General features: G+C 41.6%; 1 protein-coding gene across 1 annotated transcript; it reads left to right on the forward strand.

Moving 5' to 3' along the window:
• Nucleotides 1-1,683: 1,683 nt before the first annotated feature.
• LOC126258560 (presenilin homolog) lies at nucleotides 1,684-131,093 on the forward strand. The gene is made up of 11 exons (XM_049955651.1): nucleotides 1,684-1,915; nucleotides 2,031-2,239; nucleotides 28,046-28,187; nucleotides 28,901-28,968; nucleotides 46,526-46,746; nucleotides 52,154-52,252; nucleotides 78,578-78,724; nucleotides 80,390-80,557; nucleotides 115,181-115,293; nucleotides 124,628-124,790; nucleotides 128,208-131,093. The coding sequence occupies exons 1-10, from the start codon at nucleotides 1,769-1,771 to the stop codon at nucleotides 124,781-124,783; spliced, it is 1,470 nt and encodes a 489-aa protein (XP_049811608.1). The 5' UTR covers nucleotides 1,684-1,768; the 3' UTR covers nucleotides 124,784-124,790; nucleotides 128,208-131,093.
• The last annotated feature ends 78,420 nt before the right edge of the window (nucleotides 131,094-209,513 follow it).

The following is a 209,513-nucleotide window of genomic DNA, read 5'->3' on the forward strand; positions in this document are numbered from 1 at the left end:
ATGGCGAACACAGAAGAATGGTCACCTCTAAGGCAGTGTGCTTGCTTCAGCACTGTATAATATCTACACAAATGATCAACCAGTACCGGCAAGTACTAGGCTCTTCATCTATGCAGATGACACAGCTGTAGCTGTTCAGGGTCCAACCTTCAAAGAAGTAGAGAGAAAACTGTCTCTAGCAATGGCTGAACTCTCCAAGTACTATGATGCCAACCACCTGAAGCTCAATCCCAGTAAAACTCAAGTGAGCGCCTTCCACTTACGAAACACGGAAGCTCAGCAAAAGCTGGAAATCACATGACGAGGAGAGCAACTGAAACACTGCCCAACACCAGTCTACCTAGGTGTCACACTGGACAGGGCTCTAACGTACAGGCAGCAATGTCTAAACGTGAAACAGAAAGTCATTGCTCGCAATGACATACTTAAGAGGCTGATTGGCAGCAGCTGTGGAGCCAACCCACACCTCCTAAGGATTTCTGGACTTGCACTTTGTGTATCAGCCGCTGAGTATGCTGCTCCTGTGTGGAACGCTTCAGCTCATGCTAAGCAAGTCGATTTTGCGGTCAACGATACTGCAAGGATCATCTCGGGATAACTGAAGCCAACACCAGTGCAGAAATTGTATCCGATACTTTGAATAGCCCCACCCAATATCTGAAAGGCCACTGCTGCAGACAATGAGAGAACAAAGCAGGAGTATGACTGCCGACTTCCTCTGTATGGTCATCAGGCAGCAAGATCCCGCCTTAAATCTCGCAAGACTTTCCTTGCTAGGTCTGTGCCACTTGAGGGAGCACCAAAGGCAATTCGTCTTGCAGCAGGGAAGAGCTCACTGCCCTTAGATGTATCACCAAAAGAAGAACTAGCTCCTCGCACAAACCTACTATACCCTGTATGAAGGTCCCTCAGCGGCCTACGACTGGGCGTCCCGCGATGCAAGACCAACCTGAAGAAATGGGGAATCCCTCCAGCGAGCGCAGACACCTCTTGCGACTGTGGGGCTGAAGAAGATCCAAGCCAGCTACTTGTATGCCCCCTCTTGGACACCCGTGCACAATACAAGATGTTTATGAAGGAAATGACAAAGCTATCACAGCTATTTTTTGAAAATGCTGACCGCACACAGAAATGAATGAATGTCTTTAGTAGACATGCTCCCACAGATAAATACCCATTATGTGAAGCAATCTACTCTGCGTTTTAAATGTAACCGTCAAATACCATCATATCACCTACTCTGATTTGTACGATATTATGATCTTCTTTCAGTACGAAGTATGACCTAAATGTCCAATAAAAGCACAATACAAAAAAATTTCATAAAGTAACAAAGTTATTTATGAAAGTGCTGAGGAGCACATAACTAAAACACTAAAACTAATCAAACTTATTTAATACTGAGAACCAGTCTGAAAGTAATAGCCCATTTATCAGTTAGTCGATGTGATACAATAAACTGTCAGATACCATAAAGCACGTATGGGAAATTCTGCTAGGAGCGTAGAGTCGTCCAGGTCAGGGCACAGCATGGCGCAGAAGAAAAATAGCATACAAACCAGAATTTGAATGAAATAGATTGTCTTATCGTAGATACGGTATCTATCACTGCTTATCATTCATCGATCGCTTACCCAAAGTTGTAACTACAAATTTAAACGACCATCTTTGACGGTAGGACACCGTTAGTTAATCATATGTTTTGACTTTTCGTGTGTGTTTGTAAATACGTTCATGTTCTTTAACTGTACTGTGAATTTTCTTTTGAATGTCTGATAGCGAATTTGATTCAGCCACAGAAACCACCGGTTTAATGGATGCACATGTTGGTCAGAGCAGAAGCGAGATTTCTGGTGAAAGACCTGGCAGACGACAAAAGAGAAGACGGAGCACAGAACGTCGGACTGCAAACGAAGTAAGGAATTGCCGGTTTCCGTTTCAAACCCAATTGAAGTGATATTTACACATCAATGAGTAGCTCACTAAGTCGTCATAATATATTCTATTTCACCAGAATTTTTTTGTTGCAGGACGAGAATGGTGCAATTCCCGAAGTCGTCATAGCTTCTAGTTCAGCAGGGAGTCCGTCTAATGGCGAATGGCCTAGCGAAGAAGAAGAAGAGCTAAAATATGGGGCAAAACATGTCATTAAGTTATTTGTCCCGGTTTCACTATGCATGTTGGTTGTCGTTGCTACCATCAGTTTTGTCAACTTCTACACAATCAAGGATTTATACTTGTAAGATATACTGTTATGATGTTGATTTCGTTTAAATAGGTTTTCATATTGCCCAAGAGTAATTTAACATCCCACTGGACCATAGCAAAGGACGTGGCGATACCCTTACATTGTAAGAGCAACAACTGACACTGATAAGTGACAAGTAAAGATGCAGTGAGGGGGGTGTGGTTATTTTCTTCCTTTATATATATATAATCTGCTGTGCTGTACTGTTCCCATCCTAACGATTATTGTGAACATAATCCAACAGTTTAAGCCCGCATTTGGTCTAAACATGGTTTCCCTTCCAAACTTGGCATTCATATCCCCTAGAATATCTTTCACATCATTTTCCACTATAGCATCATATGTGCCTTCCAGCTGTTCTTAAAAGGAGTCTTTAGCTTCATCATTCATGTACTCTGCTGGAACATGGGTGCCAATCAATGTCACATTGAAGATTTTAATTCTCAGTCCAAATAGCCTACTGTATATTGACTCAAAAGTTGATATTGCCAACCTGTGTGCACTGAGTACTAGGAAACCGGTTCCAAGATTAGCTGTACCACCAATGCTGCAAAATATTGTGTAGTGCTTTGGGCATTTGTCATGTTTCTGAGTTCCCCTGCTCTATAAAGAGTCAATAGTACTTTCCAAGTAGCATTCTTCCCCGAGTCTGTCATCATTGTAGAGGCTGTCTGATTTCCATATGTGCTCAACATTTTCATGATTACATACTTTTTTATGTAGCTGGGAAGTCACCCCTGTGCACTGCCAGCAGGGAGGCTGCCCCTTCTCAACTCATTGGGTGGCTGCCTTTTCTGCCATTGTGGGTCCCTCCTCTTCCTACAAAGTGGCAGGTTCCTACTGTTAGCCTCAGTAGGCAAGTGTCCCTTCAACTTGCTCCGCCATATGAATACGCTTTATCTCCACCTTCACTGTCATTGTGAAAATATGCTTATAATACTATGAATCCAGTTTTGCTTTAACATGTCACATTCAGTTTGCAAGTCTGTGATAGCTGTTCTTGCTTGTTAATGTGTAACTTCATTTATTACGCATCCCTGAGACTCTCCTTCACGATATAATTTATAAATCATGGTATATGAATAAATAAATAAATTAAGATGGGTCTCCTGGTGTAAGAGATAGACATTAATGGTCATACACTAAATGAAACATAGTGTCTAAAATTCTTTGGAGTCTAGCTGAATAAGAAGGAAGGTGAAGTCCACAGACTGAAAAATTAATGTAGAGGCTCCGAGTTCATTTTGTTATGTTTTACAGTTAGAAATATCTTTAAGTTGTCCTGAAAACAATGATTTTGTATTATTTTGCAATTTTTCATCTTACAGAATTCTCATGTTGGGCAGTACACCTAAAATAGGTAGATTATTAAGCAAAAGTAAGCAGTAGAAATACTATGTTAAATAGATAACCAACACTTGCAGAGACCTATGTAAAGATTATTAGTGATATTTGTTTTATGGGCATTAGGCCGTGGTCCAAGGTGTAAGTCTCTGCTTAATGTTCTGTCTTCTGATGCTGGAGACATCATCAGAGGCTTTAATGGCTCAGAAAGCAGTTACAGTCTCAAACAAGCTGAGCAGGCTGAACTGTTTATACGTATCTATGCGACAGTCAGTTCGTGGTGTCGTCAGACCACTGCCTAAGATTGCAGAGGCACACTGATTTTTGTTACATAGGTTATAGTGGAGAAGATTCTAAGTTGTTTGTATTATTTAGTACTAAGGTCCACAACTTGTCCAATTTAAGTGAACTTTATTCATTTCTGTTAAAGTTGTCTTTGTTCTTTATAATTTCTATGGTGTCTCCCTGGTCCCAATGCATGATCTTCTACTGCTGATTTATCCGTATTGCACAGGCAACAGTTGCTCTTGTGTTCCTTGAAGGCAGATGTTAATGCTTCTTGTAATTCATATGTACACTTGACTGAAAATGCAAGGGATATTATATACTCCTGTTATGGCAAGCAGTGTGAATAGATTCTTTGGCAGGCAAGGTATTGGGCAAAGGTGCAGGATTGCAAGCTGCTTACACAGAGGAATCCTGACACAGCACGCTGACTTGATGGTGATGGTGCAGACACCATGTGTGTCCTGGCTTCGGTGTGGAGCAAGGCAGCGACATCTTACATTTAGCTATAGGACGTAGCGTCCCAGTGACGCGTCAATAGCGCTGCCCTGTATGGAAGTCTGGACCGACGGCTGACAAGCAGTGGTGGGCAGGTGGCACAGTGTTGGCCTTCTGGGCTGGGCAGACAAGCATAAGTTCATGGGCTGTGGCCCGATAGTGGCAGAGTTTATAGTGAAGACTCCAGGGCTGCATCAGACAATTGTAGCTACAACTGACATGTGGCAAGTGCCGTGGATGGCTTTGACGCGCCATATGTCATGTACTCATCTGGGGCAGATGTAAATGCTAGTTCTTAGTAATTAGTCTGTGTAAGGGGCCACCATGAATCATCTGAAACATGCCAAGAGCCAGGCCCTGGCGTAATCAGCATTGTGCATTGACTGTGTGAATTTGACAGCTGGCCCCAGGACACCAACACCCAGAATGGTGTCATGGAAGTCTGTCTCTAATAAAGCCAACCAGTTCCCTTGAACAGTGCAAGTAGATCCTTTACCAGTGCTTTGCTAGACACAATTTCTTCAGTTCAGGTTGATCCGAATATTCTGTGTCTTTTAATCACCAATGCCTCACATTTGAAGATAGAATGTGATGCGGTTTCCTCGCCTCCAACACATATCCTACATTTGGGGTCTTCTATTATCCCCATTGTATGTAGGTGTTTTCTGAAATTACTGTGGCCTGTCAATAGTCCAACCATGAGCTTCATTTCTCTCCTGTTCAAATCCAGGATTGAGAGAATTCTTGGCTTTGGCATTAATACCTTGCCATGTTTTTGCTTTTGGACCTTAGCCCAATATTCTACATGCTTTCTCCTTGTCCAGTCTTGAAGTTTTATTTTGATCATCGCCTTGGAGATTGTCAGGACAGGTTCTGATCCAATAAATGGTGTCATCGCCCCTATCCTGGCCAACCTATCAGTTTGCTCATTACCACTAATCCCTGAGTGACCAGGGACCCACAATATGTTTACCCTATTGCTTTCCCCTAGCTCCACAGAGACTTTGTGGCATTCTGCCACAATCTTTGATCTTGTTGCAGAGGCTGCCAGTGCTTTCAGGGCTGCTTGGCAGTCTGAATAAATGAATATGCTACGACCTCTGTAGTACCTTCGCAAATTCTCCTCCATGCTTACCCAGATAGCAGATATTTCTGCTTGAAACACAGTGGCCATGTTCCCTAGAGAGATGATGCCCTCCAGCCTTGGCTGCACCCCTTATACCCCGGCCCCAACATCTTGGTCTGTTTTCGAACCGTCATTGAACCAGACTATGTCCTCAGTATGATGTCAAAATTTGTTCTCCCAGAGAACATTGAAAGACTTGTTGAAGCAGTTGGGAGTTGTTATATAGTTGGCTGGCATTTCCTCAACCATACCTATGGTTACCTCACTCAGTATTTTAGTGTGAGATCCTGGTTACCCCAGTGAGTTTGAGTTTTTGCCAGTCTTTAACCTGTGTGCTACAGCTGCTGCCTCCATCTTTACCCACAGGTGTAATGGGGTCATGTACAGCGTGGTTTTCATCCCAACGGTGGGTGTGCTGCTAATTCCTCCTGTAATGGCTACGCAGGCCAATCTCTTTACCTTCGCAAGCTCCTTAGTAGCTATCTGCTGCTCTAACTTTTTCCATCACACTGTAGCCCCATAAGTGATCATAGGTCTTCCTACCAAGGTGTATATCCAGTACATACTCTTGGGGCTTAAGCCTCAGTTTTTACCACAACCACTCCTGGTACTTGAAAATTTGCCAAGTATTACTATGACAAGATCGTCTGCATATCCCTGGCATAAGTACTGTCTAGAGTTTAATTCTATAATGAGTTCATTCACTACAAGGTTCCACAGTAGAGGGGACAGGACCCCTCCTTGTGGACAGCCTCTGGTGGTGTTGATTACCATTTTTTCTTCCATCATGGTGGCTTATACCTTTCTAGCACTAAGCATGGCTCTAATCCACCTGCCAATGGTGGTCTCCAAGCCATGCACCTCTGCTACCTTAACCATGGATTCAAAGGTCAGTGTTGGTAAAAGCCCCTTCGATGTCCAAGAAGATGCGGAGGGCTATTTCCTGAAACAAGTTGGTGGAGTGCAGTTTCACATGATTTTTCTGGTTGGTGTGCATGTTGGTTTATGTGTAGAGGGACCCTAGTTAACCTCCTCTCCCTGACATGCACGTTGACCAGTTTTTCTAATGTTTTAAGAAGAAAGGAGCACAGACTGATTGGTCTCATATCCTTGACCTTGGTATGATGATTTCTCCCTGGTTTTGGAATAAAGACAACCTTCACTGCCCTCCAGATGTTAGGAATGATTCCTGCTGCTAGACTAACCCTACATAACCTGCATAGGAATCAATAAATTAAGTTCACTCCTGCTTGTTGCAGGAGTGCTGGAAAAATTCCATCTGGGCCAGGTGACTTGAACAGTTGGAATGTTCCCACTATCTATTGGATTTTACTGTGGCCAACACATTCTCTGGCAGATTCCCAGTTATCCCTCCGAATACCTGAAAACCAATATCTCACAGGGATTCATCCTGGTCTATGTTGTCCGTCAGAGTACATTGAGAAAGATGAGTCTTGAGGAGTAGTTCCAGCATTTCATATGCTGTCCTTGTATACTCTCCATCCTCCATCATCTTTCCTTAAAGTTCTTCCTGGATTAGTTGGTATCCTAGTGAGGATTTTGTGAAGTCTGGCCTGAACAGCCATACCCTCTATCTCCTCACAGAATACCTTCTAGGACGCCTGCTTTGCTTGCTTTGTTCCAAGATTGTATTTGACAAGGGCGTTCCAATATTCGGCCCATTGTCCTTTCTTTCTGGTGGTCAAACTCCAGCAGTCTCTAAGCAGTGCTAAGAAATATGACCCCAAATCATTCCCCTCCTTGGCCACACCATGGGAGGAACGCCAGGCTAAGGATGGCAGCAAAGCTTATCCATCCCGGTACCTTGTATGTATGAGAGTTGATGGGGAATATATCTTGCCAATGAAACCTCAGTTTTTTGTGAAACCTTTAGAGGACAATTGTGGGGAGGTGGAGGGCTTGTCCAAAATGCGGTCAGGGTTGCTCTTGATTAAAACAGCATCCTTGGCTCAGTCACAGGCACTATTTGCCTGTGACAAGCTGGAGGATGTTCCTATTTCCATCAAGCCCATAAGAGCTTAAATACGGTCCAGGTTATCATATTTCACAGGGACCTTCTTTTGCAGTCTGAAGATGAGGTGCGCACCAATTTAGAGCGGCGAGGTGTCCATTTCGTCCAATGCATCCACTAGGGTCCAAGGGATAATCAGGTTGCCACTGGTGCCTTCATCTTGGCCTTTGAGGGTAAAACATTACCCGAGAAGGTCAAGGTGATTGTCTACCACTGTGACATAAAGCCATATAATCCTTCCCCAATGCGGTGCTTGAAGTTCGGCCATATGTCTTCCCGCTGTACTTCCAGCATCACCTATTGGGTTTGTGGACGTCCTTCACATCCTAATACTCCCTGTGCCCCGCCTCCCATCAGTGTCAACTGCAGAGAGCACCATTCACCTTGCTCATCAGACTGCAGGATTCTCCAGAAAGAAAGAAAAATAATGTAATACAAGACCTTGGACTGACTGACCTACACTGAGGAATTCCTCCAGTGGAATTGCGGCCGTTTTTTCCACCACCTGGCTGAGCTACTGCAACTGTTAAGCTTTACACCTACTTTCTGCATTGCCCTCCAGGAAACCTGGTTCCCGGCAATGCAGACCCCTGCCTTCCGCGGCTGTAAGGGAAATTACAGGAACTGTAGCGACTGTAATAGTGTGTCAGGTGGAGTTTGCGTCTATGTCCTGAACTCAGTATCTATTGAACCTATGCCCCTTCAAACCCTTCTTGAAGCTGTGGCTGTCAGGATGAGGATGACAGAAAATAACTGTCTGCAATGTATATCTTTCTCCAGATGGTGCAGTACCCCTGAACATATTGGCTGCACTGATTGATCAACTCCCTAAACCTTTCCTAGTTTTGGGAGATTTTAACGTGCATAGACCCTTGTGGGATGGCATCATGCTTACTGGCTAAGGTAAGGAGGTCGAAAATTTACTGTCACAACTCGACCTCTGCCTCTTAAATACAGATGTCCCTCCCCAAATTTCAGTGTGCCACATACCACATATTCGGCTATTGATCTCTTGGTTTGCAGCCCTGGCCTTCTCCCATCTACCCTCTGGATAGAACATGTTGACCTGTGCGGTAGTGACCACTTCCCCATCTTCCTGTCACTCCCACGGCGTCATGCTCACGGACGTCTACCGAGATGGGCTTTAAACAAGGCAGGCTGGGAAGCCTTTACCTCTGCTGGCACTATTCAAACTGCCCCACATGGTGCCATTGATGTTGTCGTTGAACAGGTCACAACAACGATTGTTTCTGCGGCGGAACACACAATCCCTCATTCTTTAGGGTGCCCTCGGTGAAAGACAGTCCCTTGGTGGTTGCCAGAAGTCGCTGAGGCAATTAAAGAGCATCGGCGTGCTCTACAGCGACATAAGCGCCACCCTTCCCTATAGCACCTTCCAGCCTTTAAGCGGTTCCGTGCCTGCGTTTGCCAGGTTATAAAACAACGGAAACAGGAGTGTTGGAAGAGATACGTTTCGACCATTGGGTGCCATACGTCACCTTCCCAAAGTCTGGACGAAGATCAGACGTCTTTTTGGGTTCCAGACAACAGCGGGTGTCCCTGACATTAACATCAATGGCGTGTTATCTACTGATGCAAACACGATTGCTGAGCACTTTGCTCGAGCCTTTGCGTCAGAGAATTACCCCCCAGCCTTTTGCACCCTCAAACGGCATATGGAAAGGAAAGTCCTCTCGTTCACTACATGCCACAGTGAACAGTATAACACCCCATTTACACAGTGGGAGCTCCTCAGCCCCCTTGCACATTGCTCCGACACAGCTCCTGGGCTGGATCAGATCCAGTCAGATGAGTAAACATCTCTCGTCTGATTACAAGCGACATCTCCTCATCATCTTCAACCGAATGTGGTGTGATGGTGCCTTTCCGTCATAATTACGGGAGAGCACTATCATTCCAGTGCTCTAACCCGGTCAAAACCCACTTGATGTGGATAGCTACTGGCCCATCAGCCTCACCAACTTTCTTTGTAAGCTGCTGAAATGTATGGTGTGTCGGCGGTTGGGTTGGGTCCTGGAGTCTCGTGGCCTACTGGCTCCATGTCAGGGCGGCTTCAGCCAGGCTTGCTCTACCGCTGATTATCTTGTGTACCTTGAGTCTACCATCTGAGCAGCCTTTTCCGCCCCCAGGGGCTCAGCATTCATTTGCTGGGTACGGGCTTGGCGACCCCGGGGTGCCTGAGCTGGGGACTGGTAAGCGCCGCCAGTCCCCCGTCACCGTAACCTCTGAGCATACTTCAGCGACCACCGTGCGGCGCGGCGGTAGAACGTTGTGTGTCTCAGGGAATGGGGATCTTGGCTTGACCGCCCGGATCGCGAGGATGGAATAAACCTCTATCAAAAACCCCTCAATCTCAAGGTGTGCTGCGCGCCGATGAGATGCATGGCTGTTGACATGGAACAGTCGATAGCGGGCAACCTCTGGGGAACCACCCCCTGCGGGTTCGGGGGTTAGAATAGGCCCGCGGTATTCCTGCCTGTCGTAAGAGGCGACTAAAAGGAGTCTCAACTGTTTCGGCCTTATGTGCAGGTCCCCTCTCAGGTTTGACCTCCATCTTTCTAAATTATTCTGAAGAGCGAGCCAATTGGGGAAGGGCGCCTTACATGGTGCACTGTATCCGTCATGCAATTAGACCTTTAGCCGGCTTTCTCGTCGTTGCAATGGTGTCCCGCTCGTTTTCGATCTCTTGGGCGATTACCACGCTGCACTCTGCAGTGTTTCTTTTAACTGCGACGACGACCTTGGACAGTTTTGCACCTAAGATCCAGCACGGTAGCCAGCCCGTTGTGGTGGGGCCGCCATGTACCCTCTTGGTTGTAGCCCCCTGACAACACAGGGATCGCTCTACTGATGCCTGCGCCGTTAACTCCCCACGTATGCCAAGGAGTAGATGCCCATCTCCTTGGGGCATCAGGACTCCCGGCAATGGCCGTCCTGCCAGGTGGCTATTGCTGCGGCTGGGTGGCGCCCGTGGGGAGGGCCCTTGGTCGGAGTAGGTGGCATCAGGGCGGATGACCCGCAATGAAGCGTGGTACATCATCTCTCGCTGGCGGCCAGCAGTCTCTAAGCGTTCTCGGGCTCAATTTAATGCTCAGAAGTACGACCCAAAAACGTTCCCCTCCCTGGCCACGCCGTGGGAAGAGCGTAAGTCTCAGGCTGGAGGTAACAGTTATTCGCCCCGATTCTTAGTTTGCACGAGAGCTGATGGGGAGTCTTTTCTCTCCACAAAGCCTCAGTTCTTCGTCGAGCATTTAGAGGACAAGTTTGGGGAGGTGGAGGGCTTGTCTAAAATGCGCTCTGGGTCAGTACTGATACAAACGGCATCCTCCGCCCAGTCACGCAGATTACTTGCTTGTGACAAGTTGGGGGATGTTAACGTTACTATTACACCACATAAGAGTTTGAATATGGTCCAGGGTGTTATTTTCCATAGGGACCTCCTTTTGCAGTCTGATGACGAGCTGCGTGCCAACTTAGAACGTAGAGGTGTTCATTTCGTCCGGCGCGTTCATCGGGGTCCGAGGGACAATCAGGTTGCTACCGGTGCCTTCATCTTGGCCTTCGAGGGTGATACGTTACCGGAAAAGGTCAAGGTGATGGTCTACTGATGTGACGTCAAGCCCTATATCCCTCCCCCGATGCGGTGCTTCAAGTGCTGGAAGTTCGGCCATATGTCTTCCCGCTGCACTTCCGGCCTCACATGTCGAGATTGCGGACGCCCATCTCATCCCGATACTCCATGTGCCCCGCCTCCCATCTGCGTCAACTGTGGGGAGCACCATTCACCTTGCTCGCCAGACTGCAGAATATACCAGAAAGAGCGCAAAATCATGGAATATAAGACCCTGGACAGACTGACTTATACTGAGGCCAAAAGGAAATACGACCGATTACATCCAGTGAGAATGTCATCTTCCTATGCCGCTGCTACAACACCTGTGGTCGCCCCATCAGTTTCGCGACTTCCGGCCAGATCGCTGAGTGGTACAACTCCTCCTGCCCCCTTGCCAGTGGGGGGCTCTACCCACCGGGTTGCTCCTGCGCCACCTACATCAGGGGCAACACCATCCCCCCCATCAGGGACGTCCGTCCGTGCTTCTAAGCCGGAGAAGTGTCCCACTTCTTCGGCTTCTCACGCTCGCAAGGGGTCCCTTGGGTCCCTCCCTTCCCAGGTTTCCACCAGCGGGAAGGCTGACGACCGACAGTGGCGTAAGTGCCCACAATCAGCTGGTCGAAGGGCTTCACGATCCTCCTCAGTCCCAGAGACTGAATCAGTGAAGCCCTCCCAGCCAGTTAAACCCAAGGAGCAGCGTGAGAAACCAAAGAAGAAGAGCTCTAAGCCCAAGGAACTCGCGGTGGCAGCCACCCCACCGCAACCTTCCAGCTCTGCGTCTGAGGACGAGGTGGAGATTCTGGCGTCCGCTGAGGACATGGATCTCGCCGGTCCCTCAGACGCCATGAATAGCACTAGCGCGGGTGCTCAATCGGAGGCAGCAGGTGACCCGGCGGCGTAATCTGCCTTCCCAGTCCCGTCACGCCTTTCCCAGCCATGGCCAATACCATCCTCCAGTGGAACTGCAGCGGTTTCTTCCACCATCTAGCTGAGCTCCGCCAACTTATCAGCCTTCACCCTTTCTTCTGCATTCCTCTCCAGGAAACTTGGTTTCCAGCAATGCGAACCCCCGCCCTCCGTGGCTATCGGGGTTATTATAAGAACCGAGCAGCTTATGAAAGGGTGTCTGGTGGCGTCTGCATATATGTCCTTCACACTCTGCACAGCGAGTCTGTCCCTCTCCAGACGCCTTTAGAGGCTGTCGCTGTACGGGTGTGGACGCCACAGGCTGTTACCGTCTGCAGTCTTTACCTTCCACCGGATGGTGATGTCTCGCAGCATGTCCTGGCTGCACTGGTCGCCCAATTGCCGCCACCTTTCTTGCTATTGGGCGACTTCAACGCCCATAACCCTCTGTGGGGTGGGTCAGTGGCAACAGGTCGAGGCGCCATCGTTGAGAATTTATTGTCGCAGCTCGATCTCTCGCTGTTGAATGATGGTGCCTTCACACACTTCAGTGTGGCGCATGGCACCTACTCCGCCATTGACCTTTCAATCTGTAGCCATAGCCTCTTACCGTCTGTCCAATGGAGTGTGCATGATGACCTGTGTGGTAGTGACCACTTTCCGATCCTTTTGTCACTACCACAGCGCCACTCTTCTGGGCGCCCTAGCAGATGGGCTATGAAGAAGGCTGACTGGGACTTGTTCTCCTCCACTGCCGCTTTTGAGCCTCTCTCTACTGATGACATTGATGCGGTGGTTCAATCGGTCACCACCGGCATCGTTACTGGCGCCGAATCTGCCATTCCCCGTTCTTGTGGGTCCCCTCGGCGGAAGGCTGTGCCTTGGTGGTCGCCTGAGATCGCTGAAGCGATTAAAGATCGCCGGCGGGCGCTCCAGCGTCATAAGCGACATCCCTCCATAGACCACCTTATCGCCTTCAAACGGCTGCATGCGCGGGCCCGCCTCCTTATCTGCCAAGGCAAGAAGGAGTGCTGGGAGCGGTATGTGTCCACAATTGGCCTCCATGTCACTCCATCGCAGGTCTGGGCCAAGATTCGACGCGTCTACGGCTATCGGCCACCTGTCAGCGTCCCTGCGCTCTCACTGAATGGAGCAGTTTGTACTGACTCCGACGTCATTGCAAATCGCTTAGCAGAGCATTTTGCTATGAGTTCCGCTTCTGCGAATTACCCCCAGGCCTTCCGCTCCATTAAAGAGCGGATGGAACATCGGAGCCTTTCGTTTCGCACCAACCACCCAGAATCTTACAATGCTCCATTCAGTGAGTGGGAATTTCGCAGTGCCCTAGCTGCTTGCCCTGATACCGCTCCTGGGCCAGATGGCATCCACTGTCAGATGCTGAAACACCTTTCAGTGGACTGCCAGCGGCGTCTTCTCAATCTTTACAACCGTCTTTGGGTCGAGGGGGAGTTTCCGTCGCAATGGCGGGAAGGCATTGTCATCCCCGTTTTGAAACCTGGAACGAACCCTCTGGAGGTGGACAGCTACCGCCCCATTAGCCTCACCAACGTTCTTTGCAAGTTGCTTGAACGGATGGTGAGCCGGCGCTTGAATTGGGTACTGGAGTCTCGGGGCCTTCTGGCTCCGTCCCAGGGTGGGTTCCGTAAAGGCCGCTCCGCCACCGACAATCTGGTGAGCCTGGAGTCGGCCATCCGTACTGCCTTTGCCCGCCGTCAGCACCTGGTCGCTGTCTTTTTCGACATGCGGAAGGTGTACGATACGACATGGCGTCATCACATCCTTTCTACGCTTCATGGATGGGGTCTTCGGGGCCCTCTGCCGATTTTTATCCACAATTTTCTGTCATGTCGTACCTTCCGCGTGCAAGTCGCGGCCTCGTATAGTTCCTCCCACGTCCAGGAGAACGGTGTGCCACAGGGTTCTGTTTTAAGTGTCTGTCTGTTTTTAATAGCCATTAACGGGCTTGCTGCGGCCGTGGGAAATTCTGTCTCCGCTTCCCTGTATGCTGACGACTTTTGCCTTTACTACAGCTCTACTGGCATTGCAGCTGTTGAACGTCAGCTACAGGGCGCTATCCGTAAGGCGCAGTCTTGGGCTGTAGCGCATGGGTTTCAGTTTTCGGAAGCCAAGACCCGCGTAATGCATTTCTGCCGGCGCCGAACAGTCCATCCTGAGCCGCGGCTTTATCTTGCCGATGAACTGCTTGCTGTGGTGGAGACCCACAGGTTTTTGGGGGTGGTTTTCGATGCCCGGTTGACTTGGCTGCCTCATATCCGGCAGCTCAAACAGGCGTGTTGGCGGCATCTCAATGCTCTGCGATGTTTGAGCCACACCCGCTGGGGCGCCGACCGCTCCACCCTGTTGCGGCTCTACCAGGCGTTAATCCAGTCCCGTCTGGATTATGGGAGCCAGGCTTATGGCTCAGCATCCCCATCTGCATTGCGGGTGCTGGACCCCATTCTCCACAGCGGGATACGCCTTGCCACTGGTGCTTTCCGCACCAGCCCTGTGGACAGCGTCCTAGTGGAGGCAGGTGTCCTTCCACTGCGGTTCCGACGCCAACAATTACTGGCTGCTTATGCTGCCCATGTTTTTAGCTGGCCCGGGCATCCAAATTACCGTGTCCTGTTCCCGCAGTCAGCCGTCCATCTGCCAGAGCGTCGGCCCCGGTCGGGTTGTCCGATCGCCGTACGCGTTAAGGAGCTTCTCTCCGGGCTTGGATTTTTCCCTGTTCCACCTCCTTTCCGGGCCACTTTGCGTACACTCCCATGGTGTTGTCCTCGCCCTTACCTTTGGCTCGACTTGGCACAGGGCCCGAAGGACTCAGTCCCTCCAGAGGCCTTCCGCCGCCTCTTTTCTTCCATCATGGCCACGTATCAGGGATCTTGAATTGTTTAGACTGACGGTTCGATGCTGGCTGGTCGTGTCGGATATGCGCTCACTCTAGGGGACCAGTCCGAACAACATTCCTTGGCGGCTGGCTGCAGCGTTTACACTGCTGAGCTGGTCGCCATCTTTCGAGCCCTAGAGTATATCCGCTCCTGCTCGGGTGAGTCCTTTGTTATCTGTAGCGACTCCCTGAGCAGTTTACGAGCTCTCGACCAGTGTTTCCCTCGTTCCCGTCTAGTGATGGCTATCCAGGAGTCCCTGTCTACTCTTGACCGTTGCGGCCGCTCTGTGGTCTTTGTTTGGACCCCAGGCCATGTTGGGATCCCCGGGAATGAGAATGTTGACCGCCTGGCGAAAGAGGCCACCAGTCAACCACCTCTGGAGATTGGCCTCCCGGCGACTGATTTGCGGGCACTATTACGCCGCAAAATTTTCGCTTTCTGGGACGCTGAATGGCGCAACCTGCCCGTACCGAACAAACTCCGTTGTATCAAGGCGTCGACGACTGTGTGGCGGTTGTCCATTCGGGTCTCCCGCCAGGAGTCTGTTGCCCTCTGCCGGCTGCGCATTGGGCACACTCGGCTGACACACGGCCACTTATTGCGCCCGTGAGGACCCACCTCTGTGTCGCTGCGGCTCCGTTTTATCTGTGGTGCACATTTTATTGGAGTGTCCGCTTTTAGCTGTGCTCAGGCAGACGTTCGCACTGCCTGACACGCTCCCTGCCCTTTTACTAGATGACTCTGCCATGGTGGACTTAGTTTTGCGTTTTATTCGGGCAGGGGGTTTTTATAGTTTAATCTGAGTGTTTGTTTTTTAGCGTTGATTCTGGCTTTTAGCCTCTGATTTTAAACTGAGTTTTTAATGTGTTCTTGGTGGTTGGCTTCTCCTCTTTTTTTCTCTATGGTCGGCCAACCACCGTCACACTCTGTGTGTTTTACTTTGTTTTGTCTGATCTCTGTCGGCGTCTTTTTCGTACTGTGTCGTCTGACGTCTTTCCTGCTGTTTGTTTTTTATTCTCTTTGGGCGGTTTTAATTTTTTTTGGAAAAAGGGACCGATGACCATTGCAGTCTGGTCCCTTTAATCCCACAAACCAACCAGCCTTTTCCAGATGCCAACATGTGGTTGCCGTCTTTTTTGACTTACGTAAAGCATATAACATGACCTGGCGACATCATATCCCTACCACATTGTATAAGTGGGGTCTCCGAGACCCGCTCCTGATTTTTATCCAAAACTTTTTGTCACTCCGTACTTTCCATGTCCAAGTCGATGCCTCCCATACTTTTAGAGTGTCCAGTGACCACTGTTCTGTTGGAGGCCGGAGTCCCTCGATTGAAGGTTAGGCGTGCACAGCTGCTGGCCAGTTACATTGCACATGTTCGTAGTTCTCCTGTGCATCCGAATTACCGTCTTCTTTTCCCAACCATGGCGGTTCATCTCCCGCATCAGTGGCCCAGGTCAGGGCTTACAATTGCAGTTCGTATCCAATCCCTTCTGTCTGAACTGGAGTCCTTCCCGTTACCAACTCTCCTCAAGGTCCATTCACGTACACCTCCAAGGTGTACACCTAGGCCACAGATTCTTCTGGACCTTTCGCATGGGACTAAGGACTCTGTTAACTCTACGGCTCTCCGCTATCACTTCCTCTTGATTCTCGACGTGTACCAGGGCCATGAAGTGGTTTACTCTGACGGCTCGATGGCTTATGGTCACATAGGCTTTGCGTATTTTCATGGAGAACATATTGAACAGCACTCCTTGCTATAGGCTGCAGTGTTTTCACTGCAGAGCTGGCGGCCCTAGCTCTTGCTCTTGAGCACATCTGATCATACCCTGGTGAGTCATTTCTCCTGTGTACTTACTTCTTGAGCAGCCTAGAAGCTATCAACCAGTGCTACCCTTACCATCCTTTGGTAGCATCCATCCAGGAGTCCATTTCTGCCCTGCAATGGCCCCGTCGTTCAGTGGTGTTTGTGTGGACCCCAGGACATGTCGGAATCCCAGGCAATGAAGTTGCCAACAGGCTAGCCGAACAGGCTACGTGGAAACCACTTCTGGAGATGGGCATCTCCAAAACTGACCTGCATTCTGTCTTACGCTGCAGGTTCTTTCGGCTTGGGAGATGGAATGGCATAACAGTATGCACAACAAACTGCATGTCATTAAGGAGAATACGAATGTGTGGAGGTCTTCCGTGCGGTCCTCTCGTAGGGAATCAGTTGTCCTCTGCCGGTTCCGCATTGGCCATACGTGGCTAACGCATGGTTGCCTTCTCTGTCACAAGGACCCACCTCAGTGTCGCTGTGGCTCACAAATGACGGTTGCCTGCTTCTTGTTGGACTGCCCACTTTAAGCCTCTCTGCGGCAGACTTTTAACTTTTCCAGCACCCTACCTTCGGTGTTGGGCGGCAGTGCTTCAACAGCAGCTTTAGTTTTATGTTTTATCATTTGATCTAAGTTTTAGCGCATGTCCTTTGTCCCTCTTGTGTCCTCCTCGCTAGTGCTTTTAGGGTGGAGGTTTTAATGTGTTGCAGAGTAGCTGGCTTCTCCTTTTTATTCTGATGGTCAGCCAGCCTTGGTAATCTGCTCTCTTGTTTTGACCTCTTCTACATGTTTATTACATCTCTCTGTGGTTTTCTTGTCCGATTTTGTCAATTTTAGTGTTTGTTGCCCTTCTGTCATTCTTGCGGTGTTCTCCTTTCTTCCAGCTGTGTTTTGTGTGTCTTGATTATTGTACTCCCATCCTCACGGAATTATTTTAATCAGAACAAGGGGCCGATGACCTAGCAGTTTGGTCCCTCCCCCCTCTTTTAAACCAACCAACCAACATTATTAGATGCATGTGCTTGTTACATCACTGAAAGTCACATAGACCTGATGATGGCAGCATAGATCTGCTGAAACTGGTCGTAGTAATAAAAAGAATTGCTAGTGATTTTGGTAGACTTGATTCTTCAAGAATAACGTAATAAGAGACGCAAAAATAACTTTGTTTCCTTACCTTGGGTTCACAGCGGACTAACATTCCGTACTGCAAATAAGTGCAACAAGCTCCCACATAACAATATTATGAAAAGGATAGTTGCTACTCATCATATAGCGGAGATGCTGAGTTGCAGATACAGGCAACACACAGTAAGCTTTTGACCAACAAGGCCTTTGTCAAAAATAGAGGACACACACACACACACACACACACACACACACACACACACACACACAGAGTAATCTGACTTGAGTTGCCAGAGGCTGGTGTGTGTGTGTGTGTGTGTGTGTGTGTGTGTGTGTGTGTGTGTGTGTGTGTGTGTGTTTATTTATTTTTTATGGGGGCCTTGTTGGCTGAAAGCTCATTTTCTGACATTCTTGTGGTCGTGCCCATCTGCAACTCAGCATCTCCGCTATATGGTGAGTAACAACTACTCTTTTCATAATATTGTTAAATTCCATCCTGGATTTTCCATTATTTGAAGCTCCCACCTAACACATTTCCATACTCTGCAGACTGCTGTATAGTGTATGGTAAAGAGTAATTTGTACCACTGCTAGCCATTCCCTTCCTTGTTCCTCTCACAAATGGTGCAAGAGAAGATATGATCATTTGTATGTCCCAAAACAACCTCTATTTTCATTCATTTTGTTGTTGTTATTCTGGTCTTCAATCCAAAGGCTGGTTTGATGCAGCTTCGCATGTCACTCTTTACTGTGCATGCTCTTCATGCCTGCACAGCTACTGCAAACTATATCCATTTGAAACTTCTTATTGTATTCATGCCTGGGTCCTCGTGTATAAATCTTAACCCCCCTCTCCCCCCCCCCCCCACACACACACACACAACCTCCACAGACTCTCTTCCTCCCCCTCCCCCCCCCCCCCCCCCATTTACAAACTGACTATTCTGATGCCCCAGGATGTGTACTATCAACCCATACCTTCTTTTTGTTAACTTATGCCACAGATTTCTTTTTTCCCCTGTTCAATGCAGTACGTTTTCATTAGCTATGTGATTTCCCTATCTTACCTACAGCATTCTTCTGCAGCATCACATTTCAAAAACTTCTATTCTCTTCTTGTCTGAATTGCTGATCATCTGCTTTTCACTTCCATACGAGGCTGCACACCAGAAAAAGGTGGAACCCAGCAGTCATCAGGAACACCTCAAGATAGCCTAAATATTGCATCTTCTGGATAACACCACCTGGCTCAATACCCGAGGGGTTTAGCAAGCGTGAAACTTTGTTATATTAAACACACAAGCATCTAGTAACACTTTTTCCTATCCACCTCTCTCTTAAATTATTCCCTTAAATGAGGTGGTGTTTTGCAAGAACAGAGAAAATAGGAAACCAGTAACAGAAACATATTTCTGGAGAGACATACACAGTAAAGATAGGACACTTGTTATTTGGTGATAAAAGTACTCAACAATTAACAGAGGCCTAGTATTTTTATAAGCCAATGTATTATTGCTCTTGAGTCACTTTTCCATGTTGTATGTAACTTGTTTGGTTCACATTAAGAATCAAGCTGTTGATATTGAGCCATGAACACAGGAACTGATAAGTTGTTGTGGAGTGAAATTCCTTGACATTCCTCACTGTAACACTAGTGTCATCTGAAAACTATATGTCTTAGCAGCAGTGCCTGAAGGGTGTGAGTCATTTTTATAAATGAAGGATGGAAGGGGGACTAACACACTACCTTTCTTTCCACCAAATTTTGACTGACATTATGATTATAATGAGATGATGTGTGTTACACAGTCTGTGTCCTATTTTGCAGATTATTTTCTTCTCTTCTCATTCCTATTGCTTTCACCTTATGTAAAAGTATTTCATGAATTAAGTATCAAAAGCTCTAGAAAGATCTGAGCTAATTCCAACAACATTATTTTGTTTTCTAGGTTTTTAATTACTTCATCTGTGTAATCCAATCTACCTGTTCAAATGCCATTTGGTTACTATACAGTAGCTTGTGGTGTTTCAGTATTTGATGATTTATTATTTCATTAATCTGTGGAATACTTTAGAGACTGTTGAGATGAGTGAAACAGGCCCATTATTTTCAACTTCATAGCTGTTACGCTTTTGAATAATGGTATCACTTCCAAAATCTTAACAGCTGTTACTGCTTTTGAATAATTGTACCACTTGTAATCTCTTTGGTAACAGTCACTCAATAAATGATAGATTATCTATTTGTGAAGAAGTTTGGATTTTCTCTGATTTGCCTAAATCACATAAGGTGAATGCTGGGATGGATCCTTTGAAAGAGCACAGCCAATTCCATCCCCATTCTTCCTTAAGGGGAGATGGTGGCAGTCTTGCACTGATATTTTTGTAAATCCATATCTTTGCCATTTTTTGTTCAATCTCATTGAAATTTTGCATACTTATGTGTAGAGATCTAATATGATTTTAAAAAAATCAGAATTTTTTATAACAATCTAATGCAGTGAGATAATTATGAATTTTTTATTTCATTATTATTTTAAGGTACACTTTTTCATAATTTTGAGGCAAATTTGGCAAATTTTTTTAATGGTAAAATAATCTACACTAATAGGTGTACAATTAAGTGCAGTAACTTTTTGGCAAATTAATGCTATTATTTTCTGTGATATTTTGGATTCGAACATTTTTTACAAGCAAACTTTTCAATATATTATCAACCACAAAACTGTGTATAATATGTCGATTAAAATTTTGATCCTCTTAAAAGTAAAAGAATAGGTGTGCCAAATTTAATTGCAATCCTTCCAGTACTTTCTGATATATGTGTTCCTGAAAGCAGAAAACCGTAAGTTGCAGAAAAATCATTTTTAAGTTTGTAAAAAAAAAAAAAAGAAAAGAAAAGAAAATCCATATTCCATTTCTTCCTCATCATCCTCTACAGCTCTTTTAGTTTCTCTACTCCTTTGCCTGGCAATTTTTGGCATGTTCTGGACTGAAGTCTCCGCCTTCGTGATTCTTTGCTTATCGATGATCTGCAGTATCTGCTCAGTGAAGACACCAGGTGTAAAGTCCAACTTGCTGAGGATGTGAAGTCTTGCCACATTCCCATCATTAAACACTGCTGCAGCTTCCAAAGCAGAAATATTCACCACCAAATTGGAAACAAACACAGTCTTTGGACACCTTTTCCAAATAAGAGCATTGAAACTTTCATTTGGGTTCTGTGCTTTTCCATGCAGACATTTTTCTAGCAGTTCTGGTGAAGCCAGTGCTCTAAAACTTGGTTTAATGGCCATTGAAACCTCATAAGGAAGGTTATTTTTATGGGTATAAGCTTCACCACTTTCCTTACTTTTCAAAAATTTGCACCATTCATTAGAACAGAGGCCATGTTGAGGTGTAGTGTCTGTTGACAAGTAATGAAACCAAATGGCCCATACTGCTTTTCTCATACTGTCCAAGCTTGTGAGGTTACTTCTAATTGCAGCACCTTAATAGACTTCTAGGCTGTCAATTCTCTTCTTTGTTAGACTGTTTTTACCTCCCAGTGGCTTCCCATCCTCTAGTAGCACGTATCTTACTTCATACTTTTGCAAAGATCCATGGAAAATTAATTTCATACCTGCAGCTTCCATCCCAACTCTGGAGCCTGCATAATTCCTGCTACAAACAGCTTTATGGGCTTCTTGCCATTCTGTTTCTTTACCTGCATCAATATATTTCTTGTGAAAGGAACATGCAGAACAATATTTAGACATCACCTCTAAGTCTAATACTTTTCCAGTGTCGACACTAATGATTGTTGAAACTACATGCAGTGAAGTATGCCCCCTCTTCATCCAGGAACTGTCACAGGAAACTGCTATATCGTTGCTATTAGTTGCTTCACAATTTTCTTGAATTGCCCTCAGGACTGCCATTTTCATGCTATCTTCACTTACTTCTGCAACTGCATTGAGGAGAGCGGTATTCATTGCAGAAAATTTTAGGGGAGGACCAGACATGTTCATAATACCACATAAAAGGTTTCCACCATCTCTTCCAATCCCTTTACATCTTAGTCCATAAGCAAATCTCATACTGGCTTCCTAGATTCTATTACTAGCCTTTGATGTCTTGAATGGTCTGTCAGCATCACAGTTTTGACACAAAATGCGCAATGTGCAAACCAAACCTTCTCTCTTTCCATCATCAACCAAATCCACATTTCCTCCACAAACAGAGCACTTGCAGGATTTTCTAAGTGCTTCTGCCACCATTTCCAGATCCACAATTCTGAAACCTGTATTTCTGTCATGATTTGTTTCTTCTGACACAATCCCTGTCCCAAGTTTTATTTTAGATGCACTTGGAGACAAGCTAATGTTTGCATCTGCAGTCCCAACCCTAACCTCATTGTCAGTTTTTCACTTTGGAAATATGGGACTTACTATATTTTTTAAATACTTTACCAGGCCTAGGCATTGTAAAGAGGGATCAACAGATTCAACCTTGCACAAAGAATGGCACAATAAATCAAGTGTCACTCGAATTCCACTGAACAGCACAAAACTTCTTTACAACACTCCACAGCCTTTTACACCACACTGATTGAACCAGAAAATGGCTCCACAGTCTTCTTTACAACACTGCTGTTATGAATACAAAAAATCACAGCCTTCTAAAGCTATATTTTCTAGGTTCACAGGCCAAATTCTGCAATAAAATTTTTCCTCCATTTGGTACATTGAAGCCGGCCGAAGTGGCCGTGCGGTTAAAGGCGCTGCAGTCTGGAACCGCAAGACCGCTACGGTCGTAGGTTCGAATCCTGCCTCGGGCATGGATGTTTGTGATGTCTTAGGTTAGTTAGGTTTAACTAGTTCTAAGTTCTAGGGGACTAATGACCTCAGCAGTTGAGTCCCATGGTGCTCAGAGCCATTTTGGTACATTGAAAAGCGGGCTTAGCGCATTACACTGCTTAGCATTTTAATTTTTTTATGCCGTAGTTCGAATTTCAAGGAAAAAATTTGGGATAATAATCTCAATTATCCTCTTTGGAATTCTTCCCTCATCCATTCTCTTCATGTGTCCATACCACTGCAGTCTTGATTTTTCTATCCTGTCCTGTACTGGTTCCTCCTTTAGTCTTTCCCTCACATACACATTTCGCAATCTGTCTCGTCTTGTTACACTCAACCTGCTCCTCTGGAACTTCATTTCACTAGCCTGTATTCTACTTGATCTGCAACTGGAGGGGAAGAGGCCCAGAGGAAGACCAAGAGATAGATGGGTGAAGGGAGTGAAGGAATGTGTGACGAGAAGAGGAGAGAACTGGACGAAGGTGGAAGAGGGGGAATGGTGGAAAGATAGAACACGATGGAGAGGCTTGTGTTCCCGACAGACCCAGCCAGTGGCTGGAAACTGTCCAAGATGATGATGAATCTCAATTATATTTACTATCAAATAAGCAAATAAAAATAATTTGTAAATTTTTCATTATTTCTGCCACCGTCTCCCCTTAATCCAGGCGTGTGCTATGTCTCGGATGACCTCAGTGTCGACAGGACATTAAACACTAATCTTCCTTCCTTGAAGCAGTTTGCGTTATAAGTGACACTGGTACTTCATCTACATCTACTGATATAGTTAGATACATTTAATCACCTTTACTCCTTCATGTTCACTAATTGGAAGTAGTTTCATGCTTTCAAGCATTTATAAAGTAATCATTAATATAATTCAGCAGGTCATTAGTGCCAATACTAATGTTACCAGTGTTTCCAAGTGTGGTTTCCTGTTTCTCATGCCTGTTCTTTGTTTTACTTTTTACAGTTTACCACAGATTTTTATTTATTAGTAGTAATTCTTACTAGCTACCATTTCTCAGCAGTTCTACTTTTACTATTACCTTTCATTATATTTTCTTGTAGCTCTTTACATATTCCATACACTGTGGATCAGCAGATATTTTCATTTCAGAACTGAGCTTTTTAGGGTGCTAATTGTAAACCAATTACAGCTGAAGGAAAATTTGGAAAATATTTTGAGTAGAATTCCCCACCATGTTATAGTTCTGGGTGGAGATTTTAATTTGCCGGATATAGACTGGGAGACTCAAATGTTCATAATGGGTGGCAGGGACAAAGAATCCAGTGAATTTTTTTTTAAGTGCTGTATCTGAAAACTACCTTCAGCAGTTAAACAGAGAACCGACTCGTGGCGATAACACATTAGACCTTCTGGTGACAAACAGACCCGAACTATTTGAAACAGTTAACGCAGAACAGGGAATCAGCGATCATAAAGCGGTTACTGCATTGACGATTTCACCCATAAATAGAAATATTAAAAAAGGTAGGAAGATTTTTCTTTTTAGCAAAAGTGACAAAAAGCAGTTTTCAGAGTACCTGACGGCTCAACACAAAAGTTTTGTTGCAAGTACAGATAGTGTTGAGGATCAGTGGACAAAGTTCAAAACCATCGTACAATATGCATTAGATGAGTATGTGCCAAACATGATCGTAAGAGATGGAAAAGTCACTGTGGTACAACAACCGAGTTAGAAAACAGCTGCGGAAGCAAAGGGAACTTCACAGCAAACATAAACATAGCCAAAGCCTTGCAGACAAACAAAAATTACACAAAGCAAAATGTTGTGTGAGGAGGGCTATGCGAGAGGCGTTCAGTGAATTCGAAAGTAAAGTTCTATGTACTGACTTGGCAGAAAATCCTAAGAAATTTTGGTCTTATGTCAAAGTGGTAGGTGGATCAAAACAAAATGTCCAGACACTCTGTGACCAAAATGGTACTGAAACAGGGGATGACAGACTAAAGGCCGAAATACTAAATGTCTTTTTCCAAAGCTGTTTCACAGAGGAAGACTGCACTGTAGTTTCTTCTCTAGATTGTCGCACAGATGACAAAATGGTAGATATCGAAATAGACGACAGAGGGATAGAGAAACAATTAAAATCGCTCAAAAGAGGAAAGGCCGCTGGACCTGATGGGATACCAGTTCGATTTTACGCAGAGTACGCGAAGGAACTTGCCCCCCTTCTTGCAGCGGTGTACCGTAGGTCTCTAGAAGAGTGTAGCGTTCCAAAGGATTGGAAAAGGGCGCAGGTCATCCCCGTTTTCAAGAAGGGATGTCGAACAGATGTGCAGAACTATAGACCTGTATCTCTAACGTCAATCAGTTGTAGAATTTTGGAACATGTATTATGTTCGAGTATAATGACTTTTCTGGAGATTAGAAATCTACTCTGTAGGAATCAGCATGGGTTTCAAAAAAGACGATCGTGTGAAACCCAGCTCACGCTGTTCGTCCATGAGACTCAGATACCCATAGACACGGGTTCCCAGGTAGATGCCGTGTTTCTTGACTTCTGCAAGGCATTCGATACAGTTCCCCACAGTCGTTTAATGAACAAAGTAAGAGCGTATGGACTATCAGACCAATTGTGTGATTGGATTGAAGAGTTCCTAGATAGCAGAATGCAGCATGTCTCACTTCCGAAATAAGAGTGATTTCAGGTGTGCCGCAGGGGAGTGTCATAGGACCATTGCTATTCACAATATACATAAATGACCTTTTGGATGACATCGGAAGTTCACTGAGGCTTTCTGCGGATGATGCTGTGGTATGTCGAGAGGTAGTAACAATGGAAAATTGTACTGAAATGCAGGAGGATCTGCAGCAAATTGACGCATGGTGCAGGAAATGGCAATTGAATCTCAATGTAGACAAGTGTAATGTGCTGCAAATACATAGAAAGAAAGATCCCTTATCATTTAGCTACAATACAGAAGGTCAGCAACTGGAAGCAGTTAATTCCATAAATTATCTGGGAGTACGCATTAGGAGTGATTTAAAATGGAATGATCATATAAAGTTGATCATCGTTAAAGCAGATGCCAGACTGAGATTCATTGGAAGAATCATAAGGAAATGCAATCTGAAAACAAAGGAAGTAGGTTACAGTACGCTTGTTTGCCCACTGCTTGAATACTGCTCAGCAGTGTGGGATCCGTACCAGATGTGTGTTGATAGAAAAGAGAGAGAGAAGATCCTTCAAAGGGTGTATACATCGTGTGTCTGAGGCAGAGCATGGGAACCGGCATTGTATTTACCTAGGTGGATGTGGAAAACTGCCTAAAAGCGACATCTAGACTCGATAGCTCACCAACTTCTATTATTAATCCATAAGGCTGATTTGATCCAGGGTGGCACACATTCCCATGTTCTGGAAGAATGTACTTTAACACACTAGGCTATCCGGGCAAGTGCTGTGCGCCCTATCTGTCAGAAAGTAAATATACATGTAGAACAGGAGTGGTCGTATCACATTTCACTGGGAAATATTGAGGTTGGCTTTGTCTCCGATGAATATTTGCCATACGGAAAATGTACTGACCTGTGTTATGCTAAAAAATATGGCTGGTTTCTGTGAAACTTAACTTGTATTATTATTTCTAATTTGCTTGCTCAGCTCCTTCACTTCCTCTGCAATCAAACTGATCATTTTCTGTTACCTCTTCAATGTTTGTTTGTTTTTAAACATTCTTTTGTTTGTCCTATCAAATTTTTTAGAGTTTTAGATGTCAACTTCACAGAGTTAGTGTTTCATTGAAATAGAATAATGAATACACAAGGTGGTTGGGGAGAGCTACCAATTAACCTATCTTAAATGCCTGGTAACAAGAAATATTTGTTTGTTGAAGCATATGCTAAGCTGAAAGTTCATACATTTTCCATATTTACAAGATTTCAGAGCTTCTTATATATTACTTCAGTCAAATATTTATTGAAAATATTCCTGTTAGTTCTACTCTAGCATTTCGTTGTTCTTTGCAGCACTCATAAAATCATATCTAAACTTGTAATTTTTTTCTCTCTATAATTTTATGAGGGAGACACACCTGCCATTGAAATTTCATAAATTGTCCTACATTAAGACAAAATCATTATGATTACAGCGAGGACTTCATAACAATCCACAGTAGTTTTATAAGGGATTAATAAAAAATGGCAGGCTGAAAGATGTGAAAAGTAGAGCTGTCTGCAAAAAAATATTTTGTTCATTAAATATTTAAAAGTCTACATCATGGCCAGTGGTGTACTTATGTGTTTCATACAGCAGTGTTATTGCCACAAGCTATAAGGTATGATGAGTGGGAAAAAGGATGCATCAGCTGCTAGGTCTACACAGTCAATGAGAGAGCAACAGGCAGATGACATGTTTCAAAGAAATATTGTCACATACTAACATTAGTTCATCACAACCTCCAAAGTGCTAACAAATGTGGAAGGAAAAGGCAAATGTTTTGACAATGAAGATTATGAATTTAATGTATGTTGTGCTATTAGGTCTCAATGTAACCACAACCTCATAATTCTTGATGCATTTGGAAGAAACAAACATATGACAACAAAGATTATTAATTTAATATTTGTGAATAAATCTGTCATACTCAAATCTAACCAAGGCCTTGGGCTAAGCTGCCGGTATTTTAACTTTCACATTGATTGGCTTTGGCATCTCACAACCAAACTCTCACATTCCAACCTAACCTAAACATCGGACTAAGCTACAGATCAATCTTTCTCCACAATCAGTTTATTTTTTTGTTTTCACTTTTGTTGGCTTCACCAACTCAAAGCGAACTATCATATTCCAGCCTAACTACAGTGTCGTAATTCATGACACTTGGAAAAAGGTCAGATGTTTGTGACAACAGAGATTATAAATGTAATTACTGTTCATTTCACTCACAGCAATTTAAGCTGTTCTATCAGTTCCAAACCTAACACTAACCTTGTATTTTATAACACATTCACAAAAAAATAGTAAAATATTTGTGACAACAATGAAGAAGAGAATGGTTTCTATTTTGGCACCAGATATCTATTGTTTTTGTCTCGCCTCTCATTGGTTACGTGGAAGTGTCATCCCATTGGCTATGCGAAATTGACAATTTGACAACCCATGAGCAGTAGAGAAATACTGCCACGACTTACGCTATCCCTGATCTTTACTTTAGTGCATTAATTTAATTATGTCTGGTAATAACAAGTAGTGATATAAAATTAATGGTACTGACTAATGTATCTATAATTTTCTTTTCAGGCTTTATACCCCATTTCATGAAGATAGTCCCCATGCGAGTACCAAAGCATGGAATGCTGTTGCAAACTCTTTAATATTGATGGCTGTTATTGTGGTGATGACAGTTCTTCTGATTGTTCTATACAAGAATCGTTGTTACAAGGTGAGGATTTATATTGTTGTCCCCACTCCACACTGTCATGCAATAAATAACTTTAAAAATTCTATTCATAAGTGTAGAGAGGTATTTCAGAACTACATGGCTGTGTTATTTCCTCCCTTTTGTTGGACACTAATGTGTTGCACCATTGCTTGTAATGGGAAAAAGTAATGTGATTACAATAATTTTTTGTAATCTTCTCTACCTTGTTTAACTGGTTAGATATAAAATCTATTTGCCAACTGGCATCAGGAGAACACACAGTATAAATGTTACGGAATTTTGGAGCCAGTGGCTCCTTCTTCTTGCAGAACAATTGAAGAGGAACGAAAAGGGATGAAGAGAAAGGACTGACGAGATTCAGGATATGGGGAGAGTTGGGAAAATCGAGCAGAACCCTGGGTCAGGGGAGACTTAACAGATGAGATGGAAATGGTCTTTCCTTCTCATCTCGTCTCATAAGTCTCCCCTGACCTGGGGTTATGGGCAACTTTTCCTAATTTCCCCCATTTCCTAAACCTCACCAGTCCTTTTTCTTCATACCTCTTCCTTCCCGTCCAGTTTTTCTTCCAGAAGAAAGAGCTATTTGTGTGTTATTGTTTTGCAGCGACTTGGTGAGTAGACTTTTTTATCTATCCATTTGCATTATATTTTCAAAAACTGATTATTTTTGTTGATGTATAAGCTCTACACTTGGTTCTTAATTCCGCTTGCAGGTCATACATGGATGGTTGATAGTGTCTTCATTAATGCTGCTGTTCATTTTTTCATACATTTATCTTGAGTAAGTATAGGCAAAAGGTATTAATTTTCATGTGTAACATTGATTTCAAATAGTATAGTTTTGTCTGACTATTACATTTTAAATTGGAATCAGATACCATAAAAAATTCTTCTACTTATCTGGTGGCAGTAGAATTACATACAAATTAACATGACTTTTTGCTAGCTTTCACAAATTGAAGAATTTTCTTAATTTGGAGAAGGAAATTGGCCTTTTCCTTTCCAAATATACTATCAGAATATCCAATCAAATCCATTTTTGGAAGAGGATAGCCACAGCATCATGTAAAATAAAGACAATATGAAACATAGGAAAAAAGAAAACTAGTAGCCCCATAAATAAGAACTAGTAGATGCCTTTGAGGGTTAAATTACACACTGGAATCAGATGTGTGTAGCGTGGCAAAACTTTTTAACAAGCATTTAGAGTCACAACATTTTGATGAGTATTCTGTTTATCATCTTCAGACGAAGTGTCAGGTTCATGAAAAGTTTGTTCCTTTATAGTTACTGGACTGCGGACTTCTCCATTGAGAACCCAAAATGTGGGCCAATCATATGCCTTTGGAAGAGATGTTGTGGTCGATTAGGGACCTCTCCCAAAAAGGTGGAGAGGGGTCCAGGTATCGAGTTGTGGTGCTGCCTGTCGATTCTGCCAATTGCCTCTGTCACTTTCATGTCAGTCAGAGCATTCTCGATGTATTTTAGCTAATGTCACATCCCATGTGGAGCTCACAAGGAGAGGTCCATCTATATGGTGCCGTAGGTGAGAGTCCCACGTATCACGCCCTGGTCACCCCTTGTCAGCAACTAATTGCTGGGGGAAAAAATCATAGTTTCACATGATATTAGATAGCCTTAAAAATGTTAATAGTACACAGAGGTGTGTTGTAGGGGTATGGTATGTTCCTTACATGCAAAAGATGTGGGTTCATATCTTATTATTTGCTTCAAAAGTTTTCATTTTCAAATCCTTGTCAAAATGACTTTGATCATTATTTTTATTCAATTCATTGGTTTAAATGTAATTTTTTTCAATTTCAAGTCCTTTGTTACAATATTTTAATCATCATATTAAATATTTCATTTTCTCTGATTTTGTCTTGAAAAAGAAAGGTATGAATCATTGTGCCATGTGATATTAATTGTGTTTAACTATCTATCACAATATTTAATCATTTGAAAATACCATTCTAATGTTTAGAAAACAAAAGACAAAGTAATACATGTATGTTGGCTTTGCAATGGTGTCAAAAATGTATTTTTAATACAAGATGTACACCTTTTGGATGGTAATAGTTATACAAACCTTTAAAATACAAATTCTTATTGCATCATGGATAAAATAGTGCAAATGAAGATTTAAAAAAAAGAAACTATAATAAATAAAACAGAAATTCAAGCAGCGTGAGAAATAGAAATAACGAATGCAATAACATGGATCAAAATATAAAGTGATAACACGGTAGAAATTAATACACAAAAATACATAAAATCTCGCGAACAGAGATTCCAAATGAAAAACAAGAATGACTTGAAGACAGAATAAGAGTAGTTGAAATAGTTAACATGATGATTAAAATGACGTGACACAGGATTAGAAATTTAAAAAAAAAATTACATTTAATCCAATTGAATAAACATAAAGACCAAAGTCATCTTGATGTTGTGTTGTTGTGGTCTTCAGTCCAGAGACTGGTTTGATGCAGCTCTCCATGCTACTCTATCCTGTGCAAGCTTCTTCATCTCCCAGTACCTACTGCAACCTACATCCTTCTGAATCTGTTTAGTGTATTCCTCTCTTGCTCTCCCTCTACGATTTTTACCCTCCACGCTGCCCTCCAATACTAAATTGGTGATCTCTCGATGCCTCAGAATATGGCCTACCAACCGATCCCTTCTTCTAGTCAAGTTGGGCCTCAAACTCCTCTTCTCCCCAATTCTATTCAATACCTCCTCATTAGTTATATGATCTACCTTTCTGATCTTCAGCATTCTTCTGTAGCACCACATTTCGAAAGCTTCTATTCTCTTCTTGTCCAGACTATTTATCGTCCACGTTTCACTTCCATACAGGGCTACACTCCATACAAATAATTTCAGAAAAGACTTCCTGACACTTAAATCAATACTCGATGTTAACAAACTTCTCTTCTTCAGAAACACTTTCCTTACCATTGCCAGACTGCATTTTATATCCTCTCTACTTCAACCATCATCAGTTATTTTGAATAGCAAAACTCATTTACTACTTTAAGTGTATCATTTCCTAATCTAATTCCCTCAGCATCACCTGATTTAATTCGACTACATTCCATTATCCTCGTTTTGCTTTTGTTGATGTTCATCTTATGTCCTCCTTTCAAGACAATGTCCATTCTGTTCAGCTGCTCTTCCAGGTCCTTTGCTGTCTCTGACAGAATTACAATGTCATGGGCGAACCTCAAAGTTTTTATTTTTTCTCCATGTATTTTAATTCCTATTCTGAATTTTTCTTTTGTTCCCTTTACTGCTTGCTCAATATGCAGATTGAATAACATCGGGGAGAGGCTACAACCCTGTCTCGCTCCCTTCCCAACCACTGCTTCCCTTTCATGCCCCTCGACTCTTATAACTGCCATCTGGTTTCTGCACAAATTGTAAATAGCCTTACGCTCCCTGTATTTTACTCCTGACACCTTCAGAATTTGAAAGAGAGTATTCCAGTCAACATTGTCAAAAGCTTTCTCTAAGTCTACAAATGCTAGAAACATAGGTTTACCTTTCCTTAATCTTTCTTCTAAGATAAATCGTAGGGTCAGTATTGCCTCACGTATTCCAACATTTCTACAGAATCCAAACTGATCTTCCCAGAGGTCGGCTTTTACCAGTTTTTCCATTTGTCTGTAAAGAATTCGTGTTAGTATTTAGCAGCCATGGCTTATTAAACTGTTAGTTCGGTAACTTTCACATCTGTCAACACCTGCTTTCTTTGGGATTAGAATTATTATATTCTTCTTGAAGTCTGAGGGTATTTAGCCTGTCTCATACATCTTTCTCACTGGATTGTAGAGTTTTGTTAGGCTTGCCTCTCCCAAGGCTGTCAGTCATTCTAATGGAATGTTGTCTACTCCTGCAGCCTTGTTTCGACTCAGTGCTCTGTCAAACTCTTCAGGTAGTATCATATCTCCTATTTCATCTTCATCTACAGTCTCTGCCATTTCTATAATATTGTCCTCAAGAACATCGATCTTGTATAGACCCTCTATATACTCCTTCCACCTTTCTGCTTTCCCTTCTTTGCTTAGAACTGGGTTTCCATCTGAGCTCTTGATATTCATACAAGTGGTTCTCTTTTCTCCAAAGGTCTCTTTAATTTTCCTTTAGGCAGTATCTATCTTACCACTAGTGATATGTGCCTCTACATCCTTCAGTTTGTCCTCTAACCATCCCTGCTTAGATGTTTTGCACTTCCTGTTGATCTCATTTTTGAGACGTTTGTATTCCTGAAACTTCCTGGCAGATTAAAACTGTGTGCCAGACCGAGACTCGAACTCGGAACCTCTGCCTTTCGCGGGCAAGTGCTCTACCAACTGCAGCACACACTCCACTGCAGAGTGAAAATCTCATTCTGTAAACATCCCCCAGGCCATGTCTCCGCAATATCCTTTCTTTCAGGACTGCTAGTTCTGCAAGGTTCGCAGGAGAGCTTCTGTAATGTTTGGAAAGTAGGAGACGAGGTACTGGCAGAAGTAAAGCTGTGAGTATGGGCCGTGAGTCGTGCTTGGGTAGTTCATTTGGTAGAGCACTTGCCTGCGAAAGGCAAAGGTCCCGAGTTCGAGTATCGGTCTGGCACACAGTTTTAATCTGCCAGGAAGTTTCATATCAGTGCACACTCCGCTGCAGAGTGAAAATCTCATTCTGGTTTGTATTCCTTTTTGCCTGCTTCATTTAGTGCATTTTTATATTTTCTCCTTTCATCAATTAAATTCAATATTTCTTCTGTTACCCAAGGATTTCTATTAGCCCTCGCCTTTTTACCTACTTGATCGTCTGCTGCCTTCACTACTTCATCCCTCAGAGCTACCCATTCTTCTTCTACTGTACTTCTTTCCCCCATTCCTGTCAATTGTTCCTTTATGCTCTCCCTGAAACTCTGTACAACCTCTGGTTCTTTCAGTTTATCCAGATCCCATTTCCTCAAATTCCCACCTTTTTGCAGTTTCTTCAGTTTTAATCTACAGTTCATAACCAATAGATTGTGGTCAGAGTCCACATCTGCCCCTGGAAATGTCTTACAATTTAAAACCTGGTTCCTGAATCTCTGTCTTACCGTTATATAATCTATCTGATACCTTCTAGTATCTCCAGGGTTCGTCCATGTATACAACCTTCTTTCATGATTCTTGAACCAAGTGTTAGCTATGATGAAGTTATGCTCTTTGCAAAATTCTACCAGGCGGCTTCCTCTTTCATTTCTTCCCCCAAATCCATATTCACCTACTACGTTTCCTTCTCTCCCTTTTCCTACTATCGAATTCCAGTCACCAATGACTTAAATTTTCGCCTCCCTTCACTATCCGAGTAATTTCTTTAATTTCTTTTATCTCATCAAACATTTCATCAATATCTTCATCATCTGCAGAGCTAGTTGGCATATAAACTTGTACTACTGTGGTAGGCGTTGGCTTTGTATCTGTCTTGGCCACAATAATGCGTTCACTATGCTGTTTGTAGTAGCTTAACCGCATTCCTATTTTCTTATTAATTATTAAAGCTACTCCTGCATTACCTCTATTTGATTTTGTATTTATAACCCTGTATTCACATGACCAGAAGTCTTGTTCCTCCTGCCACCGAACTTCACTAATTCCCACTATATCTAACTTTAATCTATCCATTTCCCTTTTTAAATTTTCTAACCTACCTACCCGATTAAGAGATCCGACATTCCACGCTCTGATCCGTAGAATCCCAGTTTTCTTTCTCCTGATAACAACACCCTCCTGAGTAGTCCCCTCCCGGAGATCCGAATGGGGGACTATTTTACCTCCGGAATATTTTACCCAAGGGGACGCCATCGTCATTTAACCATACAGTAAAGCTGCATGCCCTCGGGAAAAATTACAGCTGTAGTTTCCCCTTGCTTTCAGCCGTTCGCAGTACCAGCACAGCAAGGCTGTTTTGGTTGGTGTTACAAGGCCAGATGAGTCAATCAGCCAGACTGTTGCACCTGCAACTACTGAAAAAGCTGCCCCTCTTCAGGAACCACACATTTGTCTGGCCTCTCAACAGATATCCCTCCGTTGTGGTTGCACCTACGGTACGGCTATCTGTATCGCTGAGGCATGCAAGCCTCCCCACCAATGGCAAGATCCATGGTTCATGTGGGGGGAGTCATCTTGATAAACATTTGAAAATAAAATGTTTCAGAGCACCTGAGGAGACCTTAACCTACATCACCATAGATGGTTTCAAAATGTGTATCCCACCCCTGAGGACCTTTCCTTGTCTGTTTTTAACCAACTCTTAGAGACTGTGAAATTAAGATTTAATGACAATCTTCTCAACTCGACAGCGGATTCCAGCTGAGCTGTGCATGGGTTGTTTGCAAAAATACACCAGGAACATTCTGATGTGAAAGTGACAGAGGCAGTGGGCAGAACAGACCAGCAGCACCAGGGCTCAAAGCGAGGACCTTCTCATTCCCCTCCACCCCTCCAGGTTCCCTCCCCCCACCACTGTCTGCGACATCTCTGATGGAGGCAATCCATTGAGCACTCAACAGAGAAGTCTACGGTCCAGCAACTATAAAGGAACGAACTGGACACGAATGCAACACTTAATCTGAAGGTTATGCACAGAAAACTTGTCGAAATGTTGTGATAATGTGACACCACACTCAGCTGATAATTTGAGATTATTTCTTCAGTGAAATTCACTGAGAAAGATTATATTTCCATTTAATATTTGTTACTGATAAGTTGGCGTCATCATGCTCAGTAAGTGCAACCTTGGAATAACTGAGATCAGCCTTTCCAAGTAACTCCAGTCATGTCCATATGAGGTGCTATCCAAAATTTTTGGGATTGGTGCTGCCATCTGTTGAAAACCTTACCTTTGGACTAATGGTCACCATCACCCACTAAGTAGTTCCCATCTACACATACACACTGGTCCCAGCACTTCTGCCACTGGTCAAACATTTTCTGGAAGTCCTGTTCTTCCGCCAGTGATGCTTCTTGAATCCTCTCTAGTGTGTCGAACTGATGGCCTTTCAACCTGAGTGTCAGTTTTGGGAATAGCGCAAAGTCACAAGGTGCCAGATCTGGCGAGTATGGTGGGTGGGCTACAACCGCCATGTTGTTTTTTTCCAAAAAGATCCTGGTGAGCAAGGATGTGCAACAGGGCACATTGTTATGATGCAGCAGCCTTGATGCCAAAGTTCGGGCCGTCGTCACCACACGTATTCATCGAGCCATCGCAAAACATCACAGTAGTATGCGGAATTCACTGTTTGGTTGGCTGGGACGAATTCTTTATGCACAGGTTTCTTGGTATCAAAGAAAACAACAATCATGCCCTTCACTTTGCTCTTCACCTGTCTTGCTTTTTTGGGTCATGGAGAGCCCAGGCTCTTCCACTCAAACACACACGTACGGCTCATTCCCTGTCCCCCAAACACTTGTTGAATCATTGCAAGGGTCTCCGTAGCACTTTTCCCGAGATCCGCACAGAATTTGATACACATGCGCTGTTCTGTTGGCCGATCCATCGTAAAATCGCCACACACTAAACACAGAGTATTGCGGAAATCACTGTGGATACGCAACACATCCTCCCAGCTGAATGCCACTCTGCACACTGACTCATCGGATATGCAGCTCTCGCCACCTAGCGGTGCAAAGATCTACTACTTCTACTTTCCAGATGGCAGCACCAGTCCCAAAAATTTTGGATTCCACCTCTTATATACTTCACTAAACCAAACGACGTAATGTCCATCATAAAATTTTTAGACTGAAAATAACCTACACTTATGCAGAAAATAAAAATTTCCATATAAGTGTTTCTCTAGTTCACCAATTTTAAGTTGTTTATATAATCTGTAATTTATCACTGGAACATTTATAGGCATCCCATTGTCATTAAAGAGTGGAAAACTCATATGCAGCTCAGAAACTACAAGAGGCACATGCATAAAATATGAGGCTCTGCAGATGGAAACAGTTAACAGTGTTAATTTCATTATATTGTGACTTGATGATAAATTCAGTTGAGGCAAGCATACCACAAAACTGTTAAAATCACTAAACAAATCTTTATGTGCAATTTGAATGTTGTGAGGCATGAGTGATAAAAGATAATAAATCTGACCTCCTTCAGTTTCTCTCATTTCGTAATATCCTATAGTGTAATAGTTTGGGGTGAGTAACATGTTAAGTCAGGCTAATTTTTAGGAGTCCAGAGTGGTGTAATATGAATTAGTGTGCTATGGACTTGTGTTGATTCCTGTTCAGGGAACTGTTTTAAACTACTACCACTCCTTATAAGGGAAGTACTCCAACTCAGATGGCTAAAACTGAATAAAAATTATTTTAAAATACAAAAAGTCTGTTCTACCGCTCATTAAGGTCATTCATCCGTAAAACTTCACATTTCTGTACAATCAATGTTTGACGGTTAACAAATAAGACTACAGAAGGGCAAATAGCTCAAGACACAGTACCGTGTTACAAGCAGTTATGACCAGCAGTTTCACAAGATTCTTAATTCCTGACATTGGCAGTTGTGTGAGCCACAGCAGCGTATATTATTTATTATAAATTTCGATGGTCTTGATCGCAGTATAATGTAATATCAACTAGATGCTAACTGGTTTCAGTTGATAAACAACCATCCTCTGATCATGCTCACACAGTCATTGGTAGCCATATACAGTTTTAATTAGAAAAGTATGATGATCACTGACAAGTACATGCAATGATTAGTCTCCTACTTGTTTCATATGATAACAGTAATTCTCTGACGTGCCTTGGGATACTGGCAAGTGCTGTGGCTGTCCACTGCGTACATTGTAGTGCCTACTGCATCGACATCCCACTTCACGTCCAACCAACTTGGGATACCTGTATCACAGAGCATATATTCACCAGGAAAACCTAAGTCATCTGTGTTGTCAACACAAATATTTACCGGTGGCCGCAACACAACACAGCTCCCGGTCTCCACCAAAGGCTACCACTGCCGGCCGCGGTGGCCTTGCGGTTCTAGGCGCTCAGTCCGGAACCGCGCGACTGCTACGGTCGCAGGTTCAAATCCTGCCTCGGGCATGGATGTGTGTGATGTCCTTAGGTTAGTTAGGTTTAAGTAGGTCTAAGTTCTAGGGGACTGATGACCACAGATGTTAAGTCCCAAAGTGCTCAGAGCCATTTGAATCATTTTGAAAGGCTACCACTACCTGTTCGCAGAGCCTGCAGAACAGCTTCACCAGAAGTCGCAGCTAGCCCAGGAACTACTTTGATATGCCAAGCACATGATTGTAAATAGTTCCGGCAGATACATCTGCCAAATGCGCTTTATAGGGCGGCACACTGCCGGCAAAGGGCAGTTTGATGCACCGCTTGGAAGTATATAGAGCTGCCACGCTGGCAGCCATGGCCAGATGTCTGTTTTAGCTTGCCAATCTCTTCCAGATGGATTTGGTATAGTCGACGAACATCTTGACATTGTAGAACTGTTTTATTGTGATCTCTCCCCATGAAGAGTCAGGTCTTTTCTATTATTATTGATATTTCATATTTGTGACGACCCGCAGTTGGGATCGAGTCTATTGTTATTTTGGAGATTGCATTACTGTTTCGTTTTGGTGAGTCCAATAAACTGTTTTTGGACTTGGGTTTTCCGCATTTCTGTTCTGCTAGCGCAGATATTTCAGCAAGTTGCACTTGTTAGTAATGATGCTGTGGTGGTTAATACTGTATATAGTTGCCAGTTACAGTGTAAGCATGATCCGAGGATGGCTCCTAATCAAGCAAAACCGGTTATGGTCTAGTTGATATTATATTGTATTGTGATTGAAGCCATTAAAACCTACAGCAGATTCACAAGAGTCATAAATGATGTTTTATTTGGCAAAAACCTAACCATTTGCTGGTGACAGTATATGTTGTTACGTAGCACTACCATATTTGCAGGTGATATTTCCCAAAATAGAAGTTTCGTTACTCATGTATGTTCCCTTATTTGTCAACAGAGTGTAAAAGTGGAGTTTGAGTGAAATGATTTAAACACAGTGGAGTGGAGTAGTTCGTGGCAAAGATCTGAATAATGTGATTGCTGTGACTTTTGGTGTTGGACTACTTCAATGGGAATATACCCGAAATGATGTAGCATGTCCACGTGTTGCCCTTTTTAAGTATACATTCTGTTCAGTTCTGCTGTTTGCCAAATAATACCTCATTTATGACTTCAACATTTTGAACATGGCTGCACTTCAGCTGTGGTTAGAGATCAGTAAATGAATCCAAAGCAGCCAACCAGTTGAGTTGGCGCACAGCTCATAATATGGCTTGACATTTTATTTGATTGGTTTTATTTCTAGATTTTTAACTATTCTTACTTGACAAGCCCTGATTATAGGGGCCAGCATATTTAATAATTTATATAATGATGTGTGCCGACAGCATATTTTCATTGGACAAATGTCAGAGTGCTTCATTATTTAGTGTTTTTCCAATGTGAAATTTTTGTTACATGTATTTCTCAAGAAGTTAGTTTTACATCTTTTGAAACCATGGTCAGGTTGAATAAAATCACCTTTTGTTGCAACTGGTTGGCTGCTTTGGATTCAGTTAACTCATTTATAACTGTTCTGAATCTGCTCTACCACTCATCAAGGTCATTTATCTGTAACATTGAATTTGTGTACAGCTGTTAATGAATGTAAATACAACAGAAGCACAAGCCCCTGAGGAAACAATACTGTGTAACACACAATTATGAGTAGCAGATTCATAAGTCATAAATGAATCCAAAGCAACCAACCAGCTGAAACTAAACATGGTTTTGTTCAGCTCTTGTCCATGGTTCCAACAAATGTAAACCCATTGTTTCCCCAAATACATGTAATTAAATTTTCACATTGGAAAAACACTAAATAATGAAAGTATATGATGACAGAAGAAAAACATTCTAGTGACATGGGTCCATAAATGATATCTTCTGTGAGATAATCGCAAATCTGTGGTTACAAGCCATCACTGACTTCAGTGTGAAATATTGTCCTAGTTTATAAAAGTGTAATTGAAATATAACCTTTTCGATTAGCTCCCCATCTAATTGAGCTCAAATTTTGCTTATGGTTGAGGAATGCCATATGTGCGTAATGGGCCACCAGCTCATTTTCCTACTAATGTAAAACATCTTACGTGCCAATAAAATCTGAGATAAGTAGATCGAATACTGCTTATACCTTGGATTTTGAGATCGCCTGACCTCAGTCCTATGGATTTTTGTGTCTAGGGTTGTGTCAGAAGTGAAATTTACTGCACTCCCACTGATACAGTAGAAGGACTGCAATAGCGAATCTTATCAAGATTGACGAGATGATCTGCTGGTGGTTGAAAGAATTTGTAACTCACTGCAGAAATGGGTGCAGTATTGCATTTAAAAGCCATCTCAACATGTGGAACACCTTTAACAGGTTTTGAGATTGAAGTAAATTTTAAGATGCTAAATTACTATTGTATTTATTGTAAATTATAGATTGCAGCAATCAGTTGTCCTTTTTAAATTTTATTATGCAGATCTAAATTTCGGCTAGAAGCTAGCCATTCTCAATGCTAAGAATACAAGAAGTGCATAGTCAGATAATGTCATAAAAAGTTACAAGTAATGGCTTAACACGTATGGTTTGTATATTACATACCACTATTATTTTCACTCAAACCATTTAAGTCCCTGGTGATCGGGCTTCACCCACAGTTCATTGAATACTACTGTTTGCGGAAGGCAGGCTGTATGGATAACATATCTGTTGGTTACTTGGCGCCTTCTACATGAACTACATATATAAAATTAAAGGTAAGTAAACCACTTCAAATTTACATGAGAATTACATAAAATGAAACATAAGTAAAATTCTTTACATTGTAGTCCGACTTATTTCACAGTTGCCGGCAAGTAATAAAATTTCCATGTTCACTCCTTGTGAGTCTGTTATTATTATTAAAACATCTAAATTATGTCAGATGGGTGAAACTTTTTAAATTTTTTAAAAAAATTATGATACAAGAAGTGACGTGCTGTATACACCTATTAGTTGATATGGCTTAAATATTTTTATCTTTATATTATATCTCCCTTTATTAAAACATAATAAGTATATTGTTCATCAAATTTACTAAATAGTTCATAGATGGCGCCAAATGTCAGTCAGATGCATGGGTGGTGCAGTTTGGCTATTCTGCTATAGATATAGAGGGTACCAACCTCATTATCCCTTAAAACCGATTTTCCTTGTAAACGCAGAACAACCAATATACTGAATTGCTGTTAATAATACTGTATATGCATCTGAGCTAACATATCATGGAAGGAGTTCTGTTGGTTCAGAATTATAATCATCGTAACAACCTGATCAATAATCAGGTTGCTGTCGGTATTTTTGTCATGGCAGAAGATGTCGAGCTCTTGTAGGAGGTCAAGGAACCTGCCCTTCTCACACTTATGGAGTGACCTCACATTGGATGTCGAAGTCAGCACCGTATGTTTTGTTGTAAGTAAATGTGCAGCCATACTTGATTTCTCCATGTTATCTTTTCTTCACAATGCGACGTGTTCCTCAAACCTGATTTCCAGCCTCCTTCCTGTTTGGCCAATGTAACAGGCCCTACAGTCTGGGCAATCAATTTTATAAACTCCAGATGCATGAAATATCTTTTTTATGTCTACAGAGTGTTGCCAAATACATCCTAAGTAATTTTTAGTACCAAAAGACACTATCATATTGTACTTTCTAAGGATAGTTGCAATCCTAGTGCTCATTTTTCCGTGGTAAGGTAAGCTGACAAACTTAGTATGTTCTTTAGAAGCCGTATTATTATTGTAAAGCATTATCCTATTTTTGTATTTATTAGCTATGTTATTATATGTAGTATCTACAAAGTCACATGGATAGTTATTTACTTTTGCAATTTGCCTTATTGTTGCCATTTCCTCATCATGTTCGTCTTTTGACTGCGGAATTTTAAACAACCGATTGACAGCAAAATTGAAAAATACCTTTTTTTTCTGAGACTGAAATAAATAAATCTGTTACTTTTCTAGATCTATCAACTCGAAATGAAAATGGCTGGCACACATCTGGTATATTTCGTAAAGAGACTTGTACCAGTGGCATTGTGGATTTTGCTTCAGACCACCCAGTTCAACATAAAAAGGTGTATGCCCAATCCAGTTCCATTTTATTTCTTTGATTTGTATATTGATTGGTTGCTGATTTGTCTCCCTCCAAAGATCTTCGTTTGTCATTATATCTGGCCATCTCACATTTAAAATACGCCGGACACAGCAGTTGATAAAAACTTGGAGATGGTTTTGTATGTGGTTATTCACCTTCCAAGTTTCGCAACCATACAACAGAACAGCCTTCACATTGCTATTGAAAAGCAAAAGTTTGGTCTTCTTTGAGATGTGCCTACTTCTCCAGACAGGGTACAGTAGTACAAATGCACCATTTGCTTTGCGAATGCAACTACGGACGTCCTGCTCAGCGCCTCCTGTAGTCGTGACTCTACTTCTGAGATAGAGGAAAGATTGGACCTGTTCTACGTCCTCTCCATTAATGGCCAGCCTATTTGTGATGGTCGAATTTATCCGCATTTTCTTTGGTGTTGCGAACATTTATATCTTGAGGCCTACAACTTCTACCTCTCTCTGTAGCCTGGCCAGTTTCTCTTCAATGTCTCGATATCGTTGTGCCATTAAACAAATGTCGTATGCGAAATCTAGATCTTCGAGCCTATCCTGCATCCCCCATTGTACACCTCTCTTCTGTCCCCCCATCACTCTCTTCATCACATGGTCCAACACCAAAAGAATTAGTGTTGGCAAAAGAATACACCCTTGTCGCCCAAATTAACTTAGAAAGACTCTGTTAGTTCTCCATTATGTAGTACTTGGCATTCATAGTCTTCATACATTTCCTTTATTATGATGATGATGATGATGATGATGATGATCTTTGTTGGAATGCCATATTGGTATCCCATGACTCTTCGATTGACTTTTCAAAGTCAATGAAGGTAAGGTAGAGGGTGTGATGCCACTCCGCACTTTGTTCCAGAATAATTCTGAGAGTATTGATAAGGTCCACACAGCTTCGACGTTTTCTAAAACCCGCCTGTTCTCTCCTCAGTTGTGCTTCCACAGAATCCTTAATGCGATTTAAAATGATTCTTATTCGCTACTGACAATAGGGTAATGCCCTGCCAGTTGTTGCAGTTAGTAACATCTCCTTTTTTGGGTATTTTCACGATAATACCTTGTTTCCAATCTGTTGGCAGTTTCTCTTCTCTCCATATCCCCTCTAAGAGGGTGTACAATAACTCGACAGTGGTGTCCAAGTCTGTCTGCAGCATCTCAGATGTTATATTACCTGGTCCTGGTGCCTTCCCATTCTTGATCTGCTTCAGTGCTATCCGAATTTCTGCTTTTGTCAGTGCATTTACACCAATGCTGGGATGAGGATCATTGTATTCTGTTTGTTCTTGTTCTTCTGCCTCCCCAGTGAGGTCTCTATTTACAACTTCTTTAAAGTGTTCTTTCCACCTAAGTGATTGTTCTTCATGTGTAGTTAGTATCTCTCCTTTCTTTTTCCTTACTGGTCGGTTCCTCTGGAAGCTTTTCTTGGAGAGCAATTTAGTGATATCATATAGTTCTTTCATATCCCCCCTCCGTGCTGCCTGTTCTGCTCTATCAGCCTGTTCATCTATCCATCTTCTGTGGTCTCTTCTCACACTCCTTTTCACTTCCTTATCTGCTGCTCCATAATCACCTTGTGCCTGTGCTTTTTGTTGCCTGGTCCTGCTCTGATTTACTCTTCCCTTAGCCTTGTTTCTGTGTGTGATTTTCCTCCAGGTATGTCCGTACATCCAATCTCTCAACAGGCAAATTTTAAAGCCAAGTTGTCTCTCACTCACTTGCACAAAAGTATTCTTAACTTCTGTGTCCACATTTCCTCTATGTCCTTATCCTTAGCCATCTCCAGTTCCAGCACCTGGAATCTATTCCAGAGTTCTAGCTGGAACCCCTCAGCTATCTGTTGATCTTTCAGTTTACCTACATCAAATCTTCTATTCTTTGGCTTGAATTTCTTTCTGGAAGCCACAATCTTCATTCGGAAACAGGCAGTAATAAGAAGGTGGCCACTACTTTCGTCTGCTTCTCTTCTATTAGCACATCTTCCAGGCTCATCTTGAACTTCCTGGACACTGCGATGTGGTCAATTTGATTTTCTGTAATATGATCTGGTGATACCCATGTTATCTTATGACATCTCCAACGAGGAAAGAAGGTCCCTCCTATTACAAGGTCACGGCTTGCGCAGAAGTCACTAAATCTTTCCCCATTGTCATTCATTTCACCCAAGCCATGTACCCCCTTTATCTGTTCCAAACCTTCATTGTTATCTCCCACCTTCACATTTATGTCTCCCATAACAATGAGGATATCTTTTTTGCTCACTTTCCTTACAGTCTCTCGTAGCAGGTAATAGAACTCCTCCTTCTTCTCAGTCTCTGATGTCTCTGTGGAGGCATAACATTGGATAAGAGTCACGTTTCAGACCTTCATCTTAAATCTGGCATTCATGATCCTACTAGACACAGGTATCTATTCTAGAATTCTCTTCTCCAACTCTATCCCGCTCTTCCTCTTCCTCTTCACATCCTGAATATAAAAAGGTAATTCCATCTGATGTCTGCATTTCAACAAACTCTGGCCACCTCACTTCACTCAATCCCAGGATATCAAGCTTATAGTTATTCATTTCCCTTGTCACTTGTTTCAGCTTGCTATAAGAACATAGCTAATAAATACAAAAATAGGATGGCGCTTTACAATAAAAATACGGCTTCTAAAGAACATGCTAAGTTTGTCAGCATACCTTACTACTGAAAAATGAGCACTAGGATTGCAACTATCCTTAGAAAGTACAATATGATAGTGTCTTTTGGTACTAATAATAACTTGGGATGTATTTTGCAACACTCTGTAGATGTAAAAAAGATATTTCATGCTTCTGGAGTTTATAAAATTGATTGCCCAGATTGTAGGGCCTGTTACGTTGGCCAAGCAGGAAGGAGGCTGGAAATCAGGTTTGGGGAACATGTCGCATTGGGAAGAAAAGATACCATGGAGAAATTGGGTATGGCTGCACATTTACTTACAACAAAACATAAGGTGCTGACTTCGACATCCAATGTGAGGTCGCTCCATAAGTGCGAGAAGAGCAGTTTCCTTGACCTAGAAGAGCTCGACATCTTCTGCCATGACAAAAATACCGACAGCAACCTGATTAATGATCAGGTTGTTATGAAAAATGCACGATTCTGGGAATTATTCGAAGATTTGTTGCTGGGAAACAGTGTAGGGTTTGACCTAGGGTAAACAAGGTAACACCTGCCATCTTGCCAATATGTAGCAGTCATTTTCATAATACTGTACGAGTATGATGATGATAATTCTGAACCAACAGAACTTCTTCCATGATATGTTAGCTCAGATGCATATACAGTGTTATTAACAGCAAATTCAGTATATTGGTTATTTTGCATTTACAAGGAAAATTGGTTTTAAGGGATAATGAGGTTAGTACCCTCTATATCTATAGCGGAATGGCCAAATTGCACCAACCATGCATGTGACTGACATTTGACGCCATCTATGAACTATTTAGTAAATTTGATGAACAATATACTTATTATGTTTTAATAAAGGGAGATGTAATATAAAGATAAAAATATTTAAGCCATATCAACTAATAGGCATGTCTCTTCTTGTGTATTACAATTTTTTTAAAAAAAACCTTAAAAAGTTTTACCCATCTGACATAATTTAAATGTTTTAATAATAATAACAGACTCACAAGGAGTGAACGTGGAAATTTGATTACTTGCCGGCAACTATGAAATAAGTCAGACTACAATGTAAAGAATTTTACTTATGTTTCATTTTATGTAATTCTCATGTAAATTTGAAGTGGTTTACTTCCCTTGAATTTTATATACGTAGTTCATGTAGATGGTGCCATGTAACTAATGGATGTGTTCTCCATACAGCCTGCCTTCCACAAACAGTAGTATTCAATGAACTGTGGGTGAAGCCTGATCAACAGGGACTTAAATACTTCGAGTGAAAATAATAGTGGTATGTAACATACAAACCATATGCGTTAAGCCATTTCTTGTAACTTTTTATGACATCATCTGACTATGTACTTCTTGTATTCTTAGCACTGAGAATGGCTAGCTTCTAGCCGAAATCTAGATCTGCTTAATAAAATTTAAAAAGGACAACTGATTGCTGCAATCTACAATTTACAAGTTAATATAACAGTCGCTGAGTGCAACTGCTTTCCAAATGGATGGTAACCTGATGACCGTATTTCTTGTTGACCATGGGCTTCGGGTGAAATTTGAGATATCTTAGTTGGCTTCTATATCCAGAAACATGCATTTCATATTTATTTTACTAAGTAGGCAACATTTCACGGTGAAATCAGTTGTGGCTCGTAACCAAACATTAGCAACTATCTTGCAGACAGCTCATAAGCAGACCCATATTTACTGGAACATTTTTGTCTGTTATACTTTCACCTGTATCAGTTTTTGCTATTATGATACACCCTGTTAATCTCTTTCAGAGATAAATACTAGGAGAAAGAATAATCTATATAAAGGCTTAAAAATCACTTTATTTTGAAAAAGCATTTGTTATTCAGGAATATGCATTTTCAGTAACTTGCTGGTAACTGTAAAATTTTTAGCTACTAATGAAGTAAAAATTATGTAGAACATAAACATTTTCTTAGTTTCCATCTCGTCCTACTTCATTAATGAATTTCTTAGCAGAGCCAGTTTACTTATATACTGTCAATATAAGTTGTGTTCTGCGTAATATAATAAGATAAGTATTGTTTCAATTTGTAAATCAGAACATTTTTTGCCATGACCTTCAGGACCATTTCACTTAGGATCATTGGAATAAATAGCATATTGGTTATTTTTTTGGGTGTGCGTGTTTTTGTTTTTGTTTAGTTTCAAATCCTTGAGGATCTCATTACCATGGGCCTGCAAAATGAGCAGTGTATCTAATCTTATCGAAACTAATGAAAGACAGCCTCTTTAAATGTACTATAAACTCATTGTCATGTTGAAAACTCCAATGAAAAAATGAATATTTGGTAGGCTTTCAGCTACCTTTTTTCTGTATTTTTCATGAACTATATGAGTAACATTATTTTAAAGTTTTGTTTGTATGCTTGGGTTTTTGATTAGTATTAAATATGATTTCAGGGAAGTTCTTAGAGCTTTCAATGTGCCAATGGATTACATTACTCTTGTTTTCCTTATGTGGAACTTTGGTGTTGTTGGGATGATATGCATCCACTGGCGAGGTCCTCTGCGTCTTCAGCAAGCATATCTCATATTTGTTGCTGCTCTTATGGCACTGGTGTTCATCAAATACCTACCGGAATGGACAACTTGGGTTGTATTGGCAGTAATTTCAATCTGGGGTAGGTACAGACTTCATATAATTCTTAGCGTTTCTTACTTATATTTTCATAGCATTGTAAGTATTTACACCTACATCTACAACTGTGAGGTGCATGGCAGAGGGTACACCCCACTGTACCATTTATTAGGGTTTCTTCCTGTTCCATTCAGATATGGAGTGCAGTAAGAATGATTGAATGTCTCTGTGCGGGCAGTAATTAGTGTGATCTTATTGTCACAATCCCTATGTGAGCGATACAGAGGATATTGTAGTACATTCCTAGAGTCATCATTTAAAGATGGTTTTTGAAAGTCTGCTAGTAGACTTTCTCGGGATAGTTTACATCTATCTTCAAGAGTCTGCCAGTTCAGTTCCTTCAGTATCTCTGTGACACTCTCCCATGAATTAAACAAACCTTCCATTTATACTGTCCTCCTCTGTATATGTTCAATATCTCCCATTAATCATATCTGGTATGGGTCCCACACACTTGAGCAATATTCTAGAACCAGTCACTCAAGTGATTTTTAAGCAATCTCCTTTGTAGATTGATTGCACATCTTTAGTATTCTACCAATAAACTGATGTCTACCACCTGCTTTATCAATGACTGGACATAAGTGGTCATTCCATTTCTTATGGCAACAGCAGAAACTTCGGTTGTAAGATGTTTTATTGAAAAAAATTAAAAATAACCTTGTTTCAAGCATACAAGGACATTTTCAAGTGATACCTGCTACACCATTCTCCCAGTCAAACATATACTTGATATCAGCTGAAAAAAGCTTTATACACTCCTGGAAATGGAAAAAAGAACACATTGACACCGGTGTGTCAGACCCACCATACTTGCTCCGGACACTGCGAGAGGGCTGTACAAGCAATGATCACACGCACGGCACAGCGGACACACCAGGAACCGCGGTGTTGGCCGTCGAATGGCGCTAGCTCCGCAGCATTTGTGCACCGCCGCCGTCAGTGTCAGCCAGTTTGCCGTGGCATATGGAGCTCCATCGCAGTCTTTAACACTGGTAGCATGCCGCGACAGCGTGGACGTGAACCGTATGTGCAGTTGACGGACTTTGAGCGAGGGCGTATAGTGGGCATGCGGGAGGCCGGGTGGACGTACCGCCGAATTGCTCAACACGTGGGGCGTGAGGTCTCCACAGTACATCGATGTTGTCGCCAGTGGTCGGTGGAAGGTGCACGTGCCCGTCGACCTGGGACCAGACCGCAGCGACGCACAGATGCACGCCAAGACCGTAGGATCCTACGCAGTGCCGTAGGGGACCGCACCGCCACTTCCCAGCAAATTAGGGACACTGTTGCTCCTGGGGTATCGGCGAGGACCATTCGCAACCGTCTCCATGAAGCTGGGCTACGGTCCCGCACACCGTTAGGCCGTCTTCCGCTCACGCCCCAACATCGTGCAGCCCACCTCCAGTGGTGTCGCGACAGGCGTGAATGGAGGGACGAATGGAGACGTGTCGTCTTCAGCGATGAGAGTCGCTTCTGCCTTGGTGCCAATGATGGTCGTATGCGTGTTTGGCGCCATGCAGGTGAGCGCCACAATCAGGACTGCATACGACCGAGGCACACAGGGCCAACACCCGGCATCATGGTGTGGGGAGCGATCTCCTACACTGGCCGTACACCACTGGTGATCGTCGAGGGGACACTGAATAGTGCACGGTACATCCAAACCGTCATCGAACCCATCGTTCTACCATTCCTAGACCGGCAAGGGAACTTGCTGTTCCAACAGGACAATGCACGTCCGCATGTATCCCATGCCACCCAACGTGCTCTAGAAGGTGTAAGTCAACTACCCTGGCCAGCAAGATCTCCGGATCTGTCCCCCATTGAGCATGTTTGGGACTGGATGAAGCGTCGTCTCATGCGGTCTGCACGTCCAGCACAAACGCTGGTCCAACTGAGGTGCCAGGTGGAAATGGCATGGCAAGCCGTTCCACAGGACTACATCCAGCATCTCTACGATCGTCTCCATGGGAGAATAGCAGCCTGCATTGCTGCGAAAGGTGGATATACACTGTACTAGTGCCGACATTGTGCATGCTCTGTTGCCTGTGTCTATGTGCCTGTGGTTCTGTCAGTGTGATCATGTGATGTATCTGACCCCAGGAATGTGTCAATAAAGTTTCCCCTTCCTGGGACAATGAATTCACGGTGTTCTTATTTCAATTTCCAGGAGTGTACAAGACCAAAGATAGTTAACCTTTAGTGATTAAGAATAAGGTTAGTTTACCACAAATTGTCTATATTTGTATCGACAGTTGCGAATAATACTTTTATCATATTTTTCTATTTATTTGTTAAATTACTCTCATATTTTGGTTAAAGTCATCACATAAGATCCAAACTTAGTTCAGTGTCGGTCACTTATGAAACAAATATCAAAGTGGAACATTCATAATTATCTGCCCATCTCTTTCTCCTTATATATGAATTGTGAAATGTTTCTAATAACATTGGAGAGTTTAAACTTGTAACTGTAACTACCCATGAACAAGAATAACACTCTCAGGAGCTACTAGTTGGATCAGTGAATCAGTGAAAAGATAATATCTGAAGAAAGCCTAGTGCTGTATAAGAGATCTGTTCAAAGACTTCCAGAACTTTGTCTACAGAATTTTTTTGTGCTTATGTTTTACTCATTGTGCATGCTCTCCTTCAAAATACTCTCCTCCACAATTGATGCACTGCCCCCAACACCATCTCCACTTCCGGAAGCAGTCTTGGTATGCCTCTTATTGGATCATGCGAAGCGCTGTCTGCGAATTTTCTTTTACTTGGCTATTGTTGCAAATCTTTGCCCTTTCCACAGGATTTTAATCTTTCAGTAATGCATGAGGCACACAGTGATTTTGTTTCTTGATCAGTACTAACACACCAACAGGGATGAATGTGCTGGTGCATTATTGTGGTGCAACAGGCATGAATTGTCTCACCACATTTCAGGCTGTTCCCTTCTCATATTTTCTTGTAGGCATCGCAACATCCCCCAATAGTACCATCAATTAACAGTTTATCCAGTGGCATGATGGACTAATCCTTCAGAGTCAAAGAAAACTATCATCATGGCTTTGACATTTGACTTGACTTGACGAGATTTTTTTATCTCGGAGAACCTTTCTCAACCCTTTGTGAAGATTGAACCTTGGTCTCAACATCATAACCATAGACCCACGTCTCATCACCAGTTATGATTCTCTTAAGGAACATCTCATTCTCATGTGTACTATCCAAAAGTTCTTCACAGGCTGCAAGGTGAAGGACTTTCTGGTCTTGACTCATGAGCCATGGGACGAACTTGGCGGCAGCATGATGCGTTCCAAGATGCCGTCAGGATTTTATGATGTAATCCAACTGAAATATTACATTCTTCTTCAATCTCTCGGACAGTCAGTCTTCGATTGGCATGCACAGTTTTGTTGACATTCCTGACATGAGCGTCGTCAGTAGTTGTCAAAAGGCATCTTGAATGAGGGTCATCTTCAACTTTCGTCCAGCCATTTTTAAACCATGTGAACCATTCGTAAGACCGTATACAGCTTAAGCACTCATCACGATACGCTTCCTGCATAATTTGGTGTGTGTCTAAAGGTTTCCTTGAGTTTCACACAAATTTTAATGCAGACACATGGCTCCTCTAACTCTGCCATCTCGAAATTCGCAAACTGTGTGATACAATGCTCTACTCAATGCAGCACTGAACAATAATTAACAGACATATAACAATGAAACTTCCAGCAGTTACACATTATACACAGGCATGTGCAGGGATGCCAATCACATTTCGCTCCAGCACACCATTGATGCAAAATTATGAATGTTCCAGAATTTTTTGAACAGACCTAGTATGTCCTACATTGTTTATAGCTTTTTGCTGCAGTCTGTCCATGTTACTTTGTTAGACAGTGAAGAGGGTGGTTATACAGCAGTTCGAAATTGGTGTTACACAGTTGCCAATGTCATTTTTTCGCTATCATGTTAATGATTAACTAGAAAAATCTAGTGTCTCTGTACATAAGAAAACACTATGAGAAGGACAACTTAGTTAATAGGTAAGTGTGTTGGCACACAGACTTCGGTCTATGTTGTAGGAAAGTTCTTGTTGATTGTAAATACTTTAGGGTTAAAGGAGACCACTCACCGTCAAGCAGAAGTGTTTAGTTGTTGATAGGAACAAGTAAAAGACAGAAAACCAGCTAGCTTTTGGATTTATCCTTTGGTGAGCTAGAGTACACACACACACACACACACACACACACACACACGACGTGAAGTGGGAGGGGATGACAGGACGGCGGAAGGGGAAACTCTTTGGTGGAGCAGGTAATCGGCTGTCCCCACACCCTACACCCAACAGTTTCCCCTTCCTGTGTCCTGTGTGTCCTGTCACCCCTCCCAGCTCATGACCTCACGTCGCCTTCAGCATGTGCTGCTTCCCACGGGACACTACAGTCTTGTCAGCCCATATACCTGCCACCCCTCCCGCCCGCATTCCTAGCCAGCAAACCAGCTGCCTCTCCCTGAGTTGCTATGTACCCATTCCCAGTCCCAGTCCCTCTCCCTGACTCCCTCTCCCCACCCAACTTGACACTACCCCCATCACAACCAGTCCATCTGCCACAAAATAGCATTGGCACTATCTGTCACCATATTGGGGGCACAGGTGTGTGTGTGCGTGCGTGCGTGCGTGCGCGCGTGTGATTGTGTGTTTTTTTTTTTTTTTATTCTGCCTTGTCAAAGGATAAATTCAAAAGCTAGCAAGTTTGAATGGTCTCCCTTAGACCTAAACAGTTCAATCATTGTGAAAGAGTGCGGTCATCCAATTGTTTTTTTTTTCAATGCTATCCTGGACTATTTTGTAATTTTTCAAGCCACTGTCCACTTCCCATTTCAACACACAGCTCAGCACTTAGCAAAAGGAAACATACAGTTGGTAAAATTTTCATTGAGCTCTTGGCTTTCAATTACTGAATCAGAGAGAGATCTTGGTGCTCTATCAGCACTGTGTGCATAACACAGTAATAACCGTTTTTGACAGTCATGTTTCACTTTGTTTTGTATCTGGGCTTTTCATACTAGAACAAGTGATGAAGCAGTTTATGATATCCCTTTCTTGGGTAAGAGAAGTCAGTATCCACAGTGTGGGTAAATGTTAGGCACGAAGTGTGTAGCATAAATATTGTGGCAGCATTGAGTGAGAGAGGTGGAGCTTATGGGCATGTAGCCCTTGTACTGCTCCTACTTTTGCAAAGCGAAGCATTTATTTGGGAATACAACTTTTATCTTTGAAAACATACAAGTTCATATTACAGAATGATATTGACTTATTTTATTGATGTGTTAAATTTTGTATACTGTTCTCAATTATTCTTCTTGATGTTATTACTTAACAGATCTGATAGCAGTTTTGAGCCCAAAAGGACCACTCCGCATACTGGTTGAAACAGCACAAGAGAGAAATGAGCAAATTTTTCCTGCACTGATTTACTCTTGTAAGTATATTTTACCATGTGAAATACATTTGGTGTATGTGTACATTATGGTGATAGCTGTATGCTCACATGTCATTATGAAATTAGATGGTCTAGGTGACTTATCGTGAACAGAAATTTATCCAAAGTTGATGAAGGTTTGTAAGGAGTCTGCTTCTCCCTTTTCAACAGTTAAAGAATTGATGACCAAATTGATACATGACCATACTTCTTTTGAAAATCTGCATGAAAGATGTCCTAAACCTCCAACAACCAAGTGAAAATACCAAAAATTGATGACTGAAAATGAGCAATCAAAGGTGTCTGAAGTAATTGATTTCATAAGCATGTTATAAAAAAGGATGTGGTATACAGTGTGTTCAGGAATTCCCGTTAAGACTTCTAGGACTTTTAGAGTAAAGTGAGCAGATAATATTTTGATTTGGATCCCCTGTCTGGTAATATACAGTTTCCATGCTACAACTATTTGAAAACACGTTGGTAACATGACCACTTTTACAAGTAATTAAGTGTGACCCAGTATGTCATTTGTTTTACAATTCCACTCATTAATATTAAAGGAATTGATAGTGTACTGAGTTCTCTTCAACATGATGCAGTATGACTTCTTCCAGTTAGGGTGTGTGGCATCTGCTTGGAGGACCAGAGTCATGCCTGCTGATAGTGAAGGTATCCTATCTCTAAGCCATTTCTTAATTGTGGCATAAAGAGTATGCAATGGAGTCAGACAGCGTGGAGAACAACCGTGAGCTTCGCCTTTCAGAAGGATCATATCAGTGTATTCTGCAAATGTGTACTCGGCGATGTTGCTCTAACACTCACAGACCTGTAAATGAGGCTCAAACCTGGTCAGAGAGGTAGGATAGACGTCAGATGACATCAGCCAATCCACTGTAACCCCCCACCTGCCACCCCACCATGACTACCCTGTTGCATTCCTAACTAGCAAACCTGTTTTCAAATGTCTGTAGCATGGAAACAAAGTTTCCAGACATGGGTTCCTATTCAAAACATTGTCTACCCACTCCCCTCTACATGCCCTAGAAGTTTGTAACAGGAATTTCCAAACACCCTGTATTTTATGTGAAGAAAAGCTTTGTATGGTAATTATGCTGCATTTGTTGAAAGCTTACAGAAATCAGATGTTTGACCTCTGTAAATATAATAGAACAATTTTTAATGCTGATTTTATGCTGTGGATAAGATGTAGGTCTACATTAGAAATCAAGGAACAGTCAAGGCAGTGGGTGGAAATCAGTGGACCTGCACTAAAAATGTGAAGTTGATTCCAACCACTTGAAGGCTCAAGGGCAGTGTTTTCTGGGTGGCAAAAATGAATTATTCTGATGGCTTACAAGAAGTAAAACAGTAACTGGTGAATATTCGGCAAGTCTTCAAGACCCACTGGATGAAAAATTTCATTTGAAGAGGCCTGGATAGTAAAAGAAAAAATAATACCTTTTTCAGGACAATGGACCTGCCCACAATGGTACTGAATGAGGTGACAAAGTGGTTAGCACATTAGACTCACATGCAGGAGGACTGGTTTTCAGATTTCCTTGTCATCATCAATATTTTAGGTTTCCTTGGTTTTTCCTAAATTAATTAAAATGAGTGCCAGAATGGTTCCTTTCAAAAGTACATGGCCCAAATGATATGTTATCCTTGCTCTAACCAAACTTCCACTTTGTCTCCAATAGCATTGTTGTTGTTGGTGGTGTTGTTGTTGTGGTCTTCAGTCCTGAGACTGGTTTGATGCAGCTCTCCATGCTACTCTATCCTGTGCAATCTTCTTCATCTCCCAGTACCTACTGCAGCCTACATCCTTCTGAATCTGCTTAGTGTATTCATCTCTTGGTCTCCCTCTACGATTTTTACCCTCCACGCTGCCCTCCAATGCTAAATTTGTGATCCCTTGATGCCTCAAAACATGTCCTACCAACCGATCCCTTCTTCTAGTCAAGTTGTGCCACAAACTTCTCTTCTCCCCAATCCTATTCAATACCTCCTCATTAGTTACGTGATCTACCCACCTTATCTTCAACATTCTTCTGTAGCACCACATTTCATAAGCTTCTATTCTCTTCTTGTCCAAACTATTTACCGTCCATGTTTCACTTCCATACATGGCTACACTCCATACAAATACTGTCAGAAACGACTTCCTGACACTTAAATCTATACTCGATGTTAACAAATTTCTCTTCTGCAGAAACAATTTCCTTGCCATTGCCAGTCTACATTTTATATCCTCTCTACTTCGACCATCATCAGTTATTTTACTCCCTAAATAGCAAAACTCCTTTACTACTTTAAGTGTCTCATTTCCTAATCTAATTCCTTCAGCATCACCCGATTTAATTTGACTACATTCCATTATCCTCGTTTTGCTTTTGTTGATGTTCATCTTATATCCTCCTTTCAAGACACTGTCCATTCCGTTCAACTGCTCTTCCAAGTCCTTTGCTGTCTCTGACAGAATTACAATGTCATCGGCGAACCTCAAAGTTTTTACTTCTTCTCCATGAATTTTAATACCTACTCCGAATTTTTCTTTTGTTTCCTTTGCTGCTTGCTCAATATACAGATTGAATAACATCGGGGAGAGGCTACAACCCTGTCTCACTCCCTTCCCAACAACTGCTTCCCTTTCGTGTCCCTCGACTCTTATAACTGCCATCTGGTTTCTGAACAAATTGTAAATAGCCTTTCGCTCCCTGTATTTTACCCCTGCCACCTTCAGAATTTGAAAGAGAGTATTCCAGTTAACATTGTCAAAAGCTTTCTCTAAGTCTACAAATGCTAGAAACGTAGATTTGCCTTTCCTTAATCTTTCTTCTAAGATAAGTCGTAAGGTTAGTATTGCCTCACGAGATCCAACATTTCTACGGAATCCAAACTGATCTTCCCCGAGGTCCGCTTCTACCAGTTTTTCCATTTGTCTGTAAAGAATTCGCGTTAGTATTTTGCAGCTGTGACTTATTAAACTGATAGTTCAGTAATTTTCACATCTGTCAACACCTGCTTTCTTTGGGATTGGAATTATTATATTCTTCTTGAAGTCTGAGGGTATTTCGCCTGTCTCATACATCTTGCTCACCAGATGGTAAAGTTTTGTCATGACTGGCTCTCCCAAGGCCATCAGTAGTTCTAATGGAATGTTGTCTACTCCCGGGGCCTTGTTTCGACTCAGGTCTTTCAGTGCTCTGTCAACCTCTTCACGCAGTATCTTATCTCCCATTTCGTCTTCGTCTACATCCTCTTCCATTTCCATAATATTGTCCTCAAGTACATCGCCCTTGTATAAACCTGCTATATACTCCTTCCACCTTTCTGCCTTCCCTTCTTTGCTTAGAACTGGGTTGCCATCTGAGCTCTTGATATTCATACAAGTGGTTCTCTTCTCTCCAATCTTTAATTTTCCTGTAGGCAGTATCTATCTTACCCCTAGTGAGACAAGCCTCTATATCCTTACATTTGTCCTCTAGCCATCCCTGCTTAGCCATTTTGCACTTCCTGTCGATCTCATTTTTGAGACGTTTGTATTCCTTTTTGCCTGCTTCATTCACTGCATTTTTATATTTTCTCCTTTCATCAATGAAATTCAATATTTCTTCTGTTACCCAAGGATTTCTATTAGCCCTCGCCTTTTTACCTACTTGATCGTCTGCTGCCTTCACTACTTCATCCCTCAGAGCTACCCATTCTTCTTCTACTGTATTTCTTTCCACCATTCCTGTCAATTGTTCCCTTATGCTCTCCCTGAAACTCTGTACAACCTCTGGTTCTTTCAGTTTATCCTGGTCCCATCTCCTTAAATTCCCAACTTTTTGCAGTTTCTTCAGTTTCAATCTGCAGTTCATAACCAATAGATTGCGATCAGAATCCACATCTGCCCCTGGAAATGTCTTACAATTTAACACCTGGTTCCTAAATCTCTGTCTTACCATTATAAAATCTATCTGATACCTTTTAGTATCTCCAGGATTCTTCCAGGTATACAACCATCTTTTATGATTCTTGAACCAAGTGTTAGCTATGACTGAGTTATGCTCTGTGCAAAATTCTACAAGGTGGCTTCCTCTTTCATTTATTCCCCCCAATCCATATTCACCTACTATGTTTCCTTCTCTCCCTTTTCCTACTGACGAATTCCAGTCACCCATGACTATTAAATTTTCATCTCCCTTCACTACCTGAATAATTTCTTTTATCTCATCATACATTTCTTCAATTTCTTCATCATCTGCAGAGCTAGTTGGCATATAAACTTGTACTACAGTAGTAGGCATGGGCTTTGTGTCTATCTTGGCCACAATAATGCGTTCACTATGCTGCTTGTAGTAGCTAACCCGCACTCCTATTTTTTTATTCATTATGAAACCTACTCCTGCATTACCCCTATTTGATTTGTATTTATAACCCTGTAAACACCTGACTAAAAGCCTTGTTCCTCCTGCCACCGAACTTCACTAATTCCCACTATATCTAACTTTAACCTATCCATTTCCCTTTTTAAATTTTCTAACCTACCTGCCCGATTAAGGGATCAGACATTCCACGCTCCGATCCGTAGAATCCCTGTTTTCTTTCTCCTGATAACGTCCTCCTGAGTAGTCCCCTCCCGGAGATCCGAATGGGGGACTATTTTACCTCCAGAATATTTTACCCAAGAGGACACCATCATCATTTAATCATACAGTAAAGCTGCATGTCCTCGGGAAAAATTACGGCTGTAGTTTCCCCTTTCTTTCAGCCGTTCGCAGTACCAGCACAGCAAGGCCGTTTTGGTTAATGTTACAAGGCCAGATAAGTCAATCATCCAGACTGTTGCCCCTGCAACTACTGAAAAGGCTGCTGCCCCTCTTCAGGAACCACATGTTTGTCTGGCCTCTCAACAGATTGTTGGTGGGACATTAAACCCAAATTTTCCTGTTTTTGTCTTTGAATGAAATAGTGCTTTGGTGTTGTGATTTGAGTACTAACTGTTAGAATATCCATCTTACTCCCCAGACTTTGTATCCTCTGGCATTCACCTGTGCCCACAAACAAAGAAATTTTTGGCTTGAAAATGTTTGAATCTGATGACCATGTGAAGTATATGTGGGTGTTTTGCAGACCTTTTAGGATCACACCTCAGGAAAGGAATCTACCTGGAAAAATATTGGACAAAAATAGTTATATGTTTTCTATTTGTTCAAGTGTGTGGAACATTGTGAAACCTTGAAAAAACATTAGCGGAAGTACATCAAGATATATTCACAAAGAGCTGTAGTAGCTATATTATCAGTTGTAATTCACAGATACAGATACAAATACAAATATGGTGTAATTTTTTTCGTAGCATTTTAGTGGTAGTTGATTATTAATGCAGTCTACAGAATTTGTTGACGTTACTGGAAGAATGCAAGGTTGGCTTCACTTCTTTATTCATCTGCCGGCCACATAGCTGGCATAACAGCATGGGAAGGGCTGCTGCAATGCGGGTGGCGTGATAGTGGTGTGGTGTCAGCCAGCTAGAAACTCACCAGCTGTTGGATTACTGAAAACTGAGACTCAGTAGCAGATATCAGAGCCTGTGACACAGTGGAAGCAACCTTGGCATAGTGGGATGGCACCCAGCATGGCGTTGTAGCTAGTTGAGTCTGACCTGGAGATGCTCTTTCATCTCTACTGGCAGATGCTACAAGAGATACGATGTGCCACACTGAGTGGTTTATTCTTAAAATTACAAGAGTGTACATTCATAGAAAATTCAACCAATTATTGCTTCCTCCTAAATATTGTGTATCTCACAAAATGTCCACCAAGGTAAAATTAGAAAGATTCAAATTGGCATGAACTCTTATCAACAATTATTCTCCCTATCCATGCCATTCACAACTGGAGACATGGTGCGGGGACAGAGGGACCAAGCACACAGGCAGAATGAAGATTGCCGGCAATTAGCAGGAAAAGGGCTGGCAAACTGGTGTGGAATTCATCACATGGCAGTGGTAGTATGCAGGAATAATGGACAATGAAAATCGTCAGTATCAGTGCTAACATGATACATGGAAGTTGCACAGTGCTTACAGTGAAAAGCAATAGCTTTAGGCTTTGAAACAATTATCCGAAAGCTTATCAGAGTAACTGCTTTATCATCAGAGATGTGTAACCTAATAATGGTTGGTTGCTATTCTTATCCTCTGTGGATCATACTACTACTTCCACTTGGTCATAGCATAGTTGTCTGCCTATTGACATCCCATTTGGAACTCAGAGTATGTATAAACTATTGAAAACGTGGGAAATAGAAGACTTGCAAACTTTGACTGTTACGAAATCCCAACCCCCTTCAAACACCATCCCTTGTTGGTTGAGTAGTGCCAGACAAGGTCAACTATTTGTAATGGCAGATAATGCTTAAAGGTTTTGGGGTGGTAAAGTCATGCATCTTGACATCTAGGAGTTGCAATGCAAGAGGCTCCAAGTGTTCATAGTAAGAACCGCCCAATTTATTTCTGGCAGAAACACAGACAGAAAGTTGTTTCATATACAGAAGACGAGCTAGAGTCTGTCGTCAGTGGGACAGGCTGCATCTTACCATATAAACTAAAATGTCACTATTTCACTTGAATTTGGTGTCAGATGACCATGTCTGATGACGCGTAGGTGTGCACCTTTAAACACTGTGTCTTTGAATAGTGATTCCCAGTGTCCATTTTCATTGGATTTTGAAGATGTGAGTTACCGCCTTCCTAGGATGGAACTCAGGCTAATGCTGAATTACCTGTCAATGATCCCAAGCATAGAATAGTTGTTGTAGTGTTCACTGTTGATGGTCACGTAAAATTTCAACCTGTCTCTTGCTATTAATTGGAATTGTCCACTATACGCTTAGAAAAAATGTTAATGCATCATCCTTTTTCTTTATCAGGACAGTCATGTACCTGAAAAATCTGAACCGACATCATACTTCCTCATTTGTCTGTGAATGTTTTGGGGGGCATACTCAGATTTGTAATCTAGTTTCTGGCAGATAATTCCTGATAAATCACCAATGTTAATCAAAAGAGAGTCTGTCATCTGTGACTATTATATGTGCGTGTTGGTCTTTGGTGAGAACTATTCTTAGAACTCACAGAAAGTTATCCATAATAATGAGTATCATATGTGGAAAATTCAAAAAATAGATCTATGTTGATGATCCTCCAGAATTGTAGAAAGAAGCAGCAAAAACAACATACATTCACACTTGGGGCTCTGTTGGTGTCGGCCAGGGGCTGAAGTCTGTTTTGGGTACCACCAAATGCTTAACACAGATTTTACAAACCTGTTGAGGTGCTTGATGTCCTCATTGTTGCAGCGGCAATAACAATATCGATCATCCATGTTATGCCACAGTGATGGCAGTGTAATATGCAAAGGGCCTTTCCAGTTATGTCTGTAGGTGTATGAAGGAGAATAACACCGTGTTGTGCCCCTAGAGAATGTTGCACATGATAATATTTTCTGATGGCTGCATCAACCATCTGCCACTTTGAAGGCAACCATCCACTAGGTATGAACACTTGAACATTCCATGAGATTGGGTTGTGTTCTGCTTTTTGAGCGATGTAGAAGTCATTCACGAGAAAATCTGGTGTCCTGTTAGAGTTGGTTGTGTCCAAGGCAAAATACCCATCTTCCTTAATACAAAATATGCAACAGGTTACTAGAATAGACAGAACAAGGCATCAGCATTTACATGTTTTGTAGGGGGGTGGGGGCATATTTAATAATTGTAAATTGCCAGGGTGCACACCCGTTGTTACAGATGCAGAGCTGTATGATCTAAGCTGCGTCATGTGTGATTAAAAATGTCAGGCAGTGGCATATGGTCCTTAATTAGATGGAATATCATACTGCATAGGTATTACTGAAATTTCATTAACATGAACAATATGACAAAATAGTTCGCATGTGAATGGCTGGATGTCAGTGTCTAAAGGGAACAATATTTCGCCAGGTGATCATGTTGTTGGATCTGCGGTGACTGCTTCTTATTGGTGGTAATGAGAGTGGAATTTATTGGGTGGAATTTATCCGCAATATTATTATTTTGTCTGCCAGCTGATCCATTCCTAACATTGCAGTGTCACTTAAGGTGAAACAAATGGGCTTTGTACAGTAATATGTCAGTTTTATATCTGCCTTCAGGGAAATATGAATCTGAAAATGGCTTGTGCAGCTCAGGTCATATGGAAGAAGAGCTAGCCATAAGCTTACTAAATCTCATAATGTGTGATCTATGGTACCAAATGTACTTAGTCATGTAACAGAAATCTAAAAGATGCTTAATGTTCGGTGTATGACAATATGACTTACGACTCCCGTATTTGCTAAAAAGTCCCAATTGTTTTCTGAAAGTAGAGGGGTCATGTGAATGCATCTAGCTTCAAACTGAATAACAATCACTTTCATTGGTTTGATGTTACACAAGTGAAACAGTCTGCACTGTTCTCTAGGCAGATGGATTCCAAATGCCCCCATTTGTCACAAAGTGTCCAAGTAGTCTGGCAGCTGTGCACTGAATAGCAATTTCGGCATAATTTAATTCCATTTCTGAATATAAACACCATGTAAACATCTGTAGGGTGACTTGGACTCTCCTGAGCCATGTGCTTGAAGAAACCTGTCATTGCTTTGGTTTTTTTTCTCCTGCCTGGATCCGTTGTATTTCAACATCAACCTGCAGAATGGTTTTGAATGTGTTTGGTGTAGTCAACACTTCCTTCAGCGGTGGTTTCAAAGTTTGATGCTTTCATATAGGGAACTTCATGTGGAACATGATGAATCAATATGTGTCTTATCAAGATATTTACATATGAAGTACCACTGTCTGCTTTTTTACATTTGAGCTGGTACCATTTGATGAGACCACACAGTGACATGCTGTTTATGTTACCACTTTGGCAGTTATGTGGTCTGAGAAGGAAAACTAAATGAGACAATACAGTATTAAATTATTAAATTTCTTGGAAAAATACTGAACACATGTTCAGTCTCAGTGCACCCAATCTCAATGCCCTACATACAGGCTTCAGATAATGGTCAGCGGAATTCATCTCAGTTTGTTTTCTTCTGTGGAACTGGACAACATTCGCACACACAAAATGTGGAGTGTGAGAAATTTTTAAGTTTAATACAAGAAAGGAGGAGTTAGTAGCATCGTGAAGGCAAGATATACAGCAACAGTGATATATCTCAGAATCTATGGTCTAAAATTGCTACTCTATTGGAAACTAAAGGTTTTGAACAACTTAAGAATTTTATAATAATTAAGTATATTGCATTATACATGTTGTGTGGCTGTCTAGTCATTCCTATCTCATGTTTGTACTTAAAATACAGCATCTCATGCAGACAAAATCTGCATTGGAAACTCTAGACCTTGATTGTTGTTGTTCTGATCTTCAGTCCTGAGACTGGTTTGATGCAGCTCTCCATGCTACCCTATCCTGTGCAAGCTTCTTCATCTCCCAGTACTTACTGCAACCTACATCCTTCTGAATCTGCTTAGTGTATTCATCTCTTGATCTCCCTCTACGATTTTTACCCTCCACGCTGCACTCCATTGCTAAATTTGTGATCCCTTGGTGCCTCAGAACATGTCCTACTAACCGGTCCCTTCTTTTAGTCAAGTTGTGCCACAAACTCCACTTCTCCCCAATTCTATTCAATACTTCATCATTAGTTATGTGATCTACCCATCTAATCTTCAGCATTCTTCTGTAGCACCACATTTCGAAAGCTTCTATTCTCTTCTTGTCCAAACTATTTATCATCCATTTTCACTTCCATACATGGCTACACTCCATACAAATACTTTCAGAAACGACTTCCTAACACTTAAATCAATACTCGATGTTAACAAATTCCTCTTCTTCAGAAACGGTTTCCTTGCCATTGCCAGTCTACATTTTATATCCTCTCTACTTCGACCATCATCAGTTATTTTGCTCCCCAAATAGCAGAACTCCTTTACTACTTTAAGTGTCTCATTACCTAATCTAATTCCCTCAGCATCACCCGACTTAATTCGACTACATTCCATTATCCTCGTTTTGCTTTTGTTGATATTGATCTTATATCCTCCTTTCAAGACACTGTCCATTCCGTTCAACTGCTCTTCCAAGTCCTTTGCTGTCTCTGACAGAATTACAATGTCATGGGCGAACCTCAAAGTTTTTACTTCTTCTCCATGGATTTTAATACCTACTCCAAACTTTTCTTTTGTTTCCTTTACTGCTTGCTCAATATACAGATTGAATAACATCGGGGAGAGCCTACAACCCTGTCTCACTCCCTTCCCAACAACTGCTTCCCTTTCATGCCCCTCGACTCTTATAACTGCCATCTGGTTTCTGTACAAATTGTAAGTAGCCTTTCGCTCCCTGTATTTTACCCCTGCCACCTTTAAAATTTGAAAGAGAGTATTCCAGTCAACATTGTCAAAAGCTTTCTCTAAGTCTACAAATGCTAGAAATGTAGGTTTGCCTTTCCTTAATCTTTCTTCTAAGATAAGTCGCAAGGTCAGTATTGCCTCACGTGTTCCAATATTTCTACGGAATCCAAACTGATCTTCCACGAAATCCGCTTCTACCTGTTTTTCCATTCGTCTATAAAGAATTCGTGTTAGTATTTTGCAGCTGTGACTTATTAGACTAATAGTTTGGTAATTTTCACATCTGTCAACACCTGCTTTCTTTGGGATTGGAATTATTATATTCTTCTTGAAGTCTGAGGATATTTCACTTGTCTCAAACATCTTGCTCACCAGATGGTAGAGTTTTGTCAGGACTGGCTCTCCCAAGGCTGTCAGTAGTTCTAATGGAATGTTGTCTACTCCCGGGGCCTTGTTTCGACTCAAGTCTTTCAGTGCTCTGTCAAACTCTTCACGCAGTATCGTATCTCCCATTTCATCTTCATCTACACCCTCTTCCATTTCCATAAAATTGTCCTCAAGTACATCGCCCTTGTATAGACCCTCTATATACTCCTTCCACCTTTCTGCTTTCCCTTCTTTGCTTAGAACTGGGTTTCCATCTGAGCTCTTGATATTCATGCAAGTGGCTCTCTTTTCTCCAAAGGTCTCTTTAATTTTCCTGTAAGCAGTATCTATCTTACCCCTAGTGAGATAAGCCTCTACATCCTTACATTTGTCCTCTAGCCATCCCTGCTTAGCCATTATGCACTTCCTGTCGATCTCATTTTTGAGGCGTTTGTATTCCTTTTTGCCTGCTTCATTTACTGCATTTTTATATTTTCTCCTTTCATCAATGAAATTCAATATTTCTTCTGTTACCCAAGGATTTCTACTAACCCTCGTCTTTTTACCTACTGGATCGTCTGCTGCCTTCACTACTTCATCCCTCAGAGCTACCCATTCTTCTTCTACTGTATTTCTTTCCGCCATTCCTGTCAATTGTTCCCTTATGCTCTCCCTGAAACTCTCTACAACCTCTGGTTCTTTCAGTTTATCCAGGTCCCATCTCCTTAAATTCCCACCTTTTTGCAGTTACTTCAGTTTTAATCTATAGTTCATAACCAATAGATTGTGGTCAGAGTCCACATCTGCCCCGGAAATGTCTTACAATTTAAAACCTGGTTCCTAAATCTCTGTCTTACCATTATATAATCTATCTGATACCTTTTAGTATCTCCAGGATTCTTCCATGTATACAACCTTCTTTCGTGATTCTTGAACCAAGTGTTAGCTATGATTAAGTTATGCTCTTTGCAAAATTCTACCAGGTGGCTTCCTCTTTCATTTCTTAGCTCCAATCCATATTCACCTACTGTTTCCTTCTCCCCCTTTTCCTACTCTCGAATTCCAGTCACCCATGACTATTAAATTTTCGTCCCCCTCACTACCTGAATAATTTCTTTTATCTCATCATACATTTCATCAATTTCTTCATCATCTGCAGAGCTAGTTGGCATATAAACTTGTACTACTGTAGTAGGCATGGACTTTGTGTCTATCTTGGCCACAATAATGCGTTCACTATGCTGTTTGTAGTAGCTTACCCGCACTCCTATTTTTTTTATTCATTATTAAAGCTACTCCTGCATTAGCCCTATTTGATTTTGTATTTATAACCCTGTATTCACCTGACCAAAAGTCTTGTTCCTCCTGCCACCGAACTTTAACCTATCCATTTCCCTTTTTAAATTTTCTAACCTACCTGCCCGATTAAGGGATCTGACATTCCAAGCTCCGATCAGTAGAATGCCAGTTTCCTTTTTCCTGATAATGACGTCCTCTTGAGTAGTCCCCGCCCGGAGATCCGAATGGGGGACTTTTTTACCTCCGGAATATTTTACCCAAGAGGATGCCATCATCATTTAACCATACAGTAAAGCTGCATGCCCTCGGGAAAAATTAAGGCCGTAGTTGCCCCTTGCTTTCAGCCGTTCGCAGTACCAGCACAGCAAGGCCGTTTTGGTTAGTGTTACAAGGCCAGGTCAGTCAATCATCCAGACTGTTGCCCCTGCCAATACTGAATAGGCTACTGCCCCTCTTCAGGAACCACAGGAGCTACAAGTTTGTCTGGCCTCTCAACAGATACCCCTCCGTTGTGGGTGCACCTACGGTACCGCCATCTGTATCGCTGAGGCACGCAAGCCTCCCCACCAACGGCAAGATCCATGGTTCATGAGAGGGAGACCTTGATTATAATCTCAGAAATTATCTGTGCAAGTGAGAAAGGTGATTTATGTTAATTTTTATGCTTAATGTTACTGTAGTGGATATTTTTTGGATTGCAGTAGCTGGACAGAGGCTGTCTACAGATTATCTTTACAGCTTACCAATGTATTTATGCAAGTAGGATAGTGATTCTTTAACATGAGATCATTTCCAAAAGTGGCGTATGTGTTCCTCCTTTTCAGTGCTTTAAGTGTTCAGAGTATCTTATTCCAAAATTTGTATTCGTCTTTCACTCACATGCTAAATGATAGTCATTGAAGATTAATATATTTCTGTTTTGATGAATTTATTTGAAGTTGTCCAGAATGTTTGTATCTTGCTTTTCAGTGACACCACAAATCATTTCAAGTATTTAAAAGAACAGTTTTCTCACCATCTCACATATTCATAAAAGTTGTCTGGTTATTCCAATAACTGAGTTAAAAGTGTACAGTACTCAACATGTTAGAATAGGTTCTATCTAGTCTCCTCAGTGAAGTAGTCTAACCTCCATGATCCCACCAAAAACTGCCAGAGGAGCATACTGTGACAAAGCTGTTGGCCAAAGTTGTCGGACAACCTCTAGTGACATTTCTGGTCTTGCCTTTGGCAGAGACAAGTAACACTGCTAATGCTAGTCTCATGCCTTGTGCACTGGTAAAAGTTGGATCATAATGCTGCTGCTTGCACTGTAGGATCTGATGCATTCTGACAGCTTAGACACAGTTAAATCCATATTGTCTAACTGAGCCCTGTAACACCTGAACTCCTAACACAACTTGTCACAAATATACTTTTTTATTGTTCCTGTTGATACGAGAATAATGTGTGGCTAAATTAATCTATTTATTGTTTCACTATTCATTGGGCATGTAAATAACACTGGAAAGGTTTCTGCTAAGCAAATGGCTTTATATATATTTTTATGAAAAAATATTTATTTATTCATCAATAGTCATGGTGTCCCCTTCATAGTAATCCCCCTCAGATACAATATACTTGTGCCAACACTTCTTCCAATCCTCGAAGCACTTCTCGTAAGCACTTTTTGGTGCAGCCTTGAGTACTTCCAGCGATGCAGTTTTTATTTCCTCAGTCGTTGAAAATCTTCGTCCTTTCATAAGTCTCTTCACTTTTGGGAACAAGAAAACATCGCAGGGATCCAAATCCAATAAATATGGTGGCTGAGGCATGATTGTCGTGTTGTTTTTGGCCAAAAAATCTCTTACAAGCAATGATGAATGAGCATGTGCATCGTCGTGATACAAAAGCCATGAATTGTTTTTCCACAATTCCAGATGTTTTTTGTGTATTGCTTCTCACAAATGGTGCATAATGTCAAGGTGATACTCCTTATTGACCGTATGACCATGAGGCAAAAATTCATGATGCACTATGTCACAGTAATTGAAAAAAATAGTGAGCAACTTGATGTGCTTTTCTCGGTCTTGGCTCTCCAGGATGCTTCCATTGGGACTATCGGGCTTTGGTTTCGACGTCAGAACTGTAAACTCATGTTTCATTGTCAATTATGACCCTTTTGAGTAAATCAGTATCATCATTGACGTCATTCAAGAGCTCCTGAGTTATGCTCTCGCGATGGTTCTTCTGATCAAAATTGAGAAGTTTTGGAACAACCTTAGGTGACACACGTCTTGTGCCCAAAACATCAGAAAAAATTGCATGACACGAGCCAACCGATATGCCAATGTCCTCAGCAACTTTTCTTATGGTAATTTGATGATTTTCCAAAATAATTTTCTTCACAGCTTCAACTTTATCATCTGTTGTTGGTGTGCTGGGGCGTCCAGAGCGAGGTTCATCATTGGCATCTTCTTGGCCATCTTGGAAGAGCTTGTACCACCTGTAAACATTTATTTTACGTAGAGCGGACTCACTATATGCCAATGTCAACATTTCCATTTTTCATACAAAATGTGATGCAAATTCTTTGCTCCATTTTTTATAATAATCGAAATTTACCAAGCACATTAAAATGCGTCTAACCTTTCTATCTGTCAAAAACAAACAAAGTATGCTGTACACTTGAAACTGTGAACAATGTTCAGGACATGTGTACCAACATAAGAAAAATCGAATGTACATTGCCCCTCGTAATTTGAAAAGTCACCTTACTTTTTGAACAGCCCTCATAGATGTGGTGTGGCCTGACAAACTTGGGAACTGGTGCATTCTCGAGCAGTGAGGCCTGGTGGTAGATATGTAATGTGGTTCCCAAAATTAAGTGACCTTAGTGCTGTGACAAAAGACATATAATACTGTTGACAATCCTAGTGGACCAGGTTTGAGCACAATATGATGTTGTGGCACAAGAACCAAGTTTACAGGCATTTCAGTGACTGCTGCAATCAGGAAGATGCCCGGTGAGACGCCATGGAAAGTGGCGCATAGTGGTGGTTTTACTCACGGCTAGTGGATGAAGTAAGTGGGAGATGTCTAGCTCTCATGTAGTACAGAAAATATCGTGCGATGTTTGTGGTGAACAGCACTGTCTTTCAGCTGCGAAGTGTTAACCCAGAAAGCTTGTTGTTTAGTGAACTGGCATGTTATTTTTCATGTTGGGTGACTGACTGATTATTATGGACTCTGTGATGGCACTGTTCCTTCCAGTCAGATGTGGCATTACCCTCTGTCTGGTAACACACCATTTGGAACTAAGAATTGATGGTAGCTTTTGAAGCAGATGTGGTGCTATATGCTGTGGATAATGCCAGAGAATTACACTGTCCAGTCACATTGACGTGATCACCTGTCAAATGCCTGTGAGATATGCAGGAAGATTGTCAGTGAGGTTCTGGAAGATACCGACTGGGATGTGGAGCCATGCCGACTCCAGTGCCGTAGCCAGTTGTGCTAGATTTCTCACTTGGGGTCCACGGCATGAACAGCTTGATCAAGATGGTCCCACAAATTGTCAATATGGCTTAAATCAGTGAAGTTTGCTGGCCAGGAAAGTACAGTAAACTCTTCCTGGTGCTTTTGAACCATGCATGTACACAAAAGCTGTGCGATATGTAGCACTGTCCTGCTAGTAGAGGCCATCGTACCAAGGAAAAACAGACTGTGTAGAGGGGTGGACATGGTCTGCAAGGATAGATGGATACTTTCGTTGATCTATTGTCTCTTCCAGAATAACGAGATCACCAGGGATGCCATGAAAAAACTCCTCGGACCATAATGCTTCCAACATTCCTCAGACCATAATACTTCCTTCTCTGCCCTGGACCATTCTGACAGTTGTTGCAGGGTGTTTCCTTTCGGTCTGATGGAGTGTAAAAGTTGATTCATCTGAAAAGGTCATATGCCACCATTCAGTAAATGTCCAGTGGCAGTATTGGTGTTCAAATTGCAGCCGTCATTCCTGATGAACAGCTGTCAATTTGAGTGCATGAACCAGGTAGCTGCTGCGGAACCCCATACTGAAGTATCCAGGACTTGGAATACTTCCGTAAGATACACACAGGCATTTAGTTCATCCTCGGTGTTTAAGAACACAATTAATTCAACCCATATGGCCTTTGTAGACCATCATAAACAAGTAACAAACTTCCCTAACAGGAAAATAAGTTCACAGCTAAATGTAAGTACTTGGAATACAAGTCGTAGTTGAGAAAACAACACAATGAAATCTTCTACAGTCGGCATTCGTCCTCCACTACGTTGACTACCAAATGTTTAAGTCCTTGCTCTACGTGAGCAAAAAACATTGGAACAGACTAATACATAACTTACATTCTGTATGACTTCACAGTTTCTATGGTCTTGCCAAATGAGTCTGATAGAATACCGAAAGGCCCGTGAGCATGTTGCCGAGCTCCCTTCGTGGCAAAGGCAGAGTGCGGTCGAGGCAGTGCTGAATCCAGAGTAGACTTCTTCTCTTGTCTGGCTGTGTTGTAACTGCTGTGATCAGCATGGGCACCGTCCTAAATACCAGCATGGCAGAGATACACATCCACCTGATTGGCTGTATGTAAAATTGGCGGGTGCAGCAGAAGCTTCGTGAGGGGAGCGACCTATCTTGCTGATCTACACCCCCTCGTTGGCTCCAGATCTCTTTTGCGACCTGCCATTTCTCTCAAAGTGACAGAGGCAAGGTTACTCGTGTCCTGCTGGCTCACTCTGGGAGGTGAATGAGGGTGGAGTGGGATCGATTTCCATTGGGTTGTCGGGCTGTGTCATCGGACATCACCTGTCCCATTGGAGACACGCGCCAAGGTTGGCACTCCCAGGAAGCCCATCGTCATGCTGGGTGTCTGGAACAGAAAATTGAGGTAAATTTTCTGTCAGTGGAATAAAGCTATGCTGTGGTCAGACCTGATTGATGTGTTTGTGACCACAGGAGCCGTCTTGTAGGATAACTTCGAGCATTGCACAGGCAAGGATGCGGGACACTGTAGCAGGGAGCCAGTGGTATTGACCTCAGGCACAGTTCGTTGCCCACACTGGGTCATGCAAGGAGAAATGGTGCTGTCTGGAATGGGGTGGGTGGCCCTGCTGTTCCTTGGGGTGAAGTGTGGAAAGAGAGGAGCGATTTGGTTGACTGTGTAAGCATCCCACTGGGGAGATCCCCCCCTGCATATTGACCCGGCATGATGCCAAAAAGCGAATGAGTGCATCATCCAAGGAGTGATGATGACACAGTTTTGCCATTTGGGTCTTGTTGTGTGGACAAACTGGTCATTGATGCCACTGGATGCCAGATGGACTGGTGTCGTATGAATGAGAGAGATTCGATTCCCGGCATAAAAGGAAGAGAATTCAGTGGAGGTGAACTGAGGTCCATTTCAGGGAGACGTTCTAAGACAAAAATGTGTGCGAGGGCTTTGATCGTCTTTGTTGCAGAGGTAGATGTCATCTTAATTGCAAATGGAAACACCGTGCCAGCACAGCATCAGTAATGATAAGCTAGGATGCTCCAAGGAATGGACCCACAAAATCAAGACGGATGTGGGACAAAGGTGGTGTTGTAGTGGGCCAGGGGAGTATCGTCGAGCTGGTGCAGCTTGCTTGCTTTGACACTTCGAGCAGGCAGCGACCATGTTGGTTATTGCAGTGTCCATGGCCCTCCAGTAGATGTGTGGCTGTGCCAGCCACTTGGTGAGGAGCCTCTCAAAATGACAAATGGCAGCCAATTTTATTGAAACAAGCAAAAAGGCATGTTGATCATAAACACTTCCCGAGAAGCTGCATCCAGCGGCAGCTGTAGTAGGCCTCCTGTAGCTCAGTCTTGGCAAGCACTTTATCATCATCAAGTTTAGTTAGGATGTCATCCAATTTGGGGATTGGGTATGAGTCTATCACTGCTCTGGAATTAACTGTTGCACTAAAGTTGTGAAAGACCATTTGGTTTTTCCACAATTATTGTGAGAGTAGGCGATCTGCTGTTGGAAACTGGCATTAAAATTCCCTCATCTTGAAGCCATTGCAATTCCTGGGGAACCTGTCTTGTAGAGTAAACAGTATGGAACTGGCTATTAGAACTTCAGAACCACCAACACCAAAAAGGTGATGTGTGCTTCTAAATTGTTTACTCCAGAGGGAGGTCCTGAGAAGGCCGATAGATATTTGTCAAAAAGCTCCTCTGTAAGGGCCACCATCCACAGCATTAATGTTGGGTATAGGGTTGCAGGACTGTAAGACCAAGGCACGAAAGAGGTCCAAGCCCAAGAGGTTGTAAGCGCCAGGGTGGGCTACGACCAATATACAAGCCATGAGTGTCTTGGATTCATACTGGATCTGGGCTGAAAACATTCCCATAACAGAGACAAGGTCATTACTGAAACTACGGAAGGGGTATCAAAAATTTTACAAGGGGGGGGGGGGGGGGGGGGGATGCTCCCAGCTTCCGATATGTAGCCCAGTCGATAATTGTGGTAGAGGAGCTGGTGTCTATCTGCAGGTCCTCTTGTACTCTCTCAATTAGGGCAGAAATAGACATCAGCTTCTTGAAGGGCGTAATAATGAACTGTACCAAAGAGATGTCAATGGGGTTAGCAGCATCTTCTGTCCACCCCAAGTCGAGTGTCTCAACCTGCATCCAGTCCACCTGCATCGCCTTGGAGGATTGCCAGACATCCACTTTGTGGCCTGATTTACCACAAGCGGCTCATTTTTTGCCCGTCTGTAGTGACATTGCTGGTACTTGTGACTGACGAGCAGTGTTCTACCTTACGATCAAATTCCCGGAAAGGTGGTGGAAGTAGCTAGCTGTTGCAGATGGAGAAGTCCAGTTGTGCTGTGCTAAGGAGACACATGAGCATGTAGTTCACCCTTTATATTTAAGAACACAATTAATTCAACACAAATGGTCTTTGTTGACCATCATAAACAAGTAACAAACTTTGTAACTAGTTCCTAACAGGAAAATATGTTCATGATTAAATTCAAGTACTTGGAATGCGAATCGTGGTGGAGGAAACAATGCAATGAAAGCTTCTACAGTGAGTGTTTTGTTCTCCGTTGGTTTGATTACCAGTTGTTTAAGTCCTCATTCTCCTTGAGTCTAACACATTGGAACAGACTAACACATAACTTACAATCTGTATGAGTTTACAGTTTCTACAGTCTTGCCATATGAGTCTGACAGAATACCAACAGGCCTGTGGGCATGTTGCTGAGGTGCCTTGGCAGTGAATGGGGTGTGTAGTCGAGGCAGCACTGGATCCGGGCAGGCTTCTTCTCTTGTCTGGCTGTGTCGTAACTGCCACGATCGGCATAGGCTTGGTCCTAAATACCTACACAGCAGAGATACACGTCCACCTGATGGGCTGTATGTGACACTGGCTGGTGCAGCAAAAATTTGTGGCAGGAGCGACATATCTTGCTGATTTACGCTCCCTCTGTGCTTTGGTCCAGTGTTCACAAAGGACCTCTTCAGGTTGCATTGCAAATGGCGGAGCTGAAATGTTGGGTAGTCGCAGGGGCTGAGCTGGCAGTCAACACGACAGTGGTGTGTTGCTGTGTGGCATCGGCACCTAATGGCTTTTGCAACATGCCACATACGATGCCATGTTTGCTGAATGGTCATTGAGGAGACACTGTTGGTTGCCCCTAGGTTCATCTTGGCTCTCAGTTACTCAACAGTTGCATGACCATTTGCCTGTACACATCTCCAAAGCTGTTGTTCACTGCTGTCATCTATGGACCATGATGCACTACAGTTGTCTCTGCACCTTTTTTGGATAGCACTATTTTGCCATGCACTGTGTACTTTAACCATGGTGTCACATGAACAGTTTGCAAACTTAGCCATTTCAGAAATGCCAAAGATCATGCCCTTTTGGATGTCAGATAAATCTTTCTGTTTCCACAGCACAACTTTTGCACAGTTTCCCTTGTTCCCCTGACACACTTTATATACCTCCCACTGCTAGTGCTGTCACCAACCATCTGTTAGTGGTTATTGCACGCCGATATCCAACATAGGTGGTTGCCACATTAATGTGACTGGACTGTGTAGTTTCAAACAGCTGTTTATTGATGTTCATATGTATGTTTACTCATTCCGTATCTCTGAAGCTTCCCATTTATGGAGGAATCTCAAGAAGATGATGAGTAGTCAAAATAATAATGAGTACAAGAAAATGAGTGTGGAGCTAAATCCTTCAAAATCTTAGATTGTCCCCATAAGATGAAATGGCTTATGTAAATCAAGTCCTTAACCAGTTTAATTCTTTCATTGCAGTAGCTGCAGAACTTAACTGAATATGTCACATTGTGAAGTAAATTGGTTTAAAAATTAAAAGAAAATAACTATTGTTGTGGAAGTCAAGTTCTTTATACATGTGTAGCCAACTATGAGTAATGAATGATACGGAGATTGGCATTTTGTGCTTTCTGTTATTCACTTTATTCTAATTGTGGGAAGCAAGTGTAGTCTTTCCTACTTCACATGCTAATATAGTAAGGTGCTGTCTAACTGGTCCTTGCCACTGAGTGGTTTTCATGATTCTGAAAAAAATCAAGCCCTCATGACATCCTCGCCCAGCACTCTTTTACGACATCACATCCATTGCTTAATCATTCAAAAGTAATAATGATTGCTTATATACTAACTTTACTATCACTATGTTATAGTATACACAGTATATATATCCAAAAAGAAAGATGATGAGACCCACCAAACAAAAGCGCTGGCAGGTCGATAGACACACAAACAACCACAAATATACACACAAAATTCAAGCTTTCGCAACAAACTGTTGCCTCATCAGGAAAGAGGGAAGGAGAGGGAAAGACGAAAGGATGTGGGTTTTAAGGGAGAGGGTAAGGAGTCATTCCAATCCCGGGAGCGGAAAGGCTTACCTTAGGGGGAAAAAAGGACAGGTATACACTCGCACACACACACATATCCATCCACACATACAGGCACAAGCAGACATATTTAAATATGTCTGCTTGTGCCTGTATGTGTGGATGGATATGTGTGTGTGTGCGAGTGTATACCTGTCCTTTTTTCCCCCTAAGGTAAGCCTTTCCGCTCCCGGGATTGGAATGACTCCTTACCCTCTCCCTTAAAACCCACATCCTTTCGTCTTTCCCTCTCCTTCCCTCTTTCCTGATGAGGCAACAGTTTGTTGCGAAAGCTTGAATTTTGTGTGTATATTTGTGGTTGTTTGTGTGTCTATCGACCTGCCAGCGCTTTTGTTTGGTGGGTCTCATCATCTTTCTTTTTGGATATATTTTTTCCACGTGGAATGTTTCCCTCTGTTATATTTATACACAGTATATGAAAGAGATAACATTAAGCAAATTTGGGAGAAGGTAAGGTTAATATTTCTACAATGTTGCATGTTTTTCAATAGTTTTAGGAGTGGTTGGAAAGAGAGTTAGAAAGTCCATATTTGGAAGACACTTGCTATTTTACATGCAGTGCACATTTATTGGGTCAGTTTTTCTGTATTTACAGGATTGAATGAATAATTTTGGTAAAAACTAACAATGCTCAAAATTTAGTAGGCTGTGTAAATTATCTACATCTTGGTTTGTCACTTAAAGTTCTAAAATTCTAGTATGTTGAAAATTTAGCATTTAATGGTGTGATGTGGCTTTTGCATATTGTACTTGAAATATTTTAGCCACAATCCATATTTGACTAATCCTTTTTGGGTGCACAGCAATTTGCTATTGTGTTTAAAAATGTTGTTTATTTTATTTTGCAAGGTAAGGTGGTACTTTTTACTGGATTTCACTTAGGAAAAGATCCTTTATGGCATAAAATTATTATGTAACTTCAACATCTCAAATGGGAAGGCAATGATCAATTTTAATAATCAGAACAGGTATGGTTACTTAAGGCAGCTGTGGGCACTAGCTGTTGTGATCGAGGTGTTCCATAGACAGGCCACGTCCATGACTGAAATCTTTCCTTTTGGACTGCTAGAGGAGGAGTTAGGTCTTCAGGTTGATCCTCTCTACACTCTGCCTTGTATATGTTAAACTCTGTAAAATTTTTGTTATGAGAAGTATTGAATGATTCCTGAACAATTTTATAACAGTTAAGTGAGGTAGTTTGAATTGCTGTTAGCTGTTCCTCATAATGCCATCTGTCTTCAATGTCACATGGCAAAGAACTGATTTAGTTTGTAATGGCAGTAATGACCGAAATTTGTGGGTGGAAATTTTTCCAAGTTACTTGTTCTGTGACATTAGTGAGTCCTGAAAGACAAGCACCAGGAAGAATTTTTGTATTATATCAGTTTTAAACCAGTTATTGTATTTGTAAAGACTGGTCATTGTGAATGTGACTGAATCATATTAAGAATATAACCCATCTAAGTTAAGGAGTGTGTTAGAATATTTGGAAGAACAATTAAAACAATCTTTTTTGACAATATAATGTAATTGTATATCTAAAAACAAAGATGATGTGACTTACCATACGAAAGCGCTGGCAGGTCGATAGACACACAAACAAACACAATCATACACACAAAATTCTAGCTTTCGCAACCAACGGTTGCTTCATCAGGAAAGAGGGAAGGAGAGGGAAAGACGAAAGGATGTGGGTTTTAAGGGAGAGGGTAAGGAGTCATTCCAATCACGGGAGCGGAAAGACTTACCTTAGGGGGAAAAAAGGACAGGTATACACTCGCACACACACCCATATCCAACCACACATACACAGTGTATACCTGTCCTTTTTTCCTCCTAAGGTAAGTCTTTCCGCTCCCGGGATTGGAATGACTCCTTACCCTCTCCCTTAAAACCCACATCCTTTCGTCTTTCCCTCTTCTTCCCTCTTTCCTGATGAAGCAACCGTTGGTTGCGAAAGCTAGAATTTTGTGTGTATGATTGTGTTCGTTTGTGTGTCTATCGACCTGCCAGTGCTTTCGTATTGTAAGTCACATCATCTTTGTTTTTAGATATATTTTTCCTGCGTGGAATGTTTCCCTCTATTATATTCATATAATGTAATTGGATAGATAAAAAAATCTACTCACAGAGAGGTGGCAGAACACACATATAAAAGAAGCTTATAATTAGGTAAGCTTTCAGAGCCAGTGGCTCTTTCTTCATATAGAAGGGTAGAGGGGGTAGGAAGAGGGGTGAAGGAAAAGGACTGGGGACGTCTAGGGAAAGGAGTAGATTTCAGAAAAGTCACACACAACCAAGGCTCAGAGGAGCCTTATCGGACAGGATGAGGAGGAACATCTTAATGATGTGTCCAGAAGCCTCCCCTGACCCATGTTTCTGGATGACTTTTCCAAAATCTACCCCTTTTCCTAGGCCTCTCCAATCCTTTTCCTTCACCCCTCTTCTGACCCCTGAACCCTTCTACCTGAAGAAAGAGCCACTGGCTCCAAAAGCTTGCCTAATTATAACCTCCTTTTATGTCTGTGTTCTGCCACCAGTTGTTAAGTAGATTTTTTATCTATCTAATCACTTTATATTGGTAGAACAACTGGCAGACATTTAATTTTCCTTCCTTTAAGGATTTACATTATAAAACTACTGTGTTGGAAAAGTTGCAGTTTTTAGACAAGGCAACTGAAAGGAGCCTACAGTAGGTTATTATAGGGGACAATGTCTTTTTCCAGTATTTTTCATGTGTCATTTCCAACTGTGTGTGCTTCTACTGTAGAATGGGAAGCATAAGTGATTCAGTAGCTGGACACTTAGTGAGCATACTAGTTTCAGACAAAAGAACGGTTGTAAACATCACTAAATCAGAGAACTGGATAAAAACAGTTAACATTTTCTCCAATAAAACACCAAGCCACCCACAATTTTAATGCTTCCCTACAAAATGCCATTACATTCCTTTGCATCAGCCTTGTTACACAACATTCCCTGTGGCAGTAATATACAGTCATTATTCTCTCTCCACTGCCATTTTATTAATGTCTCACTAAGTCACTATGCTTCCACTCTTCATTCCACCTCGCTTCCTCTTGGTAAGATGAGGATGAAACACATAGCAGGAAAACAAAATCGGAAATGGAAAATCCTGCAGTCAAACATTTCTTCTCTAAGAAAAAAGTGAGAAAACTTCATTTTCATTCAGTTTCTGTACCACTGTAGAGACGAATGTACTGACCCAATGATAACGGTAATGTATAAAATTTGAATTTGCTTAAACTCAACAATACTCTGGCAGCTAATGAAACTCTTTTTGGGTTGTATGTTGGATTCCTAAGAAAGTTTTCTTCATGCTCAGCCATTGCTTCCTTCTGGCCCCTTGAGCAGAAAACTGTTCCAAGTTATGGTAAGGGAGCACAGCTCAAAATAGTCCAGTAAAACTATCATCTTACGTCAGTTACCTCTATCTATAGCAGAATTCTATAAGGGGTGTTCAAAATTAAATGAGCTGGAGGCATAAGTACAGAAAACAGTACCTGTGTGTTAAAAGTATTGACCCTGGCTGTTGAGACATTTGTCCCACTGTGACACAAGGCAGCGAATGGCTGTCTCATAAAATTCCCAGGGCTGCGATGTTTACCGGTTCCGCATGTACAGCTGGACGTCATCGTCCGAGGTGAATCATTTGCCCCTCAGAACAAGTTATGCTGATGTTCTTCTTTCACCAAGATGGCCCCATTCTGATTCATTTCCTGCAACACGTGACAACAGTGAATGCCCAGTGTTACTCGCAAACCTTGACCACTCTTCACCAAGCGATCAAATCAAAATGACCAGGCAATCTCACCTGTGGGGTCATTCTGCTCCACAAAAATGCAAAGCTTGATACGGCCAACAGAGTTGCGGCACTCCTGCAGAAATTGAAATGGGAGGTTCTCGGTCACCCTCCATACAGTCCAGACCTCTCTCCTTGTGATTAACCCATTTTTGGCCCCTTTAAAAAGGCTCTGATGGGCAAACAATTTACCTCGGATGAGGGCAAACAATTTAGCTCGGATGACAGTGTCCAGCTGTACTTGCGGAACTGGTTAACATTTGCAGCCCCGGGAATTTTGAGAGACAGCCATTCACCGCCTTGTGTCACAGTGGGACAAGTGTCTCAACAGTCAGGGTCAATACTTCCAACATACAGGTACTGGTTTCTGTAATTATGCCTCCGGCTCATTTCTTTTTGAACACCCCTTGTAGTTCAGTTCTCAGTTTTGTGGCTTCCCCTGTACCATTTCCTATACAGACATTAACAATAAAATTAGTATAGTAATGGCTCTTAGAGAGTAATAAAAACAGTAATTCTTTTCCTGTTCCATATATTAAAGGAAGGGGAAAACCATTCAAGTGAATTGCTGAGTCTTAATGTATATTTGTATTATTTTCTGGCTCATCACTATTTATTTATTTATTTATTTACTTCATGTTTATAATTATTTCTCTGTTGTGCATTACTTTCCTATTCCAACTTACTTTCTTTTACTTTTTAATCATTTTGTTTATTGACTCTCATTCTTTCATGTCTTTTTTGTGCTAGTCCTTAGTGTGTTAGAGTACATTTACATTTTATTCTGCTACAGCTGATACTTTGTCACTAAGTACTGGCCATTTCTCTAACATTGTGAAATCAAATGTAAATATTCGTTTTAATCCCAGTTCTTCAATTTTTTTGACAACCAGCTTTTCCCTGCTCTCTGTCTTTAATGAAATGATCAAATCCATGAGTAAACTTTTTTGTAACATGTTATGACATTTTGAACATTGTGTTCTGTTTCGCATAATTCACTATTGTCTTGTGATGCTTCAAGGTATAATACCAATTAGTGAAAACAGACAGGCTTTCAAGTTTCATCACATAATATTCAGACTGTGCTTCAAGTGAAAGTAGACTTTCCTTCACACATTGCTTTCATCATAGCAATATGCTTTCGTTCTGTTGTTGCACTACATATAAAATTTAAGCACTACAACTTTTCAGTATGTAGTAATCTTGTGCCATTTTTTTCTCAGCCTCCTCCCCCAGCAGTTCTCCTAGTGCTGTGTATGCTTATCACAGTATAGGTTATTATCTGAATACACACAAAAATTTATTCAAAAAGTAATTGTATATCTGCATTTATTCCTCATATAATATTTCTATATTGAATGCTGTAGCTTACTGTATAATCAGTCACTTTTAAAAATGATTTTAGTCTATACCTTAACTTCAGATTGTAATTTTTGTTGTGTTTCCAAATTAGCAACCATACTGTACAGCTATGTGGGTGTTGCTGATGGCGGAGATGCTCAGGAACCTACAACTCACCAGCCTCAGCAACAGCAACAGCGGACATCTTCAAGTGATAAATCTAGTTTACCACACAGACGGAGACAAGCAACACCTGAGGGTGAGAGAATTGACATTGTGTTCAAGATATCTTTTAAATATTCAGTTTTCAATGGTGGTGCCATTATTATACAAAAAGAAACGGTGAATAAATTAATTTGGCGTATCCTATATTGTGTGAGAAGTTTTCCATTTGGTACTTGAATGAAGTTGTTTTTATATTCCATTCACTTGTGAAACATCACCTGGTTATGAGAAATAAGTTGTAAGTTTGAGGCCAGTGGTACTGAGAGCAATCTTATACATTTGTCATTTCTTAATTACTTAGTGCCAACTTACAATATCTACATCTGGTAAAACACATTTTCGTTTTTGGAACTGCATGATTTATTTTCTCTAGTCTGGAAAGCTGCACTTTGCTATTCTGGTTATGACAGTTTACACACAGGCTGTATGTTTAAAACTAATGAATTTACGTGTTCCCTTGGAATATATGAAACTCTGTTACGTGGATATGTTTTGAATCATCTTTATTTTAAACTACAGTAAGAAACAATGCTATTTTTGATCTAACAGCATTGAGGCACCCCTTAAATTTTCACTTTTTTTGTCAGTCTTGCATTTCACTTCTAAAAAAAATATATGATATTCCTGGTATTTATGGTTAGCTAGTGTGTGTTAGAAAAGAAAAAAAAATTACAAGCAGCAACTGCTTTGCAGAACTGTATGTTTATAAATGTTGAAATAATGAGACAGAATTGTTGATCAGTACCTACTTTCAGGAGCTGAAATTTAAATACTGGCAAGAGACTTATATGAAAATTTATACACCATCCTAGCTTTCAAAACTAATAATTACTTACTCAGGGGGATGGGGGTGGGAGTGGGGAAGGTCAGAAATTAAGGGCAGGTCACTCGTATTCCAGGATGACAGCGATCAGTCTGTAGCAAAACAGATGGGGTCTCTTTTATCCTGGGGTCTGAGTGACGTACCTGTCTTCAGGAAGTCATCATTACAGCTACCTTGGCTACAAAATGCAATGCTTTAGTAACAGAAGTGTTACCAAATATTGTGTGTGCCAAAAAATTACAGCTTTGGACACACAACGGAACAGTGTTCAAACAGGATGAAATGTTCCCCTTTGTATAGCCTGTTGCCTGCACCTGCCTGTGAGTGAGCTGATGAGCACTCACAGGGACTCGTGCCCAATGAGACAGACTTGGAATGGCCTGTATTATGCTGTACCTTTGTTTCCTATGTTGGAACCAAGCTCATTCATCTTGTAAATACACAATTAAAAACAATTCACTATAGTAGCATTCTCTCTCTCTCTCTCTCTCTCTCTCTCTCTCTCTCTCTCTCTCTCTGGTTCTTCTCCTTTTTTAAAAATTTTTTTTATTTTAACGTATAGGGGTTCTACAAGTAGCCGCTTTCATTGCTCTCTCTTTATTACTGGATTAGTTGATACAATGATAAAGAATTGCTAGGAGGAGTACGGTTCCAGTATTGACTCTGAGTGTGTGATTTAGGTAGTTAATAATAGACTAAGAAAATAGATAATTGTTATGATGATGATTCTTTCATGAGGCCACAATCAAAACTAAATTACTTCCCTTTTTTCGTATTTTTGTATCTGATTATACATTAAACTCCTCTGAAAACAGTGTTGGACTGTAGCTTCAGTGAAAAATAAAAACAATCATTGCACTAACTACTTCCATACAGGAAATGACTCAGCTGATGGTTTTTCAAGAGAGTGGGCTGAAACGAGAGAGCAGCGAATCCAGCAAAGGCAACGTGAAATGAGAGAAACGTCAGGAGGGAGAATACCAGACTACCAAGCCATAACACAACCTGCAGACACTCAACAAGAATCTGCAGAAGAGGAGGAGCGTGAGTACTTTTTTTGGTCCGTTTATTCGATCCAACTGCAGTTTGTGTAAGGGAAACTTTTGTCTAGCTGTAGTTCGCGTTTTGCCAAAAAATATCATTCAGTACTACACTGTGTTATATATTTCTATTGACCTTCACTGTCTTGGTAAATCAGTGGTTAATTGTGAGCATTTGATCTACACTAATTGAGTGCTTCAGATGGAAGGCCCTTTGTTTAACATAATCAAAATTTTTGCATAATAAAATTCGGATCTGATGTAACATAAACTTTTGGCTGCTAAGTAAAATTGCTTGAAACTATCACTCTTTCCATATTGATGTTTTTACTTATATTTAGTGTATCTGTTTTCTCGTGTGATAGGTGCTTTTGTGTTTGATTCCTTTTATAGAAATTTCCCCCACATTACTAATATTTATTAGAATGTGGAACATCTGTTATTCGCTGGACATAATAGGTTTTGTGGAGAATAGTTCCCATGAACTAATTTTGCAAAGTATCATGCAAGAGCAGTGCTCATCCTACTTTCTGACACTTTCTTTTTAAATTACCTTGGAGCAATTGATGTATTACAGTTAATGTACCAGGTCAAAATACCTCAACACTTTTCATTTTTGTCATCCAAAAGATGGTGTTTTAATTAATGAGATTTTTAATTTTCCTAGTGTAGAAAGATTTAGAATATTTCTTGGGTATTCAGCCAGATGGTGTTATCCAGAAGGCGCAATGTTTCAGCAAGCTGACTCCTTGCCATCATTGGGATTTCCTGATGACTGACTGACTTGTACTTGGTGTCGCCTTTATATCCCCTACCCTGCCCACAGCCTCTGGCCAGCTGGTTGCAGGCACATACCTGGCACAGTGGTGGGGAAAGCGTCTCACTGGAGCACAAAATTGGGGCCCTCGGTCACACTGCTGTCGCCGCCAGAAGTGCTTATCTTCCAGTGTGGCGTCAACACATCCACATCCTCTTTCGGTGGCAGTTGGCTTCAGCACTCTCCCCTGACTCATGGGAGTCAATAGACACAGTTTTCTGGTCTCAAGCCAACAGAGAATGGCAGTCAGCCACTGAATACGAAAGCTTTGTGACTAAACAACCTCAAGGCGAACCTCGGAGAGCTGTAAGAACTGCACAGAGAAAATAATTGACAGTGCTACCTTATTTGTACTAGAAAAGGGGCAAAATTTTGCACAAACACCGATGACCTCAAAACAGTTGAATTTATAAGCATGGAGGAACAAATTGCCCTTGCACGTCCATGGAATGCTGTGTAGTATAAACATGAATCATGGTGTACACGTACCAGGGGTGTTCCATCGAAATCAAACATCTCTAACGAAGAGAGGAAAGTGCTTAAATGCCTCTGAGAAGCTTCTGAGACAGTCATCCTTCCACTTGACAAAGGAAGTTGTCCAGTACTGCTACCGTGTCCCAAAAAAAAAAAAAAAAAAAAAAAACCATGTACAACCTATTAGAGCATGACACCCATAGGAGGGTAGATGATGATCCTACCAATGAGGTGAAGAACTGCTCCAGCACAAATTCCAAGACAAGAAAATGGTAAAGAGAGTTCGTCTGCAGTCAGCCACGCTGCCTAAACTTTGTGGGCTTCCTAAAATCCCCAAGGAAGAAATGCCACTCCACCCAGTTGTTAGCAACATAGGTGCACCAACACATGAATTAACAAAATATCTGATAGTTATGCTCAGCCCCTTTGCAGGCAAATGCCAAAACCACATATGGAATTTGGTACATTTCATCCAGCAGCTACAGAACTTTGATTGCGATCCATTGTTGCTCATTTCACTTACAGCAATGTAGTGCAAAGGTGAAAGGAAAAAGTAGAATACAGCACAATGCGAACCTACTACCTTCTACTTCATAACTCCATACCTCTCCACTGTTCACTATGCAATGGTGAACTGATTCAACTTTTGACATTATCTTTCATTTTATGTTATCCTGAAAGCTAATATCACTGATGTCATTATTTGCTATTTAATTGTAACAGACTGTACCAAGAGTGACAAATTTGCAATAAATTTTCAATGCACCATTGCATTGAAATGGCATACTATCATGACATGCAAAGTAAAATAAGAATACAATGAAATATAAATCCAATATGGTGTCTCCAAAATTCTTCATTTGCCAAATACAGTTTCATGCTTGAGTTGAGTTTTATGGAAGACATGTCATTTTGACATCACTTCTCAGCAAGAGTCGAGTGCAACTAATTTCTCCCTCCTGCTGCTACCAAGCACTACTCGGGTTGGTGGCTGATGGGAGTAACTGTTTCAGTAGAAGTATGTGTGACATTCACTTGTTTCTTGTCACTACCAACCTTAGCTTTCAATATTGTGTGCTTTACAAAAGTGGTATGCTGACATTATTTAAGAGATATTGCTTCAGTATTAACTTCACCCTCTGATTATCATCATATGCAGAGGTCACCCGCTCTTCAGTATTTGCAACTAATAATATAGTTTCATTTGTGGCTTGTATATGCATTGAACACAGTATTGTTTGCTATCTTAGGTTGACTACGCTGATGGCACCAATAAAGCTGTCACAGACTGAGGCGAGTTGATTTCAGTTGACTCATCTACTCCTGTCACCCACCATTCCATGAGTTAATTGAGCATGCAGTGTTGTTCACAGCCTTGCATAAGTGATCATCATGTTGCGTTGTTAGCTGTTTCTTTGAAGTACAAGTTGTAATGTTTTCTGTTGCAGTTTTAAGATGAAAAGTACACACATCAAAAAAAATTTTTCATCACCTCGGTTCAGAGAGTTTTGTACCCTGTACAGAAAATTGGAATGGAGATCAACATAAACATCATTTCTGCACTTGTTATTGCCTATGAAAACCACAGATTGCATGTTGTACCACCATACAGCGAGAACCTTCAGAGGTGGTGGTCCAGATTGCTGTACACACCAATACCTCTAATACCCAGCAGACATTCTCTTGTGTTGATGCATGCATGTGTTCATCATGGCATACTATCCACAAGCCCAGATTGTCCCACTCCTCGATGGTGATGCGGCGTAGATCCCTCAGATTGGGTGATGGATCACATTGTCCATAAACAGCCCTTTTCAATCTATCCCATGCATGTTTGATAGGGTTCCTGTCTGGAGAATATGCTGGCCACTCTAGCCAAGTGATGTCATTATCCTGAAGGAAGTCATTCGCAAGATGTGCACGATGGCGGTGCGAATTGTTGTCCATGAAGACGAATGCCTTGCCAATATGCTGTTGATATGGTGGCACTATCAATCGGTGGATGGCATTCACATATCGTACAGCCGTTAGGGCACCTTCCATGACCACCAGTAGCGTACGTCGGCCCCACACAATGCCGCCGCAAAACAGCAGGGAACCTCCACCTTGCTGCACTCGCTGGCCATTGTGAGTAAGACTTTCAGCCTGACCGAGTTGCCTCCAAACAAGTCTCCGACGAATGTCTGGTTGAAGGCATATGCGACACTCGTCGGTGAAGAGAACGTGATGCCAATCCTGAGTGGTCCAATCGGCATGTTGTTGGGCCCATCTGTACTGCACTGCATGGTGTTGTGGTTGCAAAGATGGACCTCGCCACGGACCTCGGGAGTGAAGTTGCGCATCATGCAGCCTATTGCGCACAGTTTGAGTTGTAACACGGCATCATGTGGCTACACGAAAAGCATTATTCAACATGGTGGTGGCATTGCTGTCAGGGTTCCTCCGAGCCATAATCCGTAGGTAGCAGTCATCCACTGTAGTAGTAGCCATTGGGCGGCCTGAGCAAGGCATGTCATCGACAGTTCCTATCTCTCTGTATCTCCTCCATGTCCGAACAACATCGCTTTTGTTCACTCCGATACACCTGGACACAACACGAGCCATGTACCTACTTCCTGATGGAATGACTGGAACTGATCAGCTGTCGGACCCCCTCCGTCTAACAGGCGCTGCTCATGTATGATTGTTTACAACTTTGGCCAGGTTTAGTGACATCTCTGAACAATAAAAGGGACTGTGTCTTTGATACAGTATCCGCAGTCAACATCTATCTTCAGGAGGTGTTTTTTTTTTTTTTTTTTTTTTTTTTTTTTTTTTTTTTTTTTTTTTTTTTTTTTTTTTTTGTGAATGTATTACAAAAAGAGAGAGGAATTTCGATGGAAGAGAAAGTAAAGACTCTTGAAAACGTTAAAGTCCATAATGGGACACACATTGCATTGGCACAGAGTTAGGGATACGTGTGTCTATGCTGAACACCATTGTGAAAAATAAAGCTTTGTTCTGGAAAGTGCAAGTAACAGTAGGCTGTAAACAAAAAATATTAAATATGCCAGTTATTCTAAATATGTGGAATGGGAAGACATTATAAAGAACTGGTTTCAGACAGAAAGTGCCTCAAACATCCTTGTGAATGGTGTGATGTGCAAAAATTCACATAAGGTGGCGATTATATCTGGAGTTGAGGACTTGTCCTCATCTGATGGGTGGGTAAAGAGGTTCAAGAAACAGTATGATGTGGTGTACAGAACTGTATGTGGTGAAGGAAACAGTGTGAGGTGTTACAGCTGATGGCTGCTTGCATTGTTAGACTCCAATGTACAGACTGTCACCCTGATGCCTGGTTGTCAACTTTCGCTCTTTAATCATTTTTGGTCACTGTTTTCAAAGTTAATCACTTTTGTGGTCTTGCTGTGCAGTGCTATTGGACTGCTTTATCTTATTGTGACGTGCAAGTGCTGGAAGACGGCTTCAATCTGTCCAAGCTGCTAAATGACATAAACAGTTTTGCAGCAACTCTTCTGTATTTTATGCGCAATGTTTTTCTTGTACAGCTTCAATTACAATAACAAGTGAGCAACTGTATCTTACTTCATAGCTGATGATGACAGATTACAACGCGTGTGTCTTGCCTTGACATTAGCCATCAAATCAATGACAAATCTTACAATGTTTTTTCAGTTGTTAATGATTGTTTACGTTCTTGCACATGCCTTTTTGCTCCTCGACCTCCAAGGCACTGCTAAGCCACAACATCCAAAGAACAAATAACCCTCAATAGCAGACGGAGATGCACAATCGCCTCTGCATCTTGCTGTCGCCCAAAGCTAGTGGCTTTTGTATCCCACCTATACATAGGTTGTTAATATGTCCCATAGTGAGTTGTCCTGACACAAACTATGTTTTCAGTTATCATAAACACTTTTTGTGAGCCTAAGAGGATAAAGATGGAACATTTTATTCTGATGTATCCCATGTTACACCGCAGCTCTGCGTACTTAACCGAAAGATGTGTAGCTCAACAAACTTAACTAATTACAACATTGCATAAGAACAAAATGTTATTTAAATTATAATAGGTTTATTTTTATTTATATTATTATAATTTTGCATGCTTAAAGTCTTCTAAAACAAAATACATTTCTATTTTTGATGAATCTTCATCAATTAATCCATATTGGTCAGACAAAGAATAGCCCCCCTGCGGGTCCGGGGATTAGAATAGGCCCGAGGTATTCCTGCCTGTCGTAAGAGGCGACTAAAAGGAGTCCATCCCCCTCACGGGGGTAGTTAGCGCCTGCGTCCGGAGACGGACGGTTTCACGACCTATAATCGTGGTCTTTTTGGTTTTTCCTTCTCGTTTCTTCCTTCCTTTTGTTGGTTCCTTTCTTTGCTCTTCTCCACTTCACTGTCTTCCTTACTTTTTCCCTTGACTTCTCCTTGCCTTCTCATTGCCTTCTTCTCCTTGCCTTCTCCTTGCCTCCTTCTCCTTGCTTTCTCATTGCCTTCTTCTCCTTGCCTTCTCTGGTCTCCGCCTCGGCGTTTGAGACAGTCTGTCCTCTTTCTCCCTCTCTCTTCTTTTTCCTCTTCTTCCTTCCTCCCTGTGCGTGTGTGAAGGCCGACCCACGCGTTCGCACGCGTAGCCGGTGACGGGGTAACGCGTAAGTCCCCGCCCTGGGTAGACATGTAAGGCACGCGCGTACCCCCTGGTAAAGGCCAGGCCCGGGGAGGGGTGATTGCCTGAGCTGATACCTTCTGACCATGCCGATTGGTCCCTCCGTCTGTTTCTCGGGAGGTGTGACCTGAGGTGTAAACATTCACCTAAGGCGGGAGTGCCCTCTGAGAGGGTCCCCACAAGGAAGGAGCGCGCCATCGGAGACGCTGGCAATCATGGGGGATTCCTCCGCAATGGATTCTACTCCATCGCTTTTGACTTCGACCCACAAACGGAAACGTGACCAGCCAACAGTGACAAAAATACTACCGCCTGCCCCACAGTTCCTCGTAGTTTCTCGATCTGAGGACGGAAAGGATTTTTCCTCTGTCAACCCTTTCGTTATCCAGAAGGGCGTAGATGCCATAGCCGGATCTGTCAAATCTTGTACCAGGTTGCGTAACGGTACCTTATTACTAGAAACTGAGAGTGCCTTTCAGGCACAAAAACTGCTTCGGGCCACACTCTTGTACACGTTCCCTGTCCGGGTGGAGGCCCACCGCACTTTGAATTCGTCTCGTGGTGTAGTCTATAGTAGCTCTCTCGACGGATTGACTGACGAGGAGCTTCAATCTTTCCTCGCTGAGCAGGGCGTGACGGCTGTCCATCGGGTCATGAAAAAGGTCAACAATGACCTTGTACCGACCCGGACACTTTTCTTAACCTTCGATAGTGTTAAGCTGCCATCGCGCATCAAGGCGGGCTACGAGGTTATTTCTGTTCGCCCCTATGTCCCGACACCTACGCGCTGCTACCAGTGTCAGCGTTTCAATCACACTTGACAGTCTTGTTCCAATGCGGCTAAATGTGTCACTTGTGGCAGGGATGCCCATGAGGGTGACTGTCCACCTCCGTCTCCTCGTTGTGTGAACTGTCAGGGTGACCATGCCGCATCCTCCCGCGACTGTCCTGTCTATAAGGAAGAACGCTGTATCCAGGAAATTCGAGTCAAAGAGAAAGTGTCCACCTCGGCTGCTCGCAAGCTATTGGCTAGTAGGAAGCCCACGCTGCTCCCAGCGGGGAAATACAGCACTGTCCTCGCCTCTCCTCGGACTACCCGGGAGGTAGCAACCCAGACATGCGATCTGACCTTCAGCACCACGGTCGTCCGTTCGGCCAGTGCTAAGATCGCGCGGTCGACGTCTCCTCTTCGTCCCATCACCCCACAGACACCAGCCCCTTCATCAGCTTCTGCTAAGACGAAGACCCAGAAGTCAGATGCACGGGCCTTCAAGAAGGAACCGTCCCGTGCAGACTTCCTACGTACCTCGACCTCCCAGCCTTCGTCCGGTACTTCCACCAAACGACCATCCAAGAAGGCTAATAGGAAGCACAGTTCTCCTTCTCCGCCACGGCGCATTTCTTCTCCTGCGCCACCCAGCGGTTGCCGCCCCAGGCCGTCATCCCTTTCGCCTGGCCGCACCGCTGGTAGCCGAACATCTGGCCGTTCACCGGCGGAGGAAGCTCCCCCTCCCGGCCATCTTCCCAAGATGGCCGATGAACCTATAGAACCAATGGACGATGACTGTCCGCCTACTGATAGCGGCGGCAGTGCTCGCTCGAAGCCAGGCCCTCAGCGGCCTTCGAGGTGACCCCTTCTCTCATCTTCCTTTTCTTCCGATGGCACTTATTCACTGGAATATTCGCAGCGTTCGCTCCAACCGAGAGGACTTGAAGTTGCTGCTCCGCTCGCATCGTCCGCTCGTCGTAGCCCTCCAGGAAACGAAGCTACGCCCATGCGATCAAATTGCCTTGGCACACTACACCTCTGTGCGTTTTGACCTACCCCCTGTGGTAGGTATCCCAGCTCATGGAGGGGTTATGTTGCTGGTCCGGGATGATATTTACTACGATCCCATCACGTTGCACACCGGCCTGCAGGCAGTTGCCATCCGCATTACTCTCCCCACTTTTACGTTTTCCTTTTGTACCGTTTACACTCCATCGTCATCTGCCGTTACCAGGGCAGACATGACGCAACTTGTTGCTCAGCTACCTGCACCATTTTTGTTAACTGGAGACTTCAATGCCCACCATCCTCTTTGGGGCTCTCCAGCATCCTGCCCGAGGGGCTCCTTGTTAGCAGACCTTTTCAACCAGCTCAATCTTGTCTGCCTCAATACTGGCGCCCCTACTTTTCTTTCGGACACATCTCATACCTATTCCCATTTAGACCTCTCTATATGTACTCCCCAACTTGCACGCCGGTTTGAGTGGTATGCCCTTGCTGATACATATTCGAGCGACCACTTCCCGTGTATTATCCATCTCCTGCAGCATACTCCCTCTCCGTGCTCCTCTCGTTGGACCATCTCCAAGGCAGACTGGGGGCTCTTCTCTTCCAGGGCGACCTTTCAGGATCAAACCTTCACAAGCTGCGATCGTCAGGTCGCACACCTCACGGAAGTCATTCTCGCTGCTGCTGAATATTCCATCCCTCACCCTACCTCTTCTCCACGTCGCGTACCGGTCCCCTGGTGGACCGCAGCATGTAGGGACGCTATACGTGCTCGTCGACGTGCTTTACGCACCTTTCAACGCCACCCTACAGTGGCGAATTGTATTAATTATAAACGATTACGTGCTCAGTGTCGTCGTATTATTAAAGAAAGCAAGAAAGCCAGCTGGGCTGCTTTCACCAGCACCTTCAACAGTTCTACTCCTTCTTCTGTTGTCTGGGGTAGCCTGCGCCGGCTATCTGGCACTAAGGTCCACTCCCCAATTTCTGGCTTGAAGGTCGCGAATGAAGTCCTTGTGGCCCCTGAGGCTGTCTCCAATGCCTTCGGCCGCTTTTTCGCCGCGGTTTCGAGCTCCGCTCATTACCACCCTGCCTTCCTCCCCCGCAAACAGGCCGAGGAGGCTAGGCCACGTGACTTCCGCTCCTCGAATTGTGAAAGTTATAATGCCCCATTCACCATGCGGGAACTCGAAACCGCACTTGGCCGATCACGGTCCTCCGCTCCAGGGCCTGATTCTATTCATATTCAGATGCTGAAGAACCTTTCTCCTGCGGGTAAAGGTTTTCTTCTTCGTACATACAATCGCATCTGGATTGAGGGACATGTTCCCGCATGCTGGCGCGAGTCTATTGTTGTCCCGATTCCTAAGCCGGGGAAGGACAAGCACTTGCCTTCCAGTTATCGACCCATCTCGCTTACCTGCTGTGTCTGTAAAGTGATGGAGCGAATGGTTAACTCTCGATTGGTTTGGCTGCTCGAGTCTCGACGCCTACTTACCAATGTACAATGTGGATTTCGAAGGCGCCGCTCTGCTGTCGACCATCTGGTTACCTTGTCGACCTTCATCATGAATAACTTCTTGCGGAAGCGCCCGACCGCGGCTGTGTTCTTTGATTTGGAGAAGGCTTACGACACCTGTTGGAGGGCGGGCATTCTCCGCACCATGCATACGTGGGGCTTTCGCGGTCGCCTCCCTCTTTTTATTCGTTCCTTTTTAATGGATCGACAGTTTCGGGTACGTGTGGGTTCTGTCCTGTCCGACACCTTTCGCCAGGAGAATGGGGTGCCACAGGGCTCAGTTTTGAGCGTCGCTCTCTTCGCCATCGCGATCAATCCAATAATGGATTGCCTCCCAGCTGATGTATCAGGCTCCCTTTTCGTGGACGATTTTACCAGCTATTGCAGCGCGCAGTGTCCACGTGTCTTGGAGCGCTGTCTTCAGCGTTCTCTTGACCGTCTTTACTCCTGGAGTGTCGCCAATGGCTTCCGTTTTTCTGCCGAGAAGACGGTCTGTATTAACTTCTGGCGCTACAAAGAGTTTCTCCCACCGTCCTTACGACTCGGTCCCGTTGCTCTCCCACTCGTGGAGACAATCAAATTTTTAGGCCTTACCTTTGACAGGAAACTTAGCTGGTCTCCACATGTGTCATATTTGGCCGCCCGTTGTACCCGTTCTTTAAATGTCCTCCGTGTTCTCAGTGGTATGTCGTGGGGAGCGGATCGAACCGTCCTACTTCGTCTATATCGGTCGATCGTCCGCTCCAAGCTGGATTATGGGAGCTTCGTATACTCCTCTGCACGGCCATCCATCTTACGCCGCCTCAACTCCATACAACATCGGGGTTTACGACTTGCGATCGGAGCATTTTATACCAGTCCCGTAGAGAGTCTTCATGCTGACGCTGGCGAATTGCCACTCACCTACCGGCGCGATATACTGCTTTGTCGGTATGCCTGTCGGCTACTGTCAATGCCCGACCATCCTTCTTATCGTTCCTTTTTTGACGACTCTCTTGACCTTCAATACGGGTTGTATGTCTCTGCCTTGCTACCCCCTGGAGTTCGCTTTCGTCGCCTCCTTCAACACCTTCATTTTTCACTCCCTGCAACCTTTCGAGTGGGCGAGAGCCGCACGCCACCTTGGCTCCAGGCTCAGGTCCGCGTTCACCTCGACCTCAGCTCGCTCCCAAAAGAGGTCACCCCCGGTTCGGTCTACCACTCCCGTTTTTTGGAACTTCGTTCGAAGTTCAACAACATGACTTTCATTTATACAGATGGCTCTAAGACCAATGACGGGGTCGGGTGTTCCTTTATTGTCGGGGCACAAAGTTTCCAATACCGGCTCCATGGCCATTGTTCGGTCTTCACAGCTGAGCTCTTTGCCCTCTACCAGGCTGTTCTGTACATCTGCCGCCACCGACATTCTGCTTATGTCATCTGCTCAGATTCCCTGAGCGCCATCCAGAGCCTCAGTGATCCGTACCCGGTTCACCCTTTCGTACACTGGATCCAACGCTCTCTTCAGCAGCTGGTGGACGTCGGTACGCCGGTTAGCTTTATGTGGGTTCCTGGCCATGTCGGTATCCCTGGGAACGAAGCTGCAGATGCCGCGGCCAAGGCTGCGGTCCTCCAGCCTCGGACAGCTTCTTGTTGTGTCCCTTCGTCCGATTTTAGCAGGGTCATTTGTCGGCGCGTTGTGTCGCTGTGGCATGCCGATTGGGCTGCACTTACCGACAACAAGCTTCGGGCCTTAAAACCTCTTCCCGTGGCTTGGATGTCCTCCTCACGCCCTTCTCGGCGGGAGGAGGTCGTTTTAGCAAGGTTAAGACTTGGACACTGCCGGTTCAGCCATCGCCAACTGCTGACGGCTGCGCCGGCGCCGTTCTGCCCATGTGGGCACTTGCTGACAGTTCGTCACATTTTAATGTCCTGTCCCGATCTTAAAACACTGCGCCTCGATCTTAACCTGCCTACTACTTTAGATGCCATTTTAGCGGATGACCCACGAGCAGCTGCTCGTGTTCTTTGTTTTATCAATTTGACAAACCTCGCTAAGGACATTTGATGATGTTTTTTAATCCTATGCCTGTCAGTCTGTCTTTTATTGTGTTTTCCCTTTTAGTTGTTGTTGTCAACTTGTGCCTCGCGGTGCATTCTTAGAGTAGTCAGGGCGCTAATGACCATTGAAGTTGTGCGCCCGAAAACCACAAAAAAAAAAAAAAAAAAAGACAAAGAATAGATTAACACTGAATGTACTTGTTGCATTGTTTGTGAAGGTCCAGTTGGTCATTCTTTTCTGTCAATAAGAGTACAAGCAGTAGCTGAATTGGTTCAGTTGGGTTATATTATGTTTAATTTAATATAACTGCCATTTCTTTACTTTGAAGTTATTGATCCCATGAGTGTAAGTTTTTCAATCATGGTAAGGTAGAAAAATGGTTAGCTTCATCTGTACCATAAGGAAGTACATGCTGATATTTTAATTTACAACACTCTCTACAAATCTTATATTTGTAGTATATCAAACATTTGCAGGCATCTGGATGCAAAGAATCATCAGTGCTCATCTAAGTCTATTAGCTTCTATTTTGGAGAACATTTCAAGAGTGTGACTGTTACTGTATGGCTTCCTATCTCCATAAGAGCTGCTGTTACAGCTTATTCTGTTGGCAGATGCTGTGCAATTACCATTTTATATTTTCAGTGTGAGTGTACTTCTATCGACCCCACTTCTGTGGATTCACCTAACCTAGGAATATGCCATTCTTTCCATGGATCTGCTTATCCTTTACTCTCTTACACATTCATTACGTAAGTCAGGTAATTCCATCTATGGACTCACCTGATCTAGGTATATGCCACACCTTCTATGAGTCCAGTACCTGTCTCACCGAGCGAGGTGGCGCAGTGGTTAGCACACTGGACTCGCATTCGGGAGGACGACGGTTCAATCCCGTCTCCGGCCATCCTGATTTAGGTTTTCCGTGATTTCCCTAAATCGTTTCAGGCACCCGAGCTTGCGCTCCGTCTCTAATGACCTCGTTGTCGACGGGACGTTAAACACTAACCACCACCATCCAGTACCTGTCTAAAATTGGGTACATCCCATCTTAAAACTTCAACAGCTTGCAGAGCCTCTGACCCTTTATGCCTCCCAAAGGCTAAGTTTCCATGTAATCTGGTGACTCTACCTGGTTTCTCTGGCAGATGTTTCATAACTCATTGTTTTATAATTTCTACCTGTACTTCTTGCAATGTTATATATTACCTTCCTATAAATAGCATTTGTTAATTACTACACTCCTGGAAATTGAAATAAGAACACCGTGAATTCATTGTCCCAGGAAGGGGAAACTTTATTGACACATTCCTGGGGTCAGATACATCACATGATCACACTGACAGAACCACAGGCACATAGACACAGGCAACAGAGCATGCACAATGTCGGCACTAGTACAGTGTATATCCACCTTTCGCAGCAATGCAGGCTGCTATTCTCCCATGGAGACGATCGTAGAGATGCTGGATGTAGTCCTGTGGAACGGCTTGCCATGCCATTTCCACCTGGCGCCTCAGTTGGACCAGCGTTCGTGCTGGACGTGCAAACCGCGTGAGACGACGCTTCATCCAGTCCCAAACATGCTCAATGGGGGACAGATCTGGAGATCTTGCTGGCCAGGGTAGTTGACTTACACCTTCTAGAGCACGTTGGGTGGCACGGGATACATGCGGACGTGCATTGTCCTGTTGTAACAGCAAGTTCCCTTGCCGGTCTAGGAATGGTAGAACGATGGGTTCGATGACGGTTTGGATGTACCGTGCACTATTCAGTGTCCCCTCGACGATCACCAGTGGTGTACGGCCAGTGTAGGAGATCGCTCCCCACACCATGATGCCGGGTGTTGGCCCTGTGTGCCTCGGTCGTATGCAGTCCTGATTGTGGCGCTCACCTGCACGGCGCCAAACACGCATACGACCATCATTGGCACCAAGGCAGAAGCGACTCTCATTGCTGAAGACGACACGTCTCCATTCGTCCCTCCATTCACGCCTGTCGCGACACCACTGGAGGCGGGCTGCACGATGTAGGGGCGTGAGCGGAAGACGGCCTAACGGTGTGCGGGACCGTAGCCCAGCTTCATGGAGACGGTTGCGAATGGTCCTCGCCGATACCCCAGGAGCAACAGTGTCCCTAATTTGCTGGGAAGTGGCGGTGCGGTCCCCTACGGCACTGCGTAGGATCCTACGGTCTTGGCGTGCATCCGTGCGTCGCTGCGGTCCGGTCCCAGGTCGACGGGCACGTGCACCTTCCGCCGACCACTGGCGACAACATCGATGTACTGTGGAGACCTCACGCCCCACGTGTTGAGCAATTCGGCGGTACGTCCACCCGGCCTCCCGCATGCTCACTATATGCCCTCGCTCAAAGTCCGTCAACTGCACATACGGTTCACGTCCACGCTGTCGCGGCATGCTACCAGTGTTAAAGACTGCGATGGAGCTCCGTATGCCACGGCAAACTGGCTAACACTGACGGCGGCGGTGCACAAATGCTGCGTAGCTAGCGCCATTCGACGGCCAACACCGCGGTTCCTGGTGTGTCCGCTGTGCCGTGCGTGTGATCATTGCTTGTACAGCCCTCTCGCAGTGTCCGGAGCAAGTATGGTGGGTCTGACACACCGGTGTCAATGTGTTCTTTTTTCCATTTCCAGGAGTGTATTTGCCTCGGTTATATTCACTACTACTTGATTATATGATTTATTTTTCTTAACTATAACAATGGTCACATTCTGCCCGCACTAAAAATCATGCAAAAGTGAAATTTGCAGTGACAGATAACATACTCCATTCTTCACTTCTTGAAATGCTTGCTTGCACTATATTAAAAGCCTCTTCTCAAGTTCTATTGCGAATAATTCTACTTTTCTCCTAAGCTGTATTTAGTCTTCTCGATAATAAGATACTTAATGACTTGAAATCTCCAAAGTGCTTACGTTAGCATGTTGTAATTGATTTCCCTTAGGGAATGGTTTCCTTTCCTGTCCACTTCCCCCAGTTTTTGTTGTGTGACTAACATATGTATTACCATCAAACATAATGTCTGCATCGATTAACTGTGTAATTGTGTCAGTGGTGAACTGCTCTGTGCTAGTAGGTTGTGATCATCACAATGTAGTCTGGAAAAGAAGTGTTCCGGTAATAATGTCGCAGAAGGAGCTGAGTAGCACCGTGGTGTAGTGGTTATGATACTAAACTGTTGGATGGAGGGTTTGTGAGTTCAAAACTCACCTGGACTGTCCAATTTTAATTTCTATATTCAGTTCTAGTTCATTCTAGAAGTATCCAAAAATGGCAAGAATCATTGTACTGGAATGTTCTGTAGCAGTATATGTGTACTGTATGTGATCTGGCCGGAGGCAGTTTGCTCCGCACTCTTGTATGTGCAAGTGCTGAATAAACCTTCGTTAAGTGAAGTTAGTGTTTGTCATTCACCTAATTACACCTTCTTCTACGTGACATTATTCTTGTGGTGACACCGGGTGCACACATTATCGACGACACTGTGGCTCCCATCAGTCCGCGACAGAGCCGTTACTTGAAGAACAGCTGAGCATCATAGAAACCTCCCATGCCAAGTCTGTGGGCAAAATTAGCGCTACTCCTACGAGACAAGATCATCTAGCTTGACTATCACCAGATATCACTAAGGAACAACAGAAGAAGCTACTTGCAATTCTTCAAGAGTTCTCTGAATGCTTCAATCCACAGGTGAAGAGCAAATTAGACAAATTGACAGTGAAGCAACAGATTAGCACTGGAGACGATCAACCAATACGGCAGAGAGCATACTGTGTGTCAGCAATGGAACATCGAATAATTCGTGACGATATAGCTTATTTGATGAAGAATGACATCATTCAGCCTTCACAGAGCCCATGGTAGTCACCAAGGGTCCTCGTCAGGAAGAAGGATGGCAGTTGGCACTCGTCCTCTTCCACAAATTGACGATACACTAGACTGTCTGGAGGGGGTAGTTTTTTCTCTACCATGGACATGTACTCGGGATACTGGCAAATCGAAGTAGATGAGGCTGATCGTGAGAAAACTGCATTCATCACCCCTGAGGGCCTGTATGAGTTTAAGGTAATGCCGTTTGGTTTGTGTAAAGCACCAGCAACTTTTGAACAGATGATGGATAATCTTCTACGTCGCCTGAAGTGGACGATGTGACTTTGTTATTTAGATGACATTATAGTGTTCTCAGAGACATTTGATGAACATATAAAATGACTGAGGGCCGTTCTTGAGTGTCTCCAACAAGGCGGACTGAAACTTAATCCAAGAAAGTTGTCTCTTTAGTGCAAAAGATATCAGGGTACTTGGACACCTTGTGTCAAACGAAGGTGTGTGGCCAGACCCAGATAAGGTGAGATCTATAATGGAATTCGCTATTCCTAAAAGTATTAGAGATGTGAGAAGCTTCCTCAGATTATGTTCCTATTACCGTCATTTTATCAAAGACTTTTGTATCAAAGCTAGGCCACTCCAAGAGTTGTTAAAAGCTGATGGTAAATTTATCTGGGGTGGTGCTCAACAAGACTCTTTCGATGTGCTGCAAAAAGCTCTGACGACTGACCCTGTACTTGGTCTGTATGATGAGAGAGCACCTACAGAACTAGACACAGATGCCAGTGGGTATGGGATCAAAGTGCAAATTTTGGATGGAAAAGAGAAGGTTATAGTCTATGCTTCTAGGACACTTACAACAGCCGAGATAAACTACTCAACTACAGAAAGAGAATGTCTTGCTGTGATCTGGGCCATGTGCAAATTTCGACAGTATCTCTATGGAAGGCCATTCACAGTTGTTGCAGACCATCATTCACTTTGGAGGCTGACAGGTCTTAAGGACCCAACAAGACGACTCGCCAGGTGGGCACTACGTCTTCAAGAGTATGACATTACCATAGTGTACAAAAGTGGAAGAAAACACCAAGATGCCGACTGTCTCTCAAGAAACCCTGTGCAAGACCATCAAGACTTTGATGAAGATAGTGACTGTCTCGCTGCATTCCAGGATCTCTCTGCTGAGCAGAAGGAGGACGCCAAGATATCTCAAATTATGCTTGACTTAAATCGGTCAGAGGATGTGAAAGGACAATTTTTTAAGGTAGTTAATGGATTACTTTGCAAGAAAAACTTTGATCTGTTTGGAAAGAGGTGGCTACCAGTGATTCCTAAACACATGCGCTTAGATGTTCTACACAAATTCCATGAGACACCTGAGGCCAGACATTTAGGATTTATTAAGACCTACGATAGAATCTGCAAGAGACTTTTCTGGCCAGGTTTATTTAGGAGTGTCCCTCACTATGTGTCGCACTGTAGAGTGTGCCAGAGGAGAAAGGAAGTTTCTCAGAAACCATTTGGCCAACTCATACCAATTTCTCCAGCCGAAACTCCTTTCCAGCATGTTGGGATTGACCTCCTTGGACGATTTCCAACATCTGCTTGTGGCAATAGATGTATTATTGTTTGCACTGATCATCTGACACGCTATGCCATTACAAAAGCCATGAAAATAGCTGAAGCATCCGAGGTAGCCAAATTCATTGTGGAAGACATTGTATTAAAACACGGTGCCCCAAGGTCGTTAATTACAGATCGCGGGAAAGTTTTTCAATCGATTCTTGTGACAGAGATAAACTGTCGGTGCACCATTACTCATCACATGACGACTGCCTACCACCCACAAACCAACGGGCTTACTGAACGCCTTAATAAGACCTTGGCCGACATGCTATCAATGTTCTTCAATGTTGAGCAGAGCAATTGGGAGGAGGCGCAACCTTCTACATCTACATCTACATTCATACTCCGCAAGCCACCCAACGGTGTGTGGCGGAGGGCACTTTACGTGCCACTGTCATTACCTCCCTTTCCTGTTCCAGTCGCGTATGGTTCGCGGGAAGAACGACTGTCTGAAAGCCTCCGTGCGCGCTCTAATCTCTCTAATTTTACATTCGTGATCTCCTCGGGAGGTATAAGTAGAGGGAAGCAATATACTCGATACCTCATCCAGAAACGCACCCTTTCGAAACCTGGCGAGCAAGCTACACCGCAATGCAGAGCGCCTCTCTTGCAGAGTCTGCCACTTGAGTTTGCTAAACATCTCTGTAACGCTATCACGGTTACCAAATAACCCTGTGACGAAACGCGCCGCTCTTCTTTGGATCTTCTCTATCTCCTCCGTCAACCCGATCTGGTACGGATCCCACACTGATGAGCAATACTCAAGTATAGGTCGAACGAGTGTTTTGTAAGCCACCTCCTTTGTTGATGGACTACATTTTCTAAGCACTCTCCCAATGAATCTCAACCTGGCACCTGCCTTACCAACAATTAATTTTATATGATCATTCCACTTCAAATCGTTCCGCACGCATACTCCCAGATATTTTACAGAAGTAACTGCTACCAGTGTTTGTTCCGCTATCATATAATCATACAATAAAGGATCCTTCTTTCTATGTATTCGCAATACATTACATTTGTCTATGTTAAGGGACAGTTGCCACTCCCTGCACCAAGTGCCTATCCGCTGCAGATCTTCCTGCATTTCGCTACAATTTTCTAATGCTGCAACTTCTCTGTATACTACAGCATCATCCGCGAAAAGCCGCATGGAACTTCCGAGACTATCTACTAGGTCATTTATATATATTGTGAAAAGCAATAGTCCCATAACACTCCCCTGTGGCACGCCAGAGGTTACCTTAACGTCTGTAGATGTCTCTCCATTGATAACAACATGCTGTGTTCTGTTTGCTAAAAACTCTTCAATCCAGCCACACAGCTGGTCTGATATTCTGTAGGCTCTTACTTTATCAGGCGACAGTGCGGAACTGTATCGAACGCCTTCCGGAAGTCAAGAAAAATAGCATCTACCTGGGAGCCTGTATCTAATATTTTCTGGGTCTCATGAACAAATAACGCGAGTTGGGTCTCACACGATCGCTGTTTCCGGAATCCATGTTGATTCCTACATAGTAGATTCTGGGTTTCCAAAAACGACATGATACTCGAGCAAAAAACATGTTCTAAAATTCTACAACAGATCGACGTCAGAGATATAGGTCTATAGTTTTGCGCATCTGCTCAACGACCCTTCTTGAAGACTGGGACTACCTGTGCTCTTTTCCAATCATTTGGAACCCTCCGTTCCTCTAGAGACTTGCGGTACATGGCTGTTAGAAGGGGGGCAAGTTCTTTCGCGTACTCTGTGTAGAATCGAATTGGTATCCCGTCAGGTCCAGTGGACTTTCCTCTGTTGAGTGATTTCAGTTGCTTTTCTATTCCTTGGACACTTATTTCGATGTCAGCCATTTTTTCGGTTGTGCGAGGATTTAGAGAAGGAACTGCAGTGCGGTCTTCCTCTGTGAAACAGCTTTGGAAAAAGGTGTTTAGTATTTCAGCTTTACGCGTGTCTTCCTCTGTTTCAATGCCATCATCATCCCGGAGTGTCTGGATATGCTGTTTCGAGCCACTTACTGATTTAACGTAAGACCAGAACTTCCTAGGATTTTCTGTCAAGTCTGTACATAGAATTTTACTTTCGAATTCACTGAACGCTTCTCGCATAGCCCTCCTTACGCTAACTTTGACATCGCTTAGCTTCTGTTTGTCTGAGAGGTTTTGGCTGCGTTTAAACTTGGAGTGAAGCTCTCTTTGCTTTCGCAGTAGTTTCCTAACTTTGTTGTTGTACCACGGTGGGTTTTTCCCGTCCCTCACAGTTTTACTCGGCACGTACCTGTCTAAAACGCATTTTACGATTGCATTGAACTTTTTCCATAAACACTCAACATTGTCAGTGTCGGAACAGAAATTTTCGTTTTGATCTGTTAGGTGGTCTGAAATCTGCCTTCTATTACTCTTGCTAAACAGATAAACCTTCCTCCCTTTTTTTTATATTCCTATTAACTTCCATATTCAGGGATGCTACAACGGCCTTATGATCACTGATTCCCTGTTCTGCACTTACGGAGTCGAAAAGTTCAGGTCTATTTGTTATCAGTAGGTCCAAGATGTTATCTCCACGAGTCGGTTCTCTGTTTAATTGCTCGAGGTAATTTTCGGATAGTGCACTCAGTATAATGTCACTCGATGCTCTGTCCCTACCACCCGTCCTAAACATCTGAGTGTCCCAGTCTATATCTGGTAAATTGAAATCTCCACCTAAGACTATAACATGCTGAGGAAATTTATGTGATATGTATTCCAAATTTTCTCTCAGTTGTTCTGCCACTAACGCTGCTGAGTCGGGAGGTCGGTAAAAGGAGCCAATTATTAACCCAGCTCGGTTGTTGAGTGTAACCTCCACCCATAATAATTCACAGGAACTATCCACTTCTACTTCACTACAGGATAAACTACTACTAACAGCGACGAACACTCCACCACCGGTTGCATGCAATCTATCCTTCCTAAACACCGTCTGTACCTTTGTAAAAATTTCGGCAGAATTTATCTCTGGCTTAAGCCAGCTCTCTGTACCTATAACGATTTCAGCTTCGGTGCTTTCTATCAGCGATTGAAGTTCTGGTACTTTACCAACGCAGCTTCGACAGTTTACAATTACAATACCGATTGCTGCTTGGTCCCCGCATGTCCTGACTTTGCTCCGCACCCTTTGAGGCTGTTGCCCTTTCTGTACTTGCCCGAGGCCATCTAACCTAAAAAACCGCCCAGTCCACGCCACACAACCCCTGCTACCCGTGTAGCCGTTTGCTGCGTGTAGTGGACTCCTGACCTATCCAGCGGAACGCGAAACCCCACCACCCTATGGCGCAAGTCGAGGAATCTGCAGCCCACATGGTCACAGAACCGTCTCAGCCTCTGATTCAGACCCTCCACTCGGCTCTGTACCAAAGGTCCGCAGTCAGTCCTGTCGACGATGCTGCAGATGGTGAGCTCTGCTTTCATCCCGCTAGCGAGACTGGCAGTCTTCACCAAATCAGATAGCCGCCGGAAGCCAGAGAGGATTTCCTCCGATCCATAGTGACACACATCATTGGTGCCGACATGAGCGACCACCTGCAGATGGGTGCACCCTGTACCCTTCATGGCATCCGGAAGGACCCTTTCCACATCTGGAATGACTCCCCCAGGTATGCACACGGAGTGCACATTGGTTTTCTTCCCCTCTCTTGCTGCCATTTCCCTAAGGGGCCCCATTACGCGCCTGACGTTGGAGCTCCCAACTACCAGTAAGCCCACCCTCTGCGACCGCCCGGATCTTGCAGACTGAGGGGCAACCTCTGGAACAGGACAAGCAGCCATGTCAGGCCGAAGATCAGTATCAGCCTGAGACAGAGCCTGAAACCGGTTCGTCAGACAAACTGGAGAGGCCTTCCGTTCAGCCCTCCGGAATGTCTTTCGCCCCCTGCCACACCTTGAGACGACCTCCCACTCTGCCACAGGTGAGGGATCAGCCTCAATGCGGGCAGTATCCCGGGCAACCACAGTCTTAGTCTGATCGGGGGATGCGAGGGACGAGCTGGCCGTCCCCGACAAACCCCCATCCGGACCCCCACAGTGATGCCCATTGGCAACAGCCTCAAGCTGTGTGACCGAAGCCAACACTGCCTGAAGCTGGGAGCGAAGGGACATTTGCCTACAACACCTCCAAACAAGACACCAAAGGATTTTTGCCATTTTTCCTGGTGCATGGGCTTGAGGTAACTTCGACGATGGACACTGTGTTTCTGTTACATCCTGATGATGTGGACGACGACTACATCGGCCAGGTGTTAACCAGAGCTGAGGAAGCTCAGCAGTTAGCTTGACTCCGCATGCTGCAGGCTGAAGAAAATGATCGCCGAAGGTATGACGCGAGCCACCGCCCTGTTGTCTACCAGCCTGGTGACCTCTTCTGGATCTTCACTCCTATTCAGAAGGTTGGTGTCTCTGAGAAGCTCCTCAGGTGCTACTTTGAACCGTATAAGGTTGTAAGACAGTTGTCTGATGTTACTTATGAAGTTGAAGACTTTGTCCCCGGCACAAGATGACGAAAGATCAGAGATATGGTCCACATCCTTCGAATGAAGCCCTACAAGGATCCTGCCATCCAGGGTAAATTCGAAGCTCCAGCGACAGGCAACAAGTGAAAAGGTGACGAAGAGTGTAGCGGCCAAAGAAGTTCTAAGAAGATCACTGCCAGGGCGAGCATCAGTCATTGGGAGTCGGAGTATGCAGGACTGATTACTTGTTCCCAGACTATGAGGAGGTAAGACGGAGACACTCTTCTCTTATTGAGGGAGCAATGTTGCAGAAGAAGCTGAGTAGCGCTGTGGTGTAGTGGTTATGATACTAAACTGTTGGATAGAGGGTCGTGAGTTCAAAACTCACCTAGACTGTACAATAGAAGTATCCACAAATGACAAGAATCATTGTACTGGAATGTTCTGTAGCTGTATATATACTGTAAGTGTTCTGGCCGGAGGCAGTTCGCTCCGCTCTCTTGTATGTGCAAGTGCTGAATATATGCTGTAAGTGTTCTGGCCGGAGGCAGTTCGCTCCGCGCTCTTGTATGTGCAAGTGCTGAATAAACCTATGTTAAGTGAAGTTAGTGTTTGTCATTCTTCTAATTACACCTTCTTCTATGTGACAATAGAAATATATGAATGTGAAAAGGGGGAGGATAGAATTGGTAGGGCCTACTCCTCTCAGAAAAGAAAGAAAATGAAAATTAATTGCTTGCTACAATCAAAGAAAGAAGATAGAGTCCCAAAGAAAGAATCCCACACCACCCCCACATCCCAGGATCCCTTCTTGATGGGTTCTTCATCGATATGCTGTATAGGAAAAGTATGAAACTCCTACTATACAGAACATATACAATACATCTTCTACTGTAGCTGTAATGGTTTTTGTTTGTATTTTTTGTATTTATTTCTTTTCCGTATGAGAGAACTGTAATAAGTCTCTCTGTAACAAGACAGGCCATTCTATGACTAAAATTAATATAGGACAGTGAAAGATAAATTCAAGTTAAAAATCACAGGATAGTAAGAGTAGAAGAAACTGCTCTGGGGAAAACGGAAGTATGAAAATGTAAAGCAGCTAACTTGGAAGCTGGCGGTCATCACTCTGCCAAATATGCAGAGATGGCAGATAGTCCTAAGGGTTTAAGTTTCTTTAACATATCAATGTTCTCTAAGCCCTTCTCTTGAGTAGTGTTTGGGTCTACTAAGTATACTGCTTTTAGATGAGGAAGGCCAAGCATCTTTAAAGATCCCCTATATTTTCAAAAAGAATTACTTGTTTCTCTCTTTAAGTTAGAACTAGGATGGAAGTCCTTGGCTAATACCAAGTCATCAACCTAGAATGCTGATGTAATTGCTTTTTTGTTATATTTCCTTAATCTACTTTCGAATTGTTTTTGCAAATTATCCTTCACTGTATTTTGTAGTTCTTCAGATTTAGTGGGCACAGAAGGCAACACTTAAACAACATCAACAGTACAAGTTTGTTTGCATGGCCACCCTCCACAGAAAGCACAGAAATATTTGTTTTGTAAATAAAACCACTATTTCTTGCTGCAACTTATTTTATATTTCCCTAACAAGGAGAAACATGGTGAACAGTGCGAGAAAGTTTGGAATACAAAATTGTGCTTACGTTTTGAAAATAAAATGGTAGTGCAACCTCCAGACCAGATCAGAGGAAATGCAGATCACAGCAAACTATCCCACTGAAGATGCCTTCGAGCAAGAAAAAGGCGAAATGCATCAGGGAAGAGTTGCACCAAGAAAAGTCGGTTTTATTTACAAAACAAGTGTAACTTTAACAGTGGTTCACCATTAACAGTTTTATTGATTATTTTTACTGGTGATGAATCTGTAAACATATGGAGTAGTTCATTCGACGTGGTATGGAATTCAAGGATTAACTAAGCCAGTGCCTGTTAGATCAATATGTTCTACACAAACATTCAATCTTCTTCATAATCCAGCCACAAGGATTGGATTGTGGATGACATTTCGAAATAGCTACAGATATCATAATTTTTTGCTAAAAATTCTTTGAAGTTATTACTTGTAAACTGTGGGAGTCTGCAAGGCTTACCTATGTCTTTAAAACAGTCTCTTAAACATTTTATTACTGTATCTACAGTAGCTTGTTTAAAAGAATAACATTTTGTGTACTTTGACCAACATTCTATCAGTACTAAGATAGTGGTTACCCCTCCTCTGTTTGAAGGTAGCTGTAAAAAAAATTGGTTGCAGTTAAATCATGTAATCCTTTGGGTTGTTGTAGTCTTTAGTCCAGAGAGTGGTTTGATGCAGCTCTCCATGCTACTCTATCCTGTGCAAGCTTCTTCACATCCCAGTACCTACTGCAACCTACAACCTTCTGAATCTGTTTTGTGTATTCATCTCTTGGTCTCCCTCTACGGTTTTTACCCTCCACGCTGCCCTCCTATACTAAATTGGTGATCCCTTGATGCCTCAGAATATGTCTTACAAAGCAATCCTTTCTCCTAGTCAAGTTGTGCCACAAATTTCTCACCAATCCTATTCAATACCTCCTCATTAGTTATGTGATCTGCCTATCTAATCTTCAGCATTCTTCTGTAGCACCACATTTCAAAAGCTTCTGTTCTCTTCTTGTCTAAATTATTTATCTTCAATGTTTCACATCCATACAAATACTTTCCGAAAAGAGTTCCTGACTCTACATTTTATACCCTCTCTACTTCAACCATTATCATCAAAAAATTAAAACTGGTATCTGGGTACAAGGCAATCAAGCTGCCTTCCAACATGCTATGACTACAAATTATACATTCAAAACACGTGTTTTGGAGAGTTCATCATTTGTACTCTCTCAGAAAAAAATCAAAAATCGGTGAACATGTTGAATTAAACCAAAAAGATCACAGCAGCTAAGCGGTTAAACCATAAGCATAATTTGCATACATCTGCTTAATGACATTCTTTGTCACCTTTGCTGTTATTGTTTAATGCTTTTCTTATGAGCTGCACTTCCTATGCTCACCACTGTTAAAATGTTATTTTAGACTTAATGAGAGAAACAGAGATGTGAAAAAATGAGTTTACTTTCCCAATTGATGTTACAAACTTGTTAGAAGTTGGCTCAGTGAATTTCTGTACACTGTGTAAAATGAAAATTTGAAAGACAATTCAGGTGCTTCAGTTTTGCTTCATGTCCTCTGTCACTGCTACCAATCTATACAATCTACAGTGTGCAAAGTATATACATGAGTAATGTATGTAGTTGTTGCAACTGTATCATGTCAGAATTGAACACTAAAGCCTCTAAAATGTGTTATCTAAAAACCTTTGTTCTATTTCTGTGTGACATCTCTGTCATAGCACATAATCTGCATGAAAAGTGTATTTTTAGCACGTCACAAAATGGTTTCACCCCCACCTGCACCCCCATTGCTGAAGCGCCATTCCCACTCTCCCCAACTGAGCGAGGTGGCGCAGTGGTTAGCACATTGGACTCGTATTCGGGAGGACGACCGTTCAATCCCGCGTCCGGTCATCCTGATTTAGGTTTTCCGTGATTTCCCTAAATCGCTCCAGGCAAATGCTGGGATGATTCCTTTGAAAGGGCGCGGCCGACTTCCTTCCCCATCCTTCCCTAATCCGATGAGACCAATGACCTCGCTGTTTGGTCTCTTCCCCCAAACAACCAACCAACCAACCAACCAACCAACCCACTCTCCCCACACATCCAGTAGGTGAGCTCATTTTACGTGTATTAGTGTGGTGTGATTGCTGTGCTGGCTGTTGGGTAACTTAAGAAATCACCAGCCACTAAGAGCTCTCTAGCTGGAAATGGACAATGTTTTCTTGATTACGACCGAGCATATTCTTTGAGACTCAGTGTTTGAATTTAAAAGGTTGATGATTGATATTGTTGCTGAATATTGTATGAGCTTCATTCAAATGAAACCTGGTCATTGTATCTACCTTTGCCTTAGATGTAAGGTGGCACCAAGTAACTGTGGGTACGGTTGCGCCATCTATTGGTAGAGACTGATGTGTGCGCACCGTTTGATGTTGCATAGCGCCAGTGTGGTTTCATGCTGAAGAGAAGGTGTTCACACAAGTTATCATCCACTACCTAACATGCAGGTGAGTAAGCAAACATATGAGGAGTGATTCGATTTTTGGCGGCGGAGGGAGTTGGAGGCCATGAAATGAATCGATTTGTGAAGGCTGTGTACGGTGAGTACAGTCTGAGTTATTCAAGCATTGTGTAATGGCACAAACGATTCCTTGAGTGGCACGAGTCACTGGAAGACGATGCTCATCCTGGACACGCTCATCATGTCATCACACCAGAAATGGTTGCGGAAGTGAATGCTTTGGTCTTGGACAACCGCAAAATCATTATGGACGAGATCCATTGGTTACTGGGTATTAGCTTAATCACCAGCCACATCATAATGCATCAACACTTGAACTTTTGAAAAATCTGTGCGCAGTGGGTTCCCCACCAACTGACTGCTGAACAGCACAATACTCGTATGGCGCTGTCTTTCAGTCATCTGCAACATTATCATGAGGAGGAATACGGCTTTCTGTCGTTTTATTGTCACAGGTGACCAAAAATTGTCACCATTTTGAATTGTAAAGCAAGTGTCAGTGCAAGCAGTGGAAACATGTGACTTCACCACCTGCAAAGAAATCAAAGGCCGTGCACACCAGTTCTGGTAAGGTCATGATGTCCTCCTTTTCTGACCACAAGGGCCCACTGCTTGTCAAGTTTCTGGAATGGAGAACCACCATCAATGCCCAGCATTACCAAGCCACTTTACAGAACCTTAGATGAGCCATCAAGTTGAAATGCCATGGCATGTTGTCCAATGGCATTATCCTCCTGCATGATAATGCCCGTCCACACATGGCCTATGCAGTGAAGACAACATTGCAGCAGTTTCAGTGGGAAACACTGGAATATCCACCGTACAGTCCCGACCTTTAACCGTGTGACTGTCATGTGTTTGGACCTCTAAAACAAGCTATTTGTGAACATCAATTTGCAATGGACGACAAAGTGTGTAACTGTGTCCAGGCCTGAATCCGACAGCAGCTACTAGCTTCTTCAACAATGGAATCGACTGCTGGTGTCACAGTGGGATAAATGTGCCAACAGTTTTGGTGACTATTTTTGAGTATGTGTATTGTGTATAACTACATTTTTGAGTTAATAAAATCATTACCGTTAGTTTATGCTAGTGACTGGGTTTCATTTGAATGCCCCTTATACATTTGAAATACATTCAAAAAGAAGAGACTGAGTTAAAAGTGGCATTAGAAAAGGTGGTGGCTGGGCCACTTCGTCACGTATTGGCTTGGTCCAGAACAATTCACGCCAACTGTCTTGTTTTTCCATTACCACTGCAACCTAGCAGTAGTTCTATCACAATTGTGCAACGAAGGTAAGTGTTACAAGTTGTGTTGGCTACATTGGTTGTGGATTACATCAGCATTTCCTGTCTCACATCTCTCCTCTCCTCAACGGCCTAAAATATTTTCTTAGTTCCCCTGCTACCCATGGTACAAACCATCTGTCTTTCAAGCCACTTATTAAGTGTTCAGTCACATCAAATATCAATAGGAAGAAAATGGGATGAAGTGAGAACTTAGAATCTTGGTAAACCTTACTAGCAATAAATGTAAAACCGGGGAATTCTTAGCATTGATCTTACGGGTTTTACACAGGGGCTACGAATTTATTGTGTAGAATTGCAAAAAATGTAAAATCGGAAAATATAAAATCGAAGTTCCAATGTAGTTCATATTGTAGGTGACTGTTTTCATTTTTAGCCTTCCCACACTCCACAGCATGTTAGTAGCTATATTATTTACCTACATAAGTTTTTAAAGTAATAAAATTTATTAATGTGCCTAATACACTTATGAGAACCAAAATGTCTCTATCCATTATGGATAAACCATATTATCAGAATGAGATTTTCACTCTGCAGCGGAGTGTGCACTGATATGAAACTTCCTGGCAGATTAAAACTGTGTGCCCGACCGAGACTCGAACTCGGGACCTTTGCCTTTCGCGGGCAAGTGCTCTACCATCTGAGCTACCGAAGCACGACTCACGCCCGGTCCTCACAGCTTTACTTCTGCCAGTATCTTGTCTCCTACCTTCCAAACTTTACAGAAGCTCTCCTGCGACCTTGCAGAACTAGCACCCCTGAAAGAAAGGATATTGCTGAGACATGGCTTGTTTCCAGAATGAGATTTTCACTCTGCAGCGGAGTGTGCGCTGATATGAAACTTCCTGGCAGATTCATATCAGCGCACACTCCGCTGCAGAGTGAAAATCTCATTCTGGAAACATCCCCCAGGCTGTGGCTAAGCCATGTCTCCGCAATATCCTTTCTTTCAGGGGTGCTAGTTCTGCAAGGTTCGCAGGAGAGCTTCTGTAAAGTTTGGAAGGTAGGAGACGAGATACTGGCAGAAGTAAAGCTGGGAGGACCGGGCGTAAGTCGTGCTTCGGTAGCTCAGATGGTAGAGCACTTGCCCGCAAAAGGCAAAGGTCCCGAGTTCGAGTCTCGGTCGGGCACACAGTTTTAATCTGCCAGGAAGTTTCAAACCATATTATATCTTCTTCCACATTTTGAGGTATGTACAAAGTACGGTGGAAAAGTTTCTACCTCAAGATAGTTAACATAATATCTCGCACAAACACCACCACCAACTTTTATGGTGACACTTTGTGGGTATACAAGTCACATTTCACGGCTCCAGCTTTGTTTGTTTTGTCGCTAGGATGCATTGTATATTGTAGTGTAAGCAAAATGATGAATATCGAGAAAATTAACATCAGTGCTGTGATTGAATATTTCCATTTGAATGGAATGATGCCCAAAAAAATTGTGGAGACATGTGGAATACACTTAAGGACAGTGCTCCATCTCATGCAACAGTGAAAAACTGGGTGTCTGACTTCAAATGTGAAAGCAGGAGCAGAAGGCCTGGCACCATTGCCACTGATAAAACAGTGTCTGCAATTTATTACACAATTTTCTGTGATCATCAAACAACGTTGCGGCACATTGAAATGATATATGGAATCTCCCATGGGCATGCTCATGACATTGCTGTGGATATTTCAGGAATGCGTCAAGTTTTATCTTAGTGGATCCCGAAAGACTTGTATGCAGATCAGAGATGTGAACGTGTGCAGTGTTGTGAAGAAATTGTCTGCCAATTTGAAGTGAGTGAAGATGGCTTTCTTGCAATGTATGTGAAAATGGACAAAGTGTGGGCTCACCACTTTGATCCTGAGACAAAAAAACAGTCACAACAATGGAAACATACTTCATCCCCTACCCCATAACTATCAATGCATTGTTTTATTGCACCCTCCTGCGCCATTTGAGAGAAGAGAGAGAGAAAGAAGGAGCAGAAATTTGCATCAGGACAACGCACTGGCGCACAGAACCCTTGCAACACTGGAAACTCTGCATGACTGTGGGTTCGAATTGTTACGTCGTCCGGCATATTCTTCAGATTTGGCTCCATCAGACTTTTTTCCTTTTCCCAAACCTAAAAAAAAGACCTCAAAAGAGGACAATTTGACAGTGATGATGCAGCGATTGATGCTGCGAACGCTTGGTTGGACTCGAAATCGAAGACGTTTTATTTGAATGCTTTGCAGAAGTTATCTGAGTATGCCCACAAGTGTATTAGTGTACACAGGTATTATATTGAAAAATAAATTGGTATTATGAAATTTCTACCATTGTTTATTTGTTTGGCTAGAAACTTGTTGACCCCTCTCGTGTAATTTCCCAGTAGTTTAGTCTCCAGAACAAAATATGATCAATAATTATCCATAATTCCTCTTCAGAATGGTGACAATCTTGCCTGTGTGCATTGCTGAAATTTAATGCTAAATATTCACCAGTCTTTTTTCATTGTTTATTTTTAAGGGTAAGGTCCGTATTGGCGTAACTTACAGTTAGAAAGTTAATCACAACAATGACACCAGGTCCCTTGGTACGTTTCATTTAATTTATACTCAAAGATAATCTTAATAAAGCATTGGGAACTTTGTTCTGAGAACCCTTCATGTGATATATTTTATCTGGAATTCTTGTAGGAACATAAACATGAAAACTGTTTGTGAATGGCAGAGTGGTAGATTACAAAAAATTATAAAACCATGTAAACTGAAAGTCACCTTCAACATAGATGAAAATGGTCTCTTTTTTTAATATGCTTCTAAATAAAACACTTGCATTTATGGGAGGAAATTTCCATTAAGGGAACACAGACTAATCCAGTCATGCTAGGTACAAATGCTCATGGCTAAAAAGTACATTGGTTTTAAAATGTAAAAACATTACTCATGGACCATAGTGCCAATAGCAAGGTGTGGATGACATTGTAAGTATTCAAGAAGCGGTTGATTCAAAAATGGGTATCTGTAATATGAAAATTCTCCTGTTTATGGATTGTTGCCATGCTCATCCAAAACATATAAATTGTGCAGTTAAAGTTTCTGTCACCAAACTGCACTGCATATTGCTGCAGCCCTTGGATACTGATTTTATCCATACCTTCAAAACTTATTACAAGAAAGCCATAGTGCAGAAGGCATCAAGTTTGATGGAAGCTAGAAAACATCTGGCCTCCTATAAACTATCAATTTTAGATGCTTTGTACTATATTGCCAAGACATGGACAGAGGTTAAAGAGTCTATGGTCTCCAACTGCTTCTGAAAATCTGGATTCTTTCAGGCAGGTGAAGGAAATGGATTTGACTTACCAAGACTGAATAATAATGATGGCACTGGAACTCTCCATTGTTCATTATGGGAAAAGCTGCCGCTGGAGCATCCAGTGTGAGATTTCCTACATACTGACAATGTTGACACTGTTGAAAATATATGTGATGAAGATAGAGATAATTTAGGAGCAAGAGGCAACCCCCTACTTTGCTAGCTTTTGACGATTGCCACTCCAACGCTCAACCCTTTCAGAAGGGTTATATCATTGTCTAAGAACAAATTGCAAGACCTCTGGAGTCACCCAGCCAGCACACTCACTCCAATCCTGTCACAGGCTTATCTAATCCCATCAGACCACCTATGCAAGTAGGCATGTCATGTACCAGATCTGCTGCAATTTCTGTAAAGCGTTTTATGTAGGCATGACCACCAAACAATTGTACACCAGAATGAATGGCCACTGCAAACTGTGGCCAAGACCAGAGCTGACCACCCATTGGCGGAATATGCTGCTAAACACAATATGCTTGAGTTCTGTGGCTGCTTCACAAACTATGCCATCTGCAGACTAACCCCCCCCCCCCCCCCCCCCAACATCAGCTTTTACGAACTATGTGAGTGGGAGTTGTAACACATCAACACATTCTTCACTCCCACAATCATCCTGGCCTCATCTCCACTAACCCACACCCACAATCCAACAGACTCCCCATCCTCTGTCCTGCACCCTCCTCCAGTTCACTCTGCCACATCAGTGTCATTATGCCGCACACGAAAACGTCGTCTCCCGTGCCTGTGTGTCATACCCCTATCCAGTACAACTGATGCCTCTCCCTCCCGTGTTCCTATCCTACACACCTGCTGCTTCCCTCTGAGCCTTCAGCCATCTCTTGTCAACCCTCCCTCCTGCATCCTGTCTCCTTCTGTTCACTCCGTCTGACACAACCTCTCGCAACAGTCTACCTGATGAACTGTAGTCATTGTGCATTGTGCCTTTTGATAACTCAATGCTTCTTTCATCTGGTAACTTGCCTCCTTTACTTCTAAACCATTTGCATTGTTTTAAGTATAACTGGCTTCCATATACAGTAAAATGATAAGAGATAGAGATGATGACAGTGGGATTCTCTCTGTTGCCTACGTAAATGCAGCAGTGAAGACAGTAAAAAGTACAATTGTGCTGCAGATATAGATGTCTAAGCTCTCCATTGTGTTTATGAACTGGAAAACCATATTGAAAAACCACAAAAACTTAAAACAAAAAACAATAAACAATTTTTGATTTTTTTGTTAAAAGTATGAATGGCTGTACCAGTTGTTAATGACTTATTGATGTTTTATAAAATAAGTGCTTAAAAGGCTAAATTGTGATATGTACAACTGCCTCCCCCTACCTACCGCCACAAAATCTTGATTATGGTGTCAGATTGATCTGTAGCAAAGCCAGAGGTCAAAGTTAATTCTTAGTTTGTAAAGTGTCAGTTTGGTTGCTATTTGGTGAAGCCACCGACTGTGAATGTGAAATAAAGTCTAGGTGACAGACTGATCCATAGCATAGCCCAGTCTCTTATGTTAGTGTATGATATTTAATGCACTTTGCAATACTTCATGCACTTGTCATTGTAAAATCTAAAATGATTACACAAGTTCTTGGCACTGTGTTAATTTATGGTCATCCCTTTTTCCAACAATGTAGCATGATGAAGTGCACTAAAAATGATGCATTTTGAAGACTGTGATTGTGTAGTACACGAGTATGAAGACAAAACTGCCAAATATGCCAACTTAGCATCACAAACACTTAAATCAACATGGTCGGTGCTCAATTGGCTACTGTCTGCCTCTCTCCAAAATGCATAATTTTTTCAACTTTTATAGTCCTGTCTTCCTCAGTTGCGTGTAATATTACGGTATATTAATAATTTTTGCTTATGGACCGTCTGACAGCAACTGAATAAAACACAATTTTAGTGCCATACGTGTTTCGCCTTTATTTTCTGCAAGGCATCATCAGTGGCCTGGAATATGTACATATGTTAGCTATTTTTTTTGTTAATCACCCTTTTTGTTAATCACCCTCTTTACTGTGGCCCTTTTCCAATTGGTAAACTTTGGCTCACTCCAGGCTACCGTGGAGTGTTTAGGCTTGTTGCCAGCTGTAGCAGTGAATTAGTCAGTGTAAAAATAGTGTTGATTTGTGTGTGTTGTGCGTAGTGGTTATTACTGTTATTTGGAAAAATATGAGAAGAGGCTATACCTGGTTGTTCTAGCAGCTCAACACCAATTTTCATGTCACTTCTAGGCTGCATTAACACATTAAATGCTTATATGTGACTGTAGGCTTTCCCGGCATAAACTATTGATGAAGGTTTCTCGGGTCTCCAGCCGGGTGATAATGTTGATATCTCGCGACGTTTTGGGAAGTGTCATACTACCCATCTTCTGGCGAAGTGTCGAGATTCGTGGAGAGCGGGCTGTTTATATGCGCGTTCGCCCCCCTCCACTGGACCTCCAGTGGCTGCAGTGGACCAGCAGCGTGCGCGCAGTGGTGGGGATGGCGGTCGCCCCCAGCGGCTGCGTTCAGTTCTCGGTATAAGCCTTCTGTCTGCGTCCACAGCGGAGGACGTTGACGGGCGCGTTCCCTACGGATTGCCGCTATCACAGGGTTCCATGCTGCGCTGAGTTGGTATCTCTCATCTCTGTTGACCAGATTGTCGTGAACCCTTATTTCTATGGATTCTTTGATAACGCTTTCCCAGAAGCCAGATGCTCGGCACAGTACCTTCGTGTTTTTGAAGTTGAAGGTGTGTTCTTCATTTATGCTGTGTTCTGCTATGGCTGATTTTTCTGTGTGACCCAGTCGCACACATCTGATACGTTCTTCGCAGCGTTAACATTAAATGCTTGTTTCTTTTATAATCTATAAATCTGTAATCAGCTTTGCAATAAGGGGGCAGTGACTGTCCCACCAGTGAGTGTGCTTTGATCCGATTGCTTTTGCCCAGCATCTTCAGCAAATGACATTTTATAGTGTGTGATTAGTAACATGAGTTGTTGTGCTAAAATATCAGGAAATGCCATGCTAGTGGCTAAACATAGTGCCAAATTAGGAACACGTTTGTTAAATAACAAACAAGTCTGATATGGGTACTTTGATGCATAAAATATGAAAACGTGGGGAGGAGGAGTTCTACATGAAATTGTTGCTGCTTAAATAGCAATTTCCCACCTTTCATGTTTCCGCACATTTTACACAGTTTTTGAAGTCCCTTGAAAAGTATAAAAGTGGTATTTAACCGTACTCCTTTCACAGTATTCCTGTTTCAATCATAACATTTGTTTTTTGTCTTTATTTATTTCTGACTCCTTTTTTGTCTGGTACCATTTCTCCTCCCCCTTTCCCCTTTCCGATCCCCTTCCCCTCTCCCCCAATCTACCTTTATAAATATTAATCATGTCATCATTAACATTCTTTACAAAATTTCAGCGCATACAAGATTTTGAATGTCTTCATCATCACCCCACTACAGGAGTATTATTATCATAGTTCATGTAGACCACTTAGTCTTATGATTTCAAAGTCTTTGTTTGAGGTGCACACATTCATCCACATGCAAGCGCAGGTGCCATCTCTCCTCCTTCCACGCACGCATGCATTTCCAAGAGTATATTCAGCAGTAAAAGTGTGACAGCATTTTTTAAAATTATAACAACATTTAGGCTCCTTATCTCCCTCTGGGGTACAGTTTTTTCCCCTTCCTCCCATTGTCACATATCATCATTTCCCCTCTCCACCTGTCATGGTTTGTGTTTTTCCAGGTAGCTCGGAAGTGCTGTTCTTTTGATATTTCTTCTAATGTTGTCAGTTAGCTCAAACTAGTGTTACTCATTAGCAGAGCAAAGGTGCCATTGTTTGAGACAACAGCAGTAATGATGCTTGGTATTGGTTTATTATGATGTTCAAGAATTTCTGTACATATGCAAAAAATATCTATGCAGTGCTTTGGGTAAGGGCACCTAATCATATTTATCTTAAATACACAGAATATGACAATTGCTGATGTTCACCATCACATTTGTTTGTTTCCTGGTGGGAAAAACATGGATTTGGCAGTTGAACAAAGAACACAACTACTACAGGATGAGAAACACAAAGGGCATTTGTATTTGGTGAAATATAGGCACCCTGTGGAAAAGAAGATGAAAGAGCACTAACAATTCACCATGAAAACTCTGTTTCTGCATTTCCACAAATTTCCCCACACATTCTATCATGAAATTGTATACTCATTGGATTTCATATTTACCACAAGAAGTCCAAAAAAACCTCAAATAAGAGGGAGGGGCTTTCATAAATATTACAGTTTTTTGTAAGACACTGCAAGGAAGATGATGAATTTTTCAGTTCCACTGAATATTTTTCAGCCATATCTTCCTGCCAAAGAAATTCGCCCCTCTTCCCAGTTCCACATTATTGCTTATGGAAAGGCTGTTATATTAACTACCTACTAGTTATCTTATATGATTGTTCATTTTTGTATACATGTTTAGTGAGAGATAAAGTTGGAAGTTGTGGTTTCTGTTTGCAGGAGGTGTTAAGCTGGGATTAGGAGACTTCATTTTCTACAGTGTTCTTGTTGGGAAAGCTTCATCATATGGAGACTGGAATACAACACTTGCTTGTTTTGTCGCAATTCTCATTGTAAGTATTTAGCATTGGACAAGTATGAATATTACAGAACGTAAATAAAGATTGTTTGTACACAAATAAGTGCTTTCAACAGATTGTAAGTTCCCACCATCGTGTGATATTCATTCTCCCAGCAATACTCAGTGGTTGGTTCCAGTCTTCTTGGTTGCCTGAATTTTACTGCCCTTAAGCTATCTACTTCTAGTGATATACTATTGTTAGTTGTTATTCATAGTAACAGTTACATCCATTTGTAGCTGTATTTCACTCTATTGCAAGGCTATAGTCCTCTGATTCTTTCAAAAGTGACGATTGTGCGTAACTGTTCGAAGGTAAGACTACCAGCAAACATCCAATTGATTCATCTGCAGCAGGCTATGCTGACCATGTTAAGTTTCCAGCAGTAAATTTCTTCATTTTCTATTTAAAATATCAGTTTTATTACCTTCAGTGCATAAGGCTACAGAGAAGATATACTGTACAGCAAACATTTTTTCCAAACTTTCATTTTCAAATTAAATATTCCACTATGGTATATCATGATAAATAAATTTTAACTTACTTTCTTCTTTAGTTTTCAGTAATATGTTGATTATTTTTTATTCAGACAGACAATACAAAAATGTAACAACACTATTATGAAAAGGATAGATTGCTACTAACCACATAGAGGAGACATTGAGTTACAGACAGACACAATGAAAAGACTACTAAACATGTAAACTTTCAGACAAAAAAAAGTCCTTCTTTCCAAATAGACAACACACACATTCACACAAGCACAACTCATACACATATGGCCTCTTGTCTTCGTCCACTCCTCTGAAACGTATACATGTATAAAGTCTCTATAAAATTTAATTTATTCTATGCAAAGCTGGGTTACTCATATAATGAGCAGTGTGAGTCGACAATCAATATTCCTTTTGGTCCAAGTTTAAATTTTGCAGTGGGGAGAGATGTGACAACTCGACAAGACATTGGCAAGCCTCAGTCCTGCATGCAGTGTATTTCTTTGATACAGTGCAGTCCTGTGGCTGATCTTTGTTTCTAGTATTGTGTTTTAGCAGGTCAGAATTCACATTTTCAATATTTGTTTGAGCCAGCATGATCAATTTAAAAACATACGTATTTGTGATAGTTAATGTTCCAGCTTTAGGGAATAAAGCACGCCATGAGTGTCTTTGCTTTGCACGGCAAATAATTCTTACAGCCCTGTTCTGTAACTTTAGAAACTTTTTAAGGTTTGCTTGTGTTGTGACACTCCATTCTTCTATTCCATATTTTATACTGGACAAGACCACTACATAATAAACAGTCTCTAGTACATGGGTATCATTGCCACATTTGCTAAGTGTATTTATGGCAAATATATTTTCAGCCAATTTGCTTGCTGCCACAGAATAAACAAGCCTGTCCACTGAAGTGTGTCTTGTATTGTTATTCCCAGGAATTTAACATAGTTCTCTTTAGTGGCAATATCAGTTCCAATGTATTTCAGAATTTTTTTGTCTTGTGGTGTCAAAATCTTATCCGAGTGTTCAGTGCTTTCTTTGTGATAACAAAGTGAGTTTCACTGAAATATTGAATTATTTCAGTTTTAACATGATGCATAATATTTCTAATTGATCATAATATTTATGCTTCTTATGTGGTTTTTGGGCAGTTTCCAACATCCCACTAGGTGAATACCGGGCTGGTCCCCCCATCCTGCTTCAGTTACACGACTTACAGACCTTTGAAACATGTGCGCACTATTTCATGGCTTACACTGGACACAGATAGCTGGGGTACACTAATTCTGTCCCAGAGGGTATGGGGTGGCAACAGGAAGGGCATCCGGCCATCCTCTGACACTAACATCGCCAAATCCATAGTAACAAGGCTGACCTTGCATTGAAGTGGGACAAAGGCCCAATGCAAATGATGAAGTGCAACGGAAAGAGGCCCGGATATGTTTTCAATGCAAGACATCAAAATGTTTCTATTAAGCCCATCACATCCTGAAGACATAGAATTGCATAATGCCTTCACTACGCATTTTATTTCATTGTCAGTTGGGGTGAAGTACATGCTGTATGTAGAAGCATTACCCTTAAAGTTATATTTATGGTTTCTTAAACTATCATTGTTAGACTAACCAACAGAACGAAGGTTCATTGTTATTGGGTGTGCAGTGATAATTTTTTCTTCAGAATGCCATTTTCAGTAATAACTAAAACATCCAGTTTATTAATACATATTGTGGTGTCCAAATCATTGTGTTTATTTCGTAGGTTTCTAAAGTTTGGTGGAAAATCGTAAAACTGAAATGGTATTGTTGGATGGTTTCTGTAGACTTTTATTGGAACCATCACTTGGAAAATGTGGAGAAGGTGAACCAAAGACTGTATTTTATCACCAAAACTCTTAGAAGATGTGACAAGTATACTACAGACTGGCTACATTACACTTGTTCATCTTGGTGTGGAGTATACCAGATATAACCAATGACATACATTGAAAAAGTTCAGAGAAGGACAGCTAATTTTTTATTATTGCAAAATAGGGGAGAGAAGGGTCATACATATGATATGCGAGCTGAGGTGGCAATCACTAAACAAAGACATTTTTCCTTGTGGCGAGATCTTTTCACAAAATTTCAGTCAAAATCTTTCTCCTCTGTATGTAGAAATATCGTGTTCATTTCCCCCCTGTGTAGGAAGAAATGGGAATCATAGAAAAATAAGAGCAAGGTTTAGGTATTCATTTTTCCAGTGTGCTCTTTTGAGTGTGGAATGGGCAAGAAATAGTCTGAAACTGGTTCTGTGAACCCTCTGCCAAACACTTGGATGTGAATTGCAAAGTAGTGATGCTGTAGCACTCTATCAGATTGTCCAGCAAGCTTTACATATTGTCCTGCTTCACACTGATATGTTAATGATAGTTGAATGCGATGAGTAATGAGGATAATGAGAAAGGCGGACCACATTTGTAATGTGTGGATAAGTTGAGAATTTGGGTCTGATGGGAGGCTTACTAGGGTAGTCAATGCAGTTGCCATGACCACTGTATCTGGATGGCTCAGTGGTGAGAGCATCTGCCTAGTAAGCAAGACACCTAGTTTCAAATAGTGGTCCAGCACAAATTTTCAACTTTCCGCATTGATTTCAATCAATGGCCCGCTCGCATCAAAGGTCTGTAATTCCTTAGTGTATAGTTGAAGTTGGTTGGATGACAGTTCATGGTATTTCTTGATTTAGAGCTGTTTGGTGGATAGTTAGAAGTTTCTAGGACAGGTAAGGAGCTGATATCATTTATGGTTGCTGTATTTTTACACTTCGATCTATAGGTTTTGTTAGCAATGGGACTCTTGCTACTGCTGCTATCCTTACTTTCAACAGTGTTAGGTCTGCTCATGAAATGGTGGAATTTTTGTTTGAGGCTGCAGCAAAACATGGTGTAACATTGAAACTTTTGCTATATCTGAGAGGTAATACTAGGAGACTGACCATTGCTTCTTGTTGGTTTGAAGGTGAGTTCTGAGAGTTTTGTTCGTCGGAAGTTATTCACGTGAATATAACACTCCCTACAAAATTCTGTTGCTTTTATAACGGTGGAATTTTGAATTTCGACCAGAAGTTGTGCAGACATTTATTTGCCTTCATTACTTCTAGATTTACACATGACCAATTTGTGAAGTGATGTGTAACTGGTGTGTCAACTATAAACACCTTCTTTGGCATAATGCCTGATAATATCCTTCTTAAATCATTTATTATTTTATGGCTGTTGTTTTTAGCTGTCATTCATTCCTGTGATTATAATGACAATATTTGAATTGGATATTGTACTGAGGCTGGTGCCCACATTCTGTAAGGTATCCTACACATATGGTATTTATTTATTTATTTTTTTTTTTTCAGAATACTTGAATGTGTCATTGACTGGAACTCATTATAGCAGCATTAATGTTCTTGCGTAACATTTATTGAATTCCCAGAATGAGATTTTCACTCTGCAGCGGAGTGTGTGCTGATATGAAACTTCCTGGCAGATTAAAACTGTGCGCCCGACAGAGACTCGAACTTGGGACCTTTGCCTTTCGCGGGCAAGTGCTCTACCATCTGAGCTACCGAAGCACGACTCACGCCCAGTCCTCACAGCTTTACTTCTGCCAGTATCTCGTCTCCTACCTTCCAAAGGTAGGCAAAGGTCCCGAGTTCGAGTCTCGGTCGGGCACACAGTTTTAATCTGCCAGGAAGTTTCATATCAGCGCACACTCCGCTGCAGAGTGAAAATCTCATTCTGGAAACATCCGCTAGGCTGTGGCTAAGCCATGTCTCCGCAGTATCCTTTCTTTCAGGAGTGCTAGTTCTGCAAGGTTCGCAGGAGAGCTTCTGTAAAGTTTGGAAGGTAGGAGACGAGATACTGGCAGAAGTAAAGCTGTGAGGACCGGGCGTGAGTCGTGCTTTGGTAGCTCAGATGGTAGAGCACTTGCCCGCAAAAGGCAAAGGTCCCGAGTTCGAGTCTCGGTCGGGCACACAGTTTTGATCTGCCAGGAAGTTTCATTTATTGAGTTACACACTATTTTGTATCTATTTCAACAGGAATGGAAGATTTCTTGGCTTTTTTAGTGGCACTTTGTTTTGCGGAGAATGTTGCTCATTTTCTACGTTGTTCACAAAATTTGTTTGATTTTTTAATATGTTCATTGTTCACAGTTGGACAAAACAGTGTAAACTTGATTGGATAAGCAAAATTCACTAAACTTACTTTGTTGTTTCCACTTATTGCCCTGCTTTTGGAATGAATTGTTTAGCAAGGTCATATTTCCATTTAATTTTGATCTACTTTCAAGGCCTATGTTTCCTTTTGTAGCTAACAAATTTCCACATGTGCTGCTCTTTGATCGCAGCTCATTATTTTCTTTCTTGAGATATGTAATTTCTTTATGTGGATCTCCGACAATTTTCTGCAGATTGTTAATACATTCATTTAATGTTTCTGTAACATAATTGCAGTACATATTGATTGTAACTAAGGAACAATAAGTTTCACATACAGGAATATTTCGAACACCTGTTGCAATTTACAATACTTTAAGCAAGATGTGTCCAGATCCTAACAGTACTTTACTTGTGTTTCATTGTCTTTGTCTTTACTACAGTCTCAGGTTCTAGGCAGACCACTCTTCAGTTTATATGGTACTGACCTCAGGGCAACAAAGAGATCCTTAAATTTCAATTTCTTCTGATAGGCTTTCCCATTAATATGCCCATCCCATGGGACTGAAATGTTAAGAACCATGATCTTTTATAAGGCTGACATACAAAATATCACCATTCTTAACTGCAACTGTTTGGTCGGTATGTATTCGTTGATTGTATAGGATAGTGTTACTACTAGCTGTTGTGATCACTTCATGTGTACTGTTGTTCCATTTTTTGGAGAGATCTGATTCTATTAACACTCCACATATTTGCCATTGAAGGTACAAGTATGCCTTATTGTGCATCTTGAGTTATGCTTCTTCACAAAGGTGGAAAGCCTAATAAGTGGTCTGTGGTCACTGATGCATCTCATCTGTAGTTTTTTAACTTCTCCAGGTGACTTGGACACTGACTATGCAGAGATTTCTGTCTTCAGGAGTGTTGTAACGTATTCTGAGGTCAGATTTGATATTACTGTGAAAAAGTCTTTCAATACCACTACCTTCTGCTTAAGAACATTCATATTGTTTTCTTAGCCTGGGCAATAATTCCTCTATTTTCATTTGCCATATCAGGGTGTATTATTTGACAAGAATATGGAAACGATAGATTGCTACTCACCACATAGAGAAGGCGTCGAGTTGCTGACAGGCACAATGAGAAGACTGCTAAAATGTACACTGAGGTGACAAAAGTCATGGGACATCAATATGCACATATATAGATGGGGTTGGTATCACACACGCAATATATAAAAGGCAGTGGATTGGCGGAGCTGTCATTTGTACTCAGGTATTCATGTGAAAAGGTTTCTGACGTGATTATGGCCGCACGATGGGTAAGACTTCATCTGGAATGGTAGTTGGAGCTAGACACAAGGGACTTTCCATTTCAGAGATCATTAGGGAATCCAATATTCTGAGATATACAGTGCCAATAGTGTGCCGAGAGTACCAAATTTCAAGCATTACCTCTCACCATGGACAGTGCAGTGGCCAACAGCCTTCACTTAATGATGAGAGCAGTGGCATTTGCATAGAGTTGCTAGTGCTAACATAAAAGCAACATTGCATGAAGTAACTGCAGAAATCAATGTGGACTGTTTGATGAATGTATCCTTGGGCAGTGTAGCGAAATTTGGCTGAAATTGACTTTGGCAGCAGCCAACCAATGCGAGTGCCTTTGGTGATGACATGACATCACCTACAGTGCCTCTTCTCAGCTAGTGACTGTTTCAGTTGGACCCTAGATGAGTGGATTAGCCATGGCCTGGTCAGATGAGTCCTGATTTCTGTTGATAAGAGCTGATGGTAGGGCTCAAGTGTGGCACAGACCTCACAAAGCCATGGAACCAATTTGTCAACAAGGCACTGTGCATGCTAGTGGTGGCTCCATAATGATGTGGTCTGTGTTTGCTTGGAACAGACTGGGTCCTCTGGTCCAGCTGAACTGACCACTGGGTGGAAATGGTTATGTTCGGTTACTTGGAGACTATTTGCAGCCAAACAGCGATGGAAGTTTTATGAGTGACAATGCACCATGTCAGCAGCCCACAATTGTTCACGATTGGTTTGAAGAACATTCTGGACAATTTGAGCAAATGATTTAGCCACCCAATTGCCTGACATGAATCCCATCAAACATTTAAGGTACATAATTGAGAGGTCAGTTCATCCACAAAATCCTGCACCAGCAACACTTTTGCAATTATGGATAGCTCAATATTTCTGCAGGGGACATCCAATGACTTGTTGAGTCAATGCCACATTGAGTTGCTGCACTACACTTGGCAAAAGGAAGTCCAACACAATATTGGGAGGTAACCTGTGACTTTTGTCACCCTCAGTGTATAAGCTTGCAGACAAAGTCCTTCTTCCAAAATAGAGAACATACACATACACAGTCACACAAACACAACTCTTGCACACATGGCCACTGTCTCGGGCCACTCGGGCCCTTCTGTGGCTGTATCTGATGTGAGTAGCAGTCTGTTGGGATGAGTGATAGGGGTAAGGAGGACGCATGAGGTGGGGCGGAGGAGGCATAGCAAGGTAGGCATGGGGAAGATGCTGGTAGTGGTGGGGAACATGGTGTGCTGCCTGTTGGAGCGTGCAGGGGCATGATGGTCCCCAGGTTAACAGTACTAGCACCTAACTGAACAAAACACCTTAAGAAATGGAAATAATGTACACCATCATGATACAGGAAGAAGCAAATTAAGTAATAATGTGACATTTAATCATGGAATATGATAGAGCAAAAATTGGTCACACACAAATGAAGAGCTGTTCTCTCTGACATAATAGAAATTACTAAATAACAGGTAATTCACACATAGCAATGTCTCTCACAGAAAAATGTGTTAACGAAGGACTGGAAAGTACAAAAGATGCAGTGATCACGTATAACTCAAAAACAACAGATAGTGAAATCAACTGGACACAGTGCTACAGAATGTAAGAAAGGGACACCAAAAAAAAAAAAAAAAAAAAACAAATAAGACAAAGAAAACACCCAACAGCAACTGGTCTACCAGAACCATAAAAAATATCACATGGAGGAGGCATGAAAACAGAGAGGAAGGCTACCCAGCTGAGTACGAAGACACACAGACTGAAGTTCAATAACCAAAACAGTTGTTGCTAAAAACTGTACCCTCATCACAACTGTTTAGAGCATTACGGAAAACAAGCTTATCCTCATCCCACTATTGAATCCCATTGTGGGATGTGCATGCTGCAATGAATAGATGTGCCCAGGTAGCCAAAAGAACAATAGAGCTGTATTACACAGTACCTTAAGAAGTAAAACGGCTAACAGCTTCAAAAGTAATACCACTAAAGATTGTCTGGATCTGATAAAGGTTCACATCCAAACACAGTGACAGTTTCTTGAATGTCTGTTGCACCATTATGCTAAAGTAACCACTGAGTTAAGTATACTGTCAATCCTAAATTGGGTAGCATTAATATAGCCCAGAAATGCCCTCATGTGAGTGTAGTCTGTGGTTGAAGCACTTGCAAAGACTCAGCAGTTCGGACATGTATGTGAGGCTGTAGGCTCTGACTAGTGTGCGCTGTGCTGTGGTGAATAGAACTCGGATTGTGGGACCACTTACGCAGTCAGTTCCTTGTCCAGAGAACATTAGCTGTGAACTCCCGACATTGACTGTTTGTGAGCAGTTGGGCTGCATGCTATGAATCCATGTGGCAGAAGAATACCAGGATACTTAGATAATATCAAGTGGCTTGCGGATGTGAGCTAGTGCCAGTGATAAAAGTGCTGTACCCTGCAGATGTGGCACCACCATATACCGTAACAAATGGCTCTGAGCACTATGGGACTTAACTTCTGAGGTCATCAGTCCCCTATAACTTGGAACTACTTAAACCTAACTAACCTAAGGACATCACACACATCCATGCCCGAGGCAGGATTCGAACCTGCGACCATAGCGCTCGCGCGGTTCCAGACTGTAGCGCCTAGAACTGTTCGGCCACCCCGGCCGGCTATACCGCAACAGCTGCTGCAGGTGTGATGTGCTGCTGTCAAGTTGCAGGTGCCTTTGGCAGTACAGCAACCTGCAGCACTCTGCTGTGTGGTTGGTGGCTGTGTCAAAAGGCATCAGTCACAATTACTACAATTAAAATTATCTTTTTGAGAAAGTGTGAAACCTTAGACTATGGTTCTGAAACAGCAAAGTTAGTCAAACTTTAATGTCCGATGTCTAACTTTAATGACCTATGATCAAGGATTCTGGCAGTCCAGAGGTAGTGTGTGTGTAGCTTTCCAGGCATATTTATTTAGATGAGCAGTTGCCTGTTTCCCATTTTATGGCTTGATACCTAGTAGCATACTTAACATACATATACAAATGTGAAGTTTCACAAACAAATTCATGTACTCAGTATCTCATATAATGATTTACAGGGATGATCTTAAGTGAGGGTTCTAGTAATAGATTACATACAGGCATCAGTGGGAAGTGCAGAGGTAAAATTAGACTAATTACAGCATGCTCAGATAAATTTAAGCAGTCATTCATCTTGTGCTCCTTTATGCAGGTGAAATGGGTAGAAACCAAACTTTTTATTATGTACTGCATACTTATCAATTTATTTGATGAAATGTGCTCATTTTCTGTCATTTTGCAGGGCCTCTGTCTCACACTGTTGCTGCTTGCAATTTTCAAGAAGGCATTGCCTGCTCTTCCAATTTCTATTACATTTGGTCTAGTTTTTTATTTTGCAACACGTGAAATTGTCAAACCATTTGCTGACAGTCTGGCCAGTGAGCAGGTGTTTATTTAGTCCACAGGTAAGTGTCATCTTTTTGTAAAACCAATTTATTATTTTTCATTAGGAAGATTTTATGGAATATGAACCGCATTCACTATATTCATTTACTGATGGTTTCAAGATGCCATAGCATTTTCAATTGGGTTCCATAGATGTATCAACTGTTAGCCACCCCCGCCCTTCCCCAACACCACATTCCCCAACACACCTGCCTTCTTCCTACACCTGACACTACGCCTTACCTCAGTCAAGCGGCAGAACTACAGCAGGCCATGCTAGGTGTGGTATATGAGTGATGTGCCACATACTCCTGTGAGACATATTTAGGGGCACCTAACAGAATCTGAAATGAGACCCGTTGTTGGTGGTTGGTCAAATCTTACAATACCCAGATTTGTGGAGCAATCAGTGAGACTGTGGCCCAGCCAGTGTTAGACTGTGTAAGAGAGTGATGGCAGACATACTTGTTTTCAAGGTTCTGGTCGGCCGTGTCTGACTGCGACAATGGAGGATCACCATATTGTGCACCAAGCGCATTGTAACTCCCTCGTGTCTGTGACTGCCATCTGAGAAAAAGTAATGAACTTGCCTGAGCATTCTGAGTCATCCCATACCATTGGTTGGAGACTAGCAGCAGTCAGACTAGGGAATTACCATCCCATGTGTAGGCTGTTGTTAACGCCATGGCTGTGTTTGGGTTGATGCTGAAACTGGGAGGCAAGGACAGTGAAAGAATGATGTCGCATTGTGCTCAGTGATGAATTGCGACTCTGCACTACCCCACATCATCAGCAAGTAGGGCGATGACCTGGAGAGTAGTCCAATTCTTCCTTTGTTGTGGAGAGACATAGTGGTGTTACTCCTGGTGTTGTGTTATGGGGAACCATTGATCATGACTTCAGGTCATGGCTTGTAGTGATTGAGGGAACTCTGAAGGCACAGTGGTACGTGACAGACATCCTGTGTCCTTATGTGTTACCTCTCATCTGGAAATATCATGGTGTCATTTTTCAACAGAACAGTGCTTGTCCACACATGGCACATGTGTTTATGAAACATCTGCATGATGTTGAAGTACTCCCATGGCCAGTAAGATCTCCAGATCGGCCCCCTATTAAAAAGTGATCGACCAGCTCCGACATCAGCTCTGTACCAGTGCCAGTATTTAGGATATCAAGGACCTATTACAACTGTTGTGAATGAGCTCACCTCATGGGAGGATACAACGGCTTAATTAAACCCTTCTCAATCAGATCAGTGCATATGTCCAAGACAGAGAGGGTGCAGTATCATACTGATAAGTGGGAGTCATATTGCCAAGTTCTTTGAAAATTTGACTCGATTTTGTAATCACCACATAGCCTCTCAACCCATGAGGTTTCATTTTATTTCCACCGTATGTTCTGGGTGCTTCATTTTTTTTGCAGGCAGGATATATTATGAGATAGACTTACCTTCAGGAAGTGAAATATATATTACTACCAATGGAAAATGGAATGGAATTAGTAGTTCCTTTGTCAGGGAGGAGAGAGGGTTGTGTTGGGAAAAGTTGAGAAGGAAGGTCACTCAGATTCCAGAATGAGAGAGATCCACCTGTAATGAGGGGGAGGGTAGACAAAGATGAAGGTGGGATACACCAGATGGTTTTAGCATATCAGTCATCAAAGGAAAATGTGTCATGTTGTATAAATACATAAGGAAGTGCTTGCAAACTGGCTGTGGCATTTGACTCTCTCAAATATTCAGTGACTTGCAAATCTCCTTAAAAAATGTGTATGCTAAAGAACAGCTCCACCCTATATGCTGCCATTGTACCAAAATCAATTCCGTTAAATCCATAATTTGCATCCGCTGTGGAAAGCACATAAAACCATTGGGTGGATAGGTTCGTATTTAAAATAAAATGACCAAATTGCAGCTGTAGGAATTATATTAGCCTGTTTTCTATCAATGCAGCATGCAAAGTGCATAAAATTTCACCTTTATGCAAATCATTCACTATCTTGGACCGATCATGTGAGCATACGTCGTGTGAGCTCAACCTATTTCAGGTACAAACAGATGCTTGTACAAGCTTATTGGTAAGCTAAGATTTGAAGCTCAGCTGTTGCTGTCATACTGCATGTGACACTCTTCATCTGTTGGTGTCAGCCATTTTGTTTTTCCATAATTGCTAATTCCAAATTTTGTTCATGTCCCCTTATCTGCCATTTCTGCAAGAGCAAGATCTGATGTTTTTTGACATTTGTTGTATTGGCAGTTGTCTTGTTTTAAAATATATGATCTTAAGCTAATGTGATCAGCATTTGATTCAATAAAACTTTACTGAGTGTGTGTTGATATTTTGGTATAACAAATGATTCAGCTGTATATCACAGCTTTGCCTTGTTACAACTGGAGAGAAAGGGCACATATACAACTGCAGTGACAAACCCCAAGTAGTTATACCAATGAAGACTACTTGTAAAAGTTACCAAAATGGTGATTATTTAGGCTATTTTGTCGAAAACTGACAGCCTGAGCCCTTGGCTGTGTAAAAAATATAAGTTGACTCTTACAGAGAGGATAACTGTAACCAACCACTTTTTATAATGTTATTTATTTAAATAATGCCGCTACTGGTTTCAAACTGACAGGCTCATCAGACAACCTGTTCACATTAAGATTCATTTTGCATTAGTTTTCACTTTTTGTTCTCCTAAAACATGAAATTTTTTTGGGGTGGTGGTGCCGTGCAACCAAAACAAGATATGAGCCAGTGTCTATTTAACTGTAATTATGCGTAACAATGATTTTAAATGATGCAAAAAAATTATCGAAGGGAAGATGTTTTGGTCACTTACGTTGAAATCCATGCCATTACATTCCAGTGCTGACTGCTTGTGTTCATACAGCAGCAAAGACTGCATAAAGCACCATATATAAAGAAAGTGCTTCATACAGTCTGCGCTGCATGAACACAAGCAGTCAGCACTAGAATGTAATGGTGCAGATTTTTCAACGAGAGTGGCCAAAACATCTTCACTTCAATAATTTGTTTACATCATTTAAAATTGTTGTGAGGCACAATTACAGTGAAATAGACATTTTCTCGTATCTTGTTTTGGTTGTAGGGCACCATCGCCCCAAGGAAATTTCATCATTTGGGAGAACTAAAAGAGAAAACTAATGTAAAACGTATCTTAACCTGAACAAGCTGTCTGATGATGAACCTTTCAGTTCGAAACCACTAACAGCGCTATTTAAATAAATAAATAAATAAATAGCATTATAAAAAGTGGTTGGTTGCTGTTATCTTCTGTTTAAGAGTTAACCTATATGATGATTCTTTGCTTTACAACAACACTTTCTTTTCTTTAGTTGTTATACTGATTTATTAAAAAATATGTATTTTGTTTCTCTTTTCAAGTGAACTAAACTATTGTTATCTTCACAGGTCTTTACCATGTTCACCTCTTTAAGTAATCGTTTGGATGTGATCCGACAGATGCTGAAAGCAGCTTGAGAGTGTTGCTTACTTGGATGGAACCTCTGTCACCAAACTGATCTGTAGTCTGTGATAATGAAACTGTTGCATTCACTTGTCTTTGTTACCATAATTTTTGGCAGCTTGATATATCTGAAACTCAGTAGCTAGAGATGGGACTTACATATGTATATTACAACATGCAACAATTTTTTATACTTCATTTGCTAACTTATACTAAAGCCAAATATAAATAAAATTTAAAAGTTGTAAAATAGGTCAAATCTTACATGTAACTCTAGTAACTAATTGATATTGATCCTCAAGTATCATAGTTGATCAAAAGATCATGAAGAACAGTTGTTTAGTATTTTTCTTTTGTGTAATTATGAAGTGTGAATGAAATTCTTGGACTCAGACGTGTGCGTTATTTTGAATGGATGCGTTCATTAACAAATATAACCTCATGAACAAATGTTACATTAAGTTACTTAAAAATTTTCTGTTAAGGTACGGCCACTTTATAATTAGGCCTACCTGTTTTACATGCATCTTATACTGCAGTATTTGATGAAAGATAATGGATAAGTTAAATTCTGTCCAGACACTTATTGAAGTGAAAAAAGAAACTAAAAAGCACATAAAAGATGTGTAAAGTCTTTAGATAAATTGTTTGTTGTTTGGGATGGACACCACATGGAAAAGTTGACAATATCAAGGTTTCAAAGTGAGTGGTTGCCTCTTATGGCTCAGAGAGCAGACAAAAATCTATGAAAATAAAAGAAAATCTACTCGGTAATATACCTTTTTCGGCATTATGGAAAAGAGACATGGGATGAAATAGGTTTAATTGGTGAAACATTACAAACAAAATTCAAATTGCTGTGACACTGAATGACAAATTTTCCCATGTGCTTTCCATTTCTTTAAATTTCTTCTGTCCGGTTTAGTTCAGTATTTATCTACTCAGGAACCAGGACTTTTGCCTGGTGCCCTGTGCAGTCCCCACTCTCCTCCCACCTCTCAAGACCATATTTTTAATTAAAATATAAAAGACACTGTCAGTTTCTTGATGTGGCTATTACCCTCAACATCAGTTAATTAGTTAGTTCTGGAGTTAAAATGTCTACTTGTAGTGTAATATTTATTGGAAGAATCACTGACAAGGAGACTTCGTGCCAATCGGATTTTTATAACTTTTTATACTTGTGGTACATGAAGTTCAGAACTCAAATATCAATTTGCCAAAGCAGTTCAATGCAAACCCCCCCCCCCCCCCCCCCCACACACACACACACAAACACAAAAATGGTCAAGAAAATTGACTTTGAAGTTTTCTGATCATCATTAATATGCTAAATTAAGGTAAATTTTTCTACAGGAAGCACGGTAGTGTGCTTGCCTGCTGTGTAGGGGGGCCTGGGTTCGATTCCCAGCAGTTTCAAATTTTTAAACAAAGTTGTGTGTTCTTCAAAAACTTCCATGAAGTATAAAATACATGAAGATGGGGAAACAATCAATAACATTGAGATTAATTGCTTGATTGGCTCTTTTCCCCCCCTCCATTTAGTTCAAATACCTATGTCATTTAAATACAAAAGTTGTCAGATATATGCTGGTTAACACATATATATGTCTCATTTTTATGAAAAATGCATGCTTTTCTTATTGCTAATGACATATCACTCAAAAAATCCAGTTTTTATAGCAAATATAAATTCTTATTACCAATCTTTTATAAAAATTGATAATCAGCCATGTTTAAATTTAAAAAATACATTACAAATTATTTTTTTGAACTGCTTTGATCAATTGATATTTGAGCTCCAAGCTTCACCTACTCTAAATATAAAAATTTACAAAAATCCAATTGGCATGTGATGTCCTTGTAAGACTGTAGTTCCTAACATTCAATTTGAACAACTCAAATTTCATAAAAAATACAATTACTGTATTTATTTTGTTCATATTGCATGTACAGTTTTATATATTTTTAATAATAGAATTTATAATACATAAAATCAGTTGCATATTTATTGTTGTACTTCTTTTCATTACCACATTAACACTGCTGCACCCCTGCAGTGCTATTGTTTATAGTATCAAATCTCCTCTTTACAGGGCAGAAAATAGCTTTGGTTACATATGATTCAATTTTAAACAGAAAAAAAAATTGTTTGAATTTTTAGTTAAAAACAAGAGTTTGCTCAGGAATACAATAACTTTTAGGAAGTTGTGAAGTGTGCTAGAGAAGATTGGAAATGAGATGTCTGCAGTGAAACTGTTAGTGTAGTACTGACAACTTTTGTAAATCTGGATTTGTTTTTATTTTCAATATTTTATTGAACTGCCATAAAAATTTCAAAACTTGTTAACTTTGGTTTATGAGAACCAATAATATACCTTGATTATTAGAATTTTCTGTACAAAGATCCGTCATCTCACAGCTTTCAATATGAAAGTAGACCACCCGACCAATACAAGACATTGCTATGGATAAATTTGTACCTATTAATAGATGATGTGCTATTCTTGAACAGATGTGAATTGGATTTATTTGCCTGTAGACAACTGTTGTGTTGTATAAGGCATTGTAATTTGTTACGTAATTATACAGTTGCTTACACAAATTATACAAAAGGTAGATACATAATTCTACAGATGGTTATACAAATGATTATACAAAAGGTTAACGTATATGGATATTATTACATAAATATTGCATATCTTGTGCTCATCCATAATTAGTTTTGTTACACTGGTTGCACAGACAAATTTTGATGTATGTCATAAGTTACAATTTTGTTAGTTCACAATCACATTTATAATAAAAGAGCATCATATTTTTCATTATATAAAATAGTAATATATTTTCATTATATGAAAGAACATCATATTTTTTCATTATGTATGCATTCACTTGTGCTGTAGAATGCTTTGTCTTTCAGCCATATCTTTACCACCATTTTAAATTTATTTTCATGCTATTCCCTTGTGCCATGTGATATAGTGTTAAAAAACGTTTAGCCAGCATGTACAAAATAATTTTGGACTTTACTCAAACGCGACCAAGGAATGTCTAATAAGTTTCTGTGTCTTGTTTCATATGAGTGCACATCTGACCTGCTTTCATACGTGTTTGGCTTGCATAAGTGCTTTGAGTATGTATGGACTGGGCACTGTAAGTATTTTGTGCTCAATAAAGTACTGTCTGCAAGAAGGTAATTTGCTCAAACCAAAAATACATCTAATGGCTTCTTCTGCCAGAGGAAGACATCTTTTGCACCAACAGAGTTACCCCAAAGAAGCATTCCATAATGCAAATGTGCATGAAAAAAGGCATAATATGCCAGGAGCGTGCACTCGTTAGTGACACAACCCTTGCCAACTTTCTGCACAGCTCTTCTGTGTGGGTATTCCAGCATAATTTAGTATCTAGATATATGCCTAACAATTTTACTGAATGTCTGACTTCATTTGGTCCATTATTAATATCTCTAAGGGAAAAGAGGATGTGTTCAGTTTTGTTTTTATGTAATGACAGTCTATTTTCATGGAACCACTGAGTTGCCTTTTCCATGATCGAGTTGTTCATTTGTTTGACAACATTCGCATCACTATGTGACATGATAGAAGTTGTGTCATCGGCATACATTACCAGTTATTCCACGTTTTTCAAGTTTTTTAATTAAAATGCTATTTGCGACAGTGTCAAATGCCTTGGTTAAAGCTACTAAAGTTGCATAGGTGTGTTCCCTATTTTCAAAACCATGTAATATTGATCATAAAACTTCCTGAAATGCCTTTATTGTTGATGGCCCACTTCAGAATCCATATTGGGCCCTATTTAAGAGGTTGTAAGACTGGGGAAAAAAATTAATTGGTCTTCTTTCATTAATGTTTCAATAATTTTGGATATTATAGGTAATATTGCAATGGGCCCTTAATTTTGGGGTGAATTTCTGCCTCCTATTTTAAATTCAGGCAATACAATTATCGTGAGATTTAAAACTTTCCCGGCGTACATATTGTTCCACAACATTTCCGGCGAACTGCCGGATGTTTGCAACTTCCTGCCACAATATTTTGGCGCAGAGTCTTCTGGCCATCTTCAGGTGATACTGGCGAAAACTCCATGATCTCTGGTATTTAGGGCCCCTCCGGCACATGCGTGGTGGATTCACTTGGCGTTGCGCGTGCACTACTTGAGCGTGTTCGACTCTGCTGTGCCGCACGCCCTTCGGGGTGACAACTCACCGCATCGATATAAATTTGATCGCAGGATGACAATCAAATTGATATCGATGCAGCGAGTTTTCACCACGGATGGCATGCGGTGCATCAGAATCTAATGCGCTCAAATAGCACACGCGTAATGCCAAGTGAATCCACCACGCATGTGCCGGAGGGGCCCTAAATACCAGAGATCAGGGAGTTTTCGCCAGTATCACCTGAAGATGGCCAGAAGACTCTACACCAAAATATTGTGGCAGGAAGTTGCAAACATCCGTCAGTTCTCCCGAAATTTTGTGGAACAATACAATTGTCAGTTTAAGGCAGTCTGAAAATGTTCCTTCTGTAAACATCCTATTGATTAGATAGGACAGTGGACTGCATATAGTGTCTATTATTTTCTTTCTGATAAAATTAGAAAAACCATAGATGTCCTCAGTTCTGGAGTTGCCCAGTGATTTGACTAAATTCAGTATATCCTTAGGATATTAGTTCTCCATCCATATTTTGGCAAGTCTACTGGCAACTCTGTTTCCCACAAATTGGGAAGACTAACTTCATTGTCCTCTAAATTTCTTTCATCTGTTATACCTAATTCCCCAGAATTTATGAAACTATTATTTAGTTCATCTGCACCTAAACATTTCATCCCATCTCCTTGTAAACATGATGTGATCACATTTTATATCATCACCAGGTTGATAGTTTTTAAAATTTGCAGTATTATTAATAACCTCCTCTTGACCTGTGATTTTATAAGTTCCTTGTGTTAATATGAATGAAGATAACTTTGCACACACACACACACACACACACACACTTATATAATGCAATTTCAGACAAATGATAATGACATGTCAGAGCCAGAAACAGACATTAAGTTCATACACTAAACGGAAAACTGTGTGTGAAATTCCTTTGTGTCCAATTGGTTAAATGTTAAAATGGAATCAACATTTAGATACTCTACTCAAAGAGCTCAGCATCTCTCATTGTCGTCAAAGAGAATAAGGTATTAGAGATATTGATAAAGATTTTACACAATGAGGAGTCAGGCTCAAACACAGAGTAAATGCCATCTTTGATGGAGCAATAGTACTGTAGTTCAAAATATTAAAGTTAAACATTATTTAAATGTAAAGGGTACAAACCAGAAAAACGTGAAAAATAAACATCTTACAACGTGTGTGTGTGTGTGTGTGTGTGTGTGTGTGTGTGTGTGTGTGAGAGAGAGAGAGAGAGAGAGAGAGAGAGAGAGAGAGAGAGAGAGGGGGGGGGGGGGGGGGGGGCAATGAGTAAAGATCTACACTCAACAGAAGAGAACATAATTCTTTGTTTATTTCATCATCCTCTGTTTCCACCTCATCTGACACACACACACACACACACACACACACACACACACACACACACACACCTTGTACAATGTTTAGTCATAATGTGTTCTGGTTTGTACCCTTTACCATTGTTCTTTCAAAGATGACATTTACTCTTTATTCGCACCTTACTCTCCACAGATAATATCAAGCTAGGTGGCCCTGTGGTTAGCACTGTACTTGTATTCAGGAGGATGATAGTTCAAACCCATGTCCGACCACACAGATTTAGGTTTTCAATAGTTTTCCTAAATTGCTTAAGGAAAATGCTGGAATGATTGCTTCGGAAGCCTGCGGTTGCTTTCATTCTTCATCCTTCCCTAATCTAATCTAATGACCTCGATGTCAACAGGACATTAAACACTTAATTTCTTCCTCCTCCTCCTCCTCCTCCTCCTCATACACCTCTTCTCCCAAGCTTAATATCTTTTTCAATGTTATCCTCCAGTACTGAATCCTCTTCGACAAAGAAAATTGGTTATAATATGATGATGGCTTATAAGCTGAAAACTAGTTAATGCAGTAAATTAATATTGGTAGAACATTGCTATTTTGTGCTTATGATGTGTAATAATAAAGCAACTGTTTGAGCTGAAATGTGATTTATGCAGTCACAATACAGGACACAAAAATAATAGTCATGTATATTTCAGCTCCAGGTGAAGGGTTCTGAGTGCAATTATGTACTATAGTGAAAAAATATTCAACAAACTCCGATCTAAAGCAAAGCAAGAAAGCCACTCTTTCTACACATTATCTGAATATCTAGGAACAGAGAGTGAAAAGTTCTATTAGCTAAATGGCAAGTAGCAGTGTTAGTTGTAAAACTGCATGACAAGTAGTAATGTACTATAATAATAGGACAGTTGTGATTAAGTAATGTTGAGCTATCAATAGCAGGTGAATGGCTTTTACATTGTGAAACTGAGGAGGCAGCAGCTTTTTCAACATAGTAGCTTTTGATCATACCACATTGCTGCAGGTATTTTCCTCTTTTTGTGGTGGGACCTAGGGAACAATGAACGAGTGGATGAATGAAATGGATGTATCATCTAACCAAAAACTAGTTCTAATGTTTAAGAATCTAATGGTAATTATTATGAATATTCTTTATTTTTGTTGTTATATTTATTGTTCTGTAATACCTAATTCATGCATACCAGCAGGAACTCCCACTTGTTAACAGCTCCTGATGAAAATTAGTGACTCTCCTGTGCTGACAGATTTAGCTTTTTGCAGTTTGCCATTAGAATTTATGATTTGTTTTCTGTTTCACCTTAGTCAAATTTTAAGTATATAGTAACAGCTGTCAAAGAGCAATGGCGAAATTATTGCACCTGGTGTGTAAGGAATATGGGACAGATGAAATACCTTCAAACCAGGGGGCACCCATGGGAGGGGGGGGGGGGGGGGGGGTCAATGGGGGCAGCATCCCTAGTGAGAATTCATTTAGTTTATGAATATGAAAAAAGGCGTCTAACCATAGGGCTCGATATTTTATGAGCTAAAATAACTGGTGAACTATCACTAAAATAACCTGAAAATTCCAATAAAACACAGAAAAAATGATTAAAAACACTCATAAATTAGGCCATAAAATTAACTGTAACGATGAAAAAATTTATTGGATGTTGGAACTGCAATTACAAAAAGGGCAATTCATTTAAAATCACTATATTTTTCCTTAAAAAAAAATTCATCCATTCAAGATGTATGAAAATGGTTATATAACCATCTTAGAGCTATTGTAGGTTCTCGACACTGAGGGAAAATCTGTTGACAAACAACATGAGCTTGTAGTTAGAAGATCTTTCAACATTCGCTGAAATGATGGGAGCGTGCACATAGATATTTTTCTTTACTTTCAAAAACAAATCTAAAAAATTGACAGACAGCGCTCAGTATTTCACAAATGGACATTATGTTTGGTACAGTGCTGATATTTTTATTTTTTCGTACCATAGTTGGTCCAAGTTAACAACACCAAGCAATTTGACAATGACAATAAGCAGATGAACTATCAATTTATTTCCAACATGTACAAATACATTCGTGACCAACATTATACCGTTTATCCTAGAGGAACAAGCAGCATTGTTCATTCTTGCCAACATTAAAAGAATGAATTGTTGTTGTTGTGGTCTTCAGTCCTGAGACTGGTTTGATGCAGCTCTCCATGCTACTCTATCCTGTGCAAGCTTCTTTATCTCCCAGTACCTACTGCAACCTACATCCTTCTGAATCTGCTTAGTGTATTCATCTCTTGGTCTCCCTCTACGATTTTTACCCTCCACGCTGCCCTCCAATACTAAATTGGTGATCCCTTGATGCCTCAGACCATGTCCTACCAACCAATCCCGTCTTCTGGTCAAGTTGTGCCACAAACTTCTCTTCTCCCCAATCCTATTCAGTACTTCCTCATTAGTTATGTGATCTACCCATCTAATGTTCAGCATTCTTCTGTAGCACCACATTTCGAAAGCTTCTATTCTCATCTTGTCTAAACTATTTATCGTCCATGTTTCACTTCCATACATGGCTACACTCCATACAAATACTTTCAGAAATGACTTCCTGACACTTAAATCTATACTCGATGTTAACAAATTTCTCTTCTTCAGAAACGCTTTCCTTGTCATTGCCAGTCTACATTTTATATCCTCTCTACTTCGACCATCATCAGTTATTTTACTCCCCAAATAGCAAAACTCCTTTACTACTTGAAATGTCTCATTTCCTAATCTAATTCCATCAGCATCACCCGACTTAATTCGACTACATTCCATTATCCTCGTTTTGCTTTTGTTGATGTTCATCTTATATCCTCCTTTCAAGACACTGTCCATTCCATTCAACTGCTCTTCCAAGTCCTTTGCTGCCTCTGACAGAATTACAATGTCATCGGCGAACCTCAAAGTTTTTATTTCTTCTCCATGGATTTTAATACCTACTCCGAATTTTTCTTTTGTTTCCTTTACTGCTTGCTCAATATACAGATTGAATAACATCGGGGAGAGGTTACAACCCTGTCTTACTCCCTTCCCAACCATTGCTTCCCTTTCATGCCCCTCGACTCTTATAACTGCCATCTGGTTTCTGTACAAATTGTAAATAGCCTTTTGCTCCCTGTATTTTACCCCTGCCACCTTTAGAATTTGAAAGAGAGTATTCCAGTCAACATTGTCAAAAGCTTTCTCTAAGTCTACAAATGCTAGAAACATAGGTTTGCCTTTCCTTAATCTTTCTTCTAAGATAAGTCGTAAGGTCAGTATTGCCTCACGTGTTCCAGTGTTTCTAGGGAATCCAAACTGATCTTCCCCGAGGTTGGCTTCTATTAGTTTTTCCATTCGTCTGTAAAGAATTCGTGTTAGTATTTTGCAGCTGTGACTTATTAAACTGATAGTTCGGTAATTTTCACATCTGTCAACACCTGAATTGTTCTGTTGTAAATCAGCGTTAAACACAGACCTGTAAAAATCTTAGAAATGACACCATCCTTGAAAAATTAAGTGCTGTAATTGTATGGTAAAAAATGCAAAATTAAATTTACATATCAATAGCAAGAATATTCAGGATTTTAGTACTTTGTGAACAATGCATTGATCATAAGGAAAGAATGATTACATGTTAACAAACTATGGTTCTTTTAGTAAGCTATAATAAAATGAAATTAAATTGCCAATTGACTTACTGATAAAATTACTAAATATGTACTACTAACTATGTACATAGCATATTGCGAAAGCCACCATATGGTGCATGGTGGAGGTTACCTTGTATCATTACTAGCCATTTCCTTTGCCATCCCACTCACTGATGGAGCAAGGGAAAATTGCTTTTTATGTGTTTTAGTACAAGCCCTAATTTCTCTCATCTTGTCCTAGTGGTCTTCAAGCAAAATGTATATCGGTGGCAGTAGAACCACTCTGCAGCCAGCTGCAAATGTTGGTTCTGTAAATTTTCTCAATAGGGTTTCATGAACTTAATGTCACCTTCCCTCCAGGGATTCCCATTTGAGTTCCCAAAGGATCTCCATAATATATGCATGTTGTTTGAACTCACCAATAACAAATCTTGCAGCCCACCTCTGAACTGCTTAGATGTCACCTAACCTAACCTAACCTAACCTAACCTATTCTTTTAATCTGACATAATGCTAATCGCAAACACTCAAGCTGTAATCAAGTATAAGTCGCGCTATCATCCTATAAGTGGTCTCCTCTATAGATTTACTACACTTTATGGAAACTTTCAAATAGACTGAAACCAATAATTCACCTTCGATTTCATATTGTTTTGCGGTGCTATGCCTAGATGTTTTCTACATGACTGTGTCAAACAGTGCACTACTAATGTTGTATTTGAACATTACTGGATTGTTTTACTCATTGGTGCATTAACTTACATTTTTCCACATTTAGAGCAAGCTTCCAGACATCTCACCAAATAGAAATTCTAACAAACAATGGAAACTACTGGTAGGAATACCAACAATGTAGAAAAAGATAAAGTGCTACTTACCATAAAGAAGATTCATTAAGTTCCAGACGGGAACAACTAAAAGACACTTTGATAAAGCTTACAGCCACAGCCTTCATGAGCAAAAGAAAAACATACACCATTCACGGCAGCTCGGGCTGAGCTGCTGGAGTTGGAAGTCATATGTGCGTGGGATTTGTGTGCTTGCTTGTGTGTATGGATGGTATGTTTTTCTCTTTTGCTGATGAAGGTTGTGACCGAAATCCTTATGTCTTTTAATTGTGCTTATCTGCAACTTAACGCGTCTTCTTTTATCGATTCACTCCTCGTTGTTCCTGCTTACTCGCCTGCATGTTCGGTAGTGGGCGATAACTGGTGTGATCACTTTCTCTTCGGTGTGAAACCACACTGACGCTATGCAACGTCAAGCGGTCCACACGCATCAGTCTCTGTACCGTAGATGGCGCCACCATACCTGCAGTTACCCGGTGCCACCTTACGTGTAAGGCAAAGGAAGACACACTGACCAGGTTTCATTTGAATGAACCTCTTATATTACTCGAACATAGAAAATGCTGAAGAATTCTGCAGCAAATGACATTAAGGATACATGTTCTTTTACCTTTCTCATATGCAGGAGTCACCTGCTCTTTTTTCCAGTAAGTTGGGACTTCATGCTAGACAAGAGATTCATGATAAGTGCAAGGTAAATTAGGGGCCAGTGCCAAATCATATTGTATTTAAAACCATGTTGGGGTTCCATCCAGAATTGGGAACTTCTTTGTCTTCACCTCTTTCTGTTGTTTCTCTATACTGCAGATGTCCACTTCTGTGTTCTCCATAAGAGAATCTGTGCGACTGTCAAAAGATGGTGCATATGCGTGATCCTCCTGCATGAGCGATTATTTTTAAATATGAAATTCAAACATCAGCTTTCCTTGTATTCTATTGCCACACCACACCAGTTGAGTGGTGAGAGAGAAGTCATGGAGCTGCTTAGTGATTTTATGTAGGACCAGAATTTTCTCAAGTTCTCAGCAAGATCTTTTGCTAACTAGATATGAAGACAGTGGAAGTGGTTTTAGGTTCTTGCATTGATCTATTTATAAATGCATAAATTTCTACACACTTTTGCCTATTGACATTTCTGAGTTGTTCTTTGAAATGAGGATGCAACAGTCTCTGTTTCCTCAGCATTTTCTAAATTTTCTTATTAAACAGTGGTGGGACTTTTCTGTCTTTAAACCACTTGTTTGGCACATTATCCTCATATTAATAATGATATCCACGGTGAAAGTTCAGTCTCAGAAACGTTTCATTTCTAGTCGTGTTCGTGAACCTCAAATATGGCTATTGGTGGGGAAAAAAAAAGCGTACTCCTGCAAAATTCAAATAACAGTTAACCACAGTCAGGTGCTAATTTAAAGTAGTTTATCATATTTCTTTTCATTTGTTGAATAGGTGTTCATTTGCACTGGCCGCTGATACGACATGAGAGAGTTGGTGGCAGTTGATGACATTGTCTCTCAATTTTTTCACAGCCAACAGTGAGTTGTAAATGAGCAGTGGTGCATGAGTGTGGTTCACTTAGAATTTTGTGTGCTGTGAGGTGTAAAATTATAATGAATAGAGTGAAAAAATGACTGACATTCTTTAAGTTTATTTTATGTCATAAATTAATGAAAAGTGAGGGAACAACAGAATATGCTGTCTACGATGAAATATCACAAGAAAATTGTGAGCCAAATCGAATATATCTATTAAAAATCCTGTTGGACTGATGGAGGATATACCGGGCGTTACAGCATTTTAAAAACTTTGGGGGGGGGGGGGGGGGGGTTGTAGAGGATGAAATACGGAACTTTTTGATATGCAGAAGCTTTAGCTGGAAATGTGAAATGAAGTTTCCACATACATCACTGGGCTGCTGAAAATCCATGTACTACAAGTTACCAGGTAAGATTCTCTGTGAACATTTGGGCTGAAATTCCTAGAGATCTTACCAATTGTTTGATGGTGCATGGTATTTGAACTTTCTGGAGAGTGCCTTGCCTGAACTTATTGAGGATCTTCCCTTGCAATTGTGTGCTAGTTCATGGTTTCAGAATGATGGTAGCCCAGTGCACTTCGATTGTCGGGCGAGGACATGTCTCACAGACAACTCCAGACAGAGAGTAATTGGAAGGGGATGTCCAATCACTTGGCCTGTGCACTCCCCTGACCTCACACCTCTTGACCTTTTGCTCTGCGGTTATGTCAAGTTCCTTGTGTACTCAGCATCATTAGGAATAGTATCTGAGCGCATTTTTATATTGTCAGATACTGTTAGAGGAGAGTATGGAATCAGACAAAACATAGTTTATCTTTGCACATTATGTAATGAACTTGATGGTCGTCACATTGAACATGTATGCCACAGCAGTGAAGCCTTAGATTCATGTTAGAATATTTGAGTGTACTCTAATGTCAATAAACGTTTTCCAAACTAAAATATTCATTTAGCCTACTTAATGCGTAGAAAGAGCTTAGTGCTGTATAAAAATTTATTTCACATTTCCAACTGTTGGATCCTTATTGGAAAATATTCTAAATTTTGTTTTCTGCAATCTCCCAAATTTTTAAAAAGTCATTCTGTAATACTATCTGTATTGACCTAGCCAGTACCACAGTTGGCTTCAAGTGCTTCGATGAAAAGAAAAGTAGTCTTCTGGTTAGCACTTCCAGTGTTGATTAAGCTGAAAAAAATTAGACTGATGATGCCTAAAATATAAAATTTTATTGAATCTGCAGCAACATGACAAAAAATGATATTTTTAGGATTGACATGATGACATAAAGAGAACCTTTATATTGGACTGGCTGTCATTATGTCCATGGATGGTTTATTCTCAAGCAGTTGACTGTGCCTGACAGTCACATATAATGCACGACAGTTATCAAGCACATTTTTAAGCCATCACTCACCAATTTCAAAAATGTTTCTGAATCTGCAAAAATGTATATGAATTCTGAATAGCATAAAGAAAAGTTGAAAAGCTAAGTATTTTTGTTATTACAGTATTATAACAAAAAGAACTAGGACTGTAGAAGAAATTGTCCTTGAGAATTGTGTGAAATTAGTGCAAACTAATTGTGTTAAGTTGAAATCAGTTGTTTCTTGACTATATTTTGTACATTACATGACTGCCCTCTAAGGGCAAGAGAGAACTGAGGTGCTGTTTTTAATGATGTAGTGCAGTTTAGAGTACACTCAGGTGATGAAACATTATGGAAACATTTTGAAAGTGCCTCCATAAATGCCAGTTATGCTTCTTTTTGGACGCAGAATGAAAGTCTACAATTTATCTTACAGGTTTGCCTTAGAGGGAACACTATGTAGTTTTCACACAGATCAACCTGAAAATCAATGTTGAATATTCTGGTAGTGGTTCAAAAATGCAAAAGTGTGGGAAATACTATCCAAATAAAATTTTTAATGGTAGGAAGACAATTAATTTTGAGAGTAGCTCTTACGAAGGTGTCAGTCAAAAATAATGTAAGAGGCAGCAAAATGTAAAATCTGAGAATGTAAAAACAGGCTTTACTATAATTACACTGGTAGCTTGTTTATGTTTATAACATTGACCAAGTACTACAAGTGAACTGTAGAAACCATCAGGAGAAAATTATGTGCAGATGACAATGTCTGTAAAGTTTCAAAGTCATATGTATGGAGAAAACATATGGCTCTCCTGACATGAAAACCTGTGGGTGCCTCTGCCTCAAACTTCAAGAACAATGTAATACTCCCAGTTTCTTGAAAAACAGTTAATCTGGGTTCAAGGCCCAAAGCTGGCACAAATTTTTAATCATCGTGGTACACCCATTATATTGCAGGTAAAACAGTAAAGCACATCCAAACAGTTTACACTTACATCGTTTCATGCCCATCAATCCATTCAGTTCATTTCCATGCATTTAAGTTATTTCATCTCTTCATGTCCCAGTCATATATGACACATACAATGGGTTGGGGCTTAAGCTCCTTACAGATGATTTGATTTTGTCAACCCAGCGCCCAATCTGACAGAATTAGATACAGCATCTAGAAAGTCTGAGGTGGCACCTGATTTTATCATTTAACTCTCGGATTCTGTCAACAATATATGCATGAATTTCCCATGCTTCCCGTTCTTCCAAAACTGAAGAAAACTGGTATTCCTCTGGTAGCATGGTACATACTTGTAATGAGAAAAAAGAAAAGATGAAAGGTTTTAAATGGTTTCTGAAACAAAAACAGTTTGACCATATGGTATTAAAAGAACTGTATGGTGACAGTTTTTGCAATTATCTGAAATTGACTGAACAATTTCATTCCTTGGTGACTCTAGGACAGTGAGGCAAAACAGTGACGTGAGAACAGACGTTACTTCAGAGGAAAGACTAGATAACATTTAGTAAAGGGTTTTGACTGCAGGAGGAGACTATGCAAATCTAAAACACAGCATGGAATTTCTTTTCTGATACTTCCACCAATAATTCTTGAAGATCCCTACATATAGGTAAGGAAAACCCTTTCTGAAAAGTGAATCCTTTGCTCAATGTGAGAAGATCTCTGTGTACAGTCTAAAATTAACATATTGTTTCACTGAGTATGCTGTTCTTGGGGTTGTGCTTCATATTGCTGCAGAGTAATGTGTACATTGGATATGAATGGCACCAGAAAGTACTGTTCAGACAATTAAATACTTCTAATCCTGTATAAAAGTAACATTGAGGGTATTTGTGTAATATAAGCTATGTTCATTATTGAAGACTCTGCTGTCAACTTTCTCGTCTTAGTGTAAAATATCACATAATAAATCAGTTTCTCTGCCGTAAAATGTCCAAAACCTGATATTTCTTTAAGCTATAGGCCGGCAGTCTGCTCATAGGCGTGGATTTTCTGTTGCAGAAAGTAATGACTGTGTAGTTTCTATTAGTTTTTCCTAATTCTTGATAAGTTCTGTCACATGTTTTTTTCCCAATTATTATATGATTTGTTTTCCTTTTGTTTCTTGTTCTTGCAACATAAAAAGAATGGCTAGAAATAAAATAAGTATTTTGAAAACTTGTGGCAGTTCAACAGCACATGTTTTGAATGGCAAACATGTTAAAAAAGACAACAAGCATTGGACCGCTGGTTTTACAGCTACAAATGAGTATTCACTGTCATATTTGATATCATGAGAGCTGATAGTGAATCCACTTATATTCAGTCAGATGTGAATGAAAGTATTTTTGATTACGAGTTCTGAAGCAGACATAAGTTTCATGTACAGCTAGACTTGGAAACATTAAATGTACATAGCACATCTCTGTTGCCTGATACTAATGTCTCAGCCATTTATGTCTTCCTAGGTGATAGCACATTTGCAGTGAATAAGTATCAACTGAAACCATTTATGCAGAAGAACTTAGCATGCAGTAGGAGGATTTGTGAATACAGATTATCGTGAATTAGGCAAATAATGATTGTTATTTTTGGGCTGTTGTCGCCATGTTTCCAAATATTTAACAAAGCCAATTATACTAGACATTGAAATTGTAGATAAGATTGTCTTGCTATACTGTTTCCTTCATAACACCTCAAAAAAGCACTCCTATAGGTATATTAATAATTGTGTAGGCTATGAAGATACCGACGGTGGAACATTCTGGGAAGGAGACTTGTGGCAGCAGAATCCATTGTTAGATCTTTATTGAAGTAGCCAATGCAACAAATGACAGCTGAAAAAATTGACAAATACCTCTACTGAATGCATCATTAACATGATCAGAGTGGTTTTCCAAGCAAAAAATGATAAATTTTTTGGGTCAGCTTCAAAGGCATATCATGAGATAGGGCTGAAATACGTCATCATTTCATCATAACTGCTCGTAGTGCATTCTAATTCAAAGTACAATATCTTTTTCATCTGAAAATTTTAAATGTTTCTAGTGCCAGCTCCAAAGTGTTTAATTTGTAATGTCTGGCATGAAAACTCATATTGCATTTACAATTATTATATGAATATTATTTCTGCTAATAAGTGTTTATCTTACTCAGTGGTTCATTCATTTACTTTTCTCCACTGTCCTTGGATGGAAACCTCACATTTTGAATTTTTTTTCTGTGAGATTCTCTTTTGTTTCTTTCAATATTAAGTTCTTGTGAATTTCATGCAGCAAGGTTGACAGACGACTGATAAGCTATCTATCCTCACAGAAGTACAGATGGTACTACACCTGTATGAACCAGATATCTGTTCTGTCAGATAAAATGCATACAGATAGCCTGTCATTGTATCTTACCCGACAAAATTAGGAAAATATTAGGGAAAAGGACGATTGTAGTGTGATTACACAACTCTCTTAATTTTAGGACTGGCATTGTAATATGTTAAGATCTGTTGCAAATCTCAATATCAGAACTCTAGGAAGAGTGGAAGGAGTGAGTGTTTCCAAAACATATGCAACAATATGAAAAGAAGAAACAAAGGTGTCATTCTTACCTTTGGCACTCCAAATTGGCTGATTACATTAAAAGTGGGTTGTATCTGTCAAGGTGCAATTGTAAGTGTTGCTGTATTTGTTTGGAGTTTGAACACATTATGATTTAATGTAAAGGCAAAGCAATCTGTACCAGCTGAACATGAATCAGAGATACCATGTTCCATCTTCTTCTTCTCTTGTTGGCGTCAATTACTCGTGACACTTGGAGTGGAATAAGAGCAATCTTTTATTTATTTCAAAGTTTGAAAAATGAGTTGGTCACTAAACAAAAATATCGTGGTGAGGCAAGGAAGGAATTTAAAGCAATACAGATTCCAGTTTTTTTTCCTCAACCCTGAAAACCTGTCACAGAAGTACTTGGCACATCCCAAAGCATGTGCAAATACCTTCTACACAAGCAAATATTCCTGAAAATATTACTTTTCAGGAATATTTCGAAGACCACCACTGCTCAGTTCAAAGGCGGTTAAAAGAACATCTGTCCAGGAGTATGCATCAAATGGAAGCAGAGTGTCTTCACTTCAACCCACTCTCTCTCATCCAAGAAAAGACAGGAGTATAGACAAAACAAAAACCTCATTAAGGACAATGCTCCAGAACATCAGGTAGACAAAAAACAACTACTGTAATCCTGTAGGATATTCATGCAGGACTCATGAAATAAATGAAGCTCTTAGTGCAGGGATGACTTTAGTACCATTCAGAAGGAATTTTTCATTCTGCAGCGGAGAGTGTGCTGGTATGAAACTTACTGGCAGATTAAAGTTCTGTCAGACTGGGACTCAAACCCAGGACCATTACTCTTCCTTGGCAAGTGCTCTACTGACAGCTGCCCAAGCATGACCATGACCCTTTCACACAGCTTTACTGAGTTTGAGTCCTGGTCCAGGACACAGTTTTAATCTGCTAGGAAGTTTCACTTTTATACCTTGTCCCCAGGATGCTCATTTTTAAGGAAAGTATGCACATGTGTTAAGGAGTAAACACCTCCTCTATATGGTGAGTAGCAATCTATTCTAAAATTCACAGTTATATACAGGGTAGATCAAAAAATGTATACACATTTTTAAACTGGCTATACAAGCCACACTCTTTGAAATCACAGTGGATATGTGTTAAATGGGTAGTATAATGGTTGAGCAACAGATAGCAGCAGTGTTGTGATGTGTTGATGTCAGTGTTCAAAGTGAGGACATGGCACAAACATGACTGATATTCAAGCAGCAAAAATGATTGTCAAATAGTAATGGAGGTTTAAGAACATCAGTGAAATGCAACAACATTGGAGGCAGGAGTACAGAAGTGAACCACTAATGTACATAGGCATTGCTCACCTTCATGATCAGTTCGCAACAGCTGGAACAGTTATGGATATGCATAAGGGAAGATCAGTCCGGCCATGCACAGCAACAGGTGAAGAGTTTTCTGCTCAAGTGTTAGCTGTATTCTTATGCTCACCACAGAAATCAATACAATGATTTGCACATGAAACAGGTGTAAGCAGGACAAGCTTAAGTTGTATTTTGCACAGAGTAAAATGGAAAGTTCAGGTTCTGAAATTATTATACTCATTGAATAAGGACGAGTAAGACAAAAGAAGGCAGTTTAGTGAATAATTCCTCCCACATGTTGCTAATTTTGTTTCCAAGGTGGTGTGGTCTGATGAGGTATGGTGTAAATTAAATGGTACAGTAAACAGGCATAACCGTGTCTGCTGGGCTCCGTGAAATCCATATTTTTATATCGAGCAAATGATCAATGACTCAAAAGAGAATAAGCAAATGATGACAGAAAAGGCTATCAGAGATTTGTGCATCTGTGAAAAGATCTATGCATGAGACATGCAACTACTACCAGAGTTATGCCTTAGCAGATCTGACTGAAAACCTGGCAAAATTCTGGTCCTATGTAAAATCACTAAGAGGGTTCTAAGGCTTCTATCCAGTCACTCACTGACTGGTTTGGTGAGGCAACTGAAGATACCAAAACAAAAGAAAAAGTTTTGAATTTCACATTTAAGAAACCATTTGTTCAGAAGAATCTTACAAAGAAAAAGTTTTGAATTTCACATTTAAGAAATCATTTGTTCGGAAGAATCTTACAAACATACCATTGTTTGACCATCAAACAAACTACCATATGGAAAACATATTAATAAGCATCCCTTGCATAGAGAAACAAGTGAAAGAGTTGAAAATTAAAAAAATCGCCTGGTCCGAAAGGAATCCCAGGTCATTTTTACAGAGAGTACTCTACAGCATTGACCCCTTACTTAGCTTACGTTTATCACATATCTCTCATTCATAGCAAAGTCTCCAAGTGACTGGAAAAAAATGGAGTGACTCCTGTGTATAAGAGGGGTAAAAGAATGGATCTGCAAAATTACATATCATCATCTGTAACATTGGTTTGCTGTAGAATCCTGGAACATATTCTCAGTTTGAGTATAATAAATTTTCTTGAAACCAAGAAGCTTATTCCATGAATCAGCATGGTTTTAGAAAGCAGCACTCGTTCAAAACTCACCTTGTCTTTTCCTCACATGATATGCTGTGAATTATGGATGAAGGGCAACAGGTAGATTCCATATTTCTAGATTTCTGGAAAGCATTTGACATAGTGCCCAACTGAAAACTGTTAATGAAGGTACAAGCATATGGAATAGGTTCCTAGATATGCGAGTAGCTCAAAGACTTCCTAAGTCCTTCAACTGAGTTTGTTGTCCTTAAAGGTAAGTGTTCATCAGAGACAAGGGTATCATAAGGAGTGCCCTAGGGATGTGTGATAGGACCGCTATTATTCTCTCTCTCTCTCTCTCTCTCTGAGGGAAACATTCCACGTAGGAAAAATATATCTAAAAACAAAGATGATGTGACTTACCAAATGAAAGTGCTGGCAGGTCGACAGACACACAAACATACACACAAAATTCAAGCTTTCGCAACAAACTGTTGCCTCATCAGGAAAGAGGGAAGGAGAGGGAAAGACGAAAGGATGTGGGTTTTAAGGGAGAGGGTAAGGAGTCATTCCAATCCCGGGAGTGGAAAGACTTACCTTAGGGGGAAAAAAGGACGGGTATACACTCGCACACACACACATATCCATCCACACATATACAGACACAAGCAGACATATTTAAAGACAGAGAGTTTGGGCAGAGATGTCAGTCGAGGCAGAAGTGCAAAGGCAAAGATGTTGAATGACAGGTGAGGTATGAGTGGCGGCAACTTGAAATTAGCGGAGATTGAGGCCTGGTGGGTAACGGGAAGAGAGGATATATTGAAGAGCAAGTTCCCACCTCCGGAGTTCGGATAGGTTGGTGTTAGTGGGAAGTATCCAGATAACCCGGACGGTGTAACACTGTGCCAAGATGTGCTGGCCGTGCACCAAGGCATGTTTAGCCACAGGGTGATCCTCATTACCAACAAACACTGTCTGCCTGTGTCCATTCATGCGAATGGACAGTTTGTTGCTGGTCATTCCCACATAGAATGCGTCACAGTGTAGGCAGGTCAGTTGGTAGATCACATGGGTGCTTTCACACGTGGCCCTGCCTTTGATCGTGTACACCTTCCGGGTTACAGGACTGGAGTAGTTGGTGGTTGGAGGGTGCATGGGACAGGTTTTACACCGGGGGCGGTTACAGGGGTAGGAGCCAAAGGGTAGGGAAGGTGGTTTGGGGATTTCATAGGGATGAACTAAGAGGTTACGAAGGTTAGGTGGACGGCGGAAAGACACTCTTGGTGGAGTGGGGAGGATTTCATGAAGGATGGATCTCATTTCAGGGCAGGATTTGAGGAAGTCGTATCCCTGCTGGAGAGCCACATTCAGAATCTGATCCAGTCCCGGAAAGTATCCTGTCACAAGTGGGGCACTTTTGTGGTTCTTCTGTGGGAGGTTCTGGGTTTGAGAGGATGAGGAAGTGGCTCTGGTTATTTGCTTCTGTACCAGGTCGGGAGGGTAGTTGCGGGATGCGAAAGCTGTTGTCAGGTTGTTGGTGTAATGCTTCAGGGATTCCGGACTGGAGCAGATTCGTTTGCCACGAAGACCTAGGCTGTAGGGAAGGGACCGTTTGATGTGGAATGGGTGGAAGCTGTCGTAATGGAGGTACTGTTGCTTGTTGGTGGGTTTGATGTGGACGGACGTGTGAAGCTGGCCATTGGACAGGTGGAGGTCAACATCAAGGAAAGTGGCATGGGATTTGGAGTAGGACCAGGTGAATCAGATGGAACCAAAGGAGTTGAGGTTGGAGAGGAAATTCTGGAGTTCTTCTTCACTGTGAGTCCAGATCATGAAGATGTCATCAATAAACTGTACCAAACTTTGGGTTGGCAGGCCTGGGTAACCAAGAAGGCTTCCTCTAAGCGACCCATGAATAGGTTGGCGTACGAAGGGGCCATCCTGGTACCCATGGCTGTTCCCTTTAATTGTTGGTATGTCTGGTCTTCAAAAGTGAAGAAGTTGTGGGTCAGGATGAAGCTGGCTAAGGTAATGAGGAAAGAGGTTTTAGGTAGGGTGGCAGGTGATTGGCGTGAAAGGAAGTGCTCCATCGCAGCGAGGCCCTGGACGTGTGGGATATTTGCCATCCACCTAACCTTCGTAACCTCTTAGTTCATCGAGGCAGAAGTGCAGAGGCAAAGTTTTTCCCCCTAAGGTAAGTCTCTCCGCTCCCGGGATTGGAATGACTCCTTACCCTCTCCCTTAAAACCCACATCCTTTCGTCTTTCCCTCTCCTTTCCTCTTTCGTGATGAGGCAACAGTTTGTTGCGAAAGCTTGAATTTCGTGTGTATGTTTGTGTTTGTTTGTGTGTCTATCAACCTGCCAGCACTTTCGTATGTTAAGTCACATCATCTGTGTTTTTAGATATATTTTTCCCACATGGAATGTTTCCCTATATATACCCTACCCTCTCCATTAAAACCCACATCCTTTCGTCTTTCCCTCTCCTTCCCTCTTCCCTGATGAGGCAGAGGTTTGTTGCGAAAGCTTGTATTTTGTGTGTGTGTTTGTGATTCCAATCCCGGGAGCAGAAAGACTTACCTTAGGGGGAAAAAGGACAGGTATACGCTCGCACACACACACATATCCATCCACACATATACAGACACAAGCAGACATATTTAAAGACAAAGAGTTTGGGCAGAGATGTCAGTCGAGGCGGAAGTGAAGAGGCAAAGATGATGTTGTATGACAGGTGAGGTATGAGTGGCGGCAACTTGAAATTAGCGGAGATTGAGGGCTGGTGGGTAACGGGAAGAGAGGATATATTGAAGAGCAAGTTCCCATCTCCGGAGTTCGGATAGGTTGGTGTTGGTGGGAAGTATCCAGATACCCCGGACAGTGTAACACTATGCCAAGATGTGCTGGCCGTGCACCAAGGCATGTTTAGCCACAGGGTGATCCTCATTAACAAACAAACACTGTCTGCCTATGTCCATTCATGCGAATGGACAGTTTGTTGCTGGTCATTCCCACATAGAATGCATCACAGTGTAGGCAGGTCAGTTGGTAAATCACGTGGGTGCTTTCACATGTGGCTCTGACTTTGATCGTGTACACCTTCCGGGTTACGGGACTGGAGTAGGTGGTGGTGGGAGGGTGCATGGGACAGGTTTTACACCGGGGGCGGTTACAAGGATAGGAGCCAGAGGGTAGGGAAGGTGGTTTGGGGATTTCATAGGGATGAACTAACAGGTTATCGACCTGCCAGCGCTTTCGTTCGGTAAGTCACATCATCTTTGTTTTTAGATATATTTTTCCCACGTGGAATGTTTCCCTCTATTTTATATATATATATATATATATATATATATATATATATATATATATATATATATATATATATATATATATCTCTGCTTGTGTCTGTATATGTGTGGATGGATATGTGTGTGTGTGCGAGTGTATACCTGTCCTTTTTCCCCCTAAGGTAAGTTTTTCCGCTCCCGGGATTGGAATGACTCCTTACCCTCTCCCTTAAAACCCACATCCTTTCGTCTTTCCCTCTCCTTCCCTCTTTCCTGATGAGGCAACAGTTTGTTGTGAAAGCTTGAATTTTGTGTGTATGTTTGTGTTTGTTTGTGTGTCTGTCGACCTGCCAGCACTTTCATTTGGTAAGTCACATCATCTTTGTTTTTAGATGAAAGGATGTGGGTTTTAAGGGAGAGGGTAAGGAGTCATTCCAATCCCGGAAGCGGAAAGTCTTACCTTAGGGGGAAAAAAGGACGGGTATACACTCGCGCACACACACACATATCCATCCACACATATACCACATATATGTGGAAACTATGGGGCTTATCCGCATGGCAGAAAATTCACAAAGTAATTAAAGACAATTGGACAAAAGGAATCATACCCAGTGACTGGAAACAAGCATTGATCCACCCTCTACATGATAAAGGAGATAAAACAACACCAACAACCACAGGGGCATATCCTTGTTACCAGTGACATACAATATACTTTCTAAAGCACTTTTAAATAGAATAGAAGAAAAAGCAGGACCTAATATAGGAGATTATCAAGCAGGATTTAGAAAAGATAGATCATGTGCAGAACAGATTCTTAATTTAAAAACAATTTTGAGAGTGAGAGCTATACAAAATAAAAATACAGTAGTTACTTTCATAGACTTCAAGAAGGTCTACGACTCAGTTGACAGACGAACACTATTCCAGATACTTTATGAATCAGGGATAGATGAAAACAACAGAAGACTTGCTGAACAAACACTCACATATACAACATCAAGAATTAAGTTTCAAGGCGAAATTTCTGAACCATTCAAAATCAAAACAGGAGTTTGACAAGGAGACGGACCGTCCCCAATACTCTTTAACTTGGTTTCAGAGAAAATAGTAAAAACATGGGCAAGAACATTAAAAAACAGAGGCACAAAGGGTATAAGCATGGGCCAAAGAAAGAACAAATTTGAAGTGAAATGTTTAGCCTTTGCGGATGATATGGCATTGATAACTGAAAACTGAACAGACGCAACAGTTATGCTTGATCTCTTACACGAGATTGCTGAAAAGACTGGACTAAAACTATCCTATGAAAAAACCGAGTATATAGAACACAAACAGAATACAGAAAAGTTTATGAAAACAAAGTATGGAAAAATTAAAAGAGTTGATAGATTCAAATAACTGGGGGAGTTGATCCAAGCCAATGGACTGGATAACACAACAAATAAAGAAAGAATAAAAAAGTTAGACTTTGCATATAAATTAACACAAAACTACTACAATAAGAAATTAATATCCATACATGTGAAGATTAAACATTATAATTCAGTTATTAGGACACAAGCAACGTATGGATCAGAGTGCCTAACATTAAATAAGAAAGACGAATTAAGAGAACTAGAAAAAAGAGAGAGAGAAATACTAAGAAAAATTCTAGGTCCTGAGAAAAACAAGGAAAATAGGTGGATTAAAAGGAGAAATAAAGACCTATACAAAAATACAGAAAAGATCACAGATACAATGAGGAAGAGACGGCTAAAATTTTATGGACATTTAAAAAGAATGGAAGAAACACGGATTACAAAGAAAATTTTTGATTATGTTAGTAAGCTGAAAAAAACTGTAGGATGGATAGAAGCAGTAAAGAAAGACGCCAACAAAATAGGTGTTACAGAAGAAATAATACATGACAGGAATCACTTTAGGCTACTTATAGAAAACGCAAACTATGAAGAAGATGAGCCAAAACCTAGACCCAAGAGAGAGTGGACAGATGAGCAGAGACGAGCAGTTGGCGAGAAAATGAAGTAGTACTGGGAAGAATGGAAGAAAAAGAAACATCATAAGTCGTAAGTTGTATGCGGTCCATAGCTGGCCGATTTCGTAATTTAAATATCTGGGCATAATGTTGCAAAGCGATATGAAATAGAAAGAGCATATGACAATCGTGGTAGAGAAAGGGAATAGTTGACTTTGGTTTATTGGAAGAATTTTGAGAAAGTGTGGTTCATCTGTAAAAGCGACTATGTGTAGGATGCTAGTGTGGCCTATTCCTAAATTCTTTGGACAGGCTGGTTTAAAGGAAGACATTGAAACAATTCAGGGGGAGGCTGCTAGATTTGTTACTGGTAGATTCAAACCACACACAAGTGTTACAGAACTGCTTCGGGAACTCAAACAGGAATCCCTGGAGGGAAGGTGACATTTTTTTTTAAGGAACACTACTGAGAAAATTTAGACAACCGGCATCTGAAGCTGACTGCAGAACAATTCTATTGCTGTCAACAAACATTCTGCATAGGGACCACAAAGATAAGATACGAGAAAATAGGGCTCATACAGAGGCTCACAGACAGCAAATTTTCCATCACTCTATTTGCGAGTGGAACAGGAAAGGAAATTACAGAAATGGCACAGGGTACCCTCCACCATGCACCGTATAGTGGCATGCATAGTATGTGTGGAAATGTAGATTTAACATCTGGTTCAGCCTATCATCTAGGGTATTGACTGGATCTTTATTTTTTGAAGGTATGATTACTGGCAGGAGTTACCTGAAGATGCTGGAATTTTAACAGCCATGTGTGCTTTGTTAAGTGATGTACTTTTTTCTTTTGACATGATGGCACACCAGCCCGGTTTCATAGGGTTACAATACACCAGATCGTTGGATTGGATGAAGCGGTACCACGGAGTACCCTGCATGCTCTCCTAATTTGACCTCTCGGCATCATGCTCAGAAGTGTTTTGAGGTGGGCAGTTAGCAGTCTGAACACTTATTGTAATTGTTTCTCATTAAGTCACTATAAATAATGATGATATATAAGCTTAGCTTTATTAATTCCCCCCCCCCCCCCTCGACCCCTGTTGTATGCAGGTGTTCATCACCAATTCCAAGTCCTGTGGATGTTCCCAAGAAGACATCAGCATTTCTCCACGCCTTGCAAAAAATATAAAAAACACTCTTCCCTTTTAACCTGAACATGAAACCGGTACAAACACTTGTGTACTTTCAGTACTTGATTACAGTGATTTTATCCGCCATGGTCTGAGAAAGACCATGCCGGATAAAATCGCTGTAATCAAGTACTGAAAGTACACAACTGTTTTTACCGGTTTCATGTTCAGGTTAAAAGGGAAGAGTGTTTTTTATATTTTTTGCAAGGCGTGGAGAAATGCTTATGTCTTCTTGAACATTTAAACTATACACTAAGCCCTGTTTACACCTATTATTACTCTTAGACTCTATGCTGAGGAAGAGAAATTTATAATTGTCTTATTTAATATTAAATATGGTAGGGAATCCCAATAGTTGGCGCTAAAGAGACTGGAACCACCAACTAGGACACTTTCATTTTGGATGGACTGAGCTTTAACCCTATATTCTGTGTCCATTTTGATAAAACACAAAGGTCAGCATTGACATTCTCAATAGCTGTTTCCAAATTGATTGGTTTTGCACTTGCATGTAACTGGAGATCAACAACAAACATATGGTATTTACAGTGGAACAGAACTAATGATGTATCATTGATGTACAATGAGAGAAGCAGTAGACTTAATAAACTGGGGGACATTTGATAGTACATGTCTCCATTGTGACATTGTGTTTTCAGTTATGACACATTGTTAGCAAGACATGAGATACAAGCAAAACCATTGCACTGCCAGTCGAGAGAAATTTTGGCTGCTTAGTTTGACAAGTAAAGTATAACAGTTGACAGTCTCAGAGGATTTGCTAAAATCCCTTGTCTGTAAATGGCTAACTTCAGGTCATCTGTTACCTTTATTAAAGCAGATGTGTGTATAAACCTTATTAGAATTAATCTAGGAGGTTGTTTGTAGTTAAGTAGTTGGTTAGATGGTCATGGTCTACATATTTTAAGGCCTTGAGAAGTGTTGGAAATATACAAATGGGGCAGCACTTTGACTGCATCCTTGTTGGGATAGCAGCTGGTAAGGTCCTTGTATCTAGGCTACAGAGAAAGTGCTTGCAATCAAGAAATGGGTGAATATATCTTTTGTGGGTACTAGTTGATCAGTTACAATCTTGATCATTTGGACTGTGATGCTGTCATGTCCAGTATATGTTGATATGATGTGCACAACAGATTTCTGCATAGTATTGGCAGTATAATGCTTCAGACAGAATTTTAAGTGGTTACCATCACGTATCCTTGTGAAATAATCAGTAAGTCTTTTTTGTTTGCAATTAAATTGTGTGAAGTTCCATTTTTTATATCTGGCCAGGATATTGTCATGAAAATAGGCTCAGCTGCAGCTTTTTCTTTGACTTTACCAAAACCATGCAGGTTTTTCCATAGAATAGCTGGTCTGTGTCTGCAGTCAGTTAATGTATGGTACGTCTTTGTTTAGCATTACCCACAAATAAGCTGGCTGTTCCACTCTGCTTACATGATTTTCAGAGGGGGGATATAGTTTGTGCACCTAATGTGCAGCATCTCTGAGAGTCATAAGCTTTTTTTTTTTTTTTTTTATTTGATCTATTATCCAAGGAGCTCACTTTTCCAATCTTTGGGGTCCATATTTGCCACATAGTCAAGTATGTTTAATAATAATAATGTAAATGGATGGATAGGCAACGGCCTTGCCACAGTGGATACACCGGTTCCCGTGCGATCACCGACGTTAAGCACTGTCGGGTGTGGCCGGCACTTGGATGGGTGACCATCCTGCCGCCATGCGCTGTTGCCATTTTTCGGGGTGCACTCAGCCTCGTGATGCCAATTGAGGAGCTACTCGACCGATTAGTAGCGGCTCCGGTCAATGAAAACCGTCTTAACGACCGGGAGAGCGGTGTGCTGACCCCATGCCCCTCCTATCCGCATCCTCGCCTGAGGATGATACGGCGGTCGGATGGTCCCGATGGGTCGCTTGCGGCCTGTAGACGGAGTTAGTTAGTTAGTTAAATGGATGGATAATATTATACTTGTTAGCAAACCCATTAAGTTTGTCATATATGTCCAGGAACGGAATGGAATTCATCTCCCTATCTCTTATGCCATAGTTATACTTTCAGATACAATGATGACTTTAAAGTCCATGTATGTAGTCAGTTCTTGTTTCTTTTGTGGACTTTCTACTGAAAACACCATCAAAATTATGGCAGGGACAGGTGTATAAGATGCAGATGTTTGAGTGGTACAAATTACTTTTTTTGGGTATTCTGTTGCAAATATATCTATGAGAGTGTGAGAACTGATGTTACGATGGGCAGTTGCAAGCTGCAGTAGTATCACATATGAAGAAGGAAGCATATGTGTGAATTTAACCGTGAAGGGACAGTTGTACAGAAAATTATGTGCTTGTATTTGAAATGTATGACGATCATCAATATTTACAAAATATCAATGCCTTAGATTTAAACATTGATGTTTCACTGTCAATACTGAAGTCTTTAAAAGATCATAACGTTGATGTTTAAGACAAAATATTAATCTCTGTGGCTGGCAAAAAAAAGTCCAAACTACTTCTTACCACTGTAGGGCAGACATGCTTAGAATGGGGCACTAAACTCCAAGGCACTAGCAGATGCTGTACATTCCCTTGCACAGCAGAGGGTTATGCTAAGTCTTATGTGAAGAGCCTCATACAAGACAGATTGGTCCAAGATGTGTTTATCGTCAATTTATCAGGTCCTACCTCAGAAGAAGTCTTAGTCATCACATGGTCAATTGAAATAACAGAGGTAGCGTAGTGTCCAACATCAAATGTGACAGACTTCATCTTCACAGCTTCAGTCAACAGCTGGCCTCATATAAATAATAGTAAATTTTATCAGAGGTATTTCTCTGCTAAAATTGATGGTTATTTATACAGGTTAGAAGCTCATTTGTTGTGCTGATGCACTGCTTCCAACCTTATGAAGTCCATGGTTCAGTGGTATAGAAACTGCTCAACCTGTCCTGCTGCATTGTCAGGATTGAGATGCTCAGCCAGGCCTGCCTTGAAATGCATAAATAACCCTGTTGCTGCAGCTGGCAAGTTGACACCTTTGTGCTTGCTGACTGCCTATGACTTCTTCAGTTACAGTGGCTGAGGTGCTTTTTTCCACAGGCGAGGGGGAAAAAAAAAAAGAAAAAAAAAGAAGGTGACTGCATTTCATTACTATTAGTGGTTTTATTTTTCTGTGCATATTATTCCAGAAAACACAAAAAAATGAAAATTCTGATTGTTGCTGTATTTTGGTTTACATTTTGGTGCAGTAAACTTAGACAATCTCATTGTTCTTTTTTCTTTCCAGCAATTTATCTAAAGTGTATCTCCTCATTATTTAGGGACACCCCATTGTGGCCGATTACTGTGCCCCCACTGAGAGAATCTCTGCTCTCGTAGACCAACACCTTCAACCTATTACCTGGAACCTATCCTCCTTCAACACCTATTACCTGGAACCTATCCTCCTATATAAAAGATACCAACTATTTCCTTGACCGACTCTCCACAGTTCCTCTCCCTTTACCACACGGTGCCCTGTCCGCCACTATTGATGCCACCTCCCTGTACACTAACATTCCTAATGCCCATGGCCTTACTGTTATCGAACACTACCTTTCCAGATGCCCTTATGGATTCCAAACCAACAACCTCCTTCCTAGTCTCCATGACCAACTATATCCTCACCCACAACTACTTCTTTGAAGGCATTACCTACAAACAAATGCACGGTACGGCTATAGGCACCCGCATGGCACCATTCTATGCTCCTATGCTAACCTATTCATGGGCCATCTAGAGGAATCCTTCTTAAAAGCACAGAATCCTAAACCCCTCACCTGGTTCAGATTTATTGATGACATCTTTGCTATCTGGATTGAAATTGAGGACATCTTATTCACATTCCTCCATAACCTCAACAACTTCTCCCCCATTTGCTTCACCTGGTCCTACTCAACCCAGCAAGCCACCTTCCTAGAAGTTGACCCCCACCTCAGAAATGGCTACATCAGTACCTCCGTCCATATCAAACCTACTAACCACCAGCAATACCTCCACTTCGACAGCTGCCACCCATTTCATATCAAGAAGTCCCTTCTGTACAGCCTAGCTACACATGGTCATCGCATCTGCAGTGATGAGCAGTCCCTCTCTAAATATACTGAGGGTCTCACTGAAGCCTTCACTGACTAATTAGCCTCCCATCCTTGTACAAAAACAAATCTCCCATGCCTTATCTTTCCAGTCTTCCACCACCTCCCAAAGTCCCACAGTCCGGCTACAGAGGAGCATTCCCCTTGTAACTCAGTACCATCCGGGACTGGAGCAACTGAATTACATTCTCTGCCAGGGTTTCAACTACCTCTCATTGTGCCCTGAAATGAGAAGTGTCCTACCCACTATCCTTCCCACCCTTCCTACCGTGGTATTCCACCGTCCACCAAACCTACACAATATACTCATCCATCCTTACACAACCCCTGCTCCCAATCCCTTACCTCATGGCTCATACCCCTGCAATAGACCTAAATGCAAGACCTGTCCCATACATCCTCCTACCAGCACCTACTCCAGTCCGGTCATCTAACATTACTTATCACATCAAAAGCAGGGCTACCTGTGAAACCAGTCATGTGATCTACAAGCTAAGCTGCAACCACTGTGCTGCATTCTATGTAGGCATGACAACCAACAAGCTGTCTGTCCACATGAACGGCCACCGACAAACTGTGGCCAAGAAACAAGTGGACCGCCCTGTAGCTGAACACGCTGTCAAACATGATACCCCTCATCTCAATGACTGCTTCACACCCTGTGCCATATGGATCCTTCCCACCAACACCAGCTTTTCTGAATTGCGCAGGTGGGAACTTTCCCTGCAATACATCCTACGTTCCTGTAACCCTCCTGGCCTCAACCTTCGTTAGTCACTGTCCTCACCCATCCAGCCCCCTCCCTGTTCCCATTCCAACACTACACAGCTGTCATTTCACCACCACCCCCAGTCTTTTAATTTCTTTTATTTTTATTTTTATTTCTCTCCTTTCCGCTACTTATCCCCTCCCCCCTCTGCACCTTGTTTCCTACCCTCCGTCTAAACTGCAACACTTCACTGTCCCCCACTCCCACCATACTATCCCTCCTCCTCCCCGCCCCAGCCACCTCCTTACCCCCACCCAGTCACCACTCCCATCATGCAGTGGTGCTGCTGATCGCAGTGTAGTTTCTGCTCTCTAAGACTGCAGATGTGTGTGCAAGTTGCGCTTGCGTGAGAGTGTGTGTGTGTGTGTGTGTGTATGTGTATGTTTGTCTACTGCTGACAAAGGCCTTAATGGCCAAAAACTATGATTGTGTGAATCTTTTTATTGTGCCTATCGCAGATCAGTATCTCCGCTATATGGTGAGTAGCAACTTTCCTTCTCTCATATTGTTACATTCCATCACAGATGGGAATTACCTTTACAAGATATTCTCTGCTCACTAAATTATCCTGGCCTCAACCTACGGTGACCTATTTTCCCCACATCCACCACCAACAATTTCTGCCCCCTGTGACCTGTCACCTACTCCTTTTTCAAGGCCTCTCACCCTCATTGTGTGCTGCCCTCTGCCAATATGCCCACCCGTGCTTTACCCTTCCCTGCTCCTATCTATTTCCACTCCTCATTTTTGTCCCCCACACCCCACCTCCTGAAGTTGCACGTGGCACTCTCATCAGGCTGTCATCTAGTCCCTGCACAACCTGCCAGACAGTGTTCTTCTCTCCCGCATCCCCCCCCCCCCTCCACTGTAACCTATTATCCCTCCTCTTTCCCACCCACCCCAAATTGTTGTTCACATGACAGTCACATTTTGATTGGAGCTGCCGGTGGTAACAGTTCTATGCATGAGGTGTGCTTCCTTGTGTGAAGGTGTGTGTGGGTTTTCTTTGCTGAAGAAGGCATTGCCCAAAAGCTGTAATGTGTAACATTCTTCTTCTTGTGTTTTTTTTTGCAAATTGTTGATGCAGCATCTCATGCTCTAATAATAATATTTATAATTATTCCTATTGATCATATTTCCTCCCTCATTTCTAGAGTTCTATTTTTCACACCTGCCCGCACCACTTGAATTCCCATACCTCATCTGTTCCTTTTTTCCCACGTTTTTTTATGGTTTTTACATATTTGTGCGTGTTTCTATGTTTTTTCACCTCTTTGTGCGTATTTATGCGTGTTTTTGTGGGCCTGTGGATGCTTTTATGCATCTTTTTCTGTTCTCCAGCTCTCCTCACAACCACCCAAGACCTTCATTTGCCCATTTCCTACTTTATTTCGCATTTCCCAACACCATCCGTGCCACAACAGACATCTGCTCCATTTATTGCACCAGTTCAAAAAACTATCCCTTTCCCTGGCTAAACCCCAGCCTCACATAGTGTTCCTTAAATGCTGCCTAACAATGAAACCCCTCCCCTATCCCCTCCCCCAATGCCCTAGCCATAAAATTCTTTTATCTAGATCCCACTCCTCCTTTCATAATGTCCTTCACCTTCTCAGATTGCACCAGTCCCTGTCCCTCACTGACTTGATACTGCCTGACACAGGCATCACAGTACCAGCCCCGCTCCCTCTGTAAGATACTACCACGGTGCAAACCCTACTATCTATGACACTCATCACTCAAATTGAATCCCGTGCTCTCCAGCACCTGGAAGAGCATTGCAGACACCACTTCTGGAAGATATCCAACCTGCTGACATCCTACTTCCACTCTGGGGCACCATTATCTAATACTTATACTACCCACAGTGTTCCTCCTTGTCAACCACTCATAACAACCAGATCCTGCCTAGTGGACCTTCACAACTTACCACATCCCCCAAAACTCCCTACCAACATTCCAAATCCAAACCCAGAGCCTACACAATCCCAGAACACTGTTTCTAACTTTTCCACCAAAACCCTCAGCTCTACAGAAGTTTCAGTTCTATCCAAAGACCTCACCTTTAGCCCTACACCAAAATTTAACCATGTTGGAATTGTCAAAGGCCTACTCTCCTTCTCCTGATCCCTGGAATGGAAACACTTCTTTGCCACCAATCCCTTCAACCAATTTAATCCCAACACTGAACCCTTCCTCTTCCAGTTCATACCACCTTCCAACTGTGAATGTGCCCCCCCCCCCCCCCCCCCCCCCACCCTCCTATCTAACCAACCCCTGGTCACCTTCCAGGAATTCCTTACTTCCAGCTTGGCCTCACCATCCTTCCCCAGGTCACTTCTTAAGAACGACACACTTTCAACAAAGAAAAGGACAACCATACACAGTCTCAAAACAGATCCTAATCTAATCATCTTCTCTGCAGAGAAAGACTCCACTACTGTTGTGATGAGTCGCAGTGACTACCTGGCAGAAGGCCTCTGCCAGTTGCCTGACTTGTTCACCTGTAAAATCTGCCGGCATTATCCAACCCAGGAGCCCAGCATAACCTCCCCTTTGTGCCTAAAGTCTTGGGCCCTTCTCAGAACCTCCATTACTGTCGTCATCACTATGACAACCCACACACCCACCTTCTACATGGTCCCTAAAATTCACTAATCCAACAATCCTGCATGCCCCATTGTAGCTGGTTATTGTGCCCCCACTGAATGGATTTTGGCCTTCATTGACCAATGTCTCCAATCAGTTGCCCATAATCTGGCCTCCCATGTCAAAGATAAGAACTGCTTCCTCCATCATCTCTCCAACACCTCCACCCCTTTACCTCCTAGTCACGTTAGTGCATCTTCCCTGTACACCAGCAGCCCTCCTGCCTATGGTCTTGCTTCATCGAACACTATCTTTCCCAACATCCTTCATACTCCAAACCCACTAACTCATTCCTCATTCACCTAACTAACTGTATCCCATTTCTCATTTGAAGTGAAGGTATAAGAACAAATCCATGGCACAGACATGGGCACCCACATGGGACCCTCCTATGCTAACTTGTTTATGGGCCACCTAGAGGAAATCTTCCTAGCCTCCCCAAGCCCCTGGTGTGGTTCAGGTTCATTGACAATATCTTCATAATCTGGACTCATGGCCAAGACACCCTATGATCATTCCTTCACAACCTCAGCAACTTGTTTCCCGTCCACTCGCGATGGTCTTCCTCAACCCAGCATACTGCCTTCCTTGATGTTGACCTCCTCCTCTCTGATGGCTCCATTCACATTCCTGTCTACATGAAACCCATCAACCGCCAACTGTACCTGCATTTTGACAGCTACTATGCCTCCCACACCAAAAACTCTCTCCCATACAGCCTGGCTACCCTTGGACGCTGTATCTGCAATGACAAGAACTTCCTTTCCCAGTATGCTGAAAGTCTCACTAAAGTCTTCACCGACAGGCACCATCCTCTGGATCTAGCCTGCAAACAGATTTCCCCTACCATTTCCCCACAAACCCCCAAACTTGCCACCACCCCCAACTGATAGCTACAAAGGAATGCCCCCTTTGTCACTGAATACCATCCCATATGGGAACAACTTAACTACATCCTTTGTCAGGGCTTCGATTATCCATCATCATGCCCTGAAATGAGGGAGATCCTACCCAAGATCCTTGGCACCCCTCTTATATTGGTGTTCCATTGCCTAAGCAACCTACACAACATCCTAAGTCTATCCACATTCCACTCCCAATCCCAACCTCTTGCCACAAGGATCAGTCCCTGTGGAAGACCCAGGTGGAAGATCTGTCTAATCCAACCACACAGCACTTCCTATTCAGTCTTTTCACAGGGTTATCTTACCCCATAAAGGCCATGCCACCCATGAAAGCACCCATGTCATATACCTTTTTATATTGGTATGACTACCAATTAGTGCCCACCAGGATGAGCAGCCACTGTGGCCAAGAGCAGTATGCAGCTGACCATAACATGCTTGATCTCAAAGGCTGCTTCAAAATGCAGGCCATCTGGATCCCCCCCCCCCCCCCCCCTCCATCATCACCACTAGCTTTTCTGACTTGCACAGATGCAAGTTATCCTTACAGCACATTTTCTGCTCCAAAAATTATCCCAGCCACAACCTATGGTAACATGCTGTCCCCAAATCCACCACCCAACAGTTTCCACCCCATCTGTTCTATCAGCTCCTCGCTTTTCATGGCCCCTCACCCTCATTGAGTGATGCCCTCTGCCAATGCACACACCCATCCCTTCCCCTTCCATGGTCCTGTTTCCGCTCCCTATATTTTCTACCACACTCCGCCTCCCAATGCTGTGCCTGCCAGTCTCATCAGGCTGTCATCTAATTCCTCCATGAGCCAACAGACAGCACTCTTGTCTCCCCCACCCATATCCTGCTGTCCCTCTCCCTTCCCCACTCACTCCAGATTGCAATTCACATGGCAGTCACATTCTGGTTGAAGCTGCCAGTGGTAGCAGTTCTGAGCATGAGGTGTGCTTCCTTGTGTAAATGTGTGTGTGTTTTCTTTGCCAAAGAAGGAATTGGCTGAAAGCTGTAATGAGTAACATTCCTGTTGTTGTGCCTGTTTGCTACTCAGTGGGTCAGTTCTACAGTGAATAGCAATCTATCCTTTTCCCATTAATTTTATATTCCAACCAGAAGTTTCAACTGTTTGATTTAGCTTAATGCCTTTTCATCCATCCATGTCCGTGCATTGTTTTCCTTTGTTACTATTCTCTAAAGCATTATTATTCTCAGTGCCCCTTCTTTATCTTCCTTTCTGTGTTTTTTCATCAGCTTCTGAACTGCATATGGTCTGATTTCTGAGCACCACTTTATCAACAATCTGTGCACAACACACAGTTATGTGACCACGCAAATGTTGGTGCAGCATCTCATGCTCAAAATTGTTCCCACTGGGCTAATATAACAACAAAAACAAACAATTATTGATAAAATTATTTAACTGGATGATAAAAAATCTACTCACCGAGGGACGAAAGAACGCATACACATAAAAGACTGTTGTGTCTGGCAAGCTTTCAGAGCCAGTGGTTCCTTCTTTAGGTATAAGGGCTGAAGGGGAAGGAAGAAGGGTATATATATATATATTAAGGGTATATATATATATATTAAAAAACAAAGATGATGTGACTTACCGAACGAAAGCGGTGGCAGGTCGATAGACACACAAACACACACACAAACACGTCAAAGATTTACAGTCCTACACTTGTACTCTCTGCTGGAAATATCACTTAGCCACGAAGAAAAATGATCCTAATCCTACTCCTAATGATCCAATTCCCCAAGACACCATCCAAATTGAACCCTGCCTGGAACAGTTCCGTCCTCCGTCGCAGCGGGACCCACCTCCTCTTCCTCAAAATCACCATCTCCAAACCTTCCAGGAATTTCTGACTTCCAGCCTTGCATCTCAATCCTTCTTAAAAAAACCTTGATCCTACTCCCAACATCACCACTGCTGAAGCCCAGGCTATCCGTGATCTGAAGGCTGACCGATCCATCGTCATTCTTCCGGCGGACAAGGGTTCCACGACCGTGGTACTTGATCGTCGGGAGTATGTGGCTGAGGGACTGCGTCAGCTTTCAGACAACACCACATACAAAGTTTGACAAGGTAACCCCATTCCCGATGTCCAGGCGGAGCTTCAAGGAATCCTCAGAACCTTAGGCCCCCTGCAAAACCTTTCACCTGACTCCATCAACCTCCTGACCCCACTGACACCCCGCACCCCTACCTTCTACCTTCTTCCTAAAATCCACAAACCCAATCATCCCGGCCGCCCCATTGTAGCTGGTTACCAAGCACCCACAGAATGGATCTCTGCCTACGTAGATCAACACCTTCAATCCATTACATGCAGTCTCCCATCCTTCATCAAAGACACCAACCACTTTCTTGAACGCCTGGAATCCTTACCCAATCTGTTACCCCTGGAAACCATCCTTGTAACCATTGATGCCACTTCCTTATACACAAATATTCCGCATGTCCAGGGCCTCGCTGCGATGGAGCACTTCCTTTCACGCCGATCACCTGCCACCCTACCTAAAACCTCTTTCCTCATCACCTTAGCCAGCTTCATCCTGACCCACAACTTCTTCACTTTTGAAGGCCAGACATACCAACAATTAAAGGGAACAGCCATGGGTACCAGGATGGCCCCCTCGTATGCCAACCTATTCATGGGTCGCTTAGAGGAAGCCTTCTTGGTTACCCAGGCCTGCCAACCCAAGGTTTGGTACAGATTTATTGATGACATCTTCATGATCTGGACTCACAGTGAAGAAGAACTTCAGAATTTCCTCTCCAACCTCAACTCCTTTGGTTCCATCAGATTCACCTGGTCCTATTCCAAATCCCATGCCACTTTCCTTGATGTTGACCTCCACCTGTCCAATTGGCCAGCTTCACACATCCGTCCACATCAAACCCACCAACAAGCAACAGTACCTGCATTATGACAGCTGCCACCCATTCCACATCAAACGGTCCCTTCCCTACAGCCTAGGTCTTCGTGGCAAACGAATCTGCTCCAGTCCAGAATCCCTGAACCATTACACCAACAACCTGACAACAGCTTTCGCATCTCGCAACTACCCTCCCGACCTGGTACAGAAGCAAATAACCAGAGCCACTTCCTCATCCCCTCGAACCCAGAATCCCCCACAGAAGAACCACAAAAGTGCCCCACTTGTGACAGGATACTTTCCGGGACTGGACCAGACTCTGAGTGTGGCTCTCCAGCAGGGATACGAATTCCTCAAATCCTGCCCTGAAATGAGATCCATCCTTCATGAAATCCTCCCCACTCCACCAAGAGTGTCTTTCCGCCGTCCACCTAACCTTCGTAACCTGTTAGTTCATCCCTATGAAATCCCCAAACCACCTTCCCTACCCTCTGGCTCCTATCCTTGTAACCACCCCCGGTGTAAAACCTGTCCCATGCACCCTCCCACCACCACCTACTCCAGTCCTGTAACCCGGAAGGTGTACACGATCAAAGGCAGAGCCACATGTGAAAGCACCCACGTGATTTACCAACTGACCTGCCTACACTGTGATGCATTCTGTGTGGGAATGACCAGCAACAAACTGTCCATTCGCATGAATGGACACAGGCAGACAGTGTTTGTTGGTAATGAGGATCACCCTGTGGCTAAACATGCCTTGGTGCACGGGCCAGCACATCTTGGCACAGTGTTACACCGTCCGGGTTATCTGGATACTTCCCACCAACACCAACCTATCCGAACTCCGGAGATGGGAACTTGCTCTTCAATATATCCTCTCTTCCCGTTACCCACCAGGCCTCAATCTCCGCTAATTTCAAGTTGCCGCCACTCATACCTCACCTGTCATTCAACATCATCTTTGCGTCTTCACTTCCGCCTCGACTGACATCTCTGCCCAAACTCTTTGTCTTTAAATATGTCTGCTTGTGTCTGTATATGTGTGGATGGATATGTGTGTGTGTGCGAGTGTATACCTGTCCTTTTTTCCCCCTGAGGTAAGTCTTTCCGTTCCCGGGATTGGAATGACTCCTTACCCTCTCCCTTAAAACCCACATCCTTTCATCTTTCCCTCTCCTTCCCCTCTTTCCTGATGAGGCAACAGTTTGTTGCGAAAGCTTGAATTTTGTGTGTGTGTTTGTGTTTGTTTGTGTGTCTATCGACCTGCCAGCGCTTTCGTTCGGTAAGTCACATCATCTTTGTTTTTAGATATATTTTTCCCACGTGGAATGTTTCCCTCTCTCTCTCTCTCTCTCTCTCTCTCTCTCTATATATATATATATATATATATATATACACTTGTGTCTGTGTATGTGCGGATGGATATGTGTGTGTGTGTGCGAGTGTATACCTTTCCTTTTTTTCCCCCTAAGGTAAGTCTTTCCGCTCCTGGGATTTGAATGACTCCTTACCCTCTCCCTTAAAACCCACATCCTTTCGTCTTTCCCTCTCCTTCCCTCTTTCTTGATGAGGCAACAGTTTGTTGTGAAAGCTTGAATTTTTATGTGTATGTTTGTGTTTGTTTGTGTGTCTGTCAACCTGCCAGCACTTTCGTTCGGTAAGTCACATAATCTGTGTTTTTAGATATATTTTTCCCAAATGGAATGTTTCCCTCTATTATATTCAATTATATATAAACAAAGATGATGTGACTTACCAAATGAAAGTGCTGGCAGGTCGACAGACACACAAACAAACACAAACATACACACAAAATTCAAGCTTTCGCAACAAACTGTTGCCTCATCGGGAAGAGGGAAGGAGAGGGAAAGACGAAAGGATGTGGGTTTTAAGGGAGAGGGTAAGGATTCATTCCAATCCCGGGATCGGAATGACTTACCTTAGGGGGAAAAAGGCAACAGTTTGTTGCGAAAGCTTGAATTTTGTGTATATGTTTGTGTTTGTTTGTGTGTCTGTCGACCTGCCAGCACTTCCATTTGGTAAGTCACATCATCTTTGTTTTTAGATATATTTTTCCTACGTGGAATGTTTCCCTATATATATATATAATGATGCTGTGACTTACCAAACGGGAAAGCGCTGGTAGATAGACACAATAAAAACCACACAAATATCAAGCTTTCGCAACCCACGGTTGCTTCATCAGGAAAGAGGGAAGGAGAGGGAAAGACAAATGGATGTAGGTTTTAAGGGAGAGGGTAAGGAGTCATTCCAATCCCAGGAACGGAAAGACTTACCTTAGGGGGAAAAAGGGACAGGTATACACTCGCACACACACACACACATATATCCATCCACACATATACAGACACAAGCATACATGTGTAAAGGCATATATATATATATATATATATATATATATATATATATATATATATATATATATATATATATATATATATATATGTGTGTGTGTGTGTGTGTGTGTGTGTGTGTGTGTGTGTGTTTGTTGGTTTTCTTTGCTGAAGAAGGCAGTGGCCAAAAGCTGTAATGTGTAACGTTCTTCTTGTGTCTGTTTGCAACTTTACGGTGAGTGGGGATCTATCCTTTTCCTAACAAAGTAAATTCCAATGTTGATTAAGTAAATTGCAGTCTAGCATCTGAAATTAGGAATGTACAAACTCACATCCCTACATAAATTTTTAAATTGAAATCCAAGTTGAAGCAAGATAATGAAAATCGGTTTGCCCTATACAGAGTACATTTGGAGGACCATTTTGACTCATAGCTGATAACAACTACTTAAAAGGTCCCCATGAAATGCAGTACTGTCCACAGAAGCTGTGAAACATGCAGAAGAGTCTGAACTACAGGTAACAAAAAGGTTAGAAGCAAATGAAAACATCTATGGACTTTCATTGAACAGATAGAGTTACTGCACGCTATAGATGAGGAGGCTGTGTGTAAAGAATTATCTAATATAAGTGATACTACAATGCTTGATCACCATAATTTTAGTAATTATGTAACAGAGACGTACCGCACACTGGATGCGAAGTGAAAATCACATCAGTCATTTCAACAGGGACTATTGCAGTATAATAACATTGTTGATGAGAAATTTGTCACAACTGAGCAAGCAGTTTTAAAGTTGTCTTAAAGTGTTACACAGAATTTGCCTGTTATTTCAACAGAAGCAGCCTTTATTAAATATATCAAGTTTAATTGTTTTGATTCACAAACCCCCAAAATTTTTCATCCAAGAATATATGGATGTGCTGCCGGTATCTTGATCAGTCAGGAACAGATTTCTTTTATGGGAGGACATCTAGAAGGGGATGCAGTTTTCTGAGCAAATTAAACTGCAAATTGGTCATCAGAAAATTGGAGGAAGTGGTTGTTGTGAGTACTGGCAGAAATGTATTAAGTATATCAGTGTGGGAATGGCTCCAGAGTTGTTTGCTGTGGGTATTGAGCACAAGTTGCCATTCTGTAGTTATAGAGAGTTGACTGCAGCACTGACAGACCATTATAACAATTACATAACGTCCCTGGTAAGGGTGTGATGTTTACAAGGCCATAAGATAGATATAAGAATGCACAGCTGAGACAAGAAGGCAGTAGTCTGGTAGGTATGATGTGAGGTCACTGCGAGCGACCAAACTCATGAAATGCACAGCACAATGGGAGCCACTGCAAAGTGGTGGAATATAGCAATCAACATTTTCCCAGTGACATATTAAACTACATAGTGTCTTGGTGTGGGACTTGCTAGAGACAATGAGGTTGAGGTCTCAATACTCGTGGTAAATTTATAATTACAAAACACAGGGGTGCCAGGAGACAAATAATCTGCCAGCTGGCCAGGTAGATGGGACAGCCAGGTAGATGGGACAGTCAGGTAGATGGGACATTATAATGACACTGGTCTTGTGAGTGATGCATTTGACCTCGACAAATGTAGGTGCGGGATGAGCGTGATGAAAGACTTGGGCACAGTGTCAAGTTGATTCAATTTTGGCAGTTAGATAACCCTAACATTTTAGACGAGCTTTGAACAGATGACACATCCTGTATTGCAAGGTTATATAATGACCAAGAACATAATGCAGTAGGAAAAGAAGGAATTAAAAAACTATGTGGTTGGCAAGTATGGGATTTTTGGACTCCAAAACAGAACTAGAGAATATGTAAGGTTGTGAATCTTTCCAAAGTGCAAACCATGGAATTTGATAAAGCACAATAATTACAAACAGCGTAAGTACCCTTGGAAGAAAATGATATTGTCTACAGTTTGTATCTGACTGAAAATCCAGATACAAACTGTCCTTCAGTGCTTATAATAATGTCGTTGTTTTTTATATGCAAGTAGATTGGTGCAAAGTACAATGCTTATGTGACCTGTCACTACATGACAGGATGCTGGAAGAGTTCCTACATTTGCATTTCTGGAGAGCACAACCTGTAATTTCGCTGGTTAAGCCAGATTTTGAGAAAACAAAAGAAAAGAAAAAGTGGTATTCAAGATTTATTACGTGACAAGGAGTCACTGCAAACTAGAGATAACATTAGTCCTGTTTTAATTGTAGTAGTATGTGGGATTAGAGTTGGAGCTACTCATAGACAGTGGTTCTGAAATTTCTGGATTTTACTAGAGTATTTTGAGGCATTGTCAAACAAAACAAACATGGTAGTTAAGCCATTGTTTAAGTGTCAAGATTTTCAGCAACAGGGAAATTGTTTAAAGCTATTAGGTTAAATGCCACACTGTTTTTGCACATTCAGAATGTTGTCATAGCACATACCAAATATGATTATAGGTGTTGATTTTCTATATACTTATTGTTGTAAGCTGCATTTTGTGAAGTCAATTGACACTGCTGGTAGAAGAAAATACTGTAGCAGATCATTTTATAAAACAACAGGAGAAATGTGTTTACCTTAGAAGCTAAGTAAGCAGAAGAATTGGATGGAAAGCAAGGAGTGAAATTATGACTAGTTATTGTACAAGGACTTAGAGTTCAGGGAAAGGGAGATTTTGATGAAAAGAGCAACCCTATGGTCGAGGAGCTAAAACAGGGATGAAACAGAGGTGATAATCAAAGATGTAATGCCAGTCAGCATGGAATTTGAATCAAAGATACCATGCCAACCAGCATGGATTTCAAAAACATTGATCAAGTGAAATCCAGCTTGCACTTTTCTCACATGACATACTGCAAGCTTTGGATCAAGGCAGTCAGGTAGATGCTGTATTTCTTGATTTCTGGTTAGCATTTGACTCCAAGCCACTCCTACACCTATTGTCAAAAGTACAATCATACTGGGTATCAAGTGATATTTGTGAGTGGATTGAGCACTTTTGGTACAGAGAATGCAGCACATTATCTTGGATGGAGAGTCACCATCATATGTAGAAGTAACTTCAGGCATGACCCAGGGAAGTGTGTTGGAACCCTTGCTGTTCATGTTGAGTGTTAATGACCGTGCAGACAATATTAAGAATAAAATCAGACTTTTTGTAGGTGATGCTGTTATCTGTAATGAAGTACTATCTGAGAGAAGCTGCATAAATATTCAGTCAGATCTTGATAAGATTTCAAAGTGGAACAGAGATTAGCAACTTGCTTTAAATGTCCAGAAATATAAGATTTTGTACTTCACAAAACAAAAAATGTAGTTTCCTATGACTAGAATATCAAACAGTCAGTGTTGGAATTGGCCAACTCACAAACACATGGCTGTAACACTTTGTAGGGATTTGAAATAGGTTCAGCCATGGGTAAAGCAGGTGGTAGAAATCAGTTTATTGGTAGAATACTGAGAAAGTGCAATTAAGCCACAAAGGAGATTGCTTACAAATCACTTGCGCAATCAATTCTAATGAAAACTCCAAGATAACAGTGTTAAACGAAAGGAGAAATACCACCAGTGCTCACTCCCCTGTTCTAAAGATTATGACTCTAAATGTGCAGTGCCTCAAGAACAAATATTGTGAACTTGAAATAGCAGTAAGTAACACCCAACCTGATGTCTTGTGTATTACTGAACATTGGTGTAAGAACCAAGAAATTAGTAGTATTCATATTAATCCATTTAAACTGGCAAATAATTATAGTAGGAAAATTGCAAAAGGTGGTGGAGTCAGTATTTACCTTAGACAAGAGTTAGAATTTAAAAAGAGATGTGAAGCAGAGAACTTAAGTATTGAAAAGTTTTTTGAAGCAGGTGCTGTCCAGCTGTATGGCCTGATGAAAAAAGTCATAGTCATAACAGTGTATAGGTCACCATGTGGAAACATAGAAGTCTTTTTTGATAAATTAGAATTGTTGCTAAATACTATTTACAAAAAAGAAACTGTGATTGTTCTTTGTGGTGATTTCAATATTAATGTTATAGTTGAAAGTCAACAAAAAAGGCAATTTTTGGACATATTAAAGAGTTTCAACATGTCACCACACATAAATAATTCAACTAGAATAACAAACACCTCCAATAGCCTCATAGATAACATTTTCTCAAATATGTCAGAAACTGACATAGAGGTAACAAACATAGATTTAGGATTGTCTGACCACAATGCTCTCACCAATGAAATCCCTTTAAGGTCAAAGGAAGATAAAGGTGTAAATAATATTTACAAAAGAAACTTCTCTGTGGACAGCTGTCATCAGTTCATAAGTATCTTAGAAAATGAAAATTGGTTAGATGTTATGAAACAGTCAAGTACAGATGAGGCATATAGTGTATTTGCATCGATTTATATGATGAACTTTGAGATTTGTTTTCCAAAGAAACTGACCAGAATCAAGTCTACTGGATACATAAAGTCAAGTTCTTGGATGACTCTTGGAATTAAGAAATCATGTGAAAACATGAAAAAACTGAATTCAGAGTTGAGGGAGTGTACAAATATTGATTTTATAGAATATCTAAAGAGGTATAGGAAAATATACCACAGAGTAATTGGCGGCAAGTATACAAGTTGTAGAAAATTGCTCCGTAAACTACGAGTTTTTATCGTCAGTGAAGTGTCGCTCGTGTGGTGAAAAAGTGAAAACCGGTGTTAGAACGTGTCCAGTAAAACATATATGGTATCATTCAAGCTCCTTCGCGAAAGTAAATCGCAATAATGTATTTTCGTGTGACTGTAATCATCCGTGTAACGGCCGAGAAGCTGCCACAGAGATGTGTAACACTGAACTCGAACTAAGTGTGAAAAATGAAGTACTCAAAGACTTAAAAGCAGCTAGAAAGTACATTAAATTATTAGAAAACATGATTCAGCTTCTTACTGAACCCGCTGAAACATCATTATTTACACCAAAAACATCGTACTCTGCCAACAGCACAGAAAACGAGGTAGGCCTAAATATTTACTCTGATAGCCATGGACGTGGTCTTGCGGAAATTCTCAATAATCATCATGACTTAAAAGCCTACAGTTGCGTAAAACCAGGTGCTCCAATGCAGGAAATTATAAAGGATGTCATAAAAGACAACAAAAAAAGCACAAATCGTTATATTTTATTAATTGGAGGTGCCAATTATGTGTACAGGAATGAGTTACTGAATGCTGTGCACAACTTAAGGAAATTTCTGGACGGTACTAAGAAGCAGAACATGATTGTCACTAGCATTCCTTGTAGACATGACCTTATCCCCACTTCGTGTGTAAATGCTGAAATTAGGGAAGCCAATTCACAATTTCAGGAAATATGCAAAATGTATCCAAATACAAACTTTCTTTGTACAGATTTTCTTAAGAGAGACTGCTTCACAAAACATGGGATGCATCTGAACAAAAAGGGCAAGAAACTTTTGCGTGGAAAAGTCAGTGAAATGTTAGAGAGTCTGAACAAACATAGTGACAGCATGTCATTACCATTAGCTCCAACAGTTTTAAAGCAAGCACCTGCAGAAGTATTTCCACAAAAAATTCTAAAAGCATCAGAAACAATCACAGCAACAACAACAACAAAAGCAGCAACAGCAGCTACCAGCAACAGCAACAGAATCAATGGTAGCTGGACCAACTCCGCCAAAAGTAGTAAAAGCATCAAGACCGGTTACACAATCAACAGCAAAAGCAACAGAACCATCATTAGCAACAGCAGAACCATCCACAATAGCAGCAGAATCAACTCCAACATTAGCAGAACCAGTACTGTCAACTAAAAAAACTTCAGACAGCAGACGGAAGCCAGTGCCTCCATCCCATCTAAATGATTTTTTAGTGGAAACCAGAAAGAAGAGGAAGCCCACAAGAGAAACAGAGATTTGACCTTATTTAAGTCGGTAAAGCAGAGAAATCTACAACAAGGTATTTACAACTTTAAAATAATCCACCAGAATGTACAGGGCTTGAGCAAGAAATATGAACAATTAGACGTGTTTGTAAATGAAACTATGCCTGATGTGCTTGGTATTAGTGAACACTGGCTATCTGATGCCAAATTAGAACTTTTTTAACCTCTAAACATGGTACTAGCTAATAAGTTTTGCAGATCTACTATCAGAGGTGGGGGTGTATCAATGTATGTAAAGAGCACATTTGATTTTAATTCTGTAAATGTAAGTAAATATTCATTAGAAGGAACAATTGAATTATGTGCAGCACGTATAAAGATACCAAATGATGAAATTTATGTTATATGTTTATATAGACCGCCAGGTGGAAACTTCGAAGTTTTCTTAACAAAGTTTTGTGACATGATAGAGAATGTTTTTATATCACACCTGAACAAGTTAGTAATTATAGGAGATTTCAACATAAATGTATTAGCAGATAAGTTACACACTAGACTATTCAAGAATACTCTGCTTGAATATAATGTAAGACACCTGATAAACACTGCAACCAGGGAGACTGAAACATGCCAGTCTGCAATTGATAACATAATCACTGGTATTCGTCTTTATGATCTTACATCTTCTGTTATTATAAGTGCTTTGTCAGACCACCATGCAGTAGAACTAAGTGTGCACATAGAAAAGGTTCCTACACACAGTTGCTATAGATATATTAGGATGAATACAGACCAAAATATAACTCAGTTGAATAATATGCTAAGGAATGTGGATTGGAACAGTGTTCTAACTACACTTCATACTTATGGCAAATTCTCAAGTGAACTATTCTACATTCTTAATCAAGCCTGTCCATTAATAAAAAAAGAGAATTCAGTCACATGCTGTAACCTGAAACTGGATATCAAGTTCAGTCACTGAAGCTAGAGAAAAACTACGATGGTATGAGTATGCTATGTTAAATGACTTGAGCAATAAAAAATTAAAAGAAGAGTTCAAAAAGTATCAGAAATACTATGTAGACCTCCTAATTTCAGAAAAACAGAAACATTTTGAAAGTGCCATTCAGAACTCAAATAATATCTCCAAAACATCATGGTCACTAGTAAATAGAGAAATTGGTAAATCTGGGAAACATACAACTGAAATCACTTGATGATAAACGGCACAATAGAAACTGATCAGAATAAGATAGCAGATCTATTTAACAATTACTTTGCTTCTGTTGGCTCCAGCATAAACAATCAGCTTAAAAATCATAAATACAAATTCAGAGGAACACCAGTGTCAGGAAGTATATTTTTGATGCCAACAAGTAAAGAAGAAATAATTAAAACAGTGAGTAGCTTAAAGAATTCCCATGCAGCAGGATATGATGGTCTTAGTCTGGACACTCTTCAGAAATGTATACATAAAATTGCATCACCTTTATCAACAGTTATCAATTCTCATATGGAAGATGGTCTATTTCCAGATGAGTTGAAAATTGCCCGAGTTGTGCCTATTTTTAAAAAAGGAAACAGGAATTTAGTAGAAAACTTTCAACCCATTTCGGTTCTTCCAATAATATCCAAAATCTTTGAGAAAGTAATATACATAAGAATCTGGAGCTTCCTGGTATGCAAAAAAGTGATTTCTAAGGGGCAGTATGGGTTTGTCAAGGGGTTATCCACCATTACAGCAGCATCCAACTTAATCGAAGGTGTCACTCAAGCAATAGATAATAAAGAACATGTATGTGGCATCTTTCTAGACTTACAAAAAGCATTTGACTGTGTTGATACGACCATATTGCTGGACAAACTGTGGAACTATGGCATTCGAGGCACAGCCCATAATCTGATGAGATCCTACTTGACAAATAGGAAGCAGTTTGTGTCTATTAGCACTACAGAGCTTAATTCTGCAGTATTTTAATGAAAACAAACTAAAATTAAACACAAATAAATCAGTCTATATTGAATTTGATCTTGGGAGGCAAAAAACTCATGAAAACAAAATCTTAATGGGTGACGAATACATTAAAAAACAATACTCGACCAAATTTCTTGGCCTGACACTAGATGCAGAGTTAAACTGGTCTGATCATGTGAATGATATTAGCAAAAAGCTATGTACTACCATTTATGTCCTAAGAAAACTGACACCTTTTTGTAACATCACCACTCTGAGGCAAATATATTTTGCACTATTTGAATCCCATCTAAGTTATGGGATAGAGGTATGGGGATCCAGCAGTAAAGGTAATATGAAAAGTTTACTTACCTTACAAAAGAAGGCACTTAGAATTATGGGAAAGAAATGTGCCAGGGAGTCCTGCAGAAATTTGTTTAAAGAATTTAAAATACTAACTGTTCATAAACTGTATGCGCTGAAGATAATCATTATGGCAGTAAATAGTAACAAAACATTTAATAAAGAAATACACGATCACAACACTAAAGGTAGAGAGAGACCCATCATCATCTCTCGTAGAACAACACTTTATGAGAAAAGCCCTCACTATGCAGGCATAAAACTACTGAATTGCTTCCAGCCTAATATCTCCAAATTGCCCATTACAAAACTAAAAATGAAATTAAAATTATGGCTCCTAAACAATCCTATATATTCAATAGATGAGTTTCTTGATTTAGTATACTCGTATGATGGAAGACCATCTATCTAAAAATATATGTAATCTCAGATCTTAGACTGTGTCACAAACTGTAAATATTTGAATGTCAGATATGAATACTGTGTTACAAACTGTAGATTCCTTAATCTAAGTATGGCAATAACAATTTTTTTTTATGTATAGTCCATATATGTAACTCTGTTCTCTCAACTAAATTTAGAAAAAGTTGTGTAGATAAAAGTGCCAGCCAATAATATGTAACCCTAGTAAGTAAGGCTCTGACTTATCCAGAAGACTAGAACAAAAAAAAAACCTTTTTTTGTAATCAGTTGATGTTGGATCAAAATAAATAAATAAATAAATAAATGCAAAGTTATTAAGTAATAATATGGAAATAAAACAGTCCAGAAATAAAACTAAAATAGCATGGGAAATTGTGAGAAAAGAAACAGGGGTACCTACCAAAGACAAGGAAATTATTCTAAAACATGAGGAGAATAAAACGGTAGATAAATATGCCATGCCTAATTATATAAATAATTACTTTTTAAATGTACCCCAGACATTAAGCGGGAATCTTGGGGAGCAGATTAAGATGGAAGCACCCAAGGCAGCCAGCAGTATGATGGCAGTTCCAACAAACGAAAAGGAAGTTTTAAAAGTGATTAAAAGTCTGAAGTCCAAGATGTCACAAAAGAAATAATCACTAAATTGGAAGAGGGAAATAGTGTAGTTGGGATAAATCTAGATTTGTCAAAAGCCTTTGACACTGTTGACCACAGCATACTTTGAAAAAGCTTGAAGCTATAGGTATCAGAGGACCGGTAAAAAAGTGGTTTGAGTCTTATCTGGAAAAGAGGATGCAGGTGGTTGAAATTACAGCACCAAATATTAATCAAAAAATTAACCTAAGATCAGATCCAAGGGAGGTCACAGTAGGAGTACCCCAAGGAAGTGTATTAGGCCCCTTGCTGTTCCTCATTTACATTAATGATATTCAGGTGTCAGAGAGAAAAGCTAGAATCATGTTATTTGCTGATGATACTAGTTTAATAGTTAGTGATATGAAGCAGTCATTGCACAGTACTGTGGACCATGTCCTACAAGATATACAAAAATGGTTTAGTGCTAACAAGCTAACACTGAATGCAAAAAAAAAAAAAAACTAATTATGTGCAATATGGAAAAATAAGTGAACAGGACGACCTAAATCCCACCATGGAGGGCGAACAACTTGAAAGAGTACAGTGTGCAAAATTCCTGGGTATGCACATTGATGAGAAGATTAATTGGAAGGACCATGTGGTGAACTTAGCACTAAACCTAAATTCAGCATGTTTTGTGCGTAGAATAATTTCAAGAGTTTGTAGTAATGACTGTACCAGATTACTATATTTTGGCTATTTTCAGTCCATTGCATCCTATGGGATAGTATTCTGGGGAAAAACAAATTGTCGTCTAAATGAGATTTTCAAATTACAAAAACGTGCTATTCGGATAATGACCCACAGCCCACCTCAAACACATTGTAGGCCCGTTTTTAAAGCATTTAAAATTTTGACAATTTCATCATTATACATTCTGAAATGTCTGTTGGTGATCAAAAGAAATCAGGACAAAATGAAAACCAATACCGACTTCCATAATTACAATACACGGCAATGTAAAGATCTCCACATACAAGCTGTAACAAGGACCCGAAGCCAGAAACATGTATGTAATCAAGGCATCAAACTTTTTAATGCACTACCAAAACATATCAAAGAGCTGGAAAATGAGGATAAATTTAAAACTGTTCTAAAGAACCACATGCTTGACAAATGCTATTACAGTATATGAATATCTCTGCGCAACTGTATAAAATATATGTTTAAGTTAATGTGACAAATGAAATTACATCAGTGCATAATAAATTATGTTATAAAAACACTTATTAGTTGTATATTGTATTAAACATAAGATAGATTAATATGAATTCAGCACAGATACAAATTTTGTAAAGATATTATATAGTTGTTAAAATGTACCCTGACAAATCCTATATCACAAATGTGATCATTGGGATGATAATAAATAAATAAATAAATAAATATTGCTCTAGTGTGTGGGACCCGTACCAGACAAGACCAATGGAGGACATTGAATGTATACAGAGAAGGGCAACATGAATGGTCATGGGTTTGTTTAATCTGTGAGAGAGTGTTGCAGAGATACTGAAGAAACTGAGCTGGAAGCCCCTTGTAGATAGACATAAACTATCCCAAGAAAGTCTGTTAACAAAGTTTCAAAAACCAGCTTTAAATGATTACCCCCCTACGTATAGTTAACATAGGGATCATGAGGATAAGAATAGAATAATTACTGCATGCAGGATGCATCCTGTGCCATGTACCTCAATGTGGTTTGCAGAGTATAGATGTAGGTTCCCCACCATGAACCATGGACCTTGCCGTTAGTGGGGAGGCTTGCATGCCTCAACGACACAGATAGCCATACCGTAGGTGCAACCACAACAGAGGGGTATCTGTTGAGAGTCCAGACAAACGTGTGGTTCCTGAAGAGGGGCAGCAGCCTTTTCAGTAGTTGCAGGGGCAACAGTCTGGATGATTGACTGATCTGGCCCTTAACACTAACCAAAACAGCTTTGCTGTTGTGGTACTGCGAACTGCTGAAAGCAAGTGGAAACTACAGCGGTAATTTTTCCCGGCGGCATGTAGCTTTACTGTATGATTAAATGATGATGACGTCCTCTTGGGTAAATTATTCTGGAGGTAAAATAGTCCCCCATTCGGATCTCTGGGTGGGACTACTCAGGAGGACATCGTTATCAGGAGAAAGAAAACTGGCGTTCTACGGCTCGGAGTGTGGAATGTCAGATCCCTTAATCGGGCAGGTAGGTTAGAAATTTTAAAAAGGGAAATGGATAGGTTAAAATTAGATATAGTGGGAATTAGTGAAGTTCAGTGGCAAGACGAACAAGACTTTTGGTCAGGTGAATACAGGGTTATAAATACAAAATCAAATAGGGGTAATGCAGGAGTAGGTTTAATAATGAATAGGAAAATAGGAGTGCGGGTGAGCTACTACAAACAGCATAGTGAACGCATTATTGTGGCCAAGATAGACACGAAGCCCACGCCTACTACAGTAGTACAAGTTTATATGCCAACTAGCTCTGCAGATGATGAAGAAATTGATGAAATGTATGATGAGATAAAAGAAATTATGCAGGTAGTGAAGGGAGGCGAAAATTTAATAGTCATGGGTGACTGGAATTCGATAGTAGGAAAAGGGAGAGAAGGAAACGTAGTAGGTGAATATGGATTTGGGGGAAGAAATGAAAGAGGAAGCCGCCTGGTAGAATTTTGCAAAGAGCGTAACTTAGTCATAGCTAACCGTTGGTTCAAGAATCATGAAAGAATGTTGAATACATGGAAGAACCCTGGATATACTAGAAGATATCAGATAGATTATATAATGGTAAGACAGAGATTTAAGAACCAGGTTTTAAATTGTAAGACATTTCCAGGAGCAGATGTGGACTCTGACCACAATCTATTGGTTATGAACTGTAGATTAAAACTGAAGAAACTGCAAAAAGGTGGGAATTTAAGGAGATGGGACCTGGATAAACTGAAAGAACCAGAGGTTGTACAGTTTCAGGGAGAGCATAAGGGAACAATTGACAGGAATGGGGGAAAGAAATACAGTAGAAGAAGAATGGGTAGCCTTAAGGAATGAAATAATGAAGGTAGCAGAGGATCAAGTAGGTAAAAAGATGAGGGCCAGTAGAAATCCTTGGGTAACAGAAGAGATACTGAATTTAATTGATGAAAGAAGACAATACAAAAATGCAGTAAGTGAAGCAGGCAAAAAGGAATACAAACGTCTAAAAAATTAGATTGACAGGAAGTGCAAAATGGCTAAGCAGGGATGGCTAGAGGACAAATGTAAGGATGTAGAGGCTTATCTCACTAGGGGTAAGATAGATACTGCCTACAGGAAAATTAAAGAGACCTTTGGAGAAAAGACAACCACTTGCATGAATATCAAGAGCTCAGATGGAAAACCAGTTCTAAGCAAAGAAGGTGAAAGGAGTATATAGAGGGTCTATACAGGGGCAATGTTCTTGAGGACAATATTATGGAAATGGAAGAGGATTCTAGTAACAAAATTAATTGTAGTAGGTACCTAATTTTAATTGCTAATACTATGTATTATTGTAACTTATCTTTGACCTGTCCAATATCAACTGTACAATTTGTGCTATATGATAAAACTGGACCAATGAAAAATCAAATCAAATCAAAGGGAAGCAGTGGTTGGGAAGGGAGTGAGACAGGGTTGTAGACTCTCCCCGATGCTATTCAATCTGTATATTGAGCAAGCAGTAAAGGAAACATAAGAAAAGTTTGGAGTAGGTATTAAAATTCATGGAGAAGAAATAAAAACTTTGAGGTTTGCCATTGACATTGTAATTTTGTCAGAGACAGCAAAGGACTTGGAAGAGCAGTTGAACAGAATGGACAGTGTCTTGAAAGGAGGGTATAAGATGAACATCAACAAAAGCAAAAAGAGGATAATGGAATGTAGTCGAATTAAGTCGGGTGATGCTGATGGAATTAGATTAGGAAATGAGACACTTAAAGTAGTAAAGGAGTTTTGCTATTTGGGGAGCAAAGTAACTGCTGATGGTTGAAGTAGAGAGGATATAAAATGTAGACTGGTAATGGCAAGGAAAGTGTTTCTGAAGAAGAGAAATTTGTTAACATTGAGTATTGATTTAAGTGTCAGGAAGTCGCTTCTGAAAGTATTTGTATGGTGTGTAGCCATGTATGGAAGTGAAACATGGACAATAAATAGTTTAGACAAGAAGAGAATAGAAGCTTTCGAAATGTGATGCTACAGAAGAATGCTGAAGATTAGATGGGTAGATCACATAACTAATGAGGAGGTCCTGAACAGAACTGGGGAGAAGAGGAGTTTGTGGCACAACTTGACTAGAAAAAGGGATTGGTTGGTAGGAAATGTTCTGAGGCATCAAGGGATCACCAATTTAGTACTGGAGTGCAGCGTGGAGGTTAAAAATCGTAGAGGGAGACCAAGAGATGAATACACTAAGCAGATTCAGAAGGATGTAGGCTGCAGTAGGTACTGGGAGATGAAGAAGCTTGCACAGGATAGAGTAGCATGGAGAGCTGCATCAAACCAGTCTCAGGACTGAAGACCACAACAACAACAACAGATGTAGGTGTAGATGTAACAATATGAAAATGTTACCAGGGACACAATATGAAACTTTAAAGATAGTATTGTTGAGGAATGGTATTGTACTCGCTGATTTCACAGGAGTTGTGAAATATTTTGAGTGTGCATTGACTATAAGGCGCCTGACAAATATAAATAAAGACCTACCACAGAAACACTGTTTCAAAAAGATGTGGAGGCATGTAAAAAAGAAAATTATGATTTGTGAACTGTGCAAAATCCTTATACAGAATACACCATTTGAGGTGCCAAGAAATTAGTGTCATGGATTCATTTGGTCTGTTGCCAGTGTCCAGAGATGGGTGGACCTACATTTTCATCATATGAAACTTTTCTTCAAACACATGGGTTATGTCCAGTTGCTGAGCAAATGCTAAAGTACTGGTGGAGAAAATGGAAAACAAATAAATTTCAAAAACTTCTGGAAAGAAATAACATTAGATATATCAAAATTTCACTCTATTTTCCACAAGGAAACATGAATGAGCAAGTGATGAGAGAGTTGAATCGGTTATGCTGTTCCTTTTTTCCTTGGAGAAGTGTGACCTGGGCAAACTTTATTCTGTGATTTGAAGCCATCATGAACGATCTTTGGCATAAGGCCATTGGTTTTGCACGATGTGAATTAATTTTTGGTAGAAAGTGAAGAAGTTACTTTTGTTGTGAGACAACTAAGGTTGAAATAGAGGAACTGGCAAAAGAGCAATTGTTGAAGAAAGCAAAGTGGAGAAAGAAAAGGCATGATGAGAGGGCAAAGCCTACTATATTTAAACTTGATTATTTGGTGCTAGTAAAAACAAAAGAGTAACAAGCAAGGCACCACAGGAAATTTAGAAGTTTTTGCTAGTTTAACATGATCTGTTCCTAATCAAGAATCCGCCACCTACCATTGCCCATCATGTAGTATATCCCAGATCAAAAAGTGTTTTTGGATTAAGAAATGTGTTAGACTTAAAGAGGTATATTCAGTAAATGCAGAAAGAAGCATAGGCAGGTTCCTTGTCTTTGGAGACCAAGGTTGAGCGACTGTGCGCACTCGAGATGTGTAGAACAATTCTTCCTTTCCTTGTTCTTCTCTCTCCCTTAGTATAATCTTTTTCTTTTTATTTATTCAATTGGCAGTTGTTATTTTTTGTGTTTTGATGTTACAGGTACAAGGGGAGGCAAGATCATTGTGAGGTTTAAGTCATGTTTTTAGAACGTAGTTATGGGCATATAAGATGAAACATAAAAGTCATAAATCTGAATTGGTTGTTAGCTGTGATTTTAATATATGAGTGGATAAGACAACTTAAGGATAATTAGAGAGAGCACTGATGATTCTAGGATGACAGCAAATATGGCAAGAGATCACTGGTGTTAACAATGATGGAAATTTACTGGATGGAAAGCTGTGAAAAAATTTTTGTTGGAAATGATATAAGACAGGAAACTGAGGCAACAGACAGACTGTTAGATGTGTCAATACATATAGTCTTCAATAGCGTAAAGCTATCATTAATTAGCAACTTTATAAATGATAAATATCACTATGGACTCTAGGAAAAGAGACTAAGCAGCCTTGGACACTAGAAATATAGGTACAGTAGAGTTTAATCTTAGGTATGTTAGAAAATGGACAAAGCAGTCATAATGCTAGTTTTTTGTGTTGTTGTGAAATTAAATGATCTGAGTGAACACGAGCACCAGTGTAGGATAGTGAAGTTCTGATTTACTTACATTTAAGGACTAAAGTAAGATGGATGTAAGAATCTAGAAAGTGTAAGCTGTTCCAGCCTAATGTCAAGTGCCGGCACATTGGCCTGGAATGGAACAGCAGAGAGGGCTGTGAGACAACATCAGCCAATAGTAGGCTGACAGGCTCTTCTCTAGGATGACACCGGGACAGGAGCAGCCTCTACACAAAGAGAATATAAGCGCCGCACCACCTAGCCACAGCCCAAGTTGAAGATGAGCCATCCTTCAACCCTACAGCAGTGACTTATGAACTGTATTGTTTTGCTTGTATTGGAATTGTATATACTGAAGGACATTGATTATTTGCATGTCGCCAGTTGCTTGCAACACACCTTTTTACTGTAATAAACTTCATTAATATGATTTGGTGAATTGTTGTCTAGTGATCTGAGAAAACAGCTTTCCTAGTCACCCTATATTAGGTGAGTGGGCAGAATACAAATTGATAACGAGGATTTAAAAAAAAAAGAACCCTGCACCTCGCTGCCACAAGATTTTCTTTTGTGTTTTGCTGGCTCCTTAATTCTCTTGTCTTTTCTTTGCAGGGATATTTACTTGCTTTAACAGTCTTTTATCATGTTTTTCTGGTCAGTGTTTTCAGGAGGGCATTGCAGGAATTTTTTTTTTTTTTTTTTTTTTTTTGCTTTTGTACTTATTTTTCTTGCTTGCATTGTCTGTTCATTGCATTTGTCTCTTTCCACATGCCCACCCCACCTATCCCACCCCCTTCTCAGCCACCACAGCTGCAAGCATTAGATGCAACACAGCTAATGCAGATGTTTCAGTTTCAGAGCCAGCAAATATCCTTGCTGCTAAACACGTTACACCAGCTCCTGGCAAACCAGACTACTAATGCAGCACAAGCAACACCTACAGCAGCTGCAAGTGCTGTACCGCCTTTTCGCCAGTTTCATGAACAAGAAGAGGAATGGCTCGAGTGGTTGCAACAGTTTGAAGCCTGTGTACTTGCTCACAATGTTCAAGGTACTGTGAAATTGTTTTATTTCTTGACTACAGTAGGAAATGCAGTGTTCTATCTCATTCAAAAACATTTTCCTAATGCCACTCTGAGTGAACTTCTGTATGATTAGGCTGCGGATCCGCTAACTAACTATTATGACTAACAAATGAATGTGGTAGTGACTAGGTACCAATTCTTTAATTGCAAGAAACAGTGAGAACAAACTTATCATGAGTGAGTAACAGATTTGAAGGATATGACGAGGAAATGCAAATTCAAATGTGCTTGTGGCACTTTATATTCATATATTATGTTGCATGAGGTGATGGTGTGCAATGTTATTGATGTCAAACTCAGGGAACAGATTTTGAAACAGTCCAATCCATCATTTCAGCAAGTAGTGGAAATACTCGATCAGTACAATTCAGGTGCTCTGTCAGATGACAAAATTGAGCAGCCATTTGTCGGGTAGAGTCATACCTGGCTAGTGACTGGCCCATTAAGCAACAGCTTGTGCGTGCCATGCTGCATAAACAGTTTTCCATGCCACGTAAGCAGCTCACTAAACAGGCAGCTACACAGGTGAACAGATTTAAGCCATGCCCTCAGAGTTATTCACAGCACAAACACCAAGACTGCCCCTCCCGATAAGTACAGTGTTACACTTGTGGCGAGAAAGGACCTGTACAATCCGTATGTTTCAGTGGAACAACCACAAGACTTCTGCCTGCTCACAATAATCTAGGCACAAGGTTCATGTAATTAATGCCATGTGGTCAAAGCCTGCAACAGATATTAGCAAAACTAGCAAGCGAGCAGTTTCTTCAGAGCTTTGCCAGTCCAACAAACTTTTTGTTCATTTGATTCGTTAAGGAAAATGTGTGAAATTTCAGTTGGACATGGGTGCCTCTGTTACATTGCTAAATCATCACACATATGAACTGTTAGGCTCCCTGTGCCTGTATAAAACTAGCATGCACCTGATGGCTTATGATGGACAAGACATTCACGTTCTCTGAAAATGTACTTTGCCTGCCATGTATTGCTCGCATATGTGAACGGTGACTTTTACAGTGCTACAATCATGTGATTGTGAGAACATATTTGACCTTGATTCATTTGAGTTGTTTGGCTTTAACATTCAGGTCAATGTGTTGTCAGTGTCTGCATTCCATGCAAAAGACAGTGTAGTTAGGTTGCTGAAAGAATTCCCTGAACTCTTTTATGAAGGTTTAGGCAAGGCTAACGATTTTTTTTCTGGCACGTTTTACCATGAAAGGCAATGCTCAGCTGAAATTTTGCTGGGCCAGAACTGTTTCCATTGCATTATGGGGCACCCACTTGCGGGTCCAAGGGTTAGAATAGGTCCGAAGTATTCCTGCCTGTCGTAAGAGGTGACAAAAAGGGGTCTCACACATTTCGGCCTATATGTGATGATCCCCTGTCGGGTGTGACCTTTATCTTACTAAATTTTCCCAAAGAGCGTGCGAATTGGGGAAGGGCACCTTACATGGTTCATTGTGTCCATCATGCATTGAGATCTTTAGCCCACTTTCTCGTCATCGCATTGCAGTCCTGCTCATTCTCCATCTCTTGGGCGAGGACACCTTCCTGGGTGCATTTTCCATCAGCCACTATGCAGTGTCGCTTTCTGCACTGATTATGACCATGGATTTCTTAGCACTTCATATCCAGCATGGTAGCCAGTCTGTTGTGGTGGGGCCACCATGTACCCTGTTGGTTGTAGCCACCTGACAACACAGGGATTGTTCTGCTGATGCCTGCGCCGTTAACTCTCCACGTATGCCATGGAGTAGATGCCCATCTCCTTGGGGCATCAGGACTCCCGGCAATGGCCATCCTGCCAGGTGGCCCTTGCTGATGCTGGATGGCGCCCATGGGGAGGGCCCCTGGTCGGAGTGGGTGGCATCAGGGTGGATGACACGTCATTAAGTGTAGTACATCATCACTTGCTGGTGGTCTGCCACCAGCAGTCTCTAAGCGAACAAAGTCTTACTTCAATGCTAAGAAATATGAACCCAAATTGTTCCCCTCCATGGCCACACCATGGAAGGAACGCCAGGCTAAGGATGGCAGTGAAGCTTATTCACCCCGGTACCTTGTATGTATGAGAGTTGATGGGGAATCTTTCATGTCCATGAGGCCTCAGTTTTTCATGCAGCATTTGGAGAACAGGTTTGTGGAGGTGGAGGGCTTGTCCAAAATGCACTCTGGGTCAGTCTTGATAAAAACAGCATCCTCTGCCCAGTCACAGGCGTTACTCACTTGTGACAAGTTGGGGGATGTTTCTGTTACCATCATGCCCCATATGAGCTTAAATATGGTCCAGGGTATTACATTCCACAGGGACCTGACAACAAGCTCGACGCCAATTTAGAGCGGCGAGGTGTTTATTTCATCCAGAACGTCCATCGGGGTCCGAGGGACAATGAGGTTTCCACTGGTGCCTTCATCTTGGGCTTCGAGGGTGACACGTTGCCCAAGAAGATCAAGAGGATGGTCTACCGCTGTGCCATTAAGCCATATATCCCTCTTGCGATGTGGTGCTTTAAGTGCTGGAAGTTTGGCCATATGTCTTCCCACTGTACTTCCAGCATCACATGTCAAGATTGTGGATGTTCATCACATCCCAATACTCCATGTCCCCTGCCTCCCATCTATGTCAACTTCAGAGAGCATCATTCACCTTGCTCGCCAGACTGCCAGATTTTACAGAAAGAGAGGAAAATCATGGAATATAAGACCCTGGACTGACTGACCTACACTGAGGCTAAGAAGAAATTTGAGCATCTACATCCTGTGGCTATGACCTCCTCTTACACCGCCGCTACGAGAACAGTTGTCACCCCATCAGTTCCTCGCATTCCTGTCACCTCTCAGAACCAGAAGACTACACCTGCCCCCTTAAAGGTGGGGGGGGGGGGGGGGCACTTCCCTCCCTGTTGCTCCCGCACCACCTACTTCAGGAGCAACACCCACCCCAACCATTGGGGATATCAGTCCCTACTTCTGAGTTGGAGAAGCGACTCCCCTAGCGAGGAAGGGGTCCTTTGGATCACTCCCTTCCCAGGTTCCTGCCAGTGGGAAAGATGGCACCCACCAGTGACTGAAGAGCCCAAAAGCAACTGGTTGTAGGGCTTTACGCTCATCCTCAGTCCCGGAGACTGAATCAGTGAAGTCCTCCCAGCTGAGGAAACCCAAGGAGCAGCAAGAGAAATCCACAAAGAAGGTTCCCAAGACCAAGGGAATTGCAGTGGCACCCACACCACCGCTACCTACAAGCAGTGCATCTGCGGATGAGGTGGAGATTCTGGCATCTGCTGAGGACATATATCTTGCTGGACTCTCAGATACAATGGATATAAATTGCTCAGGCAAAAAGTCGGTGGCCTCATTGAATGTTACATGCCTTCCCAGTCTCACGATGACGTCATCCTCCAGTGGAATTGCAGCAGTTTTTTCCACCGCCTGGCTGAGCTACTGCAACTGTTAAGCTTTACACCTACTTTCAGCATTTCCCTCCAGGAATCCTGGTTCCTGGCAATGTGGATCCCTGCCTTCTGTGGCTATAAGGGATACTACAGGAACCATAGTGATTACAATCAAGTGTCAGGTGGAGTTTGAGTTTATGTCCTAAACGCAGTCTGTAGTGAACCTGTGCCCCTTGAAACCCCTTTTGAAGCTGTGGCTGTCAGAATAAGGACAACACAGGAAATAACTGTCTGCAATGTATATCTTCCTCCAGATGGTGCAGTATTCCTGAATATATTAACTGCACTGATTGACCAACTCCCTAAACCTTTCCTACTTTTGGGAGACTTAACGCCCATAACCCCTTGTGGGGTGGCACCATGCTTACTGGCTGAGACAGAGATATCGAAACTTTACTGTCTCAGTTCAACCTTCGCCTCTTAAATACTGGGGGTACCACACATTTCAGTGTGGCTCAACGTAGTTACTCGGCCATTGATTTATCAATTTTCAGTCCAGGACTTCTCCCATCTATCCACTGGAGAGCACATGACGACTTGCGTGGTAGTGATCATCTTCCTGTCACTGCCCCGGCATCATCTAGAACCAGAACATTACCTTAGTGACAATCTGCTCACTGTAGTGGAGACATATCGATTCCTAGGACTGGTTTTCAATGCCCGATTGACTTGGTTTCCTCACCTTCATCAGCTGAAGTGGAAGTGCTGGCAGCACCTCAATGACCTCTGCTACCTAAGCAACACCAACTGGGGTGCAGATCGCTCTACACTGCTGCTGCTGCTCTACAGAGCCCTTGTTCAATCCTGCCTCTACTATGGTAGTCTGGTTTATGGTTCGGCGGCACCCTCAGCGTTGCGTTTATGGGACCCAGTCTACCACCGTGGCATTCGCCTAGCAACAGGAGCTTTTAGGACGAGTCTGGTGACCAGTGTCCTTGTGGAGGTCGAAGTCCCTCCATTGCAGGTTAGGCATGCACAACTGCTGGCCAGTTACGATGCACATGTTTGTAGTTCTCCTGCGCATCTGAATCACCGTCTTCTTTTCCCACCCATGGCAGTTCATCTCCCACATCGGTGGCCCAGGTCAGGGCTTCCAATTGCAGTTCGTGTTCAATCCCTTTTTTCCTAACTGGAGTCCTTGCCTTTACCACCTATACTTGAGGTCCATTCACGTACACCTCCATGGAGCACACCTAGTGTGTGGCTTCGCCTGGAACTTTCGCATGGCCCTAAGGACTCAGTTAACCCTGCTGCTCTCCACTGCCACTTCCTTTCGATTCTTGACATTTACCAAGGCCATGAAATGGTTTACACCAATGGCTTGATGGCTTCGCGTATGTCCATGGAGGAGATATTGAACAGCATTCCGTGCCCGATGGTTGCAGTGTTTTCACTGTCAAGCTGGTGGCTATATCTCGTGCTCTTGAGCATGTCCATTCATACCCTGGGGAGTCATTTCTTCTGTGTACTGACTCCTTGAGCAGCCCACAAGCTATCGACCAGAGCTACCCTCGTCATCCTTTGGTAGCGACAATCCAGGAGTCCATCTATGCCCTAGAACGTTCCAGTCATTCAGTGGTGTTTGTCTGGACCCCAGGTTGCATCAGAATCCCAGGCAACGAACTTTCTGACAGGCTGGCCAAACAGGCTAGGCAGAAACCACTTATGGAGCTTCTCTGCAAGTGACCTGTATTCAGTACTATGCTGCAAGGTTTTGCGACTTTGGCATAACCTCAGCACGCCCAACAAACTGTGTGCCATTAAGGAGACTACGACTGTGTGGCAGTCCTCCTGTGGCAGTCCTCCATGCGGGCCTCTCACAAGGACTCTGTGGTTTTCTGCTGGCTCTGCACTGGCCACACTTGGGTGACACACGGCTACCTCCTGCACCGTGATGACCCACCTCAGTGTCGGTGCGGCACTCGGCTGACAGTGGCCCATATCGTGGTAGCGTCCTTCTTCGGCTGCCCTGTGATGGACTCTTCAGTTACCAGACTCGTTGGCATTAATTTTAGCTGACAACGCCTCATCGGCCAATTTAGTTTTACATTTTATATGTGATGGTGTGTTTTATCATTCTATATAAGTTTTAGTGCCTGTCCTTTGTCCCATGTGTTCTCCGCTCTAATGCTTTTAGGGTGGATGTTTTAATGTGTAGCAGAGTGGCTGGCTTTTCCTTTTTATTCTCATGGTCGGCCAGCCACAATCATCTGCTCTCTTGTTTTACCCCTTCTACCTGTTTCTTGCTTCTCTCTGTGGTTTTTTTTCCGTTTTGTCCTCAGTAGTGTTGGTTGTCCTTCCGTTGTTCTTCTGGTTCTTCCTTTCTCTTGTTATTGTCCTGTTCATCTCCTTTCTTTTCTTCTTTCCCTTGTGTAATTATTTTACCAGGAACAAGGGACCGATAACCTCACTGTTTGTCCCCCTCCCCTTCCCCCTCCTCTTTTAAACAAACCAACCAACCAACCATTATTGGACAAAGTCACTGCCGGTCTTAAGGGATTGCAAGATAGCAGAGCTATTGCGCCCATACAAGCTAGTCAATGGGCAAGTCCACTGGTTTTGCTCCCCATACCTTCAGGTCGCCTTCACCTCTTTGTTGACTTTAAGTTTATGGTCAACCCACAAACTGTGACTGATACCTACCCATTGCCACACCCAAAGGATCTCATGGGCAGATTAGGCGCTGGTAGCAACTTTTCAAAAATTGATTTGCATTATGCCTATCTTCAAATACCGCTTGATGACGAATCTCAAAAAGTGTGTGTAGTAATACTCATTTGGGCTTATTTAAATATTTGTGTTTGCCTTCTGGCAGTGCTTCTGCACCTGCCAGTTTTCAACGATATTTGGAACAGTTGACCGCTCAAGTGCCAAACTGTTCAAACTATTTGGATGATATTGTTGTAGCAGGTCGTACACCTGAAGATCACATTGCCAATTTGGAAGCTTTGTTTTGTGTGTTATCTACTGCAGGACTAAAGTGTAGATTGGACAAGTGTGATTTTTGAAACATGAGTTGCAGTATTTTGGTCATGTCATAAACAGTTAAGGTGTGCATCCTCTTCAGTCGCATTTGTTAGTCATACAAGATTTGCCAGTTCCTCACAATGTCACAGAATTGGAAAATGAACTATTATATTCAGTTCATACCAAATGCTGTACAAATTGCAGCTCCTTTGCCCCACTTGCATCGCAAGAATGACCCCTTTGTTTGGACAGAAGAGTGCCAAGCAGCTTTTCAAAAACTTAAAGATGCATTGCTCAATGATCAATGTTTGATTCACTTTGATCCTGACAAACCAATTGTGTTTCAAGTTGATGCTACCTATTATGGAATTGGTGCAGTGATTTCACACATAATTGGTGATAAAGACAGGCCTATTGCTTTTGCATCAAAAGTGTTGTCCAAAGCTCAGTGTAATTATTCACAAATGGAGAAAGAGGCACTGACTATTGTGGATGGAGTCACCAAATTCCACCACTATTTGTATGGCAGAAAATTCTTCGTAGGAGCAGATCACAAGCCACTGCAATCCTTGTTTCACCTGACAAAGCCGATTCCCATATGAACTGCCCAAAAATTGCAACAATTGTTGTTGTCTCAATACCAGTACAAGATTGTGTATCATCTGACAGCTCAACATGGTAATGCGGACGCACTTTCACATCTTCCAATTGGCCCTGATACAGACTTTGATGATTCAGCTGCATCTTGTTGTCACATCGATGCTCAGAATTCTGCATTGCTTCAGTCTTTTTCACTGAAAGATAGGAAAATTGCACAGGCCACAGAAGCTGAATCAGATTTGAACATGTTGCTAAAATACATTCACACATCTTAGCCTCATTCCTTGCATAACATAAAGAACTCTGTGGAGCACCAATACTTTGCATCTCAGCATAGCTTTGCTATACAGCACAGAGTGATTCTTGTTGGACAGAAACATGTGTTGATCCCCAAAGCTTTGCAAAAAGAAGTGTTGTATTTACTTCACCAAGGACACTGGGCGATTGTTTATATGAAACAGTTAGCGCGTCGGCACTGTACTCGGCAGGGAATGGACACCCAAATAGAACAGATGATGTCACAGTGTCACACATGTGCAGAAAATCAGTCTGTTCCACCACAAACATTCTCTGCTTGGCCTAGTTTGCAATCATCATGGCGATATGTGCACATAGACTTTGCAGGACCTTTCTGGAACACTTGTTGGTTGATTGTGGTTGACTCGTAGAGCAAGTTTCCTTTTGCTGTGCCAACGAACTCGACAACGTCACATAGCACAATTCAGGTGTTGTACTCTATTTCTTGCCTCACAGGTTTACTGAAGTCATAGTATCGGACAGTGGCCCTCATTTCACGTCAAGTGAATTTGAAACATTCTGTGAACCCAATGGCATACACCATCTAATTAAGCACCATTCCATCCACATTCAAACGGCAAAGCGGAACATTTTGTCAGTACCTTCAAGCAGCATATGCACACAGCTTATGCACACAGCAGGGATCAAGCATTGTAACTGTTTCTCACCTCCTATCGTTTGCATCCACGAGATGGACCATTGCCAGCAGAATTGCTTCATGGCCACCGCCATCGGACACTGCTCCATCCTCCTCAGCATCTGGTGCTGAAGGAAGGCCACAAGTATCATTTTGCGCCACTTATATTGAGTTTTACAGGGATTATAGTGGCAGCAGACTGAGGGCGTGAGGCGAGATCGTCCGTTGACTTGGCACTTGCATGTATCTCATTTCAGGTCCCACTGGATTGCAGTGCCGACATCACAATCATCTTCACCACTGTCATGTGCACAGTGATCCTTTTGTGTCACTTCCCCCAGATTCATGGATCCTGAGGTCAGCATGGCCACAGCAGCCGCCAGAGGATGTCATCACGACACCATGGACGACACCACGGAGATGGAGCCTTTGCCTCCTCCGCCTCCTCTTGTCCTACCGATGGAGCTGGATCCAGCCACGCTGCAGCAGCTGACACCTTCAACTTCTTGCTATTGACCTCAGGAGATGGACGCATACTCTTCTGGTCATTTTCTGGGGGACGTTTCTGCCAGATCAGAGGCCGGATGGTGGGCTACAACCGGAAGCCTGATGCCCCCTGCAGCCATGGCTTCTGGTCCAGTGCAGCATCCACGATCCTGCCTCGCCCGCCTGTCTCACTCACTACACGATGATGATCTGTCACTTGGGGGGGGGGGGGGGGGGGGGAGGAATGTTCCAGTGTAACATCAAGCGCCGGCACATAGGCCTGGAACAGAACAGTAGAGAGGGCTGTGAGATGTCATTAGCCAATAGTATGCTGACAGACCCCTCTCTAGGACGACACTGAGACCGGAGCAGGCTCTACACAAAGAGAATATAAGCATCGCGCCACCTAGCTGCGGTGCAAGTTGAAGACGAGCCATCCTCCAAACACTACAGCAGTGACTTATGAACTGTATTGTTTTGTTTGAATTGGAATTGTATGTACAGAAGGACACTGATTATTTACATGTCACCAGTTGCTTGCAACACACCTTTGTAAATATACAAAGTTAAGTATTGTCATTTATTTTACTGTAATAAACTTCATTAATACAATTTGCTTGAATTGTTGTCTAGCGATCCAAGAAAGCAAGTTTTCCTAGGCACCCTGTATTACTTAAAAATGTTTCATTCCAAAGGTTTGAAGGACTAGTTTTAAAGGGATTATATTTATTGCCATTTTTGTTAGATGCCTGGAAAGAATTGGGAAAGGCTTACAGTGTTTTAACAGTTGAAGTGAACAGAACTGAGATGATATCATGGCAAAGGAGCAAGAGATAGTAAACTGGGTATAGGCCACAACAAATCATTGGCACACATATCAGCAATTGGTGGCATTAAGGTACCACTGCAATTCCAAGTTCTCAGGTTTGTGAACCTACCTCACAGTTAGAAAAAGCTAATGGAGAGTCACAGACATCATATGTTACAAGGAAGGAGGTGACATCGTCACATCTCTGTAATCAGAAGAATAAACCTCCCTTGCCTCGTATCTCTAAGTGGGCCACACTACTGAAGGAAGCAGTATGGATGGAGAGCCAAGAGTCCCTCCACAACCATATCTACAGTAAATGCAGCGACCATTGTCATAGCCTTGAGAGTAAGTGCTGTGAGTATTTGTTGTAAGTGTGAGAGAGTAGTAAAAAGTGGAGACAAGGAGAACTGTAAGTGGTATAAAAAGTGTTTAGTATTAGGAAGTTGTAAACTGTAATTTATTCATTTATTTATTTTTTGCACCTAACAGTTGTTGTGTTTTTTTTTTTCCAGTTAAGTCTTTGCAGATTATTTGTGTTATAGCAGCCTGTTACAGTAACTTTTTATAGCCAAAAAGGTCTGGAATAAATGGCAAGCTAGAAAAAAGAGAAAATATCAAGACATTACATGCTGAAAAATTGTAAAGTATAAGTTGTGATGGAGAGTTGTGTTCCAAGTGTTGATTTTCAAAATTGCCATAGTTTTAAAATGACTGGAGGGGTATGAGACATGGCAGTGATCTGCTGTCTCACTGGCCACCCTCATTTCCTAACACTAATGTTATGGAATCGAGTCAGTAGAGTAAGAGAAGAAATGATAGTGGAACATTTCCTCAGTATATGCTCTGTTTAATTTTTAGATCAGTAGATATTTTAATTTTAATTGAGTGCAAACATCATAATAGTGTGTAACAGCTGCATCCAACCACTGGTGCAGTGAAGTTTGCCGAGCACCCAGTAGAAATGCAAGTCACACAAGGCAGGGTCAAAGTGAAGCATTAGGAGAGTTTTGCAGTCATAAATAAGGCACAGTTTGCAGATACCCCCAAGCAGCAGGCGGTTGTGCTGTTCTCAAGCCAGACGGGTGGGAGAAGCATCCAGAAAAATATGTTTTTGAGGAGATACCACAAAAATAAAGTTATTTCAACCAGTGTTACTAGAAATCCCGATACTGTAGGAACCAGTGTGTAGCATTGTCATATCAAAATTGAATGTATTAGGGAAAGTGATGTGTCTGGTGTCACAAGCAGCTAAACCATGATAAATAGGGGTCGCAGGCCCTTGATTGAGATAGCACGTGATGGGCATTGTCTGGGAATGGCCTTGTAGCTGACGGCAGTTCCACTTCAGTCCGCAGTTCATGGTCTCGCGGTTGCGTTCTCGCTTCCTGAGCACGGGGCCTGGGTTTGATTCCCGGTGGGGTCAGGGATTTTCACCTACCTCGAGATGACTGGGTGTTTGTGCTGTCCTCATCATTTCATCATCATTCACAACAGTGGTGAGATTGGGCTGAGCAAAGGTTGGGAATTTGTACGGGTGCTGATAACTGCCTAGTTGAGTGCCCCACAAACCAAACATTATTATCATCACTTCAGTGGCACAAAAAGCTGTTTGACTGTTCATCTTATGTTGGCAAAGTCAACACATGGACAGACATGTAGGAAGTGATTTTAATTGCCATTTTGCAATTATATTTTTCAATGTGATGATATCTGCAGCCCTTAATCATAGGAAGCTTAGATGAACAAAGTTCATGTCACATCATTATTTCATCTCTAAGTTTGTTGATGGTAAGTAGGAAAATGTTTATCATCTTGTTGTCAATATTCTCATGTTAAATAGTCACTGATGACATTTTTATGGTGACTGTTGATGTCAATTTTTATATCTTGTAAAATACTTTGGGTTTCGTTGCCAAGTAGATTCGGAACTAAGCTACCATTTCATTTTCAAAGTTCCACATGGAAAGAGTATTGTTGTTACACCAGATGGGAGTTTCTACTGGGTTAAATTTAAGCGTTTCTTGCCAATCAGATTTAGGGACTATTGTACATGCTCCAGGAATTCTGGTGCATGGCAGCTGTATTTTTGCATTTGTCCTGTCATTGTTCTGCACCAAACCAATAAGTGGACTAGGGCCTCAATAATATAGTCGATTTTTTATCAACGTAGTGTGTTATTTATTTAATGACGTACAAACCTCATCATGAGTTGTATTTTGTTAATGCAAAGATTAACTATGCGAAACCAGTGGGAGTGCAACATATGATCAACTGCAAACCAGGTAAGGGTAGGTAGGTCTTAACAGGTAGAGGATATGTGTATGTACTTCTAGTATACAGAACCAGAAGGTAAGTCTCTGTTATTAGTCGATCATGCACCCCTGTTATTATTCCACTTGTGGCAGCAGACAGTTCATTCTAACATACTTTGTTAGCTTGTTTTAGACATATTCCTCCTATACATTCTAAATCAGTGCACTAATTATTCATGGTTATATGACCTGAGACATTTCAGAGTTGTGAAATACTAAATTAGTCCACTAAATAATAATGGGTAAGGAAGTTTGACGTTGCTAACTACTCAAAATTTATATTCTTTCAGGAGAGGGATCTATATACAGGGTCAGAACTGACTTCACAAGTTTCTTCTTCACTCCGAAGATTTCAAAACTATTTGTTTATGATTATGGGTCCAAGTTTCATAGCTCCTGGCATCCTATGTCCTACACTATGGCTTTTGACAATGTCATTCAGTGTCATCTGTCTCAGGCAAGATTCGTCACCAATTCATCTGTACTTCGTCTGCTGTTCTCTAGAATCCTGAACAGTCTTGAGATTATTGTGCCTTTTATATTATTCAAGTGTGTCAGATTTTTTGATCAGCTTCTGTTTGAAAAAACTTGCTCTACCTGTGGATTCTCTTAATGATTTGTTCAGGGCACAGACATTACTCTCATTCATCTTCAGCATTCTCTGTACTTTTCTTTAACACTGCTGCACTAACAGTACCAGAGTGGGTCTAGGCAATGGATACAATGTTGTGTTGCACTAAAATGTGGCACTTACCTCAAACTAAACAATCTTGATGATGTCAGTGATGACAGGTGATATCACTGCATTTCCCAGTGCTGGTACTGGCTCAAACCAGTCTGGTCTCTAGTGTTGCTGCATGTTGTTTGAGGCTTTTCCATTTTGAACTGCTGTTTCAGAGTGGAGATGCTCAAGGGTGAATGCTGATGTGGCACTAGACGTGATTTCCAAACATACAGAACAGACTTACTGCTTAATAACATACCTCCAAATTCTAGCTGTAACATTAGTTGGGCTTAAATTTACATTCCACAATGCATCTAATGGTGTTGCTGTGCCTCCTTAGCAATATTTCAGTGCATCACATGCTCTCCACCCTCAAACAATGATGTGGACTGCTGGTGGAGGACATTAGGAGAGCATTAATTGTTTTGGCAAAACATGTACACGAGTCTCAACCAAATGTCTTTAACCTTGACACACACTCTAGAGAAGCTTTGAAAATAAGTCAGTGGGTGGGCTGCAAATAAAATAATTTTGATTTTACACTTTAGATAGGTTTGATTCCTTTTTGTGTCTGACAGAAGACTGTATAAACAAGTAACTGGGTAATCAGTTAGTAGTATGGTTGTGGTATTGATAGCTGTGATGCCACGGCGTAGGTAAACTACAACACTGACATCGAAGACAGTGCCCTCTAGCCGGCACTGTGCAGCTCTACAGGCACCGCTCCAGATTCTGCCCATTTGAGCCCAAGTAGACAACCAAGCAACATTGTTTCTATTTCATAGTGGGTGAGCAACAACAGATTTGCCTTCATAAGTTTGAGTAGCTGTTAGCTTTTGATATACGAACGGCTTCGCACCTATGTACTGATCTGTACGCAAAGTTAAGTAATATTATCAGTTGTATATGTTCATACACCAGTAAAAGAGCTTTATCCTATACACAGTACCGAAGCATTTCACCTTTTCCTGCTCCTACTTGCATCCTTCACTCTCGGCCTATTTAGCAGAAGTGCTTCACAGGAGCAGATCCACGTGCCCCCTTTCCAGGTGGGATACAAAAGCTGGTGACGAGGATGGGATTAAAAAATTTTTTTCCTCTCCTCTTATCTTTTGTTTTTTGCTTGGTACTGCTTTCTTTTCATGCTAGCCCTGTATGACTGCTTCCACCCTTCACACTAAGACTTTCATTTGTAGCAACCATGGCTTCACCACAAGAACAGGCTTCGCTGTCCAATCTTGTACGTTTTCAGGCTCAGTAAATGACACAGCTGCTTGCTGCCAGAAATTGACTCTTTACACTACAAACTGCAGCTACTTCGGCACCTCCGACATCTCCGCCTGTACCACCGCCGACAATGCCTCCGACTCCACCATTTCATGCCTTCAATACGGACGTTCAATGCTGGCCAGAATACATCGCACAGCTCAAGGCACACTTGCAGCATACAACATACCAGGTACAGAGCGGCTTGTCTTTTTTATTGCCAACACGGGTGTTGTGTTATACCGTGTGCTCGTAAAATTGTTTCCCACCACTCGCCCAGAAACTAAAACCTACAATGAAGTGGTTGACGCTTTGAATTCCCACTTCCATGACAGTGTAAATGTGGTAGCTGCACGCTACAAATTCTTTTATCTCAGGCGTGGCCCTACTCAGTCAAATAAATCATGATTTGTGGACCTTCATGGACTAACTTCTGATTGTGACTTTAATTGCTCATGTGGACACTCATATGCGGATATAATGATTAGAGATGATATTGCACAGAATGTGGTGGATCACCACATCTGTGAGCAAATCCTCAAATTTAAAAACCCGTCTTTGCAGGAAGTAGTGGACTTGCTAGACAGACAAGATACATTAGATATGGCTACTTCCACATTTGACGTGACCCTGGGTGTGTGTACTGTTAGCGCAGCACAACACGTGCCCTCCCGCCCAGCCCCAGCACAGCTCGCCGCGCCGCTAGCACACAAGGAAACAAGTTCAAGCCTGGCATCCACTAAGAAACTGAAATCATGTCCGAACTGTCTTTGTGCCCACCCATGGGACAGTTGCCCATCCCATCAAGCACAGTGTTATTTGTGTAATAAGAAACAACACGTGCAAGATGTGTGTAATAAGAAAAACTCTAATTCACAACTTGTCTCCCGTTCGCGTAACTCGCGTGGGTATCACCACAACAGAAACTGCCGTGATCATGATTCACATCAGCCTATGGACATTAATGCCATGTATACAATGCCTTCTGCTTCACATGCCTCTACAGTTCATTGTGTGAATAAACAAGTTTTGCCAGACACTTCCTCTCACATTAAGCGTGATGCGAGGAAACTTTTTGTGACTTTGAACATTTGTGGATGTTCTGTTCACACGTAGCTGGACACTGGTGCATCAGTTTTTTTACTGAACAGATCAACATATGACTTATTTGGTTTGCCCCCACTTCGTTGTTCGCATTCCACGCTGACTGCATTTACTGGACAGGAAATCTCAGTGCTGAGAGTGTGTGGTTTGCAAGCCACATATAGTGGAATGACCCGTACAGTGTCTTTCCACATGCTCCGCTCTAGTGATGCTACGAACATTTTTGGCATGGATGCATTTGGACTTTTTGGCCTTGCAATTCAGGACAATGTACTTTGCATCAACGCTAGTGACCATGCAGACAGTGTTTGCCACACTGTGCAATGATTTTGCTGAACTCTTTTCTGATGGCGTTGGTTGTGCCACTGACTTTGCAGCGCATGTTGTAGTTAAAGACAACGCCATGCCTGGAGACGACCATTTGGTTTCTTCACACACACTATAGGTGAAGCTGAAACAGGTTCAATGACACCGTAGCTGCTGAACTTAAACATTTGCAAGACAGAGGTGTCATTGAACCTATTTCAGCTTCACCTATAGTGTGTGTGAAGAAACCAAATGGTCATCTCCATATTTGTGCTGACTTTAAGTCTTCAGTAAATCCCCAGACAGTGGTCGCTACGTTTCCCTTACCGCGTCCTGAAGACATTTTTAATAAGCTTGGTGCAGGAAAAGTCTTTTCCATTATTGACTTGTGGGACACATACTTTCTAATTCCGCTCGATGAACAGTCGCAGCGCTACTTTGTGATCAACACCACCTTGGTTTGTTCAAGTTTCGTCACCTTCTGTTCGGTTGTGCTTCGGCTCCTGCTATTTTTCAGTCTTACTTGAAGCAGTTGTGTGCCACTGTACCTGGTTGCTCAAATTATCTGGACGATATAGTTGTATCAGGTTGCACCGCTGATGAACATTTGCAGAATTTGTGTGCCTTATTTACTGTACTTTTGTAGGCAGGATTGAAGTGTAACAGAGACAAGAGCAATTTTTTTCAAACTGAGATTCAGTATTTGGGACATACCATTAACGGACAGGGTATCCACCGCTCCCCATCACATCTCCGTGGGATTAGATACTTGCCAGCACCCAGGAACTTGAAAGAACTTCAGTCTGTGTTGGGCAAAATTACATATTATATTCGGTTTATACCAAATGCAGCGCAGATTGCAGCGCCTTTGCATCACCTTCGGCATAAGAATGTTCCTTTTGTTTGGTCTTCGGGATGTGACGCTGCTTTCCACAAGTTCAAATCTGCTTTGTTGAGTGATCGCTGTTTGATTCCTTTCAATCCCTCAGAACCAGTTGTTTTGGCTGTTGATGCATCTTCTCATGGCATCGGAGCAGTTCTGTCGCACCGCATTAATTCTGTCGATCACCCAATCGCTTTTGCATCTAAGTTGCTCAATTCTGCCCAGCAAAACTATTCTCAAATCGAGAAAGAAGCTTTAGCTATTGTATATGGAGTGACAAAGTTTCATGATTTTTTGTATGGTTGCAAGTTCTATTTGGTCACCGACCATAAGCCTTTGACATCATTGTTTCACCCGTCAAAGCAGAGTTCTGGCCTGTACTGCACAAAAGTTGCAACGTTAGTCCTTGTTTTTGTCTAACTGTTACGAAATTTTGTTTCGGTCTATGGCCCAGCATGGCAATGCTGATGCTTTGTCTCATCTGCCTATCGGTCCTGATACAGTGTTTGATTCTTCCAAATTGTCCTGCATGTTTATTGACTCACAAGATAAGGAATTAGCTGATGGTTTTCTGGTGGATTTTCATCACATTGCTTCTGCGACAGCCGCCTATGCTCCTTTGCAGATTCTTTTGCAGTATATTCGTACTCAATGGCCTCCATCTGCTACGCAGATTCATGATCCACTTGTTCGACGTTACTTTGCTCAACGGCACCATTTGCCTGTACACCACGGTGTTGTCTTGTTACGAACTGGTATTGATCAGTCTCGTGTGGTTGTACCTCATTCGTTGCAGTCGGAAATCCTCTGCTTACTGCACACTGGTCATTGGGGTATAGTTCGGACGAAGCAATTAGCACGTCATCACTGCACTTGGGTCGACATTGATAATTTGCTTGCTAACTGTCACTCTTGCGCATAGCATCAATCTGCTCCCTGTCAGCGCTTCTTTGCATGGCTGACTCTTACTGCGCCTTGGCAGCGCGTTCATGTTGATTTTGCGGGTCCTTTCTGGGACACCCACTGGTTGATAGTTATTGATGCATACAGCAACTTTCCTTTTGCTGTACCTATGTCTTCTACTACATCTTCCAGTGCTGTTCAGGCTTTGACATCTATTTTTTGTACTGAGGACCTTCCTGAAGTTATTGTCTCCGACAATGACCCCCAGTTTGTGTCCTCCGAGTTTGAAGCATTCTGTGCTGCCAATGGCATTCGCCATCTGACCTCAGTCCCGTTCCACACCCAGTCGAACGGCGAGGCTGAACGCTTTGTTGTGTGTATGTTTAAGTTGCAGATGAGCAAGGTGCACGCCACACACTCTCGCAAGCGTGTGCTCTGGACTTTCCTTGCTTTATATTGCTCCCAGCTACGCAGCACCCATTCCCCAGCGGAATTGCTACATGGCCGCACCCATCGATCGCTCCTGCAGCTATTGCACCCGCCGCTGCGGGTTCCCGCTGCTTCACCCCATTCTGGCTTGGCCCTGCATGATTTGGTGACCTATCATGTTTTCTCTGGCGGGCAGTGCTGGGAGCAGGGGCGCATTCTTTGCCAGCTTGGCCGCGCCTTATTTCTGGTCCCGGAGGCTTTACGGCTTCCGCCGCCTCAGCCCACGACTACACCAATGGCACCTCCGCCGTTCGTGCCTCCGTCGCGGGTGCTCCTGCTGCCACTGCCACTGCCCATCTGGTCTCCTGCACCAGGCAGATGCCTCTCGACACCGCCACGACCCCACCTCCAGCCGCTGCCGTGTTCCTTCGCAGTGCCGGAACTGATGGACGCTGAGGCTGCCATCATGCCGTTGCCCATGGAGGTTGTTGCTCTGCCTCCTCATCCAAGCATACCCAGTGGCGGTGCGTAGCCCGGGCAGGTTTTCCATGGGGCATTTCCCTCGCCCCCTCACAAACAATTCAGGGTCGCGGGTGGGCAGCATGGCCCGGCAGTTTCGCTATCCGCTCCCTCAGCTGCGCCGCCCCTTGGTCCCTCCACTTGCCGTTGGAAGCCATACTCAACGACAGTGTGCCGTTTCAGGGGGGAGGAATGTGGTATCAATAGCTATGATGCCACAGCGTAGGTAAAAGTTCTTAGGTTGGCACTATGACACCGACATCGACAACAGCGCCCTCTAGCCGGCACTGTGCAGCTCTACAAGCGCCACTCCATATTCTGCCCATTTGAGCCCAAGTAGACGACCAAGCAACATTGTTTCTATTTCATAGTGGGCGAGCTACAACAGATTTGCCTTTGTAACTTCAAGTAGCTGTTAGCTTTGAACGGCTTTGCACCTATGTGCTGATCTGTACATGAAGTTAAGTAATATTATCAGTTGTATATGTTCATACACCAGTAAAGGAGCTTTAACCTATACACAGTACCGAAGCATTTCACTTTTTCCTGCTCCTACTCACGTCCTGCACTCTCGGCCTATTTTGCAGAAGCAGTTCACAGGAGCAGATCCATGTGCCGCCTATCCAGGCAGGATACAAAAATGGTATTAAACGGTGTCCATCTGGATATATCCATTCAGTTTCAGTGGTTTCCAAATGACATTCAGATAAATACAATACATTTGCCAGTATTCTACTTGTAGTTTCATTTTGCTGTATTGGTACTGTAAGTTTACTGTATCTATTTGTGCGGCTTCTTACATTTTGAGGAAAGATGCTAAATGAGTGTTCTTTCAGATCCCTCAATTTGCCTAAGTCAGACTGTTATTCTTTTCAAAGTAGCCATTTCAGCTGTAATTATATACTCCGCAGCCCAGTCTTTCATTACCATTAACCTCTAAGAAACATCTAACAAAATCACTGGAAATCAGTGGAGTAAAACAGATACTGCTTTGGTTAGATTGGAAGTAGCATGCTGCCTCCCGCCCCCTGCTCTTCTGTGTGACTCTTCAAGCACATCTACATCTACATGATAACTCTACAATTCACAATTACATGCCTGGCAGAGGGTCAGAGGGTTCATCGAACCACCTTTAAGCTACTTCTCTACTTTTCCACTGTTAAAACACGCATGAGAAAAATGAAACCTTAAATCTTCCAGTGCAGACTCTCATTTCTCTTATTTTATTCCACTGATAAAACATGCATGAGAAAAATGAAACCTTAAATCTTCCAGTGCAGACTCTCATTTCTCTTATTTTATTACGATAATCATTTTTCCCTGTGTAAGTGGGCAGCAATAAAATATTTTCACACTCTGAAGAGAAAGATAGTGATTGAAATTTTATGAGAAGGTCCTGATGCAGCAAAAAATGCCTTTATTTAAATGACTGCCACTTCAATTCGTGTATCATATCCATGGCATACGCTCCCTAATTTCATGATAATACAAAGTGTGCTGCCCTTCTTTGGAACTTTCTCAATTTCCACCTCCAATCATATCTGATGTGGAGCCAACACCACACAGCAACACTCCAGAAAATGGCAGACAACTGTATTGTAGGCATCTCAAAAAGTAAACATGTTACATTTATACGTGTTATGCCAAAAAATACTGGTGGCAGATACTACACCATGAAGAGATGTGTGTCCCCGTTGATTTTTCCCCACACAACCTTATCTCTGTGATTGTTCCAACTTAAGTTATTCATGAATGTAGTCCCCAAGAATTTAGTTGAGTTTACAGCCTTTAGATTTGTGTGATTTATCTTGTACGTGAAATTTAGCGGATTATTTCTAGTGCTCATGTGGATGACTTCACACTTTTTATGATTTACAGTCAGTTGCCACTTTTTGCACATACAGATATTTTACCTAAATCACTCTTCAATTCATTTTTATCATCTGATACATTACATGATGGTAAATGACAGCATAATCTGAAAACAATCTAAGAGGACTGCTCAGATAGTCTCCTAAATCATTTATGTAGATCAGGAACAACAGATGGCCTATAACACTTCCATGTGGAAAGCCAGCTATTACTTCTGTTTTAGTCAATGTCTTTCTATCAGCTATTAAGAACTGTGACCTTTCAGACAGGAAATCATGAATCCACTAACACAACAGAGATGATAGTCCATAGGTACACAATTTAATTAGAAGTCACTTGTGAAGAATGGCATCAAAAGCCTTCTGGAAATCTAAAAATATAGAATCAATTTGACACCCCTGCCGATAGTAGCCATTACCTCATGAGAATAAAGAGCTAATTGTGTTTCACAAGAATGACATTTGCTGAATCTGTATTGGCTATTTGTCAATGAATAATTTTCTTCAAGATGGTTCATAGTGTACAGGCAAAGTTTATATTCCAAAGTCCTACTGCAAATTGACATTAGTGATACAGGTCTGTAATCCAGTGGATTACTCCTATGTCCTTTCTTGGGTATTGGTGTGACTTGTGCAAGTTTCCAGTCTCTGGGTACGGATCTTTCTGCGAGCAAGCGGTCATATGTGATTGCTAAGTATGGAGCTACTGTATCGACATTCTCTGGAAGGAACCTGACTGGATCATAAGCCTTTCCTTTCTTAACTGTTTTAAGCTGCTGTACTACACGAAGGATATTTATTTTCCAGTTACTATTGCTGGCAGTTGTTCTTCATTTGAATTCTGGAATATTTACTTTGTCTTCCTTTGTGAAGGAATTTCAGAAAGCTGTGTTTAGTGACTCTGCATTAGTGGCGCTGTCATTATTAACAACATTTTTACAGTGCAGTGAAGGTACCGACTGCATCCTGCTGTTGGTGTACTTCACATACGACCAGAATCTCTTTGGGTTTTTTGCCAGATTTCGAGACAGGGTTTCAGTGTGGAAACTACTAAAGGGATCTCGTATTGAAGTTCACCCTGAATTTAAAGCTTCTGTAAAACTTTGCCAATCTTGGGGATTTTCCATTCTTCTAAATATGGCATGCTTTTTCCTTCTGCAGTTGTGTCCTGTGCTGTTTTATGTACCATGGAGGGTAAGTACCATCCCATCAACACTGTATTTATTTATCATAAGGCATACATTAAGAGTTTTTGAATCACAAGAATAGTTATACATTTACAAAGATTACTAAACTAATGCATCCCAACACTTGAACAGAGCTGCCCAGCATAACATAGTACAAATAACAATAGTTATAAGCAAATAACAAGGTCTTTTATATAAGGCCTGAGTTTCTCCCAGCATGTGCAATGTTCAAATAACACAGAAATGCAGACAGGTGCCGTCATCGAAAACCACCGACATTTCAATGCGTGACTACCCTGTCATTTTCAAGGCAAAAGTGGAGCAAGACAGCACTGTACAAGGGAATTTAAAACTTAGGTTTGCAGAGCATCAGTGGTTGTCAATGATGACCTCATGCAGCTGCATTATTGTAAGTTATTTGAAAGTCTTTTATGTATTTTATCATACTACTGGATAGTGTCTGCCCATCTTCTATGGCCCATTCAGATGTGATTCAGAGTAGTCCAAACTGGCTGAGGTTTGTCACATCCATGGGGGTTTCTCCTCGATTCAGGACAGTAGCAGGCACTGTGCAGTACAGTTTTGCTGCCATCAGATTTCTGCTCTTCCGTGGCACTTAATCCTTTTTCAGCTGTGGTAAGAGTGAGATATCTTTCTTGCTACATCATTCAGTATTGGAGGATCAGGGTTATAAACAGTATTCCAATATTCACATAATAATAATGGACTCTTTCATCTGCTATCAGGAGATGGAATGTGACTCAACATGGATAACCAGTATGTAGAAGTAAATTTATTCACCCACTAACTATACACAGATTCATCAAGCAGTACTTCTATCATTTTCACATATGGAATATTTAGCCAAACAGAGCACAGCATTCTGCTGTTGAGGACACCAGTTCATGTGCTGGTACTCAAAGAGTATCTACTGGCAAGCTCTATCTAGTGCCACAGAGCTTAAGAGGCTCCGGAACGCCCTACACTTGCAATGTTAAAATAACGCTTATAAATTACATCTTTCCTCACAAAGTATTTGAGGTAGGAAGTTGAACTTTTTACAGATTATTTATTGGAATATGGGCTACAACTTAACACAGGGATTTTACAAAATTTTAGTTCAGTTATTAAAGATGATTTTTTTTTCAATTGTAATGAAAATTCACAACATTTTTTTTGCAATTTTTTATTTATATATTCAAAAATATACAGTTTTTTGGAAAAAGGCTGTGTAAATTATGCAGAACGTACTGTGTAACATTTACTGAAAGTTTAAAACAAATATGTTTGGAAGATCCTTAGAAAACATGTAATTAGTATGAGAAAATAAAAGTTTTGGGAATCGAGCGACAAAGATTGGATTAACTTTTTAGTGCATTCCAGGTCCATAGGATGGATTATCTTCATCCTCCGCAAACTCCTCCTCCAGCTTCCTCTTGTTCCTCCTCCTGTTTACTCTTGCTTGTATTTCTAGGCTCTTTACAGCCCTGTCTGCAGCCCGAAGGCGTTCCTTGTCTAAAGCAAGCATCGCTCGTACCATGTTAGAACCTATCTTCATTCCCATATTTCTAAATACCTTGCACCTTACAATGTTGCCATCATTGAAAGTCGCAACAGCATCATACACACCAAAGTGAAGTGTTTCTATTCCAACAAATACAGTCTTGGGGATTCTCGACCATATAACACTATTTACACTTTCATTGGGGTTTTGAGTTTTTCCGTGAATACACTTTTTCAACAGTTCAGGTGCTGCTAAGTCTCTGAAAATAGGTTTTATCACCTTCATTATTGCATGAGGCAGACTATGCTTATGAGTGTACACTTCACCAGTTAGCAATCCTTTGTTATATTTACACCAACTGTCTTCTTCTTTGGGACACAAGCTATGTTGGGGATTTTCATCGGTTGAAGAAGTATGAAAAAAAAGAGCCCAAACAGCCTTCTTCATTTCATCGACACTTTGTGTATTTTGCCTAATAGCCATTCCATTATAGTTCTGTATTTTGTCAACTACACTGTCAGTTAACCTTCCCTTCCCATCCAACCCTTTACCATCACTGAGTTTTTGTTTTTTGTACGAAGCTTTCAGTCACCGAAATCTTGTTCCCATTCGCTTCTGTACGTGTCCAATACACTCAAATTTCTGCACTACAACATCATCACCATAGGGCTTCAGTCCTTGAACATGTTTGAAACTTTTAGAATCACCGTCACCAAGGTAATTAACATATCGCACTTTATCACACGCCTCAGAACGCTGGAATATACTGGCAACACCAGCCACTTCCATTCCTCCACTACTGCCACTATAGTTAGCTTTGCAATTATTTTCACGTGTACCTTTATATTTTTGTGGACATCTACAATACTTTGATATTACTGCTACATCTAAAACTTTCCCTGTATACATACTGGTGGCAGATACTACACCATGAAGAGATGTGTGTCCCCGTTTATCCCAGGTACCATCGAACGCTGCAATCAAATCTCTGTTACCATTATTTTCCATTACTGCCTCTTCCACAGCGTTCTTCATAGATTCTATACAGACATCTTCTACTTTAGACCCTATTAATTTATTATAGGTCGTAAACTTGGTTGGGGGATTTGGAAGATTCATGATGCCACAGAAAATTGCACCTGCAGTAGCACCCTTACCAACTGAACGCAAGGAATAAACAAATCTAATGTTGTGTTCGTAGATTTTGCTACCATTTTCTTCAGTTGCAGTTACTGCAACAATGTTCCAAAAGGTGGTCATGTATGAACACTTATCACATTTCAGTTGTATTTCACTAGCAAGTCCTACGTGCTTTATTATGGAGAGTTCCAGACCAACTTCACTACAATGAATACATCTTACACAGTTTGAAAAAATTCCTTTGAGAACCAACATATCAAATATTTCATTCACATCCGATTCGCCCATAAAACATTAATAGTTTTCACTCATTGAACCAAGCTTCTTCTGTGAAGTATTTTCTTTCCCACTTTGACTGCTATGGGCAGGTGTACTTGAGAGGTTAGGTTCACTCACTTGGTTATCGTCTTTATTGTTTACAGTAATAACGCATACCTTTGGCTTTCCAACATTTCTCCTTTTCTTAAAAGCCTTCAGAGGATTTCTAATAACTTTACTTTTACTCATTATTATACTTCAACAAAACAGAGACTCAAGAAACAGAATTAATTATGAATATTTTCGAGATAACGACAGAGTAAATAAACATGAAACAATCGACAATCACATCAGCGATATATATTGAACCATCACAGGTTAGCCACAACACATACTTTATCTCACATCACTAAAATGTACCTGATGAACACGGACGTTAATAATACCACCATTTGACAGCAGTTTAACAGCGCCACAGTGGGTCACGCCCATGTAGAACACATTTCAAAAAAAATTTAAAAATAGTTGTAGTTTCGGAATTGAATAAATTATATATATATATTAAAAGGTAATAGTCTGCAGATTCAGAAAACGCAAAAAAGTAAAAATTGAACTTTTCATGATTTTGAGCCTTTCCGGAGCCCCTTAAGAAGGAGTTATTTCTGCTTTTGAGCTTATCAAATATTAGCATCAAGTGCTCCTTAAAAGAAAGCGTACAGTCTAAAGTGATCCCATGGTATTTTGGTTGCATATTATGATGAAGTTTTTTTACCTCAAAAGTGACATCCAGTGCTCTGTGGACCATTCTATTGGACAGATGAAGACATCCAACTTCTGTATGAATTTGACTGTAACTTCCATTTATGTAAGTATTGGCATAAAATGTCTATCAAAAGTTAAGATTTCTTCAGATGTTTCAAAGACTTTGTGTAGGTAGCTATTGCCCAGTCACCTACATATCCAGACATTCTGTTTGGGAGGAATATCAGATATATTTAAATTAAGCATGAAGGGACTGAGGGCAGATCCCTGTGGTAAGCCCTTATTCAATACTTTTGGGCACCTAGTATCTTTTCCTAGTGACAGTAAATGTCTTTGAACTATAACATTCTCAGTTTTGTTGAACATCTGCACAGAATAACTTTTAATAATTTATCAGGCAGCCCCTGCTTCAAAATACTATCATTTGCTGCTCTTAGCTCAACAGAAGCAATTTATGTTTTCTGCTTCATTTGATTTCCTCCTCTAGTGAATGATGTTAGTGGTAAGACTTAATCAGCACAGCTTCATTCTGGTTGGCATCCAGCTCAACAGGAAGTTCTGAAAGGTCACTGGACTAATCTAACTGTATAGTATTATTGCAAGGAACTTTTAGGTAAGTGCTCAATAGCCCAATTGGCTGATAGTTCATTGGCTCATCAGATGACTTGCCAGGTTTGAGTATTGCTCTGTGTTTTTTAATTGCTTCATTTTCTATGGGACTGACCAAGTATAATAATGTGAGAGAGTTCCTACAATGCAGAAGAAATTCGGGATGGTTACCATCACTTCCTAGTGCCTTTACAGCTTTGAGTTTTAAAGAGCAACAAAAATTTCAGGTACAGAGAAAGTTCTTGAGAATTCAGATTGATCATTAACGTTCTTTTTGAGTGATATAAGTATGCACCTGATGGATCATGTATGAGCTTTATCCCTTGGGCTCTGGATGTTGAGAGTAAATGTGACGCAATTCTATTAACTGATATATGAATGTTGCC

Source organism: Schistocerca nitens, chromosome 1, assembly GCF_023898315.1.
Source record: "Schistocerca nitens isolate TAMUIC-IGC-003100 chromosome 1, iqSchNite1.1, whole genome shotgun sequence".
Classification (NCBI taxonomy): domain Eukaryota; kingdom Metazoa; phylum Arthropoda; class Insecta; order Orthoptera; family Acrididae; genus Schistocerca; species Schistocerca nitens.

What these genes read in the sequence shown, in the direction of transcription:
- LOC126258560 (XM_049955651.1), top strand. Translation starts at nt 1,769, where the DNA reads ATGTCTGATAGCGAATTTGATTCAGCCACAGAAACCACCGGTTTAATG. An exon ending in AACGTCGGACTGCAAACGAA is followed by an intron (nt 1,916 to 2,030) that starts GTAAGGAATTGC and finishes TTTTTGTTGCAG; the next exon opens with GACGAGAATGGTGCAATTCC. An exon ending in ATCTGCAGAAGAGGAGGAGC is followed by an intron (nt 80,558 to 115,180) that starts GTGAGTACTTTT and finishes TTCTGTTTGCAG; the next exon opens with GAGGTGTTAAGCTGGGATTA.